Source organism: Pteronotus mesoamericanus, unplaced genomic scaffold, assembly GCF_021234165.1.
Source record: "Pteronotus mesoamericanus isolate MK-2021 breed Mesoamerican mustached bat unplaced genomic scaffold, CSHL_Meso_final contig_220, whole genome shotgun sequence".
NCBI classification, from domain to species: Eukaryota; Metazoa; Chordata; class Mammalia; order Chiroptera; family Mormoopidae; genus Pteronotus; species Pteronotus mesoamericanus.
The window spans coordinates 8,231,169-8,437,457 of NW_026555091.1; the positions used below are offsets into that span (position 1 = coordinate 8,231,169).

Genomic DNA, 206,289 nt, shown 5'->3' on the forward strand with positions numbered 1-206,289 from the left:
CATCTATGGATTTATCTATAGACAGCTATCACCTATGTATCTACCATCTATTATCTATGGATTTATCTGTCTCTATCACCTAGGTATCTATATCACCTCTCTGTATCTATCATCTATCTATCTATCTCTTCATCTATCATATGTCATCTATCCTCTAACCTGCGGACTCTCTTTCCAAAACGGACCCCTGACCAACACGCCAGGCTCTGTCACGCTGGCTGAGGTCCTCTTCTCTTTCACAAAAGGACACATCGCCCCACCCTCACTGAGGAGCGGCCCCCACAGAGAAGACTCCCTAGAGGAGGAACGGGGCTCCTGGGCCGTGAGAGCCCCCCACCTGCTCCCAGTGCCTCTCGCCACTCCGAGCACCCCCCCGCCCCCGCACCGCCCCCGTCCGACCTGCTCTGTGGTGGAGCTCCTCCGCCAGCCCCCAGCGGCACTGTCTCCGCATCCATGAGGGTCCGGCCGCGAGGAGGCTGCGCACCTGCACGGGCTGCACGCGTCCCCCAGGCAGAGGGGCGCTGGCCGTGGGATGTGCGTGGCCAGCAGCGCGCCGGGCACTGCCAGGAGACTCCCCGTGATCTGGGCAGAGCCTGGGTGACTCTGCATTTTGTCCCCGCTCCCCCATGACGGGGGACGGTGGAGAACAGCATTTTAATGGCTTGGAAGCTGTCCCCAGCAGAACGATCTGAGAGAGGATTTTTCAAGGGTTACATCACTAAGAGACCAAACAAAGGCACAGTGTCTGGCGGCAGCCACATGACCGCCCTGTGAGCTGTGTTCTCATGATGATGCGGCGGGACGCGGGCACACCTCTGTGTCGGTGGCGCAATGACAGCGCACGCGGAAGTGAACGCCCGGCCCCTCAGAGCTGGGACACCACCCGCGAGCCCCAGGAACAGAGCCCGCCGTACCTTGTGGCTTGTCCTAGAGCAAACCAGCTAAGCTGCTCTGGCGCGCGGTCGGCACATCACACACCTCGCCCCACGTGGCCCTCACAGGAGCCCCGTCCGACGAGCCCCGCCGAGGTCCTTCTTGGACAGGCGGGGACCCCGGAGGCCCAAAAGCCTAGCGGGTTCGACCAGCCACAGAAGGAGAGCGCCACGAGGGGCCACGCCGGGTCTCGTGATGCCAGAGGCCCCGCCCTCTGCTGGCCGCTGAGTCGGAGGCAGGGGCAGCAGACCCGGCGGCCTCGCGTTGCGTTCGGCCCCTCTCCCAAGACGTTCCTCGTAGGTTCAAGAGCCGCTTTCTCCAGCCGCTCTCACGTGTTTGGCCATCTTTGCTGGTAGCCGCTTAAGGACCAGCGGCGCCTGATCTGAAACTGGCTGTCCTGCGATGAAACCATGCCCTCGGGAACCCACACGGAGTGTTCCTTCACATGGTTTCCCAGGTTCGACGCCTCGGGCTTCCAGCGCCGCCTCCGCCCGCCGCCGGTCAGACCCCGGCCAGCCCGTCTGTCCTTGCAGCCGGCGGCACGGTGCCGCCGCGGGTGACCAGTCCCGGGCCCTTTCACCCGCCTCCTGCGAGCTCTTCTGTCGCCTTTGGAACTCCGTGACCCCGGGCGCACGTGAGTCTCCAGGGCGCTCTGCGTGTAAACCCAGCCTTCTGGCACCTTCCCCGAGAACACAACACCACTCTGCCATCTTTTATTCATGCGCTATTTAAATCTGAGCTCTCGGGGTTCCGGGCCGGCTCGCAGTTCTCTTTCCGTGGGAGCCCTGCCCCTGACCTTCTACAGGATCGTTCTTATCGCCACGCTAAGGCGTCGTGGTAGATCTGCCCGCTTCCCGCGTTTTGACCTGCGCAGCGCAGCGTCGTTAACCGTAGGCACTGCGCACCGCTGACGTCCAGAACGTGCCTTCGGGGTAACCGGAACTTCAGGCTCCCCAAGAACAAGCCCGCCCCGCACTCCGCAACCACCATTCCGCTCCCTGTTCTGCAAGTTCGACGGTTCTCGGTGCCTCCTGGCAGCGGAACCGCGCGGTGTCTGTCCCCCCACAACTTTCCCAGGGACAATGTGAAAGTCACAGGAGGGCCAACGTTTAAAACTGGAAATGTGAAGAACTTCCAGGGAGAGGAAACCCGCCGGGAGAAGGCACCGCCCCCCGCCCCCCAGCGTCACCTCCGCCTACCTGGGCTCCCCGCGCAGCCCAGTGCCCGTTTCTGCACACCTGCGTCCTCCACGCACGTCTCCCACGTCCCTGACAGCGCAGTTTTCTCCATCCCAGAACTGGTTGCCCCTACCAGTACCTAGAAACCTTTCGTGGTGCCGACCCCCGGCCACGGCCACCCGCGATGCTCCATGACAGGGTCCTCTGTGCTGTGAGGCCGCTCCCATTCACCCCCAAGCACCTGCCTCCCACGTCACCTCCGCCGTGACATCCGCGGGTAGCACCTGCACCCCCTGAACGCGTGCAAGTACATGCCACCCCACGGGAGCACTTGCCCCCTAGAATCCTCGTGCTTTGTTACCAGCATGTCCCACCCCTCACTGAGCTCCCCTGTTGCGTGGATAGTATCTCATCTGCGTCCCTCCCGACCGCATGGTGCGGTGGCCGTCCTTCGAAGTGACGTGGATGATCACAAAATCTCTAGGACGGGGACAGGCAGGGAGGGGTTCCTCTCCCTGGGCCTCGCTGCTTCGGCCTTGGCAGCGCCCGCTCTGTGCCTGGAGCTGGCGTGGTGATGCTGGGTGCTCGCTCTGCTCTGGCTCCTCCTCCTGCCGAGGGGAAGGGCAGCCTGTCGGCCGGCCGGCACTTGGTAGTGATAAAAGGTCTCCTTTTAGACAGTGAGTTCACTTGTTCTGAAGTCATCCTTGGCCGCAAACGGCAGGCTCATTTACAAGGGAAATGTGGTATCTCTGAGAAGCCGCACGCTTAGGAGTTTATAATTTGCCTGGACCGATGACTAAGGTCTCGAGGTTTCGCTGCGTATCTGAGCGGGCGGGGGCGGGGGCGTGCTGGCAGACAAAGGCTCCTTTCACTGCCTGCGGAGGGTCGGCGGAGACCACCGGGAGCACCTGTTCTCGGCGAGGCGCCTCCCGCTCACCGGGGTGTCGGAAGCAGAGAAGTTCCCTGCGCTGGCGTGGACCCCGCGGGGTGAGCAGGCTCCGCCCCCCGCGCCCTCACTTCCTTGCTCCCGCCCCATTTCTTTCAGCGCCTCAGTCAAGACTTCCAGTTACAAAAGATAAACTCATCTTGCATGCCTTTTGGCGAAGTAATGAAATTTGGGGCGGGTTTTTGGAGCATCCCCAGCACCGCCAAAGGTAGGACACCTAGGCAGGATCCAGAGGGAGCCAGGTCCCCCCAGCACCTCCATGCCTAAGTAACAGGCCAAAGGAGGAGCCAGGGAATTGGAAAATGCTTTGAAAGGAAAGACAATGAAGATACAATGTGTCAAAGCTTATGGGGCGCAGCTAAGGCAGTGCTTGGAGGGAAATGGATAGGGATCCATACCTGCATTAAAGAGAAGAAAGGTCTCAAATCAATAGCCAAGGCTTCCAGCTTAAGACATGGAAAAAGAAAGGGCAGAACGCAGCCGGGGAGGCAGGCAGGGAGGTCCCAGGCGGCCACCATGGGAGACGCAGGCTGGCAACTCCCAGGACAGTTGCCCGGGGGGTCCGGAAGGAAAGTTGGGGAGGGCGAGCAGAGGAAGGGGAAAGAAAACGAAGTGAGGGGACAAATGAACAGGAAGACAAACTCCATCCTCTGCGTCAGTCAGTGACTGGGGGAAGCCACGCCATGTCCGTGGCGGCCAGTGAGTGCCAACGTAGCCGACTTCAAATTAGACCCTGAGAGAAGCGCCCTGGGCCCTCCGTCTCCTGCCTCACGTCACGCGAAGCGCCTGTTCTCCGCTGCTGACTGACTCTGCCGCGACGTGCTTGCGCTGCTCGATGAAGCGGGTGCGGACGCCCGCAATGGCCCTCGTGGCCGTGGGCCTTTCGGGAGGTGGGGAGGAGCCGCGGGCAAGCGAGAGCCTGCGGGTGAGAGGTCATGCTGAGTGTGGCGGTGGGTTGAAGTATGTCCCTCCCGAAGATGTGCTTGAACCCCAGCCCCCGTCCCTGGGGTAGGACAGTATTGGGAGGTAGGGTCTTCTCAGATGTGATCCACTGGAGGCCAGAGTGGGACAGAGCGGACTCCAAAGCCAGTGGCTGCTGTCCGTAAGAGAAGAGGAGGGGACCACAGCGGTGGAGGGGCTGCCTGCTGGGGAGGGGCCGGAAGGGGCCACGTGAGGGCCGCCGCATCCCAGGAAGGGCGTCAGAGCCCTCGTGCCAGGGAGCTGGCCCGAGGCGCTGCCCGGGCAGCCCTCACAGGTTTGTCCACCTGAATCCATGGGGACCGAAAACTCTAGGACCACCCCTGCCGGCCCTGAGGTAACTGAGACCCTCGCAGCCCCACGCCCAGCGCCCCCTGAGGGCGGGTTGTGGGGGGCAGGCGTCGCGACAGCCCCGTCGGCGGCCTCTGCACCTGTTTCTGCAGAGCGTCAGGGCCTGTCCTGGTTGCCTGTGGCCCCGGGGCAGACGCCATTCCCAGTGTATCCCAGGGAATGACCGATGGCAGCCCATGGGTGCGCGGAAACCGGGAGGCCGTGCAGGACCCAGGCCGAGGGAGCACGTCTCCTGCCACCAAGGCGCTGTGCCTCGTCTTGTTTCCTGTCCTTCGACGTTCCTAGAATCCATTTATTGCATACGTAAGTAACTCTTCCATCCCTAAATGTCGCAGTTGTCAAGAATAAGTACACGGCTCGATCTGCCTCTTGCCAAGGCGGAGAAAATCCCGATTCTCCCCGCAGGAATGAGCAGCGGCCACACGCATCCTCTGCGCTCTGTTTGTGCGGGCCAGGCCGGGGAGCCACCGCACAGGGATGCCTGGGGAGTCCCACCGTGGCCGGCGCACAGGAGGGTCCCCGGGAGGCCTGATGCCCACCGCACGGCCAACCGAGGCGGCGAGACCGGTGAGGTTCCAGGGAAGATCTCCATTCAGATTGACGGAGTGGATTTCGGCTTTGTGTCACTGGGAATCTCAGGATTTATTATGCCAGAGGATAAGCAGTAACCTCGACTTCCACTCGGTCAATATTTATCTCACGAGTCGATAAATCTCCTGCAGTACCTTCTCACGAAAGCCAGCAGCGTCGGATCCTGGGCTGCGCGCCCCAAACACCCCTCAACGTGCCGGCTCCTTCCACAGCGAGCCCGCGGTCAGACCTGTGACGTTGTCCTGGGGCTGCTTTATTTTTAGTGACTTCAGCCAGGCGGTGACCGCAGGGCCTTATCCAAATAACCTGCCGTGGGTGGAAATTACAGACTCAGCTTCGTTTTGTCTTCTTTTCCACTGTTTTGACCCAAGAACCATCTCCTCTTTTTCCAAAGTTTTATAAAGGTGATCCCAGACACTAAGGTGGGACCTGGCCCGGGCAGGCGGAAAAGCCTCCCTGCCGGTGAAGGGGACCCAGGGTGCCCGTCACGCGGGTGCCTGTCGCTGAAGCTGCCATTTTTTATTTTAACAGGGCAGGACCTCCTGCAAACCTCCCATAAGCTCGGAACCCACTTTTGGTGTTTGCTGGTTGACTACTTTGCTGCTGATGAAGGTGCAGTGAGGAACTCAACAGAGTTTTCCTCCTCTAGCTGGAAGTGACAAGGTGGCGTGTCCCCAGGTGACTTACCTTCTACAGCCTGAGGGACCCGCCCTTGTGGGGATGCCCAGGCGGCACCCCGTCCGCCTTGTGCCAGGACGGGAGCCACGCCCCGGTGTGTAACTGCACCAACACTAAGGAGCCGATTCCCGGAGAGGGTTATTTTTTTAATTTCTTGAGTATGTCCTCCCATAGTTTTATGGAGATTTTACATTGTGCAATTTAAGGTGCTGCACAATGTAACGTGTGCAATAGACACCACATACGCACAGTGCTTTGAGATGTGCGTATGCAGTGAAATGGTCACCGTAAAGAGGAGAGTCAGCATCTGTCACCCCATGTAGCCGCCACCCTTGTGTGCCTGGATGTTCGTTGCTGCTGTTTCAGTTTGCTGGGTTAGCCTAGGTGTTGAGCGACGGCTGGTGTCTTCTGGGGACCTCAGACCTCCGAGTGGCATTGGCTCATCTGTCCTCTCTGTTCAGTCGTCACAAGCTAGAAGGCCCCCTGGTTATGGCAAACCCTCCCGGGCCCTCGTGTGGCTGTGAATGTGCGAGCGGGAAGCTCTCTGCCCAGGGCGGCACCGCCTGGGACTTCTCATTGAAGAGGATGCGCGTTTCCAGGCTGTCTTTGCAAACAAAACGTTGGACTTCGAGTAGAAGAGAAAAGAGCTCTGTGGGGGCTGCTCAGAGAAGGTCCCGCAGTATCCTGGGCGCCTGTCCCCTGTCCCCTGGGTCCTCTCCCGCTTGGCAGAGAGCCGTTCTAATGGGCCAGTCGATAAATCTATGGATAAAGACCCGCGTTTGTGGTGGGGAGCTTTCTTCCTGACCGCTGCCGACTTTCTGCCAAGTGCTAATCTAGGAAGAATTTTTTTTTTGCCTGGTCTAAGTCACGTTTTCATCCATTAGGATGATGTTATTGTTTGCTTTTGTGGGTTTCCTTTTTGGAGGGGGGAAGGAGGGGCATATTTATTTATTTATTTTAGCCAGAATTGCCAGAGAAATTAGGTTATTAATGTGACATTCTGTTAAAGCCAAGATATAAATGTAGAGTATATCAAGATGATCCCAACTAGCCAGTCAGTCGTTTGATGTAGAGAGAAACTCCCCAGATACTACAACGCTTCCTTCCCAACATTTACGTTGAGAGACCGCAGCAGATAAGGGCAAAGGCTCCGGCAGCTGGATCACGGTCCCATCTCTCACCATCCAGCCCGGTGACTTCGGGCCAAGGGACCACCACTTAGTGCCTGTTTCCTGCTAGGTAACGCGGAGATCGTTGTAGCACTAAGTGTGGGGCTGTTATGGGAATGAGCTAATAGTTGAAAAGTGCTTGCGATGGTGCCTGAGGCGTGGCAAGTGCTCTCTGAGGTGTGTGGCAAATAAGCCTTGTCCCAGGGATGATGTTTGGGTGCTAAGCCCCTGCTCTCAGCCAACCACCTCCCGTGCCAGGTCACAGGGAACTCTGACAACAGGTCTCCAAGGCGTGCGGCGTTTTGCAGGCGAGAAACCAGACCCCAAAGAGCGTGGGCGGTTTGTATCAGGTGGGAGGGCAGCGGCAAGCTCTGGGGTTTGGATGCAGGTCTTTTGACTCTAAGAACCCTGATTGTACTTTTACTATAGCATTGCTCTTCGTAAGATTCAAAAGCTACTTAAAAAAAAAAATCCTCACCTGAGAATATTTTTTTTTATTATTGATTTGAGAGAGAGAGGAAGAGAGAGAGAAACATCAATGTGAGAGAGAAACATGGATCTGTTGCTTTCTGTACGCGCCGCGACCGGGGATCAAACCCGCAACTTTCTGGTGCACGGGATGATGCTCCAAGCAACTGAGCCACCTGGCCACGGCTCAAAAGGAACTGCCATTGAGCAATTACTATATTCCTGCCACCATCACGTATGCTAGCTCCATGACCGCAAACCAGCCCCCTGAGGGTGCCCGTCCCATTTCCAGGCAGGACCTGGGGTTCCTGGAAGCCAAGGTGCCTGGGGGAGTAGTAGACTCAGGTTCCAACTCAGGGCTCCCGAGACTGAAGAAGGTGAGTCCCTCCCGCCTCACCCCGAAGCCATGCGGATTCCCGTGTGCGTGAGCGACTTGCACATTGCGACCCTCTCATCCCCGGCTTTTCAGCTTGAAAACGTTGAGGCCCACAGAGAAGCTGGAAGACAAGGACAGCGAGCAGCCTTCCACTAAGCTCAGCAGTTATTGTGTTGTTTTTAAACATACTCGGCGGGCCAGGGAAGGTCCTTAGAATGTACGTGACCGGGGCAGTATTCACAGCCCGAGTCTCCCTCTCAGGGCGCGCAGACTCTGCCCTTGGACTTGGGGAGCTGACCTGAAATCCGGGTTTCTGGGGCGGGGGGTCTCTGAGAGGAGGTGGAAAGGACCGCTCACATTTCTGAACCTTTGGGTTTTCCTTCTACAAATTAGAGCAATTTTAAAAATATTTTAGTATATTTTATTGATTATGCTGTTACAGCGGTCCCATATTTTTCTCCCCTTTTTCCCCCTTCACTTTGTACCCCGCTTCCCCCCGGCATTCTCCCCCCTCCCAGTGCATGTCCATGGGTCACACACATAAGGTCTTTGGCTTCTCCATTTCCTATACGGTTCTTAACCTCCCCCTGTCTATTTTGCGCCAACCAATCATGCTCTTAATTCCTGTACCTTTTCCCCTATTTTGCCCCTTCCTTCTCCCCACTGGTAACCCTCCATGTGATCTCCATTTCTGTGATTCTGTTCCTGTTCTAATTGTCTGCTTGGTTTGTTTTTGCTTTTTTTAGATTCGGTTGTGGATAGCTGTGAGTTGGTGGTCATTTTACTGTTCACAGCTTTGATCTTCTGGAGACAGCAATTTTTTGATGTGGCTGCTCCACGTGGGGTCCACGAAGCGTGTTAGAGACTCCGAACCCCTACCCCGCACCGACCGAATCAGGGGTCCCTTTCACAAGCCCCTGATGGGCCTCCCACGCGGTCAAGGCTGGGAATCAACGTGGTGGGACCCAGTCGCGAGAGGACAAGAGCAAGCGCTTCCTGACCACCCAGGCCCCGCGTGGCTGTTCCGTCCCCGCTCGCCCGCGTGCTCAGGCGCCGACCCGTCGCGATGGCCAGCATCGTTTCAAGACTGGCCGACGACGTCAGGGCAACGTCTGGAGTTCGTTAACAGGTCTCGTAGGTAAGGGGGAGGCCAGGCGTGCGCCCCACCGTTCCAGCAGAGGAAAGTGCGGGCAGGGACCAGCAAGAGGGGCGCCCAGCAGGCCTTGACCCTGATCCCCTATGTCTTGCCAGGTCCCAGGCACATCACGGCGGAACGACCGAGCTCGAGCTTCAGGGGTGTGGGGTGGACACGTCACCCCTGTCCTGTCTTATTGTAACCACGTGGTGAACAACTGAGGGTACAGGAAGCGCTCTGTCCTCATGACAGGGAGCGCCACCGTGGGCAGGCGGGCTCAGGGCAGGGCATCTCCGGACGTGGGAGAGCAGAACAGGAGGGGCCCACCTGAGGTCGCCCTGAAAGCCCCGGAGCTGGGCGGGGAGGCCTTCGGCTACCAAACGCTGAGCCCGGGCTGGCCTGTGTCTCTCAGTCGCCCAGGCAGAGGGCGGCCTCGTACTGCAGGGGGCGCTGCTGCCCTTCCCATCTCCGCCCCGGGGCCGGGCAGCGGCCTGGTCACCTGGGCGTGCGTTTGCGTGTGGGCTCCGGGCCTGGCGGTGTGAGTTCCCCGGACCGCGTGGGGCCCTGGTCGTGGGGCCCTGGTCGTGAGGCCCCCAATGGGCAGGCTCTGCAAGGCACGGACAGGCTGTTTAGCTCTGAGAAGTTGCTAGACGCTGGCTCCTTGGGGCTGGATTTCTGTGTGAGATGTTACGGGTCAGGCCGATGTCTGGGACACCCCTGCCTCTCCCGTGGGTGCCCGATTCTGCAGTTCGGGGTGCGGGGGAATCAAGAGTCTATTTTTCACAATTGCCCCACGTCCTTTTTCCGATCAAGCACATGGGTGAGATGGGAAATAGAAAATCTGATTCCCACAAACAACACCTACAGGTCCTCTGAAGTCTCGCCTGGGAGAGCCTCCCTCCTGGAGGGCTTGTTAGATAGAACAAGGCCGGTGTCCCGGTCCCTCCGGCGGGAGGTCTGTGGCCCCCCAGGTCCCCACGGGATGCCCCCCCCGCCAGCTGGACTCTCGCTTCAACGACAACGAAGCCAGGCAGCAGCGGGCGGTTTCGAGCCCCTTCACGCCCTCCGTCTCCCTGAGTCCGGGCGCCTGCAGGACTCTCTGGTTAAAACCAGTTGGATCTCAGGAGTCCTGTGAGTGATCCCTGTGGAAAGAGGGACAGAGCCAGGGCTGTGGACAGGAGGGGGCGGGGCCCGGCCGGGGAGCCGCCAGAGAGCCCGCGACACCCACCGGCCGCCGCTCTCCCTCTCGCCCTCTCTCCCTCTCTCCTACTCTCTTCCAGGGGTGCCTTTGTCTCCCGGCCAATCCGCGTTTTCCTCCCTCATCGGGTTCCACTCCTGACTCACCTGTGACCTCGTGACACTGTTTCGCCACCACCTGCACGCGCACTGCACAGAAGGCCAGGTCTCTCCGTGGTTCTCAGACGACGCTCTGAGGCAGGAACGGGGGGCCGGACCCTGTCGTGCCAGGCTCCCATGGGGCGGACAGCGGCCCTCAGTGCCCCCGGCTTCGGCAGGGAGAGAGGTGTGGCTCATCACATTCCTCAGGGCCCTCATCCGAGAGCAGTAACTCTGAAATGAGAAAAATGTCGAGAGATTGCAAGTGCGCAGCGCTACAGTGAATCCCACGTTTTCCCACTCGGTCCTTCTCTGTCCGCCCCGCTGCCTCGCGCCGTGTCTGTGGCGCTGGGCGCAGCCAAGGCTCGCAGGGCGCCCCGCGGGGAGCACCAGGAACCAGAGTTACAGCGGAGATCGGGGCCCACGGGGCCGCTGCCACAGGGAGCCCGCCTCCTGGGCTGGGAGAGCCGGACGGGGCACCCAACCTCATGGGCCTGAACCAGTACCCAGGGCCATCTCGGCCCGCAGAACCCGCCCCGGGACATGCTCGCGGAGCCCTGACGACGCTGAAGCCTCGAGGGACTCCCACCCTTCCCAAGCCTGTGCACCACGTTCCCTCGCCAGCAGCTCTGGAGCCCAATAAAGCAAGAGGCCCCGGGAGAGGATCCCGTGCCCTGCGGTGTTGGGGCGTCTCCCACACCGAGGCCATCGCCGCAGGGATGCCAGATGCAAAGCAGGCGGGCCCGCTCCCTGCGGCCCCGGAGTCGGGGTGGCCTGGGGGGTGAGCGGGCGCGAGGCGGGGCCGGGCGAGCTGACGGCGGGGGCAGGGGGCACGGCCGGCCGCGAAGCGAAGATTTAGTGACAACAGTACAACCTCGGGGGCCACCAACGGAGGCCATGAGAAGAGATGCCCGGTGTCACCCCACTTCTCTGTTTCTTTATTCGCTCTGCGTCGTCCGAAGGCACGTTCGCCCCCGCGTCTGCCGCTGAGCGGCTCCTGCCCCCGGGACACGTGAGCACTTCGTGTGTCCTGTATTTTGCTGTGTATAATATGCAATTTTTTTGCCCAAATTTTTGAGGGGAAAAATAAGAATGCACATTACACATGGGTAATACTAATTCCCTATCTATATAAATGTTTTTAACTCTTTTATTCATGCTTATGCATTAAAAGTGTAACTCTAGAGAGCAATAATAATATCTGTATGTAAAACACCCTGGAATACAATCATCGGATTTGTTTCTAAATATAAATACATAAATTGAAATAAAATGACATTTTTTTCCTTGAAGTCTGGGTCAGCAATGCGGGTGCGCATTATACACGGCAAGACACGGCCGGGCGCCACAGTGCTCGGCCGCGGCCTGGGGCACAGGGGCGGTCGCTGCCCCTGTTCCGGGGGGCAGAGGGGCAGCGTCCTTGCAGCAGGCACCGGTCCGCACGCGACAAAGGTGACAGGCAGGCGACAGCCATTATAAACCCACGGACTCAGCCCACGCCCTGGGTCGGGCCCTCGATGGCGCTCGGCGTGCGGGCTGACCGACGGCCCCCCGCCGCTGCGTTCTGCTGGGTTCTGCGCGTGTCGTCTTTGAAAAGACGCGCGTGCGCACCACAGCGCGGCGCCCGCAGAGCCCCCAGGGGTCCGGGCAGCGGCGTGCACCCCCGGCGTCTCACCCAGACACTCCCTCCCGCACAGGAAGCTGGACGCCCTCACTTCACCAAGACACACCCCCCGGCCCCGCTCAGCCCGGGAGTCCGGGCGGCCAGCAAACGCGCACGTGCGCGCCTCCACAGGGAGGCCGTCGCTGGCAACGCGGAGGACGACGACCCTTCCGGAAAAGCCACGTAGGACCCCATCACGGTGCAGGGCACCGTTTCGGGGGTCGATCTGGCCTGCCACCCCCTCACCCCAGGGACGAGCACACGGAGCCTCGAGGTCCTCAGGTGTGACACAGGCCGTGGTTTGTCCCGACTCCCACGGCCAATCCGAAGGAAAACAAGAGCTGGAGCCCAGACCCGCCTGACCCCGAAGCACACACCCCGGGCGGCAGCAGCGCCCGGAGCCCGTCGTAGGCTCACCTGCGCGCTGCGACAGTGGCCTCGGAGGGAGGGACAGCCCCCACTTCCTGATGGCACCGCGGGCGAAGCCCCCGGCAGGTCCCGTGGCAGACCGACACGGGTGCGCTGAGGACCTGGGCCGCCGGCCCTGCCGGCCACCGCCGGGCGGCCTGGGAGCGGGGTATGTGCGGCGCTCCTCGTGCGAGGGGCTCCCGGTGTCTGCTCCGTGCGGCCTCCTTCGGGGAGCGCGCTCCGGCCGCAGCGTCCTGCCCGGGGCCCCCTGGGAGACCGCCGGAGCTGCCCCCGAGGGGCCTTTCCGGCTCCGCACCCCTGCCGGGCCTCGGTCAGCGCTCACGGGAGCCTGGTAAGAGCGCGCAGGGTGTGAAAACGCCCTCCCACGGCCCCGGCCCGCAGACGCTCTCGGCGCAGGCTTTCGGATCGGCTTCCCGCCCTTTTCCCGTCCCCTCCTGAAGAAGCCCTGCAGAAGCGGGCCTGTCTGTTCTGGTCCTGGGGGGCTCACGGGGGTGCTGTGACCCCAGGTCCCGTGGAGACCTGTGTCCCAGTTCTGGCCCTGCGACGCCACCTTTTCCTGCACGCCAGACTTGACCTCCTGACCCACTTCCTGCTGGACCGGAGCCCAGCCTCGTCTTGGCCCAGCCACTGAGTACCTGCCCGGACGTCTGTCCTTGACTGGACCTTGTACCTACATCGATCCACTGGCCTCGTGACGAGCATTCAGATGTCACCTGGAGTCTCCTCACCACGAGGGCCAGGCACCTGCTAGTCTCCTAGGTCTGCAGGACGCTGGGTCCACGGCCTGGCTGTGTCTGCTCTGGCCCAGCTCCGTCCTTAGCCGGCTCCTCCCACTTCCGGTGTCTGGATCTGTCCCTCCCCTGGTGACTCTGGTCCGGGTGGGCTCAGCTCCCATCTGGCCCCCCAGCCAGGTCCTCAGACTCCGTCCTCGTGGATGGTGCGGTGCGGTGGGGGGGGGCGGGGGGCGTGCTGGCTAAAACCCCTAGCTTGAATACATTAAGGATCTAATATCTTCTTGCACACTGGACCCGGGGACACACACCGGACCCCAAATAAATGAGAACAGAAGTGTGAAAAAAAGAAATCCTGTTAGGCCATACATTTAAATAGCGGGTTACTAGGAAAACAATAAAACAACGAGAAATGACAGTGGAGACGGAACTAATGTAAAAAGGTAGGTCTTGGGTCAGACATGCCGCCATTTATTAGTTATTTACTGATAAGTCATCTTGAGAAGTCGTGTGGCTTCCAAGTTGACTTCCTTGACTATAAGACTGAGACAATAATATTACCTCCAAATTTATTGCTAGGATTAATTCAACTCTTCATGTACAGGGTCTGCTACTGTGTATTCTACGAACTATGTATCACCCACCTGTCACCGGTCCTTGGTGCTTAAGAAATGGCCCTTGTTTTGAGAATGAAGGGGAAGAAAGAAACGATGAAATAAAAAGTCAGGAGAAGAAGGGAAAACACTGGGTTTCCCTTGGAAAAATCTGTTACACGCCATCACTCAATCTCTAACTTGGACGAGTTCTAAGCAGTGATGACCCTGAGTGAGGTTTACATGTGAATAAAAACAAGACAGACCACACGTGACTATCAAACACAGTTCTCTGTGCAGCGGACACATTCCCGCATGTTGACCGGGAGCGCCGGGCGCAGAGTGGCTGCCAGCACTCGCTCACACACCCTCCGCCTGGACCCATGTCTCGACGTCACCCAGTGCCCGGGGGGATCCTTCTTCAAGCACATCTCTGGGATTAGCTGTTCTATTTTCTGTCATCTCTCACCACCCGCAGGCAGGTAAACGCTCTTAAAGAATGCATGCTGACTAATTGAAGTAGCTTCAGGTTTTCACAATTTAAACATGAACTTGAAGACGCCGCCTTCAGAGACGTACATTCGCTCACCTCCGCACAAGCCGAGGACGTGGTGCCAAGGCTGGATGTTCTGCGGTGCAAACTGAATGTTGCCCATCGTGTACTTCTGTTTTTATTTTGGATTCTATTAGCTCTGGAACTCCGGGGATTACCGCCCTCAAGTGTACGGAGCTGCGGATGTATTTCATTAAGTAATGTTTGTAAGATATTGCATGTGGCAATCCTGAAAAGTCAGAGAGCACAGTGGCTTCAGGGTGTGGGGGCCAAACAGATCGCAAGCAGGCAAGAGGGAACCTTCTGGGGTCAGGAAGCTGTTCTGTGTCTTCACGGACTTCATGGTTACGCAGCTGAATACCTTTCCCAAACCCCACACAGTGTGACTTCTCTCTTGTAGGCAAATGCGATCTCAATAAATCAGACTTAAGGAGCATCCTTCCGTGAGTCCCTGTTTTGGCTGTAAAGCCAGTTTGAGTGACGCTATTTCAGGGACGGGGGAGCGGGTATGAGACATGGTGAGGGAAATGTACCCCCACGGAGGTCTGACACAGGAGCCTCGGCGGCCAGGAGACAGGGGGTGCCCCTTCGGGGCTCATTTTTGGCGCCTCCCTTCACGTGGGGAGCCCGTCCGGCTCCGCTGCCCCTCCCCTGGGCCCTGGGTTCCAGCGACCTCCAGGGGCGGCCCTTCTGCCCGGCAGCCGCCGCACAGAACGGGAACCCGCGGGCCCAGTGCCGCCCCCAGCAAACCAGCTGCCAGGGAGGGACCCGGGGCAGGCGTCTCATGGGGGCACTCCAGACGGCCCGGCGGAGGAGAAACTGTGCCAGTCAGCCCCCTGACCACAGGCAGACCTGCACCCTCTCATCACGTTTGGGGTAAGGGGAAGACACCTGTGCGTGGCAGTGAAGTCCCCTCTGACCTTTCCGGCCTGGCTGCTTGCCAAGCCCCTGCCTGCCCCGTGCCCCCCAGCCCCAGCCCCAGCTCCAGCCCCCGGGGATGGAAGGTAACCGCCCAGCGAACTCTTGCATGGCGCGGTGCACGCCTCTCCCTCTGCCTGCCAGGCCTTCCCTCCGCTGCCTCTGCGGCTCTTTGCGTCTTGGGCACCCCAGGACTCTGCTGGGGTGTGGCCACCACTTTCCGGACATCGCCAGGCTCCCCACTTGCGCTCTGGGGCAGCCTGTGATTCTTCTGTTCAGAGATTCAAGGGGTTGCCTGGTGCATTGTGGGTCATGGGGGAGTCTGATTAAAGGGCAGGGGTGAAATCTGTAGGGTGGGGGCGGGCCAGTGGTCTGCAGGGTGAGCAGGTGCCTATGGGCGTGGAGGCAGGCGTTAGGATGGGACACAGCTGCCGATCAATCCCGGCCCCCCGGGAGGGCTGGGGTGGGCCGGCAGTCCTTGGTGCCTGTGATCACGGGTCCCCAGCTCTGCGTGCCGGCCGGCCGGGGCCTGGGCTCCCACCCTCCCCCCTGGCCAGCTGGGCCATGGGACCGGTCTTGGCCCATGTGAGCAGAGGCAGGGGCCACGCCTGGCCAGAGCGGTTCAGTGTCAGGGTGCCGTTCCCCTGTGCGCACTCCATTCGCCAAGGCTGCCGGCAGCGTTGTAGACGGTGCCAGACGCTTGGAGCATCTCATGCATGAGCTCTACTGATGAGTTTGTTGGTACGCTCTTCCTTGCCAATGATGGCCTCTGTCACCGGTGTCCGCTCAGGGCCAGGCACTCCCCCTGCTGGGACGACACCGGTGAACGGCAATCAGTGTCCCTTGTCACATGTGTGGAGTCAGCAGGGGAGACAAGGATCCATCCATTCACTGCTAATTATAATTAGTGTCTGTCGAATTCGCTCCCTTCAGCTGAAGGAAGCGTCTCACTCATTTGGATAATTGGGTTCCTCACTGTCACAAACCCCGTTTCCTGTCCCCACGCCTAGCTGCAGCGGCGCGTTTTCCCTCGGTGTGGAACGTGGTCCCGGGTGGGCCCTGCCGGGAAGCAGAGCCGTGGTGGAGTCCGGACGGAGCCGAGCCCCGCGGGGAACCTGCGCCAACCGTCCCGCGCTTCCTGCCGACCCCTGTCCGTAGAACACATGCGGACATTTATTTTGATCCCTTCTTGGACAGTCGTTGGGTTTGAAACCCCTATCTTTTGAGACAGCTAAGCGTGATCCCTCTCCCTTCCTACACCGGATCCTGTGATGAGCGCAAAGAGATACCGTAAAGGACAGTATCAGATCGAGTGGCAACAAAATAGGGACCTAGATTAGATACACACCTTCTAACGATACGAGTTTATGAATTTGGTGACTGTACTGAGGTTATGGAAGTTAATATCCCTTCTCTTCAGAAAGGCATCAAAGTATATCGTGGGAAGTGGCCACAGTGCATTAAGCCCGTCGACAAATGACTCAGAAAAAATGACGCAGACGTCTCTGTACCCAGGTGCTTTGCAAACACTTAGACGGTCCTGCTTTCGGGCCCACGCAAGGTGTGGGGTGCTGAGGGGGGCCTTCAGCCAAGCTGGAAGGTTCGAGCTGCTTCACTCGGGACACGTGCTCCGAAGTCGAGTCTTCTCTCCGGGAGTGTCCTCTCGAGCCCTTTGCGTCTCGACGTCCGGGGAGGGTGCCTCCCACGGTCCTCTCAAGGTCTCCCTCTCCTGGTGTTCTCAGCCTGGACCCGCGGGGGAGGCATTTTCAGGAGGGCCAGAGTTTAGTCACAGAAAAGGGTGACCTTCCATCAATATCTCCACCCAGAGGTGTGAAAAGCAGGAACTACAAAAAGTGCCCAAAAGGGACTTTGGCATCATCCATATTGCGCACTGACCAGGTACGTGACTTGGGGCAAGTTGTTCAACATCTGCGAGATCAGCCCGCTGGTCTGCGCAGGGACGCCCCCCAGCCACCGCCGGGAGAGCCGGAGCGGGGCTTGGATGGACGAGCGACTGGTCAGTGTTCGGCAGAAACGCGTGCTTAGTGAAGGTAAGTTATTGTTGCAGCTGTTTTTTCCAACATCAAGACCCAGGAAAAGGCATAATTATCATCCTATTTGCATTGTAATGTGGACTCTGCAGAGACATTAGCGATCGTATTAACGACAATGGCTTCCATGAATGTGCCAGTCACTGGGTGTCAAAGGTATAACTTTATTTAACCCCCAGGCCGCCTGTGAGTCCCTTTCAAAGACAAGGACAGGAGGCTCGCTGGTGTTCAGGACTCATGTAGGGCCTCCCCACTCCACCCGCAAGCACTCAGTTCTCACACGCAGACGGGGAAACTGAGACTCAGAGAGGGGAGGCCCCAGACCCGACCGGCCCGGGGCAGAGAGCGCAGACCCAGGTCCCCTCTCCGGGCTAGCGCCACAGCTCCTGCGCCTTGCTCTTCCGCGGCGCCTGGATGCAGGATCTGGGCTGCACAGTGAGGACTTGGGAGTTTCAGAGAATTCGCTTGCAAATTCGCTCTTAGGATAGGTCCGATGTGTCCTCCGTTGGCGCCCGGGCCTGGGACGTTGGGAGCCCGCGTCCGGGGGTCCCGGGAGGCAGGACGACGGGTCGGGCGCCCACGCCCCGCTGCCCGCCCCGCGCCCGGCCCGGGCAGCTGCCGCTAGAGGGTCCGGCCCCGCGCCCGCGCCCGCGCCACGCCCTGCGCCTGGGCCCCGGCTCCGCCCGCGCTGGCGGCGAGCGGTCCGGGCGGCGGCGGCGGGAGGAGGAGCAGGAAAAGCGGCCGGGGGAGGAGGCGGAGGCGGCGGAGGCGGAGGCGGCGGCGGCGGGCGGGGCCGGGCCAGTTTAAAGCCCATCGAGGGGGTGGGGAGGCCGTGAGGAGGCTGGCAGGACCGAGCGGCGCGCCGGCAGCAGGCGCAGCGCTCGGAGGCCGCGGACACCCGCGCGGAGCAAAGTTTGCGCGCAGCCCCTCGGGGGCCCGGGACGCCCCGCGCGCTTCGCCCGCCCGGACCGGGAAGAGGGTCGCTGGCAGCCACGCGGAGACGGCTGGGAGAGGCGCCGCGCAGGTACGAAGTTGGGCGGGGAGCGCGGCCGCAAGTTACTTTGTGGTCGGCGCGGCGGGGCCAGGCGGGCGGGCGGTCCCCGCGCCGTCATTGTCTGCGCGCTGCCGCCGGGCTGGGGACGCCGGGCGCCGCGGGGGCGCGGCGGGCGGAAGGGCGTCGCCTGAGGGCCGGGGGCTGCGGCGCCCGGGGCTCGGCCGGCGGCGCGCGGAGGCGGGGAGCGGGCTGCGGGCGCGGGCGCGGGCGCGGGCGCGGTGAGCGGGCCGGGCTGCGCGCGCGGGTGTCGGACCCCGGGGGGCCGTGGAGCCGGCGGTGCCTCCCTGAACCATCCCGTCGGACGCCGGCAGCTCGGGGTGGAGACCGGGGCCGGGCTGGGTGGGGGCCGCGCCGTCAGGGCTCAGGCCGCGCTCCCGGGCCGCCCCGAGAATGGGCGCCCGCGCTCCTGCAACCCCTGGTGCGCCCGCGCCCGCCCGCCCAGACGCTCCTCAGCCCAGAGCGGCGCGGCCTCGGGTTATGCGCGCGCACACACACGCGCGCGCGCGCACACACACACACACACACACACACACACACATTTCTTTTGGTTCCGTTAGTGACCCCGTTACCCGCCACTGGGGCCTAACCCCGACTGGAGGGCTCGCGGATTAGCCGCCCGCCAGCCGTGGAAATGCGATAAGAGCCGTGCGGTTTGCAGAAGGAAATTTCTGATGCAACTCTCCGCCTTCCCCGATTGCCTCTCCAAACGCCCGCCTGGAGAAGGCCCTGCAGCGTGTGCCGTATGGAAATTAGGGTATTCTCTACTTTTTATTATGTTCCTCTCCTCTTGGGATTGAAAGAAAAACCCAAGTTTTCGTCGCTTGCCTTGACGGAAACGTTGGGAACTGTAGGGAGCCACAGGGGACCGGGACAGTCTCCTGGATCCGTGTGGCCCGTGCACTCGAAAGAATGCTTTCTTCCAAACGTGGTGCCCAGTTTCATTCAAGAGATGCAAAGAAAAGACCCGAACAAGTAGCGCTCGGGAGTAAATACGCGTCATTGCACAACTTTCTGGGTGCTGCTGTTTACAAGGCCAGGCCCAGAACACTTTGTTTCTGAAAACGCTGAATCAGCCGTTTGGAGCCCCCAGCTTCGGAAATCGGGCTCTACTTAATGCTGCGCGCAGTTTTACTCAGAACACATGTTAGCGCGGCAACAGGCGTTGACTGGGGCTTCCAGCACAAAGCTGCTGGTTCCTCCCAAGAGTCGCCTTCGAGCCCCCCTCGTTTTCTTTCTAGAAGAGAAAATAGGTCGAACCTGGGTTTCGGCAGCAGGAGAAATTCTGATTTCTGGGGATGGGGAAGTGTCTTGCGGGGCGGGGGTGGGGGGGGCGGATTTTACTGGGTAAAAGCCCTGAAACCAAATGTGTTTCCAGGAATGATCTGGGCGGCTGGGGTGGGGTTTTTTTTTTTTGTTTTTTTGTTTTTTTGTTTTTTTCTGTTCCAGATCAGAACTCTAGGATTACTGCACATAACATTGGAGTTTTATTGGGAATACTTGAAAGAGAAGGGCCGCACCGGCCAGTCTCCAGATTACAGGGAATTTGAGGGCAGCCTGGGTTACGCGCCCGGCCAGCGCGCTTGTGTAACTGAGAAGCGCGGCCCCTCATACTCCTGGAGTGTTGCAGTTTACGGGACACGTTCAGAGCCTTGTTGCATTTAATCCCCTACAGCCCCCTGATCCCCATTTTACAGGTGTGGAAACCGAGGCTCAGGAGGTTAAATTGGCACGCCCGGGGTCACATGGCCCGCACGTGACGGAGCTGCCACCAGAGCCTAAACTCTGGATATATATTTTTTTTAGTTCTGTGAGTTTCAGGCGTCTGCACAAGTACCTCTGCCTCTCGAAGAGAAGCAGCCTGGAGGTGGCCCCCGCCAGCCCCGGCCCGGGAACAAGGAGGCCTTAGGGCCCTTCGGGGGCCCCCAGCTTGCCAGCGTTCTGCCGTGGTGGCCCGGGCCATTATCAATATTTTCTTTTGTCCACTCGCTGTTTATACTTAAACACACATTTATTTTGGAAGGAAACGTTGATGTCCACAAAGTCATGACTTTGATACGCTAGTTGTGTTTATTGTCATTACAACAGTGTTTTAATAAAAGCTGTGCATACCCCTGGAGTCTCCCGTTGCCTGTTGCCTGTGGTCTGCACGGTTCTGGGGGCGGCACTGGGGCCAGGGAAGAATGCCTTTTGTTTGTGGACCAGGAACCCAGAGCGGGACAGGCTCCCGCTGGGCGCCTGTCCAGGGCTGTGTGTGGTGGTGGCCGCCAGGATCGGAACCCAGGGCAGCACTGGCCCAGCGACAGCGACCGTCTGTGTGGACGGTCAGCCTCCACTGGGAGAGAAGGACGAAGTCAGAACCCGAGAGCCAGTCCAGAAGTTTTGATACTGATACGGCTGCTTCGAGACTTCACAGCGTCTAGAAACCAAACTCCTGCTTGAACAGAGACATCTACTTGTCTTAGGGCTGTAGAGATTCGGGGTTGGCGTGTCTGATAAGACCCAATGCTTTCAAGGCGGTGTGACGTGGAGATCGCACACCCTCGGGACCCTGCCCAGCAGTTCGCTGCGGGGGAAGAGACACCCGCACAGGAGGGAGGTGCCTGAGCTTGTCTCCAGAACTCAGAGCTGGCTGCAGGGGACGTCTGTCCAGTGTCCTGGGAAGGAGGCCCGTGCGTTTGCGGTTTGTGGCATAGACCCCACATCTCTTCTACCAACCTGGAATTGTGTGGGCTCACGAGGAAAAAATATTGGCTTTGCCTTTCGTGTATGTGATCGGTCTTATGTTCAAAATTGAAATAAAACTCTTTCTGCTAATGGAGTTTTGTTCTTTTCTTTTCTTTTTTAACTCGTCCTATTTTTTCCTTATCCCCAGACGTACAAGAGATTATGGAAGACTCTAAGAAAGTCAAGCTACTTGGTAGGTGAGGCTTGGCAAACAGGTGCCTTGGGGACCTCGGAACCTTCTACAAAGTCCGGGCTAATGGGGGTGTAACTGATTTCGTCCATTCCAGCCCCGGCTGGCATTTGATTTGTGTTAGTGTTTTAGCTGCACACTCCTGGGGCACTGTCTCTGTCCCCTGCCGTCCCCTGTGGGGACATTTCTGCCTCTGCCTGCCCTCCCCGGCTTCGAGAAGCTTCTGGGCTGATCTCTGAGCAATGGGTTTTTTTGTTCATGCTCCTGGTCATCCCGGGGCCTCTTAACTGGGAGGGGATGCAAGTGGGCAAAGCTTAAAACCACCAGCTGCTGGAAAGGCTGACGTCCCTTTTTGAAAAATGGAAGGAAAATGGCGAGGCTGCCCTCCGTGACTGGAACGAGGAAAGCTGTGGCCCGGGGTTAACGCACCCCATCTCGGAGGCGGGGTTGAGGGTGTGACTTCCTGCTTCGGGGACACACAGACTCTGGGGAGGGTCCCTCTCGGCTGGAAGGGGCCGGCTGGGTGTCAGGGGGGACGTGCGCTCCTCCGTGCCGCCCTGCCCACGCGTGCCGACGGGGCGTGGGGGCGGCAGCGCCCGCCCTCCCCCTGAAGCCGTGGTCCGGCTTAGCCTTCCTGCCTGGGACCCACAGGGTGACTGGGGGTCGTCCTGACGGCGTGCCCCCGGGGAACGAGAATGTCATTCCTACTCCCAGCCATCGAGGGCACGTGTGGGTTGGGGCGAGGTGTCCCTTGCCGGTTCCGATCCTGAACTGGAGGCTCTTCTTTGGGGTGGGGCCGCTGGAGCGGGCTGCGTGATGCGGCGCCCACGGCGGGAACGGGGTCTGGGAGGAATCTGCTCCCCCTCTTCGCCCGGGACGATGGCCCGTGCTGCGCACTGCACGCAGCACGCTGCCTCAGGGGGACTCGCTCTCCAGCCCGACCATGTACTAGCTCGGGGAGCCTGAGCGCGTTGGCTCAGCTCCTCAGCAAAGTGGGAGGCATGGGGGGGGGGTCGGGAAGGTGGGGTGCTCATGGAGCTGTGCGAGCCTGGCCCCGTGCGTGGCTCCGAGGGAGAGCGGGGAGGTGCTGCTCCTTGCCCACTCAGCCCTGGCTTTGAGCAGCTTGTGTGCTTGAGTGTCCTGCTTTCTATTAATTTGCAAGGTCCACTAGAAAGAGAGCTCCACTCTTCGCGCTTTTGTCTGCCGGCGCTGTGCGCGGGTTCGCTGCACAAAACCTCTTGGACTGGGGTCTGAGCACCAGCCCCCGCCCCTGAGAGGTCTCCGGCTGCCTGCGCGCAGCAGCTTCAGCTCCTCACAGGCAGGCTTGTAAGAGCAGAGGTGGCGGGGAGGGGGGGGGTGCGGGGAGGGGGGAATGTCCACCTTATCTGGCTGGACACCCATTCGGGCCAGATGCTTGTGAAGAGCAGCCATCAAAAGTTGGTCCCCTGGGACCCGCAGCAAGAAATGCTCAAACTCAGCCACGCTGCAGCTTGGGGAGACCGCGGGTCTCCCGGTGGGTGGAGCTGGGGGATTCTGTCTCCAGGACCCCGAGGTTGGTTGGTGTCTGGGGCGTACAGAGATCTTGTTGGGGCTGAGGTGCCTGCGCTGTCGGTCCTGGTGGGTGGAGGGGCCAGGGTGGGGAGCGGGGGTTGGCAGTGGCCCTGCACGCAGGTGGGTGGCCCAGGGTCCTTGTGCCTGGTCAGTGGGCCCGAGCGCCAGCAGGTACAGTCTTACCTGGGAACATGGCTCATGAAGCAGCCGGCACTGGAAGAGCCTGGTGCACGTTGGCCCTCAATATGGGGACACTGTTGCCACCGCAGCTAGAAGCAGGATGGGCAGCTGGCCCCCCACTCGTCATTTCTCTGTTGTAAGTGGAATGCAGGGGGACCGCGTCCGTCTGGCCCCCCTCCCCCCCGTGAGCTCTCCTGTGTGCCGCAGCAGGGGCTCCGTGGGGGCCTCTGAAAGGCAGAGGACCACAAGGGTCGCCTGAGACCCCCTTCCCTCTCGTCTTCTCACGTGGCTGTCCCCAGCAAGGGCCTCCGGGGCCACGGGCTGCCCGCGGCTGGGGTTCCACTTGTGACGTGCTCGGCGCACATGGACCCTGCGCGCCTTGACGTCCCCGATGAGCTGGGCCTCCAGTTTATTGTTTGTTTTTTTAACTTTCATCCCTGAGAGTGTCTGGGCAGTGGTTTCTTCCAGGCTTTTATGAGTTGAACACTCCCTTCAATATAAACATTTTATAATACCACGTATCTAATAGGAGTAATAATTTAAGGGTTCCCTGCTCCAGGAAACCCACAGCGACCAAAAGCTACTAGGACCCGGGAACTTCGAAATTCAGAGGTTCGCACCGTCGCCTCAGGCGTGGAGGGTGTGTCCTCTGGCCGAGGGACAGTGCCTCACCCCGAATCTGAGCGCCTGCTTTGCAAGGGCTGCTCCCGCCAGGTGGGAGGTGGCGTTGGGCGATGTCCAGAGCCTTCTAGGTGTTCTGCGTGGCCTGCACAGGGGGTGGGGGTGTGGCCTGAGAGTCTCCTCATCGCCTTTTCTAGAATGCCCTGCTCTCTCCTGGAGAATTGTGTGGGTCTCATGGAAAACCCTCCCAGATGTTTCTAGAGAAATGAGCCTGAGACCTCAGCCAGCAACTCCCTGGCAGTGTGATGTCGCCGTGGGGAGGGATAGGCAGGAAAAGCTCCTGGCTCCGTAGCTGATCGCCCCATCGAGTGGGCCACGTCTCCGGCTGGCCTGAGACTTGTCTGGGGGCCTCCCCACACAAGTTCTGTCCGTGGGAAGGGTCTCCTGGGGGTCTAAACCCTCTACTCCCAGGACAGATTGTTTTTAAATTTGGTTTGATTTTTTTTCTCAGAGTGACATATGTGCACGAAGAGTCAAATAATTCCCCAGAAGTGAGCAGGCTTATCGGTTGGTTTTTTTCTGTCTTTGCCTTCATATTTCTAAGCAGATGTCTCTGTATTAAGTTGCAGTTCCTTCCCACCTGTTCCCTCCTCTCCCCGCCCCCCCCATCCTCCCAGCCCCACTTTCCCTGCTTGGAAGGTCCTGTCCGCATTCTGCACTTGAACTGCCTTCTCCACCTCATCTCTTCTGGTGGCTTGGGCCGGGCCAGCAGGCACGCACGCAAGCACGGCGGACACGTCTGTGGCAGCCCCCGAAACGCTGCTCCCGGCTGAGTCCCGTAGTTGACTGTGATATCTTTGTCTGTCTTGTAGGACATTTTGTTTTCTCCGGGAGCAGTTTTGGCATCTGCTTTGTGGTTTATGTACTTATCACTCCCTGCCCCCACTCAAAACTGACACAGTTGTGCAAATGTCCTTTCACACATCCCTGGTATGTGGCCAGTTTTATCTTCTGGAAGCGATCTCTCACTGGGGCCCGGGGGCCCCCCAGGCCCCGAGGCCCCGAGGGCAGCAGCCACCCTGCCTGCCCAGGAATCTTCCTTCTCATCATCCTGGGGAGCTGCGCTTTGCATTGCTCTTGGACTCTTCTCGCCTGGTCTCTTTCCAACATTTGATGGTGAGCATTCCACAGTAACTTCCAAAAAAGAGGTGCGTGCAGATGTTTTGGAGACCTCGTGTGTCTGAAAACGTCCTCGGTCTCCATTCACACCTCATGCTTCGACCGAGATTACGCTTCACATGGGACATTGTTTCCCTTCAACAATTTGAAGGCCGCCGTTGTCTTTAGGCAGAACGAGATTGCGCGCCCAGCAAATCAGAGTCTTGATTCATTGCACGAACATTCCCCCCCCCCCCGTGGCTGTTGGTTTGTTTCCCCCCCCCCTTTTCTCTCTCTTGATGTTGGGAAGCTTGCATTCTCTCTGTGTCTTTGTTTGGAAATCTCTCAACGATGAGTGTTGTTGGAGATCTGCATCTGTCCTGCGGGGGGGGTGTCCAGAGCCCCTCCAAACCGGAAACTCGGAGCCTTTGGGGATGGGATGGATGTTTTAGTTAATTCTTTCATTTTTTTTCTCCCATTTCCTTCTCCCTGACGAGGGTGGCCTCTCCGTGCGGATCACCCACCTGGACTGGCTCTCTACCTTTAGCTCTATTTTGTATGCATTGTGTCATTATGGGTTCTGGAGCACAGCGACTTGCCTCTTCAACTTTTCAAGTGGATTTTCCTATTTTCATGTTTAATTTCTAAGGGCCTCTTTGTTTCTTTTTGTATTTTTTTAATTGACTCTTTTTTCAGAGCAGCTTTAGATTCACTACAAAAAATTGAGTGGAAAAGAGAGGATTTCCTCCCTCCCTGCCCCCCAGCCCCCACCCCAGGCATCGCCGCCTCCCTCACGCGCACCCGCCCCCCTCCACCCCCGCACCAGCCTGGTACGCGTGTTAGAGTCAGTAAACCTACGGTGACGCAACACCACCCGAAACGATTATTCTTATTTTAATGGCATCACCGTCCTGTTCCATAGATGCACTGTTTATTTTTTTTAAATCTCACTTTGGAGATAACTAGTTTTTGTTTCAGTTTTTGCCCTGCAGTTGCTCCTCTCCAGTTTTCCACCCTTTATTAATTTTTTAAATTCTTTCTCTACGTCGGTGCCTGGCTGACCCAGAAAGCAGAGCCGAGGGCGGCAGGAACTCCTGTGTTTATTTGAGTGTGCAGGCCTGGGGGTGCGGGGGGAGGGGAGGCAGGGCAGGCCCACAGCTCAGGGCCCGGCCGCCTGGACCCCTTCCTGACCTCGTCCTCTGCCTCCCCCTCGCGCTCCCACATCCTGGACCAGCCGCTTCGAGCCGGGAGCCCCGGGGTTCCTCCAGGGCCCCATGGGCGAGGAAGCCCCTCCATCCCGCGAGCCCCCTCTTCTCTCCCTGGGAGCTCCCGGAGGCCTGGAGGGAAGCTGGGTTCCCTGCCCCCCCACCCCAACCCGGCACCTGGGCTGGGACCTTAGACAAGTCCCTCTGTCCGTGCTTGGATTTCTCCTTGACTCTCAGGTGTGGGCTCTGTGCCTTGGTTCCCTCCCGCAGCATCTGTGCGGCTGGGGGCAGGCCATGCCCGTTGTGACCTGCCCCGACCACGGCGGCTTGTTGCCCTTCGCTGTGGGGTGGACACTTCGTTCGTGGCTGCTCTCAGAACCTGCCTCGAATCTGCTTTCTTCTGATGGAAGCTAAGTATTAAAAGAACATGGGCTCCCGGAGCCCCTCCTCCTCGGGCTGAGTATCTGCTGTGGCTTCGCCTCCTTGCGCGGGGACCTAGGGGTCCCGTGCTGGCCTGGCCGCTGGTCCTCGGAGTGCCCTCGCCTCGGGCGGCTTCTCTGTGCCTTTGGTCACGGCACCCCGCTCCCTTCGTGCCTCTGAACAGGGGGCAGTGCCTGAGCCTCGGAATTCGTCGCCCCCCCCTTGGCTGTGACTGTCCTCGCTGCCATCGACAACTGCCACGTCCCCCCAGAGGGAGGGGTGTCGCCTCTGCTCACCTGTCCTGTCGCCTGTTTAACGTCCCCAGCCTTCTTTTTGTCTTCGTGTGTTGTTGGGTCGTGTGTCTGCTCATGCACGCGCACGCGTGCGTGTCTATGTGGAAGTATAGGTTGTGACTAGCAGGTAGCAGATACCCCATATGTTGTGTCTGTTACTTTCCTTGCTGTCATTTTAAATGGATCTCTTCCCTGTGATGCCCAATAGCTTGCTGCCTGGGGCTTCAAGACCTCATCTCTACTTTGCTATTCTTGCTGTGACATTTTTGGGAGGGATATTAGAAAAGTGATTCTGAACAACCAGAACTGGCTGGCTTTGGGGTCACACAGTCCCCTGAGGCAGGTGGGGAGAGGGATGGAGCCCCGTCACGTGTCTGACTGGTGGTGAGCCTGAGAGTCCCCCCTACCTGCGGTGTGCTGTTTTCCATGGTTTCACGGGTGGGTGTGGAGGACTTTGGGGTTCTGTGGGTGGCCAGGGTGTATGTCCTTGCCCACGAGGGGAAAGGGGGCTCCTGGATAAAGACGGGACAGTGGAGGGAGCAGGAGGCTCTCTGGGTTGCCATGAGAACCAGGGATCGGGGATCAGAACAATGGAGGGCTCCTCAGGTGCCTTGGGGCATGACCCCTTCACACCAGGCTTCGTCCTGGGATTCCAAAAGTGCCTCCCCTTTGAAGTGTGAGTGTGGTCCCAGGTCAGGGAGGGTGGGGCCCTGCAGTAGGGGCCTCTGAGCACATGCCGCGGCAGCGTTGGGGGTGTGTCCCACTGGGCATATTTTGGACGCAGGGCGTTATCCCAGCTTTGCTAGATGGCGTCCCCACTTCTCCATGTTGGAGCACACCAGGCTGTGTCGGGGGCCGCAGATTCCGCCATCCAGTTGTTGTGCGCCAAGCTGCCCGGTCCATCTGGGCGGAGCCGTACGTCAGCGGATCAGCTGAGCGGTCTCCCACGCTACAAGCGGTGCGCTACACCCTGCGCCCGCCTGCGCTCGCGCTCAGCCGCGTGTGCGCAGCGACCTCTTGCGGCAAGTCCCTCTCTGATGCGCCAGCCAATCGCATCCGCGGTGTGTGGCTCTGTTGTCCAATCCTGCACGCCCGCCTGCGGACCAGCGAGCGGTCTCCCACGCTGTGGACTGCGCACTGCTCCGCCTGTGCCGCGACTGCGTGCGCCCAGCGACCCTGTGCGTGCGCCAAGTCCCGGAATCATAACAGGTGCTGGGCCATCCGTGGAGTGGCTCTGTTGTCCGTTTGTGCGCAACGGCCAGCGGACCAGCTGAGCAGTCTCCCACGCTGCGCACTGTGCACTGCGCTGCCTGTGCCCGCGTCTAGCTGCGTGCATGTCCCATGCAACAAGGGCTGGGCACCCTTGCAGGCGCATCGGCCTACCCGTACGCAGCGTGGGTCTGTTGTCCCCGTTTGCGTACTTGCCGGCGGAACATCTGAGCGGTCACCCGCGCTGCGCACCGTGCAGTGCGCGGCCTTTGCCGGCGCTCGGCCGTGTGCGCATGCGCCCGGCCTCCGCGTGCGCGCGGCAAGTCCTCTGAGCGCAGCAGGTGCCGGCGCTGACGCGGGTGCAGCTGCCGACCCGTCCGCTGTGTGGCTCTGTTGACCGCTTCTGCGCTGCGGCGGCGGACCAGCTGAGCCGACTCCTACCATGCGCACTGCGCTGCACGTGCCCGCGCCGGGCCTGGTGCGCGCGGCCACCCCGTGTGCGCGCGGCCACCCCGTGTGCGCGGCAAGTGGTGCACAGGAGGAGCCGGGCACCCGAGCAGGTGTATCGACTGACCCATCCGCGTCATTTTTCCGTTGTCCGTTGCTACTCGCGAGCGCGCAGAGCAGCTAAGAGCTCTCCCATGTTGCGCACTATGCAATGCGCCGCCTGTGCCCGCGCCCGGCCGCGTGCGCGCAGCGGCCGCATGCGCGCAGCGACTCCGTGCGTGCGGCAAGCTCTGCGCAGCAGGTACCAGGCACTGACGCGAGTGCAGCGGCCGACCCATCCGCGGTGTGGCTCTCTTGCCCAATATTCCACGCTGGTCGGCGGACCGGCTGAACCATTTCCCACGCTGCGCACCGTGCACTGCGCCGTCTGTGCCCGCGCCCGGCCGCATGCGCGCAGCGACCCCGTGCGGCAAGTCCCGCGCAGCGGGTGCATTGGCCGTCCCGTCCTCGGTGTGGCTCTGTTGTCTGCTTCTGCACATCGGCCTGAGGACCAGCCCCAGCAGTCGGCCGCGCTGTCCCCGCCGCCTGCCGCCTGTGTGGTCCAGCGGCTCCAAGCGCTACGCGTTCTGGGAAGCGCCACTCTCAGCCCGGCCTTGGCTGCCCGCGGAGTCCAGGGTCCTGTAGCCTCTGTGGATGGTAGCTGTCGCACGTGTTGTGTAACCCTTTCTAATCTTAATTGTTTAATATGGAACAAGTATTGACTGCACCCAGATAAACCTGCCGCTATCTCTTAGCCAAGTGGCGGGCAGTGGTGTGGGAGCAGCTGGAGAAATGGACCCTTCTCTCTGCCAAAGACAAACACCAAGGCCTGCCTGGACTTCTTTTAAACCTTGATTACGTATATGGTCTGGTAGGGAAGCCTGGGGTACATACATCTTGTCACATTGCCTCTTTCTCCAAAAATCTGCCTCCACCATCGCCATCACGGGACCGTGTCGGAGGACCGAGGCGAAGAGAGAAGATGTGGGGAGAGCTCCCATTTCTGATGGCGTTGGACTCACTGATCCAAACCGGGGTGGGGCTGTCTTACCCCAGCTCTTCAGAAAACATAGTCAGATCACCTGTCTCACACGTTGATTGTCCCTTTGATCAACTGCCATCTGTCCGTTGATGGCAGGAGCCCCTGCCAGGGGGTGGATGGAGGTCTGGGAGGCACCTACCTGCACACAGGTAGCGGTGGTGTGGGAACGCTGCTGTCTGCACTGCCCAATGGCTTCACTCCGGTCCTGGTGAGGGCCGAGGGGGCTTCTGCCCCGCGTTCTCTGTAAGTATGAGGGCCGCGGCAACCACGGGGATTTGATGGGTGATGCCCCACAGGGCTGGGCCTCAGAGACTGGTCAGAAGTGGCTGTGGGACCAGGCATTGCCTTTGTTTCATGCATGTCTGCGCCCCTTTGCTTTCTGGGGGGTGTCCTGTCCCTCTGTGCCAGGGGAGCAGGACCGCACCCGCTCCTGTCGCGGGGGCGGGCGCTCTGTGTTGGGTGGGGGGTGGGGTGGGCCAGGGAGAGGGGACTTCCGGGATTTTTTGCTCCTCTTGGGTCCGTTTGCATAGAGGTGGGGCAGGCCGCCGAACGCGGAAGCAGGTTTCTTTGAGCCGGGCGCCCCGAGGGTGGGGGCCAGGGGCTGCCCCCGCCCTGTGCCAGCAAGGCAGGGACGACGGGCACCCCCCCGGACGTCGGGAGGGGGTGCTGCCCACCAGCTCTCGAAGAGCACAGCAGGTGGAAGCGCCCGGAACGTTACTCTTGATCCCCCTGGGTTAGAGGAACTTCAGAATGGCAGCATGGAAGGGTGGGTGATTGTAGCATCTTCCAAGGATTGCCCTCCCTCGTTACCACCCAGAGCCGGGGTTCTGAATTCCCAGAGAACACTGAATCTTTTGACTCTTGGAATCTGGCGACATTTCAGGATCCGTGGGCAGTCCACCCTCGAGGCCCCGCGGCCGCGGGGCCGCCTCTCGGGGTGTGTGCTGCGACCCAGTGAGAACGTCTCCAGCCACGCGCGTGGGCTAGGACAGGGGCCCCGTCCTTCCAGGCGGGCGGACTGCGCTCTGATGATGCCCCGGCGGAGGACCGCGCGGGCAGGACCAGGCGGCGTCAAGGGCGGACCCTGACCCGGCCGCCCCGGCACCCTGCCTCTCAGCGCATGCCCCAGGCCCTGCCCTCCCCTCTGAAGCTCACGTCCCCAGGTTGGGACCTGAGGTCCCGCGTCCTTGTGAAGCATCCCGGTGGCTCTTACAGGCCCAAAGCCGGAGAGGTGTTGCTTTGTTCTGTCATCCCCCTGGCACAGGGGCTCTGTGCTGGGCCTGGTGACCGTGGGCTCCTGGCGCTCAGGCCCGAAAGCTGGCAGCTCCCACCTGCCAGAGCTGTTGCCCGGCTGGGAGGTCAAGGACAGCATGCGGGGCGGCCTGGGGTGGCCGGAGCCCTGGGACCCTGGGGATGCGGGAGAATGAAAGGAGGCCCTGTGTGGGCCTTGTCGTTTCTGTCTTTTTCATCAGACTTTAAAAAGAAGTTGGCTCCATCCCCAGGGCTCACCCAGCACCACCCAGGGCAGGACACCAACAAGCACGCCTGGCACTTGGCATGGTCGCACGCCACATCCAAAATTGGTGTGAGAAGCCGGGTTCAGCCATGTTTCGTAGAATTCACTAGCTGGACGTGACCCACGAAATTGAGATCTATCAGGAAAAATCTCCCCTCCCCTCCCCTCCCCCCGGCAGTGTGGCTCTGCCCCTCCCGACGCCCGGAGGGGTTCAGTTAGAGAGACAGGAAGACGCCAGGCAGAGCCTCAGATGAGGGGCCAGGAGGTCTGTACGGAGCCCGCTTGCTTCTCTGTCCTTTCCTGTGTCCAGGGCCGTCTTCTTGGAACTGTCCCGGGCTGTGCGGCGTGGCCCGTGTAAGGGTTTCGAGGAGGACCCTGGGTGACTTTGGACAAGGACCTGTTCAGTCATTCGTTCAACGGATGTTTGAGGAAGCACCTTGTTTGCTGCCTGCCCCCCTCCCTCCCACCCCCACTTCGATGGAGAGTAGGGACATCTGTGGAGGAAGGGACAGTGAGCAGGCGGATGGCGTGGGTGGACTCAACAATTGAGAAGTGATGTGAATGTATCTTTCACTCACTTTCCTGGAGGGCGCTGGCACGTTTCCGTACTGACACGCGTTAACGGCTAAACAGTGTCTGAAAACAGAACTTAAACTTCAGTGTGAACGTGATCTCCTAGAGATCCTGGGAGAACGCAGGCTCCGATCCAGCAGGCCCTGGGCGGGGCCGGGCCTCGCGTTTCTCTTTCCCTCCTGGGGGTGCTCCCGCGGCTGGTCAGGGCCCACACTTCCTGTCCGGAGCTCTTCCTGCATTTCCTCCCCTTCTCTCCTCAGTTTCTTTTTCTCTAAAAGTCCCTGAAAAGGACACTTTTCTGTGCAGGCTCTCTTATTACTAATGCTATTACTTAATCTAGGAACTTTTCCAAGCATTTTTCAGTGAATAGCCCTGCATTGTTACGAGTGGCATTCTTAAATATGTCCAGACTTTACTGCGTTTATCAACACGGGCAGTGTCCTGCTTGGACGTTTACTGGGGTTCCTGTGGGGGTTTTTTGGTGGTTTCTCTTTTGTTTATGATAAGAGAACACTTAGAAAGTTCTGAAGGCTTCTGACTCTTGAAAGATCTGGAACTGAGCCGGCCTTCCTTTCAGGAAGGCGGGGGGTGTGTCCCCACCGAGCCCCACTTGTCTGGAGGTCCCGCTGAGCACCCCCACCGCCCAGCACCACAGGCGAGGGCCCCGAGCGGCGGAGAGGCACGCGCCTGCTGTTCCCGGGAGGCTACCCGCCTGGGCCCTGCCTGTGCTGTCCGTGTGCGCTTTGATTTAGGTGGGGCTGGGCTGTCCTGCCCTCCCTGTTAGGGACGTGGCGTCCGGGCAGCTTTCGCCTCAGCCCCAAGCCTGCAGCACCTCTTCTTGGTTAGACCTTTCGGACCACCCTGCTGCCAGGATCCCCCTCCCTTGGGTCACGGGTAACGGGCCCTTGGGGACATTGTAGTCTCGCCTCCCCTGGTTGCTCAGCACGTGTGTTGACGGACTCCACGGGGCTTGGACCCTCTCCCTTGTCGTCCTCTCTGAGACATCCCGTAGGCACAGAGTGAAATAGATGACTCGGTGCTTCCTGAAGGTTAATAGATGCCACAGAGCTACTATCTGTGGCCAGGTGGGCTTTGGAAATGTTAGGGTAGATAAAGTTTGTTTCTTCCTTTAATTTCTTTTTTTTAATTTTATTCATTAAGTTTTAGAGAAGGGAGGGAAGGAGGGAGAGAGTAAGAAAGAGGTATCGATTTGTTATTCCTCCACTATTGACGCACTCACTGGTTGACTCTTGTATGTGCCCTGACGTGGGATCGAACCTGCAGCCTTGGTACATCGGGATGATGCTTCAACCAACCGATCTACCTGGCCAGAGCCGATAAAGTTCGTTTCTGATGGCAGAACTTTCAGAACATTTAGGGTGACGCTCCACGAAGAAGACAAGTTATAGTGGTTCCAGATTCGGGGGCATGGCGCCCCTCTTTGTGTTGACTGTGTCATGGGGCTAGTCTTTCACGGAGTCCCCCCTCTTTTTTCCAAAGCAGCTTTATCAAGATACAACTCACAGATCATACAATTTGCCCCCCTTAAAGTGTGCGACTCAGTTACAGTTACTGTATTACAGCTACCTACGGTCAGTATGTGTGTGTAGGTAGATAGGTAAGGACAGTGTGTACCAGGTCCAGCTAACAGTTGCAGAAAGATATGGCCGCTGCTTTTAGAAAAGCTCACGACATCAGAAAGGAACCCCCTCTCTGTCGCTGGCACTCCCCCTCCATCGCCCCACCCAGCCCTGTCGGCCACTCCCCCGCTGCCTGCTGTCTCTCGATGTCCCTGTTTGGAGTATTTCTGTGATCGGGATCCCATGGCATGGGGTTTGTGCCTGGCCCCTTTCACTTAGCGCAACGTTCGCAAGGTCTCTCCGTGTGCGGCACATCCTTCATCTTCGCGGCTGCACAGTATTAATGTTCTCTTGCAGGCACACACGACCTTCTGTTTATCCATTCGGCCGCTCTTGAATATTTGGGTTGTGTGCACCGTTCCATTCTCATGGATGATGCTTCCGTGAGCCTCGGCACATGAGTTTCCGTGGGGGTCCCCGCCTGGCGTGTCTGGGGGTAAACACCGGGACATGGAACTGTGGGTCGCGGGGTAAGCCCCGCATGTCTGGCGGGCATGTGGAGGCCCCACTGTTTTCCGCAGAGGCAGCACCAGTTTTCATCCTCGTCAGTGATGCACAGAGGTTCCAATTTCTTCACATCCTCGCTGCCCCAATAGATGTGAAGTATCTCACTGCAGTTTGGATTTGCATTTTGTTGAGTTGTGGGAGTTTGTTATATGTTCTGGCTATGAATCCCTTATCGGATTCATGATTTGCAACCATTTTGCCCCTTGCCGTGGGTTATCTTTTCACTCTCGTGTTCTGGGATAAACATTTTTTAAAATTTTGAGGAAGTTCAACTTATTCTATTCTTTTGTTTCCTTTCTTTTGGTGTCATATCTAAGAAATCATTGCCAAATCCAATGTCGTGATGGTTTCCCTGTTTTCTTCTAGGAGTTCTGTGGTTCTAACTCTTACATTTAGATCTTTGATCTGTTTTGAGTTGGTTTTTGTTTATGGTGCAATACTGGGACGTCCAACCCATGGGCCGCACGCAACCCGGGATGGCTGTGAACGCGGCCCAACACAGGATCGTACATTTACTTAAAACATTGTGAGATTTTTTTTTGGTGATGATGTGTCACAATGTATTTAATGTGTGGCCCAAGACAACCCTTTTTCTTCCAGTGTGGCCCAGAGACGCCGAAAGATTGGACACCCCTGGAAGGTAAGGGTTCGTTTCATTCTTTGGCATGTGGGTATTCAGTTTTCCCAGACTCACTTGTTGAAAAGACTCCCTCCCCGCCATTGGCTGGCCTTGGTTCCCTTGTGGAAAGCCACCCCACGAGGGATGGGAGGGTTTCATCCACAGGCTCCCTGTTCCTCCCGTTGGTCTGTACGTCTCTCCTTACGCCAGTCTCACACTCCTGATTTCTGGAGCTTTGTAGTAAGTTTTGAAATCAGGAAGTGTGAGTCCTCCAACGTTGAGCTTTTCTTTCAGTGTTGTTTTGGCAGTTCAGGGTCCCTTGGGAATCCATATGAATTTTGGAGAGCATTTTAGATTTCTGCCAAAAAAACACTGGTGGGGTTTTGTCAGGGACTGCACTGTAACTGTAGATTGCTGTGATTTACCAATGGTAAGTCTTCCAGTCTGTGAACATGAGCTGTCTTTTCTTAATTAGGTCTTCTTTCTGTTCTTACCAATGTGTTCGTAGTCTTCAGTGTACAAGTCTTTCACCTCTTGGTTACATTTATTTCTATTCTTGATGCTATTGTAAATAGAATTGTTTTTTAGTTTTATTTTTGGGTTGTTCATTGTTAGGCGAGAGAAACAACTGATTTTTGCATGTTGACTTTGTGTTCTACAACTTTGATGAATATGTTTATTACCTGTAATAGTCTTGTGTGTCTAGACACTTTAGGGTTTTCTATGTATCAAAACTATGTTATCTGGAAACAGAGATTATTTTACTTTTTCATTTCTCCTTTAGATACCTTTTATTTTTTTCCCCACGCCTGATTGTTATGGCTAGATCTTCCCTGTGTTGCACAGTAATGGTGCGAGCAGCTGCCCTTGACTTGTGTCTGGTCTCAGGGGGAAGCTTTCACTCTTGTGCCTTTAAGCATGATGTCGTCTGAGGGGTGTGTCCTACGTGGAACGGTGTATCGTGGTTAGAAGTTCTCTTCTGCTGTGGTCTGAATGTGACCCCTGCGTTGTATGGGTTGGAATCCTGGAAGAGGGGCCTTTGGAGGGGGACTTGGTTATAACCAGGGTCCAGCCACCCTGAGTGGGGTTCATGCCCTTGTGAAGGACATCTCCCGGAGCGCTCTCGCTGCTTCTGCCTCGGGAGGACACAGGGAGAAGTGTGTGGCCTGGGCCCAGCCGGTCGCCTGACCACGCGGCACCCTGACCTCAGACAGCAGCCTCCAGAACCGTGACCAATAAATGTCTGTTGTGTATCAGCCACCCAGTCTGTGGTTTGTTGTTATAGCAGCTAAAACGGACCAAGATGCCATCTGTTCTTTGTTTGTTTCTAATGCATTTTTCTAGATTAGTGGACGTTTTCTCTCTTTGTTCTGTTAACGTGGTGTTTTACGTTATTAATGTGCATGTTGAACCACCCTTGCATTCCATGAATCTGCCCCACTTGGTCAGGTGTGCAATCCTTTGCACACACCACTGCCTTGGGTTTGCTAGTGTCTTGTTGAGGGGTGTTTGCATCCGCATTCATCAAGGATATTGGTCTGTACTGGCTTTCTTTTCCTGGAGTGTCTTTGGCTTTAGTATCAGGATAATAAATACATGCTTTCTAGAATGAGTTACAAAGTGTTCCCTCTTTTGGAAGAGTTTGGGAAGGGTTGATTTGAATATTTCTTCAAGTGTTTGGCAGAATTCTTCAGTGAAGCCATCTCGTTCAGTCCTTTATCAGGAGGTGTTTGATTATTAGATTATTTCCCTTACTAGTTATAGATTAAGTCACATTTTCTGTTTCTTCATGATTTTGTTCTGTTAGATGGTATGTTTCTAGGCATTTGTCAATTTCATTAGGTTATCCAAGTGTTGACATACAGTTGTTCATAACACTCCCTTAAAATTTTTATTCAGTAAATTCAGTAGTGGTGTGCTTATTTTCATGTTTAATTTTAGTAATCTAACTAAGTGGTTTTAGTTTGGTTTTTTTTTGTGGTCCTGTAAGGTGTAAATTTAGCTTATTTGAAGTCTTTCTTTTTTAAAGGAAACATTTAGAACTGTGCATTCTTTCTTAGCACCACTTTTTGAAGCATCCCATACATTTTGATAACATTGTTTTTGTTTTTATTTTTCTCAAGTTATTTTAAAATTACTTCTGATTTTTTTTCTTTGACCCATTCAGGTTTTTTGGCCTTTTTTTTTTTTTTTTTGACCCATTGGTTTTTAAAGAGCCTATTAATTTCTGCATAGTTTTGAGTTTTCCAGTTTTACTTTTGTTGTGGATTTTTAGTTTTAGTCTATTGTGGTTGGAAAGATACTTTTTATGACTTCAATATTGTTAAATTTCTTAAGACTTCTTTTGTGGCTTAGCATATGGTTTATCCTTGAAGATCTTTCATATGCGCTTGGAAAAAATGTGTATTTTGCCGTGATTGAGTGGAGTGTTCTGAATATGTCTGCGACAGCCAAGTGGTTTCTAGTGGCGTTCCAGGCCCTGATTTCCTTATTGATCGTTCGGCTGTTTTCTCTATCCATTTCTGAAAGTGGAGTTTCTGAAAGTGGAGTCTCCAACTGTTATTAAAGAACGGCCCATTTTTCCCTTCAGTTCTGCCAATATTTGCCTCATATCTTTTGGGGCTCTGGTTTTTGGTGCATGTATGTTTATAATTGTTATATACGTTATATGAGTTGATCTATTCTCAACATACAATGCCCTTCTTTGTCATTCTAACAGTTGACGCTTAAAGTCTACGTTGGCTGATGTTTATATGGCCACCTAACTTTTTCTTACTAGTAATGTGAAATGTCTTTTTACTTTTCATCTGTTTCATCTAAGCTAACGGGAGTCTCTTGGAGACAGCACTTAGTTGGATTATGTGGTTTTTCCCCCATTCTCCAATTTCTGTCTTTTGCTCGGAGGGTTAACCGTTTGCATGTAGTTACTGCTGAATCAGTACCTCGGCCATTTTGCAGTTGCTTGTGTGTGTGTGCATCGTGGGGCCTCTTTGGCCCTTTCTCTGGAATTCTCTTCCTACACCTTCCCTTCTGCTTTCCCAAAGGCTGCTTGGATGTAAACGTTTGCAGGATAAATTACATTCAGAAGAACCTGTTACAGAACCCAGACCCTCGAACCGGTTGCTCCGGGGGCTCCTGCCCCCGCGGCCCTGCCTCCGCCCTGGTGGGAGGGCGGAGAGTGGCCTGCGTTCCCCGCATAACTCCAGAACCTGCTGGGGCGCGGCTGCGTGCTGCTGGGTGAGGGGAGGGGAGCGAGGACTTGACCGGGTCGGGGGGGGGGGACTTCCTCCCTGTCCCCAGGGCTGGGTTTCCAGGGTCACACTGAGCCCCTAGCACAACCCTGCAAGGGAGGGAGAAGAGGAAATGGGACCTCTGGACAGTTAGAGGATTGTTGGGGGCCCCCGTGGGCTTTGGTGGGAGAGTTAGAGCTACGCTTGCAGGCCTTAGGGCCCCCGAGTGCCGTCCTAGGAGAGAGAAGGTAGGAGGGAGAGGTCCTGAGTGTCCACCAAAAGCCCACCAGCATGAACGAATAGCGGGTGGGGGGGAGTGGGTACTAAGAAAGGGCCTCGTTCAAGGATGCTGCTTCTTCACTCTCGCATTTGTAAATATTAAATGCAATTCTAAGTAAATTCACTTCCCCGCCCCCCGCCAGGAGGCCTTTAGTGCCCTTCCCTTGGGGAAGTTTTTCAGGAACGATTCCACCTCCTGGCAGCCCTGGGACCCACGGCCTCAGAACGGCCTAGAAGCTGGTCAGTTTGGGAACCTGGGTCGCGTCATTCTGCCCCGTGTGGTGCCGTCACGTCCCTTCCCCTTGCTTTCCAGACGCAGGGGCCCCTCTGCGTTTGAGTGTTGCAGCAAAGGCCTTGGGTTCCGAGGGGGGTTTGGAGGCAGGGAGCAGGCGGGGCCCCGGGATGTGCGCGTTTGCCCCGTCTCCATTGCTCAGGGTGTCTGAGAGCCCTGGGGGCGCCCACGGTTGAAGGGGCCACCTCCCCGCGAGGCTGCCCCTGCTGTGCTGCACCAGGTTTTGGGGCGCCTGGCGGCCTTCGAGATTATCTGACTTTATATCAGCCCCTGGGGGTGGGTTGGGGCTTTCTGAGGGTGAGATCGGAGTTCAGTTCTCCGCCCCCCTCCCCCCGACCCCTGCTGGGGCTGAGGCTCGGGTAGAAGACTAGGCATTAGGAAGGTCCTTGCCCCAGTTAGCAGCGTAAATCCCACATTCTCAGGTCAGAAATAGGTCCTCTTCCCCGCCAAGCCTGCACGGGGCCTGGGCGTGGCCATCCTGCAGCGGCGAGCGGGGAGACACAGCCGCCCTCTGTCCCCCCAGCCCGCTCCGCGCGGGCTCTGGGCTCCCACGTCATCAAACAGTTAACACAGAGGCGAGCACACAGCCGGATCCGCATCCATGGAGAATGTCTGCGTTTTCTCTGGGGTGGGGGTGGGGCTCCAGCCCGGACGCTGACGTGTGCGCTGAGTTGAGGCCCCTGGCTCCGCGCGGGAGGGAGCGCGGCCAAACAGCCACGCCCTGGTGTCTGTGGGGGTCAGGAGCCCCCGGGAGGCCGGGGGGCCGGAGCTGGAGCTCTGCTGGAAAACTGGAAAGACTGGCCCCGTGACATTTCCTTCTGACTCTCCCCTCTGGGTGGCTTATTCTGGAGGCAGGAAAGAATGTTCTAAATGACTTAGCGACGTGCGTCCTGCCAGGAGCAGGCAGGACAGGCCTCTGGGCAGCATGGCCGAGCCGCTCCCGGAGGTCACAGCCCCCATCCCCTGCTCAGAGCCACCCTCGGATGGAATGCCGACCCCAGGGGGCCTGGCCGGGGACATTTATTGACACGGCCACGTCTCCAGCAAAAAGTTCTGAAACAGGATTAAGAAAATATTTTCTGAGCGAAGAAGTCTCCTCGCTCCCGCTGCAGAGCCGTGTGGGCGGCCGCGTCAGGGTCCAGGGGGAGGGCCGCAGAAGGGGCCCTGCTGGGGGTGGGGGGTCTGGCCTGGCCCCGGCCCCCCAGGGGAGCCCCCCGGGGCTGGGTCACCCTGGAGAGGCTGCAGGCAGTCACACGTTCTCTGCCCCCAGCTCTTCCCAGGTCCTAACAAAGCTCCTCAAGCGCCTGTGTGAACGGGTTTTCCATTTTAGAAACAAAGGCAGACATTTAAAACATAGTCATTTCTCCATAAAAAGAATGTTAATAAAGGTATTGTATATACACATAAGTAGCATCTTTTAAGGAAAAATAACTATGTTTTTTCAAGTCAAAAGCTAATGAGGCGGGGAAAGGCCAGGTGAGTTTGTACTTGGAGGTCGGCTTCGACCTCCGCGCTGGAGCAGGGCCCCGGCTCCCCCAGGGCGGCCCGGGCTGCGGCTGCAGGCGAGGGGAGCCCTGCCCTGCAGCGCCCTCCCCTGTGAAGGTGGGTGCCCAGCACGGGCCCCCCAGGGACCTCTCGTCTGTCGGGGCGGCCGTAGCTCAGAGGGGCCGGGGGACACCTAGTCTGCAGGCACTGAGCCCCCAGTGAGGGGGGGCCCGGGCGCCAATCTCCTCGTGCCTTTTTGGGTTAAAACACAGAGGTGGCACGGAGATGAGGGGCCAGGCGCCGTGCACCCCCTCAGCCGCGGAACTGAGCCGAGGCGATGGGCTGCCGCGGGCCGGGGGCCGGGGGCCGGGGGCGGCGGTGCTCAGAACGAGCGCGTGGGGCTCTGCGCAGGCCGAGCCTGGGCCGCGGGGCGTGGGACGGTCTCGGTACCATCACAGCCGTACCTGCCTGGCGGGGCTGCCCAGAGACTCTGTCCTCAGGAGTGTTCTGGAACCTCGAGGGTTAACTCGTAGAGCCCAGAGAGAGAGAAGAGGGGGCGGAGGCGCTGGCTGTGTCACAGCCCCCAGGACCCCTGAGCTGGGAGCTGCAGAAGGAGGCCTGGAGGTGGGACCTGTTTTCTCTGCAGGCTGAGCTGTTTTACTCTGGACACTCCGACAGGAAATGGGGGGGTTTCCCCGACGATGGTTCAATTCTCTGGACGCCAACGGGCGGCCCTACAGAGTCGACTCAGCTCTGTCACTGTCCACCAGGCCCTCACGGGGGAAGGGCTCCAGGCTGGCACAAGCCCCGGGCCACCTGCCCTTTGGGCCCAGTGGCCGCAAGGGGGGGGTTCCTGCAGCCCCCTTCTCCAGTTTGAGCCCTGGGCGGAGTGGTTGGCGGGACTCAGGGAGGCCCCTTAGCTGTGTGCACTGGGTCAGTGCGAAGGCCACAGCTCAGGAGCAGCCAGAGAGGGGAGAAGCCTGGGATGGGGGTGCGGGTCATGGGACACAGCGTCCCCCGGCTGGGAAGGTCTGAACCCTGTCCTTCAGGGCTTTTTATGGAGGGGCTACCACGCAGGCGCGGTTGGCTCATTGGCTGGGGGTGACGAGTCCAGTCTCTAGCTCCCCTCCCCTCTCGAGGGGCTGCCAGTTCCAACTCTGCGGTCCCTCCCTGGCCTTCCTGGGGACCAGCCCCCAGCCCCCTGTGCAGAAGACGGTCCTCGCTCCGGAAATTCTCAGTTTTAGGGGCTGTGCCTCCAAAGGGGGACAGAGGCCAAGGCTTCTTTATTATCTGTCCTGGGGAAGCGTGGGGAGCCATAGCGCACGTTTGGGACTTGTGGAGCGAAGGCGAGGCTGCGGGACATGCGGGGGACACGTGATCTCTACTTGCACAGAGAAGCCACCCCCCTAGCTGAAGCAGGTCGTTTTTTATCAAAACGAGAGATTCCTGAGATTTCTTCTCAGGTCTCAACGTGAACCTTCCTCACCCCCCGGCATCCTGACCTTGTAGGTGGCATGATGGCTGTGACCTTTTCAAGACAATGGAATTTAGAAACCCTGAATCTAAAAAGATTGGGCTTCACTCAGGAGCCTCTGTCGGAGGCCCCTGGACGCCGGTCTGTTGCGACTGTACTGATAGCTCGGTGGCCTGGAGGAGGAGGACTAAGGAATGCCGTGCCGAGGGCCTGCTCCTCGGTGGAGCTGACCGAGCCAGCGTGCGGTGCGACCCTGGCCGCTCACCGAGGCCCCAGCAGGGCGGGGCACAGTGACGATCCCCCGGAGCGCTCGCCTGAGCGCAGGTGGGCTTCCGAGGGATTTGCTTGGGGCGCCCGCCCCCTCGGTGGTCCCCGAGGCAGGGAAAGAAAAGGTGTGATCGTCTTCAAAATAAAAAGTCCTGAAGGCGGGGGAGCACTGAACCTCGGGGCGCGCCCCCTGAGCTGGCGGAGATAATGGGCAGTTCCAGAGCGGCCACGGCCCTCGCCGCGCGTGGGCCCACGTCCCCAGACCCGCGGCGGAGGGGAGACACGCTGCCCTGCCGCCGGCCCTGCCGCCCTGGGCCGTGAACGCCTGTATTCTCTCCACAGGCAGCAGTGTCTTCACTGACTTGGCTCTTTATCCGCTTTTTTTTTTTTTTTTTTTTTTTTTTTTTAAACTTAGGGCAGAATGAAAAAGCAAAAGCAGTGAAATGGAGGGCGAAGTCCTTCCCGTGTTTCTAGAAACAGCCCGTCCAGAACAGCGGCAGTCCCGCGGCTGTGTTCATGTGACTTGCTGGAGAGCTTAATGGCTTCATTGTGTTAGGGACACAGCAGTGATTTCTCTGGAATTCCTCGAAAGGGCGGGAGAGCCAGAATTTGGGCAGAGAGGGGACGCGGCGCCCGGGCGTGGGGTGGGGGCGGGAAGGCCGGGGAAGCACCCAGGCCCCCGGCCCTGAACGCGGAGGGCAGAGCTGCTCCCCAGAAGGCCCGTCCCAGAACCACGCCTGCACGCGTGTCCCCGTTCGTCACGCTGGGAACCCAGCGTCGCAGTGGGTGAAGGCCCCTCCCGCGGCCTCGGCTCCGTCCCGTGGCCCTCCCTCGGGGGGGGGGGGCCTTCTCCGGGGCGTTCTGGAGCGTTCTCTGCGTGGAGTTGGTGACAGGCACCCACATTGGTCGCCCTCCCCTTTTGCACTGGCGTGGCCCCCACCCCTTCTTAGCTCCTCTCCGCCGGTGACGTCTCTCACGCGCTCCCCTGCGCAGCCCTTTCGGGGTTCACGTCGCTCGGCCCGGCCCGCGGCGGGGCAGCTCCTGTCTCCCTTCACCGCCGGGGGAACTGAGGCCCGCGCAGGCGGGCTGCTCCAGGCCGAGCTGTCTGGCTCAGCGGGCTGAACATCCTGGTCCTGAAAGTAGGGATTTGTTGAATGTCTAAATAGTCACTGTTATTACTCTAAATATTTAGTGTGAGAAAGCTAAACAGAAGGAAAACTTTATGTTAACTCAGGAATTTTGGGAAGATATCAAAGATACTAAACAGAAATCAAGAGGCCCTTTCTGAAATATTTTGGAAGTATGTTAAGACATTTATTTTTCTTTGCCCAAGTTCATATATTCTTTCACATTTCAAGTTGATGTCGTGTCTGACTGTGAGGCTGTGAGGAGGGCTGGGGGAGGCTCCTCGCTTGGAGGTGCAGCGGCCAGAGCCGGGCAGGAGCCGGAAGCCTGTGGGTGTGCGCCAGGGGTCCCGGGGTCCCAGGGGAGCCCAGGGTGCTGGCTGTGGGTGTCGGGCGGGGCCAAGAGGTGCGAGCGCCGCGTGCGCTCCGTGCGCCTGCGGGCGGCCCTGCCGTTGCTGGGGCGGCCTGTGGCTCGGCCCCTTCTCAGTGCCTCGGGGCCAGCGATCATATGGTCTTCATTTCGTGTCCTGCGAAGCTCCAGCTTCGCTTTCTGACAACTGGACAGAAATGGTGGACACACAGGAGACCAGCCTCACAGGCCACCGTGGGCCATTTTTCTGTAATTCTAGATTAATTTTCCTGCTCATCGTGAAAAGCAAACCTCCCAAGTGTGTGTGGTAAATTTGAAAGCCTCTGCGTGAGGGGGCATCCGGGAGGCGCCCTGGGGCTTTTGTGCCAGAATCCAGGAAGAGCCCAGCTTCTCTGGAGGAGGCGGAAGCCTCGGACTGCGAGGACGGGACGTGGCCCCAGGTACACGCCGACCTTGTGACCATGGGTTCCCTTCTCAGCATCCAGCCCATTGTCATTTCAAAGACCCTCAGATTCGTGTGACCATCCACCGCCCACCCCACCTCTCAAAAAAAAACAGCTTTTGGTCAATAAAGCTACTAGAACTCAGAGATGCTTCACTCAACATCATCGCGGTAACACTTTTCAGACCTAACGTTCCTTTGCGAGGCAGATGGCAGATGCCTTTGCTAAGATGCCTTTGCGTTGGCAAGGGAGCTGGCTCTCACATCATCCTGCTTCCTGGGTGACCCTTTTTACCCTAAAGACCAGCGTGCCCTCTAAACATCCGAGGCGCAACGGCCTGAGGCGGCTGCCGCGTTTAGCACCTGACTGGGAGAGCGTCGGCGAGTCCTAGTTAATAGTAACTAGTATTCGTTGAACATTTACTCAGGGTGAGACCTGAGTCTTGATGCACTTTAGCGCCTTTCATCCTCATAAAGGCCCCGGAGGGAGATCCGGTGTTCGGGCGGAGGTGGGGGTTGGGGACAGCAAGACGGGGAGCTTGGTGACCGCCCGGTCGTCACCCGCTAAGATGGGGCGGGGGCAGGAGGCAGCCCAGGCCCCCTGGCTCCCACGCCCAGTCTCAGCCGGGGTGCCCAGTGGGTTTCTAGGTCCTCCCATGCCAGGGAGAAGCACGTGGTTTCATGTCCACCCGGAGCTGTCGGGAACGGTTGGTGTGTGAGGGTTTGCGTGAGGGTCAGTTCCCCGCCCAAGGACCCCACGCAGTGTCACCACCGAGCCTTGTTCTGTGCCGATGGCCCCCCTCGGTCGCTGTGAGGCGTTTCTTTAGACACATGGCAACGCAGTGCCGGGCACTTGACTGCGCTGTATGGAGCTCCTCAGAGACGGGGCGGCCCCCCCCACTCCTAGGACAGCGCCCCGGGCCCCCGGGAAAAAGCCGTTGGAGAAATGAACCAAAGGGCGCAGCCAGGACTTGCAGGTCGGCCGGCTTTGGCCCCTCCCGGGACGCACCGGCGCCCCAGGGGCACGTCAGGGGCTCTGCCGGGAAGAGCCTCAGGCTCCCCCGTGGCGTGCGACACGCAGAGGGTCCCTGCCGGGAGGGGTCCTGGGAAGGACGCGTGGATCCGAGGGACTCTGGGCCCCGCCCGCCCGCCTCGGGCGCTCGCGGGGCAGGGCTGCCGACACGGCCCTGGAGGCCCGCGCGCCTTCCCGTTGCGCCTGGCCCTGGTCGCTGCAGCCAGCGCACGTGGCAGCTCGAAACCTGCTTCTTACAGGTTTCTTTTTTGTCCTCCAAAGGCTCTTTTAAATTATCTACTTGAGAACAAAAGAAACCATTCCACGTATCTGTTGTGAAAGTTTTAGTCGTGGGCGCGGAGCGCGGCACCCATGTCGGCACGAGTCCCGCGCCTGCGGTGGCGACCCCGGACGCTCAGCGCCGGGGTCGGGCAGGACGCTGAGCCCCGGGACGGAGCTTCGGGGAGCCCTGTCGCCGTGACCAGCAGGGGTTCTTCTGTGCGTCCTCTTGGTCAAGCCAGGGGGCCCCCACATGGAGCCTGCAAGCCCCTGGCAGGTGAGGCCTGTTTGGTTTTCACCGGAAGGAAGTGCCTTTCTGGGCAGGAGAAGGGTCTGTTAAGCAGCGATTACGCTGAGATCCATACGTGCATCTCATTATCAGGCAGCGTGACCATCGACCCTTCATTTCGGCCTTTCTGCGGGGCCCCGGCCTGTTCCCCGCACCCTCTCCCCCACCCCCCGCCTTTGCTGCTTTCCCATTTTCAGTGTCAGCTAAGCCAGGCATCGTCCGCCTCGAACGAGAAGCGGAATGGCGTCTGCCGTCCCCTCTGCTGGGACACAGAGTCAGCGCCGAGCCCCACGGCCATTTGCTCCTGCAAGTCAGAGACACTGGCGTCACGCCTTCCTCTCTGGGCGTCCTCTGGTCTGTGGGCTTCTGGGACGACGTGCCTCCCTGTTTGTTCTCCTTACGCTTCTCTGTGTCCCCTCTCTCACCCCCCCCCCGCCCCCGCAGCTGATTTCTGCTGTCCACTCCGCAGCGAGCACCCTCCCATTCTTGGCAGATGCTTTACATTCTCCTGGGGCGTGTGCGTATTATTTCTGCCTCGTTTGGGGCCCTGACCGGGGATCAGCCTGCCCGATATGCCGAAGCTGCCTGTGTGTCTCCCTCCCTGGAAGGTACCAGAAAGCAAGGATCGCGCAGCAGATCTCGTGTCCACAGTCAGCCCGCACACGACCCCGCCCGGGGCAGGGTGGCAATAAACGTTGGATCAAGTGCTTTGCTATGTCGGGGTCAGAAACGTTGGCGTCTTAATGCCTTGTTTCTTTCTTTCTTTCTTATTTTTAAAGATTTTATTTCTTTTTAGAGAGAGGGGAGAAAGAGAGGGAGAGAAACGTCAGTGTGTGGTTGCCTCTCGCATGGCTCCCACTGGGGACCCGGCCTGCAACCCGGGCGTGTGCCCTGAGTGGGAGTCCAGCGGCGATCCTTCAGATCGCAGGCTGGCACTCAGTCCACCGAGCCACACCAGCCTGGGCTAACACCTTGTTTTTTGAAGGAGAGAATCTAAAAATCACTAATCTAAGGTGGAAGAGGAAACATAAATCGGTGCTCTGCCTGCCGCGAGTCACTTTGAGAGCCAGCTCTTTGGCTCGTCTTGGTTTCGAGAGTGTTTGCCACGCTGATGGAAGCATGGTGGCAGCCGCCGCTCTGAGCTCCCTGCTGCGGGGCCCCCCGCCCCAGGCCGCTTCAGTGCTGCTCTTAGTGGGGGGGGCCCCTCTCCTCATTCCAGCCGCGCCTGTCCTGGCTCCTGGCAGGGGATTTTCAGTTACATGCTGGGCATCGGGGGTTCCTCTCGGGCGAGAACCTGTTTCATATCCTCGGCAGGCGGCTTCCCTGTGGAGGCGCAGCCCCAGGTTCCTGGGCAGGGGAGGTTTGTGGGGCGGGGGGGTGGTGTCTGCTGGCCCCGCCAACGCCACCTGCAGAAGGAGGGGCGCCAGCATACACCTTGGCACAGTCCGGTCGGGTGGCACTGCAGCCCCTCCTTGGCCCCATGCACACCTTCGCAGGGCCACGCTTCCTTAGGGCCAAGCCCTTGGGGCCAAGTTGGGGGAAACGCAGCTGCCCTCAGGGCGCTCCGAGAGCAGAGTCGGGGGAGGGTGTAGGGAGGGCCCCCAGGCACAGCCCCCATCACTTTTTGGGGACCCCAGTGGCCTGGAAGGTAGGGGAGGGAGGACAAATCCCACCTAAGCCTGTGTCCCTGTTCACGGTGCCAGGAGGGGTGGAGGCCAGGTTCCCCGCTGGACCCCACCGGCCACCCCCCTGCAGGGCGACCGGGCGTTTGTGCCCACCAGGTAGGAGACACAGAATCGGCCCCTGCTGGGTCAGCAGACGCCGCCCCAGGGGATCTGAGTGTGGCCACCTCCCTCTGCCAAGTCCGGGGTGGGGGAGGGGGCTGGGAGGGAGGTGGAAAATCAGCTCGGCCTGCCCTGCTGAACCAGGGCGGGGGGAGCAGTTTTTCTTACAGTGCTTGGCTGAAGTGGAGGGGGACGTGGCGGAGAAGGGTTTGGTTTAGTTAGACCACCCTTTCCCGGGCCTTTGTTGCTGGGGGAGGGGGAGGGGGCAGGCTTTCTGCAGCTTTTCTTGTCTGAGCCTGCTGGCGGCTCCTGATTGGACGTCCCTGCAGGGTCCCGGCCGGGACCTGGGCGGCGATAAGGAATGCCAGAGACAGGACGGCTCTCGGCCTTCTTTTCTTTCTTTTTTTTTTTTCCCCCTTCTCTTAAATTTTTTGGCTCGATTTATTTCTACATATTTATACATTTTAGGGTTCTGCTGATACTGTAGACGGTATATTTTTACATGGCCGTTCCTGAGTTTATTGCTGATGCATAGGAATTGAATTTCTGTGTAAGCCTTTGTATTTTATTTTTACTTTTTCCCACCCACCTATCCACCACAGCGGCCCTGCCGTCTGCCTGCAGCTCTGAGCTGTAACGCAGTGGCCTTTCTTGCCGTCTGCTTGGTGCGGTGCTTCTCACACTTGCGTGTTTTTCTTGCTGATGTGGCTGTTGAGACGGCCCCGGAGCACAGCGCCGGGTGTCCCGAGTCCGGGGGTCCGCTCAGCCCCAGGGGTGTGACTCAGTGAGAGAGGCCACCATGTTTATGAGGTTGTCTTGAAACATAAGCACATGAGATATTGAATGAGGAATGTGCTGTCAGAAGGGACACGTGGAACCCGAACCGCGTGCGCCCGCGGCCTGTGGCCCGGAAGCCGCGGCCTCGCTGTTCGAGGCGACTTGCTAGGGCAGAACTGGTGTGGGTGAGGGACCGGCGGTCCTTGGTATCGGCCTCCTCAGGTCCCTTGCGAGCCTCTCTCCCCAGACGTGTTTTTAAAAGCAGCCTGAGGTGTAACGGAAGCGCAGTAGAACGCGCACATTTAACACGTCCCGCTTGATGAGTTCTGCTAGATGTTTACCCCCGTGACACCGTCACCGCAGAGTCATGACGGTCAGCGCGTGTCCCCCCGACCCCCAGAAGCGCCGCCGTGGGCCTCGGCAGGCCGCTCCGCCAGCCTCACGCCGGGGCCGCTCTCGCCGGGGACTGCTCTGTGTCTTCGGGACTGCCATGCAGAGCGGACCCTGCAGTCTGCCCCCTTTCACTCAGCTAATGACGCTGACGAGAACCCCTGTTGAAACGCGTAGCGGTGGCTGTGCCTTTATGTCGCCGAGTCCCTCCTCCCTATGGGCCCTTCACAGTTGGGCCCCCTGCTGATGGGCGTTTGGGCTCTTTCCAGGTTTTCGGTGTTTCAGTACAGCTGCCGTGGATTGCTGTCTTCGCGACATCTTTCCAGACTTGCAGGAACGCGGTGTCCTTCCTCCTGCCCTCCCTCCTGGGTCCTCCTGCTGCGGCGGAGGTCGGGGTGTCCGATCCGAGGCCCAGTTCTGGGCCCGCCCGTCGCCTGTGCCCTGGCCTGGGAGCGCCCAGGGGCTGGGCCGGTCGGGAGGGGACACGGTGTGCGAGGCGCGTCCCTCGAGGGCCGCAGGGCGGGCACCAGGACATACGGGTCTCTCCCCTGTCGGCCGGAGCTCTAGGTGCGCGGGCGTCCACGCCTCGTGCACCCCCCGAGTCTGACCTGAGTGTCGGGGGCCAGGCCGTGTGGGTCCTCGGGGCACACCGCCTTCGCAGGTTGTGCTCACGCGTCACACCGTTGAAGAGGCTTGCTCGGCGCAGCGGACGTCCCTTTCCGCGCGGGGAGCGCGGGCTCTGGTCTGGGAGGGCCTGCCTTTCGGGGCCGCAGTGAGTTACCCTGGGACCCTGGCGATCGGCGCTGGCTGCCTCTGGGGCCTGGGGGCACCCCTCTCAGAAGACAGCGCTTCCCACCCGGTGTGCCACGGAGTCGGGGGCATGGACCTCTTGTCCCTTAGCTTGTCAAGCAAAAAAGTGCCAACAGACAACACAACGAGAGCCGTCCGGTGCGAGGGAATCAAAAGTACACCTTTTTTTTTTTGTCAGATCGACCAAAAATATGTTTTTGGGGCGCTGCAGAATTTTAGTAAGGAGCTTATGAGCCTTGAGAGGACAGAGGATGAAAGTCGGTGCTCTAAGGTGTTGCTGTCTTTGTTCTCCTATTAAAGTGGAGCTTGGGTGTCCCTGAGACACCAGCACACAGGGTTCGCACACGGACCGGGGCGCAGTGTTGGGGACGAGCTGTGGGGAAGTCGGGCAGAACGATCTAGATGCTTCCGGCCGCTGTCGGTCGTTGCGAGCTGCGGACAGCAGGCTCCAGCACCTCGGGGTGTCTCACCCCCAGAGAGGCCTGCGGCTGCACGCGTTTGCCGCCGCGGACAATGCGTCTGTTGCTCCGCAGGGCCCTGAAATGGGGGGTGGGGGCGGGTGACACAGGAGCCTTCAGGGGTGCCCCTGCTCGAGGGGAAACTAGGAGAGGTGCAGCGAGGAGACCGCTTGCCTCTGTGTGGGTGTGGTTTTTGGAGTCCCTGGTCTTGATCCAGCCTCACAGCTCATGGGCCTTTTCCGTTAGGTTCCGTGTGTGACCGCTGAGGGCAGCCCAGCAGGACGGCGCTTGCCGCCGTCCTTGAGCCCCTGCAGAGAACTCGCTGCCGGCCCCTCCCGGCCCCCCTGGGCCCCCGAGGCACGGAGGGAGCTTCCCGCGGAGAGCGGCCCCAGGGCTCCTGTGCTTCTCCATGTGACCCGTAGGCCAGACATTCCAACTGTCGTCAAGAAATAGATTTTCCTTTTTTTCTCCCTGAGAGCGGGACCGTCTGGCGACAGTGCTGCCGAAGGAGCGGCAGGCTCACCAGGCGGTTACAGTTCATGCTACGTTGAAAGGAGGATTAATTCTTTTTTAGTTACAGTCGCAATTAGGGAAGATGGAGGAATGTAATAACAGGCGATGAGATTTATGGTAAGGACAGACTCTGAGCAAGCGCCACGTAAGGAATTCCGAGCTCTCAGAACTGACAGCTGAGGCCGGAGGACAGGGCGGAGGAGAGCAGGGGACGTTCCAGAGGCCTCCTTTCTTTGTCCTGCCCGGGTTATTTTGACCAATGACGTCAGGGAGAAACGAGCTGCTGTCCGAGGGCCCAGAGGGGGCTGGATGGGTGTGGCGACGTTGCCGGGAGAGGATCCTGAGCTGCTGCAGTTCTGAGAACCGGCGGGGGCGGGGGGGGGGGGCCGGGGGGGGGGGGGGGCGTAGGACTCTGAAAACGACAAGCCCTGCAAATTGTGGAGACTTCAGGGGGGAAAAAACAACAGAAAACTCCCGGGGGTGACGGATAGCGAGTCTGGAATGGAGGACTAGCGTGGCCAGGGCTGGAACGAATCTAGTTCTTCAGGGAACAAAACAATGTAAAATTCCATTTCATTATACGATAAAGAATTTTGGATGAAAAGTTCAAATTTTATACAACGTATGTTGCCAAACACCCAGAACTTTGGAGTTTGAAGAATTTCTAGCATTGTCTGTCTAGCTGAGCGTAAACCCATTTAACTTACTGTCAGTGCGAAAGCCGAGGTGCTTTTTTTTTTTTAGAAACTGCGTTTTCATCGGGCACGGCTCCCCAAAGTAGGGGTCCGGACCTTTCCTGACGGGAACAAAAGGCCCCGGAAGGCTGGCCCCTTTTGGAGGGGGCCCCCGTCCCTGAAACCAGGGCGGTTCTCCCCAGGTCTGTGTGGCCGGAGCAGACGTGTTCCGCTTTGCCCCAACCGGCCTCCGTTCGCAGGTCACCAGGTCCCACGGCCCCTTCCAGCCATGATGTCCCACGCCGGCGCCCCTGAAGCCCAGACCGCTGTTCCTCGCCTCCCGGGCCTCGGGGAGGAGGGGGCAGCGCCTGGCCACCCGGGGGCTCGGAGGCGCCCAGGCCTGCGCCCAGCAGCAAAGGGCCCTCCTGCCTCTGGGGCCTCTTGGGGTTCTGTGTGTGTGTGTGTGTGTGTGTGTTTAAATCCTCACCTGAGGACGTGTTTATTGACTTTAGAGAGAGACGAAAAGGGAGGAGAGAAGCGTCGATGTGAGAGGGGAACGTCGCTGGGTTGCCCCCTGTCCTCCTCCCCAGGACGGGGCATCGACCCCGCGACCTAACCGATAGACAGACACGGAGCCACCCACCGCCAGGGCCCCTGGTCTCCCCCCGTTTCCCGGCGCCCCGTCCTGCCAGGCCGCTGCCGCTGTCCCAGGCTCAGCCCGCACACCCACCCCGGCCCCCTCTGCCCGCAGAGCCCGGTACGGCCCGTCCCTGCCGCACGCGTCACGGGCGATGGTTCACATCCAGGCCTCTGCTGTCCGCCGTCACGGCCCCGCCCGGCACCCGCGTGGCCGCCCTGCGGCGCCCACCGGCCGGGGCTCAGGTGCCGGGCGGCCCGTACTGCCCTCGTCTCCTTGCTCCCTCCCGCCCGGCCCCAGACCCAGACCCAGACGTGCCCCTGTTTCCCCAGCGGCCACGCCTGGGTGACCCCGCATGCCAGCGGGACCCTTCAGAAGAGACATTATCCCCTAATCCTGTAACATTCAGGTGTAGATTGTATCTAGACCGGGAAGATTTTGACGGGAATAAATACGGGCTTTGTTGTGAGAGAGCTAGCAGTTGCACCGGAAGGCACCGAGGGGCTGGTGGCCTTCAGATGGTTTTGAAGTGTCTCAAGAAAAATGTCGAGGGTGCGCACGCACAGCGGGCGGACGTCAGAACCCCACCCCGAGCCAGGCCCGCGTGTCCTGACCCCGGGCGATCGCCCGCACCCTCCATGTCACCTGGGGCTGGCTCTGACGTGAGGCGGGGCCTGGCGTGGAGCTCGGACCTGGCCTTGGTCTGGGTCTTAAAGAGGGAACAGGGGACGCAGAGGGAACAAAGGACACGGAGCGGAGGCCGGTGCCCGTTCCTGACGACGCTCTCAAGGCCTCGGAGACAGACAGGACTTCGTAGGACAACAAGTGGGTTTTCTGCGAAGCCCGATGGCTTTATTTCCTTCCAGTCCTCCTTTGAGCGTTTATTCTGGCAAAGCAGCATGCGTGGCTGAGGCGCTTCCCCTCCTGGCTCTACCTTCCTGGGGTCCCCGGTCCCCTCTCTTCCTCCCCTCTTGTCTCCCTGCCCCATGTCCTCTGCTTCCTTTTCTGCCGGCTGCCCACCCTTGCTCCCCGTTCACCCCACCAGAGGCTGGGGGCAGAGAACCATGTTTCAGGACGTTGCTTCCATTTCAAGAAAGGAGGGGTCCCAGGGAGCCTGAGAGCTGGCAGGGCGGCTTGTGGGGGGCCCCCTTCAGTGTTTGGGATCCCCCCGGGAAAGCAGGGAACCGGCGAGCAGTGTTGTGTGCTGGGACCAGACGCCATGGCCAGAGAAGTGGTCGCAGCCGGATCTGTTGGACCGGGGGCGGGGGGTGGGGGAAGAGACAGGTCGCGGGCAGGCGAGGCTGAGGTCCACCTGCGAGCGGACGCAGGCGTTCTGTGTGCTGGAGTGGAGAAGCCGTGGGGGTGCGGTGGGCAGCTCGGACTTCGGTTTGGTCACTTGTGTCGAGAGACCCCGGCGTCAGCCGAGCAGTGACCAGAATGGGGAGCTGAGCGTGTGCTGCTGGAATCTCGGGGGAGGGGCGGCCACCATGCAGGCCAGACCAGGGTGCCCGGGGCTCTCCCTGCCGCCTGCTGTCCTGCCCCTGAGGGAGTGGCCTGGGGAGGGGGGCAGGAGAGGTGTGAGAAGTGGGCGCGAGACCCCCCAGCGTTGAGAGGTCTCGGTGTTGAGGGGTCCCCCACGTGAGACACTGAGAAGGGGGACCTGTGAGGGAAAGGACAGCCGGCGAGGCGGGCGCCCGCGGCCCCTTTCGAACCTTTGTGAGCGATGGCAGTGCGTGTGCTCTGGGGCTGTGTTCCGGGCCCGCCTCTGAAGGGCGCGTCCGTCCTGACCCCGGCCTCGTGCCGCTGTGTGGTCCCGCAGACACGGGGCTCCCTATCCGCCTGTCCTCGAGGGGGCGGGCGCTCTGAGAGCCCCACACGGAGACCCTCTGCCCAGCCCCCGCCGCTCACGGCCCACCTTCCGAAGGCCGGGCAGCGCCGGGGCTTCTAAGAATTAGAAGGCAGCGGCCGGGTTCGCACGCGTCTCTGCACAGGTCATTCCTGCGCTTGGCACGAGATTAACGGGGCCGGAGGGTCTTCCCTGACAAGAATGTCGCAAACTCCCTGCCCCCAAAGCTCCTGGTCGGCCCCTTGTGAAGGCAGCCCTGCTCCGACCGCTTAGGTTCCCGCCTCCCCTCCTGGTGGCCGCAGGGCCTCCTGCCCCGCCCCCGTGCGCCCGCAGCTCCCGCAGCGCCCGCAGCTCCCGCAGCGCCCGCACGGAGGAGCGCCTTGTGCTTGCGGCCACAGGCCCTGTGGGGATCCAGGCGGTGTCAGTCTGGGGCTGTCGGGTTGTCCGCAGTACTTTGCCATCGTGAGAACCCCACGGCCCGCGTGCAGGTTCACCAGGTTGCTGCAGAGGGGCGTGTGGGGCTTCGGGGACCCACGTCCCCTTCCCAGAAGCCCCCAAAGCCCGAGGTTCCGGCCGCTTCCACACGGACGTGCGGCTGACCGGGGAGGGAGGGAACAGCAGTCCTTCTGAAGATTCGTTGGAAGGAGATGTGCCTCCATCTCCTGTATTTTATAACGGAGCAGGGACCTCAGCCCTGGACCTGGGGCGTGAAGTTGAGACAGAACCTCTTGGCCTCCCCCCCACCCACCCCCAGTTTTCTTTAGGTGAAAAGAAGCCGCCCATTGTCAGCTGGGTTTCAGGACTGCAGGCGAGAGGAGGCTCAGGGCTCTGGGGTGTGTCTGCTTTGCAAAGTCCTTAATCCAAGGACTGTGTTCGAACGTCCTCCATTTCAGTGGTCACGTTGGGGCCGTTTCCCGACGATTCCAGGTCAGGCGTGAGGGCAGCGCCAGCCTGTCTGGTCGCTCCGGTTTGCGCTGGGGGAGCCCCGCCGACGGCCCCCAAGACAGGGCCCTGGGACAGGGGCGGGGGGGTGGCTCAGGGGCCCGGGACCGGGGGCAGTGATCGGCCTTGTGGGCGGCACCCTGGCAACTTTTCCCTTTTTGACTTAATTGACTTAGTCTCTTACTTTTTATGTCTCTTTCTCTAGTTCGCATACACAAAGCTCTATCCCTTGGAAGGCGGCCAGAGGCGGTCAGTCATTTGTAATTATTCATAAAACTCAAGAATCCAGGATTATCCTAAGTCATGATACCAATGGCGGAAACAAAACTTGAGTCGATTACAAAAAAAGTAGGTCCGGGACACTAAGCTCCTTTGAAAGGCCTGGAGTTTTAGACCTATGTGTACGTGACCCCCATTTTAAACTCAGAGCTCCACTGCCCCCGGCCCCGTGTCCCCGGGTCACCTGTTGGCAGGACGTCCTTACCTGGGAATGCCCGAGCCTTTCTCCCCTCCGACTCGGACCTGCCGGCCTCTGCTGGCTGCGTGTGGTTCCCGGCCCCTGAGGTCCTGTGCTCGCCACATGATCGTCTGGGGTCCGGTGCACGGACGTGGCTCCCTCTCGTCCCCTGCCCTGGTTTACTCGTCACGGAGGGGTCTCCTCATGCCAGCTGCGATTTTGGACGTGGCGAGGGCTGCGAGTGGCGCGTGCCTTGACCCCTGCGCCCGCTCTCAGGACCGCAGGCCAGTGTCGTTTCCCGGGTGACACGTTTATTTGTGAAGGGACGCAAGGCCGCAGCGCTTGGGGAGGCCCTCGGCCGTCTCCTGGGGCTTCCCCTGCCCTGGTGTTTGCTGACCTCGCCCAGGGGCGCCTGCCTCAGTGCGCTGGGTCCCTCACTCCTACCGGCGCCTGCGGGAACCGGACCAGCAGCCCCTCCCCAATGTCCCACACGCCCTCCACGCCTGCGCCTTGACCCCGCAGAGGCGGGCACCCCGCTCTGACCCAGCGTCCGCATGGTGAGGGACTCCAAGATGTGCGTCTGCCGTTGGCCTCTCCCAGGGCCCGCAGAGCGCATCCCGTTCCCGGGGGCCGGCCCTGCCACGCGGCCTGGGCTCTGGTCTGGGCAGGGCAGACCTCAAGGACGGAGCGTACAGCCGGGCCGCGTGGGTGGCCACGGCAGGGCCCGTTCACCCTCAGGCTCCTGGCTGGCGGGCGGGGCAGTAACGGTGTGTCCACCCGGATCCACAAGAGGGTCTGGTGCTGAGCACAAACAGGCGAACAGAGGAGACGAGGGACAGGCCCGACGGGCCCCTCGCCGTCCCCGCTTGATGCGAACGTCACAGCACGTCTCTCATGGAGAAGGGAGGGTGAAGATTCCTGTCGTCACGGGGTCAGGTGCAGGCCCTGGACCCAGAAAGTGTGGGATTTGACACGGCAGGGTCTTTCTTCGCTGTTGGTGATCCAGGCAGTGGTTTAGCCGGGGGTGGAGAGGCCCAGTTGCTTTCCTAAAAGGGACTCTTTATGTTTGCATAGGAAAGAAGAACAGATTCTTCAGACGCCAAAAGCATACCAGGCGCAGCTTCCAGTTGGGAATTCAGGAGTGGCATTTTGAGTAACTGATGATAATTTTATACTTCATTTGTTTGTTTGTTTGTTTTTAGAGAGATGGGAAGGCAGAGAAGGAGAGAAACTCGGTGTGTGAGAGATCAGTCGGTTGCCCTTCGCACCCCTCCAGCGGGGACCCTGGCCCGCTGCTCAGGCACGCGCCCCACCTGGGAGTCGAACTGGCGACGTTTTGGTTCGCAGGCCGGTGCTCAGTCCACTGAGCCACACCAGCCAGAGCATACATTACGATCAGAAAGGCGTGATTCTTCGAACTTTATTGTAATTTTCTCCATTTTTTTTAACCCATAAAAAAAGGAGTAATTGTAAAGAAGCGAGATACAGGCAGTGGTTCTCAGCTTTGGAAACACCCAAGGTGTCAAAAACTACCCCCTCTCCCTGAGAAGTTATTTTCTCTGGGCACCTGGAGTTTTAAAAGCTCCCTCCTTCGGCCCTGACCGGTGTGGCTCGGGGAGCCCAGCGTCGTCCCACAAAGCGAAAGGTCGCCAGCTCGAATCCAGGTCAGGGCACAGGCCTGGGTGGCGGGCTCCGTCTCCCCGGGTGGCTGGTATGCGAGAGGCAACCGATGGATGTTTCTCTCCCTCTCTTTCTCCCTCCCTCCCCCTCTCTCTCAACATAAATAAAGCTTAAAAAAATAAAAAACAAACGCTCCCCCTTCCCTGAGCTGGGTCAGCGAGGTTCCGACACGGCTGCCCCAGCAGGTCAGGCCTGGGCTGCAGCAGCGGCCTTGCAGCAGGTTCCCGCGTGCCGCCTCGCGGAGTCCGTCCAGGGTCCACCATCTCAAAACCAGGGGCCGCGGGGCCCTGTGCAGCGCGGACTGGGGGTGTGGCTGCGTCACCTCCTCAGGCCCTCCCGGCCTGGCCCCGGGGCCTTGCCCCCCCCCACATCCGTCTCCCGCTGTGAAAATCGGGGTTGACACCGGCGTACACTCAGCGTGTGCGCTCGCAAGCGCCCGCGCACCAGCCCGTGCCTGCGCTGACGAGGACTCGGAAACCCTCGTTTCCTTTCTTGAAATAGTTGGTAGAACATTCGAGTTCGTGGCTCTCTTTTTACGGGAGGGGTGGGAGGAGGGTGAGTTTTACTCAGTTTCACCTCCAGCGTTTTCTATCTTAAAGTTCTTCTTTTTTAGTTGATTCTGACTTTGTAATATATTTTTAACAAAAGCTACAATTTTGTTGAACTTACCACATGTATTTCTTTATGAACATCTATAACATGACAACGTACTTAAAAAATCATTATACTGTAAGTCCTTTTCTTTTGTTCAAATTTTACATGTTGGCGTTGGTGTCTTGGTATATTTGTAAAAAGTTTGTCTTTTTTTCTTTCTTTCTTTCTTTCTTTCTTTCTTGGACTCCCCATCAGCTGTGCTACATTTTGCCTTCTGATTTGTCTTCGCCCGGATTTCCTTCCATCTGGATTAAGGATGGATGCGCGTTGCTCATTTAATTTCTTTGTTCTCTTGCAGACGGGGCAAAGGTCACGGCATGAGTTTTCCTCCTGTTGTTGCTCTTGTTTCCTATTATCTGTCCTTACGTGTGATGCCGTTCATTGTCCTAATTGTCCTGAGACTATTCTTGTATTCATTTCCTCCTTGGACCAGTTATTTAGGCCATAGCTTGTTTTTAATTTTCAAGTGGCTGAGTTGTTATTGTTTTTTACACATACGTTCCTAATTGCTAGTTGCGCCACGTTTGGCTCTTGCATGGGGCCTGGTGGCACTTCGGCCACCTTCCCATGTCAGCCCCGGGACACGCCAGGGTCTGGTCTATGTCTTCAGGTGGCTGGCAGCAGGGGGCTGGGCCCAGGTGCCTCCTGAGCTCCAGAGATCTTTCTGTGTTTGCACAATGCACGGAGATCCTTAGTGGCTTAGTGTTTTGAAAAGTCACGTCCTCAAAGGTGTTTGTAAATATTTGCAAATGCACCTTGTCTTGAACTTGCCAGCCCCTCCCCTCGTGATGGGTGGGGTCGTGCATTTCTTTGTTCTCAGCTGGGATGAGCAGGAGTCTCCAGCAACAGGCAGAGCTCCTCGGTTTCCCCTTGCAGGTCGCAGAGTTTTTCTGTGGGCGCGCGCTCTCTGAGTGCTAAGGTTCCATTGAGGAGCGATGTCCGTCAATGAAGATTCATTTGTATTGTTGCTTTGTTCCTTGGAGGATGAAGACCTAATACTCGTATTGCTCCTCCCGAATGACATTTTTATCAATGGGTTGTGCTTTTCAACCATGGACTCCTATTTCTCGGCTCTAAATGACGCCTGGCCACCGCTGCCCTCGCTGTGGTCACTGTGTTTGAGGTCAGGCTTTGTTCTGGGGGCTGGGTCTGTCCTCCTCCGTCTCCCATTTCTCGCGGCCTTTTTAAAGCTGTGCTGTTTCAGCTTGCCTTGGGTGTTGTGTGTTGTTTTGTTTTTTTTTTTAAACTGGAATATTTTTCAGCATTATTTTGAAAAGAAGGGAACCGGACAGTTGACATTTATTGCTACATGTCATCAACCTCTGAGTCAATTGTTTCTGTTTGGAAGCCTCCTTCATCTGTCTGTTTCCCATTTCCCTTTGATGGTTAAAGTATTAATTTCTTTTTATCCCTTTATTATGACTTAGAATGCAAATATTCTGTTTTCAATTCTACAAGTGGTTGTGTTAATATATCATGAAATTTACTCAATTATGTATTTCCTAATAAAGAACAGGATCTTCTGTCTTTTACGGAAGGTACAGCTTTCTTTATTTAAAAAAAAAAAAACCTGCGGTGATTTATTTTAAGACTTGAAGTTTCTCTTTTTACTTACATTTTCTGATGTTTTCATTTTTTTTTTTTAAGCAATATTTTTTTTGGTTACGTTCAAATGCATGGGATGGGGCAAAAGTGGGTTTACAGTTTGTCTGGGAAAGGGCTTGCAGGTCGCGACTGAGTACGGCGGCTTTATTAACGCAAAAGAATGTCGCAGTGCTGCCGTAAACTTGCTGTTGCCCACCTTGGGACGGGCAGGACTACCCTGTGTTAGGCGCACAGCATAATGACTTCGGCGTCCTGTGAGATGATTACCAAATATTTAACTTTTGAACTATACGTTATTCTTTAACCTTCATCAACAGTTTAGAATAGCGAGTCTTAGTAGTTTGCCGGTCCTTCTGCGGTCCCTACTGTGTGCTATGCTGGTTGAGGCGGGGAGGCAGAGAATTCTGGAACAAGAGGAGGCGGTCACCACGTAACGCGTGCGGTAAGGAGACGTCGGGGACTGGCCGCAGCCGCGCGGTGATGCAGGGGCGCTGAGCCGGTGCCGCGGGTGCTGTTGGGGTCGGGACGGCCGGCGTGCCGGCTGTCCCCTGAGTGCCCGGCGCGCGGGGGGACGGCGTTGGGGCGGGGGGAGGAGAAAGTATGACACAGACACTCTGGAGAGCGCAAAGTAAATTTCCGAAGGAAATGTCCTTGCGTTTCCCAGCAGTATTAAATGCCCATTTTGGATTTGTGGTTGAATAAAAATAGAAAGGGTCCATTTAGCACAGTTTGTGACTTCAAGAATCCTGGAAGTGGCCGGTGGCCGTAAGCAGGCCAGTTGTGTTCTTCTAGGAGTGGGTCAGAGGAGGCGGTGGGCGCGGGCGCTCAGGCGCACCCAGGTGTGGAGCGGACCGCCGACCCTCGGCCGAGGAGAGGGGCGAGGTGGGGCGAGAGGGGGCCGGCGGGGCCGAGGGGCAGCCGCCCCCTGCCCTGGCCTGGGAGCGGGTGTGCAGGGGCCAGCCGGTGAGCGCGGAGGCCGGGCGCCGACCACAGACCCACACCTGGCCTTATTTGCAGATGTGGGTGGCAACCCATGGTCACCCCTTGAAATCAAGTTAGTAGGTCACCAAAGCGTGTTTCGACAAGGAGCTAGGACAGAGGGGGAGCAATCAGAGTGGACGCCCCTCGCCCGCGCCCGTTGTGAAGAGCCGGGAGCGTCAAGAGACGGGCGCAGGGCCCCCGGGGCGCTCTGGCTGGCCGCGCAGTTCATGGTTCTTGGATCCAAAGGCATCCCGCTGGCGGGGGGGCGCGGGGCAGCCTAATCCGCCATGAACGTAACCCGAGTCGGCGGCGCTGCGGCAGGTGCGGGAGCGTCATCTGCTGTCTGCCCGGCCCCCCGGCCCCCCGTCGGGATGCCCCGCGTGCTTTGCGGAAGCAGCGCTGGGGGCGGCATTTTTTCCAGTCTCCAGTTGTATCGCTGGAGCCTCGCTCATCCTCATTGCCCTTAAAATGGAAACAGATCAATAAACATGAAATGGAAAGAACAAAGGCACGTTCAAGTTCAGCCACTGGATCCAGAAGTATAAATATTGACATTGTTAAGAAAAATGTTGACTCTAGAATCGGCAAACTTTTGACTTTGCTTGAACTAATTTTCTGCACTCCAGTCTAATGAGGAAAAAAGTGCCAACTCCGATGAAAATTGTTAAAATTTTTATCGTGCACTCAAAACTCAATCCAGACGGACAGGCTCTGGTACATTATTTATAATGGCTTCTTGCAGAGGTGGGCTCACGGTCCCCCGTCCCACGGACGTGGGAAGCCAACGCAGCAAGGTGGGCTTGGCAGCGAGCCCCTTCCATCAGAAGGGGAGAGAGGGCGGCGGTCACGGCCCGTTTTCACGGTCACGCGGCAGGGCCCGAGGGCGCGGTGCGCCTTTCGTCCGGAGCCTGGGAGGGAGCTTCAGTCCGCCTGCCTGTTTAGGAAGCTCTCCCCGGTCATTGTTGGATAAACCAGCGGATAATTTAAAAATGAAACCCTTTTCTGCCCCAGCTGCCATCTGTGCCCTTGTGGAACCTTTGGAAGCGAGGCGTGTCGTTCTGAGCCGGGAGGGGTGGTTCAGGGCGCGGGGGAACGCCGCGGGGTTTATCTGGCGGGTGCGGGCTGCCCGGCAGCTGGGTTCCATGGAGTCACAGAACCGGGACAAGGACAAGGCCTGTCTGGTCTAGTGACATAAAAATGGAAACGCTGTAAACGGTCCCCCGTGATGGAACAAGCACGCCCAGAAAAGAGGATAGTGTTATTTCTAAAAAAAGTGTGTGTAAAAGCGACCGTCGGGATTACTGCTGTATATATCTCTCCAGGCATTAGCATCCCGAGAAGTTTTGCTGACCCTCTCGGTTGTATTAAAAACAAAATAGCGGAAGTTGTTAATTTTACGAAAGGGAGCTCACCGAATGGTCAACTATTTGATAGTTTTTATTAGGATAAAACATACAAAGTATAAAATCTGCCATTTTTAAATGGTAACTGTATGTAAGTGTATATTCACAATGTTGTGTGACTAACATTGCTATCTATTTCTGGAATTTTCTTCATCATCCTGGAGAGAAATTCTCTACACAGTACACAACCCCCTCCCCGCTCAGCTGCTGGTAACTTCTCTTCTGCCTTTTGTCTCCGTGACTTTCCCTACACCACGGGGTTCATGAAGTGAGATCATACTTGTCCTTCTGGGACTGGCTTATTTTGCTCCGCACAACGTCCCTAAGGTTCAGCCACGTTGTGGTCTGTGTTGGAATTTCATTGTTTGTGAGGTGTCAACATAATTTCATTGTGTGTCTGTACTACCTTGTGCTCGTCCATTCATCTGCCAGCCGACGCTGGCGTTGCGGCCACCTTCCAGCTGTTGTAAACAGCGCTGTTGTGAACGTGGACGTGCAAGTATTTGTTTGCGCCCCTGCTTTCAAGTCTTCGGGGTGTATGCCTAGAAATGGAATTGCTGGAACGCGTGCTAATTCCACATTCCGCTTGCCGAGGGCCGGCCCCGTTTGCCGCCGCAGCTGCCCCGGCTTACATTCCCACCAGCCGCGCGGCTCCGGTTTCTCCTGCCCTCGCCGACGCCTGTTTTCTCTGTTGTCTCTTGGGGTTTGTGTTCTTGTCCCTACAGACGAGCGACGTTGTGCGCTTTTTCGTGTGCTCGCTATCTTTGGAGAAATGACTAGTCAGGCCCTTTGCCCGTTTTTGGATTTTGTTGTGGCTTTTTTTGGTGTTGTCGTGGAGTCATTGGAGTTCTTTATGTATTCTGAGTATTAATCCCTTATCAGACCTGCAGCTCCTCTGTCCCTTTCTGCGGGTTATCTTTCTGCGCTCTTCACAGTGTCTTTGGATGCACATACGTTTTTAATTTTGATGAATTCCAGTTTCTCGGGTTTGTGTTTTTTTGTTTGTTTGTTTTTGGGGGTTTTTTTTGGTTTTTTTTTTTTTTGTCGCCTGTGCATTTGCTGTAATAGCCTGGAGATCACCGTGTTATCCAGTGTCATGAAATTTTTCCCTGTGTTTTCTCATAAGAGTTTTAGGGAGACAAATCTATACAGATCCATGTAATCCTTACCAAAACCCCCACCGTTGTTTGGTACAGAGATAGACAAAGCCTTTCAAAAATTCCTATCGATCCTCCCAGGGCCCCAGGCAGATTCGTGTTTGCGGCACGAGGTCAGAGTCCCGCTGCATGGCCCCGCCTGGGGCTCTCCAGGTCTCCCAGAGCCACTTGTTGAGAGACTGTCCTTTCTCCATTGGATGGTGTTGGCACCCTTGTTGCAAACCAGTACACGTGAGGGTTTATTTCTGGGCGCTCTGTTCTATTCTGGTCCGTATGTCTTCATTACTGTAGCTTTGGAGTATATTTTGAAATCAGGACGTGTGAGTCCTTCAATGCTGTTCTTCCTTTTCGGGGTTCTTTTTGGCCCTTCCGGGACCCATGAGAGTGTGCGCGAGTTTTAGAGAGGCTTTATTTCGGCACCACGTGCCGGCGGGCTTTCGATAGGGATTGCAGTGCGTCTGTAGATCACTTTTGGGAGTATTCGCATCGTAACAGTATTAAGTATTCCAGCCCACGAACACACGATGTTTTCCCCATTTCTGTCTCCTGGATAGTTTTATATCAATATTTTGTAGTTTTTCATGCCCAGGTCTTCTGCCTCCTTGGCTAATTTTTTTTCCTAATTATTTTATTATTCCCGGTGCTATCCTAAATGGAGTTTTTAAAAAAATTTCCTTTTCAGGTTGAGTGTGTGGGAAGCCCAGCTGATTTTTGCCTGTTGATTTTGTATCCTGTAACTTCGCTGGATTTATTAGCTCTAATTGCATGCGTGTGTTGTAATTTTTAGCGTTTTCTACAGATAAGATTATGTCATCTGTGAACAGAGATACTTTTAGTTCTTCCTTTCCAATTTGGAGACTTTTTATGACTTTATCTTGCCTCATTTCTCTGGCTAGCACTTTCGATACTATGTTGCACAGAAGTGGCAAAAGCAAGCTTCCGGGCCTTGTTCCTGATAGGAGGGGAAAAGCTTTCACCTTTCATCTGGGTGTGAGGTTAGCTTTGGGCTCGATACATTTTATTAGAGACCAGAGTTAATGGAGCCCCGTTCCTCTGTCTGACTTGTCCCGCAGGGAACGGCTCAACAGGGCTTACGAGACGTGTATTTTCCTGGCTGAGAAGCAATCTCATTTGGCAAATACTTTCAAAGGTGCTGCTTTGGTAGTAAAATTGGCATACTTAAACGATATTTTTGGTGTGCTCAACGCCCGTTACATTTGAAACTTCGGGGAGAAATAACAGGATGTTTCCATACGTTGAACACACCCAGAGCTCCGGAGGGCAGGCAGGCCGGGAGCAGGGAGAGAGTGGGACGTGGCAGCGGGCGGAGACACGGGGCGGAGACATGGGGCTGGACAGCTGGTGGTGGGGGCGTGGGGAGGGTCCTTCAGGGACCGGGAGGAGCTGCTCTCCGTGGCAGGGAGAGGGGCCAGGAGGACGCCAGCCCCTCCCCCAGCCCTCTGAGATGTGGGTGAAGGGACAGCCAGCGTCCCCGGGAAAAAAAGCAAGGCTGCGTTCGGGGTGGAAAGTGGAAGACGTGTTAGGAGAGAAGGGGCCGGAAGGTGGTCCGAGCAGAGCCCGCAGACCCACCCGTGCCGGGCCTGCGGGGTGGGAGGCCCAGGGGCGGCGTCACACCGTGGCCCTGGGGCCTTGCAGCAGTTGGTTGGGTGGATCAGTCAGGGTTCTCCAGTGAAGCAGAACCTGGATGTGTTTATATAAAGAGGCGTATTGTAAGGAATTGGCTCCTGGGACTGGGGGCTGGCAAGTCTGAAACCCGTAGGGCTGGCCAGCCGCCGGGAGCTCAACAGCAGTTTGCCGAATTCCTCCTTCCCCCTGAAACCTCAGCTTCGCTCGTCAGGCCCGCGCGGGGTTGGAGGAGGCCCGCCGCCGCCGCGGAGGGTGGTGGCCTCCATTTAAAGTCAGGCGATTGCAGATCTTAACCACTTCCACGAAATTCCTTCCGAGCAACCCCCCGCCTGGTGTTAGGTTACATGGCTGGCTCCAGAGGCCGGACAAGTCGACACATGACACTCGCTATCACAGGGGCAAGGTTGACGCACAGGCCAGAGAAGTTTCAAGGCCTGGGGACTGGCCGGGGGCTGGGGGCAGGTTCCCAGCCAGAGCCCTGTCCCCAGTCAGGGAGGGCGAGCCCCAGCGCCAGGCGCCCCCGCCCGCACCCCCGCCCCCGCCCCCGCCCCCGCCTGCTGGTCTCTCTCAGCCCGGGGGCCCCAGCAGGGTCTGCTGCGGCAAGGCGGGTGCTTTGGAGGCGCCTGCCGAGATGGGGGCAGGCACCGCCCTCGGTGGGGGCAGATGTTTCGGAGTCAGGGTGCCGCCGGCCCCTTGAGCTGTGCCAGAGGCTGCGCAGCGTTCCCCTGTTTTGGGGCTGTGCTGGCTTTCCCGGGCCGCCATTTAACAGTGCGGCCGAGCGGGGGGCTTTGCAGTGTCCACTGCCCCGCGCACAGTTCAGGAGGCCAGCACTTGGAGACCGAGGCGACCGCCGCACCGCCCGAGGCCTCGCTCCTGGGCACGTGGGGGCCGCTTTCCCCCTGGGTCGCCCCGTGGTCTGCCCTCGGGGTGTGTCTGCATCCTGTCTCCTCCATTTTAGGGACCACACTTTCACTGTCCCCTCCGAAAGAACCCCCCTCCGAGGCAGCCGCATCCCGAGCACGGGCTGTGGGGCCTCGGCAGGAGAATGTTCGGGGGTGGGGCGCCCGGTCCAGCCCACAGCCTGGCCTCGTCTCGAGTTTTTCGCATCTGGATGGGTGGAATCTGTGTCCCTAATTCGATGCCCCACCAGGGTCTTTGACTTTCCCTCAGGGAGGCTTTGATTCCTGAATTCTAAACAAATCAGACCGCAGCGAGATGGAGCATCTCGGCTTGGCTACGACGTCTGAAACGCCTGGGGCCCCGTTCTCGACAGTTTCCGGTCTTTCTGGGTCGGGCGCCCGGGTTCCCTGCGCAGCTGACCTTTGCTCTCAGTGTCCCGAGCTCGGGTGTGACCTCGCGTTACCATTTACCGCCGCGTTTCAGTCCATCTCTCCGTGGGCTATTTTCAGTCTTCTGGAACGTCTCCCCGGGATTTAGTGTTCTGCAGCGCGGATTCTGATTGGCCTGTGCCCAGTGGTCAGTTCATCTTGTCTTGGGCCGTTTTCTTTTCTTCCCTGCAGTTTTTTTTTTTCCCGAGCATTCCCCTTTTTTCATGGTTGCCTCCCTTTCGTCAGGAGAAACAACCCACTTTCTAAATTCTTCTTCTTTTTTTTTTTTTTCGTAGTAAAATGTCTTTGGGGAATAAACCCTTCCATGCTCCCCTCCCCAGGGTGGGAGCGGGAAGCAGTTTTTGTGCGGCATTTCCCTGTCCCCTTGTCGAGGGGGCTGTTGCTACCCATCACTGTCCTTGCTCCTCTGAGATGCAGCCACAGAGGTGTGACCATGCCCCGGACACCTGAACACCAGCCTGTCCCTGGGCGCCACAGAGGAGGGGGTGGCCCTGCCTCGGCGCCCCTGGACCCGCCGGGGCGCCCACTTGGGGCTGCTGCTCTGTGTCCTCCCTGCTCCAGCAGCGCAGGGCCGCGGCCACCAGCACCGCCCCGGGAGGCCAGCCTCTGTGGCCCAGATGCGGAGAGCCCCCCGCAGAGCAGGGGCATCTTGGGGTCCGGCGGCGGCCGCCCCTCAGCGCTCACTGGGAGTCGGGCTCGGGACGGGGGCACAGGCAGCCTCTGCTGTCCGCGGGCATGGCAGTTAAGCAGCGGGAGTGACACCGGGAAAGGGACTTTATAGCTCAGCGTGGCACCTCCTTGGGTCGTGGCACTTGGAGACAGGCTTCCTGGGGGCAGTGACCCCGAATTCGGTCCCCACGGGTCAGGAGCGACAGCAGGCGTCGGAGCTGGAACACTGCCTGCAGGGGCCGAGGCCCGAGGAAGCCCCACGTGGCCAGGAGTTGCGGCCTGTTCCGGGTCCCCGGGCCAGAGAGGAGCCCAGGGCGCACGGTCCCTCTGTAGTTGATCATGGCAGAGGACGATGCTGTGGCTGTTCCTGACAACGGTTTTCCTCTCTGAAGGTTTCTGCTGGAGAAGAGCAGCACTGAGAGAGGAGGGTCGGCGCCAGTGCCCCTCTCTCCCCAGAACCCACCGCCCGTGTCCCAGACGGGGACTGGTCACAGCGCCGTTGGTCTGGGTGGAGAGGGCACACGCCTTCCTGGGGAGATTCGGACGGAAGGCCGTGTCTTCGCGATGTCTGCCGTGTGGGCAGTCTCCGGGTACCGGTCGTTTGGCCGGGCACTTGGCTGCTGCGTTGCGAGGCAGACGTGGCCCGCAGAGCCCAGGCCACGCTGCGAGCCCGCCCCCGCCCCCCCCCGTCCGCAGGGCAGGGGCCTGGCCGGAGTCAAGTTCGAAATGTTCGCCGACCATTTTGTTTGCATCAGGCATGTGGTTTGTGCCACAGTAAATTAAAAAATGTTAAGAAGACAGGATTCCTGTTTCCTGCTTCTCCCGACCAGGAGCTGGGTGGCGTTTTATGAATAACAGGAAATGGGGCTGCGGGAGCGTGTGGAGTCCACGCCGTGGTTTGGTGCCCCCTGACAACAGAGCTTTGTCCCGAGCTGTGGCCGGAACAGACGACTTTTATGAATAGTCCTCGGAGGACTCCCACGACACACACGTACCCCCGCAGCACGTCTTGGGGATGAGGCCAAATCCGTATTTCCCAAAGAATGACACAGCCCCCGGGGTGGTAGTACGTGCCGTGAGCAAACGGGTCCGGCGGTGGTCCGAGGCGATGCTGGGGACATGGGAGTCCACGGCAGCGGGCTGCTGTCCCCCCACCCCACGGGCCCTGTGACCACACAGGGCGTCTCGCGGGCCTGCGGTCGGTTCCGAGAAGGGCCGGCACCGCAGGAGCAGACGGCCCGAGCGCCCTGCGAGGGAAGTCCCAGGGCTTCCCCTGGCCCTGCCGCTCCGAGCGGCCGTGCGTCGGGCAAGTTGTGTTTGTCATGGCTTCTCACAGTCTGTCTCTGTTCCAGGTGCGACAGTGCTGTAGGTGTAAGCGAAGAAGGCAAGGAGGAGCCGATGGCTTTAGCTGGCTGCCCAGACTCCCTTTTGCACCATCCGTACTATCAGGTATGGGTGAGCGCGGGCATCTGACTCTGGGCCGGTGCTGTGGGTCGAGGGCCACGGCACCAACGGAGTTCGTCACCTTGACCCCTGCTGTTACGAGCAGGTCGCCACGTGCCCAGCCGGGGCTGCGGGCACGTCCCCTGGTGCAGAAGACCAGGCCCGTTCCGTGTGGCCCTCACCGTTTCTCATCGTCACCTCCCCCTAGATTATGACCTCCGTTCCTGTAACGTTTCCGCAGTGACCCGAAGCCGCCTGCGGGGCTGGGGGGTCAGGCGCAGTGCGGTCACCGGGGCCAGCCCTAAACGCCTCCTGGCCTGTGGCAGTGACGGCGCATGTCGGGGTGCTCAAGAGGACATGGGAGCTTACACAAGGGCCAGGTCATGGGCAAGAAGAAGCCTTCTTGGCGGGTGGCTCAGGGCCTTGATGTCACCCGCCTTTTGTAGGTGGGTCCCTCTTCCAGATTGGCCCCTTCCTCCAGCCTGAGAGCGTTGGGGTGGCTTTAGGGGGCCCGCGTGCATCTGTGTCCCTTGGCCCATCGTGCTGGGCCGCTGGGCAGGATTGCTCTCTGCATTTGCTTCACCTCCCGAGGCCAATTTAGCTTGACCTTCCCAGGGCGGTGCAGCGGGCTGCGTGTCATGAGATGGTCCCCGGGACTTTGGGCTTGGTCCCCTCGGTCCTTGGCCGCTGGCGGGCCGTGTCCCCCGCCCCGACCCCTCGGCCTCCACGGTCGGGCGGCAGCCCCCGTGAAACCCCTCCCCCCGCTCTGCCCGTGCCCAGCTGCCCCCGGCCCGGAACTCGCTTCGCCCTCCCTCGGCCGGCCGAGTGTCTGCGGCTGCGGTGACGCGTACTTCCTGGAACATCACCGCTGCAGGCAGACGCCTTTGTAATTTATTTGGTCTCAGAGTGAAACAAACCTTCGAAGAAAGGCTGAAGATTAGGAATACTGTTCATTGTAATCACTGCATTTGACACACAGCCAACATGGGTTTCAAGCCAGAAAAGAGGACTAAAACCTTAGCAGACCCGTGACGTGTGTGGGCGACTCACGGGCCAGTGCAGTGGGTGAGCCCTGCCCGGGGCTCGGCCCTCTGCCTCCTGCGCGATCGGCCCCTTGTTCTTAAAGGGGCCGTGGGCACCCCGCCCTGCTGCTCGACCTAGGCTCTGTGCTGTGCCCATGGGCCCTGGGTCCGTGTCTCACGTGGCCACGGCTCTGTGGCCCGTTGTGTGGTCCCTTGTGCACCCCCCCCGTCCCCCCTGGAAAACCTCCCCCCGGGGAGCCCGTCTGAAAGTTGGTAGTGTCTTCTTCAGCTGGTACAGAGCAGGCCTTCAGGGCAGGGTGACGACAGAGGCCGTCTGTGCCCCCCCCCCCCACCCCGGCGTCTGGTTTCCTGCCGGTCCTCACAGGGATGGCAGAAGCGCCCGCTCACGCCAGCGGCCTCTTGATGGACGCGTCAGCTGTCTGTCACGGCCGCCCCAGTTGCTCCCGGCTGCTCTTCAGGAGACAGGCAGCCGTGGACACATGGTGGCCATTCCCAGAGGGCCGCGGCCGCCAGAGGAAATGCTCGGCCATGCCGGCCCGGGGCTCCTGAAGACACTGCCTTACTCTTGTAAAAACCCCGCAGCTGGACTTGGCAGGGCTCCTCCTCTGTTCCTGGAAAATTAGATGACAGTTCCAGAGTTTCTCAGAAAATGGGATGATTTACAACGAGGTCCAGTCTTGAGCAATCCACACTTAGAGCAGTGAGATTTGCCTCCAAGTTTTTAGAGAGAAGAATTCCTTCTTCAGATCTTCGTCGTACAAACGGTTTTCTGATTCTCGCTGTTCCCTAACGGCCGTGGCCCGGATTAGATACGGGGCTCAGCCAGGGCGCCGTGGCTACGTGTGGTTTTTCATGCACACAGAAGCGCCAGAGCTGGTGTGTGCACGAAATGCCCTGCTTTCTCTCTGGGCGACGAAGCAGAGCCTGGCCCGGGGTTGGGGGCGGCCCAGGGACCAGAGGGCCGGCCACTTCGCCTTTAACCCCAAGGATGTTCCTTTGTGATGTTGCTGCGGGCCTGCGGCCTCGTGGGGGCCGTGGAACTGCCCTGCCCCTTCCTGCCCTGTGGCTGTAAGGGGTTAATGGTGTTCTGCTGCAACCAGATTGGGGGCCATGCCCAGCCTGGGGCCAGCCACACTGCCGGGCCTGACCCACGTTGTCCCCTCTTGTTCCTCAGCCACTGAGTGAGCACCGCCAGGTGCCAGGCCTGGCCTCGGGGCCGGGAGGCAGCTCCGCGAGGCCCACGGATTCCTGGGGCTCATGTGTCCCGGAAAGGGAGGCCAGCCTGGACAACTGGCGGATGCGATCACGGGAATAAGGGTCCTAATTCTGAAGCCAATAAAACGGGGCCGCGGGGGAGAGGGGCCGGCTCAGGCCAGGAGGTCGGGAGGCCTCCCCGGGGGAGTGCCCGGAGCCGGGTGGGGCCCGGGCAGGACCGGGCAGGGCTCCGCGCAGGGCCCGGGAGGAGAGGCCCAGCCTGCCTGGCCTGGGAGGGGTTTGGGTCTTAGTCAAGTAGAAATGAGAGATCTTTGAGGGGGAGGGGAGTTATAAATAGAGGCCTACAGCCGTTGTCTGCAATTTTAAAATCCGAAAGGCTCAGGCCTGAGCGGTTTTTTCCATTGCTCACGTCAGGGCAGAGTCCAACTCGACTGCCCAGAGCCGGCCCCGGCGGGCGGGAGGCCTGGGCGCCGGGACCCTGCCTTATCTTCCTCCAGCCCAAGACGCTCTTAGCTCCCAACCACAGGGAGCCTCCAGGGTTGTGAAGAAGGGATTAGGCGTGCCTGTTACCAGAGCTGTGGTGAAGAAAAGCCACATTCATTATCCCTCAGAAAAATGCAAAAACTGGAAAATAAAACGAGTTCAGGTCCAAGTGATCTGAACAAAATGTCGAACTCTGCTTTAGCAACGAGGCCCGTGTGTGTAAATTTTATCTAGGTCAGGAGGAGGACTGTTGCCTTTCCAAATATTTATTTCAAAAATTTATCTTTACTTTTCTAATTCTTTCCCCCCCGCCCCCGGATTTCTGAATTGGAAACATACATGCTGCTCGTAGGCGTGAACCCCCCTAGAAGCCGCCCTTGGGGCCCTGAGCTCCAGAGGCTCGGCGCCGGGGGGGCGGGGGTCGGGGGCAGAGCCTCCCCGTGGGACGGAGCCTTATCTCCCCCGTCCCTTTGTGGAGGAATTTCATAAATTCTGCCCCAGCCCTAGGGGTCCGCACGTTGTTGCTTTTGGCTCTGTTTCAGATCTGGATCCCCGGGCCTGCGGGCCAGGGATTGGCTCGTCCAGGGCAGGAGTTGCCACAGCACCACCCGTGTGCCCGGTCGGGCCCCCTGCCTGCTTTTGTAAATAAAGTTTTATTGGAACGCAGCCATGCTCGTTCCTTGACGCCTCTGGCTGCTGCGGGGCCACATCAGCGCCGTCCTGGGGAGTCTAACCCCTCACAGGGGAAGGTTTCCAACTGCTGTTTTCCAGCACCGATGGCTCGAGCACATCCCTGGGTGGACAGAGGCCAGCACGACCTCCCTCTGTCAGCTCGCCTCCTGCGCGGAGGAGGGGACAGGCTCACAGTCCTCAGAGGAGACTTGGCTTGCTGATTACATGCAGCTGTGGGTTTTGTGCTGGGAGCCCCGACATCTGGACCCCTCCCACTTTTTGGCAGTGTCCGCAGGAGCTGGACGGTGACATCATCCCTTCGAGGCGATTTGGGATCAGTCTGTGGAAATGAGTACCATTCCCCAAGCCTCTCCCTGGGGTTTCTCTCTCTCTCTCTCTCTCTCTGTTGTATTCTCTTTTCTGGGGTTTTTTCCTTTTTCCAGAGGTCGTTCTTTCATTTTTTTTTTTTAATCCTCACTCGAGGATTTGTTTATTGATTTGAGAGAGAGAGGAAGGGAGAGGTGACAGAAAGAAAGGGGGGGAAGCGAGAGAGAGAGAAAAACACCCATCAAGTCGCCTTCCGTGTGCGCCCCAACCAGGGATCGAACCCACACCCTTTTGCTGTATGGCCGGCGCTCCAACTGGCTGAGCCACCGGGCCAGGAATGGAGTTCTTCTCATTTTTAACCTCACACACCCATAATCTGGCAAAGGGACATTTTCCCCGGACTACGTTTCCTTCAAGAAACCTGTAGACAGTCGCTCTGCTTGTCGCTGTCCTTACCCCGGTGCGGGGAGGACACCCCCGTCAGTGGAAACGTCCCCTGTTTCTATGAAACTGATAAAGCGCTTACCTGAAGTGGTTTTGCAGACGCTTTCAGATGGCGATTCTGAACGCAACGGCCACGGCCTCACAGGGGCACCCTGCGAGGCAAGGTAGGCGGTTCGCCCCGCGGGTGAAGGCCTCCCGGCGGCCGGGGCGAGGGCCGTGACGTTACATTCGCACGAGTGGGTGGTTGAGCCTCTGTTCCCACTCCTGCCCGCCAGGGAGCGGGCTCCTGGGGACGGGCGGACGGACGGACGGAGCGGCCGTGGGAGCTGAGGACGCCACGTCGGGGGGCCACTGCCCACCCGGTCCTCCGCCTGCGGCGTTCCTGCCTGTCGGGCCCCCGGGCCTCCCTCTCAGCCTGTCCGTGGGCCGTCACGGCGCTGCTCCCGCGCCCGGTTGGGGGTCAGCGGTGACGGACGAGGAAGGGCCATGCCAAGGGCCCGGGGCCGATGTGCCTTGTGAACAGGACCCGCCCCATGTCATAAGAGTGTGCGCGCGCTCTGTTCAGCGTGTGTGCGGGCGCGTCCGTGGGGCCGGGCGACAGGGCCTTTAGGGCAGTGCTCCCCGAGTCAGACGCGTCGAGGGAAGGCGACACCTGGGACCCCTGGCCCCGGGCCTGTCCCCTGCGGCCCCAGAGAGCAGCTGCCGGGAGGTGAGACCCAGGGACCCCAGGTGGGGGCCTCTTTTGTGAGGAAGCCTGAAAAATCCGAAGTGGCCTCTGTCCCCTGCATCGTGACCATCCCGCAGACGTGTGGAGACCCCAAGAGACAGCGCAGACACCGATGGCGAAGTTTAGGACGGCTCTCCGTGGTGGGCGGGGGCCCCGGGCTGTGCTTAAAGTCCACGCCAGTGGCTCGGGAAGACCCTCCGCCTTCTCGGAAAGCAGGAGCGGCCCAGGAAACGCTGTCCTTACTCAACGGCGTGTGTGTGTGACATCGCATGTCACCTCAGTGTCACCGACATGGGCTGGTGAGAGCTCCTTTCCTGAGCCACAGTAACTGCACTGGTGGGAGCCCCCTCCCACCCCACGGGGGTTCCTAACACCCAGGCCTGTGGGCACAGTGAGGCGGTGTGGTTGTTGGTGTTTCCTACCCCGAACCTCCAGGCCCGCGCCCCTCGTCTCGGCGTGACGGCGGCCCCTCCTCCGTCGTAGGGCCTGGCCTTCGCTCCCAGGCCCTGAGGCCCCGTTGGGAATGTGAGGCAGGCAGGCCATTCCCTTCCCAGCGAGCTCCGTCCACCGGGGAGGCCCGGGTGCCGTCCGGAGACCCGGACGGCAGGAGAGGCGGTTTCCCTCCGGCACAGGCTCTGGATCAGGGCTGAGTGGGCAGGCGGAGTGCTCTGTGCCACGTGGAAGAGGGCGGGTGGAGGGCCAGCCCTCCGGCTCTCCTGGTGGCCTGAAGTCACACAGGGACCCCGCCAGCGAAGTGCAGCTCCGCGCTGGGCCCAGAGAGCGAGAGCAAACCTGGCCTCCCTGCCACGCGTGCGTCTTGCCGCCGCGTCGCTGGAGTCCCGCGGGGTGGCCCGGGTCGGGGGGTGTGGACTCTCATGTCTCTGTGTGCTGAGAGGCGGACTCGAGGGGTCGGATGGGAACAAGCCTGAGGCTCGGGGAGGGGACTGGCCGTTAGTCTGTGAGGAAGCCCAGCTCTGGCCGTGGGTGGGGCAGTGTCGAGAGGGCCCCTTTGTCTTGGGGAAGTTCTCTGGAGTTCGCTCTTCCTCGCTACGAGTCGTTTCTTCACGAGCACCTGATGAGCGAGCCTTCGGCCTGGGGTCCCTGGATTTCCAGCGCACGGTCACTGGTGCGCACTAGGCTCGCCAGACCGTCGGCTCCTCGCAGGGGCCGTTACCTGATGCTCGTGGGGACGGTGGGGACGGTGGAGGCGGTGGGGGGAAGGGGACAGAGGGGACGGGGCAGGAGGTGGAGGTGAAGGAGGAGGAGACGGGGCAGGGGGTGACGGGGCAGGGAGTGACCAGGGAGGAGGGAGAGGAGGCAGCGGTGCAGGAAGTGGGGGTGGTGGAGGAGGCGATGGTGAAGCAGAGGGAGGGAGCGATGGTGGCGAAGGAGATGCAGCTGGTGGGGCGGCGGCGGCGGCGGCGGCGGCGGCAGGAGGGCGGGGGCCGCCGTGCAGACGGCAGGCGCTGCTTCCTGAGCGATGCTTTGCGCAGGAGGACGTCCCCCCCTGCCGCCGAGTCTTCCGCGCCGCCCTGCCAGGTGCCCCTCCCACGGGGGGGCTCGGCAGCATGACGAAGCCCCCACACAAGGTGCACGCTCGACTTGTATTTGGGGAAAACCGTTCGTCACCGTCGGGGTTTCTCTGTCGGGCGGTGGAAACATTCTAAATTCAGGTTGTGGCGATGGTTGCACAAACCTGTGATTATACCAACATTCTTTGGCTTGTGCCCTTACAACAGATGGAATTTGTTATGTAACGTCAACGTCAATAAAACTCTTTAAAAAAAGCAAAAGATTGGGGGACTTCCCTTCTACCTCGAACAACCGAAATGGACGTTCCTGCGCCCCGAATTGTAGGGCGGGCAACGGAATTTAAAGCGAGGCCATCCGTAAGCTCCTTTGACTCGCAGCGTCAGGGCTGGAGGGGCGTGGGGGCCACTCCCTAGAAAGCCGTGCCTGAAGGGGCAGCGCCTGGCACTGTCCGAGTCCGGGGAGACGTCTGGCGCGCGGGCACAGCGCGGGCGCAGCGGGAGCGCAGCGGAGACCTGGTGCTTTTCTCTATAGTCGCATTGTCCCGGCCAAGCGTGACGTCTCACTGGTTTGGAGGAAAGCTTGTTGAGCTCTGACAAGAGGCGGTCTAGGTGTGTCCGTGTCAGAGTGAGCAACCTGGAGCGATGCCACAGGAATAGGAAGCATGTCCCCCTCTCCTGGAGAGGAAGGCTGGCCTGGTGAGTTTTTCCTTTCTCATCGCCGGCTCAGGGAAACAGACGAGGAAGCCAAGGGCGTCAGTGGGTTTGGGTCAGTCGGATGTGTCTTTTTCCTTGAGCTCTTGCAGAGATATCAAGAACTATGTCTAAACAAGCAGTATTACTGGGGCCAAAAACAAAAATCAAAAAACAAAAAAAAAAAACTAGCTCCAGATTGTTTGTTGTAAGGGTTGTTTCCAAGGAGGGGCTAATTTTCCAGAGGTTGCCACTGGCAAAGCCTGGAGCGCTGACGTCGCAGCGTTTGCCGAGTTCTGTGATGTTCTAGGAACTGCATCGTGGGTTGGTCATGGTCCGTAGGCGCCCATAGCTCAGGGCCGGTAGAAGCTGTGTCCTCCATCGGAGCCCTGTGGTTCTTGCCCCGTTACAAGCTGTGGGGCCCGGGGCCTGTCCCCTTCCTCCCTTTTCCCTCATCTGCAAGGACATGGGGTGATAGCAGCACATGCTCACGTCCACGTCAGTATGAATGGCAGCCATCTGTGTGGCTGGGGAGCGGCCCACGTGAGATCTTCCTCTCCGCTCGCTGGCTCTGTCTGCCTGAAACTTCTTGAGTAAGGCCGGCCTGCGGTTGGCGGCTGTAGGCTTTGGGCGAATAAGGGCGTGCGTGGTCGACGGCCGGGGAGGCGCCCCCTTTCAGAACCGCAGGTGATGTGAAGGGCAGAGGCGCGGTCACTCGCCCTTCGCTGGGGCGGCGGTGTTGTCATTTAATGGACGTCCAGGGTGAGCTGAGCGACGTCGTCCTCTGAGGCCGTGCAAGGTGGCAGAGCCCAGGCCGACCGTGTTTCACACACGGACCTTCGGAAGCGCCCACCTGCAGCAGCAGGGACGGGGGTCCAGCGGTGTCGCCGGCCGCCTGGAGGGGGAAGGCCCAGGAGCTGCTGGGTCCTGCAGGGCGGGGTCCTGTCGTGGCGCGTTTTCCTGCCTGACAGCGGGATTGGCTGGGGCAGCTGTAGGGGTCGTGGCGTGGGCCTGGGCGAGCCCGGCAGTCTTTGCTCTCATAGCACGCTCAGGTGACGGCCACCGGCGGACCCCGCCCCCCCGACACGGTCCTCCTGTGGTGGGTGGGTGGGTCTGTTGGTTGGTCGGTCCGTGGGTGTTGCCCGCTTGTGGTGTTTAAGGCTTTCCCACGTTATGGTTTCCTCAGGTGTCTGCAGGGTGAGGGCCAACGCAGACAAAGACGCTCCGCTCTCCGGGCCTGTGATCTCTGCTCCTCTCAGCAGAGTTACGGCGGGTGGCAAAGGCCTTCTGTGCCCTTATTTATTTGGTCCCTGCAAAGGTGGTCCCCAGGGCAGAGGACGTGGCCTGACCCCCTCGACGGAGGTCTCTCTCACGGACGTCCCTCACCTGCCGGCACCTCTTCTACTCACCTGGCAGCCGGCAGTTGCCACCCCGCGCAAGCCCTTCACTTATATTATTTTCGTTTAACCCTCAAACCCACCTCCACAGCCTCTGTCCGGCACCAGCGAGGTGCCGGGAGCCGCCTGAAGTCACACGACACGCCAGCGGTGAGAGCTGGGCTGGGACCCCCGGTCCGGCCGTCAGCCCCACGTTGCCGTTTGTCCCTCGGCAGGTGCTGTGCTGACTGCCACACTCCCCAGCTGCTCTCCGAGGGTGCGTTGCTTCTTTTTTGGGGTCGAGAAACGGCCCGCCCTGCTCAGCGGGCCTTCTCTGGCCTCGAGCAGGTTCGTCCTGAGCCTCTGGGGCAGCTCGGCCACCGGGGCAGGCGAGGTGGACTAGGTGCTCCGCCTGCCGCCCAGCGCAGGTGCCCGTGGACGGCTGGGCCGCGCAGAGCACCGGGCCTGGGAGCCCGCGTTCCCTACACGTTCTCCCCGGGGAGGCCGACACGCTGCTCGCTCCTGCTGTCCTGACAGGCAGGTGCTTGGACCCTGTCACCCAGCTGAGGGCAGGGTTCCTTCCCCTTCTTCCCTGCACAGTTCCGGCTGGAGCGGTGACCGAATCCACAGGAGACAGATTCTCGGGGGAAAGGGACCAAGTTCATGACGTGTGTACACACGGGGCTTGCGTGTGCGCACGGGACCCAAGGACGCGCTTCGGGCTGCTGAGGATCGCGCGCTTCCCCAAGCTAAGGCGGGAGGGGTGTGGTTTGTGACCGGGAAGCGCAGGCAGGCAGTTCACACGGAGAGAGGAAAGCACATGTTTGGGAAAGAAGTGTTTGCCGGGGCGTCGCCCACAGTGGGGCACAGAGCGGACTTGGTTCGCAGGGACCTTGCTGGGCGCCCTCCCCAACCCCGTCTGTCCCAACGGGTTCATGCTCGACCTCCGTTACCCACGAGGACAGCGTCCTCCCTGGAGCTGGTCTCCTGTCTGAATTCTTTAGTCAGGGATGGGACAGGAAGGGCAAAGGTTTTGTTTTGTTCTGAGTCTTTTGTTTCTTAAAAGTAACCGGCTTAAAATAGTCACTATCGCAACATGCATAGTTTGGGGTAGCAAACTCGGCTTCCCCTCAGGACCCCGGAGTCCAGAACCTGACCGGAGTCTCAGGTGTGATTTTCAAAACTGCAGGTTCCCGCCCTGGCCAGGTGGCTCGGTCGGTTGGAGGACTGCCCCACACGGCCAGACGGTTGTGAGTTCGATCCCCAGTCAGAGATGTTTCTCTCGCATCGATGTTTCTCTTTCTCTAAAATCAACGAAGAAGATCCTCAGGTGAAGATCAAAACCAAAAACAAACCGTGGTTTCTTGTCAGGGGAGCGAGGGATGCAGAGCCACCAGCCTCCCTGGTCAGAGGCCTGGGGGTGCACATACCTGGGGCCACAGGAAGTCTCAGGGAGGGGCAGGAGGGGGTTAAGAGGAGCCAGGGGGGTTGGTGCCAAGCCGGGGGCCAGAAAGAGGCCTAAAGGAGCAAGGCCAGGGACATTCCTGCAAGTCCTGGGGTGTGGCGCTCGAAGGAACTTTCTAGAAGAACACTGCTGAGCTGGAGAAGCGGCCCCTGGCCCCACCCTCCCCCGCTGGCGCCCCATCGCCGAGTCTGTGGGGCCAGCGGCTGGAGCACTTGGCTGAGGCCACCCCTGCAGGCCCCCCGCCCCACCTCGCGGGGCTTCGTGCAGCTCCAGTGAGCTCACTCGGCCAGGCCACCCGAGGAGGCCCCTCTTCCTCGGCTCCAAGGAGGCCCCACTCGGCCCCGCTCCACCGGACGCCCGCCGCCGGCTTCGGCAGGCGCTCCTAAAGCCCTGTGGGCTCAGGGGCCCGGCCCTGGCCAGCAGAGTGGCCCCCGCAGTGTTAATGAAGGGGCTTCCGGGCTGCCCCGTCCCCGGAGGCAGACAACACAGCGATTACAGCCCTGGCAGCCGCCTTCAGAGGGGACCCTGCCGGGCCTGCCCCCAGTCCCCACCGCCTGCGGAGTCCGCCCGCCGCCGGACCCCGGCCCTGGGTGGGAACCCCCGGGGCACACGCGGGCCCTGAGAGCAGGCCCGGCCAGCGCTCGACCAGCCTTCGCCCTGGTCCCTGCGTCTCACCCGCGTCGGCCACGTGCCGGCCGCTTCCGAGCCGCTGGGCACGGCTTTTCTGTTCTAGGCTCGCCTTTTCCCCGCTGCCTGTGTGCGGGACCTTTGTTTTATAGGCGCTGCTGTTTTTCATACTGCTACGGTTTTTCTTGGCCTCTGCAGATCACAGAATTCTTTTTGGACTCTTTGAAATAGTGCATTTCTTTTTTGACCCGGGAGTTTCGGGGAAGAACAGAGGAGCCCGCGGCCGAGACACCGTTCTCGCTGCTGGGGTTCATCATGTGACACTGTCAGGCTTGGGACAGTCCTCCCGGCAAAGCACAGGCGGCCCCCCTGAATTTAGATAAACCACAGGCATATTTCGGGGAGGTCCCGTGCAGTACTTGGGATACACTTGCACCCCTGAACGTGGTAGTCGTTGATGTGAAATTTACGTTTCACGGGGCCTCTTATATTTCTCTTTGCTAACAGGGCAGCACGGCTTAGATAGAGTGGTCTTAAATTAGGTTTGAAGTTGCGTGTCTTCTAAATAGATGGCTCAAGGGGTTCTGGTGTCCTCGTCACTGATGAGAGGACTTCGGGGGGCTGCGGTGTGTAGACTGCATGGCCGGGGTCCCAACAACGCACTGGGGGCGCCCGGGGGCCCTGTGCGCAGGGTGTCCACGGCCGGCGCCCCTGCCCTCTGCCCTCTGCCCTCTGCCCTCCGCCTTCCGCGGGGTGGCACGGCCTCCTGGCTCCTCCGCTCAATGGCCATGTGACCTGATTGGAGCCGAGGGCCGCGTGCCGAGGCTTGTATTAGTAATGGACAGCGATGGCTGACTTGTTTATACATGAATACCCCAGACGACAGTTTTAATAACTGAGGCACACTTTGAAACCCTGCTGACGTGTACTTGGAGGGACTGGGAGGGGGTGGGAGTCGGCCGACGACAGGCGGGCCGGCCCTCTCCGGAAGGTGTGGGGCGGCCCGGGAACGGATGAGCCTGTCTGGGGAACCGAGGGGTCGGTAGGCAGGGGGCAGGCAGACGTGTGCGTAGCATGTTCCCTGTGACGAGAGCGACCTCCCCGGCCAGGCAGAAGGGGAGGTGGAGGGACAAACGGGCCTGGGCGAGCGGGCCAGCCACGGGGGAGCGGGGGGTGTCAGGGGAAATGCCAGAGAGACGAGAGCTCGCTACCTAAGTCGGACGAGAAATTGGGAGGCACCCTAAGGGGAGGTTGTTTGGTCATCTTGATGGAGGGCGAAGGCAGCGAGCACACTGGAGACTCCATGGACTTGAACTTTGAGAATCAAACATCAAATTAGATCTGAAAGCAGGCAGGGCAGGGGAGCTCGGGCTGCCTGCGAGACCCAGCGTGGTTTCCTGCGGGGGGAGAGCTCGTCCCGGGGGTCAGGGGCACCAGGAGTGACGCCCTGCTCTGCGCTCTACACTGTAGACGGACCCCCGGGGGCCCCCGGGGGCTGCTGGACCCAGCGGCCAAGGGAGGCCGCCCCCAAGTGGGGGCTGTAGCCTCACACAGGGTGGGCGGTGGGGAGCCCACGCGCCCCCAGGCACGTGCCCAGCAGGCCTGCCAGGGTCCAAGAGAACAGACAGAGAGCAGACGAGAAAGTGTCCAGCCTCGGCCTGTGAGCCCTGCTTGTGAAAACCACAGGGTGAGGCCAGAGAAAAGTTCCGGAACAACCAGGCGTTCCCTCCCCCTCGGATACTAGGACGTAGGCAGTTCTCTGTTTGGGGCAGCGGGGTGAACAGCGAAGGTCCGACAGCATGTGTGTCGACCCTTAAAAATTTACGGGTGACCTCTGGCCTGGCCCTTCTGTTCCTAGGGATCCGAGGCCGCGACCAGAAAGGAGGACAAGGTTTTATCCACAGAGGTCTCCAGTCGACTGTAATGGACACTCCCTGAAATTTGCAAAAGACCAAAGGCATCTACTGGAGCAGTTTAGAATCCAAAAAATAGTTACCAAAGTTTTAGGTTAACCTCTCGTTGTGTGGATGGGGCTGGGGGGCGGGGGGGGGGGGAGAGGATGCGAAACGCGAAACTGTTCACGCGCTGCCTGCAGCGGTGTCTGGTCTACAGCGGTGCCCCGTTAACTGTCCCGTCGTGGGGCGAGGCGGATTTTTTCTTCTCTATCTGCTCCCTATTTCCAAAAATTTAAACAGGTCATTTTAGAATGCTGGAAAGAGAGAGCTGTTTCTCTCAGATGGGTGGAGGAACATTGGCCGTGGAATCGTGGAAACTAGAGGAGGAACGCCCAGATGAGGAGACCCCACTGGATTTGGGGGCTGGGAGGCGCTGCTTCCCTCCCCGGCCCCACCGCAGCGGCGCGCCCGGGGCAGCCCCCCTCCTCCCAGGCAGCCCGCCTGCCAAACCCATTCCTCCCCCTTCCCTCCTCACGCCCTCACGTTCTGGAAGCCGGGGCTCCCCAGCTGGGGCCCGCGGAGAGCAGCCGTGGTGTCCACGTACAATGGGGGTGGGGAGCACAGGAGCAGTGGGGTGCAGTGGGGGCGGGGGGCGCGTTGACGTGGAGCATTTCCGAAATTTGGGTTTAAATCCAGCAACGTGGGTCATGGGCCGTGATTCCGGTTTTTCATCAGGGTCATTTGGAACCGCAGGGGATCCAGCTGGATCGTAGATGCTCTCCATAAATATTTCTGACATGGCTTGCACCCCTGTGCGCACGCGGACGTGCGTGTTCCTTTTGTTTTTTCTCTGAAGGAACAGACCCAGCTGACAGGACAAGGGTCAAGATAGCCTCCTCGACTTCTTTCTTTACTGCTTTTAACGTCTACATTTTTATGAGTAGCAAGTACTGCATCTGTGATTAAACACATAAAGAAATCTATTTCTTTTGACAGCGGAGAAAACAGAGAGAGGAGGGGAAATATCTCCAGGACCTTAGGGCTGTGTTTGGTTTCCCCAGGTTTCCTGGGAGCCACTCTGGCAAGAAAGCACCTTGTCAAAACGAATGTGCTTTTTTTGAGTTTCTCAGGCAACTTGGGTGGGAAGGAGCATGGGCTCTGCAGCCAGCGGCCTGGGCCCGGGCCCGGGCCCGCCCCAGCCCCGCGGGGTGACTGCGGTGGGCGGAACCCCCCCATGCCTCAGTGGCCTCGTCCACGCCGTGGGCGCCCGGCCGGCCCTGCGGGGACTGTCCCACCCGGGCAGGTCCCTTTGCACCGGTAGGAGCAGGGTGACTGCACACTCAGCGTGCGACGCTGGCGCTGTAAGGAACTCCCAGACCTCTGCAGAGCTGCTGCGAGTTCACGGGGGCCAAGCTGGTGAACATTGCTGGGAAGCGAAACCTCAGTGGACTGAGAAAATGGCAGCTTTACCGCTTATTTTATACACTAGATTCAAAGGAGGAGACGTGAGGCGTGTTACAGGAACCCTGGCGGTGTCAGCTTGGGGGAGACAGCCGAGCGGGGCCGTGGGGGTCTCCGGGGTTGTATGACCGGGCCCGAGGGAGAGGCACACGGTGCCTTCGCGCTGGCGTGTGCGGAGAGGTAGCGCACACGGCGCGCAGAGGTGGGTCCGGGAGATGCGGTATCCCTGCGGGGCGCCGTGGTCCCGGGTCTGGCGCCCGGCAGGTCTGGAGGGGCGGAGCAGGCTGACGCTTCAAAGGCCCGTTCTCTCGGATGCAGAGAGACGGCGGGCAGCCTCCCTTGCGGGGAAGGCCGGCCTTCGTCAAGGAGGCTGCGGGCCCAGGACGGGACTGGCCGCCGTGGCCCGCGGTTCGTCAGGCGTGTGTGCGGTCGCATCAGCCCGTGGGCTGCTCCTGGTCTCCGAGTGTGGACGGCGGCACGCGGGCCTCCCCGGAGCTGGTCGGGCCTCGCGCGCGGCCCCTTTCTTGTCCCCACGTTTTATTAGTATTCGCAGTTGACTTTCTTTGCCCACCCTTCTTGCTCGTTCGGCACAGGCCTGGACCTAAAGACGAGGTATTAGTGAACATCATCAAAATGCCGAGGGGTTTCTTAAACCTGTAAGAGAAAACCGGTCTCTCCCCTGCCCACGTCAGTTGCTGCTAACATGTTGTCAACATGAAAAGACCCAGTTTATTTTCTTACACGTTAATAGATCTTTCAGTGGCTTGATCAGAGTCCCATGGTCTTCCTGAGTTGTGGGCTTGATCGTCATCTTGCTGGGATAACTTCTGCCTGAAATTTTCACCCTCACCTTGATGCTTACCATACAATGTCACCGAGCTCCTCCTCGTGCTTTGGCGGGGGGCGGGGGGCGGGGGGGGAGGCGCAGGGTGGGGAAGGGGCCATTAAAGCCCAACCTCAATCTCAGTCCTGAAAACAGGAGTGACTTCCTCAAACTCCCTTGCCAGGCAGTCTCCACTTTCTTAGGACCAATGTTCCTGTGGGGCAGACTTGAAACAACTGTCATTGGAAAGTTCAGTAGGCAAAGCAACGGAAAGTCAGTGAGGTGCTGAGAAAGAAGGGGGGCGCGGGGGGCGGGGGCGTGGAAAGGTTGCGTGCGCCTTCTGACCGGAGCCCTCTGCCCCTGTCTCCCCAGGACCAGGCGGAGCAGCCGCCCCCTCGCGGCCCAGGAGACCCCGCGGCACGCAGCTCCGCACCCCGGTCTGGCCGACTGGCGCATGCCCACGGTAAGGACGCCCACGCCCGGGGCAGCGCCGCTGGGACGTGGTATTCTCAGGCGTTGTTCTTCTTACTAATAGAAGAGGGTTCTAACCTTTTTCCCCTCAAAGAAAGCCCCATTCTAAGTGACAGAAACACACTTGGTTGTCGTAGTTTCATGTGTTCCTTTCCAGTGAACCGGCCTCAGTGAGCAAAGCTTCAGCAGCCGCTTCCTGGGAGGGGTCCCAGGACTTCGCAGGAACTCACTGCTGTGCGGGGCTCCACCCGCGACTCCCTCGTGACCCTGGCGTGGCGCGTCACGAGGCGCCCGGCCCAGTTTTGCGTGTGTACCCTTGGCGACGCTCTGCCTTTCTGCGGTCCTCCTCTTCCTTTCAGTGACCTCTGGCTCGGTCACCGTGGGGAAGAAGGGGGCAGCTCCGAGTGGGCCCAGGGCTGGGGAGCTGGGTGTCGGAAGACAGTCTCTGCCATGGACGGGTGGGGGGCAGTCGGCTGGGACCCAAGACGGAACAGGGCACGTGGACGAGGCTGGTGGTTTGCACTAGTGGAGAGTTGAAGGACAAGAAGTGGAAGGATTGGGACTAGTATGAATTAGGATAATTGGATTTCTAAAAATTGCCGCATGAGCCCTGTTTGGTGTGGCTCAGTGGATTGAGTGCTGGCCTGCGAACCAAAGGGTCACCAGTTCGATTCCCGGCCAGGGTGCAGGCCTGGGTTGTAGACCAGGTCCCTGGTGGGGGGCACATGAGAAGCAGCCACACATGGATGTTTCTCTCCCTCTTTTTCTCCCTCCTGTCCCCTCTCTCTAAAAATAATACATAGATAAAATCTTTTTAAAAAATTGCTTAATAGGAAAGAAGATGACGTTTAGGAAAAACAAAGGCCGGGGGCCAAGCCCGGATCTGAGGGGGGGTCAGGCGCTGAGAGGCCGCTCTGGGCCCAGCAGCCGGGGGCCCCCCCCACGTCAGGGGGAGTTGCAGGGTCGCCCCTGAGCAGACATTCAGGAGGCCGATGCAAGGGGAACGGGGCCAGCTTGTTAGCCTTGGCTGCGGACCCTTGGAAATTCGTGATTCGTGGCATTTCCACTGCTTACAAGCAGCCTCGTTTAGTGAGAACAATCTAAGCTCTGGTGTTATGTTCATGTGAACCCTATGTCACTGCTTGAATCAAACTGTTAGAGGGAAGCTCTCCCGGAAGAGCTTTGTGCGGCTTTTCTCTTCTCCGGGGCCTCTAAGCTGGGCATTCGGGGCCGTGGAGACCGCGCGCCCGCGCAGGCCGGGCCGCGAAGGGGAGCTTGGCGCGCAGGAGGAGGGCTGCCTGTTCCCCGGGAAGGGTCGCCCAGCCGGTGGGGGACGCCGGGCGCCGGACACGTCCCGGCACCCGAAGCCGGGCCTGCGGAGTGAACAAACCCGTCTCCATATGGACCTGGCTTCCTGGGGGACCACGCCCTGTGAGACGTGCCCACCTCATTGACCTCCTTCCCTCCAGTCCTCACCGTTCTGTACACATGGCGCGCAGGACAGGGGAACCGAAGGGCAGCCTGGCTCAGACACGGGCAGACGTTTGCCCAGAGCAGGTCTGAGAGCAGCGCCGCTGGCCGGCAGCCAGGGCCCCAGGGAACTAGGAGGGCCCAGGTCACCGTGTGTAGGCGGGGGCTGTTCCCTGCTCCCAAAGGACCCTGGAAACCGCGCGTGTGAGCCAGGCCGACCCACCAGCTTCGGCCCGCCGCCCCTACACTACCCACACGGCCAACCCAGCCCAGCCCCCCTGAACGAGCCTGTAGACCCCCACCCCGGCACGTGGCGCTTCCTCCGAACGCGAAGGAGAGCCAGCAGAGTGTGCAGATGCTAGCGGACACCTGCAGTAAAGGCCTGCCTGGGAGAGAGCGTTAGGAAAGCTCAGGGACACGACTTGGCAGAACCACGCCTGTGCACGGGGACAAGGAACCAGGAGCACGGTGGCACGGGGCGAAGCCGGGGCACACGAGCATGAGGCAAGTTCCTCAGAGGCCTAGGAAACGGAATCTCTAGCTACGGGCTTTTAAAGAATGAGGTCTGAGGAGAATGAACGCGCTGGAGTCTCCTCCCTGCACCCCAGAGGGGCCCCCGGGCCCAGACCCAGGGGCAGCGTCCTGCGGAGGAGGCTGCAGGCAGTGGGGGAGTGGAGGGGGCGTTAGAAGAGCTGCTGGCCAAGAACTGGCCAGCGTTACTGAGGCCCCGTCCCCGCACGGTGCTCAGAGAACTGAAAGGGAGAATGAAGACTGGTTCCGATCCGAAAACATGGTGCGCGAACCCGGAAAGCAGGAGACGCAGAGACGATCCGACGGGAAAAACCAGATTTTCCAACACGGTCACAGCCCTTGGGCTCAGAGCAGACTCAGGCGGGGGGAAGGGCGGGGTTTCAAAGGGCAGAGAGAGCGAGTGAGCGCTTCATCTAAATAGTGCCCCAGCAGCTAGGGAAAGCCAGAGAGAGGTTTGGGTTTGGGTTTGGGGGTGTTTGTTTTGGGGGTTTTTTTTTGTCGTTGTTGTTGTTGTTTTGGACCAAGATTGAGAAAATTGGTTACTGGCTATCCTTCCTAACAGAATTATTAGAAGTTGTGCTTCAGGACAAGACACATTAGTGTGCAGTGAAGGGGTGCAGTATTGTAGTTTTAATTCCACGTGAACTGTTAACATAAGGTTAAACTAGAACTTCGGATAATTAGACGTTGGGAATCTGTGTGTATCTTTAGAGAGCGGGTTTGCTCAGCGCGTCGCTGAGTCTCAGTAGGGCCCCAGCAAGAAGGGGAATGTGAAGTAACTTGAGACTACGCTGGGGAAAAGTATGCTTAGTTATGTACTTTAAAATATAATGTGTAACTAAAATACTGACCATAATTACTAAGAGAGTATGTATACCATCTATAGTTTCAAACTTAGCAGAAAAAAAAATAGAAGGGCCTTCTCAACCAACATCAAGTAGAAAAGGAAGAAAAACTAGATGAGAAGAAAAAAAAGGGGGGGGGCTAGCAAACAGAAAATAGACAATAAGGTACAAGAAGTAATTCCAAGGATATCCAGGACAGTATTCACCAGCCTCAACCACTAAAAATATTTAGAACCTGCACCCAACACGCAGACTCTTGATTCTTTTCCGAAATCTGGGTAACTTTTTAAAAAGTTGACCATGTATGGAAAGTTGCGCTAAATTTTAAGCAATCTATTTCATGCAAGCCACGGCCTTTCACCCAGTGTGATTTAATCAGAAGTCAACAGAAAAAGTTCAAAGAAGTCAACAGAAACTTTAACACACACCCTACTTCGCTCATGGGTTACAGAGGAATTCACAATGACAGTATCAGTTACCGAGAATGAATGAAACGTGAACGTACTACAGGTTGGAAGCTGTAACACGCCTTGTTAAAAAGGTGTTCGAGGCAAAATTTCCCAGCCTTTAAAGAAAGAAAAATTGAAATTGGGAGCATAAAAATGGAATATCTCTAAGGAACGTGGAAGGCATTAGAAACATGAGGATCAGAAATTACGGAAATAAGGAAGGCAGTATCAGCAGACAGGAACGAATTCGAAAGCCAGTCTTGTAAAATCTCCCGAGACAGCAGACCTCTAGCAGACCCTCGGGAGGAAGAGAGACACAGCAAACCACAAAAGAGCTCCTCGGAGAAACTGAAACAAGGAAACCGTGACCACCTCAGGCCAAGAAGTGTGAAAATAGGAGGGGAGTGGACAATGTATTGCAAACACATAAAAACAAAACTGCAACAGCCGATGCTGGCGAGGATGTGGAGCAACAGGAACTCCCGTCCATCGCTGTGGAAACGCACCGTGGCGCAGCCCCCGTGGAAGATGGTGTGGCTGCGGCTTATAAAAATAAACACAGTCCCACCGTGCGATCCAGCAGTCATACTTCTGCCCAGAGGAGGTGAAAACTTATGTCCTCACAAAAACCTGCACGTGGCTGTTTATAGCAGCTTTATTCATAGTTGCCAAATCTTGGAAACAACCAAGACACCCTTCAGTAGGTGATGGATAAATAAACTGCGGCGCATCCGGACAGTGGACGGTTATTTGGCGCTAAGAAGAAATGAGCTATGACTCTGTGAAAAGACATGGAGGAGCCGTAAAGGCATGTGACTAAGTGAAAGGGGCCCGTCTGAGAAGGCTGCACACGGCGTGGTTCCAGGTCTGTGACACTCTGGAAGGGGCGGAACCCTGGGGGCAGCAGCAATGTCCGAGGTCGCCGGACGTTTGCGGAAGGGAGGGCTGAGGATGTGGAGCCATGAGAACTTGGAGAGCAGTGAGCATATGGGGCTGAAAGGCACAGGCCTGTCCTCCCACTGTGTCCAAGTGCCACACGCTTGCTCCTCGGGTGTCCCGCAGCCCCGAGTGTCCTCGTCCTGGGTCACCACCCCTTTTCTGACCTTCCTGCGCCTGACGCGAAGAAGCTCAGAGCTCGGGGACTTCTTCACTGGACACTTGGGGCACCTGGTGGAATCTGACAAAGACCCAGGGCTGCTGTTCCTCCTCCCCCGCTTCCGAGGGCCGTCAGGCCCCGAGGAAGGCCAGGACAGACCTGGCGCCTGTGGGGCGTCTTGGGGGGGGCGTTGGCAGGTGCTTTGCAAGGGTCCTGACGTGCAGAATAAGAGATTCCCCGTGACTTTCCTTGACCTGTCCCTTCCCTCTGGCAAAGAGGATTTATTGTCCCCTTTTTCCCGGGCCCCGTCCTCCTTGTAAGCAGCTTATTGTTGTGTGACAGCTGCTACAGACGCTGCGCGCAGTTCCCAGCCGCGCGCCGTGGAGGGGACGTGTCTTCCTCTGGAAGACGCTCGTTTTGTAGCAGCCGCGGTTGCTCTTGAGAGGTCTCTCCAAGTATTCTATGACCTTTCATACCGTGCGGCGGGCAGCTCGGGGGCACCCGGGCCGTTCGCGCCGTGGGGCGACTATCCCCACTCTCCCTTTTAAAACCCTTTCTGTCACCCCGAACAGAAACTCTGCCCACCCGGTCAGTGGCTGCCCCGCCTCCTGGTCACCCCCGTCCTGAGTCTGCACGCTCCGAATCTGCCCGCTCTCGTTTTTGGTTACCACATGGCAGAGGGAACATGTAATACGTGTCCTTTCGTGTCTGGCTTATCTCACGCAGCCTGATGTTTTCACGGTCCATCCTGGTTGCAGCCTCTGTCGGACTTTCATTCCTTCTATGGCTGAATAATCTTCTGCTGCACTTACGGACCACGCTCCGTTTCTCTGCCCCACCCCCTCCCCCAGCATTGCCCCGCCCTTTCGGCCACTGCGAACAGCCGCACCGTGGACCTGGGCCTGCAGGTGTCTGTCCGAATCCCCGCTTCCGATTCCTTTGTGTCTATGTACTTTGGACTGAAATTGCCTAATCAAGCGGTCAGTCTGGGTCGCTTTTTCTTGACAGTGTTTCTGAGAGGTGACGTTTTCGAGACGCGGGGATTTCACACCCGCTGTTTCTGCGGGTTATGACTGCTCGCCACGGACGCTGAGCCGTCCACGCCGCAGGGAGCTGGGAGAGGACCCAGACCCAGGGGACCGATCCCCTGTCGTCTGCGCGTGCATTTCACCATGACCACGTCCCGTGTGCGGTCAGGGCTGCGTGCGCATCATGGAGCTGTCTCTGGAGAGGCATTCAGAGCCTCGCCGCGAGGCCTGGCTCAGAGCAGACCCCCGGCTCCGGCAGGCGCTCCCGGCCTCGGGGACACCGCCAGACCCTGCCTTCCATGGCCCCGTCCAGCCCGCCACAGCTCTGTCCTGACGTGAGTTTCTTCTTGGTCGTCTCGGAGCCAGAAGCGTCGGCCACTGGCACGCAGTCGTAATACGCAGAGCGGTGTTCGGCGGCTGCTTTGCTTCCCAGCGGCCGTGCCGGGCAGGAGGCACGGGTAGAAGGGGGCTGTAACAAAACCGGCGCTGCCTGAGAGAGTCGGTTTGCCAAGTGGAAAGAAGAGAGAGGACGTGAGTTCACAGAGGCGGTGAAGTCAATCGAGGAAGACGGTTTTGTTTGGTCCTCCCCTGCTGGGAGCTGTTCTGAGTGTCCTCGGGCGCTGGCGGTGGCCGGGCTCTGGGCGGGCTTCCCACACTCCGCCGGTTGAGCGGTGCCCTGGACCGTGGGCGAGTCGGACCACGCGCAGCTTGGACTCCTCCTCTGTGTGTGCCCGTCTTGCATAACCACTGTGAAAAATAGTAACAGTGACGGCGGCGATAACTTGGCATTCGGTGCTGAGCCTCCTGCACGTCGTCGGTTTTTTCCCTTGGCCAGCGCTACAGACAGGGAAACTGAGGCCGGGAGGCTTGTGACTTGCCTGGAAGTCACAGAGAGGTCACACGGCGGTCACACAAGACTCGCGGTCCATGCAGCCTCACGCCGTGAAATACTTTAGAGGCCACCCCGAGCATGCGCCTGTGTGTGCACATCGCCCGCCAGTGTCTCCTGGCGCGGCCCGCTCCCCCGCTCTCGGGAGGTCACGCGTTTCTCGAGGGCAGGAGCCACGGCGCTCTCACCTCGGCGTTCCGCTCTGGTGCCTCGTGTAGAGCCGGGTTTAATGGGTGAGTGTTTAATGAATTCCTGAGCTCACAGGCCGTGAACACACGTACGGGCCCCAGAAGGGCCCGAGCGCCTGCCCCGGCTCGCCGTGCCCCCTCCCGCCCCCCCGGAGGCCCTGAGAGCTCCAGGGGAGCCACGATGGAAACCAGCCAACAAAGGCCTTCCCTTCCCACGGGGCTGTTTGCGGGGTGCCAGGGACGTCGGGGTGACGGAGTGCGTGGGGTCCACGGAGAGACAGGGCGGCTCCTCCCCGCTGCGCTGTGGCCCGGCTGGCATGGAGGCCCGCCGAGGCCTTCACGGGCTCCCTCTGCGCCGCGCGCACCAGGGGAATGTGGTCCCTGTTTCACCCACGTCTCTCTCTCTCTTCCACACACACGCACACGCACGCACGCACGCACCTACCTTTTGTTTTCTTAGTATCCTTTCCTTACAGTGAAACAATGTTGTCTTCCAAAGACAATGTTCTTTTTCTGAAACGCTCCACCAAAGCCCTAGGAGTCATGAGTACCCGCCTCGGGTTGGAGTGCAAGGCCAAGTTGTTGAGAACACTGCTTTGCCCTGGCCCTGCGCCCGAACTCTGCTGAGATGCAAAAATCTAGGAGGGGAAAAAAAAAAAATCACCTCTTGTCACTTCCCTGCAAATGAGCTCCGTCCGCACTTCCTCTGCCCGGAGGAGTGCAACCCCCCGCCCCCCCGTCAGTGCAAGGGCCCTCGGCCACCCTCCTGTGCCACCAGGTCAGATTGGACTCTCCTAGTCCCTCAGTAAGGCACCTCCTGACTTGGTGCTCCGTCCCCTTTCTTACACATGAGGTGACTTCTGTCTTACAGAAACAGCAGGTTCTTAACCTGTTAAAAACTTGAGCTATTGAATTCCCCCTCACTGCCCTTTCAGGCGGCAGTCTCTCGGTGCGGGGGGAGCTGAGGCCCAGAGGCCCGAGCACTGGGCAGGGCACACCCCGCGGACCGGCGCTCCAGCCCCTGCCTGTCACACGGTGCCGTCCTGCCTCTGGCCCTGCCCTCGTCCTCGTCCTGTCCACGAACAGTTGCCTTTCTCTGGATCCTTCACGCGTTTCAGGGACTCACGGAGAGATGTTGGCTGCTGGGACCAAACTTCCCTGGTCCTCGAAAGCAGCCAAGTGGATTGGGTCCCCGTGGCCACCTTTCCTCTGTGCTGGGCCGCCCTCCCCGCGTGGGCATTGGGGACGAAACGGGTGCTGAAGAGCCCGTGCTCTCCCTCTCCCCACGTCCGGCGAGCGGGGACCACCCCTGGCTCGTCCTCACGGTGGGCAGGACGCAGATGCCCGTGGCCGCCCGTGGGGCTTCTCCGCCCCCAGCTGTGCGGGGCCTCCGCCTCCCTTCCCGTGGGTGAGCGGACTCGTGGCGTTTCGCGCGTCCTTCGGGCGCGCGCTGCCAGGGACGGCGCTGTCCCTGCAGCCCCCATGTTTCTAGCGTGTTGGCTTTTCATCCTCATGCTCTGCAGCCTTTTTTTTTTCTGCTTTATTCGTGTGTTCACTCACTCACTCACTCACTCACTCATTCACTCAGCAAATACCTGTTGCTGGTCTAGGCCGCACGAAGCCCAGGGACACAGCAGAGAGCAGTGAGTCCTTTTTAACTTATTGGCCAAATAACGCCTGCACCTTTTCGTCCAAGGAAGTGTAAATGCCTTTCAGAGATGCCAGGGCACCGTTTAGCTTTAATTCATCGTGAAAATCAGCGATGCAGATTAGATTTTCCTTCGGTGGAAAATCAGAATGTGCTGCCTCCTAAAATCGAGGAGCGTGTTTTCCCCTGAGCACACGTGTTTGTTAGGCCGCAATGCACCCGCCAGTCCAGGTAAAATACTTTTTAGGAACGGGTGGTGGTGGTTACGTAATGTTAAACTCTATCCCCAAAGGAAGGTCCCAGGCTAGAGATTTTGAGTAAGGAAAGGCAAGCCCGTGTCCTTCCAGACAGGACGCGCCGCTGTCCTCAGATGGAACGCGCGAGCCGCGCGTGTCACATTTGCTGACATGGCCAGTGCCACTCACCCCGGCATGAGTTCACCTCATCGCCGCGCGGGTTCTCAGAACCCGCGGCCCCCCACCTGCGGGCAGGCACGGTGGACGCGTGTCCAGGGGCCCCGCCGGCCTCCCTCCGCGCGGCAGACGTGTCTGTGCGGTGCCGTCACCCGGCGCCGGCGTTGGAGCCAGGAGCCTGCCCTGGTGGCCTCACTGTCCTCTGCTGTTTCCCTCAGCACATGCCAGGGGCCGGTAACCGACACCCGCCACGTCTGGATTTAGCTCTGACCAAGAAAGGCTTTACGAAGAGTGCTGACCTTTTCAAGGCGGGGGACAGGGCCTGGAGGAAGTGGGGACACCGCGTGTTTGTCCTTCCATCTCAGTGGGTCTGTGCTGAATGGATTGAAGAGTCGCCCCAGTCCTGGCCGGGTGGCTCAGTGGATTGCAGTGCCATCCCGCAAGCCAGAAGGCTGCAGGTTCGATCCCTGGTGGGGACGTGTGCGAGAGGCATCAGGTCCCCGTTTCTCTCTCACGTGGACGTTTCTCTCCCCTTCCCTTGCCCTCCCGCCTCCCCTCTCTAAATCAGTAAGAATGTCCTCAGGTGAAGACAAAAAAAGATCACCCCAGGGGGCCCATCACCTGCCGGTGTGTCCGGAGCTGCAAGCGCCTTGCATTACAAACACTGCCCGTTTGAGGACGTGGCAAAGGGACGGACCCCCAACCACTGACACACAGGCGGCTGGATTTCTGCGTCAGGGCAAGACGGTGTCTCCTGACCTTGGAGCAAACGGGGCACCTCTCGGGGACACGAGTCCCTATACCCTCTCCCTCCAAGGGCACGTTCTGGCCATTCTTGGCGGCTGCCAGTGTTCTTTTTGTTAAAATCCAGCCTGGGAACACTACTCGGTTTCCCAGACGCTTTGGGCCCTCCTGTTCCCTCGGTGAGGCCTTGCTCTACATTTGGCTTCACGTCGAGCGCCCGCCGCCTGGCAGCAGGTGTGCGGACTCCTGCTTGTCTGGAATGTGCTCCTGAAGCCTGTCCTCCCCTGCTGTCGTCTCGGGCACCCCCGCAGCGAGCCCTTCGCTGCCCCCGTGCGTGCGCGTCCTGCGCTTCCTCCTGGGTTTAGGTCCGGCGGCCCCCGCCCTCCACACCTCCTTGCTCTGCACCGCCCGCCTGGACAAGGTCCGGCACGCCGGACGTACAGACGGGAGTGCTCGTTAGAGGACATGGCACCAAGAGCCGAGTGGGCTGTGCTTCTTGGGGACGGGAGCTGTGCATCCGTGACTTGTCACACACCTACCGCATTCCCAAACCTTCCACCTGGAAAAGAAACCCTTCCCGGTGCAGAGCCTGCCTCCCTCCAAGGGCCATGTCCTCCTGTTCCCAGGGGAGCCTGGCGTCCAAGGCCTCCCTTTGAGGAAAGACTGGTCTTGGTGCTGTGAAGCGGCTGTCCCTGAGGACAGACGGACAGCAGGTTTCCCTCCCACGGGAGCCTCGTGGGAGAACAGGGGAGGGGCAGCGCTGCATGCAGTGGCTTCTGCTCCGTGGGGCTCCGGCTGCACCCCGGAAGGCTGGGCCGGCTGGGGGACGGCGCTTACGGGGGCGGGGCGGGGGGGCACTCCCAGCGGGGATGCCCCGGGGAGGTCCCGCTGGCTGCGCTCCTGAGGGAGAGACCGAGTCGGGTCCCTCTCTGGACCCCGAGACCTCAGCAGGGCCCAAAGTCCTGCACGGTCGGGCGGGCTCCCGGGCCCAGGTCTGGCCTGCGAGGCGGCACTTCCTGCTCGGAGCCGCCGTGCCCGGGACAGCCCCCTCCTGGACCCCAGCCATCCCTTGTTGGAAGTAGACAGTCTGGCGTTGATTCACCCCATGGCCCGCGTGTAACCTGCCTGGCGGGGCTTTTTCCAAGGAGCTGCAGGATCGGCGACTCAGCAGCCTGGCTGTCTGACTTTTTGGAAAATTCTACAGCTTGATTTATGCAGGCCAGTGACTCCGTTTTCCACGTAGTCAACAGGCGCTAACTGAGCACCTACTGCCCTACTGCGCACCAGGTGCAAGGTTCACGTGTGAGGCAAAGGCAGAAGAACACGCAGTTCCAGCCTTCTGGACACTCACGTTTAGGGAGGAAAAAATGAAGCAAAGTAAAATGGAAAAAGTGTAAGAAGGAAGCCCCACGCCCACCTGCAGAATGGGGCCTTCCCGGGCCCGGCGGCTGGGTGCCGGTGCCCCTCGGCGGCTTCCTCGGAAGCCCGTGCAGTGCCCACCAGGCTGGTTTCCCAAGAAGGTTAGAGTCAGCGCAAGCCATGAGGTGTGCCTGGTGCCGGCCTGGCACTGCTGCGGCTCCAGGAATGGGAGCTCCCTGCCCTGGCTGGGTGGCCCCATGGGTCAGGGCGTTGTCCTGTGGACCAAAAAACTGTGGGTTCGACCCCCCAGTCAGGGCACGTACCTGGGTTGTGGGTTCGATCCCCAGCTGGGACACATTCGAGAAGGCAACCAATCGATGTTTCTCTCTTTCCCTCCCTCCCCCTTCCTCCCTTCCTTCCCCTCTCTCTAAAAGCAACGGAAAAAAAATGTCCTCGGGTGAGGATTTAAAAAAAAAAAAAAAAAGGAAAGAAATGGCGGCTGTTGTTCGTCCTCATTAATAAATGCAGTGTTACATCTAGAGAGAACAAACACCAGACGTCCGCCGCCCCCACCCCCCAGCTCCCGCCGCCAGCCTTGGGACCCCTCCCTCCCAAGGGGGCCGCTGCGCCAGAACCCAGGCCCTTCAGAGCCAGACTCGGGGAGAGGGTCCCGTGAGCGTCCCTTCCCTGGAACACGGTTTGGAAGGTGCCATTTATTCATACGTGTGCTGTCATTTCTCTTAATGGAAAAATAATTAGGAGAATAACAAGCCCTCAGTTACGAGCTTCGCTCATTTCCCGACTGGACTGCAAAGATGTGGGTTCAGCATGAATCCAGGTGAGCCCCCGGAGCCCGGTTTCACAGAGAAGCCCCCTGCCGGGGACCCTGCCCTTCAGATGGGCCCCGGAGGCACAGGACACGCCGAGACCCCTGGCCGCCCCGGCCCCGTCCCGAGCGTCCCCTCTTTCCTGTGAAACCCTGTTTTCATCCACATCCTGGAAAGCCAGCCCCTCTCTCCTGGGCATTTCAGTTCTGGGAGCTGTGCCATTTCTTGGAATCGCCTGGAACGTTCTCCTGGAATGACTCCCCCCGTGCTGAAGCCTTGCACCTCGGGCCCTTCTGAGAGCCGAGTGTTCTCTCCTAGCCCGTCTTGCCTGTAAACAGAGACCTGGTTTGAAAATTCCTCCGTCTGCTGAGCAGTGAGCCTGACCCCCGGGCCTCCCTCGGGAGCGGGCTCTGGGCGGGGCCCTGCGTTCGCCCGCCCGGGCCCAGGTCCTCTTTGTCTGGGGGCCTCTTGCAAGACGCCCGGTCTCGGGGCTCCCTCCCGCTGGCCGAGGCAGCCCCTTTGCGGGAGGAGCCCCCCTCTTTCTCACAGGATGTGCCTCCACCCCCTTGGCCTCCCCGGAGCTGCCGCTGAACCGCAGCAGGGAATTATTTTTCCAGACGTGGAAGAGACGTTTCAGAGCCTTCTTTGCGATTCCATATTCAGCACAGCTCCCCTCCCCAAAGCTGCTGCCCAAGCCGTGGAGGCGGCAGGACTTCGTCCGTTGTGTGGACATCGCACTCCCAGCGCCTGGGACGGTGTCACCCACGTCCTTGGTGCTCAGCTAATATTTGCCAAATGCAGGCACACGGGGGCTGCTTGCCCAGACGTTACATTTTTAGAGTTAAAGTCATAGGGTGTTTCACACTGAATGGGACGAGGACGATGCCCGGGTGTCTGCCTTCCTTCTAAATCACTGCTTTTTGAGAATGCAGGGCAAGCCAGTGACACTTTTGGACCCTGGCCTTGATTTTCCCTCTTTAGTCCCAGTGCTCTTGGACTAATCCATGTAGGGTGGATGGAAAATGAGAACCTTCCAGAATGACAAGGTATTTGCACAGCTTCTTGTGCCCAGGCTTCAGCCTGACGTATGATGTAATAGAAGATTCAGGAACCAAAATCAGAAGGTTGAGGAAAAACAGCTGAAATCGCCAGGGAATGCATGAGAAAGGTGTCACCCCCTCGGAGTGAGAGTCTGTGAGCACGTTCCTGCTCTTGTTTTCCCCCCTGTAATTGTCTTCTCACAGAACAGACAGAGACCGCACCGTGGGGTCCATGCTATTGCATGTCGGTTGTAGCTCGGACCCCGTGCTGTGCAGGCTCCGTGCGGCACACACGCCTGAGGGGACCGAGCGAGGCTTCGGGGATGTCCCGGGTCTTCTGCAGCCCTGGGGCCAGAGGAGACTCGAGAAAGAAGGAAAACAGACACGCCTTCCCAGGTGACAGTCCCCGCGGCCCGTCGTCGGGAGCCCGGGCTTGGATCTCAGGAACGAGAATTCCTGAGTGAAATGTAGTAGCTTCCTGATTTCTCTCAGTATTTGTTTTGGGTAGGATCATTCCTCAGCTCTCTAACACGTAGATTTCAAGAGCACATCTCATGGAATCAAAGTCCAGAGCGATTAATCATTATCTCGCGCCGGTGCTGTTTGCTCTGCGGCTGAGGGAGACCCGTCTGGCGCTCTGCGTTTGACTCTGAGACCTGCCCTGGACTTTGTGATCACCCCCTTCCCTGCAAGAGCTGCTGTCTCCTGTGCGGTCACCTAGTCTGGGGAGACACAGCCCCCGCCGCCCTCCCTGGGGCCGCTGCAGCCGGCAGTCTGGCGCGTTCCCGCCCGGGCCGCCGGCCGGCAGCTCTCGGAAGGCGTGAGCGCCGTGGGCACCTTGTTTGACAGGACCCAGGCCTGTTGTGTCTCCGTGGGGTCCGCGCCCAGAACCTGACTCCTGGTGGTGCGGCTTGGCCCAAGCCAGTAGGAGAGAGGCACCTGTGAGGAGGTTTGAACACCTCCCTGCCCTGGCCCCGTGGAGCGGGGAGAAGCCTACACATTCGTCCTGACAACTCCCACCTGTCGGAATAGATAGGCACGCACGCTGAGTGAAACTCAGGAAACGCGCGGCCGGGGCCAGGCCCCGGGCCTCCCCAGGCCCGCCTGTCTGGCTGTCACCCGAGAAGCCAGCCCCAGGGGCGCCCCTCAGCCCCCAGGCCCCCGGGCCTGGCCTGTTCCCGAGTCTTGCTCTGCCTCCTGACTCTGTCCTGACACCCTTGAGATGAAATATTTCTCCTCTTGTGACTCTTGACTCCTCTGTCCAACTGAATGCCTGTCCCCTCCCGTCACCTTGGGTCACATTCCTGGCACACCGGCACCCACCCCAAGAGCCCACCCCTGAGGGGGCCAACGGGGGCCACCTCCCACCATTTTTATGGCTCTGGGGGTGGAGGAAGCCAGGGAGGAGGACAAGGGGGGACGGTGGGAGGGGCCGGCAGAGCTCTCGGCCGAGGGCAGGGGAGTGGGGGCGCAGGAGGCCTCGCCCGTGAGACCCCGGCCCGCGGCGTCGCTTCAGGGCAGGCCGGCGTCGGCGGGGGCCCTTGTCGGGGCCGGGGTGGAGCAGCCAGACACGTTTCCTGAGTGGCCGTGTTTGAGACTGTTCGGCCTTCCCGCTTTAAAAATGTTTTCACTATTGATTCTTTTTTAAACTGCAGTAAAGCACCCCGAGCACAAAATGCACCGCGGTGGCCAGTTTCGAGTGCGCGGTTCAGCGTCGTACAGTAAATCCTGTCGCTGTGCAGAACCGAGACTGTGTCCCCCTTAAGCAGTTCCTCCCATCTCCCCATCCCCTGGCCCCTGGAAACTCTCACTCTGCTTTCTGTGTCTGTGAGCTCAGCCGTGCGCAGAGCCTCGCCTGTGCGGGATCTTACAGGATTTGTCTTTCTGTGACTGGTTTACTTCCCTCAGCATAACGTCCTCAAGGCCCTTCCGTGCCGTAGCCTGTGTCAGAATTCCTTGCTGTTTAAAAATGAATAATATTCCATTGTCCGGATGAACCACGTGTTGTTTCATTCCTCTGTAGACAGCGGGGCCGCGTTCGCCCCTCGGCTGTTATGATATGGGAATGAGGCCGCTGTGAGCGTGTGTGCACAGATAGCTCTTTGAATCTTGGCTTTTAATTTTGGGGGGCGGGGGCGTGTGGGCTGGGTATATACTTGCTTTTACTTTTTTAAAAATGGCTTAAAGAAAGAAAAACCAGATTCAGTCTTAATTTTTTGGTCTGGTTGTGAAAGACATATAATTACTGAATATTAACAAAGCCACACGTTTGTTGCTTCCTCATGTCCAAACAACCCTCCACATGAAATATTAAATATATGTGACTGGGATACGTGCGAATCGAAGATTAATTGCTGTGCCAAAAAGGTATTTCAGTGGACTGTGGAGTTATATTTGCACAAGGTTTTACTTGCTTAGAGGTCAACAAAAATAGCTTGCCAGCCGAACATGATCTGGGTTTAAAATACTTCTGCAGGCTGGACGTTTAGTCCGTGCCCAGAGAGCACTGTGTAAGAACTTTGGCATTTGCACCTGTGGCCAGGAATGTCCAGGTATAATACTGTACAGAAAATCCCCCCTTCCTTCCTGCACGCACTGTCTGCTCTGTACGCCGGGTGGGGCGGGGTGGGGGGTCCACACACTGAACGGTTCTTCGGCACCGGCTGGGCGCCCTGCCGTGCGGCTCAGTTCCAGAAGGGCCCAGGCCTGGTTGGATTGTCGGCGAGATCAGCCCACACGACTTGGGGAAAGTTTGCCCCTTCCAGTAGCAGTTTCTTATGAAAGGGTGTAAGTCAGGAACGGCCAGATGGAAGAGACGCAGAGGGTGCGGTCTGGGGAAAGGGTGTGGAGCTTCCGTGTTCCCTGGGGGCGTCACCCTCCCAGTGCCTGACCCTGCTCACCCGCCCAGAAGCTCTCTGAACCCCCTTCTTCAGGGTTTTTAGGGAGACCTCATGACAAAGCAGGAGCGAGTAAATCACTGGCCGCGGGGACTGATTCAGTCCCTAGCCCATCTCTTCCCTGGAGGTCAGGAGGGTGGGGCTGAAAGTGCCTCTCATCACTGGGTTGGTTCCCCTGGCAACCGGCCCCCATCCTGCGGTTTTCTGGGGGCCTTATTAGCATAAACCCAGGTGTGGTGGCAAGGAGCCGGTTCTGAGCAACAGAAGAAGCTCCTTTCACTTTTATAAAACGTCTGGAGTTGTTTCAGGAACAACCAAAGACCAAATGCTGTCCCCAGAGGTGATCCGGGTACTGTTGTCACACAGGAGGCCCCCAGGACCCTGGGCGGGTGCCGAACCGGAGCCGGGAGGGAGGTACCGCTCTTCTTACTCTGCCACAGCCTCCCAGTGCCGCCTGCTCTTGGGGACCAGGCCCTGTCTGCTCCCGCTCACTTCCCACCCTGGGGCTTAGCTTTGTGAGCAGGCACGCCCCGCCCACCCGCCCCTGGAGGTGTTGTGAGGGCCCAGACGGTCTGTAAGCGCAGGAAGGGCAGTGCGGCTGTACCCTGAACGCGCAGCGCGAAGAACAGTTCTTCAAGGCGCCCCGACAGTTTGGTACAGCGGACCCAGTGTTATCATTAACGTCCCGTCCCAGCTGACCCTAGATGGTCTGCGAACCCAGCCGGTGTCGCGAAGGAAGCGAGACGGGGCCTCCGATGGCGGCAAGTCTCCCGTACCTCGCCCTCCCCTGCGCCTGCGGCGGCGGCTGCTCGGGGGCGGGCCCCTCCGGGCCTGGGTGAAGGAAGAGGTTCGCCCGGGGAACTGAGGAGCCGGCCGTGACTGCGTTCCCTGGCATTTCCGTCCCTCTGAGAGCTAACCTGGCCTCAACTTGCGAAGGACGGTGAGGCGAGGTGCACATGTGGGTGTGCGATCAGATGAGCGGCTCAGATATTTGGGACAAAAGTCGATGCCCGTTTTAGATTGAGTTATTCTAGGAAGGAAAGGAGCTATTAATATCTTGACTTACCACCGTGTTGTTTGACCTACATTTGTGCAGTAAATGCATCCTTATAAATGCGCGCGGAGAGAGATGTGCATTATAAAACCGTTTTCCTTCCCCTTCCAGCATTCCTGCCGGAGCGCGGTGCATTCCCACGGAAAGCATTTTGGCATCGAGTTAGCACTGAATAGACACGTGGTGTTTGCTTTCATTTCCAGAAGCATCTTTTTGGTTCCCGCCCTGAGTATTTGATTCTGCCAATCAAATGTGACTGTGCAGAAAGGCTTGGACAAGAGGCTGATTATTGATCCTCACAGACCTCACGCAAGGGGCCGCCCGCAGTGACAGGCACACGGGCCGTCCCGCGTGGACCGGGACACCGAATGTCAGCCACGTGGACCGTCTGCAGGAAATGAATGCCGCTCAGTGACGTCTTAGAGCAGGAGTATTTTAAAGGATGTGGAGAAGTATTGTCTTTGGAATCGACCCTTTAAAAATCCCAGTGTGGAAGATTCCATTCTGAGTCCTCATTAGAATTTAACAAAGTTTACATAAAATGGGGGAACCAGAAGAGCTTTTATTATCTAAAAGATAAAATGCTAATTGGCCCTGCAAGGAATTTTAAAGTTTGTCCTACAGTAGGAGATTTTAGGTTTCTTTATAAAGTTTTATCTTTGCTCTAAGGACTGTGGAAAATAGGCAAGCCTGAAACATGCCCGTACAGTGGCGGGACTCGATGTATGAAAATTACAGCCCACTAAGTGCACGGTATCAGGCTGACCTGGCCGAGTTGCACAGAGTCCTAATGAAATGTATTAGAGTAGAAAGTAGTTTTATAAAGAACCCGCCTCGGAGGAGAGGTAAGGCACGGTGAGGAGGGACATTGCACTTGTACTTCGGCATCTAGTCCACCTTTACCATTTACTGTGACTAGTGTCAGAACTACTTTGCGTCCTGAAAAGCAAGGGGCAGAGGCGGCCAGTTGAGCCCGTGCGGCCCGCGGCTGGACGGCCCTTGGCCTCCAGGCCGCTGGGCCGCATCCTGAAGGTCACTGCGGAATGAGGGAGCTGTGTTTCCGCCCCGTATGGATCTTTAAGCGGCCCCCGTGAGACAGAAGCCTGGGGTTGTTAACAGGGAGGGTCGGGGTGCTCGGCCGCGGGATTGTGTCGCGCAGCCTACAGGAAGCCGCTGCAGGTCACCGGCTGAGTGTCCGCGGAGGATGCGGCCGGTGTTGGCGACGGACAGGCCGTCCTCGGGCTCCCCTGGAGCCCCAGATCTGCGGGCGTCAGCACACGCACCCCTTGCCTCCTCAGATGGGCGCCCCGGGCCTCCGCGCCCCGGTTTGGCAGGTGGCTCTGTGCGGGCGGCCTCCGTCCATGAGTTTTATCGCTGCAGGCGCTGCCTCCTCCGTTTACCGACGAGGACCCCTCTCAGACCACGCAGCCCGCGGGGACGAGGGGCGTGGGCACGGGCCCCCGCCCCGCCGGGGCCCTGAATTCCTGTCTCCCCATCTCCCTCCCCTGTCCCCCTGCCCCCGGGACTCTGTCTGCTGACTTCGGTGTCCTGCCATGTGACACATTAAATATTAATGCCATGGTCATTATTAATGATTAATTCAGCACTTTTGTCCTCTTCCTATCTGGCCTCAGGATTAATATTTGACTGCTCATAACCCGAGCTATAGCAACGTCTTCGTTTTCCCTCACAGGCCCTAGAAATGCAGGACCCAAGTCAGGACTCTGGGTCCAAGGGGGGGCTCCCAGCCCCCGCCGCCCCGGCCCCTCTTCCTCAGCCGCCTGTGCACAGGGCTCCCGCCCTTGGTGTCCGCAGCCACCGCGCTGACCCGGCCTCCGTGTCCCTGAGCGGCCGTGTCTGCAGCCCCGCATGGTCCCCTCCCCGTCCCTCCCGTCCCTCTGCCCGTCGATTCTCCTGCAGCCTCTGCGCGATCCGTCCAAAGCCTCCCTGGCCTGGCCGCTGGCGCGCCTGCCTCCTTCAGACGGGTGTTGGTCTCTTTTCGCTTCATCCTGTCTTTTTGTGCCCTTGCACCTTAGTAGCCGTTTGTGTTGGGAGTGGGAGAGGGAGGGAGGGCAGAGTGTTCCGGAAAGTTCTGTGAGCTCATTCATTGAGTGCACACCTGGTGAGCTCAAATGGTAGCTGCCAAACTTGTTTTCCAATTCAAGGTTCGCAACTGAGTGCTCGTGAGATCTTGGCAAGTTGCTGAATTCCTCCAGGCCCGTTCCCCCGCCGGCAGGCCAGGTTAATGGTCACCCTGTATATTGTTCTGCAGGAATCGGTGGAATAGAGCTAATAAGTAACATTTCCCAAGTGTTTGCCATGTGCCAGGCTCTGCTACGGAGCAGATAATAACTAACCCACTGCTCACACCCTCCCCCCGGCGGCACAGCCGCTCACCCCCGGCCAGAAAAAACAGAACCGGGGCCGCTGGGCCGGGGCCAGGGCCGGCCGTTCCCAGCAAGTGACCTCCCCCGGCTCTCCGTCCTGCCAGTTAGGAGCCGCCGGCTCGGGGAGGCCGAGGGTCTTGCCGCCGTGAGCCCTGAGCCCCTTGTTTGTTAAGTGGGCGTCACATGGGGCCATTGGGGAACAAACGGGACTGAATACGTGACCTGCAATGTGCTGCCTCGGAGTCGCCCTCAGCTGTTATTTACCAAGTTGTTAAAAAGTGACAGAACTGGAAAACGCGGAAAAAAGGAGTCAGTATTATTATAACGTATTGGGTTACAAACGAGAGAAACTAACTCAAACTAGCTGAAGCACAACGATTACACGGACGCAGGAATGTTTTCCAGAGCTCCCAGCAGGAAGCAGCCAGGCCTTAGAAAGGGTGGGAGCGGAGCCAGGCACAGCTGCCCGGAGCCCGGCCCACGCCCCGGCCTCCAGCTCTGTCCCTTCCCCGGCCCTTCCTGCATCTCCGGGAGAACTGGCTTCCGTCCCTCACCGGGGATGAGCCAGGTTCTCGAGAGAGACAGAACCAGCAGGATGTGCATGTACACACACACACGTACACAGCCACACGGGACAGAGGGCGGGTGTTTCAGGAATTGGCTCACGCGGCTCTGGAATTGCAAGTTCAGGATCTGCAGGGTGGGCCGACAGGCTGCAGGCCCAGGGAATAGCTGCAGGGAGGAGCCTGAAGGCCGAATCCCCGCTTGCTGAGGGGGCCTCAGGCTTCTCTGTTAAGGCCTCACCCCCACGTTGCAGATGCCGTCTGCTTCGCCTGGTCTGCGGATTTAAATGTTAATCACATAGAAGCAATACCTTATCAACGTTACCCTGAACCGTGCTTGACCACATACTGGGGTACCGTGCTCAAGCAAAGTCAACACATAAAATTATCCACCCATGTCTCCAGGAGCACCTCTCTTTTGGCATGTTGCGTCATCCTCACTGGTTTGCTCTGCGCCATCTTTGCTTCTCTCTCCGCCTCTGCTCGGGCCCTCTCCCAGGAAGACAGGCTTCCCCTGGCTCTCAGGCCAGGCCAGGGCACGGCAGGGTGCGCCTGGTGGCCCACAGCAATGCAATGCAGCGAGCCTCTCCGCCACGGCTCTGGCCGCTGGGGAGCCCTCCTGGTGGCTCTGGTGGGCCCGGGCTGGTGTCATGGTGGGTGCTGCTCTGTTTCTATTTTTCTTGTAGATTTCCAGGGAAGGGGGGATCCTGAGGGGCCTAATCCGGGCTCCATGTCCGCCCCTGACCCCGCCAGCTGAGGCCAGGGTGGGAGGGTCACACCGCGCAGCCGCGGCTGAGCGCGGCCCCCACCGCGATGCGGATGTGCGCTGAGAAGGTGCTCGGAAGGGGTTTCCTGCACAGGCAGCTGCAAGTGCGGTTGGACTCCTAATGATCGAATCGCCTCTGGAATATCAGTACACATTACTAAACACAATAGGCATTAACCCTCGCTGAAATTTCGACTTCTTGGTCATGCGCTTGTGCCCTCAAACGGGATTTTTAAAAGTGAGTTTTGGAACCCGGTCGCTGAGGTGCACACTTGGCTGTGACCTCTCGCGGCCGCTCAAGTTTCTTTCTCGCTTTGCTTTTCGCTGCCCAGAGGATGACGTGGACCTGGAAGCTCTGGTGAGCGACATGAGTGCATCCTTGGAGAGCCTGTACCCAGCCTGCAACATGCAGTCGGACACGGCACCCCTGCGTCAGAACGGCCAGCACGCCCGCGACCAGCCCCCGCCCTCGGGGGCCAGGCCTGCCCAGCCGCAGGCGTCCCCACAGCAGAAGGTGCAGCGCTCCCAGCCCATGCACATCCTGGCCGTCAGGTAGGACCTGGGCCTCAGGGTGGGGAGGGTGCGGCCGCAGAGAGGGCATGCTGGACTCCGCTCGTGCGCACACGGCGGGGAGGGGGATGGTGGGGCCTCCTGAACTCCACGGGCAGGTGCGTACATCCACTCTGGACGGCACGCCACGCTGGGATGGGTACCTGGCGTAGTTGCGGTGATGTATGGAGCCGCTTCTCTGAGCCATGCGCCATGACAGGTGGAAGGAGGTGAAGGGAACGGTCAGAGGAGCATCTTTTGAAAAGAATGAAATCTCTGGGTAATCAACAGAGGGCTCCAAGGCCTCACTGCCCAGAGCAGGGCCCAGGACCTGGACAGCGGCCTCCCCCGGCCCTTGCAGAAAGGTGCGCTGCAGACATGTGATGACCTTCCCCAGGGCAGTGAGCAGAGGAGTCTCCAGAAATACTAGGCTGGACGGAGGGGCCCGGGGCAGTGGAGGAGGGCCCCTTGCAGGGGGCAGGGGGCAGAGGTGGGTGTTGAAGGGTGAGGGGGAGCCCAGGCTTGAGGGAAAGATTTTGCGAGCAGAGAGGTGATATCCCTGGTGCCCTAAATGTCAGGGTTCCCTTCCTTTTACAGGTGGGTAATAACCCACGTGTGCAGGCACCCGAGCAGACTTCCTTTATGCATTCATCCATAGACAGCAACATGGACAGGATGCTAACAAATAAGCCTGTCACGGACGACAAACCGCATGACCCTGCTCCTACGTGGGATCTGAAACAGTCAAGCGCACAGACGCAGAGAGTCGCCTGGCGGTTGCCAGGGCTGGGGAGGGGAGAGGTCGTCCCAGCCATACAAGGCGAGGGGTCCTAGGGACGCGGGTGCACACGGAGCCCTTGTCCACAGAGATGTACTGCACCCTGAAAAGTTTGGGGTACCACGCATAGGGCCCCGAACGGTTTTGCAAGGGCGTCCGCTGAACACTTCCTGTGCAGTGTCGGGGGGCTTCCGGTGCATGGCTCCCGTTTCGGGGGCGTGCTTCCGGTACAGTACGGAGCACGTCCGGCGCGTGCCAGACGCTGCTGGCGCATGCGGAATGCTTCCTGGGTTAAAGGATGCTGGGTCCCCGTTTCTTAGCTGGCGGAGGGCTGTCTGCAGCCCTGCGCGGTGAGCGGCCTGGTGGCCCTGAGCGCCCGGGTGAGGCAGCCGTGGCCCGGGTGCTGACATGGCGCACGGCTGCTGCGCTCAGCTCGGATGCAAACGCAGGCGGACGGGCTGGAGGGGCCAGAGACAAGCTGCCTGTCACAGAGGCCCGGGGAGCAGGGGCGCCCACTGTGCCCCGGCACTGCCACTGTCTGAGGACTCTGGAGAAGGTGGAGGGCCCTCCCCATTGGACCCGGAGGACCCCCGGGGCCTGCTGGAGGCACGGGCTCACGAGTCCCCAGTCCCTGCATCTGCGCTCGGGCTCCACGATCGCCTCCCGCTGGGACAGCGGAGGGCCTGTCCTCGCTGCGCCCTCCCGGACCGCGATTGTTTTCAGCCTGTGCAGTGTCCCTTAGCTTCGCTTTCGGTGATATCCCTGAACTGCTGCGAAGTCCACTTGGAATCCTAATTTATTGAGATGAACTTCACGCAACATAAAAATAACCCCTTTAAAGTGACAGTTCGGCATTCAGGACACTCCCAGCGCTGTGCCGTGACCTGTCTCCGGTTCCCGGACATCTCCGTCCTCGCAGGAAGTCCTCGCCCACCCAGCAGGGCCCCCGGCCCTGCCCACAGCCGCGGCCACCCGTCAACACTACCGCTGGGGGTTTACTTATTTTCTACATTTTGTGTACAGTTTTCTTTAAGAATTTACTTTTAAAAGCAGTTCATAGCCAAGTTCAGAGGAAGATACAGAAATGTTCTATATACTCCCCTCCATGATTAACATCTGCACCAGAGATGTTAATGTTTGTCATAATCGATGAACCTACGTCCACACATCGCCACCACCCCAAGTCGCTAGAATACGTGATGGTTCACGCCTGCTGTTGGACACTTGATGGGTTTGGACAGATGAGCAGCAGCCGGAACCCATCCCTATGCCACCGTCCAGGGTACTTTTACTGCCTGGAAACATACAGGACCTTATAAAGGCTCAGAAGGACCTGCTAAAGGGGAGCTCTGGGGAACAAGGGGAACGTTTCGGCGCCAGGACCTTGCACCACGAGTCAAAACAAACTTGTGTCCTTTGGGCTCCTCCTTCGAGGTCTGGGCAGGGAGGCTCTGAAGGTGGGCGCGTCCACGTCTCCGTTCTCCCTCTACACAAGGGACCCGTGTGTCCACTGGACGCCCCGCTCAGACCGGAGCTGTTGCTGGGGGCGGGGGCGGGGGCGGGGGCAGGGGCAGGGGGTGATAACTGTCAACAGTGATGGTGAACTTTCCGGCCTGTCGTCGGGGATTAAAAAAGGGCGTCCATCTGCACAGCACGGAGTCGGTCTCCGGGGGCTGTGCGCTCGCTCCCGTGGGTGAGCAGGGCCTGCAGAGGGGGTACATGGGATAGGCCTCCCTCCGAGTCAGGGGGGCTTGTGAAACGCTTACAGTGTTCACTTCTGCGCTGGGAGCCTCCCAAGAGAGCTGATGGATCGTATGAGGGCGGTCAAATTGTACAACTGACGACCCAACACTGCGAAGAGACTGCTTACACGAGGGATGTGCAGATAAGGACCTGGAATTCCGCGCAGAGACGGGGCCAAGCTGTGCCAGGCGTCAGCGCAGTGGGCTGTGACGCCCTCTCCCTCGGGTGGACAGGGGGGCTCCCCACCAGCAAAGCTCAGGGCCGGGGGGCAGGGAGCCGCCCGCAGGACACCTGTGGGGAGGGAACACAGGGCACCTTGCACTATTTCTGCTTCAACTATGAGCTTGATTTTTCTGTTATTTTCCTAATTGCACCTCATCTGTCCTCCGTGTATGTTTTGCATGGTTGTGGGACAGAGGAGGTGCGTGCTCCTGGGCGGAGGGAGCTCTGGAGAAGCACCAAAGAGAGGGAGGGGGAATCGATTCAGAAGCGGCATCAGCAGTGTGAGAGGGTGCGGCCGGGCTTCCCTGGGGTGGCACGAACACGGGCTTTTGTGCGCCGGCGCGGACCGCTCTGTGAAGCGTCCATGCCAACTCAGTGCCGCCCGCCTCTGTGCGGAAGGAGGCGTTCCAGTCCCAATTCAGATGAGGACGCAGAGCGCCCTTGCTGGCGTGTCTGTTTAGTTAGAGACACGCTCAGTTCAAGGCCATCGGAAAATGTGCTCCCGCTCACAAAATCCTTCCGCAGGTCGGGTTCCTGGGCCCGAGCTGCTGAGGGGGCGGGCGAGGCGCGCGCCTCTTGTGCAATGTGAGTGCGCGGCGCCTCTCGGAGTCAAGGAAGCTGCCCCCTTTGGGTCGGAGGTGGTGGCGTGTGTGTGTGTGTGAAATTGTGGTAAAATGCACCTAATGTAAAGCTCACCACCTTGGCCATGTTTAAGGGGGCAGCCCCAGGGTTGCGTGCGTGCACGGGGCCATGCAGCCAATCTGCAGAACTTTGTCATGTTGCAAAATCAAAACTCTGTCCCCGCTGAACACAGCTCCGCGCCCCGCCTGCCCCCGGAGGCGCCCGCGGCGCCCCTTTCTGCCTCTGAAACGGACCGCCAAGCACGGGCTCGCGCAGGACCCGTCTGTCTGTGACCGGAGGGTCGCCCGTAGCATAGCACCCTCCGGGTCCGTCCACGTTGCGACACATGTCACAGCACAATCCCTTTTCAAGGCTAAACAACGTCCTTTCGCCCGGGGAGGCCGCCTTCCGCTCTCCGCCCGCGCGTGGGTGGACGCGTGGGTGGACGCGTGGGTCGCTTCCGCCTTCGGCGGCTGGGAACAGTCCTGGAGTGGTTCCCATGCACCGGCCCGATCGCGTGCCCCTTCCTCCTGGGGATGTCCCCCGGAGGGGGACTGCTGGGTCACAGTGGGCGGCAACTTGTAACCAGTGGTTGTCTCTCCTCCCAGGCGCCTGCAGGAGGAAGACCAGCAGTTCAGAACCTCATCTCTGCCGGCCATCCCCAACCCTTTCCCCGAGCTGTGCGGCGCGGGGAGCCCCCCCGCGCTCCCATCGGGCTCCTTGCCTCCCGCCCAGGCCACTGCGAAGCAGGTGAGCTGCCCCTGGTGTGAGCGCCAGGCTGCTGGGCCCTGGGGTCAGGACGGACGTGCTGGCTCATTACTTTAGGAAGAAGGAAGGGCAATCGTGGGATCTTGACTCTTGGCTCTTTTCCTCTTTCAATTATACTGGCTGCCCAGCAAGGCTTTTTTAATTTATTGGCCAAAATTTCATTCATTAAGTCAGGGACGGGCCTGTGTGTTTTAGGAGTCATCTCGTGAAAAAGACTAAAAAAAATAACGACAGTTGGCTTGCTGCTTAAAAAATGAGTTTTCGTTTTCTGAAACAATTTCACCACCGCATTATCATCATTATCCAATAACTGTGGATAAATGAGGCGTTCAGTGCCGGCTTTCCCAGGCACCTGACCTCCGGTACAGTGGAATAGTGTCTCTGTTACGGTCATGACTTTGAATACGACCTGCCTCAGGCGGGGGAATTTTCACTTGACCCAGAAGGTAAGGGTTTCTGATTAAAGTGGGGCTGCGCAGGGTGTTTTGTGGGAGGAGAGCGAGGCGCGCGGGTTTCCGCAGCCAAGGTCACCTCGCCGGGAGTCGCCCTGCCGGGCGGGCAGGCGGCACCGTCCACCCCTGCTGGTGGGCAGGGCCCGGGCCAGGGCGCCCCGAGGCTGTGAGGTGGGCCCAGTGATGGTGGAGTCGGGGCGGTGGTGTCGGTGTGACGTGGCTGCCGCCAGGACAGGAACGTCTGGCGGTCGTCGAGGCAATCTCTGTGTGCCAGACCCGGTTCCATGCGGTTTATACATTTGCTTACGTGTTTATTTCCCAAAACAACCCTGAGGATGGGGTGTGTTCTGTCTTCTGTAGGTGGGAAACTGAGGCCCAGCTGCAGGGTGGTGGGACTGGATGGGACGCAGGGTGAGTGGCGGGGCTGGGTGCCCCGGGGCACGAGTGTGCGCAGATGCGGGGCCTCCGCGGGGCCGCGCTGGGCGGGGCGGACCCCGACCTCCGGATCCGGAGCCTGCGCTGTTAGCTCCCGGAAGGGCTTCCTGGGACCCGGGCGTTCTTCCTGCCCAACAAGAGCGTTTCGGACGTCCCTTTGCCTCTTCTGCTGGAGCCACGCACTCCTGCTCACTCGGTGCTTTTCCACATCCGCCTTCCCAAACGGTGATGCGCCTCAGTCCCTGGTCTCGGCGCGGGGCGGGCGGCCCTGGTAGGAGACGTTCCTCGTCTCGCTCGCCGGCCATGGAGCGCTGCCCCCTGTGCTGACCTGGCGCCTCCAGAACCAGCTGCACTGCCCCCCCACCCCAGCACTTGGGGGTGAGGTGAGGGCCCCCGTCGGGAGCCAGAGCTGGCCAGGCCATGGCACTTTGTCACATGCCTGAAGTACATGTGGGATGTCTGCCTCCCCGGTGACCTTCTGCTTCAAGTAAGGGTCTAGACAAGCTGTCTGTGGATTGGTCACTAAGGTTGTTTACAAAGTTACTCACCCTAAAATAAGACCGAGAAAATATTATCTGGCTCTCGCAGCGGCTGGCGGGCAGGCGGGCCTCCACCCCCACGGACTGTCCAACTCTGCAAGCAGCATCAGGAAACCCAGGAATTTCGCCTGCTGTTTTTCTTGGGATTGGCGTCCGTTCCCCCATGAGAACATCATGTTGGTGTCTGCGTTTCTGTCGCGCGAATTCCTCCAGCCCCTGGGGCCCAGCGGGTGCAGGCGCAGGCAGAGGGCTGGTGGTCCTCGCTGGCGTTCGATCTGCTCAGAGCGGTGGACGCTGCTCAAGCCACACTAGGTTCTGGCTTTCCATCGTGTGAGAGGCCCATTTCGTTGGCGCTGGGTCGGGATGCCAGGCGGCATCGGGGTCCTGCGCAGCTGGGCCGTGGTGGACGGAGCCGCTGCCCTCGGCACGGAGGCCCTTCTCCACCACAGGCCTGTGGGAAGGCGAAATCTGATGTGCTCTCTCCTTCCACGCAAAGTCAGGGGGAGCCACCTGGTCATGCTCTCCAGGGAGGCCTACACGCTGCAGGAAATGGCAGGGCCCTCTGTCTCAGACCGAGAGGAACGTGCTATGTCTGCAGGAAGGGCCACCAGTGGTGGGGAAGGAATGGGAGTGGGGGGCCAGACCCCGCGGCTCTGCGCCCACCCCAGCTGCTGGGGCTTGGGTTCTTCCACCCGGGCGGCTCAGAGACTGTGTGTCACGTGCTCTCAGGCTGCATTTGGCTGTGAGAAGCAAAGGCCCGTCTGGCTCCCGTTGTGAGGACGTGCGTTTTTGTGTGTGAGGGGAACAGAGCCCGAGGCCAGGGCCCCGAGCAGCCTGGCTTCCTGGCCTGGAGCCGGCACCCTCTCTCCACCCCGCAGGCCAGACACAGCCTCTTCACCCGGAAGCGGGGCTCCTGTCGCATAGGGTGGCCTGGTCCTGGCGGAGGACCCCCGGCCATCATGCGGTGCAGGCAGGAGCTGAGGCCACGTGTGGGGCGGGGCCGGCCTCGCGGGGCACGCGGTCAGGTGGCAGAGTGTGACAGCAGGGACGGTCCGGTTCGGAGGGAGCAGGAGGCACGAGCGGGTGAGGAGGGCGGGTGAGGCGGTGCGGGGCCTCCCAGGGGGATGTCTCTCTCCTCAAACTCAAGGCGAGCTCTGGGACGCGGGCACTTCCGGACGGCTTGGCGGCCGGGCCTTCACCCAGGAAAGGTGTCCACGCAGCTGCACGGGTGGGGGTTGTCGCAGCACGTTTTTCCATTTGTTGTATAAACACAATTAGTTCCATATTTTAACCCCGTTTTTAATGGGGCATAAATATTGTCTTCGCTCCAGATCAGCTCTTCTCTCTTTGCTTAACTTTAAAAATTAATTTTCTGGAAGTGAATTAATTGCCTTGCGTAGGGGTTTGACATGCATTTACTAACGAGCAAAATTGGGTCCCCTGAGGCTTTAACGACGATTTAATGAATGGGCCGCGACATCAGACCATCTTTGGCGAGAGAGGCCACCGGCGTTTGCCAAGGGCAGGGTATTTCCCGGAGAGCAAGCGTGGAGGTGACACGGCCGCCGCCCCTCCGGGGCCTCCGAGGGCCCTCCTGGAGCCACGGGCTGCCTTCCCGCCCCCACTGCCTCCTCCCGCCCTCGCCCCGCCCCTCCTCCTCAGCCCCTGCAAAGCGTGCCCACCCCACTTGTCCGCTGCCTTCAAGGGGCCCGGGGGGCACAGAGAGGCAGCACTCAGGAGGGCGGGGGGTCGAGTCTGGACAGGAGTGGAGAGCAGCCCTCGGCTCCCAGCGGGCAGCGGAGAGGCCGCCGTCCGAGATGGCCCCTGGCGGCCTTCCAAGCGGGGGCCAGCCCAGGGTACACGTCAGCACGTCCCTCTCGTTTCAGAAGACAGAGGCCTCTCTGCTCGGCAGCCCCTCGCAGGCGCCCTTCCCCCCTTCCTCCCTGCCTGCTTTCCGTGACGGATGGGTGGACAGCTGCCCCTTCCTCACCACCCCCAAGGCCCCGCCCCTGGAGGGGCCGGAGTCCCTGGGCCGTGGGGTTGCTCAGGCGGTTGTGCTGCGTCCCCTCCCAGGGGCCCCCTGTCCCCATCATCACCCTCTTTACTCAGCCCCGCCTTCGCGGAGCTGGTGCCCCCGAGCCCCACGGCTCCCTGCACACCCCAGGCTCCAGCGCGGACTCTGCCCCACCCCCACCTCGGAACAAGCCCGCCGTCTTCCCCCTGGAAGCCGGCCCCTCCTCCGCACGCCGCCTCTTCTGGAATTTGGAGGGAGGGGTCGCTCCTAATTCTTGCCTCTTTTTCTTGGCCACCACAGCCAATCAGTCATGTGGCTTTGCTGGACAATTTTCTAGAGAAGGGATGTAAACCATTTTTGTTGGTTTTTAAGATTACAATATGCAAATGGAACGTTAAGTTACCGACTCTCTGAGGAAGTTAATTTAACAAAGATTTTTTTATTTTCCTTGGCCACCTCTGGACCCAAGGAAAATAGCCCAGCATGGTCCCTCCCTGCCTCTCCCCTGCTTCTCTGAGGGGCCTCCGGCTCGGGGAGCCTGGGGGACTGCACACAGGGCCCCAGACCCAGCCCTGGGGGCTCTGCCAGCCTGTCCCCCTCTGCCAGAGGGCTGGCCACTTAAAAAGCGCTGAGGAAGCAGCTGGGACACCGAGCTTCAAGTTCACCGTCGTGCTGACGTGCCACGGTGCTCTGAACCAGCAAACACAGCTCTGTAAACCAAAACGAACGTCCGCAGACCCTCCACCACTCGGGGGGTGGGGGGCGCATGGCGCCCAGCCCAGCCCGCAGGCAGACCCCCGGTGCACAGGCCCTCGCCGCCCCTCCTCCTGCCACGTGCACCGCAGGGCTCTGCGGGCAGAGGTGTCCTGGGTGAGGCGCATGGGCAGCACTGAGGTTGTCCTTGGAGGTCGGAGGTGGGGGGGGGGGCGCAGGGACAGCCATGTGGACGTGCCACCACGCAGCAGGGCGCGGGGCCGGAGCGGAGGCCGAGCCCCGAGCCGCCCGGGCCGCGTGCACGCAGGCCGCGTCATGTGTCAGAGGAGTCTGAACCTCACTGGCCCTTGCAGGCACCGCCCGGGGGGCCCTGGGTTGCCCACGCCGCCCCCCCAGTCCTGTTGCCCACTCTGTCCTCACTCAGCCGGCACCTTTCGGAAGAGACCTGCAGCCCAGGCAGGGGAGGGAGCTTCGGCTCCGTCACCTTGGAAGTGCATGTTGGCTTGCGAGGGTCTGCGGATCTTACAGGGAAGGAAGCCTGTGGGATGGACCCCCAGAGCTCCGCCCACGCTTCTGCTGGAGAGCCCCTGCAGGAGAGGCGCTGCGTCGTCTGCCACCATCGCTGAGATGGCGACCCCGGTCTGTTGCCCACATTTCCTGGGTGCCCTGCGAACACCAAGGCAGCTCCGCCTGGATCAGACCCTCTTCCGTGGGCGTTCTCACTCAATGCCCTTCACGGCCCTGATGAACATGTTCTTGTCACGCTAAGGACAGGCAGCTAGGACCTCTGGCAACACTGTTGGGGTGCTCTCCCCAGAGACTGCGTTGCCCCTGCTCACTCCGGTCCACAGCCCCCGGCCCCGGAGGCCCGAGGGGAGCCTTGCGGAGGAACCGTTGTGGGCCGGGGCTGGGGGCAGGCCCGGGAGGCCGGCAGGACACTGCTGCAGGGCCCTGGAGGCTGCAGCCCCGCTTCTCCTGACCAGGAAGGAAGGCCAGCGTCGCAGGCTGTGCAAGCAGCTCTTCCCAGGCAGGGCCCCCTCCCGAGCGGGCGGAGGAAGGGGAGCGGGCAGGGCCCAGGGCGAGCAGCGGGTGTGGGCCCGCCTTCCAGGACTTGCGGGAGGGAGGGAGAAGCCCAGGGGCCACAGAGCGGGTCCAGGGGCGGGACCCAGGCCAGGGGCAGCCAGGCCCCGCTGAGGGCCGTGCGCCTGCGCTGGGCCCCGCCGACCGATGGGCACCCTGCTCCTCCTCCGGCCGCACAGGGTCTCCCTCAGGGGCACTTACTCTGTCTACAGAGCGTCATTACACAAACCGCGTTTGTGAAAGTAACAGGCCATGTGCACCCATTCTAGAAGCGCTCAGAAAACAGCGAGGCGCGGAGCGACGCTGGCTCTTGCCCACGAGCCCGTGTGGTGTGAGGGGCTGGTGGCTGCCCCTCTGCGCCCGGAGCCGCTCTGCGGGGCGGTCTGCCCAGGGACTCTGAAGCTGTGGCTGGCTTCCAAGAGCTATTTTCTAAGTTATTTTTAGAACTTTAACTTTTTTAGAAAGGATTTGCAACGACTTAACATATTTTTAATTCCCACTGAAACCTTGAAATGGCGAGACCATCAGACAGGTTTTTACTTTTTAGAGTGCGTGCCGGTCGGTGTAGTGAAGCGGGGCGGGGGCCGCTGTGACCGGAGCCACGTGGCAGCCCTGGTCCTTCCCTAGGCCTCCAAGTGGCGCCTTCCGTGTGGAGCAGAACGGGGGGAAAACCGCAACTCCATTTTCTCCACCAAAAGGAACCCAGCCTAGCCCGGCCTCAGCCTTGGATTGATGTGCATTTCATTTCCTCCAACTGGCTGGGCCCGCCCAGACTGGAGCTCGGCCCTGGAGCGGACGGCTGGGGGAAGGGGCCGGTGCGGGAGGCCCCGCGGGCGGGCCGGCAGCGGCGCCCTGGGTTCGGGTCCGGCCCCCGCGGGGCCCTCTCTCAGGCCTGTGTAAGCCGTGCTGCCTCCCGAGGTGTCCTTTCTCCTCCGGAGGGGACCGTGACAGCTGCAGTCTCAGAGGGGCCCTCCCCTCCACCTGCCCCAGCAGCTGCTTTCCCCCTCCAGCACCCGCGCCCGCGGCCCCGCCCCTCCAGGCTGGCACGCGGGCTCCCCTCTCCCGCGTGACCCTCCCTGGCGCCCCCTCCTGGCGGGCAGGTCGGAGGCTGGCTTCCCTGTGAGCTCTGTCCCCAGCCTTGACACGAGGCCCCGCGGTGACCACGTGTCCCGCTCACACCGTCCCTCGAAAAGCGCACTTGCATTGGACCTAGGAGGGCCGTGGACCCGGGGGAAGGGCTAAGAGAAAGCTGGCCGGAGAGGCCCCAGCTCCTCAGACCCTCCCTCCGGCTGGCTCGGCTCTGCGGGGCGGGTCACAGGCCCCTCTCCCCAGCCCTGGCCCTGCCCCGCCGCCGCCGGCTGTCCGTCCAGGGCTGCCCTACGCTGCTCCAGGCGCTGAGGCGCGAGGAGCTGAGGGTGCCCGGTTCCATGCCCACAAGGGGACCTGGGCCAGAGCCAAGCCGTCTCCCGGATCCAGCACGAGACTCGGAGCCTGCGGGCCGGCCGGCGCCGTGTGTCGGTGCGTGAGGCCGGCGTCCACCGAGACAAAGGCCGGGCTCCCCAGGATGCCGGGGGGGGGGCGTGGAGGCGAGAGCCCTTCAGCCCTAATTGTCACGGAGCTCCCTCCTTTCGGTTTCCTCGTGTTTAAGCTTTGCCTCTCCCTCCACGTGAGAAATGTCTAAAAAGTGACAGCAGCACCCTGGAGAGACGGACACCCTGTTGCCCGAGGCCCCGGGCTCCACTCCAGGCGCAGAGCCAAGCCCGCCGGGGGCGGGGAGCTGGCCGAGTGCTCGTCCCCCCGCCCGCTCTGCAGAGGTCCCCCCACTGCAGACACAATGTGCGCTCTTTAACGTCACTCTCCCGCTTCCAAAGACAATTAGCTGTTTGCTTTCCTGTGCACGGGGGAGAAGGGCGTGAGGGCCCCGGGCAGCTGTTCCCGCAGACTCGCTCCTGCCCCTTCTGAGGGGCCCAGCCGCACCTGCCGGGCCGGGGGCTTGGGGTGTCAGAAATGCGCACCAGTTCGGAGTCAGGGCGGCTCTCGGTCCCGGCCACCTCCCCCGCAGTGTCCCTGCCTCGTTCCCAGATCTGCGCTCCCAAGGTGCCTCCCAGCGCACGCCAGGGTCAGGCACAGGCGACTGTCACTAGCCCATGGGAGCCTGACCCCACGAGGCCAGTGTGACTTACAGATTCCTGCTGTACTGATAAGGAAACGGAGGCACAGAGAAGTCGGGTCGCTCAGCCAGGTTCCCATAGCTGGTTAGCGAGGAAACCAGACCACGGCCCGGCCTGCTCTAGGGCGCGCCCTCAGCGGGCTCCCAGGCTGTGCGGGGCGGGTCCTCAAGGCTGCCGTGGCCTCCGTGCCTCGAGCTGTGGACTTCCGAGCCCACCCGGGGAGCCTGTGCCCGGGGAGAGACCGGCTGCGGCGCAGCCGCCTCGCGTGCGCGGGCCCCCTCTGCGCCCTGCCCCGCGCAGGACCCAAGCCTCCGACGTGGGCGTGGCCGCCTGCTCCCCGCAGCCCCGGCACTGGCCGGTGCGCCAGAGCCTGGGGTACCAAACCCTAGCTTGCTTCCCTGATGAGCCCCGCCCGGTTGGTTGGCGGGGCACAGCTGCTCCTCTAGCGCTTTTGACTTAAAAGGTATGGTGGCTGGTGGCCAGCTGTTGTCACACTGTCCTCCACGTCTGTGTCAGGGATGCCGTCACCTGCGGCCCCAAACTCGTGCCCACGCCGGTGCGTGCAGTGGCTTTCTGGCCTTCTGCTGGGCTTTTCACTCGCGGTGGCCAGGCCTGTGGTCCCGCTTTCTTGCCCCGGGAGGGGCCCCTGAGAAAGCGCGTCTCGGTCTTTCGGGAGTGGCCTTGGAGCGGGAGAGGGTGGAAAGAAGGCGCAGCGTGGCCGCGGCGGGGAGGGAGATTTCCCAACAGGCGCTGCCGTCAATCTGGGGCAGGAAACATGAGGAATGGGCTCAGAGGCACTTCCATGTCATTGGCATTTCCAGGGAAGGTGACCTTCCAACAGGCGCTCTCAGAAACCCAGGAAAGGAGGAAAATTAGGAACGCACTGATTTTGTCGTTGAAAGCCTGCCCTGGTACAGAAGACAGGGATTATAAGGAACTGTGTGGATCTACCTATAGTTTTTAAATTTGTTTTTTTATGTTGATGCAATTGTAGGGAAAGTTTTTATCTACAGTCCAAAGACATGTTTTCTTTGCTTAAGTTAAATTTTATTTTTATAGACTCTGTCGCATCAGCTGTATTTGAAAACCTAATTTATTTTGTAAAAGTGTAACTTGCGTTGAATAAACATGGATTTGGGGGGAAAGATGGACTTTCAAAAGCGAATGTGAGCAGAGAGCCGGTTGTGGTGCTGCTCCGGCTCAGGGTCTCTCGGGGTCAGGGGTGGGGGGCGCTGAGAGGTGGCAGGCAGCCGTGGGGCCCGTCCGCCTGCAGTGCCCCGCTCCCCGGGAACTCGGGGCTGAGTGGACCTTAACTCCTTCTCTCCGGCCCGGGGCTCTGGGAGGCCTGGGGACAGAGAGGCTCGGTCCCAGCACAGGCCGTCTCCTGCCAGACCAGCCTCAGCAGACACGCGTCAGCCCAGCGCGCTCCTGGTCAGGAGACTTGGGGCGAAGAGGCAAGGGCGCCAGAGCTGCAGCCTTCTGTGGGGACCCTGGTGGTCCCAGGCAGCCGCCGAGGCTGGAGTCGTGGGGACAGGTTTCTAGGAGAGCTGGCAGGGGCCGCGCCCGGAGCGCTCTGCTTGCCCCTCGGGGCCGGGGACCTGAGCAGGGGCTCCCGGGGCGTTTCCGTAGGAGCCTTGCTGGGCGCCCTGCCGTGGGCACCTCCACCTCAGCAGGCAGCCGGCGGGCGGGCGCTCCCCGAAGTGGGCAGCCGGCGGGGTTGGGGCCGGGGGGGGGGGGGGGGGTTTGCGTCAGGCCCAGGGAGGGACCGGATTGGTCGGCCCAGGTGGCTTGACTCACCGCCTAGAGGACTGAGCGTGGCCTGGAGCGGCTCCCCTGCTTGTCCCAAGACAGCCTGCCCACAGGGCCCCGCGGCCGGGATCGGCGGGTGGGCCGGGGAGGGGCCTGGCCCACCAGGGCGGCGGGAGAGGCCAGGGACAAGCTCCCTTTCAAGAAGCAGTGTGGACGTAAAAGGCCGCCTTGTTCCTTGGACTGCTTTTCCAGGCTGTGGCGGTTAGACCCTTTCCACGCCTCGTGTTCCCCGGAGGCTGCCCCCGGGGTGTGTGGTGGCAGAGGGTGGCGGGGGTGGGGAGTGCGTCTCCCACCTCCGGTCTCTCCTCGGCCGCCCTGCTCCTGGGAGCCACTCGCTGGGGTGTCTTTGGACAGTGCCTGGAAAGCGGAGCGGGCTTGTCATTTCGTAGAGCTCAGGAGCCAGAGAGGCGTGTGCCCGTGTTCCCACTCTGCCCTTCCCTTTAGGAGTTGACGCTTGAGTGTGCTCACACTAACCTTTCTCCGGCTCTTCCCAAGCCATCCAGCCGTGGTGGGCAGGAGACAGCAGGGGCGGGGCAGGAAAGGGTGGCGGGGCTGCGGCCAGGTGCCCCGGGCCCTGGGGTGGGGGGTACAGCCGTAGGAGGTGTGAGGAGCTCTGGGGGGCTCCCCTGTGACAGGCCGAGCCCCGCCACCGGCCGCCCTCGAGGCGCGTGCTCCCACTTCACACCCGCAGGCCTGGCCGCAGCCCCGGCCCGAACAGCCCCGGCGTGGTGAGAGCCCGCGTCCCGCCCCAGCCCGCCCGGGACGGGGGGCCCTGGGCACGCCAGCGGCGGCAGGGACGGTTGTACGTGTGTTGGCGCGTCACGATCGTCACCTTTTCTGGTGGTTTGGTTCGGTGTTTATTTCGTCAAACCCCAGCGTTCCTCATCCGCGAGTGCCCCCTCGTGTGTTGCAGGATGTTAAAGTCTTCAGTGAGGATGGGACGTGCAAAGTGGTGGAGATCCTCGTGGACATGACCGCCAGGGACCTGTGCCAGCTGCTGGTGTACAGAAGTCACTGCGTGGATGACAACAGCTGGACCCTGGTGGAGCACCACCCGCACCTGGGGTTAGGTAGGCACGGCGCCGGGGTCCCTGCCTGCGCGGTGCGCGCCTCCGGCACCCTCCCCAGCCGCCGCCTCCTTCTCCTGAGGCACCCCCACTCCCGGGCGCTCTCCGGACCTGGCCCTCGGCCGGAGGGCGCGGCGGTGTCCCCGGGCTCCCCATGCCTGAGCCGCGGGGAGTGAGGAGCTCGCCGCACGCCTCCCCCGGGCGGGCCTGGCATTGGTAGGGCCCGCGCATCCCTGCAGAGAGCAGCTCGCCCCCGCCAGGGCCGGCGTGCCCCCGGTGACCGTGGGCGGGAGGGCACAGGCGGGCCCCTGGCGGGCAGAGCACGCCCGGTGGCAGCTTTGTCTCAGGACCCTGCGGTGGTGTCTGCGCTGGTTTGTGAGCTTTCGGAGTTGGCGGAGGGCGGGGGGGTGTGCGTGAGCGCACGACGTGTGGAGGTTTTGTTTTTTGGTCCCCCCCATCCCGTGATTTATTTTAGGTAAAGACACTTTTCAGATTTCTGTGGAAATTCTTAAAAAATTGGGCAAAGGACGGTGCTTACAGAGTTCTAGGCACATGTGTGAAGTGCAGATTTCCTCCGAGTCACAGCTCCCTCTCCCCCGTGGCTCAGAGGAGACAGAAACCACAGTTCGCAGGCTTCCTCCTGTGGTTCTGAAGACAAAGCGTATGGAAAGCGACATAGTTGTTCTGTGGACTCGACCGAGGCCCCCTGAGGAGACAGGCTTTTGGAGCCGAGGAGGAAGTCAGGGCTGGGCGGGCTCTACCCGCTGGGAGGCCGGGGCCCTGGAGGCGCAGGGCGGGTGGAGGCCAGGCCGCCGTGTGCCCCGTGCACGTGTGAACAGGTGCATGCCCGTGTCTGTGAGCACGTGTGTGCCATGAGCCCCTGTGAGTGCGTGTGCCATGTAACGCGCGTTTCCCTCCCGGTCTGACGGCGCAGCCCTTGGACGAGGACCCTCAGGGCCGGGCAGCGTGGAGCACGGGCTTCCACCTCGGGGACAAGTGTGCCCGCGGCACTGCCCGCCCTGCGTTCGGGCACCGCGTGTCCTGAGGCCAGACACGCGCCTCGGCCCCCGGGCTCGGTGTCGCCTGGCTCAGCGCCGCTCTGGGCTCTGGCTCGCATGCTTCCCGCAGTCCTTGTCCGCAGGCTTCGAGGGAGCCGGCGTCTCTCGGTTTGAGGGCGCGGCCTCTGCCGGGGGCGTTGGCGGCCTCAGGGCTCCTCCTCGGGCGGGCCGAGGGCAGCCGACGCCGTCTGCGGTGCGCCCCGACCCCCAGGCTGGGCCAGGCATCTGAGGGCACTGCCGTTCAGCTCGCGCCCCAGCTGTCTCTGCCCCGGGGCCAGCGCCGCTGCGCGGGGAGCTGCGTCGGGCTGTGCCGTGCCCTCCGCCCCGCTCACACGCAACGCTCCCCCCGCAGAGAGGTGCCTGGAAGACCACGAGGTGGTGGTGCAGGTGCAGAACACCATGGCCAGCGAGAGCAAGTTTCTGTTCAGGAAGAATTACGCCAAATACGAGTTTTTCAAGAACCCCACCGTGAGTCTGGGCGCCTGGGGTCCGGGTGTGGAGCCCGCGCACCGCTGCAGCGGGAGCGGGCTGTGAGCACAGCGGCGGGGGCACGGGCGGGCGGAGCTCCTCCTCAGCGCGCACGCTCGACCCCCAGCCCAGGCCCGCGCAGGCAGAGGCGCAGCGCCACCCCCGGCGCTGCAGCGGGAAAGGGGACGGGAGGGGGCTCCTTCGACGGGACACACGGGTCAGCGGCTCAGCAAAGGGCTCATAATACTCTCCAACAGCAGCAAACACTATTCTCTTGTGCTTCCTTGGGGAAGAACGAGGAGAGAAATGAGCACCCAGGGGTGCGGGGCTCAGCACCAGGACTTTTCTCAGCTCTTCCGTCTTGGGGTTGGGAAGGGAGTTGCTTGTCTTGCGACGGTCAGCGCAGGAGCCTCGGCCCTGTGCAGCATTTGCGCCCACCGCCCGGCTCTGGCTCTGAGAGCTTCGTTGCTTTTGATTGCAAAGGAGGAAGCTGCTGTTTTGGGGGGCGCACCAGGACAGCCTTTGCACGCGACTGCTGCTCTCTGAGTTTGGAGAGTGCTTCGTCTCGTGCTGTGACGTGTCCCGCAGCCACGGCCCGGGCGGCCCCCGACCTCAGGGGGGCATGCGCGCACGTCCACGCCGGAGGCGCCCCAGTGCGCAGTCTGCGCCCGCAGGGCAGCACGGCCTCCCGGGCCAGGGTTGGGCTGTCTGTTCACCCCGGGGCACGGGGCCGTCGCTGCGGCGCGTCTGCGGGCCTGGCTTGCCTGTCAGTATGCTTCTCGCACCTGGAAGCCAACCTCTCACGTGCCTGCTTTCCCTTCTCTGTAGAATTTCTTCCCGGAGCAGATGGTCACCTGGTGCCAGCAGTCCAACGGCGGTCAGACCCAGCTCCTGCAGGTACGGGACCCACGGGCCTCTGGGCCCGGACAGAAGTCCGCCCTGAGCCGCCACGCAACCTTGCAGAAACTCCGAGCAGTTGCACTCTTGCTCCCGGGTCGGCCGCAGCAGCTGGGGGGTTCAGAGAAACCAGAAATGCATGCGTGCGTGGGAAACACCTGGCGAGCCGGGCGCCTCCGGAGCAGGCGCGCCCCCATGGGCAGGAGGAGCTCGCTCTGACGTGGAGGCCTCCGGGCAGGGGTCGGGCGGGGCTGCGGCTTCTCCGAGCCCGTCTCAGAGCGCCGGTGGGGACCTTTGGCCCGGCCGCCCCGCTGCTGCATAAGGTCCCTGCCTGGAAAGCCGGGCCTCACCCTGGCGCACTTGCTGCGGCCGCCTGCTTTCCAGGGCAGCCGGGTCTGGAGGAGGGAACGGGCTGCTGCCCCGGGGCCCGAGAAATGGAGTTTATTTATAAAAAGTATTCGTTTCTGCGTGGTCAGGCCCCTTCACCTTGGAGGCACTCTCATGGGGTGCGCGATGCCTGTGGAGACCTTTCTCCCACTGCTCCACACAGCGTGTGGGCGCATCAATTTTGATGCCCTTTAGTGCTTCCGCTGTTTTTTGTTTTACTTCTTCCACACTGGCAAAACGTTTCCCTTTGCGGACTTTTTTCATCCAGGACAAAAAAAGTCGCTCAGAGCGTAGACCAGGTGACTAGGGAGGGTGGGGCACGGAGGTCATGCCATTTTTGGTCAGAAACTGCTGACCACTCAGTGTGGTGTGGGCAGATGCGCGTGTAAATCACCCGTCGTGAAACAGGCAAACACATTGAAAGAGTCTTAAAAACTGTACTGAAGCCGAGCGCAGCCTCTCACAACAACGCCAGCTGGCCCACTGATCCAGATGGGCTCCTGGAACACTCACCGGCAGGGGAAGCCTGGACAACACGGGGCCTGCCCTCCAGAAGATAACTCTGGTTTTTTTGGGGGGGGTTCTCCCCTCATAAATGTGTGTTAGTGACAGAACAAACCATTCACTAAGGCAGCCACACCCCAGAAGCCACCAAGTGTGGGAGAAGCCACTACAGCCTATGACCCACCAAGGTCAGCCATGCCGCCCTCTTGGCTGGTTGGCCCCCACTGTGTCTCTGCCCCGAGAGACAAGAGCCTCCACGCTCGGCCCCACGGTCCCTCCCAAAGGCCCGCCCCCAGCGTGCAGCGGGAGCTGCGGGCGTGCAGGGCCGGGAGGCCCCGTCTTGCCTGCGGGAGGAGCACGCCCCCCTCAGCGTGGTCACCTCCCTGGGGAGGAGCTAGCTGGAACACTGAGCTGCCACCGGGCACCCAGGAGAGGTTGTGTGCCAACCGGCAGGCCCGAGTGCACGAGGGTGACCGCAGGCACTTCTGGTCAGCTGGTCCTAGCCCGTCCCCCGGCCCGAGCCCCGCTGGTGGAGTGGGACGTTTTACAGGAGACCGGAAGGACGGGCAGGGTCCGGCGCCGGCCGCCGCCCCGAGGCGGCGCAGCTCTGCTCCTCTCTGGGATGCAGGGGCCTGTAGAGGCACCGGCCGCGTCCTGCCAGTCCCAGTTAGGGCAGATTCGTGCGACTTCCGAAAAGCACGTCATTTGAAAATTCTCAGTTTGGCCAAAGAAAGGAGTGTTTTAGTGATTGAGAAAACGCGCCCAATGCGGCGGCGCTGAGGACTGGCCCGCTGTGGTCACTGTATGTCGGCACGTCTGACCCTCTCGTCTCTCCTCCGCAGAACTTCCTGAACTCCAGCAGCTGCCCTGAGATCCAGGGCTTTCTGCACGTGAAGGAGATGGGCAGGAAGTCCTGGAAGAAGCTGTACCTGTGTCTGCGGAGGTCAGGCCTCTACTGCTCCACCAAGGGGTCCTCCAAGGTGCGTGCTGGGAGGGCGCCACGTGGGCAGGGCGGCGCCACACGGGCTCCCGGGCCCCTGAACGCCAATCTCGGTGTCAGGGAGGGACGCGGGGTCACCCGTCTGCCGGTTTCGCTCCGACACCAGGTGGTAACGCAGACCTAGGCCCCGGGCCGCAGGCGGCCAGCCTTGAGGATGAGAGGTGGTCTCCGCCCCGAGGCTGCCTGCCCTGAGCCGTCGGAGACGCCTTAAGGAGAGAAAGGCCGTGTGCCGGCGCCCCGGGTGGGACAAGGGGAGACGGAGGCCGCGGCTGGGCTGGCCAGCCTCCCTCGCTGGGGTCTTCTGGTGTCTCAGCTACTCCTCTCATCCTGCCCGGGGCCACCCACGGTGGGAGCCATGCCCACTGACCTTGGCTGTGCATTACCCCCGAGGGCAGAGGTCCCCGCTCTGGCCTGGAGGAAGGGGGGGCACCGGGGACTGCAGGCAAGAGCACTGAGCGCCAGGCCTGCGTCCTGCTGCTCCAGGGAACCAGCAGGTGCGGGGCGGTGGAGGGCCCCTCCCTCCGCAGGGGACCCCTTCCGTCTGACGCAGGGCGCAGCGGGCACCTCCCCAGCCCCATGGCCGCTGGAGCCGGGGACCTTTGTGGCCTGGAGTGGGAGCAGAGCTGGTCGGAGAGGGAACCGGGGCGGGGAGAGGATGGGACGAGCCGTCGGAAAACAGCAGGCAGGCGGGAGCCGGAGCCACCCCGCAGGGCAGCGGGGTGGCGCCCACTCCTGCGTCTGCGCTGCTCACTCGGACCTCCGGGCTCAGTCTTCCTCCCCGTGGTCCTTGGACTCTTTGGTTACGGGGCTCTGATGTGGCAGAGTGTCGGACACACTTGCACAGTTTTATGTCTGAAAATCGGGAGGGTTCTGGAGGGGCAGAGCACATTTGGTTTAATGTCACACTTTTCTGGTACTTGGTTGTGACCAGCACACTGGCAGCGGGAGAGGCCCACAGAGACCGTCCTCTTTCAGGGAGGAGGACAGGAGACCGCGCCCTGGCTGTGCGGGGCGAGTTCTCCCCAGTAATCGGTGGCCTTTCACAGGAGCCCAGACACCTGCAGCTGCTGGCCGACCTGGAGGACTGCAGCGTCTTCTCCCTGATCGCGGGCAGGAAGCAGTACAGCGCCCCCACCGACTTCGGCTTCTGCATTAAGGTACTGCACCCCCGGCCCGGCCCGGCCCGGCCGACCTGGGGGCTCACGCCCAGCACTCTGTCCGCTTGGCACCCCGCTGGAGACTCTGGGGTTCGAACAGTAGGTCCCCCTTGGTTGCGGCTTTTAAAAGAAAAAGCCAGCAACGTGGCTTCACACTGGATCCATTCGTCCGAGTGAGAACAGTCCCTGTCTGTCGCTCTATGTCACCCGTGAGGCGCTCAGAAGCCCAGAGGGAAGCGCGTGGCCGGAGCGGGCCCACAGGCCACCCCGCGGCCACCCCGCCTGGGCCGGGGCACGCTTCCGATTCGCTCCGGGCCCTCACTGCCTCTACCTCCTTCAGCCAAACAAAGTCCTGCACGATCCGAAGGAGCTGCGGCTGCTGTGTGCGGAGGGCGAGCAGAGCCGCACCTGCTGGATGACGGCCTTCCGGCTGCTCAAGGTACCAGGCCGCTCCGCCCGGGGCGGGTTCTGGGCGCCCCCGTCTTTCCTGCGGGGTCTTGGGAGCTCCTCACGGAGGCTTCCCAGGGGGAAGGCCAGAGCCCGCTGCCGACCTGGCTGCTGTTGATGCCTGGGGTCGGCGTGGGCTCCGTGCCTGGCGGGACACTCGGCCGTGTCCCTGGTCTCTCCCATTCGCTGCCCCGGCGCCCCTACCAGGTGAGCCGCGCAAAGGCGCTCTAGACAGGGCTGAGCGCGCCCGGGGCGCGGGGAGGGGAAGGCCCCCGAGGACCAGGTGCCCGTGAGCGGGCTGGACACAGACACAGCAGGACCAGGAGATGGGCCGGCAGAGAGCCACAGGAGGGGGGACGGGCTTCGTGACTGCCCGTCAGCTCCTGGCCGCCCGGGGGGCCCCCCGAGGAGTTGTGCCGCCTGTGTGGTGGCCCCGGGGGGCAGCATCTCCCGGCAGCGGCAGCCAGTGAAGCTGATGGCGGGGGACCTCGTGTGGGGCGACGCCCTAGACAGCCCGTCCCCCAGTCGCGGCCCCGTGAGCCCTCGCGACTCGGCGGGAGTGGCCACACCCGTGGCAGCGGTGCCCGGCCACACCCCGCTTCCACAAAGCCTGCCCCGTGTGCCCTGTGCCCCGTGTGCCTGCGGTCACCTACGTCCGTAAAGTCCGCACACATTGCATGTTAGTCGGCCCCGAAGAGCGTTGCTGACGGGCTCTGGAGAAAAGGGTGTTCAGAGTCACGGGGCCCACACGGAGTCCGGGAGCCCCGTCACTAAACCCACAGGCCTCCTGATGCTCCGCTGGCCCGAGGCTCCAGGTGGACACGCTCAGAGAAGCGGGTGGGCAGCGGCCGGGCCGCCTCTCCTCGGAGACGCCCACGCCACGGGCTCCGCGCTCGCGTGTCCCTGAGCCTCTCTGTCCCCGAACCTGGTTCTGGGCCACTGATACCAAAAAGGGACTGAAACTGCCGTTTTACTGTTCCATGATGGAAGAGGATGCGCAAGTGCTGCGCTCAGATGCGGCCCCCGGGGGCTGCTTCCTCACAAGCCAGTTTTAAGTTGAAATGTCCACCGGTGGGGCTGGTTGAAGGAGAGACAGGATGTCCGGTCCCAGGCACGAGTCAGCTCTCCGGGTCCCCTTGCGGGAGCGGGGGCGGATTAGCAATTAAAGGGGCAAGAGCAGAGCAGCGTGGAGCGAGGGCCGCCCGCGCCCCCTCCGTCCCGTGAGGAGGAGAAAGTAAAGATGCGGGAGGGAGGGGAGCTCCACCGCGGGGCCGACGTGGCTGGGCAGCCGTCCAAGTGCTGCATACTTGTGTGATTTTTCTGGACTGCATGTGTATAATCTGTTTTGGAAAAGGAAAGAGACAAAATGCACCAGGGCAGGGCGGCTGGCTCCGCGGGGCTCGGGCTCCCCGGCGCCGGCCACTGACTCTGGCTCCCCCTCAGTACGGAATGCTCCTCTACCAGAGCTACCGGGTCCCCCAGCAGAGGAAGGCCTCGCTGTCCCCCTTCTCCACACCCGTGGTAAGTGAGCCCTCCGCCGCCCGCAGCCAGGGGCCCAGCGGCCGCGGCCGGGAGGAGCTCTGAGCCCGCCTGTGCATTCCAGAGACGCCAGTCCGCCCCACAGCGCCTGCGTCCCCAGGGCCGGCTCAGTTCTCGCAGCAGAGGGACAGCTGGGGACAGCTCCTCTGCCACCCCGTGCCTGTCCCCGCAGCCCCCAGGCTGTCTGGGCAGACGCACTGTTCAGGGCTCAGACGCGTGGCAGCAGCTCGGGCTCCACTGAGGAGCCCCTCCCCGCCGCCGCCGTCCTTCCGGCCCTGCGCCCTCGCTGCCGGGAGCGCGGGCCTGCCGGTGAGGGTGCGCAGGGCACAGCGAGCCCCCGTTCTCGGGACCTGCTGCGCTCCCAGAGGCGAGCTCACAGGTCCTCGGGGTCCGTGTTTTAGGACTTCTGCCACCCCGCACTAGCTCGCCTGAGGGAGGGACTGTCGCTGTGAAGACAGGCTCTGGGGACAGTGCCCTTGCCCTGAGGCGTGGGAGTGCCGGGCGGGGCGGGCCTGCAGCACCAGCAGCCTCGCCATCAGCCTTGGAGTCTGTTTCTTACTCTTCTCAAGAGGAACCAGAGCCATTTTTAGCTCAAGGGCCCTTTTGTCCCTGACTTTCCACCGGAATCTCAGAGCGTGGGGGCGGGGGCGGGGGAGGGCGGTGGGCGGAGCCGGGGGGGTGGCGTCCCATCACCCTCGCCGCCCGGCCGTCCCCGTGCCAGAGCCCTGCGAGCCTCCGCTGCTCCCTGACTCTCCAGACCTGTGGCTTCCCTTGCAGCGCAGCGTCTCTGAGAACTCCCTCGTGGCCATGGATTTCTCTGGGCAAACAGGAAGAGTGATCGAGAACCCCGCCGAAGCCCAGAGCGCGGCCCTGGAGGAGGGGCACGCCTGGAGGGTGAGGCCACGCGGGGCGGGCGCCGCTGCCCCGCTGCAGGACCGCGGCTGTGCGGGCGCTGGCACGGGGCGAGGTGCCGGGGGGAGGCGGCGGCGCGCGCTCCCCGCAGGAAGCCGGGGCTCCCAGCCCCCGGCCCCCGCCGCCTCCTGGCCCCCGGGCCCCCCGGGGAGGCGCAGGGGCGTCCTGGCGCGGGCACAGGGCTGCCCCCGCTGCGGCCCTCGGGACCACGCCACGTGGCGCCCCCCAGCAGCTCCACAGCCGGCTACGGGCCTTCTCTCCGAGGCTCGAGGGCCTCCTCTCCGGGAGGAACAATGCCCCTCGGCTTCCGAGGGCTTCTCAAGTTTGAAAACAATGCCCAGGGCCTGAGCCCGCAGCTCCGGCTCAGACGTGCTCCCGGACTTCGGCTCGGAGCCTGCGGAGGAGGAGGCGTGCCCCCAGCTCCACACCCTGAGCACCAGCCCTCGGGCCAGCGGGAGGGCGGCGGGGAGCCCAGCGGCGCTGCTGAGACGCGCGGGCTCCCCATCGCCCTTCGCACGGGGGAGGAGAGCCTCCGCCTCCGCCTCCACCTTGGGGCTGTGGGCGGGAGCAGAGCCCCAGCGCGCTGGGGTTTCTTTTTAACAACTGCACCCCGAAAAGCTCTTTGTTCTCCTTGGGCAGACGGAGCTCGGGCTGGCACTCCGCGGCCTGCGCCCCGGCCGCCGGGCGGGGTGCCCCCAGGTGTGTGTACGGGTGCCCGAGGGGCGCGCCCGCGTGCCAGTTTGCCGCTGACGTGGGTGTTTCTCTTGCAGAAGCGAAGCACTCGGATGAACGTCCTAGGTAGCCAAAGCCCCCTCCACCCCTCCTCCCTCAGCACAGGTATGCCCGCCGGTCTTTCCATGGGTACAGAGAATGGAACAGCCCCCCCCCTTCTGAGTGGAGGGCACTGCAGGGTGTGGCCGCAGGGAGGGGTCAGCTGTGCCGTCCGGGGCCTCTGCGAGGGGCCGGGACCCACCGCCCTGTCCCCCCGCAGTGATTCACAGGACCCAGCATTGGTTCCACGGCAGGATCTCCCGGGAGGAGTCCCACAGGATCATCAAGCAGCAGGGCCTGGTGGACGGGTAAGGACCGCGGCCGCCGACAGGGGGCGCCTGCAGTCGGCTCGGCTGCCGGGGCGTCCGGGAGGGCGGGCCAAGGGGCGGTGGAGCCTCTTTGGAAAGAGGAGGAGGTGTGCTCAGAGGGGTGCGTGCGGCCGAGGCTTGCCCCCCCCACCCACAGGCGTCAGGAGAGGGCGTGCCACCCATTTCTGTCCGTGGTCTGCTCCCTTTTGCTGACACTGGGCAGAGACGAGCACAAGCTGGTTAGTGTTAATTAACGAGGCCACGGGCAGAGGCAAAAAAGAGCCCTTCCCGCGCCTTTTGACGGACGCACCACACCAGGCAGCATTTGCAGCGGGCGGGCAGCCCGGCACAGCAGAGCCAGGTCCTTTCTCACGCCTGGAGTCAGGTGAGTGGCCCTCCTCACCTGGGCCGGCCTGCAGGGGCTGGGCAGTGTCGCTCATGTGCCTGGTGGCGGCCAGCGGCCGCAGTGGGAGGACCGGGCACATCTCCCGCAGACCCGCCCAGGGTCGTTCACACTGGCCGCCCGCACAACTGCCCGGTCCCCAAGGTCAAGAGGGGCCCAGCCCCACGGTGCCGGCCTCTCTCAGGGCGGCACCCCCGGTCACAGCGCAGCCACACTGGGCGCCTCGTGCGGGGACCGCGCACAGGCCAAGGGAGTGGGCGGGGCCCATGGGGGCTCGCGGGCCCCCCTCGCTGCTCCCCCGGCCTCAGCCGCTGTCGGCCTTGCCACGTTGGCGCCCCCCCCCCCCGCGCCCCACGTCACTGCGTCCTCCTCTCCTTCCTCCCCTGCTTCCCTCTTTCTGGAGAATTTTAAAGGAAATCCGAGACATTTTCATTTTTTTACCAGTAAAATATTTTAGTGCACCTCTCTAAAAAATAAAGACCATTTGACACAGCACAGTATCATCATCGCACTTAACAAAATAAACACGAGTCCCTTACTATCATCTAACATCCGATCTGTGTTCACATTTCCGCAACTGCTTAAAAAAAAAGTTCTTTAAACCTAGTTGGTGTAAATCAGGGCCCACAAATGGCACGCGGTCCCTGTGTCAGGTAAGTCCCCCTCAGTGTCACAGCCCCCCATCCGTTCTGCTCTCCTTCCTTCTTTTCCCGCCTTCCCTTTGTCGGAGCAGCGGGCGTTTGCGGGCCGCACGCTGGCGCTCGGCCCGGCCGTGCCACCCGGGCTCTCTCGTCTCCCCCTCAAATCCCGCGAGGACCGGGCCCCGATGCGGGGCTCTGGGAGAGGCCGCGGGGGGCTTGGAGGAGCGCCCCTGCCGCGGGCGTGGCCTGGTGGCCCTGCTGGGCCGCCAGCCTGGGCAGGGGTTCAGGAGCCGAGGCCCTGGCCCCCCCGGACCAGCGCCCCCCTTCACTGCACAGTTTGCGCCGCCACCGGTGTCGACCTGTGTCCCTGTCTCGTGGGGCACAGAACCGTTGTTTTCTGACTCTGTTGCTCCTTTGTCTCTTAGTTGAAACCGTTTCCCTTGTCATGTATTTGGTCTCATGGAAAAGCATAGCTAAGTACTTAATTATCAATTTTCAGGATGCTGACTTGGTGTTCTACTGTCCTTGGTAGTGACAAATGAGGTCTTTTCTTTATTTTTTTAACTCACTGTGAACTTGGATTCTTAACGTGTTTGATTTATTTCAAACAAAGCGTATTCTTCTTGATGCTGAAAATGCTGCCTCTTTGGCCAAGGAGATGCCTTTCTGGCCGGCGCCCGAGCTCTCCAGACCGACGCCGGCGCGTTTGGCTTCAGCGGCCATCAGGTCCGCAAGGCCTGTGTGCCACGCTTCTCCTGCCTCCTTCTCGTGGGAGAGGGTGTCTGCAGACCGCACTCTTCGGGCCTTTTCCGGGGGCAGAGCTAGAACACATGCTTTTGTAACTGGAACGCAAGTGCGGGTTCAGATGGGAGCCTCCGGGCGGGCGTCCCTCCGGCTGGGCTGCGTCTCCTCTTACGCTGGAGCCTCTCTAAGGACATTAACTCACATACCAGGCTCTCCCCGCCTCGTGCTGATTGGCTGCCCCGCCTGACGGGCGGCCTCAGGCGGACCCCTGAGGCCCCTTCCTCTGCCCCCCTCCCCCCGCCCGCCAGGGGCCTGAAGCCACTGAGCGGCAAGTCCCCTCAGGGTCCTCCCCAGCTGGGGCTGGCCGGGCCCCTTTGTTTCCGAGCCGTGCCAATTTTTGTAAGCGGATCTGAGGTTTTTTTCTCTTCAGTGGGAGGCTGCTTTTTGGGTTTTTGAGAAGTCTTCCCCGGCCCCAAGTCAGAACTAGGAAACAGGGCGTTCTCTTGGCTGAGTCCCCGACCCCCGCCCACCGTCGGGAACCACTTTTACAGCGTTTGTTTACCCTTCTGCTGTTTCTTTTTAAAAACGCAGGCGAAGCTCGCAGGCTTCCCTGTCCTGCCCCTCCCTCACTGTGAAACCAGCGCCCCCCCCCCCGCCCCGCCGCCCGCCACACACCGCTGCTCGAAGCGGGAAGCCCCCCCCCCCGGCTGCCACGGGCTCCCTCGCGTCCCACTCTCGCTGGTGTCTTTGCCGGCGAGGCCCCAGAAGCAGGAGGGCTGAGCGGGAGGGCAAGGGCCGTGCCGTGCGGCCAGGCTTCCCTCGCGGGCCTCCCAGGGGTCCCGAGAGCGACACTTGACCCTCGGCCTCTCTGAGCTCCGAGGGAAGCAGTCGTGTCTATTTAGCTTTGCTTATATTTCGGAGTGGGGTGGTGGTGGTGGTGGTTTGGGGTTATACAGATGTCTTTCCACGGCCACATCCGTCATTTCTGACCCGTATCCTTCTAGACTCTCGGCTGCCTTGTTTCACAGTTGGGTTATTCCCACTCATAAATCACAAAGGGGTTCCTTTGTGTTGTCTTCTAGAACTTGCGTTGTTTCTTCTTTCCCTTTCCTCCCCGCCCCCCCCCCCCCGCCCCCCGCTTTATTGTCCCCTCTGTCTGTCTGTCAGTCAGCACTGATTTACCCTGGTGGGCTGTGTAAAGAACGGATCTCGTTTCATTTTCTTTCTCTGGTGGCTCCACAGCTCGTCCAAAGCTGCTTGTTTGTGATGTCGCCTTTGTCACAGAGCAGCTCACCCTAAAGCGCTGAAGGCGACGCCCCCTGACCGCCGGCCGGGGCCCTGCCCTGCGGTCCCTGGCCTGCGGGCAGAGGGCTGCCCAGCCCCGCAGCCGTCCCTCTCACAGACGGTGCATGTCCCCAGGGCGCCCAGCCCACGCTGGCCCTGCCGGTGGTGGCCCCGGTCTCCGTCAGGGCTGAGCCCAGGGCCTCTGTTCCCAAGGCGGCCCGAGGACCCTGAAGGGCCTTCTTGCCCGGTGACGTCAGCCTGAGGAGAAGCGAGGGTTCCAGGAGCCGCGATTCGGTGCTGTGGCCACTAGAGGCCCCAGGCGTCCCAGTGAGCATGGCCTCTGCGTCCCTGAGAGCGGTGGCCTCTCAGAGCCAGTGGGGATGTGTGTGTTTGGTACGCGCTTCCCCGGGGACCCTGGGCTCAGGCCCAGCGGCCCTGTCACCGCGCCCCAGCGGGGCCCTGAGGCGGGGGCAGCGCCCTCGGTCCCCGCACGCGTGTGCCAACTCCCCTCCTGGCCTCGCAACTGTGTCTGGACATCTCCCAGGGCAGTTTCTCGGCGGCCGGCGCCCCGCCTCACAGGGGTGGGGAGGCAGGGTGGGGGCGCCAGCCCCGGGTCCCCGCCGGGCCTTTGTGGTCCCCAAGGTTGCAGCTTTCAGCCCCGACGTCCAGCCGCTGGGGCCCTGGCCAAACCAGAGGCGAAGAGAATGGGCCACTCGGGCGACGCCCCCGGGACTCCCCGTCTCCCGCAGAGCAGCCCTCGCGCTTCGGGGGGCGTGCTGGGAGACGGGCCAGCCCCGCAGCGGAGCCTGAGGCCGGGCAGCCCTGCAGGAGGGGGCGGGGGGGCAGTGCACACACGTGGCTGCACGCATGCATGTGCACCTGTGCACACTCAGGCCCCTGCTGAGCGTTGAGCTCACCACCTGGCGTGTGCTGCCCCATCCTCTGACCACTGCACTCTGCCCGGAGCCCGCCCCCAGGCCAGTGCGCCGCCTCGGGCCCCTCCGGCCCCCATGGACACCAGCCCGCGTCGGAACCAGTTACCCTAGAACAGGCCTCGGCTCGGGCGAGTCTGCAGGCGCCACACTGGGGCAGAGTGCGCGGGGCCGCCCTGGAGCCAGGGCGGACTGGCCCCTCCTGGCCGCGGCACCTTGGGCGCGTGGTGAAGGCGTGTCGGTGGGGCGCGCTGCTGGATACTCCTGCTCTCCCCTTCATAGTAACGCCTGTGAGGGGTAGCTGCTTCGAGGCCGAAAACATGGTGCCACCCAGCTTGTCCTGCGGGTGTTTGCACCCATGGGGACCGCCCTCGGGGTCGGCAGAGTCCGTGTGGGTGCAGAGGCCGGCTTCTGGCCTGCCCTCTGCCTGGAGGAGGATTGGGACACCCGCCTGGACCCGCCGGCCCCTGTGCTGCTCTGTAGCTTCTGTCCTGTCCCTTCTACCGTCTCCTTTGGGGCCCAGACTTGGCCCAGCCTCCCTGGGATGCCGCCCTGGAGAACCTCCCTGCTCTCTCCCCCTTGAGCTGGAGCCCAGGTGTCTTCAGGGAGCTCCTCCCAGGGGGGGTGGGCGCACAGAGGCCAGGTCCAGGGGGGAAGGCGCCGCCGCCGCCGCCGGAGGCCCCTCCGCTGCGCAGGCGTGAGGGGCGTCACGATGGGAAGCCCGTTCAGGCAGCCGGAGCCAGGGCGTGCGTGTCCGTGCGTGTCCGTGTCCGCGTTTGCACATGGGGGGGCGGGACGTGGGTCCTCCCCCTGACGGCCGCCGTCTCCGCCCCCAGGCTCTTCCTGCTCCGCGACAGCCAGAGCAACCCGAAGGCGTTTGTCCTCACCTTGTGCCACCACCAGAAAATCAAGAATTTCCAGATCTTGCCTGTAAGTATCGACATTGTCATGCGAATCTTCTTTTTTTTCTTTTCTTTTTCTCCTTGTTTCTGGTTTTCTTCTTTTTTTATTGAATTTCCTGGGGCGACATCGGGCTTCACTCTGAGGGGAGTCGCAGGCTGTAAACGGAGCAGACGTCAGACCATGAACTATCAGCCAGTTCCAACCTCGCAGGCGAGGTGCTTCCAGCAGCTCCTTTGAAAAGGGGCCGATGTTGCCCCAGCGCCGACCCCGAAAGGGCGCCCTGTGCGGAGGCCCCGCGTCCGCCCAGCCCTCCGCTGCGCGCGGCAGAGCAGGGGCCGGTCGGCGGCGAGGCTGGGACAAGGAGCCAGGGAGGGGGCACGGGCGGCGGGGCGGAGGGCTCTGCGGCGGCCAGGCGCACCTGGGACTGCCCGCTCGGCGCGGGGTGGCCCCGGGCGACGCAGGGGGGCAGTGGGCGCCCGGGCCTGGGGCGCGCAGAGGCGCTGCCTGCTCCGTCCACGTGGCCCTGAGGTCAGAACACAGGGCCCAGCCTTGGGCAGTTCCAGAAACACCATCAGTGAAGGTGGCCATGAACACCGCTGGTCACACATTGTCCCGAGCCCTGGTGGCCTGTGTGTGCTGAGCCGCAGCTCAGACTCTGCGCCGCGACTCAAGTGTTCCGTAGGAGGCGGTCGTCACGCCGCCTGGAATCTCCGGTCCCACCAGGGTATGGGGTAGAGAAGAACGCCAAAGTGCCCCGGCGCTGAGTCCGTGCTCACAGCAGCCGTCGGCTGCGGCGGGACCCTCCCGCCGCCCTGCCCTCCAGCAGGGCGAGCTCCGAGGAGGCTGGCCGACACTGTGTGCCCGGCTCGCGCATTTGAACCCGGCGGTTCTCAAGCTGGTGTGACCCCAGGACCTCAGACCAGCCGTCCCGAGAGTCCTGCAGGGACAGGATGCGGGAGCGAGCGGGGTGAGCCGGGCAGCCCCGCCCCCCGCCCCCCGCCGCTACCGCCACCCCACTTCTCAGGGGAGGACAGGACAGAGTCCAGGGCTGAGCCCAGCCCTGCCCGGATTCCACAAAATGTATGTGACACCCAGGAGTCGCTGTTTGAAACAAAAGGCTTCACTCACAACCCTTCGCCCACATTGACCTGTAGGCCCGGGTGCTATGCGTTTAGCCTAAAATGCGAAGTACAGTGAAAACATAGTTCAGGGCAGGCAGAGCATGTAATGCCACTCCCCAAGCGACCCCGCGTCCATCAGTACCGGGGACGGTGAGCGGAAACATGAGGAGGTGGCAGCACAGGGCTCGGAAACAGGCGTGGGCCGCCACTTTGAGAGTGACACGAAGTGGCTCGGAGCTCACTGGATGACAGAGGCTATGGCCGCCTGCCCGCCAGGGCCCGTGTGGAGCACCCTGGCAGCCCCCACTGGGGCACAGTCACGGGATTTGGAATGGGTCGGGGTAAAATTAATGTTTGCTACACCGTTGACCCTTGAACTGCATGGGTTTGAAGTTATGGGTCCACTTAACAGGTGGATTCTTTTCAATAAATACTGTAAATATATTCCCTTAAGATTTTCTTAACATCCTCTCTAGATTACTTTATTGTAAGAAAACAGTGTATGATATACACAGCATGCAGAATGTGTGTTGACTGACTAGTAGTCAAGTTCAGGGGGGAGAAAAAGTTACACGTGGCTTTTCCACGGTGTCTGCCCCTCACCGCCGCAGTGTTGAAGGGTCAAGTGTGCAGTTCTCCCTGGGAGATACTCTGGAGTTCCTCCATTTAATAAAAATAGCTCCCAGATAGCCCAGCACCAGGGAAGTCACTGACCCTGCGTGCTTTCCTCCGTCCCGCGGCCCGATGCGGCCCACGGAAAATTGCAAATTTACCTAAAGGCTCTTTTTTGCTCATCCGTTTTCATTAGCGTTTGTGTGTTTCACACATGGCCCAGGACAGTTCCTCTCCTTCCAGCGGGGCCCGGAGACGCCCAAAGGCGGGGTCCCTGCCACAGCCACCTGGAACGGCGGCGGCAGGACACTGCATGCGTCACGCTGCAGGAGGCGGCCAGCAAACGCTCCGGGTCGCGGGCTAGCGAGGGTGCTTGGAGCCCTTCCCCACGACCGCCTCAGGGTCGGGGGCCCCCAGGCCTGGCGCACCCCGGGACGGGGCCGCCCCGCCTCCTGCTCAGCGACCCCTAGGCTGCCCTGCAGCCCCGACGCACGCCCTGCCGGAGCCGCACCGCGGGCAGGCCGAGCTCCTGCCGCCTGGCCCAGCTCTGCCTGCGGGGGCGCGGCCCCTGACCGGCCAGTGTCCTTGTGTCTTCCAGTGCGAGGACGACGGTCAGATGTTCTTCAGCCTGGACGACGGGAACACCAAGTTCTCCGACCTGATTCAGCTTGTCGACTTCTACCAGCTGAACAAGGGGGTCCTGCCCTGCAAGCTGAAGCACCACTGCGTCCGCGTTGCCTTGTGACTGCAGGGCCGTCGCCGCCAGCGGCCGGCGGCGCCGCCCCTGGGGCGGCCGGGAGGCCTGTGTGGGGCTGAGAGCGCAGTGGATTCTGTGTCTTGGGAGCGTGACCGGTCCCTTCGGTGCCACCCACTGCCGTGGATGGGTTTCTTGGACTTCACGGTGATGTGCTGCCGCGGCCTCCGCGGCCAGAGCAGGGCATGGCAGAGCGGGCGCGTCAGAGAGCGAGCGGGGACGGCTGTCCTGGCAGGGCTGCGCGCCCCTCAGAGGGAAGTGCTTGGGAGCGGCCTCTCGCCCTGCGATAGCCTTGACAATTGAAACTGAGATGTTTACTTTTTGTATTGATCCCTTCTTTGCACTCCTCTGCTCTCAATGTCCTGTTCAGCCTTTGGTAGCAGGGGCGTGGCTTTGCAGTGTGCACGGAAAGACGGATCTGAGCAGGCAGACAGCAGAGACCGAGTGCGGCCCCCCGAGGCTGCCCGCGGTGCCCCGCCCTCTGCGGGGCACCGCGGGCAGGCCCAGCTTCCAAGTCCCCGGCGCGGGCAGGCCCAGCTTCCAAGTCCCCGGCGCGGGCAGGCCCAGCTTCCAAGTCCCCGGCGCGGGCAGGCCCAGCTTCCAAGTCACCCGCGCCTTCGCCCTGCCCCGGCACTTGAGCCGCGGTTTTGAATAAAAGGTGTCGCCTGCAGCCGGCATTGGGCACGTTTTGTGGACCAGTCAGGTGGCCCCAGCCTGCCAGGCACCTCTCTGGGCACCGGCGTCCGTGCCATGTTTTTAGGGTGCCACGTCTTCCACAGTTCAGGAGCCTCGACTCCCCCAGACGCTCGCTGCCCCATGCCCAGCAGGGCCGAGTGGCCACGCCGCCGGCCGGAGACAGGCAGCCTTCCGGAGACAGGCCAGGGGCCCTCGTCCCCCGGCCGCAGGGGGCGCCTGCAGCCTGCTCTGGAGTGGCCGCTGCCTGGCCCCCGCCGGGCCGTGCGTCCCGCCCTGCCTGTTCTCCCTCGGGAGTTCAAGGCTCTAATCAGAAAACGTCACCTGCCTGGTGTCGTGCAGAAGCCGCGGGTTTCCGTGGCAATGAAGATGGAAACATTGAAAGGGAGCCCGGAATTTGAAGTCTGGGCGTGATGATCCCCCCACCTGCTGACACCCCGAGGCCAGCGCAGGAGCCGGCGGGAGGCTCCCCCCGCCGGCTCCTGCCTCGCCTCAGCCGCAGGCCCTACGCCTGTGTCAGCAGGTCACTGCTTCCTGCTCCGGAGCCCGCCCGTCCCCCGGGGCGGAGCTCCCAGGCCTGCGAGCGCCGGCTGGCGTCTCCGGTCTCTGGTGAGCACACAGACTGCTGTGGGGAAGTGACTTCACTGTCCGAAGCGACAGTTCTGACGCCCGGCGCCGCCTGACGCGCCCCTCTGAGCAGGCCGCCGCCGGCCTGCGCCTTGCCCGCCCACCGCAGGGCTCCCCGGAAACACAGCTCGGACAGACCGACGGGCCTCGGGGCACGCCCCGAGAGCGGCCCCTGGCGTGGACGCGCTGTACTTGCTCTACAGGCGCGTCCTGGTTGTTTTCCACGAACCGTCTCCTTATACCAATGAAGAGGCCTCAGCGAGACGCTTCGAACCGTTGATGCTCAGTTACTTTTTTTTTTTTTCCGTTGAACCCAGTTCACCTTTCAAGCCATTGACCATTAGGCGAGTCTCAAGTCATCGTCCCTGGCGGCGAGCTGCCCCGAATTCACTGAAGGGACTGACCCTTCGTGACACACATTCTTCTCTTCACTGGTCGGATGTGAAGCCGTAACATCACCACCACCACCGACAAACGCCTGCGACCTCCTCCTCTGTTTACATAGAGCAGCGCCCACCAGTGAGCGGCGCCCTCACGCCCTGCCCTGTAGACACCTAGCATTGGCAGTATTTCATATTTATAAACATGCATTTTATTTAAAAGTGCAGCAAAAAGCTTTACTCTGACTCAGTTTCGTATGTAGCTGGTGTGATGTGGCCTTTTTGTACCTTCCTGGCCGCAGAGAGTCGTTGGCGAGTGTCGATGTGGCACAGCGCGTGCCTTGCCCTGCCCGGGGCCGGGGAGGGCCGGCCGCCGGCAGCCAGTCCCCAGAGGAGGCAGGTGCCCACCCGCCAGCGGGGGCTGAGGGACACGCGGCTTTTATTTTTGTATTTAAATGATATGAATGTAAACGGGACAGCTCAGGGTCGTTTTGGAGCCTGTTGACTTTTTAGCTCTGCCTGTGATTCTCTGTCTAAACGACAACAACTTGTAGCAACCTGGACTAAATCGAGAAGGAAAACGCCAGTTTCCCGGGCGAGCTGTGTGCCTGAGGGGTTAGACTTCCAGGACGCTTTTCTGTTTGCTACACCTCGAAGAAATATGTGCCTCAGTCTAGAAGTTTTGTCTGCTTTTTTCTGCACCTCAGCCCTGACAGTTTGACCAATCGGCGCGCGTTCCCGGGGCGGGACTCGCCTGGGGCGGGGCATGGTGGCACCGCGGCACAGTGGCCGCGGAGGGGCCCGGCGCAGCCGCGATGTCGGGCGATGCAGACGTTGTTCACCTAAGAGACAAAACTTCCTTCCCTGTGCTTTGCTCCTCTCTGTACATAGCTCCTTGGCTCATGAACCTAATCGTGAACTTTCAGGTATTTTTGTACCAATAAGGGACTGATAATCTGTTTCTTGTAATTTGAAATAAACATTAATACAGTGTTCTTCATTTTCTATTGCTTGTGGTGTCTGTTTCTTTACCCTGAAACCCTCCAGCTGGTCTGCAGCTAGAAACCCTTGAACCGGCCCTGGCCGGTGGCTCCATTGGCTGGGGCATCGGCCCTCCCACTGGTGGTTTGATTCCCGGTTGGGGCACAGGCCTAGGTCATGTGGTCACGGCCAGGGCAGGGCGTGAACGGGAGGCAGCTGACCCCTGTTTCTCTCTCTCTCCCCGCAAAATCAACACACGTATTTTTAAAGGGGAACCTTGGCAGTGAAGGAGAAGGCTGACGATCTGCCCTTCTGCCCTGGCGGGCCACGAGCCGAGAGGGATGGGGCCCACGCAGGCACACTCGTCCCCCACAGCCCCAGCATAGGGACACAGGCCTCGGGGGTGCGGGGGGGCTAGCACGCACCTCAAGAAACCCGTGGAAGGGCACATTGGACAAGTCCAGGGGCATTTTTCCTACTGCAGTGGGACAGGTAAAGTTGCCGGAACGTGGGTTTTGTAGTCAAACAAGGAAGCGGCAGAAAGGCCAGGAGAGAGGCCATCCCGGGTGTCTGCTTCCAGAGGGTGTCACCTGGGGGCCTGCTGTGCCTCCCAACCCCCGCCCCGTGCTCCCCTGCAGGCAGACGGTGTGGTCACCAGCCAGCCCTACCCCCCAACACACACACAGGGACTCCCCCCGTTGACCCTGGAGGCTGTCCCTTCACTGGTTTTCAGGAGGGTCTTCTGTCTGGGAGCCCCTCGGTGGCCCCGATGGCGCCAGCCCCAGCCTCCCTCGCCCTCCCCGAGGCGGACCGTCTGCCCTGCCCCCACCCTGTCCCACGGCAGGGCTGGCCTCTGCCCTCGGGCGCACGCTGCCTCTGCTGTTCTGCTTCCCGTCGTCCCCATGGGCCTGGACCAGGAGGGGCCGTCACCCCACCAGAGCTCCGCTCCCCCCAATAACGTCTAAACCTCACTTGTTCCAGGAAAAGCCCGAGGTAGTTTAGCAAAGCCTGTGTCATGCAGAAGAATAAGCTGAGTAATCAAGAAATCATGTCCTCATGGCCTCGGGATGCAGGCTACAAAAATGACCTTGGCTCTCAGTGGCCGAGACAGGAAGCAGCCTGTGTGGCGAGCAGAGAGCCACAGTGTTACTGAGGTGGCAGCAAGCCAGCTTCAGGGAGCCCGCTTGCCTGCCCCGAGCCCTCCGACCGGGCTTGAGGGGACTTTGCACGGAGGCCACTGCGGGCCCTTCCCTGATGACAAACTGATAGCAACGTAACAACCTGCCTCGTAAGCCATTTCTTAGCCTGCCCTGCGGGTGGCCCTCAGCCAGGGAAGCGTGTGGATCCGAGGCGCCCTGGGCAGAGCCTGCCGGCCGCTTCCACCACACCTGTGCCCCTGAAGCCGGAGGCCCTCGGCCGTGAGGAACGTCCCCGCAGGTAAGTCTCTGCTTCGGAATGCGATCAGGCGAGCACTGGCAGCACCTATGCTTCGACCTGTCGCTTCACAGTGCAGAGCCTCTGCGTAACAGTCCCTTCACCTGAGGGCTGCAGCGTAGCCTGGGGCGGCGCTGGGGCCTGGCAGGCACAGTCCTGGCGGCCGCCCCTCGGCCGAGGGGGGTGCGGCAGTGACGGCCGAGAGGGGACAGACCCGCAGGCTGCTTCTGTCTCCCACTCTCCACTGCGGCCGGCCGGGTAGCGCCGCTGCTGGGTCCCCCACGCCGCTGTTTATTCCTCTGGAAAATGGGGGGCTCGTCATAGGGTAAGGATCACATCACATGGTACCAGGAAAATATCTCGCATATGGGAGGCGATCAATAAAGGCTAATACTTCCCTGATCTCTGGCCCCATATTTATGAGACGTTCCGTGTGCCTTTCTGCTTGTATGTGTATCGAGAGGCCTTTTTCTTATTGAGAAGGTCTTCTGATGTCACCACCTAGCCCATCGTTAGCCTGTGCCTTTTAAATAGCGTCCCCTGCTTTGTCCGTTGTCTTTCGAGTTTATGTGGCGGGAAGGACAGAGATTCCAACAGTGAAGCTGGCGGAGTGGCTGGCCCCCGGGGTCGCCCGGTTAAACGGACCGTGTAAGGAGCCGTCACCCTCCCGGGCGGTGCCTGCACGGTCTCCTGCTGTCATGAAATATCTGCCTTTCAGTTAAGATTTAATCCACCAGAATGAAGGACTGGCTCAATGCCCTTTTCCCCAAGTGCTGACCAGTTGTCCCAACAGCATCTACTAGTCCACCTTCCTTTCTTGATGCTATTCCACGTGTGCTAGTTTTCCTTTCTTTGTGGGATTTTTTTCCCCCTGGGCTCTCTATTCTGTTCCAGAATAGAGCATGTCAAGCATGTGTCCTCGCATCAAAAGCAGTACATTTGGCCCTGGCTGGTGTGGCTCCGTGGATTGAGCTCCGACCTGCGAACCCAAAGGTCACCGGTTTCATTCCCAGTCACGACGCAGGCCTGGGTTGCAGGCCAGGTCCCCAGCAGGGGGCGCACGAGAGGCAGCCACACAGGGATGTTTCTCCTCCCTCTCTTCCCTTCCCTCTGTCTAAAAATAAATAAAATCTTAATAAATAAATAAAATCTTAAAAAACATTACATTTTTACAACTTCATCTGCCTTGGCAAGTGTGGAGTAAGATCCCTGGCATGTGTTCTTGAGACTTTTGCTTTTCCATTTATATTTATTTTAGAGTCAAGTGCCCGTGTTGAGATTTTGGTGACCACGTGGCACCCACGCACCAGTGTGAGGCAAAGGGCAACAGGCACAATGTCGCGGGTTCCTGCCCACCAGCAGGTGTTTCTTTTTTTTATGGTAACACCTGCCCTGCTTTGCACGTTTCCTCCTCACGTGAGTCCTGCGCACCTTGGCTTCGGCTCCGCCCTGCAGCCCAGCCGGGCCCTGAGCCGCGGCTGCATCGCACAGCGGCGGCGGCGGCCCGCCCCCACCCAGCAGCGCGAGGACAGGTTCTTGTGGGGAGCCTGCCTCGATCGCCGCCCCCCGCCGTCCCGCATCTTTGTCACTACCTCGCCCACAGCCCTTAGAACCGTCCGCTGCCCCCCAGTCTTGCCCGCCCCATCCCCATCTGCTCCCTGAGAGGAGGCTGTGGCGATTTTCACGCACAGGCACTTGCCAGGGCCGGCCATTGCCTCGGAGCACGACCCCCCCCCCACCGGGCTGTGGCCCCGCCGCCACCCCTGCCCTGGGCTGTGCTGCTGCACTGGGCACGCTGGCCGCTGTGGATTTCCCTCTTCTGGTCATTCTTTGGTGACCAGGCAGCTCCCCTGCCCGGTGGGGAGGCCGGGCAGTGCCAGCACGAGGCAAGTGAGGCCTGCCAAGCCCACTGAGCCTCGTGTGCGCTCCGTGTCCTGAGGGGGCTCTCCCTGGGCCCTCTGCGCAGGTGCGCAGGGCTTGCCTTGGAAGGGAGGGGGGCTCTGCCCTCCTGCACCGGCCTGCCTGCCTGGAGGGTGGAGGGGAGGAAGGCCGCCCACCCTTTGAGGGAACTGCGTTCTGAACGCTGGTAGCTTCCGGGGCGAAGGAGCGGCACTGAGTCGGATGGGCCTGGGCTGGAGCGAGAGCAGGGGAAGCAGGCGCACTTCGCCTCCGTCCCTCCTGGCCAGGGTCCCAGCAGCGCCCGGGGGGAGGGGAGGGGAGCAGGCCCAGCGTGTGGCCCGCGTGTGGCCCAGCACTGGCACAAAGCGGGCGCTCCTGGCGTCCCGTGCCCAGCTGGCCCTTTGTCACCCCTGGAGCAGCGCCCGGGAGCTGGGCTTGCTCCGAGACTGCCCAGAGTCTCTGGGAGACCAGGCCAGTCTGGGCTCTGCCCGGTGAGCCGGGAGCCCAGAACCCCTTTCCCTTGGCCTCCGCCCCGCAGCGTCTGCGGGCTCTGCTGCCCCCTTGGCCCCGCCTGCCCCGCCTGGGCCCTCACGCCCTGGGAGGGGGGCAGGAGGCAGCCGAGAGATGCTGACAATAAGCAAGCAGACACACCGCCGCTCTGATTGGCTCTGGGCTGTGGACCCTGTCTGCACAGATGGCAATCACAGACTCACAGCCTCTGTGCCTTTTAGCTGTCACCGAGGAGAGGAGGGAGGGAGGACACAGCCAGCCAGCCAGCCCGGGCTGTCCGTGAGTGCCGCTGTTTACCCCTGCAGCCTGGGGACCTGACTGGGGGATCCAGCGCCCAGGTTCTGCCCCCAGGTGTGAGGGCGGAGGGAGGCTCGCCTGTTGATTGCAGCTGGGGTGGTTTCCATGACAATGGGGAGGCTACAGGAACTCTTGGGGAAAACAGGCATGCCCCCAAGTCACCCGCTTTTGAACGACCCGTCTCCCTGACACGTAGGGTAGAGGCAGGAAGGTGGGGTGCTGTTGAGCCCGCGCACTCTGAACCCCAGGAAGACATAAGGAGTGAGTGGGTGCTGCTCTCCGGCCGCTTCCTGGGGGTGACGGGAGGCAGGGGCCCGGGGCGGGCTGGAGGGGACGGCCGCGCGTGCGGTGTATGGCCCGGCCGCCCACACCCCAGCCCTCCTCGGGGAGCAGGGGGAGCCCAGGGCGGCCTCCCGCAAGGCGCAGGTTGGACCGGGGCTGATCTTTGCAGAGGTCAGGGAGTGGGGGGCTGGGGGCTGCTTGGTGGCCCCGCTGCCCGGGATTCACTGTTTCCTCCATCTCCTGGGGAATCCGAGCTGCCGGCCTGGGGTTTCCCTACACCCTCTTTCTCTCTGAAACACCCCAAGAGCCGGGTTCCTTACAGTCAGTGTGACGTACCCTTCGGACATGTTTCCCTCTGAAACAGAACACGCGCCAAGGGGACCGCGGCAGCTCAAAAGGGGGCTCTCCGCGGGTTTCCAGGGTGCCAGAGCAGCAGACGCTCTCTGCGTGGGGACAGCCCGCCAGGTCCCCCCAGGGTCGGCGGGCGTCCTGGAACGAGTCGCACCTAGGCAAGGCGGGGCGCACCCGCATGGTTTTGAAAGAGACAGAATCGTGCTGCCCCTTGCTTTCCGTCTCCGGGCAAAGCCAGGCGGGACGAAATGACTGAAACAAACCCCTGACTCTGCCCGATTCGAGGCCCTGCCGGGAGGTGCGGCCCCTCTTCAGGAGGACTTCCATGGAGGGTGGCCCTATCCCCTTGGCACCGCCTCTGCGTCTGGGGTCCAGGTGAGGGCTCTGGGGAAATGCGGCTCCCGCAATATTTTAGGAGAGCGGCTGGAAGCCTCTGCATGCGGGGGCTCGCGGTGGGCGTCCCTGGAGGAGGGTCCGCGGGGTGGGCCCAGGCTCGGAGGAGCGGCTCACGTCCCCCCATGTTCTCTGTGGGGGCTGGGTACTGGAAGCAGCGGGCATGGGACTCTGACCAGAGGGAACCAAACTGGAGGCGCGGGGTCCCAGAGCCCCCTGCGAGGCCGGCATGAACCCTGCAGTCTGGCTCAGCCCCTGCCCGCTGTGCCCGCCACCATGCCCCCCAAGCGGGCTCACCCTGCTGCTTCGCAGAGCTGCTGTGCGTAGTAAGGTGGGCAGTGACGTCTCAGCGTTTGTCCAGCCCCGGGCGCAGGGGGCTTCTCCCGGGCACCGAGGACCACAGTGCTGGTCAGCCTCTGCTTCCCCCATTTCCGTCGCGGTCAGCGCTCCCGCAGAGCCCTTCCTGCGTGTGGTGAAGGGGCAAGGCCCCAGCCACACCCTCAGTGGCCAGCCATGCCGCCCCGGCCCCAACCGGAGCCCCTCTGGGGTCTGTGGGCTCTGAGTTCTCAGGCCAGGTGAGGACATGGGTGGCAGGCAGTCCAGGCGGCTGCCCGCTGGGATGGAACTGCCGGCAGCTCTGCGCCGGGGCCTGGCTGTGTGGCGGGGTCGGCCCACTGAGCCTGAGTGGGCAGCGGGCAGCCCGTGGTGGGCGTGGCTGAGATACAACCCGCGTGAGCGTGTCCGGTTGGGCAACACTGGGTTGTTCAGTTTCTAGGCCACAGGATGTTGCAACCAAGGGCCTGTGTGGTGTCAGGATTTGACACGGGGAGCCACAAGGTGACGGGCCAGCCCGTGCCCAAGGGGTGGGGGAGAGTCACCCTGAGTCCAGGAGCCAGCATTTCCCACTGAACTGAGCTGTGCAAAATGCAGCCACTCCCAAAGAGTGTGCAGGACCCAGCTCCCGGCCTCTCCGCAGCAGGCGTCCCTGCAGAAAAGGTGCAGCCGACCGCGACACATAGTTACAGCCTCCGGTCCACAGCAAAGACAGGTGGCGATGGCCTTCTGTGGGCGGTTCACATGATGTCAAGAGAAGGAGGAAGAGGGGGCAGGAGTCAAGGGGAAAACCACTGGGGAGAAGGAAAGTTTCCCATCTCAGCGAAAGGGCCCCCGGGGTCGCGCTGACACAGAACAGAGACTGGAGAGGGAGGCTGGAGCCAAGGCTGCCAGGTGGTTTCCACGCAAACATGTCCGAATAGCCAGGGCAAAAGAAAAGGGCACCATTTGAGTCGCTTTAAATTAATCCTCAATGTATCCAAGGTAATTAAGATTTCAGTTTCATCGACATGCCTAACACGATGAAGGGTAAGCGCTCACGGGGGCGGAGTGTTCGGGTTCACCTTGCCCGAGAGGGCTGGCGTTTTCCTGTCACTCACGTTTTTGTGGGAAGAAACTGGGCAACACGCAAATGACTGAGCAGCACACACGGCTTTGTTCCCCTGGGGAGCTGGCACCTCCGAGGGGCGCTCGCAGCACGGAGGTACGGCCGCGCCGGCTCCTCACAGCCACGCTGCTCACCACAGCCTCCCGGGTGACCCCGCTCTGCACGTTCAGTGCGTGAACGTCCTTGTGGATATAGGAACCAGGCCCGTGGGGGGTAAGCCAAAGAGGACCCCAAGCCACACACACCCTGCGGCAACGGCCGTGTGAACTGTGAAAGCAGGAGCCGGTCAGGTCGGCAGCAGCAAGTTTCATGTTCCTGACGCTGTGGTTCTTGCCACGTTGCTTACGTGAGGTGCTTCTCCGCCAGCGTCCCGTGACCCCACAGTCAGCGACGGGGACGCAAGTGGAAACAGCGGTGGTTCCCGTGGGAGACTATGTCACTCTGTTACAGTGGAAGGCGCAGCGTCACTTCCCTCATGGCCCCGTCCGCACGGAGCTGTCGGCCGGCCAATGAAGGGCTCAGCCAAGGCTGTGCGTGATGTGGGGACGAGGGACAACCAGCGCCTTGTCCTCTGTGGCCGGAGGGGCCGGGCTTCCCCCAAAGTCGGGTCTGCGTCGTGTCTGTCACGCGCCCCTGACGTCTGGCCCCTTCCAGGGACCCCGGCCGCTGAGCAGTGGCGGCCGCCTCGCTCTTTCCAGACATAATAGTGACCTCCAGACCCAGACGGCGCCACGGTCAAGCGGGCCTGCTGCTGCCGCATCTGCTGCCCATTTTCGAGGGCACAGGTGGAGGCTGGGAGTGGCCACGGTGCCGGCTGACCACCAGATCCCCTCTCCCAGCAGATGCAGAGCGCAACCAATTTACTCTGACCCCAGGCCCAGCCTTGGCACCTGGGGAGCTGAGACTAAGGACGCGGTCCTGCTGGATGACAGTCCCCAGGGCACTGCAGGCATGGCGGGGGCCTCGGGTCCAGAGCAGGCCGGCCCGACCGCAGGCTGCAGGCCGGGGCCTTTGTGGGGCCTCCCTCCGGGACGGCAGCCTTGGCGCTGGTCTGACTTGGAGTGGGGACAGAGCACCTCATGCTGGGCGCCCCACAGACAAAGGCCCCTGGGCCCTGGTGAGGGTTCCCTGTGCTGCTTGGTGCAGTGGCCATTGCACAGGCTGGAACTGGAGGCTCAGGGAGGTCGGCGCCCCCACCTGGACAGGCCCCCGCGAGAGCTGGCCGAGGCCACGCGCCCCTGTCTGTCGGAGCGGGACCTGGTGGAAGCGCGGGTGGCGCCGCGGGAGCCCCCGGGACGGCTGCTCCAGACCCTGGGTGCCCGAGTATCTCACCTCAAGGTGTTCTCACAGCGTGTCGGCCTGTACTCTGGCCAAGCCCGCTGGTCGTGCCCTGTGCCTTTGCTAGGGTCCAGGGCATTGGGGCCGGGTCAACGGTCAGAGCACAGGGTACTCTGAACTGCCCGGTGGACCGTGTGCCCATGGTCAGGTAGTTCTGTCTCTGTGTCAATCTCCTCAGCGGCGAGAGAAGGGAACGTTCCAGGCAGGGTTATCACACAGGTCAAATAACAGAACACAGGCCCGACTTGACCCAGCACTTGGCGCATGGAAGTTCACATAAGTGTTCACCCTTGTCTAAGCCCACCCGAAAACCCCTATTTCCTAAAGAGCGTCTTGATTTACCCGAAATTGCAGGAGAGGAAGAGTGTGGTAAAGGCAAGGTTTAAAAATCAAGGTGGTGTGAGGTCCCCGGCCTAATGAGCAGAAGCTCAAGCGGGGCCCCCAGCCTCAAGGACAAAGAAGCACTTGTGCCTCGGCCTGACCTCGCGCCAGTGTCTGCTCGCCGGACGCCCAAGTCGGCCCTGACCCGGCAGCTGGCGGCCGGCGGCCATCTTCCCTTTTCTCCCTTGACAAGAGGAAAGCCTTTGCGTCCCTTCTACACTGTTCCAGGAAAAATGAACCCCAATCTAAGACTCAAACAGTGAGTTTGCCCCGGGACCAGGAGGCCTTGTCTCCCCGTGTCCATAGAGCTCAGAGATGTCGCTCCGGGCCTGGTGCCTCCCCGGCGACATCCCCGCATCAGCTGTCCTCTCAAGGGGCATGTTTGGTGTGGGGGCAGGGTCCCCCTGGGTCTGCGGGCCTCACGCTCCCCGCTGAGCCGTGAGGAAGTTGCTGGCACGGAGAGCCTTCTAATGATAAGGGTGACTGTCTGTTACAGTGCCCCCCCCCCAAAAAAATTCCATGAAGTGCTTTTCTAACTCTCCAGACTCTAGCTGACACCGAGCTCTGTAGAAGCTCCGTATCACTGCCCGTAGCGCTTCCGTCTTCGACCAGCAAGCATGTGAACACACACAGCGAGCCCACGGGCCCCGGCCAGGTGTCCCGGCTGGTGGGAGCACCGCCCCCTGCACCGAGAGGTCGTGGGCTCAGTCCCCGGTCAGGGCAGGCAAGGGAGGCAGCCAGTCGATCTCTCCCTCTCTCTCTCAACCCCCTTTCTCTTTTTCTAAAATCAGTAAACAGCCTCGGGCAGGGATTAAAGCAAGCCCACAAGTGGCCACTCCCTAAGCACACAGTGGCACGTCCTTGAAACTCTCTGTGGCTCCCCTCGGCCTCCTCTAAACGGGCGTGGGGGCTCCTGATGAGACCAGACGCTGGGCCAGACGCCCAGGGACGCAGCCGGCTCACCCTGTGCAGCGTGGGCAGGGGCTGCTTGCGCAGTGCGGGGGCCCGGCTGCTGCCCGGTGTCCCATCAGGGGTGCCAGCAGCGGCTGCTCTGGGGCCTGGGGAGGCAGCACTGCGGCCTCTGTCCGGGTCTCTGCCTCCCAGCCAGCTCTGCCTGTGTTGGGGCAAGAAAGCCAAACAAGTACAACACGAATGCGAGACGCTTTGCGGTCGGCACAGAGAGCCTCCCAGGAAGGTCTTTGTGGACTATAACCAGCAAACAAATGACCGTGATTCTCAAAATAATAACCAGGGCTTATCTTTGCATCTGACTGGGATCTTGTGTGGCAGGGTGGTGGGGGGGTTGGGTAGGGAGTGTGTGTCTGTTTTCTCTGGAGGCGGCTGATGTTCCGAGAGCCAGGCATCTTTCTGAACCTCGCACAGCCCCACACTTGGCCTCCCCTGTGCGTGGCACAGGCCGCCCCTCGGTCAGGCAAAGAGAGGCTGCTTGGGCGTTTAAAGGCATTGTCAACAATGGCTCACAAGGTGCCAGTTGCCAAGGGTAAGATCATGAGACAAGAGTACACATTCGTGGAAATCCTGGCAGGTCGGACTCAAATAATAAGCAAGGTTCGGGCAAACAAAAACTGAAGGCACTGTCTGTACCATGTATCACAGACGGAGCGTGAAGGTGTTCTATTCTGCAATGAAAGCTAAATAGTGGTAAAGGATTCAGTGCACAAGCAGTTTACGGAGGCCTCCCAACGACCCAGAGTGTGGGAAACGGCCGAAAGAATCAATCAAAGCGGAACGCGATCAGGAATGCCTGCCATGGCAAACCCTAAAAGGAAGCACGAGCCCAGCATTCACGACGGCACCGCAAAACGACGGTCTTAGCCTCCCCCCAGGACAGTACTTTGGTTGAAAAAAAAGTGTTGAGAAATTTAGCCATCTAATTTTAAGACACAAAAATGTGTGTCTCTAGAGAGACGTGTTCTAAAGACATCATAAGATAAATGCTCTTTTACACATTTCTAATGCACAGCAGCGTTTGGAAATGTTGACGTGAGGTCGTCCATCTCAGCGCCTTGCAGAAAGGCCAGTAACTAACATATGGAATGAGCACCTTGTGCCTCTGCTCTAGGCAGTTCCCGTGACCTTATCTAGTTGTTGAGGCCGCCCTGTTACCAGGAGTTGTTTCAGCAGATGTTTTGGGAATGACTCCAGGCCGGGCTGCCAGCGAACACTCAGGTCAGAGCCTCCGGCCCCCCATCCCAAGTCCCGGCCGCGCAGCTCCACCAGCTCTCCCGCCGACCGCGGGGAAACGCTCACAGGGACCAAGCGTTCTCAGCAGATGTCCCCCTCCGACTGCAGCGCACTCAGACTGGGTGACGCCGCACCATCCTGAGAAATCGGGGGACGGGGAGGTGTTTCGCCACCGTGGCCCGGTGAGAAAAGCCACCTGGCCAGCGCGCCTGCAGCGGGATAGAGTTTCGGTTGAATTCGCTCAGGACACAAAATCCGAAATGATCAGAGTCACTCCAAGTGAAACGTTAACTTTGAAGCCTGCGGGCCCAGGGGCTTATAAACAGGAAGCTACACATCCCCACGGCTTTGCCCTGAGATGCTTGGGGAAGCCAGGGCTGAGGCGCAGGAACTTCCGGGAAAGGCGGGGCCGAGGCGCAGGAACTTCCGGGAAAGGCGGGGCCGAGGAGCAGGACCCTCCTGTGCCCCGGCTCCTGAGACACTAACGGGCAGCGGAACGTCAGACCCAAGCTGCTACTTTCTCGTTCACCGCGGCCCTGATTCAGACTCTTAGCTTGCACCCTAGTTGTTGTCACTCCTAACTGCTGTCATCTGCATTCGCCAGATGGAAAATGTACCCAAGACGTTGGCAGAATAGTGGGCCTCGAAGAACCCAAAGCGTTCCCTTCACTGTCTGCTGCCCCCCGACCCCCCCCCGCCCCCGTAGCCTGGCATGAAATCTGTGCTGCTGTGATGAGCAAGTGTCCTGTGAATAATTTCTCTTTAACACCTTTAACCTCATAAAACTCGCCCCCCCCCCGCAAAGAAAATTAACCAGCACAGACAGTAGAGAGCGATGCTGAGAATATGCTATCAAGGGTCTCGCTGCCCTGTTTCTTCCTGAGTGTGTGCAGGATCGTCATCCCGTGTCCCCCGCCCCGCCCCCCCGCCACCCCCCGCTGGCAAAGTCAGTCTCAAATTTAGGAAGCTTGGACCTGTGGCAGGAGTTCAGAAGCGCATCCCTTGCTTAGCACACAATTGTCTCTTTCACGTGAAGAAAACAGTGTGGAAGTCCACGTGTCGGAAATTGCTGTGCTAGGTGAATGGTTTTCTTGGTAGTATTCAAGTTGCCTGTTTTGAAAGCAGGCGACGGTTACTGCCTGCCGGCTCCCCAGATGCGCATTTGCCCACCTGCCAACATCTCCGCACGGCCCTCAAGTCCACACAGGAGGTGCTGGTGTGGGCGTGCGTGCACACACGCGTGGTCGATGGGTTGAGAACTGGGAGGCGCCCCGCCAGGCGGCCTCCGCGGTGTGGCTTCTGCAAGTGGTGTGTCCGGCAAGTGGTTCCCACGTGGGTGTTACTCTTGGTGATGTCCCTGTTTAAAGTGACGCGAAAACGTGGGCTGAATGCTGTCTCGGACCCGCAAGCATGGGCCTGCAGAACCTGCGCGGCGGTGCTCCCTCGGGCACGGGCTCCAAGTGAACGAATCAGCGCATAGTAAATAATGTGTGGCTACGAAGAATCACCTTGGCAAGGGCAGGTATCGATTAGCTCTTAAAGCCATTAGCACAGGCTTGTGGGGACCAGCCCCCCATCCTCCCACGGGCAGCGGGCCGTGTTTGCTAACTCCCTGCTCGAGGGCCACATGGGGACCCCAGAGCCAGAGGTGACCCGGGTCGTCTGCTTGCGGCTGCCACAGCGAGGACGGGGTGCTCTTTCCGGAAAGCAGGCTGAATGTGGTGGCGGGTTTGCGTCTGGGGACAGCCCAGAGGACAGGGCCTCCTGGAGCCCCGATGCTGTTCCCTCCCCCACGCCCCTTCCGCCCCGAAGTCAGCTTCCTTGGGGAACTTGACGCAACTGAGTCTTGTCCCTCTGAGGCTCTGCGCCCAGCGGGGCGACCGGGAGGCACTGGTTGTGCGGTGTTGGTCTGGGGAATTAAATGCCTTCCACTAGAGCCCTTTTCATTTGTAAAAATTTATTAATTTATTTATTTCACTGCTTTCAATACACAAATGCCATTCGGGAGCCTCTGCTGCCTTCACTGTTATTTTCCAAATGAACTTCTCATCTGTGACTTTTTATCCCTTCAAGAAATGACTTTCAGTTCTTTATTTTATTTTTTTAAGATAGAGGCGGTAGCAAATTTTCAAAAATTTCAAAAAGCTTCAACATCAAATTCCCCGCCCCCCTCCCTTGCGGGGGCGGGCCTGGGTGAGGGCGGGCCGACTTCTCCGCCATGTGAGTTGGTCATGGCGTGCGAAGAACCGATCTTGGAATGGTATTGCTTTTTAAATAACTTAGGATTTCTAGAACCACGTGTTCCTTAGGGTGATAGTAGTTTGCACCGCATCGTCCACAGAGAGAGCGAGAGACCCTCTGGAAAGACGGGGCTTGGCCGAGGGCTGCCCATGCTGAGCCCGAGCCTCTCCCTCTCCGCGAGAACAGCTCTGTGGCTGCATTCTCAGGGGGGGGAGGGCTCTGAGGAGGGACTCACCTGCCCCCGTCCAGTACCTGGTAAGGAGCCAATGGCTGCCACTCCGGTGGGGCGGGCCCACGGTGGTGAACGCGAGCCCGTGTCACCCGCGGGGACAGTGGAAGGTCAAGACGGAGCATCGTCCCCGGGGGACTCGTGGGGGTGCGGAGCATTTGCCACAGTCCAATGGACAGGACGGGGCCACAGACTGAACCCAGCAGGCTCAGGGGAGGCCTGTGAGGCGCCTCACACGCTCCAGGGCCGGAAGGAACCGCGCAGGGCGGCCTGGAAGGACAACTTCTCCACCGAAAGCAGGGCCACGGCAGCGGCGGTGTCTGGGCTGGGATCTTCCCTCAGAGAAGGCCGTCTCCACCGTGGCTGAGCCTGCCTGGGGTCCTTCTGAATTGACGATGACGGCCAGAGGGCTCGCCTTCGACCTGCCAGGGCAGCTTCCTTGTCTCTGGGCCGCGGGAAGCGCAGCCGCCGCGCCGGAGCAGGGCCCGCAGGGGCCCTCGCGTCCTGGGCGCCGTGTGACTCCGTGCTTCGCTCTCCTGCACCGGCCGTGTAACAGAAGGATGCGCCCACCAGCTGACCCCTGATGTGGCCCCAGAGCTTTGCCCTGTCGCTCTCTCCCGCCTCCTGCATCTGTCACTCCTGTCCCCTCCCCCCTTCGACTGTAAGGTGTAAAAGAAAGTGCCCCACCGCTCTTTCCCGGAGGATTTTCTTAACCCGTTGAGGTTTTCTTCCTGGCAAATGTTATCGATTTGGCTCAAACAAACTCATACAAAATTTTGACAGGTTTGGACAATTCTAACGTTGATAGCCTCTGGGTCCAGGGCCGCTTCCTGTGGCGGAGACTCGGGAGGAAGTGCTCCCGGGCTGGCACGCTGGCACTGGGCAGTCCCCGGGGCCTCCAGGACTCCACCCAGGGGCCCCAGCTGTCCACTTGCCAGGAGGCACCCAGGCCGGTGCCAGGCTTCACCAGGGCTGACCGGTCTCTTCCCTGTCTATGTGCAGTTCCCTGCTCTGCGGAAGTCCCACTGCCATGGAGTCCAGCGAGTTCAGGAGGAGAGGGCGAGAGATGGTGGACTACATAGCTGACTACCTAGAAGGCCTCGAGGGGCGCCGAGTCTACCCCAACGTGGAGCCCGGCTACCTGCGCCCCCTGCTCCCCAGCTGCGCCCCCCAGGAGCCAGACACATTCGAGGAGATCATGAAGGATGTGGAGAGGGTCATCATGCCTGGGGTCAGTGGCTGGAGGTGGTCGGAGGGCTGTGGCTAGTTGGCCGGGTGGCCCATGTGCAACACATGCCTTATGCCCCCTGAGCCCAACCGTCCCGTTGATCAGAAACCCTTTTGTCTCTAGTTTACAGCCAGGCAGCTGCAGCCCAGAGAGGTCAGGGGGTCAGACTAAAGCTGCACAGGTATAAGGGTTGCAACCCTGGTCTGCGGGCCACGAGGGCGGTGAGCGGCTGTCCCCGCGCCCTCCAGCTCGGTCCCTGCCCGAGACCCTGCTCCGGGAGCTAGTGACTGTGGGGGCAGGAGGTCAAAAGCCCCTGGGGGCTGGTTTCGAGGAAGGCCATTGCTCCAAAGGAAGCCTCCGCCTACCATTCTGCGCGAGCGGAGGGTCAATCAACCGCCTGTGCGGAAGGAACGCTTTATTGATTCTATTTGAGAATGGGCGACAGGGACCAGCTCTGCCCAGAGTGATAGCTCGTGCAGTGCCCGGAGGGCCCAGCATGGGGGTGGGCAGGACCGGGGCCGGGTGTCGCCCGGAGAGTGCCTCAGAGCGGGTCCAAGGAAACACGCTGCGGCTCTGTTTGCATGGCCCACTGTCCCTGCCCAGGAAGCCACCTAAGGCAGCAGTGTGGTGGCGGGCTCAGACGCTCAGCCCTCCCCCGCACCCCTCCCCCCACCTCGCACGTTGTCAGCCCAGACCCCAAGGAGGCCCTGGAAGCAGCAGCCGGGCCCCGCCCCTCACCCCGGGACCGCAGCTGCTCAGGACCGGATCCTCCGCCCAGGAGGATCCCTGACATTTGCGCTCTGAGCCGAGCGCAAACCCTGGTTCTCAGCCAGAGACGCTGCAGAAGCACTAAGCCCTCAGCGTCCAGCCCCTGCAGGGGACGTGCAGCTAAATGTCAGGCTCGGGGGCTGCCACTGTCGATACCACCCAGAGCGGCTCAGATGGCAAACACGTCCCCGTCGGGGCTCTGAGGCCAGGGTTCGAGGTCACGGCGTCCACAGGCCCCGTTCCCCACGAGGGCTCTCTCATCCTGGCTTGCAGGTCGCTGCCTCCTCACTGCCCCTCAGAAGGCCTGGCCTCCCTTGTCACCTGATCTAACCCTGTCCCCTAGCACTGTCACGCTGGGTCGGGGGAGCGTCAACAGGGCAATTTGGGGCAGTGTGGGATTCTTCCGCGAGGTTAGGTGGCCTTCCCTGCGCAGAGCCGAACCCCCGGCAGGAAGCGACCTGCCCCCTGCTGCCTGTGGGTCCGCTGGCTCTCGCCCCGGGGACACACACCTCCAGTGCCGTGAGGGGGCTGGGTGAGAGTCAGACAGCACAAGCCCGCCTGTGGCCCCGGGCGAGACTCGCTGGGCTCCTGCCCGGGGTGTCCGGGAGGGGGGCCACCGTGAGGGCCCCCAGTGCCCCGGCCACACCCTCACTGCCGGCGACCCTTCCTCCATAGAAACACAGGGGACCTTTTGCTTCAGGGATGCCTTGGCGCGGAGATGAATGTGGGAATGTGGCAGAGAAAATTCCTGGTTTGGACCTGAAAGTATACTTTTTTCTTTTGGTTTAAAAAGAAAGGAAAGTGTTTCCCAGGCCCCTGAAGGAGTGGGGGCCGGGGCCGGGGCGCACGGCTCCTCTGGGCTCCTCAGCCTCACCCGGGGCCGCGCCTGCCTCGGCCTGTCCGGCTCCCAGGCTGCCCGCGCCCTCCGCGGCAGACCCTTCCAGCCACCGCAGGCGACACCCACCGCCGCTGCCCCTCACCCCACACGCAGGCTGATCGCTCTGGGCTCCCCGCCCGACCTGGCCTTGCCCTGGGCGGGAGGGGGCAGGGCCGGCAGCCGTGGCCACGGGAGCCCTGCTGAGTGTTCCCAGGCCTGGGACCGCGCCCCGCTGGCCGCCTCCCCGCTCTGGTGTCTCTCACCCTGTCTCAGACAATGGCCGGTGTGTCCCTGGAGCGCTCAAGGCAGCAGCGTTTGCGTGCTGGCCCGGCTGAAAGTGACCGAGCGCCCGCACAGCCGGGGGCCGGCTGCAGAGGCCGGCGCAGCCGGGCGCAGGGTCCCGTTCTCCCGGGGGGGCTCCGGGAGCCCCGGCGGCTGCTGCCAGCTGCCTGAGGCCACCCAGAAAATCCTGGGGGCTGCCATGGCTGGGCTCTCGCCCGCTCCTGCGCCCCTGACAGGTGCTGGGCTGAGGGGCGGGTGGGCGGACAGGCTGCTGACTCACGCGCCCTGGAGGCTGACCAAGCGGGACCTACGTGATTGTCCTGTGCATCCTCTCCTCCCCTGGGCCCCACAGGTGTCCTCGGGGCTTCACTCTGTTCTCACAGGACACTGGTGTCGTGGAAAGAACGTATTGAAGAAGCAAAACCTGGGGGGGGCGGACAGCACCCCCATTTCCCCTCCTCCCCCATCTTTCCCCCAAACTCAGAGACGGCCCCAGCCAGGCTGCCGCCACCAGGAGTTCCTCACCCCGATGGCCCGCAGGGCACCCTGCCCGGCCCTGTCTCCCGATGGCATCTGGGGACAGAGGGACGAAGCAGGGGTGGGGACTGAACAGGAAGTGCAGGGCTGGCAGCAAGACCAGCTGCAGAAACCTCCAGAATCAGGCCTTTTCCAACATTTTCCTGATATAGACTATTTTTATGGAGCAGTTTTAATACACCAGGCTTCTCCCGCAAAGAGCCGGGGCCTCCGGGCGGGTTGCTGCTGACACGCGCACCCACCGGGTCGCGGCTGGGACGCCCCTCGCTGTGCGAGCCCCCGGCCCGGGCCGCACCCCTGTGTGACTGCCGTCTCCTCACAGGTGACCCACTGGCACAGCCCCCACTTCTTTGCCTACTTCCCCACGGCCAACTCCTTCCCGTCCTTACTTGCCGACATGCTGAGCGGGGCCATCGGTTGCATCGGCTTCTCCTGGGTGAGTGAGGGGGGACGCGGGGGCCCTGCCCTGAGGGCGTGGTGTGCGCGGGTGGCCGTGCCCCGTGGGACAGGACGGGGACTTGGCCCTGGGGAGGGCGCCTCCCAGGGGAGTGACCACAGCGGGCGAGAGAGAGAGAGACTGTTCCAGAAAAGCTGTCAGCACCCGCCAGGCAAGTCTGCACGGCTGGGCGTTCTTAGAGGGGCGGGGTGTGGGCCACATCTCAGCCCCGGCTTCTGCGGCCCCAGCCTGGGAAGCCGCATGCCCGCCGCACAGACCAGAGGGGTTCTGTCGGTCCTCCCGTCTGAGCACCACCCTTGCCCGGGTCCCACCCGTCTGCTCCCAGCGGGGGCGGCCGTCCCAGGAGGCGGCCCTGCACCAGGAGCGCCGGGCTCCTGGGGCCAGCCCCTGCGCCCACCCGCCGCCCAGGCCCACCTCCCCTGGGGACACAAAGACAGGAAGACGCCTGTTCGGAGGGCGGGCGGCCGTCCCCTCCTCCGGGCTCTGCTCCGGCGCAGCCCCACTGGGAAGGCCCCCGCCTCCCTGGCGCAGGGCGTGACGGCGCCCCCGGGGCGTCCAGCTGGGCCTGCCCCGCCCTCGAGCCTGCCGCGCCCCTGCGGCCCCGCGAGGCGGGCCTGCTTGGGGAGGCTTGGAGCGTCGCGGCTGCGGCCCAGGCCCATGCCCCCCGCCCCGTGCAGAGATGGGACGGCCTTCAGAGCACCGGCCGGGGGAGCGGGGCCCAAAGGCAGGTCCGGGACGCGCCCAAGGCTCCGGACCCAGCTCCTGCCTCGGCCCCATTCCACTTCCTGTGACTGCGCAGGGGGCCCCCACGCGCCTTTCGGGTCCTTCCGTGGGGACGCAGGCGGCTGGCTGAGCGAGCGCGGGTGCGGCGCGCCCGCGGGGTCACTGCCGTGGCGCTCGGGCCTCTGGCCGTTCTGCCGTGCGTCTTGGTCAGAGCCCTTTTTTGACGCTTTTCTGGACTTGGCTTCACTTCTGGGAGCCGGCAATTTTCACCCTCGGTCCAGTGAAGATTCACCTCGTGGCTGCTCCCAAAGTTCTGCGAGACCTGGCCCCACGCACGGCCCCCGCCCCCCGGGGGTCTATGGCAGAGAAGGGAGGGCGCGCGCGGGGCGTCCTCAGGATGGAGTCCGTGGGCGGAGGGAGGCGAGGTCACGGAGAGACTTGCGCGGCCCCTCCCCCACAGCGAGCAGGGGCTTCCCGAGGCAGGTCTGGGTCTGGGGGTGCGGGCTCTGAAAATGAGTGGGGATGGGCCTTCTGAAAGTGACTAAACCCCCTGCCAAGTGGGTGGATGGCGCTGTCCTGTCCGTACGCCCCTTTGTCCCAAGCTGGCGGGGGCGGCGGGCGGGCCGGGCCTCAGGCCTCTCCTCCCGCAGGCCGCGAGCCCGGCGTGCACGGAGCTGGAGACGGTGATGCTGGACTGGCTCGGGAAGATGCTGCAGCTGCCAGCAGCCTTCCTGGCTGAGGACAACAGCGAAGGGGGCGGTGTGATCCAGGTGAGGCGGGCAGCGGCGTGAAGCTCCCTGGACGCGGGTCCGCAGGGACTCTCGCCGCCTGGGGAGGGGCGAGTGCTCTGGGGGTGTCCTCATGTTTCTCCCAGAGGAAGCAAAGCGGACGCCGGGAACGCTGGTCCGGGGCTTGGCTGCTGGCGCCGCCCGCCCGTCGCTGCTCCCGGAGCGGCGGTCACTCAACAGTGCTGAGTGATGAGAACCCCGATGACGGACATTCGCGTCGGGTCCCGGCGGCTGGTCAGCACGCCGAGCGCTTCCCAGGGTTTTCCTGCTCAGTTCTTGCAAGGCCGCTCGGCATGGGGCGGGGGGGCGCGGGGGGGGGGGGGGTGCCGGCCGACGGCTGTATTTGCAGGCAGGAGCTAAGCTCCAGGGCTGGGCCCCAAGCCCACGCCTGCCTGGCTGCCTGGCTGTCACCGTGGCCACCCCACGGCCGCCGAGGCCGTGCTCTGTGACAGCTTCTACAACGTTCTACATCCGCGGGGGCCACGGCTGCCCCGAAGAGGCCCCGTTTTCTATGGGACGGGTTCATCCTTCTCTTCGCGGGACATGCGCCACCGACGGAGACTGTGGGTCGGAACGTGCATCAGGGCACACGGCGCGCAAGGACAGTCACAGTGGGAAGCCTGCCCCACGGGGTCTGCAGGACCGTGGCCGCTGAGCAGACCGGCACCCAGTGCCTCTCTGTTTCCTCACGGTCGGGGGACTCTGTGGGAGCCCCGCCGGCTCCGACGTCACCTCTTTCTCGTCCGGAGGGTGGTCACCACATTGGGAAAGCTCTGCTCCCTGCAGGCAGAGGGACTTCTTCTCCGGGAGGATGTCTTCGCAAAGGCACTGCGGACAGTGCGGGCAGCGGCTCTGCTGCCCGCCGGGCCTGGGGGGCGCGTGGCCTCCCGGCTGCCGCGGCCAAAGGGAACGTGGACGGCCGCTCCGGCCTCCAGCCCCGAGGCTGCAGGCCGCTCGCTCAGAGCGGGCCTCCCAGCGCGCCCGGCCCGGGGCTGACGGGGGGCCTGGGCGACCACCTCCAGGACGTCCTTGGCCCCAGCCCCTGCTCCGTCGCCAAAGCCAGCCACGCCCTGTCTTGCTGACCCTCCACTCCCTCAGGCCTCCCTCTGGCCACAGATGGCTCTCCAGGTTCAAGGACCCCTGGGATTAAGTTGGGTCCACCCAGAGAAGCCGAGATAATCCCCTGGGTCAAAGTTCTTAACTTAATCTTATCAGGGCGATCCCTTTGCTAGATAAGGCGAACACTCCCAGGTTCCGGGATGAAGACCCAGGCGCCTTGGGGAGGCCCTCCCTCCGTGGACCACTTCCGGTCCGCAGGTGACCTGGGCTCTGTCCCGAGAGATGGGGCTGGACAGATCGTGGGTGGGCGCGGGGATAAGCGTTCCAACGTGCACCTCGGGCCACCCTGACGCAGAGACCCTGGGCCCGGTGCCGTGACAGGTGGTGTTACGGAAAGCCAGACTCAAGACACGATTCAGGGAACGGAGTAAGCCTTTATTCACACACGCGGGCTCAGAGGAGGCAGTCTCCAAATTCTGAGCCCCGGATGGGGGTTAGATGGGGGTTTATAAGCCCTAGCATTCCAGCGAGAGATTGATGTGCTACCCAGGCGGGGGAAGGGATGTAAAAACGGGCTACAGAAGCAGATAAGCAATGATTAACAGTTAACCTGGGAGGGGGTCTCTGGCTAGGCTGTTCCTCTTAAATCATCTTGCCCTTATCAGTGGGACGTCTCGGGGGCCCACGGGCCCACGTGGCAGGATCAGACCCTGTCCCTCTGTCCTCTCCTGCCTTACATGCCACATCAGTGATTCTGAGCAGGAGCTGAGAAAAAAAATAACTACGATGCGAGCGCCGCTTTCACGAGGTTGCAGAGCCAGCTGCAGCCTGCGTGGAACGGCAGCGACGCGTCCCTTACTGATGCTCCGTGTCTCAGCTCCCGGCAGGACAGGCCGCCTGCCCCTTGTCGGGCGTCCCGCGGCGGCCGGGCCCCCTGCCCCACGCTCCCGAGGCTGCACTTACCCCGGTGGGGACAGGGAACCTCCCGTCCTGGCGAAGTGGCCGAGATCCTCCAGGGGACGGACGCATGGCCGTCCTCCTCTGATGAAGAGCAGGGTCGCGGGTGGACCGGGTCACAGGAGAAGGGGGCCCCGCTCCGGCCCCGGGCCCACGGCACGCCTCAGGGCAGCCCGGACGCTCACCGCGGACTGTTTCTTTACGAGTCCACACGTTTCGCCGACACGTCCCTGCTGCATGCGTGCCCTCTGCGGGAGGCCCCGGCCGGGGCTGGGTAGGGCCCAGCGATCCGAAACTTGCTCTTCCTTGCCTGGCTCTCAGGAGTGTCCCCTCCCCTTGGGCCAGGCGCCCCGCCCCTGATTTCTAGTGTCTCCTGTTGTGTCCTTTCTTTGTCATTTTCCCCTCTTTCATTTAGGGGTATTTCTCACAGTTTTCTCAACATCGGTGTTTTAATTTTCCGCATCACCACTGTATTGCTCTCAACGTCGACCTTGGCTCTGCTATTTCACTCCCAAAAATATGTATGTCCCCTTTCTCCTTGTGAGGAGGGGACATGCATTGCTAAACTGAAGGACACATTTGGGGGAACCCTTCCTCCCAGGAGGTTATTTCCATACCCATGCCTTTGGTGCTTAAACAAAACAGGTAATGCAACATGGAGCTTGGATTCTCGCTATGGTGTTTCATTTCCTCTTCCATTGTGAGAGTGTCCCATTAGGTAAAGGCCCTTTGGAAATAGTATTGCCTGATGTTTTGCGATGCGCTACAATTCATGCACATACCAGAAGAGACACGCTGTATCGATATTTTCACTCTTACAAATACCATTTCAGAGGACACCCTTAGGCCCAGGCGCCCCAATCTTCGAAGCCAGCCACCTGTTCCTGTGGTCCAGGCTGAGCCCCAGCCCGTGGCCACGCTCCACCCAAAATCCACGCGCAACAAAAAGCAGTGTGTCAGGCCTTTGGAGCTGAACAACAGAAACGATGTTGCTTCCCGGTCTTTTCAGCCACCGAAGGCCCTGCTTTGAACTGGATGCTGCTCAAAAGACCTTCCAAACGCCCTTGACTCTAAGGACAGCTGTCGCCTCATAACAGCCGCCTTGCACTGACCGCCTGTCCTGAACGCGCCCGGGCATGTGTTGGCTGCCTGGGCCAGGCACGGCCTCCACACAGGTGTGGCGGCTGATGGCATGAGCAGCCATCTTTCCTGTAGGGGAGGAAGTGGGGACTCCAGCCTGCAGGGTGTTCCGCCCCGGCGCGCGCTGGGCCTGCGTGTGTCTGTCTCCCCAGCTCGCCTGCCCCTGCTCTCGGTGATGGCCTTGGGTACATCTTTCAGGGATCTTGTCTGGAAAGTCAGTTCCACTTTCCAGCATCAACAGAAGTCGTACCCTTTGGCTGCGGTTCATCCTGGCGTCTCTGGGGCTGGGATCCCACCCCCTACCCCCTGCCCCCCGTGGAGCCCAAGAGGCTCCGGCTGCTGGGCCGGGGTGGTGCGGGGCGCGAGGGCGAGGCTGTGCCTGCGGCAGGAAGCTCGCCCTCGCCTTTCCCGGCTGACGCGCTGATTGTAGTAATTTGCGAGGCTCCGGAGAGCCCGCGCTGGGTGACAGCTCTGGGCCTCCCCTGCAGGGGACGCTGAGCCCCTGAGAGCCCTGATCGCAGCTGACAGCAGCCGCGTCAAATGTCAAAGCCCCCTTGGGACTGGACAAGCAGGGCTGCCAACGACCTCCTGGCTGGGTCTGAGAGCGCTCGTGGTAGAGAAGCCATTTCCCGTGTGTGCGTGGGAGACACTTGAGCGCCCGGGAGATGGGGGCCTCTTTCTGCTCCAGCCCCGCGCCCCCCAAAACCCCCCTGCCCCTGGGCGGCCTTGCCATGGCAACCTTTGTCTGCTATGACACAGCAGAGGTGTCATCCGCTGTCAGCGTCTGGCAGGCACCCGCTGCACCCTCGGCAGGAACCCGCTGCACCCTCGGCAGGAACCAGCTTCCAGTGGGGGCCGCAAGCCCGCCGCCACCTCAGGGCCGGGGCGCCGGTGCTCGGGGACAGCCTGTCGTCAAGCTTGTTTAGAATCCCTTTCCGCGGCCTGGAGGAGGGGGGTCGTCTCTCAGGACGTGGACGGAGCCTGGAGCAAACCCCTGAGGAAGGAGCCAGCGTGGATGGTGGTTCACAGCCTTTCCTTACAGTGTGGCTCAGAGCAGGCGGACCCCGCGGGGCCAGTGGGGCCTGAGGGGAGCTGCAGCCCCACGAGGGGCCGCGGAGCGCAGGACGCCCACGCGGCGGCTGGGCCCGCAGAGAGGTTTCCCCCTGCAGCGAGGGTGAGCGAGGGCCCAGGACACGCGGACTGTGGGGGTGCACGAGGACCGAGGCCGCCGGAGAGCCGTGTCCCCGCGCGCCCCTGCAGGGAGTCTGGACGCCCCGCCACAGCCAAGTGAGCCGGGCCGGCTGCCTGCTTTCTCCACCACGCGGAAAGCGGTGGTTGACGCCACGCCTACAATCCAGGCCGGGGGACGCCCCGCCTGGAGGGCACGTGAGCCCCTCCCTGAGGCGGAGCTAAGAAGGTGACAGACGGGGGCGAGTCCTGCCGCGGAACCACCAGGAAACCCGTCCTTCTCCCGACCCCGCCCATCTCCTCCAAGGACGCTGGCGTCAAAGAAATGAAAGCGTTACACTGGCCATAAAAACAGGCCACCGAGGTAAACGCTGAGAGGATGAGCTGTGAACGGAGAGGTTAACCTTTATTTATTTATTTATTTATTTATTCAATTCGTCCTTGTGAAACTCTAAACTCTTTAAATCCCTTCCTCACAGTCAACAAAAACCCGCCTCTCACACGTTGCCTTTCTTACCTCGGTCCCAGGCGGCTCCTGGGTTTCCTGAAGGGGTTCCTTCAGGCTCCGTAGCCCTGAGCAGCCGCGGGCCCCCCCTCCCGGGCTGGACCCCGCGCCCGCGCCCGGGGCCGGCTCCCTAACTCTCCTGAGCCGCCGCTGTCCACCTGGAGACCGTGGACGCCGAGAAGGGGACCACCTTCCGGTGAACGGGGATGATGTGCGGGGCGCCGAGTCCAGCCTCCCCGACGGGGTGAAGTTCGCGCCTTCTTGGCCACGTCCCCGGAACGAGCCGTTGGCGTTCACTGTGACTGTTTGCAAAGGTGCCACAACCAGGTGCCCCAGGCCGGGCGGCTGCAACGGCAGGGGGGTGCTGCCTCCCGGTCCTGCAGGCCGGGAGCCCAAGGCCAAGGCGGCGGCACGGCCGGCGGGCCAGGGCCTCTGCGCACTGTCAGCGGGTGCTGCGGCCCGTGTCCTCACATGTCCTCTGTGTGCATCCACGCCTGCGTCCCCTCTCCTCCTCTGCTCAGGGCGCCCGCCGCTCCGGATTAGGGCCCAGCCTAAAGACCTCCTTTAAACTTAGTGACCACTTTGAAGATCTCATCTCCAAACACCCAAATACGGTCACATTCTGAGGTCCTGGCGGCTAGGACTTCCCCACAGGACATCTGGGAGGACACAATGCAGCCCCTAACGGGGGGCATGGAGGGAAACCCTCTGAGGCAGCGAACAGTCCCCACCTTTTTGGCACCAGGGACCAGTTTTGTGGAAGACTGGGTGGGGGTGCTGGCAACACAGCTCAGGAGGGTTTTGCTCACAGAAGGGGCTTGGGGACCCCGCTCTAAGGCGATTTCTGAGTCTCCAGGAAACCGGCCCCATTTACAAGCCCATGCAAACCCTCTGTCCAAGGGGCAGGCGCACAGAGCCAGACTTGGCGCTGGTGCCTGGCTGGGCCGCTCCTCGGACAGAATAACACCTAAGGCAGCAGTCACGGGGGCCCCGAGCCCTCCCGTGTGAGGGGGGTGAACTTCACAGTTTCAGAGGCACCTTCTAAGAACAGCGAGATCCACTCCTGTGCCTCCCGCAGCTGAGACCCTGACCCTGTCACCGGGCTCTGAAGCGTGTTTCCCCTTCCCTTCGCTGTAGGGAAGCGCCAGTGAGGCCACGCTGATGGCCCTGCTGGCCGCTCGGAGCAGAGCGATCCGCCGCCTGCAGGCTGCCCACCCCGAGCTGACCGATGCCGCCATCATGGAGAAGCTGGTGGCCTACTTCTCGGACCAGGTAAGCGTGATGTCCCGAAGCTCCACCCGGCCGCTAAGATCTGCAGGTTTTGTTTTAGGTGAAATCGAGACAAAACAAGGCCATGCAGCAGCCTATGGCGTCGCAGAACAGCCCCGTCCGGGGGCACGGAGGTGGACGCCCATTCTAACGGGAGGGCGTGGGCTGCAGGGGGACTTAGTAAGTCCAGCTGAACGTAAAGGTGCCGGGTGACTATGAGGACCGGCTCTGGCCGTCCACAGCGGCCTCCCTGAGACCCCTGGCCGCCTTCGCAGGCCCGGGCTCCCACCCCTGCTCCCCCGCTTTAAGCCCCGTGGTCTCTGGCAAATCATGTGAGCTCTCTGAGCCTTTTCCATCATCCAACAGGGACAGACACGCTGTCCCGGGTAGGGCGTCACTGCTCCTCTGCGGGGTGCCGACCTGACACACGGAACCCCGGTTAGAGAACTAGACAGACAGGCACGTCCGGGGCGGCTCTGCTGACCAGCCCTTTGACGTAGGTTAAGAGAAAACAGAAACGGAAACAGAATCATGTGAGAACCACCTGAGGAAAGGACTAGAGCCTCAGAAAGTGGCTCTGGGAGGGAGACTCTAGTCAGCAGGGCCCCCCAAAAGGCTCGACGGCCGTGCCCTCAGGAATCCGGGCCCCTCATGGAACGGCCGAGCTAGTGCCGCTGCCCTGTGTTTATCTTGAACGCATGTTTAAGCCAGGCATTTCCACGGGGACAGCTTCGTCCGGGTCAACGAACACAGGTGGCTGAAACAACGTTCACGCCCGTCTTTCGCTGCTTAGTCGGGGGACTGTCCCTGAGTGTGGACTCTAACCCCACGCGTGAGACACGCCTGCACATAAAGTGAACGATTTTGCGTTTGTGTCTCCCTTGTCTCCCAGGAGGAGGCCAGGGGGACACCTGAGAAAACGCACGTGTAGACGCTTGATAAATGCATGTTGAGTTGCCGTGAACGTAGGGATGTGGCCTTTCCCCGTGGGGTTCTGGGAGGGAGTTTAGCCCTTCCCCACACACACTGGTGGCTTCTTGATTCTTGCAACGGTGCTGCACGGTGGGCACCGTGCTAGGTGCCAGGAGTCAGGCGAATCCGCGACAGCAGCGAGGACCGTGCCCGGGCGCCATTCCGTATGCTGCTCCTGCCTGGTGCCCGGAGCGGGGAGGACGGGTGGGAGCAGGGCTGAAGCTGTTCACCGTCGACCGGGCAGATGCGCCCTGAGCAGCCTGCAGGGCCGCGGCAGCGGGCGGGCCTGGCAGGGGCAGGGGAGGGTGTGCTCTCTGGGCGGGCTGCGCCGCAGCCTGGCCCCGGGACCGCTCTGCGCAGCTGGGGGCCTGTGGCCAGCACGTGCTGCATGAGCCTCGCTCTGCTGCTTTCTCCGCAGGCCCACAGCTCCGTGGAAAGAGCCACGTTAATCGGGGGAGTGAAGTTCAAAGCCATCCCTTCGGACGACAAGTTCTCCATGCGTGGCTCCGCCCTGCAGGAGGCGCTGAGGAAGGACAAGGCGGCTGGTCTGATCCCTTTCTTTGTAAGTTCAGTGAGGGGCTGCTGATGCCTGCGCCCCGCCTGGGTCTGAGGTTAGGGCCGGGGCGGCCTCTCTCCAGCCTCCAAAGGGGTCCCAGGCCGGTGGCACTTGGGCCGCTCCTTGCGGAGGCTGGAGGAGGGTGCGCGTGTCTGCCTTCCCTGCGTAAATCTCAGAGGGGAGGGCAGAGAGCCCACCCCCGGCGGCCCTGCCAGGGCAAGCTCGCTCCTGCTTCGGGGGTGAAACCACGTGCTCACAGTCGAAGGGCCTTTGTGTCACAGCTCTGCCCTGAGGTGTGCGAGACAATGGCACGCGTGACGGTCATGAGTGTGACGGGCTCATGCGTGAGGGGCCTGCGACCCGAGTTCCAGGTGAAGCGCAGGGGGCGCTGCGCAGCTCAGCGGGGCCGGCAGATGCTGGGCTGTGTCCCCGGTGAGGGACACATGCGAGCAGGAACGTGGGTGAAACATCCGCCAGCCGCAGGGCGCTGGGTTCTCCTGGGCGCAGCCGCGCACGGTGCACGTGGCCAGGAGAGCCCGGGCACTGCCGCCCCTGGCGTGGCCGTGGCCGCGGGTGGGGGCCTCGGGGAATCACACCTGGCGGCACAGCGGCTTCACCTGGGGCACCATGAGCGGGGGGTGGGGGGGGGCGCGGTAATTTTAGCAGAATCTCTAGGGCGGAGCCGGGTGCTGGACACAGTTCACAGCCGCGGAGGGTCCTAGTGCACCCGGGACGGGGCGCGTGGCTCGGAGGGCGCCCCCGCTGTCTGGGCATGTCCCCGCCGTCAGAGCCGCCCGGCTCCACAGACAGCAAAGGCGCAGAGCTGCGAGCTGTCCCAGGATGCTGGAGGAAGCGCGGCCAATGTGCTGTCCTAAACCGGCAACCGAGGGCCTGCGAAGCCAGCGGAGAGGCAGCCGCACCTGCAGGCCAGAGCCGGGACTTGCCTATCCAGGGGTTACAAGGCCACACGTGCACTAAAACTCTGTGCCTGGCTTCGCTGCACGCCCAAGGGGCTGTGCACCCCTCAACAGGCACAGCCGCTGCTGAGAGCCAGCGGCATGTTTGACGGCTCCCTGGCTCTTTGAGGGCTTCCTGCGGAGGTCAGGCCAGGTGCGGAGTGCAGGGCCTGTGGGCTCGCACCCCAGCCGAGCCGCACGGCGGAGGCTCCGGCAGGAGAGAAGGCTCTGGAAGGGAGCGCGTCCTGGGCAGCAGGGAGGCCTGGGGCTGTCCAAGACGGGGCGCCAGCCCGTCCCCTCCCCTCCCTCCTCCTGCACAAATGTGATTACGCCTCTGCTGAAATCGAGTTAGTGTGGCCGCGCCAGCCAGCTCCCCAGGGCCTGGGGCTGAGCAGGGGCTGGGCGCTGCAGTGGCTTCTGAGAACTGGGGCGGGCTGGCTCGCAGCCACCGAGGACACCGCGCAGGCGGGGCCGTCCCCCGAGAGCCTGGTCCCCACCGGCACCCCAGCCTCCCACCTGCCTGGGTGGCGCGGGCTCGGGCTGGCTGGCAGGGGCTCTGGCGTGGCTGGCGCGCCGGGCTCCATCTCCCTGCGTGTCCGGACCCGCCCCAGAGTCTCACGCGGGTTGGGCAAGGCAGGGGTCCTCACCGCACCCGGCACGGAGGGTGCCCGTGACGCCTGGGTGCCCGTCGGCAGAGCAAACGCCCTCCCCCTTCTCCGCCGCGGCCTTTCCCCGGCAGGTGCCGCTTGTTAAATGCTCCGTGCTCAGAACAGCAGCATCAGTAACGGAAGACAAACCCAAGGACAAAGGTTTCTGTTAAATGTATATGAACCCAAATCTCATCCTGAGAGACAAACGGAGTTAAAATTTGGTCAACATCCTCGTATGCACTGCTCTGGGTGCACATTAACAGACAGGAAATGATTTTAAGGAGGGGCTGTTTAATACTTCTATAACCTACAATCGGAAGTTGTTGCATTTCATTGAGTTACAATGTATCAGAGGAAAATGAGATGCGGGAGGAACTGCCCGGGCGCTTCCAGCAAAGATGAGTGTGTGCTCAGCATCACGTCTCCACGCGGCAGATGTCACCAAGCGCGCCCCGTCCCAGGCTCGGGGCAGCCGTTGTGACCCAGACGTGTGGGCTTGACCGGACGTCTGCTTTGCACCCTCCAGGTGGTGGCGACCCTGGGGACCACGTCCTGCTGCTCCTTCGACAACCTCTTGGAACTGGGGCCCCTCTGTAAGTACCGCTCGTGTTTTCTTCTGACGCTGCGTCCGGGCAGGGATTGGGCAGACCTTCCTCTGGGTCCTCCCCCATAACATCTTCTCGCTATTATAATACTTAGGCCATCACATGTCGCGTGACAAACTAACTTTATCGCAGTGCTGCTTAGCATGGTGCGTGAGTGCCTGGTCGGGCCCGGGCCAGCAGCCCACGCCCCGGCCCCAGCTTCACTCCCTTCCGGGTGGGGAGGCCTTTAGGGATCCAGGGACGAGGGCGGCCACGGTGGTGCGTGGGCTCCGGGCTCGGACGAGGCCACTGTCAGGCCTGTGCATGGAGGGCGTCGTCCGCTGCGGAAGTCACAGTCGCTTCTGGCTCCTAGGTAACAAAGAAGACGTGTGGCTGCACATCGACGCCGCCTACGCGGGCAGCGCCTTCATCTGCCCCGAGTTCCGGCACCTTCTCAACGGCGTGGAGGTGGGTGTGCGCTTCAGTGAGATTGCTTTGTAGAAGCGCTGTGTGACCAGTGACTTTTCTTTTTAAATCCTCGCCTGAGGATGTGTGCCCCCCCACCCCCCCGCCTGGAACGCAGCTGCCCCGGGGGGCGCCCAGGCCCCGTGAGGCAGGGAAGGGGACGCTGGAGGAGCCACGGCACCGGCTCTGTGCCCGGAGGCGGGGTCCCCTGAAGCCTCGCCACATGTGGGGTGTGGGAGTAAGGGCACTGGACGGCCTGTTTGGGCCCCGGCTGTTCCCCAGGAGGGGCTGTGTCCCCTTGAGCAGGGCCGGCATCGTCTCCCTATCGCACAGGATGGGTTTAGCCGCCACCTCCTTCGAGGGGTTGCTGCCACATCAGAGGAGTTAATCCTATTTAACGGGCTTACAGACCGCGTCTGGCACACAGTCAGCTCTGTGCGCGCAGTAGATGCCGTCATTCATTGTCACTGGGGCCTGGGGAGGCCGTCCCCAGACCCTGTCTCCACCCGGTGTCCTGCCGCCTGTCCGCTGCCTAATGGCCAGTTCCGGCCGAGAACGCTGCCACGCCAGGAAAAGGGGACGGGGCGCAGAGTACAAATGCCCCCGTTTGGAAGAGAGCCGTCCCTGCAGCCCCGAGGAGCACGTCGGGTGCTGGCTTCTATTGCCGTCACGTTCGTGCATTCCCTCCCTCATCCGGTGATAAAGTATCCATCCCCGAATTCCTGAGGGCTCAGATCAATCCTCAGGGTGTGCAGGGAGCTGCCCGTGAGCAGGGGGCTCCGGGAGAGGCTCTGACGCCGCCTCATGACCCCCGCCCCCTGCAGGTCACTTCTGATGGCTGGTGTTGTTTGGTGCTGGGAAACGAAGACTCAGTCTCCCTGCCCTAGAGATGCCGTGTGTTTTGGGGACGGCCCCGTGCCCCCAGGACTGGCTGCCCCTGCAGGGTCCAAGAGGCTCTGCCCCTCCCAGGACTGGTCCTTCCCAACCGCCAGGTTTAGGGTTTCAGACCTTTCCCACCATGCTCTTCCCTTCCCCATGAACTTGAGGTTTCACCTTTCATGGGGGTGCCTCCCGGTCAGACCAGCGCAGCGGGGGTGGGAGGGCACTGTGCGGGGGGGGGGGGGGCGCGGGGGGGGGGGAGCGGGCTCTATCAGCCCCAGACAGGATGTCGGTCCAGCCAGGAGGCTTGCATCTTCCTGGGACCCTTCCCTGCCTGGCGGGCCTTGCCTTGCACTCAGCTCAGCTGCTCAGATAAGGGGCTGCAATATCCTGCCCGGGGCCTGCGGGCAGATAAGAGCCTTCTCTCTGTCAGCAGGAAGATGAGAATATCGCAGTTGGGTAATGAAAGAAGTTTAAACAGATCAGCCCCCAGGAGCGAGCTAATAACATTCCCAGCAAACAAAGCCTTTCTCTCACCTTTTGTTACCTTTGATCAACAAACGAAACTCTTTGTAATTTCCTGTCTCTCTCTCAAAATGACTTTGACGGAAGCCTGGGAGGAAATGGACCCGCACCCTCAGAGCGGGGGCCCTCAGCTGTCCCCAAGGCCGCGCTGATGCGCACCAGGCCCCTTGTGCCCTCCTACCTCCTTGGGGCTCGCCCCTGGAACCAGACGCAGGGTCCTCCAGGAGTCCCAGGTCCCCCATGAGGAGGTTTGGCCAGACGTTCATTTCTGCTGTGATTGTGGACTGGCCCATGGCCTGTGGCCCTGTCCCCGGGCCTCCGGGTGGACCCCGGTCCCGCTCGCCCGTCCGAGGGGGAAACCTGGCGCCCGCTGTGAAAAGCACAAGGCCTGGGCTCCTGGGACAGCCGCGCAGAAATGCGGCAGGCTCCCCCTGGCCCCGTGGCCGCTGAAATCTCTTACTTTCTGCTGGAAAGTCAAGTGGCGCCTGGGGGGGCGAGTGGCCCCGGAGCCAGTTGTTTGCAGCTGGGACCCGCTGGGGCCGTGAACCCGACTCTCTGACCCCAACGCGCTCCTCCTCCTCCCGGGTTCCAGCCCAGGATCAGACGCGTATTTACTTTGCGCTTCATGAGCTGTGCTTTGTTGTTGCCGCTTGAAAGTGAATAAAAAGGGGCTCCGCAGTCCGGTGGCTGCCCATGCGGGCCCCATGGCCCTGGTCCCCGGGGCTGCGGTGACCTCGGCCCCCCGCCCCGCCCCCCCAACGGGGCCTTGCTGTGTTACTGGTGGAGACAAACGCACTGCCATGGTGGGCGAGGAGGGGGGCCTCCTGCCTTCTTCCTCAGCACGAGTCACGAAAATGTTTTCTTTCTGTTTTTATTATTTCTTGGCAGTTTGCAGATTCCTTTAATTTCAACCCCCACAAGTGGCTCTTGGTGAATTTTGACTGCTCTGCCATGTGGTGAGTCTCCCTGTGCGCTCGTCGATGCCCAGGGCGCCTCAGGACAGGGTCTGGGGGGACCTGGGGCTGGGGGCACGCGGACAAGCTCCCCTCGCTCCTGCTTCCCTTTCTCACTGTGCCCCCCACCCCGCCCCCGCTAACTGGCCCCGTGGGCTCCGTCACCCACGGGGCAAGCGTGGTGAGAAGCCGGCCTGGGAAACTGGGCTCTGGCTGACCCAGCATCCCACGCTGGGAGCCTGGGGGCCGCGCCCTTGGTCGGCTGCTTCTGTCTTTTTGTTCTTGGGTGCTGAATGCATCTCAGTGCAGAGGCCTGCGCACACACGCTCGGGGCCAGGAGCAGGGCCTCTGTTCCCTAAGACACCCTCTGGATGCTCCTAGCAGCCAGGCCACGCTCGGGACCCTGTAGCTACAGTGAGAACGAGAACTCGGACAGTCAGGCGGTCGGCTGTCTCCCACACCGGGGTTCAAGGAAGTAACTATTAGGAGGCGTACGAAGCCCTAGACGCGCGTTCTTTCAGGTTCAGGAGAGTAATGCGTCTTAGGAGGACACACTAGTCCTTATAAGACCTATGACCTCCTTCTGATTTAATCATCTTTTAAAAGACTTCCTCCAAATGCGTCCTGTCAGGGGGCCGGGGGCTTAGAAGTCCCACATGGTAACGTGGGGGCGACAGCCCAGTCTGGCCCACAGCAGCACCGCTGAGAAGCGGCTAGCGAAAGCCATAGGCCACCAGCTGGGACTTGTACCAGGGAGCTTATTTAAAACCTCGTCATCTTCAGGGGGCCGTGACTTCCTGTTTGTGTGACTCGCGTCAAACTTCGCGGTCTTTGATCTCCTGCACCCGGCCGCCCTTCCCTGCTCCTCCGTGCAGACGCCGCTCCCTGCCCATGGGTGGGGACCAGGTCGGCCTCGCCCTGTGCGCCGTGGTGGGGAGTGCTCGGCTCAGACCACAGACAACGAGCAGGGGAAGGGCCACGCTTTCCTTTCCTCGGAAGGGATTAGATTTCGGGCTCAGGGAGCTGGCCCCAGAGTGCCACCCTGCCCAGGCTCGAGGGGCCTCAGTTGCGGGCCAGCGTCGCGGGAAATGCCGTTCGGAGTTACGTCCCAGGTTCTGTGAGGGGGTGAAATGCAGACCTGTCCGGGGAGAGGGCCCGCCTGGCCTCGCTGGGAGGGCCCAGAGGGGCGCCACCCCTGATCCGGGGCGCCCGCCTCTCCCACCTGCCGCGCTCACCCACCCTGGCGCCCTGAGCTCCGCGTTGACACTGGAACCGACCCCTGCTCGTAGGCGGTGCTCGCCTCTCACTGCCCCCACCTCCTTCCATCGCCCCCGCTCCCCGGTGCCACTTTGCGCCCCTGCTTTATGCGGGAGTCCGCTGGAGGGCTGAGGGGTTCCCTCCCAGGGGCTCAGGGTCCTCGCCAGAGCCACCCGCAGGGTCCCACACCGTCGAGGTGACGTGCCAACAGCCAGGCCTGCGTAAAAAGGGAGAACCGTGTGGCTCACGAGGTGCAGGTCCGAGACGCGCACGGAACGCACGGGGTGGTCACAACGGATCCACAGAACCTGGACGGGGCCGGGCGGGGGGGGGGTGCGCTGTGTGTTGGAGTGAACGAGGCTAATTCGGGCCCCGATTCTGCGGCTGCTTTTGTCCAAGCTGCTGCGGCCTCCACATTCTCTTAGGATCCTGACCGCCCCAGGCCCGAGGCCAGGCGTGCCCGGCCCCGGGGACACAGGCAAACGGCGGGATGCGGCGTGTCTCTCCTGGTCGCTGGCGCGGGGGGTCCGCCGAGCGCTTGTCGGGGGTGCGGGGGGGCCGGCGCGTCTTCGCGGGCGTGGACGGGCTGGGCCCCGCAGTGTGGCAACGGCCAGGCGGGAGGGCGAAGACTGCCGGTCCCTCACAGGCCTCCCTGTCCGTCCTGGGTGTCCACGCCCTCAGGACGCGGCTTGGCCGCCCTAGGACGTCACGGCAGGAGGAGGAGGTGTCCTGACGAGAGGACCCAGGTAGTAGGGGTGCGCGTAGGAGCCCCCCCCGAAGAGACCCCGTGCCCTCTGCCTTCCGGAGCTGGAAACACGCACACAGGGGGACGTTGTGACTTTTCCACAGAAGCGCTTAAAGATTTTGCTAATACAACAAACACGCTTTGAAAGGGTTTCTTTTTTATTGCACTCCTTAAAGTGGGAGGTGTCTCTCTTGTGTAATGAAATTCCACCGACGGTTAGTCCGTAATTGAAAGCAAACACGTTGGTTCTGTTCTCTAAACATGGACGTGCAGGAGACAGTTGAAGTTTCTGGAACTGGCCCTCGTTACACACACTGCGAACACGCTCCGCAAGGGTTTCCTCACGCTGGTCGTGAGCTTTTTACTGCTCGCGCGGCTCTTCGGATCTTTTATAAGTAAATAGGAAGCGCTCTGCTCAGACGTTAACGTGTTGCTTTAGTACCAGATACTCTCCAAAGAAAGCCTCTCATCCACACACACTCAGGGCATGTTTTATCTGCTTTTAAAAAGAGACTTGTTTTTTTTCCAAATAAAATTAAATTTTGTCACGGAAAGTTGTACAGCCTTGGTACACTTCTGTTACGCGGAGGAGTTTTTTTGTTTTTGTTTTTTGTTTTTGTTCTTTTTAAGTCAGTTACTTGGGAAGGTTTTTAACCGCTGTAGCGGCGGGAAGGCTTGGCTGTAGACCTGCCCTTGGACCTTTCGCGCCCAGTCTCTTGCATTATCTTTCTGGTTCCTTTGTGCCTCGGTCCTGGTGTCAGCAGCACTTTGGGTCCTTTAAGCTGGTGACCTGTGCCCTCCTTCGGGGACCCTTGTGCAGAGCGCAGGTTTCTCAAAGGCCACCCAAGCAGCCTGGCTTTGAGCACAACCCAGGAGCCGCCCCGTCCCCCGACCCTTGGGGCCGCTGGCAGACGTGTGTCTGTCTGGTGACGGGGACTTTCCTCCGCCGGGGCCCAGTCCCAGTGAGACCGATGCGGATCCGGAAGCTTCCCCACCCCCGGGTGCTGGTTTGAAGTCTTCCTCTCGGCGGCACGGTCCCCTTCACCAGGAAAAGTGAGGCTGGCACCTCAACCCCAACCCACTGGACTCGCGGGTCAACATGCGTGGTTCCGCGGGAGGCGGGACCCCGAAGATCGGCGCCCCGAAGAGCGGCAGGTCGCGCCGCCGAGAACGACCGCGTGTCACGCACCTGGGGCAGGACCTGGACGCGGATGCCGACGGAGAAACAGAGTCAGGAAACGATGTTCCCCAGGCTGAGGCTGGGGAACAGCCGCGGAATAAACGCCCGGAAGCAGGAGGGAGCCGCACAGGGGAGAGGATGCCGAGGACACGGAAAACCGGGGCAGCGCGACGCGGGCCGCAGCGCCGCCCGCGGGTCCTCGACCTGCTTCAGGGTGGGCGACCCTGGGAGGATGGGTCAAAGCAGAGGTGACGACGCAGCAGCCCGTCCTGGGGAGTTGGGAGGGCGGCGCCGCGGGCTCGACGGGGATTCCGGAAGCCAGGCGGGGGCCCTGCGTGGCGTCCCGCCGAAACGGGCCCCCGACGCGCACGCTCGACAACTACAAGACACTGTTCCGAAAGCAACGCCCGCGGTAGAAACCCTGAAAAGCCTCGCAGCTCTCAAAGCCCCGGTGCCTGCGCGTAAACGTTCCCACGGCGGGGATGCCCAGCTTCGTGCGGCAAGCTCTGTCGGCCGCCCAGGCCTGGGTCCATCCGGGTGCGTGTGGTCCTCTCACGCGCCGTTCTCAGGGGACAGCGGGACACACCCCTTCTCATGTCACGGAGCCAGCGTGACTTCGACCCCCAGGCCAAGGGGGGAACTGAGGAAGAAGCCACAGGACCAGCTCAAGTGTATCACTCACTCAGACGCTCGCCAATAAAAGTCCACTTTAAAAAAACACTCCATCATGACCAAAATGTGTACACTCCAGAAATACCCAGGTGATTTAAAGATATTTGAAGATTTTAAAATGTCATTCGCCATGTTAACAGTAAAGAATGAAAACGTTTTTATCACAGTAGATGCCAAAAAAGCATCAGATAAAATTTAACGCCCATGCAGGGCAAAGCTTCTAGTAAAATACGAACAGAAGAGAACATCCTTAATCAGACTTTTAAAAAGCTACCAAAAAACCACAGTAAACCTATTCTTAATGGTGAAATATTACAAGCACTTTCTTAAAGTCAGGGAAAAAGCGAGGATTTCCTGAATTCCCGCTTGTCCCGGCATTGTGCCGTCCCAACCTGTGTTGTGAGAGAGAGAAAGAGGCGAAAGAGCGACAGGTAGACAGGAAGCTGTAAAACTCAGTATTCTAAGGTGACAGGCCTGTCCGCAACAAGCAGAGACTCTGCAATGAAAGTATTATTAATAAGAGACACAGTGAGATTTCTAGGTACGCAGCTTTTTTTTTTAAGGTTGCATTTTTCACCTATACGATAGCACATGTAATTTTTTTTTTTTAAAGAAATACTGTTTACAATAGCAAGGAGAGATACAAGGCTACTATGAACCCACATATCAACGCCTGTGTAAGTTTTTAGGAAGAAAACAATGCCACTTTTGGAAGCCACCCCGGAAGCCCTCACTGAGTGACGTGGCCTGTCTGCTGCGCACAGGGGGAGACTCGGCGTCAGCCCCGGGCGCGAGGCCGCGGCCGGCCCGGGCGGGCGTTTCTGCGGAACTTGATAAAGCGGAACCTGCTGGTTACTCGCACCCAGGGCGGCCCAGGGAGCAGGGAAGACAAACGTGGTGGGCTGGCCCCCGCAGGCCGAGAGCGGGAGCAGACGGGGACCCCGTGGAGGGGCCCGTGGGAAAGGCGTGCGTGCGTCTTTGAGAGAGAAGGCAAATTGCAGAACATCACACACAAATGATGCCGCTGAGGTTTCTGAATCTTGCATCTGTGGTACGTTTAGAAGCATGCAAGGCAGCACCGCAGGTAACAGGCTGGCGCGGAGAACCCAGAGCTCTGCGGGGCAGGAGCTGGCGCAGGCGCATGGCGCCCCCTGGGGGCGGCGAGGGGAGGGGCGCCGGTTTGGCTGTGTACTCAGCCTGTCTTCCGAAGCAGCATCCTGAGAGCTGCCCTTGCAGGGACGACACCTCCGTTCTTCTCCCGAGTGCACGCCGCCCGTCCCTGTGTCCTCACGGGGCGCCGCACCCCACTTCCCGCTTGCTGGCTTTCTCTCTCAGGGACTCGAGCCTCACGCCACCTCCTGCGAGACCCACGTTCCTTGTCCGCCCCTCTGTCTGCCACCACGGGGCGTCGAGGTGGCGTCCACGCTGCCGAACGAGGAGGGGCCGATGCTGTAAATCCCCGTCCCTATGGGAGGCATGGCCCTATGTGTCCGGAAGGACCCTCGCCCCACGCGTGTCCCGTGGGACAGGCAGGCGGGCGCCGGAGGGCGGAGGTCTGGGGGCTGCACAGCCCGGCCATGGCCGGCTCCCCACCAGCCCTCTGCACCGCCCCCCGGCGCCCACCGCAGCGCCCACCGGGACCAGCCAGGTCCTTCGGGATCAACGCCACACGCGGGGACTCTCCTCCTGACCCCGGTCTCCGGTGCGCCAGGCACCAGCTGGCGTCCCACGCTCTGTTCCGGCCCCGACCACCTGACCCTGCAGGGTAAGGGCTCAGGCATGGGCCGCAGGCGGGTCCCAGGTCCACGTGGTTACAAAATCAGGGTCCCCCACCCCCTTCTCTTTCAGGTGTGAGTAATTGGCTGGAACACCTTGCAGGACTCAGGAAAACGCTGCCCTTAGATTTCTGGGTTTATGGGAAAGGACAGAAATGAACGGCCACATGGAAGGGACCCTTGGGAGGGGGCGGGGTGGGGGGGCGCCGCTTCCCCTCCAGGTGTGTCCAGAGGCCGGCGTCCCAGACGCGTCATGTTCGGCTGGACGGAGGTGTCATCACAGAGGCGCGATGACGGGCACGTCGGCCACTGGCGAGGAGCCCCTCCCAAGACGGGGCAGCCGGGCTCGGAGTGCCGCCCCTCTGCCGGCGGCCCGGACTTCCTGGCAGCCGGCCCCATCCTGAAACCGGGGGCCCGGCCACCTGCCACCTCCTTGGCATAGAGAGGACGCTCTTATCACTGCCCAGACTCCAGGGGATTTTGGTGCGGTGTGCCAGGAACCAGGGACAGAGCCCAAATATTTATTCTTTATTATGCCACCTGTCCCCAGGTGCCCGGCGCTTGGCAGACGCATGCTGTGCTGCTGGGAAGCCGGGGTGGCGGGGGGCCTGGGCAGAGGGCGGGGGCCCGGAAGGGTCGGGGCCGGCGGGCCGGCGCTGGGCCGGGGGAGGAGGGGGCAGGCGGCCGCGGCGGCGCGCAGACCCTCCCGAGACACCTCCCCTAAGCCCGTCGTTTGCCCTCTGACACCAGGGTGAGACGAAGAGTGGACCTGATAGGCACCTTCAAGCTGGACCCGGTGTACCTGACACACAGCCACCAGGACTCAGGTAGGCGGCCGCCTGCGCGTGCGGTCTGTCCGCGCCAGGGCTGCGTCCCCAGTGCCTGGCGCCGCAGGGGGCGCTCCCGTCCACGGAGGTTCCCCACGGAGGGCGCTGGGCACGGAGCCCGGAAGATGCGCCCCCGGCGACAAGGCCCGGGGCTCCGCGGTGGGGTCAGGCGGGGGCTGGGGGCGGCGGGGCCGGGCGCGGGGGAGTGGGGCGGCTCGCAGGCGGCTGTGGGCCGTCCGGCGCTGCTCTTTAGAGTAGAGACAGCCCGTGCCTCTGCGATGAGGGGAACGGGGGAACGTTGGGGGGACGGACGAGAGAACCGCGGGCCGGGCCAGGACGGGCACCCCAGCGCCGCCTCACCCGATCCTGCGCGCCTGCTCCCTGCCTGCCCTGGCGGTGGGGCTGTAAGCAAGGCCCAGGGCCCACCTGCCAAGTCTGGCGGGGAGGCAAGGAGCATGGGACCATTCGGGCCTGGCCCCGGGCCCTGGTGGCTTGGCCTGGCCCCTCTGGGCGCCCCAGGCGCCCGCCTGCTGTCCCCCCAGTGGGTCCTCAGGATGCCTCCCCCCACCTTGGGGGCCCAGGACCAAGTCTCCCCGACAGGGACGCCTCCCCCTCTGTCATTTCACCCCGATGGCTCCACCGGGCCCGCGACTCCGCGCCCGCGCTCACTGGTTGCTTATTTACCGCCCTCTCGCAGACGCACCCACGATCCTCGGCGTGGGGGCCCGGCCCCGCTGCTCCGGGCAGGTTACAGCGGGAGCGAACGCGGTCACCGTACCCCTGTTCGTGCTGCGCGTTGTCACGTCGTCTCACTGGATGCGGCAGCCAGTGGTAGACGTGGAACGGGGGCCAACATAAGTGGGGATTCTGTTCTGAGAACAGAAAACCTTTCACAAACCGGGGCGGGGACGAGGGGGCCCGTGTGGCATGTGGGCTTTTCAGGTGGATTCTTTCCTTATAGAAACGGTAACTTGGAAAACAGGAGGGTGTGGACAGCACACCAGAGCGCTCCCGCTGCCTGCCGCCAACGCGGCTGCTCTTCCACGCGGCTGAGCGTCTCGCCGCCACGCGTGGTCTCCGTGTTCCACGTTTGCACACGTGGAAGCCCCTCGCCCCACCGACGCCACGCGTGCTGGGAAGGCGGACTAGATGCATAGAATGGCTCACGTAGTCCCCAGCGTGGGTCGGACCGTTGTCACAGGAGGTTGCTGGCCCGGGGGGGCCTCGGCCCTGTTTCTGTGACAGCAGCCACTGTGCGGGGACACTCCTGACTGACAGGCCTGTCCTTAGGGCGCCGCCAAGGCACAGCTGGCCACGGGCAGAGCACTTGAGGGGTGGCTGGTCCGACCGAACAACTCAACGTTTACCTGTTTTTAATTTTCATTGAGTTTAAAGAGCCACACACACGGCTGGCGGCTCTGGGGACAGCACAGTGGCTCAGAGTAAACGGAGGGCGACGACGTCATCGGGTTCCAGCCGATCCTCGCTGTGTGCCGCTTCCGCCAGTGCGCTCTGGGTGGCTTGTTTTGCTTCCCTGCTCGCCAGACGTGTGTCTGGCGGCGCCGCCCTGCTGGTGGCCCGGCTGACCGCGCTGGTGGGGGCTGCACAGCTGTATGGCTTCATCTCAGGGTCCCTTGTGAACCGAGGAGGCCGACCCTCACAAACCGGCCCTGTGGGTCCCCGTCTCCGCCATTTTAGAGCCCAGCGGAGGACACGCCTGGTCTGCCCCAGCGGGGGGACAGGCAGGGAGCCGTGACAGCCGTGACACACGGTTTTCTGGCCCGTACCGTGCAGATGCCCAGCGGACCGAGAGCAGGGCAGTGGAGGGTCGCGTCAGGTGGACGGGGCGTCCCGGCTGACCTGCTCTCCCCCGGGGGTGGGGGGCAGGGAAGGGCCCCGGCGCGCCTGGCCCAGATGGCAGGCAAGGGTCCGGGGTCCACGCAGGGCAGCTGCCCAGCTTCAAATTGCCCGCTGTTCCTCGCCCAGGAGTTCCATGTAGGAAGTCTCGTCTGTGAGAGTCTTGGTCGGGCATCTTTTCCCCACCCGGTCTTGGCATGTACTACACCACTGGCCTTTCCGATGACCACGGAGAGGCTGTTGCGTCCAGGGCAGTGAGACCAACCCAGGGGACCCCCGTGGGGCCTGCCCCATGCCAGGCCCTGAACTGAGTGAGACCCGAGGATATGGAGCTGAACGCCCAGCAGGGACGATCCCTTGTCTGCGTTCCGACCACTCTGTCTCGCAAACCCACCTTCCCGTGCATGCGTGAGAGAGTGGCGAGGCCTGGCCTGACCCCCACGCCAGTGTCGCCCTGGGTGCCAAGGGAAGCGCGGGGTTTCATGCTCCTGTCGCGGCAGACGCCGGTGTGGAAGGGCGCCCACGCGGCCTGCGTTTCCGTGTGCACTGGGACCTGGGGACGCGCCGCAAAGAACACGCTCGTGGGCCTTCTGTCTGGGCCGAGGGGCGACGGGCTGACGTGAACACGCGAAGGATCGGGCGTGTGATTGACCCACATGTCTGACGGTTTTCTTTCCTCTTTCCCGCCCCCTTTTCCAGGGCTGATCACCGACTACAGGGTAAGTGGAAGATGGGTCTCACGGAGCCCGGGGCTGTGCCAACACAGAGTCCGGGCGTGGGAGCCTGTCTGTGGGGCCCTGGGTGTGCCAGGGCCTGGGGCTCCAGTCTCGCCCACGCCTGGACCTCATTCCTTCCAGCCTCTACGCCCCCCCGCCCCCCGCCGCAGGCACGGTGTCCCCTGCCTGCCCCCTGCCTCCCGCCCCTGCCGCCCTGCCACATCGCTGGCCGCTCTGTGGCCTCTTGTCTAGAGTACAGCGACAGCTTCCCTTCCCCACGGGCTCATAGGTGCCTCTGGGCTCCTTTACGGCTTCTGTCTCGAGAGTGAGTTCTGGCAAATGGCCTGCGAGCCCCGCCTTTCCCATGCGTGAGTGTGCAGTAGCCGCGGCCCCTCCCAAGCCACTGGTCCGGTCTGCCCTCACCTGCCTCTGGCTGTGAGCCCTGCTCCCTCCTCTGAGGGCTCGGCCCTCCCAGAGAGGGGGGTGGACAGCCTGCCTCCAAGGGACCTGGGCGGAGCTGCAGGTGAGAGGGAGCTGTCCCTACCGCGGTTCCCGGGGGCCCCTGAGACCAACTATGTTCTGTGCAGCACTGGCAGCTGCCGCTGGGCCGCAGGTTCCGCTCCTTGAAGATGTGGTTCGTCTTCCGGATGTACGGAGTCACGGGGCTGCAGGCCTACATCCGCAAGGTGACCTCTCCTCGCTGTCTGTCGGGGGTCTCAGGGAGGCGGGGCCTCGGGAGTGCGCTGCGGTGTCAGGACCGGCACACGCGTGACATCAGGGTGTTTGTGAGGCGGTCCGTGCATGATGAGGGGTCTTTTAAGACGTTTCCCTGGGGCCCACGGGCCATCAGCTCGGGGAGGCTCAAAGGGAACTAAGACACGTGTGGCCGACAGCGGGGTCCTGTCAAAGAGGGCAGCGGTGAGCACACGGTGTTCTGCTCCAAGAACATTCTGGAAAGGAGAAGGTAGAGGTGGGGCAGGGGTGGCATGTCCCAGCTGGGTGGTTCTCAGATGTGCAGGACCCGGGCCTCTCGGGCGGGGTCTCAGCCGCAAGGAACCCTCAAAGGTGACCAACGCCCGTCTCCTCCCGGCCGCACCGCCTGCTTCTGTTTTTAAACAACTGAGGAAACCGAGGCCTCAGCATATGCTAGGACGTGCCCAAGCAACCCCCCCGCCCCCCGCCACGGAGCTGGCCTTCCCATCCTGACACCTGTCCTCGGCCGTGTCCCCGACCGCGAGGACCCAGGGCCTCGGCCTGCACAGAAGCGGGGCTCCCCTGCAGCTTCCGGCGCTAGTGCGGCGACACGGCCGCTCCTCGGAGCCCTGGTGCGACGCTCAGCTCAGCACTGCCGGGCTGCACAGGGTGTCCCAGGCCCCTCCCCTGCCACGGGCCGGGGCCCGGCGTCCGCCACGCGGAGCCCGCCCCATGTCACGCCCTGGCCCCCGTCTGCCTCGCAAGGAGCGTGTGGGTGTACGGGTGAGAGAGAGGCCCCTCCCATTGGAGAACACGTTCTCAAGGATGACAAGCATTCCGCTTCTTGGGGACAGAACATGCAAAAGAGTGAGCTGTGTTCCCATAATGGTTCCAGCTGGACGTTCAGGGGTGTCTGGGTGTGATTACGCTGCCTCATGTGGAAGATGCTCAGAGCCCCCCGCCCCCCCCAGAGGGTCCTAACGCCCGGCTGGAGGGGAGAGAGCCTGGCTGTCCCTGGCAGATGCGTGGTCCAGAGCCCAGCTGTGGGGAGTCCCTGCAGGCCCAGGGCGTTGGCGCCCTCTGGTGGCACCAGCTTTCTCACGTGACTGGGAGCCCCTTCGGCTCCAACCTCACTGGGAAGAAGGACTTGAGCTTGGCTGCTCCCTGGGCCCCTCCCAGGGCAGGTGCCTGGCTGGGCGCCTGGGTTTAGAATAAGCAAGACACGCTCCCACGGTGTCCCCACATCAAGTGCCATCAAGAGCTCCACAAACACCGGGACGTCCAATCAGGCGATGCAGTTCAATGAGAGGGAGGCAGTGTTTGCACGCGAGGGGACCGACGTGATTGTCACGGATCGGCGGCGGGGAGCACTGTCGCACAGCACTTGGCCGCGGCGGGCGGAGCTGCGGCACGGGGCAGCTGCGGCAGGCCAGCCTCGGTTTCCTCCTCCGCCTGGGGGCCGCCGGTTGTGTTCCAACGCCTCTTCACAGTGTTTCCTCTGAAATCACAAACGATGGCTTTGGTGGCATTTTCCTGAAGACACCACGCTTTTCCCACGGGGGCACGAGCTTGTCCTCAGCCCATGCGGGAACAGCGGGTGAGCCGGCCGTGATCACTGGAAGGGAGCGGCTGAAAGCTGCCACCGAGCCGCGGGCGGCAGCCTCACCCGGCTTCCTGGGGGGCGGGGCCGGCCTGAGAGGCGGGGCGCTCAGGCGGACTCCCTTCCCTTCCAGCACGTGCGGCTGGCGCGGGAGTTCGAGTCTTGGGTGAACCAGGATCCGCGCTTTGAAGTCTGTGCGGAGGTCACGCTGGGGCTCGTCTGCTTCCGGCTGAAGGTATGCTCATGTCCCTTTCGGTCTTCCTGTCCTTTCAGCGGGGCAGAGGGACAAGCATCGTTCCTTTCTTCTCTGCTCACACACTCGCCCTACCTCCCCAAACCACCCAACCGAGCCCTGGTTTCCAGTCCGCCCTTGGCCCGCCCCAGCCCCGGCGCCCCCAGCTGCCCACTGCGCCCTCCGCAGCCGCCTCAGGAGCTGCCCGCTCCTCCAGGGTCACACTTGGACCCCTCCTGCTCGCGGGGGCCCTTGGTCCTGGGGTGCTCACCATTCCCGCCGTCCAGGCAGCTTGGACACGGGCATGCACCGAGGACTCGCCTGTCCCCAGCTCCCTTGGTGTCCGCCCTGGGCCAGCATCAGCGTCACTGGGGCTTGGTGGCAAAGGCCCACCTCGGGGCCACCCCCCGACTGCTGCGGCGCACGGGCGGCCTTCCCTGTGCTCAGCGGCGGGCGGGGGGCGGCTGCGCGTGCGGAGCTGCGGCGGTCCTCTGCCCGCGGCCCCTCCCCTGCCCTCCACGCAGCCGCCGGTCCCTCCCTCTGTGTCTGTTGCTGCTGCTCCACCTCGGGCTGCTTCTCCCTTTGGCACGTTCTAATTTAAAAACATTATTTGATTTAAAAACATTACGTAATTGAAAACATATCTTGTCCAATCCAGTTGGAAACGTCCAGCGCATTTGCCCTAGGTAACTCGCCTAAAGAGCCTGCAGGATACAATTTTCAGAGGTTTGCTCTTTCGCTAAGTCTTTCTAGTAAAACGTCCTCCCTTCTCGCATCACGCTCTCTCCCCATCCGCGTTTCGGGATGGCCTCTGCCCCCGCGCCATCCGTGTGGGCCCCAGCAGGGGCCGCCCAGGGGCTCAGCCCCGCCCGGGTCCCAGGCCCGGGTCCTGCAGGTGTTCGCCCCCCGGGCAGATCTGGGCCCTCCTCCTCCCACTGCCCTTCCGGCGTCCCCTCTGTCCACACAGAGCAAGGACACAAGCAGTCCACCCCTGCGCGGGCCGCCAGACCCAGGACGTAGGGCCTGCTCCCAGCCCCTTCTGGCAGACTGTCTGGCTTGAGGGGGTCGTGGAGGTGCTGCTGGGAAACAGCAGGCGGGGCCGGGGTGGGAGAGGTAACCAGGCTGCCGGCAGAGGGCGCAGCGCCTGGGCCGGGCCGGGCCGGCCCCCTGTGGCCCCTGCGGTGCAAGCCGGACGCCTGGTGCCGCCTGGTGCTGCCTGGTGCCGCCGGCAGGAGGCTGGGCTCGGGCCTCTCTGCCCCGACCAGCGGCTGCTCCCTACTGGAGGGGAGTCCGGCAGCGCTGCCCCGGGCCCCCGGTTAGTTCCTGGGCAACTTCCCCGATTCTAGCAAGAAGTTGACAATAATTGCTCCATTTTCTAGTCATTGAGACTTTCCTCTCTCCGTTTGGACAGACGCTTTCCCTGGGGATGCGGGACATCCGGTTCTGCGGTGTGGGCTCCTTAGTGTACAGGGAACACACCTAGGAGCCTCCGCTTCTTCTTACAAGCCCCGGACTGTGGAAGGTCATCTTTTTTTTGACAGCACATTAAACATGAACAAACTGTCATGCAGCGACAGGCTGCAGTCTTTTAGGGACACGGCACTATTACTTGGTTGGATCTGTTCTTTCTCTGAGATGGGGCCCCTGTCCCTTGGTCCCCGCAGGGTTCCAACAAGCTGAACGAAGTTCTCCTGGACAGAATAAACAGCACCGGGAAGATCCACCTGGTGCCCTGCCTCCTGAGGGACAAGTTTGTGCTGCGTTTTGCCATCTGCTCCCGCACGGTGGAGTCTGCGCACGTGCGGTTCGCCTGGGGGCACATCCAGGCGCTGGCGACCTCGCTGCTGGAGACCTGGCGCGAATAGGGTCAGCGCGGCAGGTGAGCGAGCGCTGCAGGGGAGCCTCATCCCTCTTGCCCCGGGACGTGCCCCCGATGGGGGAGGGGGAGAGGTGGGAGGAACTGGCCCTGCCAGATGCTTCACAGACTTAGATAGGCGTATACTTTGTATCTTAGGTGAAACTATCAATGGTGTATTTCTAGAATGTTCTCCCCTCTTTCTCCCTGTTCATGGAGGCAACTTAGTATCATAACAAGCTTCACACATTAAACTGGCAAACTGTGGGTGAATGAAAATTAATGAAAACATTACAAAGGGAACTTGACGTGACTGATGATTTACTGCCAGGAGAACCGAAATGTTAATGGCTCAGAGGAAGGAAATGCTTTGGCTCCTGGGTTTCTTTCTGTTGTGCGGGGTTTACCCTGAGCCAGTGAAAGACACCCCAGACAGCGCGCGGCTAATGTGCAGGAAAATGTTCACACACATGCAGTGCTGGCCACAGGAAGGATCCGTGGGAGCCACGGCAATAGTAAGAGCCTTTTCATCAGATGATTTGAAGACTGTCAGTCTGTTGGAGTTTGTCTACCTTCTTTGTTTCTGTCTTTGTAATCTTTCCACCCCATTTTGGGGGAGGTAGGTAGTAGACGCGCTTCTGCGACCGTCTCCTTAGCTCCTGCTTCTCGTTGTCTCTCTTCTCATCTCCCCGTTGCCCACTTATCGTACCTGTGGGGGTGTAGCACCCAAGTGTGCAAGGTGCAACTTCGCGGGTGGCATTGAACTTTACCTTCTTTGCTCTTAACTGTGAATACCTGAAATATGATAGTGCTCAAAAGACAAAAAGTTAAAAGTTGAGTTTTATTTATATGAGAGGCCTACGCACGGCTCCTGACGCATGAGGTCGAAGGCCCCTGTCTGTGGTCCAGGCTAGTCCTGAGCTACCCGGTCTTTTTCCTGGCACCAGACTTTTTTTCAAGGTGCACTGCTTGTAAGCGGAGGGGCCCGCCTGCCCAGGTGCTCTGCCTGTAAGCTGGGTGGGACTTAATCTGCCTGTAAGAGGGGCCCGCCTGCCCAGAGCAGCTCCAAAGTTCGTCACAACTGGAGCGCCTCTGGAAGGCGCTGGGCAGAGGCTCTGGCTTCCATTACCCCATTGCTCTAAGATAAGGTGTGTGTTGGGGGGAGGCAGGGTGGGAGTGGGTAACTGCTCTGAGTACCTACAAAACAGCCGTGTCAGGCAAACACCCCTGATGCACGTTCCCGCAGCCCTGTGTTGGCACGTACACCAGGCGGATGGGTCACGTCAGGATCCCTTCCCCACAACAACATGGAGAGAGACTGTAGCCCTGAAAAATGAGCAGGAGCAAAGCCTCGTTTCTGAGAGAAGCCCCAGCTACGGTGGACTCGCTCTACTGGCTCTCAAATCAACTGAGGGAAAAATAGGATTTGTTTTTCAATGCTGCACATAACAGTAAATCAGTCTGTGCCCACGTTGCTATGGCCACATTAACCAGAGAGATGAAAGTGTCGCCGCCTTGGGTTTCCTTGTGCAAGGCTGAGGCTATCAGATCAAGCCCCATGTCATGGGAAGTGTACGAAAACCTGATCCTTGCATTTTTTTGAATGTAGCCTTATGTTCCTGTTATTTTTTTCCTCCTGTAGAGATCCAAAGGTGAAAAGAAGTGTCTCTCGAAAATGGAATAAGAGAATAAACGCCATCCCAGCTCCGCTGAGAAGCCTCTGCGCAGCTTCTCACGACCTTCTCCAAAGCTACCTAGAAGCTTCTGACTGTGTCTCTCGTCTCTCATCAATGAAGAAATTTGACCTGCTATATGAAGAGTTAATTCCAGTGTATATTGGCTTTATTCATTATTTGGCTGTGCTTTTTGTTGGTTAAGAAAATCAGTGCTTCGCGTTCCTGATACCGTCATTGGTGGGAAAGGCTATGGAATGTTCCCCAGGGCAGTCTACGGGGATGGGACAGGAGAATACACCTGTGGCCTTTCACTTGCTCTGTCCTGTGGCTCAGTGCTTAATAAACCATCTGAAGTGCAATGGCAGTTGTGTCTGGTGAGCGTCCTGTTTTACATTGTACCCAACTGATTGTTACAATATGGCCAAAGACATGGCATCCTGGATGTTTTTAAACAGCACTTCTTTGTCCAACATTGTTTCCTGAGCATGTTGTACACATCAGGCACGGTTCTAGATGCTTCCCTAACACACCATTTTTACCTGGAGATGACTCCAGCTTCTACACACACACACACACACACACACACACACACACACACACACAGAGCAAGTTTAAGGAGCAATAAAAGCAGAAATGCCGCCCACAGGATGGGTTACTTTCAGTCGTTTAGATGGCATACGTGTTAGTTGCTACTCAACCATCGCTTTCTCCACCTCTCACCTCCAGGCTCCTCTCTCAGGAAGGGACAACCAAGGGACCCCCTGAACCCAGAAAGGGAGGAAAAGGCTCCTCATGCTTCTTGGGAGTGGACTCTTCCTTTTTCCAAGAGAGATGGCCCTTTGTGACATCCCTAGGTCGTGCCATCAGACCCAGAACGACCAACCTCCAGACTTATGTGACACAGTGACATTAATTAACGAACAGGTGGTCGGTAGTGGCTATTCTGTTTCGTGGTCTGAAAACGCAATTCAGTAAACTAACGTCAACGTGGTTCTCTGAAGCCACAGTCCAAGGCGGCGATGAAGCGTTTCTCAGTCTCCCAGGGAAGGGTCCCTAAGGAGCCCCGGCGCGGGGACGGGACTCAGCGTGCTGGCCCAGGGGCGGATCTGAGCTGCAGGACTCAGCCGGGATTCCAACTCCTGTCTTCTTAAAAACGCACGTGGGCTTCACACTCTACCCACCGTCCACGGTGAGGAGCGGTTACCCCAGGCCCCCGGAGCCGCGGGGACCACTTGCAGGGACGATGGGCCGGTGTGTCCGGACGAGCGCCTCCTAGGGGAACTCTCTGGAAGCAGTTACCTCGGGCCCGCGCGTCTTTATTTCGGAGGACTTGACGCATGAAGCGCACTCGCAGTGGGACGCAGAGCTCGCCCCGCTGGGGGCACCCGCCTGCTGCGCAGCTGGCGCGTCTCGCAAGGAAAGATACCCTCCTGCCACCCCAGAGACCAGACCCCAGGCCCGCGCTCCGCCGCTCTGCCGCGCGGCCCCGCCCCCGTCGCGCGGCCCCGCCCCCGAGGAGCGCGCCCGGTACGCACAGACGCACGCACAGCACGGGCGGCGCGCGGCCGCGGCGCGCAGGCGCATATCGGTCCGCGCGCTTTTCGGAAGCCGCAGGTTGGCAGGGACCCGGCAGGCGTGCGGGAGCCGGGCCAGACGGAAGCGACAGGCGCGGAGGGGCCAGCTCGGTCCCCGCAGCCCCTCCCGGGGCGGCCGGCGGGGCGAGGGGCCTCCCGGGCGGCTGCGGCACGGCCAGGGCCCTGGAGCGCTGCTCGCAGTGGGCGCGCCCTCCATACCTGTAGGTCCAGGAGACTCGCCTTTTCGGGGAGGGGGCGGGGAAGCAGTCCCCCCCCCCACGGCGGAGACGTCTCGGGCCTCGGCGCCGGGTGTTTGCGACGGCAGAGCCTTGGGCAGACCGACCCCAGCCCGGCCGGGGACCCGAGCCCGCCGACGCAGCTGGTGAGACGAGAGGCGGCGCCCGCGGGGCGCTGTCGCGGAGGTGACCGCGTTTGATACATGGAGCGCGCGGTGGGCCGGCTTTCTGCGCCCTGCGCGCAATCCGGGGGCCCAGCGAAGCTGCTGCGCCCCCGAGACCGAAGTCGGGGAGGTGGCAGCGGCGTCCGCGGGGCGGGGGGCGGGGCTCCGGCCGCGCTGTGGTCGCTCTGGTCCGGGTCGGCGCCGGCTCCGCGGCCGGGAGACTGAGAGTACTGGAGACGGTTCCCACCTGCAGAAGCCGTCTGTCCGGGTGGACAAACAGCACGTTCCTGCCATAAGCGGGCAGTTATCCAAATAAAAAAAGAGGGACACGCAGCTCATAGGTCAGTGCTGGTGGAGATCTAGAAAGGCCATAAAGATGAAAGGGACTTGGGAAAGGTATCGGGGCAGGGCTGTGTCATCCATCAGGTGTTTGCTAGAACAGGTGTTTGTCATTCGTGGCTACAGCTGTTGGGCAAGTGGCTGAGTGCAGAGGAAGCAGTAAGACTTGGGAGGTGAATTCGGTAGAACCCAGGCCGGTGGGCAGGGACAGCGAGGAGAGCTCAGCTGCCAGAGCCCCAGGACTGTAGTGGACAAAGACGGGGCCGTGGGAGGCAGGTGTGGCATACGGTGTTCCTTCAGTTTCCATTTCCAGTGTTGCACAAAGGAAATTAAAATACGGTGTAGCAGGAAGAGGGATGGCCAGCAGACGTCCGTTCTAGTTTTGATTCTATGTATCTTTATAACTTTAAGCAAATTAGAATCTCCCCTAGTCTTCATTTTATTTTCTTTACAAGGATTTATGAACACCCGCCTACAATGTGACAGATGCTGTGTAGGGTATTATGGGAGATTTTAAAAAACTATAAAACACGGTTATGAAGCTATATTTACAGGTAATTCGGAAGGCACACTTTAAAATGCACGAGTTCTTGGTTTTACCTATATTGCAATACTGTGGGGAAACGTGAAGTTTTCTTACAAATCTTCCTGGTGGGTCAGCAGGTAAATTCCACACCTCCAGCAACGTGCTATCTTCATCTATAATTGTGTTAAAATAACTCTTAACTTCATGTTAGGAGGGTCATGAATGTAACTGGAGAGAAGAAATCTAAAATATAAGCACTGTCCTAGCAGATTGTGTCGCTTGTTCTCATAATTCCTATATTGTGGCAGTTTTGCCTTTTAATACTTCATGAGACCCTGGGAGGCGGGGAGAGCTCCCGGGCTCCTGTTGCATGTGCTCGTTCCTGGAGAGTCCTTAACGACACAGAGCGATGACTGCATTCTCGCGGTTTGCCGTGTGCGGCCCGCTGGGCTGATGCTGCGCAGGGGTGCGGCCCGGCCCCAGGCGTTCCTTTGGGGCTGTTGGTGCTGTTCAGAGAGTGTTTATGTCTGTTACTTGACTCGGTTCTCTCAATGATTTCTCTCACTTCACAGATAAAACTGAAAGCTCGGTGGCAACAGGAAGAGGCTTGTGTGAGATCGCCCGTCAAGCTTTCCTTGGAGGCCAGATTTCCACCCCAGGCTGGTTTGTTGTGCTTGGTTTGTCTGCAGTTCCGTGCTCCTTCGGTGTCGCCTTTCTTTTGCTGATTAATTTTAAATCCTTTCCTTATGAGTGCTTTCCCTCTTCGCAGGGAAAACTATTAAATAACTGAAACAGTTCAACCTATAGTGAAGCATTATTCAGTCAGGTCTTTAATCTTTTGTACCTTGAATGCTTGAAATTTATGAAAAACTAGGATTCCCTTTGGAGTGGTCTGTCTTTATAAATTGACCTCATAAATGAGAGATGCAGTATGCCTTCTTTCAGATGAGCAGAGATTTAAAAGTCTGTATTCCTCTTCTTACAACTTTTTCATTTTTGTCTTTGTTGTAGAGCCTCTAAAATGCAGGCCTCCGACGCTCGGTCTGTGCACCTGAGTGAATGGCAGAAGAACTACTTTGCAGTTACATCTGGCACGTGCACAGCCGGTGAGAAGGCGGACGCCTACCGGGCGCAGATACTGCGCATTCAGTATGCGCAGGCCAATGCCGAGATCTCCCAGGCCTGTGCTTCTAGGCTGTTCAAAAAGTACGCAGAGAAATACTCTGCAATCGTTGATTCAGACAATGTTGGAACTGGTTTGAATAACTATGCAGAAAGCATTTTAACTTTAGCAAGATTTCAGCAAACCAACAGTGACAAGTGGCAGTCCGGGTTGTCAGTCACGAACGTTTTCCAAATGAGCAGCGTGCAGGAGATGATGAGGGCTGGCGCCAAGTTCCGAGACTCCCTGCTGGCCCCTGCTGACGCTGCGGTGGCAATCCACAAAGAGGCCGTGAGCTTCGGCCCTTCGGAATTCAGTGTTTGTCATGGCTCTGGGGAGAGTGACCCATCGGCTGACCTAGCTCGTGGTACAGACAGGACCCGAGACGTCCCAGAGGGCAGTGCGTTGGCCCCTCAGAATGCCCAGCCTCCTGCGGTGCCTAACACCCCAAAGACGTGTCCCACGTTCTCAACACCTTTTGGTGACTTAGCTACCACCAAATTTCATGCCACACCATTATTTGGAAGTGTGAGAAAGGAAAATAACAGCTCTCCAAAAGCCAGCACAGGACTGAGTATGTTCCTCTCCAGTCAGTCCCGTTTTCCTTCTGGCGGTGAAAACCCCCGGGACGGGATTGCTTTTTACGGTTCCGGCCCTGCCAATGCCCCTGCGGCCCCAACCCTGAACACGGCTTTTAGCAAAACGGAAGATAACGGCCGAAGAGAGGAGAGCAGCCTGCCGGCCTTCAAAACAGCCAAGGAGCAACTGTGGGCGGAGCAGCAGAAAAAGCTCCACCAGCCCCCGCGCGTGTCGGGGTCCTCCTACAGCGGTGTGAAGAAGTCTCTGGGCGCCAGCAGGTCCCGAGGGATTTTCGGGAAGTTCGTCCCTCCTGTAGCTAAGCCGGACGGGGGGGACCTGAGTGGGGGCCTGCAGTACAGGCCCGATGGTGCGGGGCCCACAGAGGCAGCACGCCCGGCCGATGAGCGCCTCAAGAGCCTGGAGCCAAAGATGATCGAACTGATTATGAGCGAGATTGTGGACCACGGGCCCCCGGTGCACTGGGAAGATGTCGCCGGGGTAGAGTTCGCCAAAGCCACAATAAAGGAGATCGTCGTCTGGCCCATGATGAGGCCAGACATCTTCACCGGGCTGCGAGGGCCGCCTAAAGGAATCCTGCTCTTCGGTCCTCCCGGGACTGGGAAGACCCTGATCGGCAAGTGCATCGCCAGTCAGTCGGGGGCGACCTTCTTCAGTATCTCTGCCTCCTCCTTGACCTCCAAGTGGGTGGGCGAGGGGGAGAAAATGGTCCGTGCCCTGTTTGCTGTTGCCAGGTGTCAGCAGCCAGCCGTGATATTCATCGACGAAATCGATTCCCTGTTATCCCAGCGGGGAGATGGTGAGCATGAGTCTTCTAGGAGGATAAAAACCGAGTTTCTGGTTCAGTTAGACGGGGCAACCACATCTTCTGAAGATCGCATTCTAGTCGTGGGAGCAACCAATCGGCCTCAGGAAATCGATGAGGCTGCCCGCAGGCGGTTGGTGAAAAGGCTCTATATCCCCCTCCCAGACGCCTCCGCCCGGCGACAGATAGTGGTCAATCTGATGTCCAGGGAGCAGTGCCGCCTCAGCAAGGACGAGCTGGAGCTGGTGGTGCAGCGCTCAGAAGGGTTCTCGGGCGCCGATGTGACGCAGCTGTGCCGAGAGGCGTCCCTGGGCCCCATTCGCAGCTTGCAGACTGTGGACATCGCCACGATAGCGGCGGACCAGGTTCCCCCCATAGCTTATGTGGATTTTGAAAACGCTTTTCGGACTGTGCGGCCTAGTGTGTCCCCCAAAGACCTGGAGCTTTACGAGAACTGGGACCGAACTTTTGGCTGCGGAAGGTAAATGGGATGCTGTGGCTCGAAGGAGGGCATCTTTGTGGTGCAGTCTCCCCCGTTCGGGACAGGACACGGGCTCCATTCTTGGTGCTTGCAGTGCGTATTCTGAACCTGATGCCGCCAGTAACGTGGAACACAACAGATTGGCTTCGCAGCTGATTGGCAGCCTCGGTCGATGGAAGCTTGGTGCGTCTTCCAGTTATTACCTGATGTGTATGACCATTTGTACCAAACTCGGTCTTTTGTTTCTAACAGGTCTTTTTCAAGATCGGTATTGGGATGAACAGTGAGCTCAAACTGAAACGTGACATCTTCCTTGTATATGAGGATGTATGATTTGTATACACCTTTCATTGGCCATGTCGTGGTTCATATTTGAGACAGCGCATTGCTCACTGTTAGTGTTTGAGCTCTCACCAAACGCTGGAGTGAGAGTGCCAGTTTTTACTTTGGTTTGTAACCTCGTAGTGTTTTCTCCTCTCACCAGCAGTAACTAATAAAAGTGTGTTCGGAAAGAGGAAAGGGTAATCTAATAGCAGAGATGAACTGTGGAATTGAAAGATGGAGAATGTGTGGGGGCGGGCGAGGCGTAACCGTGTGTGGGGCAGTGCTCGGCAGCCTGGGACATCCGTGCCCTTCGGAAGTAAATGTTTGCAGGTCCCTATAAACAGTACACGTCCATTGGAAGTATCAGACAGTAGAGAGGAACTAAAGGGAGGAAATAAAAACCCCTGTTGCCCCACCCCTTTGGGAACGCAGTATAAACACCGGAGAGCCACGCCTCCCAGCTTTTGTGTCCAGGACAGGTTGTCCTCCTCGTCCTCTCTGCCGGCCAGATCGTTCTCCTCAAAGTCTGTTGTCGCCATTTCCCGCGTTAACAAACACCGACAGCCCTGTCCCAGGGCCGCCCCGGGCACCATCGTGTGCGTGGGCTAATGTAGCCGGCCGCCTGCTGAGGGCGTGCGGGGCAGGACGGGAGCTTGTTTACCTTTTGTTTATCGGGAACAAAAAGAGGGCGAATGCCTTTGTGACCTGTCACTGCCTTCCCTAGCGGTCGCTAACTTTCATACAGTACGTGGAGCCAAAAGCTCCCAAATGTAAAATTAAACACTAGAAATGATTGAAACGCTCGGAAAGGTGGGATAATACTGGTAGTTTACAGCATCAGCAAAGACCTGGAGAGGAGGCTGTTGCCGCACCTGTGCGGGGAGCGTGGTAAACCCGCCCTTTCCAGAAGGCATCTTGGTCACATCTACCCAAAACCATTCCCCTGCTGGGTGTCAGCATACGCAGGTGAGTTCACGGGAACATCGAATGCGTGAAAAAGCACAGAACCTGGATGTCCACCCGTGGAGAATTGTTGGATCTGTTCACGGGGCTTTATGAAACCGTTTTTAAAAATGGAGTGCATGTTACAAACATCACCAGCAGGGAGAGAGCCCCAGGTGCCGGCTCTGCGAAGAGGCAGGCAGTGCGCAGGCCGCACAGGGCTGCGGGGGTCGGGGAGGCGGGCTGGGAGCTCTGGGGGTGCGTCTGCTGCAGGCCGGGGAGCCAGCGGTCACTCACGGGGGGTGGTTTCCACGGCCGACATGCCATGCACAACGTTGTTTGGACTGCAACAAAAATGCCCTCTATTTGTCATTTGATCCGACTTTTTTAAATGAAACTATTTTCAAAGTATGGAACATACAATTGTTGAATAAACAGTGGGCTTTTTGTTTTGTGTGCACGTGTGCGTGTGCCAGTAGGTTAGGAAGCGGCAGAGAGGCAAGGGGTAGGAACTAACGCCCCGGGTCCGTTCCTCAGAAAATGTGCCACTGCATGTGGAAATGGGGCTGGAGAGGCGATGGCCAAACAGTAAGCGAGCCTTAGAAACATGGGTTTTTAGTACGTGCTTTGCACATCTGCGAGGTTGTGTTTAGAAGTAAACCTCTCAGAGTCCTCAGCAACGTCATTCAGCCAGTTCCAAGTTGGTCAAAGCTCTCAGGATTGCATTAGGTCTTGGCTGTGAGGCACACAGATTTCCTCTCCATTTGAGGAAGCCGCGTGGTCAGAAACCCGTTTCACAAAGGAGTCTTTGAGCAAGCGGCGGCCCACGCGACGCCCCCTCTGCGGCCGCCACAGGGCTGGGTGACCTCTGTGTCCCCGGAGCCGGGGTGCAGGTGATGCTGACCTCCGACGCCTGGGGAGGCGGCCTGGCTGAGCGCATGCTTCCGACCCAGTGGGATGCTGCGGCCCGAATGTCGGATAAGCTGGAAACGTCATTTCACAAAACGCAGAAAATTGCTGTAAAACTAGGGCACGATTGTAATTGAAGGGAAATGGTGCAGATAAATCTATTTTAATGGATAAGCTTAGTAGATGCAAAATAAATGTATTTCATTATTTATTCCTTTCAACCAGTGTGTGTGTAAATTAGAGTGGAAAATGCACACAGTGTCCACTCTGCAATTGCATAGAAATGAGGAAAAAAATGGTTTTTCATGAGTTCATTGAGTACTTGGGAAAAACTTAATCCTGCTCTAATTAACGTCAAAGATTCTCTCGTGTCTGCTGTGCGGCCTGTTGGGCAGCTTCTGCGTCAGATGCGACCCTAAGCCGCAAAGCTGCTCCCCGCTGCGTGGAGCTCACCGGTTCCCTGTGGGTTCAGTGACTCCTCCGGTTGACCAGAAGGGTCGGTGTTTCCGTTGAACCCCAGACACGGACTGTAGGGAGATTGGCATCGCCGCCAGACAGAGGGGCGGCTGGCCGCGAGCCCCACCCGCACACCCCCACGAGGCTGTGACACCTTCCAACTTGGCAACGTGGGTGATGGAGCAACGTTATTAAGTAATGAGCAGGGCTTGTCTCTTGCAGCCCCCTACGCAATAGGTAGGTTAGCAAGGGGAACTAAAGGTAGGCTTTTATTACTTAACATGCCGCTAACACGACCAGGCTGAGGAATCAAGCCATAGATGCCTATCCTAGAAACCGGAGCACTGGGCCCTGGCTGGTGTGGCTCAGCGGATTGCATGCTGGCCTGTGAACCAAAGGCTCGCCGGTTCGATTCCCAGTCAGGGCACCTGCCTGGGGTGCAGGCCAGGTCCCCAGTAGGGGGCGCGTGAGGGGCAACCACACATTGATGTTCCTCTCCCTCTCTTTCTCCCTCCCTTCCCCTCTCTGTAAAAATAAATCTTTAAAAAATTATTTTTTAAAAAGTGGAGAATTCCGTATAGTATTTATAGCATTAAATGTGTTAACTTATGTAAAACATAGTACACGCTTTATAATATTGTAGAGATAATAAGATCTTAAAAAAGCAAGGAAACCAATTCCCTGATAATTGGGTGACTCCTGTTACCGACCCAACGAGCTCTGAGGTCAGTGACCAGCTTGAAGCAGAAGGCAGCACGTTAAACGGAAAGAGCTGGGCCCGCATGAGAAAAGCCTGCGGGCACTAGGAAAGTCTGCGCCGGCCCAGGGCCCCGTGAAAACCGCCCAGCGGGCTATTTCTATATAAAACACAGGGCGGGGCAGACGCAGGTTTACAACTGTGAGCACACACAACAGTTTTGTTTTCCCTACGAACGACCGACCGTAAAGGTGCTTCGCCCCGCCCGGTATAAAATTCTCGGCGCTGAAAGTCAGAATCTTTGTGCTCTGGTCTCTTAATGTTCCCTGTGTTTTATTTTTCAAAAGGATAATGTTTCCTGAGAATCACAAGGAGTACACGAGGAACGTGCATTTGGACATATCAGGGATGTGCTTGTGTGTGTGAAAACACTTTTCCCCTTCCTTCCTCCTCCCCCTCGTCCCGTCTTCCCCTCCGTATTTTTCTTCAGGTATTAGATGAGGCTTCCTGGGTAGTATTCGGAGCAATAAGGTGCTTTCAATGTCTATTAAAATTAAGAGATTTATTGTCGGGAAAATGTGTCTTGGAGAAAAGCAGAGGGTGCGACCACATCCTTTTAGTGAAGCATTCAAAGGATGGAAAGGTCAGAGCCCCTCGCTGAAGCGGCGCCTCTCGGGAGCTGAAGGGCGCGGCCCGGCAGCCCCAGGGGCCAGGGCAGGGTGGGCGCGAAAGGCCTGTGGCCGAGACCCGTCCCGGGCGGGGCCCCATGAAACCCACCGAAAGCCCGTGGAGCATTTTGGAAAACGGATGTGGCGGAAGCTGTCGGCCTAGACCCCCAGGGACAAGGGAGCTTGGAAACGCAGGGCGCCTGTCAGAGCCGCTCACGCCCTCCAGCAGGAAACAGGCTGATGGACTACTCACCTGCACGCGTGTTCCAGGAAAAAGGAAGGGTGGCTTGGGCGGCACCCAAAGCTCCGAGGGCAAGACCGCAAGCCTCAGGGACTTGGGAGGGCCGGGCACTCCCGGCGCCCGCCTGACCATGTGCCGGCGGCCCGGGCCAGCCTGCCGAGCGTGTGGGCTGCGGCCGGGCCGGTAACCTGCCCGCTTCGTTCGCTGCTCCACAGACCGAGAGCGGCGGCGCCCCAGGACCTGCACTTAATGAACCCCGGGGGCTGCGTACACTCTGGACCTCCCTTTGATGATAAGATTTGAGCCTTCGAGTCGATGCTGGAACGGGATGCGACATTTGGGGGGGTGGCCGTGTCTCACAAGTGCCAGGTGGAATCCCGGGGCACCAAAGGGCGGGCTCTGGCAGACAGACCCCACAGAGGTCCCCGTCCTCCTGACTTCTGCCGTCTGCTCGCCTTGGGTGCGACACTAAGAATACAGCTAAAGGGGCGGGACGTCCTGTCCACGTGCGCTGTCCGCGGACCCGCCTTCCTGGCCTCTCACGGCCCCGCGGACGGGAGCCGGCTGCCATGCCGACAGCTGCCCATGGGGCAGGGGGGCGGCGGGGGGGGCGCCTGTGCCACCGGCCGACAAGAAACGGGGGTTCCTGCCCAGCGGGGAGCGCACCCTGTCAGGCACGCACCCGAGCTTGGAAGCGAGCCGTCCCCAGCTGAGCCCTCGGGTAGGACTTCAGCCCAACAAGCCCGTGATTGCAGCCTGTGGGGCACCTGGAGCCGGAAACCCAGAGGAGCCACACCTGCGTCCCGGCCCAGGACACTGGCCGGGAACAGACCTCTCCTGCCGGAGGCCCCCACGTCTGGGGATAAGTGGAGTCCAGCAATAGATTGCTAAAATGACATTCCTTGCACACGGGAATTTGTGGCCCCAAATTCAAACATACTGTGCTCTGCGCTCTTTCCCCGTGAAACGTATGTGTTCGCCCCTACAAAGCGTGCGGTCACAGGAGGGTTAGGGTTTGCTTCTGTGGATTGCCAAGCGCCTCTCCAGCAGCTAGTCCTCGTCTAAAAGCTCTGCTCCTTATTCGAAACTCACCAGCCCACCCACAGCTTTTTTGTCTCATTAAAATATCATCCATTTCATTCATTTGAAAATATTTTCTATATACAAATTTCAGACCAGAAGAAGTTGCCAACACATTTGGGTGGGGACCCTCGGCACCCTCGGCCGGCTTCCGCTCCGATGGCATTGTGTAGCCTTGGCGCGCCATCGACGTCCCCTGCCCCAGGGCTCCCGGAGAAAAACAAACCCCTCCGATAGGCTCGTTAGTAGGTGTCTAGCCCCCCTGGGAAGACTTTCCTTCCCAGGAGCCCTCCCCCAAACGTGGCTGCACACCTGCGCGTGTGCCGTCTGGAGGGCCGGGCCTCGGAGCTGGGCCTCTGGGGGGTGTGCTTGTCACTAGGGGAGACCAGCACTAATTAACCTGACCCTGTGGTCCGAGCAGCACAGCAGCCTCCAAGCCTGCAGCTATTTCCTGGGGGACTTCCGCTCCTTTCCGTGAAGCTCCCCCATTCCACGTAGAACTTTTAACCTCAGGTGAAATCACCTGCCTCCTCTCCCGTTGGTCTGTCTGTTGTCAATTTACTTCTGACAGAGACCCGGCCATTAGCCCTAAGAGGGCAGAGGGCACTGGTTCCTCTCCTGGCAAGACAGCGGGGTCCTGGGCTCTGGGAACCAGGAGGCCCAGGGACGAGGGGCTGGGGGAAGGGGCAGGTGAGCTCCTTCGCTCCTTGCTCAGGCCCGGGCGAGAAGCCCAACAGAGGCCCGGCTGGGACCCCTGTCAAGGCTGGAAGAGTCTGGGTCAGAGCCAGGGCCCCCTGCAGCCCCCAGCATGGGGAGACGCTGACTCTTGGTGTTGGCGAAGTTCATGCCAGGACTGATCTCAGGAGGCAAAATGGCTGGAAGGCAGATTTAAGTTTTTGCCGCCCCAGGGCTCCGCCTGTCCCTCTCATCGAGCTGGGTGTCAGAAAGGCCTCTCCCTGGTGCTGTCCTTGGCCCCCCGGCAGGCCTGGCGCCCGCCGCGCCCTCCTCGCCACTAGGTGGAGCGCGCCTCTCAGCTTCCCCGGCTCCGGGCTGAGTTCATCCTCCCTGTCAGTCAACCTTCGTGCCACTTTAAAGAATTCCAACTCAGATTCCACGAGAAGTTCAGTTAATTTGCTGAAAGCTCACACCTCCTTTACGTTTGTCGATTTTAATGTGCATCAGTTAAATTTAAAAATCTATGCTTAATTCATTTGATGTTCAAAATACAGGGTCCGGCAGAAGTAACGCCGGGGAGGGTGTGGCTGGCAGGGGAACAACGTGGGTGTAATAACTTATAGTTGTAATTTGAACATTTCACCTAAGATGTCATAGGGTGTGCTTGAGGGGGATATTGTTATTTACGGAATTACATGCTTATTTTGTAATAAAAGATTTTGTAATAAAAAAGGGACGTTACTGGTCCCTGTCCTCCGGTCTGCCTTGATTCCTGGGAGGTCTCTGTGTGCATGAAAAGTGCTTTGGCCTCCTCCTCAGCGGCTTCTCTCCGGGGTCAGCCGGGCACGGGGAGCGGGAGGGGCCGCCCCCTTTCACCTGGCCGCTGTCGCCATCTCCGCCATCTGCCCGAGAAGCCCCGGGCCTGCAGCGCCGGGGCAAACAGGCCTGCATTTTTAACCTCGGCATCCGCAGAGGAGGCGCATGGGGCTGAGCCATGAACCTGGCAGCCTCACAGTCCCCCGCGCACGGACGTGCCCTGGCGTCCCTGGCCCCGAGTTCGCCACAAGGGCATGCAGCAGCCTGGATGTTTGGGGGCCGCTGCTGGCTGGCGTGGTCACGGGCCGTGCTGGGTGATCTCCAGTCCTCCAGGGGAACCTTCCGGAGCCCGTCCCGCCTGGCCCTGGGGTCCGGCGGAGACCAACACGCCTTCCTGGCGGAAGAACCAGGCGTTTGTCTTCCCGCGGAGGTGCAGGTGCGCTCACACTCCCGGCGGTGGGCGCCAGGCCAGGGCCGGATCCCGAAATGCAAACATGCCTCCCGGACCCCGAATCCGCACATGGTGAGAATGTGTGGAAATAGCAGCTTTCACAAGGAACATTTCTCTAACTGCAAAGGAAATTAGGCAAGCAGTTTATTTAGGAGAAGCAGAAGCAAGAGGAAAGTGATTTGCCTTTTTTTCCTCTTTTTCTCCCGAGAGGAGGATGATCCTGCAAGAATGTACCAGCCGGGCTGAGCAAGTCCTTCCCTATTTGCTGGGAATCCCACCCTCTGCTCCTGCCCACCACGCTTTCTGTTCTGCAGGTTGCCACTCTCGGGGCGGGGCGGGCCGGAGGTCACGGGAGGACCGCCCAGGCCGCGAGGCTGGGTGGGAATCGAGAGCTTCCCCGCCCTGCCGGCTTGAGGAGGGGCCGTTCCCACGCCCGCCAGCACCTTGAAAGGCACGGGAAGCCTGCGTTACAGAAAATGCACATCCTCCAGCGTGTGTGATTTCCCCGCCTGGCGCAGTGGAAGGCCGGGTTCCCAGCGGGGAAGTGAAAGTTGCTGCATAATTTGAATATCGAAGGCAGCCTTCAGGATTCGGTCCCCAGGGCAGGCTGTGGGGAGCACGCTGGGAACCCGCGCTGGGCTGGGGGAGGGGCTCAGGCGGGCCGGGGGCTACCGTGTGCCGTGCTTTAGGCACCATGCGGGACCGCGGGGCTGCGGACCGGGAGGCTGTGGGGGGCGGGTCGGCATGCTGCGCTGTCCAGCATGGCAGCCACAGCCACACGTGGCTCAGTGAGTGCGTGGGACGTGGCTGTTGCACAGAGGGACCGAATTTTCTGTTTTAAGTCATTTTAATGAATTTTGATGTAAATAGCCTCGTGTGGCCCCCGGCTACGGAATGAAGCAGCATTGTCCTGCGCAGAACCTCTGTTTGGGGAGTGAGTCTGAGTAGGTCCGGTGCCCCCGTGCCGCCGGCGTGGGCAAGGACGCCGCCCCCCGCGCGGACGTCACGTTGCTCTTTGTTCCTGTGAGACCTGCCTTTTCAGCCGCTGTGGGCTTAGTCTCTAAACGGGGCGTGCACGTGCCTGCCAGTGACCACGTGGTCCCAGGGAAAGACATTGTTTTCCTTTCTGGTGGCTCCACCTGATTTCACTCTGCGTGAGTTCCAGCTGCGCCACTGGGAGGCTCGTGGCAGGGGCAGGGGTGGCAGGCACGGCCCCACCCGCTGGGGGACCCCAGGCGAGGTCTGTGACTTGCCAAGCCTTGTGGCATTTCATTGTCTGCAAGACTTGCGGAGAAGGACACCTTGGGGACAGGGTTGCTGTCAGCTGGCTCCCCTGCTCTGTGAGCGTCCGACCCGCAGAAAGGCGAGCCCCGTGGCCGCCTGCCCGCGGCCGCCGGGGGGAGGCTGAATTCCATTGCGCAGGGCACGGCTCCTGGCTGCTGGTGTGGGCGGGGGCGGGGGTCCGGTACAAGGACACGAGACACGCGCCCTCTTCGGTCGCCGTTGGAAGTAGGCGCTGGGGGAGGCTGAGGCTCCGTTTCCCTGCCCCACGGAGACTCGGGCGGGACGGAAGCCCCCCTTCTGCCAGCTCTCCATATAAAGAAGCGCGGAAGCGACAGAAAACCTGATGTTAGACTGCAAAGCGAGACATTGCCATTACTTTGTCAAGCTTTGTTGAACACCTGCTATGTGCTCTGAAGGGTTTCACCCCATGAAGTTAGTATGTCGGAGACCCCGTGGCCCTGTGGCTTCATAAATGTGCTAAGACACGGGGACTGTCACCTGGGGCGGCTTCCCTTCACCTTCAGGTGGGTACGGGCTTTGCGCACCACAGAACAGGGTCTGTCGGGAGAGTGGTTTCGGAGCCTCTCTGGCCAAGCGCGTGGACGTGACCTGCAGGGCCGGTGCCTGTCGTGGACACCTTGGCCGAGACTTTGCAAAGAGCCACCGCGGAGGGACGAGCTCCGCGGGGCTGAGCCCCACTTCTGCGCTGTTTCTGTCCCGCCCAGCGTTCTGATGGTCCTCCTGATCAGCAGCCTTCCTCAGCCTCCGCCTTCCTCCCACCCCTCGCGCCCAGGCACCCGGCTTCGAGTCTGCAGCCTCCTTTGCCGCGTGGCCCCCCGAATTGCCCTGCTCTCCCCGACTCCCCAGCGCACGGCGCGGTGAGCAGGCTCACTCCGCCCACGTGACACCGCCCGGCACGGGGTAGGTCCCTCCTCGGGACTCCAGGCGCCCGAGTCTGAGCCAGAACGCCTGCATTGCTGTTCGCTGCGAACAACCCCGGGTGGCACGCGGACCCAGGGACTGTTTGGAACACAAAGATAACACACCAGCTTAGTGAATACGTTTTCTTCCACATTAAAAATAACATTTCCTCTTTATTATCAAGGTGTTCTCTCACTTCGTTGTGGGCGGGCACATTGCTTCTACTCCGTTACAGTAAACGGTGTTTCCCCGGGTACTGGGGGTCTGCGAGCCTTGCTCAGCCTTGGGGGAACGGCCTGTCTTGTCAGAGCAGGGGGTTCTGCACCGGTGACAGGCACGACGAGGCCTGTAACGACGGCGAGCGTGCCCCTCTGTGGTCCCTGGCACAGGGCCTGGCGTACAGTGTCAGCGCGGCGAGCGCCGACGCCCTTTCTCGCCTCAGGGCTGCCAGCGTTTCTCAGCGGGTCTCTCCGGGACCTGCGCCGGGGCCTGCCTGGGAGGCTGTGCGGCCTGCCTCTCCCGGGTCCACACCCACCTAAGGTCCTGGTCTGGTCTGAGGTCTCCAGGCCTGAAGCCAGGGCCTAAAGTCGGTGCCCAGTGGAGGCGGGGCGAGGGGCCTTCTTTGTCCCGATGCAGCAGGAGGGGACGCAGGCCCCCCACCTCAGCTCTGACACCCACCTGGCTCTATCGTCTGCCGGCAGCAGGCGGACTTGACCCCAGGTGGTCCCACTTGCCTGGAGAGGCTGATTCTGGAGGCCTCAAAAGGGCCCCCCGGCGGACCCCTCTGTGGCAGAGGGGCCCCTGCGGCTCCGGCTCCAGGCCTGGGCGCTCAGTTCCCTCCCTGGCTTCCCCCCGGGACGCGGGGCATCTACCGCGTTTTCGTGCTGAGCCTGTGCCTCCCTCTGTGGCCCAGTGGGGTGGGGGACAACACGAGAAACACGCAGGGGCTCCGGCACCTGGGGGCGTGCAGGGCGCCTCTCCTGGAGCAGGGACCGGCGGGCGGCAGCGGGCCTGCCCGGGGGCCGTCCCTCCCACGGCGGCGTGCGGCGTGCGTGCTGGTGACAGTGACGGGACCGTGGGCCCCGGGCCGGTGCTGCCGGGGGGGAAGCCGGGCCAGGGTGCGGCGAGGCCGTCTGCGGAGGCACCGCGCTCCTCTCTGCGCTGTGACAAAGGCTTCAGGAAGTGTGGCTCAAGGGTGACTCTCGGTGACCTTGAGAACGTCCCCGTGCTTCCCAGGCCTGAGTTTCACTACCTGAAATCGATGCTCACACCCATGTCCGCCCTCCCTTCAAGGCCCATGCTGTTGCCTCCTGCCCTGGCAGCCCCAGGGCCAGGACAGGGCTCCCCGGCAGCCTCTTTTCCCTGCCAAGCGGGGACACGGAGAGCCAGCCCCGCCCCGTTCGGCGCAGATGCGCACCCTCCCGCCGGCCAGGCCGGGGCCTCATGGGGCCCCCGCGTGCCACAGTGGCGTGGCCGTCCTTGACCATCCCATCCCAGCCTCAGCCCCGGCCTCCTGCGGACCGGACCCCGTGCCGCACGCATGCCGCCTGCTGTCCCCATGCAGCTCGCTGCGTCCTTGCTGACTCTGCCTGCGCGGCCAGCCTGCGCCTGCGGGGTCCTCCAGGGTCCCGACAGGGTGCGGAAGCCCCAGAGGTGACAGCAGGTCCATCGCTGCTCCTCGCAGCCCTGTGGGGCGGGACCCAATGGAGGGCCACACTCTGGCGGTTCGGCACATCCCCGGGAAAGGCGCCATGTCTGCTGGAAGGCGAGACCCCTTCATCGGGACTCTGTCCCTGGTGGCGTCCCTCGCCCAAACCCCGCTCTGCCTGACATCAGCCCTCCTGCTCTCCTGTGATGTGTGCCAGCGCGGCCTCTCTCCCCTGTCCCTTTGCCTGCACTCGGGGCGCGCCTGGTATTATGGTGGCTTCCCTGTGGGCCACCGAGAGCCGTCTTGCCCTGACAGCTCCGCGTCTGCGCTGGCGCACTCAGGCCATGGGCATCCACGCCCAGGCTCGGCGGGGCTGGGTTAGTATCGACCACGCTTGCTACTGTTTCTGTTTTGTGCCCTTGTCTGTCGTCCCTTTCTTTCCTCCCCGCTCTCTCTTTCTCCCCCTCCCGCCCCCTCTTTTTTGTCCCCGACTCTTTCTGTCTCCCCTGGTCTCACCGCGCGTTCACATGACAGCGTTCCTCTTCCTCCTCCTGCCTGCCTCGGCCTCTTGAGGTTCGGCAGGGATGCCCGTGGTCCAGGGCAGCCTGGCTGGCCCACCCCCCACCCCCCACACCTCAGAGCCCCTTCTGCTCCCTCGGGTCGGCAGCGTCCCCAGGATAGCGCAGCCTGTCTCCTGGAGGACAAGCCCCCACGAGGGCCCGAGGGCCAGGACGCTGGGCGGGTGGACGCAGGGAGCCCAGGAGCCCACGCCTGGGCCCCGTGGGAGTGCGCCCCAGCCCCGAGCACGGGGGAGGTTGCGGGAGGGGGTCTTCAGAAGGAAGAGCCATGGCCCGGGGCCCAGGTCCTCCCGCAGGGCAAGACGGACCTCAGGGGCAGGGAGCCGGAGCCTGGGCCCCCGCAACGCACACCTGTGCCCAGCTGCAGCGCCCCGGTCCGTGCGCTCGCTGTGGAGGTCTGGGGGTGGCAGAGGCACGGCTTGTGCCTCCCCGTCCGATGGGGGCCGTGGCACCCCGCTCGGCCCCGGGAGCGCCTGCCACAGGCGTACACAGAGGCTGCAGGGGCACAGAGAGCCGGGCAGAGAGGCCGCAAAAGCGGGTCCGAGCTCGGCCTTGCCGCCGGGCGCGTTCGGAAGCCAGCGAGGCGTGGGGGCTTCAGGCCGGACCGGAAGGCGGGGAGGAAGCTGGACAGCCAGCTTGGGCTTGGGGTCAGAACCCACCGGGCCGGACACCCTCCTGGGGCCTGAGGGCTTCCTCCCTAGACCGGGCTCGCCGCGCACGGGCATCCCAGGGTGATGGCAGGCCCCCGAGCTCTGCACGAGTCTGTTGCACCTCAGCATAAGTGGACGTACACGGGTAACCGTTTCTCCTGGAGGCGGTGAAATCCACTGTACGGGAATTGGGAGGCTTCGGGGCGGGACTGGGGACTGGGCAAGGGGCTGGGGGCCTGTGGTAAAGGGTGGTGCCGGGGGCGGGGAGGGCGGAGGGACCCGACCACAGCCCTCCGCCCTGAGGGGCCGGAAGCCGAGGGACGGTGGCCGGGAGGAAGCTGCTCAGGTGCACAGGCCTGGCGCGTCTCACAGGAGGGGATGTGGCCCGGAGGCACAGCGGCAGGCCGCCGGGCAGCCTGAGCCCCACCGTGGGGCCCGCGCGCACGTTGACCACGTGGCCGGGAAGGGCAGCAGGGAGGGGGTGCTGGGAGCCGGCGCAGGGGCCTGGGGCCGCTCCGGAAGGGAGAAACAGAAGCTCCCGGGACAGTTCACACGCTGCACGTCACCTCGAGGCTGCCCGACGGCATGTGGGAAAGCAGAAGTGAAATCTGTCAGCTGCACTGAGATCCCTGCAGTCCCTCCAGGGGACGGCCTGGGTACCGAGTTATCCTTATTATGCAAATCTGTGGCTGGGTCCCCGCTGTGCGTGGGGACCGGGGCAGGCATCTGCTTCCGTCCTGGTCCTGCCTGCATCGTGGGCGGCAGTAGCCCTCTGCTTGGCCGGATGGGGCCTGCTGCCCAGGAGGGCAGGACGGGCCCCGGGGGCCGGGTCCCCGAGCGGGAGGGACGGGCAGCCTGCTCCCCCAGGGCCCTGCTGGCCCCAGGTGAGGGCCGCCACAGGAGACAGGGCTCGGGACGCCGCCCCGTTCCTGCCCCCCCTTGCCCCCATGTGGAGAAGCAAGGGGACTTCACAGTGAGGTTTCACCTTCCTCCCCCGGAAAACACGGCCCAGAGGCTGGCATTTTTGAAGCAGCAGGTCCCAGCTGAGGTCGGGCGCCTGGTACACCGAGTTCCCCATTTCTCCCAACCCTGTCGACTTCTCCTTCGGCGACCCGGCCCGCCTCCACCCACCCCTGCCTCCGGCCGCCGCTGGCCACCCTCCCGGCCTCGCCCCCACCCGAGGGGCTCAGCCCGCGGCTCCTTCTCAGCCTCCTCCTCGGTTTTGTCAGCTTTTGGGGGCCCATGGATGGCCTCTCCTGTCCTCTGCTGCTCTGAGCTGCCGGCCACTGGCACTCCTCCCTGTCCTGAGGCACCTCCCACACCTGTCGCAGCCCCTGACATGTCCCCGCGTGCTGTGACTCTCCTCCAGTCTGCAGCCTCCGTCCTCAGCTGACCTCGCGCCCCTGTTGAACGGCACCGCGCTGCCCTGCCCGCGGCCCGCGCCCAGCCCCCTGTCCCCGCCACGGCCCCGGCAGGCTCTGAGGCTGGGGTCCAGTCCTCCTTTGGCCCCTGACTAGCTGCTTACGCAGCGGGCGTTGGCGAGCACCGTCTCAGCCCTCCCAGGCTGCTGCCCCCAGAACAGGCACCAGGAGGCTTATAAACAACCGGAACTGATTTCTTACAGTTCTGGAGGCTGCAAGTCCGAGGTCAGGGGTAGGTGAGGGCTATTCTGGGGTGCAGACCTCGCCCTGGGTCCTCCCCTGGTGGATGGGACTTGGGGGCTCCCAGGGAAGAAAACCCAGGTAGCTCCAGCGCTGCCTCATGGGGACCCCAGGGGACGGCGTTGCCCGGCACGTAGGCCCTGCTCCAGGTGTGCCAGGGACGGGGCTGGGGCACGGCCCCCACGCAGCTTCTCGGGGCCCTTCGGCCCGCCGCCCCGAGCTTCCCACCTGGCAGCGTCCCACCTGTTTCCTGGGCCACCCCCGCCCGCTCCCAGTGTGCCTGTGAAGTGCCCCGGTCCTCCCGATCGCCCCATGGAGGGGCGCCCCCTCCAGGCCAGCCCCCCAGTGTGCCTGTGTCCAGTGGCCGCATCGCTGACACGCCGGCCGTTTGCCGAGGACACCAAAAGGCTGACAGCCCCCGGAGGCTGTGCTGAGGACGATCATTCCAGCGACGCTGTGAAGCACAAGGCACTGGAGACCAAAGCATGAGGTCGAGCTCGTGGGGGGCGCGTGAAATGGAGGCGGGACACGCGGCCAGGCGGCGGGCGGCCTCCCTGCTCCCGGGCGCCCTCCCACGTGCGCAGCTGGGAGCCGGGAAGCTGGGAAGGGATTCACAGAAGCGGCTGCCGTCTGCGCCCTTCCCACCCGTGCCTTCCGCGTTCCTTCAGCATCCCAAGGGAGCAGGTACAGTGCGCGCGCACACACTCTCACACACACACACACACAGAGGCCCTTGCACTCCCGGCCCAGCCCTGCCTCCCTCAGTTAGGGCCTGGGTGGTTCTGAGAGGCTTTGTTCTTAGGACCCACCCGGGAACGACGAGGTGCCGCTATAAAGGGGCGGAGCCGACTGGCAAATGGGCGTGTCGTCTGTGCCCAGGACCCCGGGGCCTCATTCAAGGCTCCTGCGGTGGGGTCGTGTGTTGTACTGCGAGGACTTGCTCACCTCCCCGTATTTCCTGGATCGGAACCCACCTGACGCCTGGCTATTTCTCCAAAAGGGATGGAGGACTTGCACTCACAGTGGTGTTGGCAGCCACCGCTCTGGTGGCAGAAGGAAGATCAGCCCTCCGGCCGCCCTCCCTGGCCCCGCCCAGGCCCACCCAAAGTGTACGCTAGGATGCAAGGACTTGGGGGGCGGGTACTGCGTTGGTCACCATCCTCTGTGCCGCCGGCCGAGAGCTCCCTGCTCTGGCCCCATGCGGCGGGCTGTGCGGAGCTGGGAGGTGCTTCTTGTCCACGACCTACTCCTACCCCCTCCGGTGCGCACCTGAGGCCCTCCGCCCAGCGCAGCGGACTGGAGGTGCCCGCCGTGCCGGAAACGTCGTGTGCCCTGACGCACGGCCGGCCCCCCGCCGGGGACAGACTCCGCAGGGGTCACCACTCTGCAGCGGCTTCTCGTAGATCGGACTTTCCGGGAGGGGGAATGGGCCCGAACGCAGGTCCGGCCGGTTGCCCTGCTGGAAAGCCGAAAGCCAGTACTCGAGAGGCAGGTGCTGGTGTCCGGACGTTTATTTGCAGGATCTGGCCATGTGGAGGATAGGGGCCTCCTGCCACAAAGCCCATCCCAGTCCCCCAGAGGTGTTTATAAGGAGGGAGGGGCCCATAGAACAAAGACACCAAGAGAGGAGGTTGGAAAGTTCAGGTACGGAAGAGCACGGTCCATTCGTCCATTTCCATAAGGCAGGTGACTGCCTGGGGTCACTGCCTTGGTTCAGTCGTGTGGCTTCACCTCCTCCGTTGTGCACGGTTGGAGGCCAGCGAATGTCCTGGATCTGGGGAGCCTGAAGGTCTGAATCTGCATCTTTAGTCCCTAGGATTCTTATCAAACATGCTGCCCCTCCACAAGCTACATAGTAGAATCAGCACTGACAGAAACAATGTCCAAAGAATGGCAGGGCGGTCGCCGTTTCCCCCCGTTTCCATTTTCCCGTTACAGGAAGACAGACTGTTTTTGCAGTAATTTGTTCTATGACTGGAGAAGAAGCATCTCAAAGTGTGTACAAAAGGCTATGGCATGTCTCCAAGTATTCCTCCTTGTTTGCATTGAGCCAGAAATAACTTAAATCATCACAGAAGCAGGTCGGAAATACAACAGCATTTCCTCATTGACAACCCTGTACAGGAGCCTGCCAGCAGGCAGGCAAAGCCCTACGGCTGTGTTAGTCTCATACCCACCGGCCCGGGCGACGGGACACACAGCACTGTAAGAAGGTGCGTTCGACCCTGGCCACCGAGACGCACAGCTTGGAGTGAGAGAGAGGGAGAGAGAAACACCGTCGCTTGCCTCCTGCATGTTCACCAACCAGGGGTACCAGCTGCAACGTTTTGGTCTTTGGGGTGATGCCTGGTTCATTTTAAAACTAAAAAGGACAAAAACACGAAAACACAAAACACAAACACGCATTGAGGTGGATGCACGAGCTGTGGACTTTAAGTCGAGAAGGCCCTTCGTTATTGCTGGGACCCAAGGCGCCCTGGGGACAGAGGGCAGCACGGGCGTTGTGGCTGGTCTGCGCCATCGTGTTGTCTCGCTTGTGTCTCGGCAAGAAGGTAGGACTCCCAGACCCGCAAGGCGACCGAAGCCAAACAAGAAAAGGAGCACAAACGGAGGGAAACACAACCGACGACGCAAATGACAGAAGAGGAGGACTGATGGGTGCACTCTCGTCGTTATCAGCAGATCGGCCTCCTACCTGCAACCCCTCCTTCCTCTGATATTTATTTCAAACACAATGCAGGTGTGTGAGACCCAGGTGCAGCGCAGTCCTCAGCACACGCACACCACTCACCAACGGGACAAACCATGCGGCTGAAAAGGGGACATCGTGCCAAGTCCTACTGTCCTGCGGGGAGAAAACCTGAAAACCTTTCGGCAGAGAGCTTGGACAACCTTTCGGACATAACTTAATTACTTGGCACCCTTAAGGCACCTGCACTTAAATACAGTGTTGCAAAGCAAAGGGGTGCAACCACATACAAACGGCACCGCTGTAACAGGCAGCGAGAAGACTGGAAAGCATCGGGGAAGCGCTGCCGCCCTGCACGCGGCCCGTGTGCAGGGCCCTCCTGGCATCTCGGGCGCCGGGAGGCGATGGAGTGATAGTGGGCCTGGGGGCTGGAGGGAAGAATGGGAGGGGCGAGGGCCTGGCCAGCTGAGGGGAGATCTGAGCAGGCTCTTGGCCGTGGGGCGTTGGGTCTCGGTGCATCTTTCTCTGTGACTGGACATTGGATTCGAGCTGTCTGTCCTTTTGTTCAGGGCCCAGGACCACTGGGTTTCTCTCCGGTTTCAAAATGCCACGCGGCTCTGCAAGCACAGGAACTCCTGGCTCAAGAAGCAGGCGGGCTCTCTCCCTTCCGGCAAGATTCAAGGGCTCATGAAAAAGCCTGTTTCCGAAGGCGGGTAATTCCTCTACAAGACTGACGATGGCTTTGGGGAAGCCGGGGCAGGGTTCCCGGCATGGCCAGTGCCGCCCCCTGTGCCGCCATCTTCAGAGGGCGGCCAGGCCCCCGGTGCGTCGAGCATCCTCTACAGCGGTGGTCTTTTCTTGGGGCACGTGGGGGGAATGTCTGCAGAGATGCTCTGCT

At 60.8% G+C, this 206,289-nt stretch overlaps 3 protein-coding genes across 10 annotated transcripts; all 3 read left to right on the plus strand.

Annotated features, from left to right (window-relative positions):
- The first annotated feature begins 17,897 nt into the window (after positions 1–17,897).
- Positions 17,898–135,207, plus strand: GRB10 (growth factor receptor bound protein 10). 5 transcript variants are annotated; one of them, XM_054571383.1, is made up of 18 exons: positions 17,991–18,100; positions 66,393–66,489; positions 81,636–81,726; positions 102,261–102,480; positions 106,450–106,591; positions 116,737–116,893; positions 118,301–118,416; positions 119,245–119,313; positions 121,047–121,184; positions 122,251–122,361; positions 122,702–122,800; positions 124,252–124,329; positions 125,125–125,241; positions 125,899–125,958; positions 126,030–126,096; positions 126,251–126,338; positions 131,179–131,272; positions 133,577–135,207. In XM_054571383.1, exons 2-18 carry the CDS (start codon positions 66,439–66,441, stop codon positions 133,721–133,723), a joined length of 1,845 nt encoding a protein of 614 aa, XP_054427358.1. In that variant the 5' UTR covers positions 17,991–18,100; positions 66,393–66,438; the 3' UTR covers positions 133,724–135,207. The 5 variants fall into 5 exon arrangements, with proteins under 5 accessions (XP_054427360.1, XP_054427358.1, XP_054427359.1 ...); XM_054571384.1 differs by lacking the exon at positions 125,899–125,958; XM_054571381.1 differs by lacking the exon at positions 133,577–135,207 and having other exon boundaries at positions 131,179–131,488.
- Positions 135,208–140,433: 5,226 nt separating this feature from the next.
- DDC (dopa decarboxylase) lies at positions 140,434–183,174 on the plus strand. Of its 4 annotated transcripts, none has more exons than XM_054571386.1 (15): positions 140,434–140,535; positions 150,417–150,645; positions 153,429–153,542; positions 154,937–155,056; positions 161,061–161,195; positions 162,583–162,726; positions 164,853–164,919; positions 165,284–165,378; positions 167,668–167,735; positions 174,112–174,188; positions 176,745–176,764; positions 177,349–177,447; positions 179,188–179,289; positions 180,951–181,165; positions 182,784–183,174. In XM_054571386.1, the coding sequence occupies exons 1-14, from the start codon at positions 140,441–140,443 to the stop codon at positions 181,149–181,151; spliced, it is 1,566 nt and encodes a 521-aa protein (XP_054427361.1). In that variant the 5' UTR covers positions 140,434–140,440; the 3' UTR covers positions 181,152–181,165; positions 182,784–183,174. The 4 variants fall into 4 exon arrangements, with proteins under 4 accessions (XP_054427361.1, XP_054427362.1, XP_054427363.1 ...); XM_054571388.1 differs by having other exon boundaries at positions 140,488–140,607; XM_054571389.1 differs by having other exon boundaries at positions 140,497–140,594.
- Positions 183,175–186,291: 3,117 nt separating this feature from the next.
- Positions 186,292–188,831, plus strand: FIGNL1 (fidgetin like 1). The gene is made up of 2 exons (XM_054571279.1): positions 186,292–186,319; positions 186,668–188,831. The coding sequence occupies exon 2, from the start codon at positions 186,678–186,680 to the stop codon at positions 188,703–188,705; it is 2,028 nt and encodes a 675-aa protein (XP_054427254.1). The 5' UTR covers positions 186,292–186,319; positions 186,668–186,677; the 3' UTR covers positions 188,706–188,831.
- The last annotated feature ends 17,458 nt before the right edge of the window (positions 188,832–206,289 follow it).

Bases quoted from the DNA above. Each gene is read 5' to 3' on its own strand.
- GRB10 (XM_054571381.1), top strand. From the start codon at position 66,439: ATGGCTTTAGCTGGCTGCCCAGACTCCCTTTTGCACCATCCGTACTAT. The intron at 122,362-122,701 runs GTACTGCACCCC...TACCTCCTTCAG, and splicing joins ACTTCGGCTTCTGCATTAAG to CCAAACAAAGTCCTGCACGA. The intron at 125,242-125,898 runs GTGAGGCCACGC...CTCCTTGGGCAG, and splicing joins AGGAGGGGCACGCCTGGAGG to ACGGAGCTCGGGCTGGCACT.
- DDC (XM_054571386.1), top strand. From the start codon at position 140,441: ATGGCAATCACAGACTCACAGCCTCTGTGCCTTTTAGCTGTCACCGAG. The intron at 167,736-174,111 runs GTGAGTCTCCCT...CTCTGACACCAG, and splicing joins TTTGACTGCTCTGCCATGTG to GGTGAGACGAAGAGTGGACC. The intron at 176,765-177,348 runs GTAAGTGGAAGA...TGTTCTGTGCAG, and splicing joins GGCTGATCACCGACTACAGG to CACTGGCAGCTGCCGCTGGG.
- FIGNL1 (XM_054571279.1), top strand. From the start codon at position 186,678: ATGCAGGCCTCCGACGCTCGGTCTGTGCACCTGAGTGAATGGCAGAAG.